The sequence below is a fragment of the Trichosurus vulpecula genome, chromosome 8, assembly GCF_011100635.1.
Source record: "Trichosurus vulpecula isolate mTriVul1 chromosome 8, mTriVul1.pri, whole genome shotgun sequence".
Taxonomy (NCBI): domain Eukaryota; kingdom Metazoa; phylum Chordata; class Mammalia; order Diprotodontia; family Phalangeridae; genus Trichosurus; species Trichosurus vulpecula.
Window position 1 is genome coordinate 122,819,586 of NC_050580.1, and position 259,948 is coordinate 123,079,533.

At 42.7% G+C, this 259,948-nt stretch overlaps 11 protein-coding genes and 1 pseudogene across 21 annotated transcripts; 5 read left to right on the top strand and 7 right to left on the bottom strand.

Moving 5' to 3' along the window:
- Positions 1-1,088: 1,088 nt before the first annotated feature.
- On the bottom strand, positions 1,089-35,008 carry LOC118829614 (protein regulator of cytokinesis 1-like). The gene is made up of 13 exons (XM_036736564.1): positions 35,004-35,008; positions 23,336-23,456; positions 22,387-22,509; positions 21,990-22,223; positions 21,252-21,422; positions 20,225-20,374; positions 18,840-18,987; positions 13,565-13,701; positions 11,752-11,847; positions 9,928-10,074; positions 8,952-9,062; positions 4,650-4,823; positions 1,089-1,523 (listed from the first exon to the last, which is right to left on the bottom strand). The coding sequence occupies exons 1-13, from the start codon at positions 35,006-35,008 to the stop codon at positions 1,452-1,454; spliced, it is 1,689 nt and encodes a 562-aa protein (XP_036592459.1). The 3' UTR covers positions 1,089-1,451.
- An 11,918-nt stretch (positions 35,009-46,926) lies between these two features.
- Positions 46,927-62,983, top strand: UNC45A (unc-45 myosin chaperone A). Of its 2 annotated transcripts, XM_036736344.1 has the most exons (20): positions 46,927-47,026; positions 47,159-47,320; positions 48,256-48,292; positions 48,595-48,770; positions 51,378-51,470; positions 52,193-52,360; positions 53,044-53,212; positions 53,523-53,693; positions 55,369-55,540; positions 55,996-56,296; positions 57,314-57,408; positions 57,743-57,884; positions 58,521-58,661; positions 59,051-59,178; positions 59,435-59,501; positions 60,518-60,631; positions 60,923-61,038; positions 61,300-61,417; positions 61,900-62,055; positions 62,323-62,983. In XM_036736344.1, exons 1-20 carry the CDS (start codon positions 47,012-47,014, stop codon positions 62,575-62,577), a joined length of 2,796 nt encoding a protein of 931 aa, XP_036592239.1. In that variant the 5' UTR covers positions 46,927-47,011; the 3' UTR covers positions 62,578-62,983. The 2 variants fall into 2 exon arrangements, with proteins under 2 accessions (XP_036592239.1, XP_036592240.1); XM_036736345.1 differs by lacking the exon at positions 62,323-62,983 and having other exon boundaries at positions 46,939-47,026; positions 61,959-62,049.
- Positions 62,984-88,622: 25,639 nt separating this feature from the next.
- RCCD1 (RCC1 domain containing 1) lies at positions 88,623-101,895 on the top strand. Of its 3 annotated transcripts, none has more exons than XM_036734990.1 (8): positions 88,628-88,906; positions 89,932-90,355; positions 90,434-90,555; positions 93,210-93,305; positions 93,511-93,681; positions 94,055-94,084; positions 94,566-94,747; positions 101,809-101,895. In XM_036734990.1, exons 1-7 carry the CDS (start codon positions 88,651-88,653, stop codon positions 94,712-94,714), a joined length of 1,248 nt encoding a protein of 415 aa, XP_036590885.1. In that variant the 5' UTR covers positions 88,628-88,650; the 3' UTR covers positions 94,715-94,747; positions 101,809-101,895. The 3 variants fall into 3 exon arrangements, with proteins under 3 accessions (XP_036590883.1, XP_036590885.1, XP_036590886.1); XM_036734991.1 differs by lacking the exon at positions 101,809-101,895 and adding an exon at positions 98,267-98,373; XM_036734988.1 differs by lacking the exon at positions 101,809-101,895 and having other exon boundaries at positions 88,623-88,906; positions 94,566-95,383.
- Positions 95,602-123,298, bottom strand: PRC1 (protein regulator of cytokinesis 1). 3 transcript variants are annotated; one of them, XM_036734985.1, is made up of 15 exons: positions 123,106-123,264; positions 113,269-113,401; positions 112,916-113,038; positions 111,795-112,028; positions 111,541-111,711; positions 110,302-110,451; positions 109,444-109,591; positions 103,214-103,350; positions 102,758-102,853; positions 101,779-101,925; positions 101,427-101,537; positions 100,927-101,037; positions 99,652-99,828; positions 99,280-99,321; positions 95,602-97,490 (listed from the first exon to the last, which is right to left on the bottom strand). In XM_036734985.1, exons 1-15 carry the CDS (start codon positions 123,114-123,116, stop codon positions 97,419-97,421), a joined length of 1,863 nt encoding a protein of 620 aa, XP_036590880.1. In that variant the 5' UTR covers positions 123,117-123,264; the 3' UTR covers positions 95,602-97,418. The 3 variants fall into 3 exon arrangements, with proteins under 3 accessions (XP_036590880.1, XP_036590882.1, XP_036590881.1); XM_036734987.1 differs by lacking the exon at positions 99,280-99,321 and having other exon boundaries at positions 99,729-99,828; positions 123,106-123,298; XM_036734986.1 differs by lacking the exon at positions 99,280-99,321 and having other exon boundaries at positions 123,106-123,265.
- Positions 115,241-115,723, top strand: LOC118828414 (60S ribosomal protein L21-like). The gene has a single exon (XM_036734992.1). It carries the CDS (start codon positions 115,241-115,243, stop codon positions 115,721-115,723), a length of 483 nt encoding a protein of 160 aa, XP_036590887.1.
- A 7,429-nt stretch (positions 123,299-130,727) lies between the features above and the next one.
- On the bottom strand, positions 130,728-147,341 carry VPS33B (VPS33B late endosome and lysosome associated). 3 transcript variants are annotated; one of them, XM_036734589.1, is made up of 24 exons: positions 147,251-147,341; positions 146,891-146,996; positions 145,692-145,772; positions 145,368-145,429; positions 144,119-144,168; positions 143,842-143,909; positions 142,063-142,108; positions 140,727-140,821; positions 140,333-140,437; positions 139,774-139,870; positions 139,473-139,550; positions 138,611-138,684; positions 138,229-138,315; positions 137,291-137,381; positions 137,036-137,110; positions 136,712-136,776; positions 136,526-136,580; positions 134,815-134,861; positions 134,039-134,171; positions 133,452-133,525; positions 131,991-132,092; positions 131,727-131,802; positions 131,503-131,619; positions 130,728-131,120 (listed from the first exon to the last, which is right to left on the bottom strand). In XM_036734589.1, exons 2-24 carry the CDS (start codon positions 146,984-146,986, stop codon positions 131,041-131,043), a joined length of 1,854 nt encoding a protein of 617 aa, XP_036590484.1. In that variant the 5' UTR covers positions 146,987-146,996; positions 147,251-147,341; the 3' UTR covers positions 130,728-131,040. The 3 variants fall into 3 exon arrangements, with proteins under 3 accessions (XP_036590484.1, XP_036590482.1, XP_036590485.1); XM_036734587.1 differs by having other exon boundaries at positions 140,727-140,905; XM_036734590.1 differs by lacking the exons at positions 146,891-146,996; positions 147,251-147,341 and adding an exon at positions 145,871-145,880 and having other exon boundaries at positions 140,727-140,905.
- LOC118828364 lies at positions 137,650-138,018 on the top strand (annotated as a pseudogene).
- A 1,007-nt stretch (positions 147,342-148,348) lies between the features above and the next one.
- HDDC3 (HD domain containing 3) lies at positions 148,349-149,951 on the bottom strand. The gene is made up of 4 exons (XM_036734591.1): positions 149,742-149,951; positions 149,596-149,651; positions 149,238-149,478; positions 148,349-148,848 (listed from the first exon to the last, which is right to left on the bottom strand). The coding sequence occupies exons 1-4, from the start codon at positions 149,851-149,853 to the stop codon at positions 148,718-148,720; spliced, it is 540 nt and encodes a 179-aa protein (XP_036590486.1). The 5' UTR covers positions 149,854-149,951; the 3' UTR covers positions 148,349-148,717.
- A 7,537-nt stretch (positions 149,952-157,488) lies between these two features.
- Positions 157,489-177,800, bottom strand: LOC118828238 (tubulin polyglutamylase TTLL13P-like). The gene is made up of 16 exons (XM_036734719.1): positions 177,502-177,800; positions 177,226-177,266; positions 175,036-175,154; positions 173,794-173,924; positions 173,391-173,547; positions 173,049-173,192; positions 172,439-172,524; positions 171,873-172,104; positions 171,113-171,297; positions 170,358-170,543; positions 167,712-167,895; positions 166,851-167,030; positions 165,438-165,759; positions 164,433-164,688; positions 159,282-159,392; positions 157,489-158,911 (listed from the first exon to the last, which is right to left on the bottom strand). Exons 1-16 carry the CDS (start codon positions 177,741-177,743, stop codon positions 158,281-158,283), a joined length of 3,207 nt encoding a protein of 1,068 aa, XP_036590614.1. The 5' UTR covers positions 177,744-177,800; the 3' UTR covers positions 157,489-158,280.
- Positions 177,801-178,647: 847 nt separating this feature from the next.
- GDPGP1 (GDP-D-glucose phosphorylase 1) lies at positions 178,648-181,968 on the bottom strand. Of its 2 annotated transcripts, XM_036734722.1 has the most exons (3): positions 181,918-181,968; positions 179,432-180,652; positions 178,648-178,723 (listed from the first exon to the last, which is right to left on the bottom strand). In XM_036734722.1, exon 2 carries the CDS (start codon positions 180,597-180,599, stop codon positions 179,436-179,438), a length of 1,164 nt encoding a protein of 387 aa, XP_036590617.1. In that variant the 5' UTR covers positions 180,600-180,652; positions 181,918-181,968; the 3' UTR covers positions 178,648-178,723; positions 179,432-179,435. The 2 variants fall into 2 exon arrangements, with proteins under 2 accessions (XP_036590617.1, XP_036590616.1); XM_036734721.1 differs by lacking the exon at positions 178,648-178,723 and having other exon boundaries at positions 178,968-180,652.
- Positions 181,969-183,903: 1,935 nt separating this feature from the next.
- On the top strand, positions 183,904-187,162 carry CIB1 (calcium and integrin binding 1). The gene is made up of 7 exons (XM_036769610.1): positions 183,904-184,057; positions 184,334-184,368; positions 185,774-185,882; positions 186,121-186,271; positions 186,372-186,490; positions 186,580-186,668; positions 186,915-187,162. Exons 1-7 carry the CDS (start codon positions 184,007-184,009, stop codon positions 186,934-186,936), a joined length of 576 nt encoding a protein of 191 aa, XP_036625505.1. The 5' UTR covers positions 183,904-184,006; the 3' UTR covers positions 186,937-187,162.
- A 740-nt stretch (positions 187,163-187,902) lies between these two features.
- On the bottom strand, positions 187,903-224,917 carry SEMA4B (semaphorin 4B). Of its 3 annotated transcripts, none has more exons than XM_036735454.1 (16): positions 224,809-224,917; positions 221,811-221,863; positions 213,039-213,326; positions 198,139-198,302; positions 197,659-197,721; positions 196,914-197,012; positions 195,052-195,163; positions 194,226-194,342; positions 193,747-193,898; positions 193,020-193,201; positions 192,613-192,760; positions 191,788-191,998; positions 191,551-191,666; positions 191,014-191,180; positions 190,244-190,329; positions 187,903-189,880 (listed from the first exon to the last, which is right to left on the bottom strand). In XM_036735454.1, exons 3-16 carry the CDS (start codon positions 213,139-213,141, stop codon positions 189,144-189,146), a joined length of 2,457 nt encoding a protein of 818 aa, XP_036591349.1. In that variant the 5' UTR covers positions 213,142-213,326; positions 221,811-221,863; positions 224,809-224,917; the 3' UTR covers positions 187,903-189,143. The 3 variants fall into 3 exon arrangements, with proteins under 3 accessions (XP_036591349.1, XP_036591348.1, XP_036591350.1); XM_036735453.1 differs by having other exon boundaries at positions 221,811-221,866; positions 224,809-224,857; XM_036735455.1 differs by lacking the exon at positions 224,809-224,917 and adding an exon at positions 222,088-222,169.
- Positions 224,918-259,948: the final 35,031 nt, after the last annotated feature.

Here is a 259,948-nt window from a genome sequence, read left to right on the forward strand (position 1 = left end):
GTTTAAAGCACTCTTTCATTTCTCAACCCTTACCTTGATCTTTGTCACTCCCTTATTTTACGCTTATTTGTGTACGAGGCATACCTCCCATCCCATAAGCTCCTGGATGACACTGTCATTTTTTCTCTTTGGATCCCTGACACCTATCATAGTGCCTGGCACAGAAAAGACACTTTCTCCTAAAGGAACTGAAACCAAAGAGTACAGACCCCACTTAATGGAGAAGCAGGTTCTGCAGCAAATAGTGGCAAACCAAGGCACAATTGCTACAACCTAAAAAATAGGTCTCTTCCTGCCTCTATCAGTGACTTAGCTTGGCCTCCTCTCACCAAGAGTGAGGGGATCAAATCAGCAAGTCTAGGGTAGAGTCTGGCACCAGAGGAGCGAGACTGGCATCCCTCAGCCATCCCCTATTTTTAATTGGGAACATGAAATGTTTTACGCCTGTGGCCAGCTAGAAAGATGCTGGAGCTCATAGTTGGAGTGGAGGAGGAAGGAGGGAGAAGTAGTAAACAGGAGACACCAGAGGTTCTTAATTTTTTTGTGTTGCAGACCACTTTGGTAATCTGGTGATGACACCGGACCTTCTCAAAATGTTTTTAAATGGATATAATTTAAGATTCCAAAGGAAGCCAATCATAATGCAGTGAATAAATTGTTGTGCTTTCAATGAGGAAGACCCAAGTTCAAATCTTTTTCATTCACTCACTAGCTGTATGACCTTGGGCAAGTCACTTAAGGAAGCTAAGGCTAAGAGAGGTTATCTTTAAAATGGGAATGACAGCACCTACACCACAGGGTTGTCATGAGGGTCTGCAAACTTCGAAGTGCTATATAAATGTTATCATCATCCATAATAATAATTTCATCAGAATACTTTGAAATCCCAAGTTAAAGATCTCTGTGACTAAAAAAAAAAGCTAATAAACTTATCAATCTATGAATTAAAGATCAACATTTCCCACCCTAATCACCACACTCACAGACAGATTTTAAGAATATGAACATTTGCTCTTCCGATACACTTTTAATTAGCTTTATTTTGTTTTAAAAAAAACCTCATTATTTCCACAACAAATACTTATATGGTACTTTATAAACTTCTTCACAAGATGAAGTAGGCAGATGTAAGTTATTCCCATTTAACAAATAGCGAACTTAAGGCACATCAGAGTTAAAATGACTTCCTCTGTCCCAAAGCACAGGGAGTATTTGAACCCAGATCTTCTGACTCCAAGTCTAAGGCTTCATCTGCCACATCACAGTCAAAGTAAATAAACATTATTGTTCAGAACTCCATTCCTAGGATGAGAAGCCACAGACATTTTGTGGAATCCAATCGACAGTTTAAACATTTTCTCAAGTGAGAACAAACTTGAACTACAGGGATGTCAAAACCACCGCAGTGAAGACAGGGAGGCCCACAGCCTGGTAGGTGAAGAGGATCCTCTTCAGGAATGTATATTGGTAGAGTTGGAAGTTCCCGAATCGTCATCAGATTTGGAAGCCTCCGAAAAATCTTGCTGCTGAGAGAGAAATAAAATTAGTTGATCAAAGGGGGTAGCAAGCTCATTCCTGGCTCAGCATAGGGGTCTGGCAGCTAAGTTAAGTCATCATCTTCGCCCCTCCCTCCTACCACAGCAGATGCTCGTGGAGGTCCTAAGCCTTTCAGCATGCAAGCAGAGGGCACACCCTGACTGGACACGGGTCAAGTGTCAGTCATTAGCCCCAGCAAGAGGTTGTTAACTCAAGGTCAATTACTTTGTGCCTTCAATCTGGCATAGAAAAGACTTGTATGTACATGTGCATGCTCCAAGCCATAATGGGTTATGAAAGACACAGATTCTGTAGAACATAAATGCTAAATATTCACCAAGCTGCTGGCTGAGTTTCTAATTAAAAAAACACTGAGTTGGTGTCCAGGGAAGCAACAAATATTGATGGATTGGCACCTTGACATACATACACAGACCATAGACCAGATGCCAATCTTTGAAGCTGAAAGCCCTCTGATTTGCTGCTGACTTGATCTCAGGCTAAAGTACAAAGGATGAGTTTGGAAAGCAGCCAATGTTAGACTTATATAGGGAGAATGCTCTCTGAGACACCGCAGCCATATAGCAACTAACACTAGATGAGGCCTCCTGAGATGAGGGCCACAAGATGATCCACCACAGCCCAGTGGAATGATTCACTGAATGTGTTTGTATTTGACCCAACCTTGAAGAAGCAACAAATGACCGTGGCTAACCTCTTACATATCCATCAGATGGCTATTAGGACATACAGGTATCCTTGCCAGCAGCAGATGGAGTAGGCTTCACAGCCAGGAAGACCTGAATTCAAGTCATGCCTTTGACAAATACTGACTGTGTAACCCTGGGTCACTTGAGTTCTCAGGGTTCTAGGCATCTAAGACTAAAAGTTGCAGAGACGGTGCTGACCTAACTGGTAAAGGGAGATTCCTTTATCAATGAAATCACAGGGTCAGTCCCATTATTACCAAATTACTTGGTCAATAGCTTTATATACAAAGGCAACTAAGCATGAGCCTCTCTTCCTAAAAGCCCAAACCAGCTAACTCAAATATCTCCTCCCCACTACTGTGGCTTTTAGATGCCTCTAGTTCAATTCAACGAGCAATTTATTAAATGCCTATTAAGTGGCAGGCACTGAGAAGCTAAGAAACTGCGGCCATAGAGAAGTCTGGAAGAGAAGTCATTTTAGGGCAAAGAAAGGAGTTCTGTTTTGGATGTATTAAAATCTGAGATGTCTACAGGACACCCAAGTAGAAATTTCCAGCAGGCAGTTGGTGATATAACAATGGAGTTTAGGACAAAGAGTAGGGCTGGATATATAAAGATTTTTGAAGTCGTTTGTATAGAGATGATAAGCAACCCTCTGATGAGATCATCGAGAAGGAGAATATAGAGAAAGAAGAGAAGGACCAGGATGGAACCTTAGAGTATAATCATGGCTAGGGGTCCAGCTGTGTATGAAGATCTAACCACGTAAGAAACTGAGAAGTGGTCAGTCAGCTAGAAAGAGAACCAGGAGAAAAAGAGTAGAACCAAAGCTGAGGGAAGAGAGAATAAAGCTATATAACTAAGTTTCTCCTAGAACTTTTCTCTAGCACTCACATGAGGGTAGAGTCACAGATCAATAGGAACAGACAGTAAAATGAAATGATGAGGCAACAAGTACCACTGTTTGGCTTAAGTGGAGGAGGTGGGACACTAGCCAGAAACATTGTCTAGGACTCAAATGTAAGCCATTTAATATATATTATTTTTCTTTATCCTCTTAGTTTCATAATCTATAGGGCTGGAACTTCCTAGGAAGCCAATCAGGAAAATGACAAGGACTCAGTCACACCATATGGTAATAGTTCAGTGTAATGCAAAATACTCCAAGAACTGGGATCCTGATAGCAGAGTCAGGACTCCATCACAACATACAAAAAGAGTGATCCAATGGTCCTATCTTATTTTTAAGTTTAATGCGGGTGCCCTTTGTCTTCCTATCAAAGTCAGTTCAGCCCTCCCCTACTTCTCCAGATGGAATACTCCCACGTGACAAAGTGAAACAATTAAGCAAAAACATCTGCTTCAAAGACCACATCTGGCAGTGTATGCAATAGTCTGTCCTACTAGTCTTTCACCTCTCTACTGTGAGAAGGATGGAATATTAGAAGATGATTACTACCTTTAATTACTTTCTAATGCTATTCTTTTGATGGAATTCAGTCACAGCTAGAGAAGGTGACCTTTACTGAATGAAGCTTATATTAAGATGTTTTGACACATCTAAACAGGGCTGAAAATCCACATAAAACTGGAGCTACGTGTTTCCACAGAAAACTAGATTTTAAATGTTAAAAGCTCAGGAGTCTTTGTTGTTGGTTTTCCTAATCTTAGGAGGTTGTTCCAGTGAGTCAGAGAAGACTAGCTCTTATAAAGCTCTACTCAGATGATAATGAAATCAATGGATATTACGTCAGTATGAAAGCAAGGATGTGCAAGGACTGTCGTACAAGCCTGAGATCTGACAGATGAGAAGTTGGAGGGAGAGTTAGTTCCTTCTGCAAAAGGATGAACCAAGATGGTGACCAAGAATGCCACCAAAAGAACAGGGTGGCCACTGGAAAAGCAATGCACATTCTCTTTCTACAGCCAACCTGTCTCAGAAAGATCCAATTCTGAAGTTCAGGTTTTTTCCCCTTTTTAATTCTTATTGATACCTTCTGTTTTTATATCACCTTCATTTCTAATTATATTCTTCACCCTTCCTCTACCAAAAGAACCATCCTGTAAAATAAAGAAAAAGGTGGTGATAGTGGAACGGGGGAAGCAGTTCAGCAAAACTCATCAATTGAATCTGACAGTATATGCAATATTCTACACACAGAGGTGCCCCACCTTTGCAAAGAAGGGAGGTACCTTTTCTCTTCTCTTCTTCAAAGTCTAGCATGGTCATCGCGATTACACAACCTTCATTTTCCATTTTCCCCCTTCAGAAGTTAAACTGCCAACTTATCTCCTGCACACAGCTTTTCCACCCCAGAGATGGCACTGTGTGTCATCAGGAGACTACCCATCCTGCCCTGTATGTTCCCCAGAAGCAGGTAGATATTAGAAAAGGCGGATTACCACAAATTCAGCGTAGGTGCTGGCAACAGAATGAATCTCGAAATTTCCCTGGAGTAGGGATGACTGAGAATATCCATTGTGCAGAATAGTCTCATCCAAGTCAATGGTCCTGTTGTGCTCCTGTTGGCTGGTATTCAGCGTCTTTTTCCCCAGGGAACCAATATTCCAGGATGACTGGCCAAAGGAAGCAGAAGAATGAAAGACAGGTGAATGTGACCAAAACGTTTAAAGAGGAAAGCTGCCAGGTGTGGGGGGTGGGGCAGGAACCCAGCACTGAGAGTCAGGCCTGAGATCTTCTAGTAAGGACTACCACTAACTGGGCAGGACCCTCAGGAGAAGTCACTTAATTTCCCTTTGGCTTCCTCCATCCTAAAATAGGGGTACCTGCCCCCTTCAGCCACAAGGAACTTGTGAGGTTCAAATAAAGTAAGAGATGAAAATATTAATAAAAGATTTTCATATGTAATTTTGTCACCCTATTCCCCTTTCTGTTATTTAAAATGGAAGTTACTGAAGACAGAAATTTGAAAAATAAAAAGTGTCATTTGATTACTCCCACCATTCCTCCAGGTATTCCACACCTGCATCTTTATTTGTGCTTTCCCGTTTCATTGGTCAGTTCCCTTACCGAGGAGAGAGAAGCAAAATAGAGGTTGAATTGTTCTGCTTTTTCCTCAGTTGTCCATTAACATTTTCTCATGGAGAAGAAACTCTTTGCATCTTTAACTAGCTTTGGATCATTCCGGGCTTTGGCCTTCCTGATACTCTCCCTAACAAGTCTATGCCACCCTTTGTTTTCTGCCCTCAATTTCATCATTTTACTTTTAATAAGTAAATGGTGTTTTTAAAAATTAACATTAAACATCAATATAAGCAACTAAGCTTTCTTGGTAATGATTTACCTTTTAATGAATTTCTGCACAAAATAGTAACACGTCTTTTCAGCCCTTCCTCCTAAGTCTCCATCAGGAGGATTCTTTGGGCCACTCTTTTTGGTCTTGGTCCACTATTTAACCTGTGGCCTATCTTCTTCTGCCTATTCAAGCAGACCAAGACAAAGCAAATTTTTTTAAAATGTCTCTGCACTGTTTTTTTAAAGCCTGAACTTTTTAAATTCTGCTTATGCTACAAGGAGGCAGTATAATATAGTAGAAAGAGAAGTATCAGAAATTAAGAGATCTAGTCTTAACTGTATCACTAACTAGCTGCGTGGCCTCGGGCGAGTTGCTTCCCCTTCTCCTGGCCTCAGTTTCCTTAACTAGTAAATTAGGAATAAGTACCAAATGAACTCTATGGTCACCTCAAGTAAATTCAGCAAACATTTACTTAATGCCTACTTCATGCAAGGCACATATTCCGCTAAGGATACAAAGATGCTCATGACACAGTCCTTGCCCAAAACCAGCTCACAATTCAGCAAGGGAAGTAAAACAAGAATATAAATAATTGTAATGCAAATTGCAACGTGCTAGGTGTATAGGAAAGGTAAAAAGTAGTGTCAGAGATCTCAGCGAGGACAGATCATTTCTAGATTTTTGATAAGGAAAGATAAAATAATCGAAACCTTCACAGATAAGATGGTCTATGAATTAGATGTTGGCCAATGAGAAAAGTTCCATCAGGGAGAGATCTAGAGGACAGAGACCAGTAATGTAGGGAAAGCAAGCACGGTGTGGTAATAGAAAGAACACTGGATATGGAGTCAAGAGAGAGCTACATTTGAATCCAACATCCAGTATTTAGTAGTTGTGTGACCATGGACAAGTCATTTAACTTTCATGAGCCTTAAAAACTGATAATCATCATACCTATAGAGAGAAAAGGGCCAGCCTTGGAGTCAGAAGACCCAGATTCAGGCCCTTCCTCTACCATGTCCCAGCTGTTTCGACCAGTAGCAAGTCAATTAACCTCTAAGGGTCTTGGGCAACTCTCAAAGACTCTTAAGTTTGCTGATCTGCATTGGTGGACAGGAGTTTCCACCCTGATGTAATCACACATCTTGATCCCTCCCCTTCCCAAATAACAATAATTTTTACCTATATACCTCATAGGTTTGCTGAGACTATCAAATGAAATAGTCAAGTGATTTATGTGCCATATAAATATAAATCACTAGACCGTCTGTAATAATCCAATAAGCGGTAACGAAGGCTTCAATCAACTAAGGTGGTGGTAGTAGGGACATGGAGACACTGTGGAGGGAGCCTTAGCAGGAATTAGAAGCTATTGGGATGGGCAGAGAGGATGAGGGGGAAGGAGTCCAAGTCAAAGATGATGCTCAGATTTCCAGTCTGGTGATGGGAAGAAATGGTGATGGTTTTAAACAGAAACTGTGAAGCTGGGGAAAGAGTGGGTCTGGTAGGGGCAAGATGCCGAATCTAGATACGACATGTTGAGTTGGAAGAACCTGAACCTCTTTATTTCATAAAGTACAGCCCCTAGGCCCAGAAAGCTAACTCAGTACTACAGTTCTGAAGGATAATGAGTTGCTTTTGCATTGTGGCAAAACCCTTGGATTTGGAAGTTGGAATCCTCAAGTGAGGTTGTTTGGGAGACCTGGCTATTGAGTGGAGGTGAATGTGCAAACATGAACAATTGGTGAAAGGCAGATCAGAGTGGATGGTAATGCTATTCACAGTCATTTCTCATAAACCATCCACTTAATAATCCATTCTGGAATTCTGCTGGGATTGAGATCAGTAAACTATAGTTTCTACAGCAGATAGGAAAAAGTGAAAATAAAGAGTTTGGCCTTGAGTAAGAAGAGTTAACATTCAAATGAATGAATGAATGGTACAAATATTTATTAAGCAACTATAGTGTAGAGGCATTGTGCTAAGCTCCAGGGACAGAAAAGGCAAGAAATTCCCTGCTCTTAAGCAGCTTATGTTCTAGGAGGGGGAGACAGCATATATAAGGGCATGGTGGCCACAGAAGGGTGTTCTGGTCTATAGTCACAGAGATTGTGAGTGAATCCAAAGGGCAATTTATGGTCATTCTTTCCCTAAACCAACCATCTGTTTATACAGAATTAGAGAGAGTGAAGGAATGGCAAAAGCAAAGCAGGAGAACTTGACAAAACTCTACCAGGGCCAGTGAAACATAGCTCATAATAGACCTAAATTAAACTTTCAAAACTCCAATGGTCTAGTCTACGGGCTCACAAAATCATCCATTTAGACATGGAAGGGACCTTTGAGATCATCTAGTCCAACCCTCTCATTTTACAGATAAGGAAACCGAGGCTCAGAGTCATTTAGTGGCTTGCCATGGTCACACAGCTAAGAGGGGGTCAGAGGTAGAACTGGAATCCAGGTCTTTCCTGGTTCCAAATCCAGCACTTTAACCACTCGGCATACTGCCACTGTTGCATTCTAGTGATGCACTGAAATGTCCTGGTTGCTCCAAAAAGCACCCTGGATATATGATATCCCACTTTTCCAGTTTTTTTGAGTCCTTTTTTTAAGGAAAGGGAAGAGAGAAGGGGTAGGTGGACTGGTGAACGTATGTATGTATGCAAAAGCAAAGAAAAGATGTTAAGAAGAGAGACAGCTAGACAGACCAAAAGGCCTGGAAGAGAAAACAGCACTCCTTGTGTCTTGGTCAGTTAGCAGAGATCATGGGAAACAACAGCCTATTCAACTAATACAGAATGATGAGCAAAAGCCATTTCAAAATTTATCCTGGAACCCAGCTGGAAGAAGTGACTGAGAATTTCAGTACTAATGTAATTGGAAAAGCCTAACTAGCAAAAGCATTAAGAATCTGCAAAGACTTTTGAGTTTATTTTTAATCAAATGAAAGTACCACTCATTAGTAATTATGAGGAATGCCAATAATACTCTCAAAGGATAACAATTTTTTCTAACAAACACCACTCAGTCAAGTGGGGTTGGAAGGACCACAACAGTAGCAGCTTATAAGAGGAGGAAAAAAAAAAAAACCCTCAGCTACTGCCACCATCCCCTCAGTCCAACTCATTAGTTCCTGAAATCAGCTTCCATCACATCCATCACTGTTAAAATTTATTTGTTTTTCATTTGCTCCCCAGATGTCAAGATCAGCACATCAGCATGAGAGAACAACTATTTAGTGACAAGCACATTTATATTAATTTAAGCTTCTTTTATGTAGCATCTCAACTGGAAGTCAGCTGAATGGAAGCTACAGAGTGCCTGCTCATCATTGCCTTCCATCCAAAGCAAACCAGACCCTACTCAGAAAAAACAAGAATCCCTTCTTGTCTGTAGTCCAATAGCCAAGAACCCTATCCACCCCAAAGCCTTCGTAATCTCATGTTACCTTGAAAACTTTGCCTGTTATTTTGGATCCTGGGCTTTCCCTCTTGCTGGGAATTCTAGGTGAACTGCCATAAAACATTTCAACTTCTATCTGTTGGCTCTTCTTTAGATGCTGAAGGAGAGCCAGAAAAGAACAGATAATCACAATTTAAAAAGAGTAAAGTTAGATAGATGAGATACAAGTTGGAGATGAATTGAGGAGTGGGCCTGAAAATGAGGCTGATAGATAAAGCATTGTTAAGTGCTCACTACGTGCCAAATATTGTGCTCATTTTAAAAAACAATCTGGTATCAAAATATTCATAGTATATCTTTTTTGCAGAAGCAAAGAACCAGAAACAACATACATGCCTTTTGATTAGGGAATGGCTAAACAAACTGTGGTTTGTTAATTCAACGAATGTTACAGTGTTGTGAGAAATGATAAGTAAAATGAATACAGACAAGCATGAAAGATGTTTATGAACTAACGAAAAGTGATGTAAGCACAAAGAGGAAAACAACACATACAGTAACTTCAACAAAGCAATCAAAATCGAATGCTATGTTACAACCAAGGTTGGCCTCAAAGAGGGGCTATGAAAGGGAACCTTTCTCCCTTTCCTTGCCAAGGTGAGGCATGATGGGATATGATACTGCATAGAATATTAGATTTTTTTCAGTATGTGGGTTAGTTCTGTTGAACTGGTTGTTTTTCCCCTGATGTTTCTTCTTTGTTATAGACGGTCTCAAGGAGGAGTCTGGGGGCAGGGATGAGTATATTGGGGAATGAAGGTGGCTCAAAAACAAAAATATATGTTGTAAAAAGAAAAATCTGGTATCACATCCCTAAAGAAACGACGACTAAAGGCAAAGTGCAAACCCGGGCTGGTTTCTCATCACCCATAGTCCCTAGCAGAAATACTATATTACACGTCATTATTTTAAAAAGACAACCTTACTGCTTTTCTTCTCTTCCTTTCTTTCTTCAGACTTACTCTCTCCTGCTTTGCTTTCTCTTTCTCCAAACGATGCATCTCCCACTGCTCCATCACGTATTCCATGAATTTGTGACCATTCACCACAAAGGCCTTTGAATATTCTTGTTCCCACAGTTCAATTTGTGCTTTCAAATCCTCCTCCAGCTGGGGCCAGAAAAAAAGGGGGAGGTTACTGTCCCCAACTCTTTTGTCACAATGAAAACCTCTTCAAATGAAAACTTTTGTTCAGGAGCTTTCCTGTGGTATCTCTAACAGGAACATGTAACTCATAGCAAAGGATGTGCCTGTCAGTGACTGGAATGTTCAGATGCTAAAAACCTTAAAGGCATGGTTCATTCACAGCACCTTGAGAAGGAAGGAAAACTCACAACCCTTCACTTTTTCTAAAGTTTCTGCTTGGGTGGCCCATGGCGCTTCAGCACCCATTATTTCTTAATCTCATGAAACTGAAATGCATTTTGAGACTTTAAATATGACTAGAGATATACATGCTAGTTCTAAGGATTTAAGGAGCATAGACTTAAAAAAAAAAAGAGGGACTAGGAAAATTTTAGAGCTAAAAATCCTATCTTAACATGTCCCCCTCCAAGAGTTGTACATAAACTATTTAATATATGCATAATTTCACAATGCTTTGGTTTTTCCTCCAACTTATTTATTTTCAGTTTTCAACATTCACTTCCATAAGTTTAAAATTTTCTCTCCCTCCCTCCCCAAGACAGCATGCAATCTGATATGGGCTCTACACACGCATTCCTATTAAACACATTTTCACATTAGTCATGCTGCATAGAAGAATTATAACAAATGGGAGAAACCATGAGAAAGAAAACAACACAAAACAAAAAAGAAAACAGTCTGCTTCGCTCTGCATTCTGACTCCATAGTTCTTTCTCTGGATGTGGATGGCATTTTCCATCATGAATCCTTTTGAAAAGTTTTAGGTCCTTGCATTGCTGAGAAGGGCTAAGTCTATCCAAATCAGTCTTCAAACACTGTGGCTGAATATTCTGGAGGGGAAAATGTCACTACAACAAAAATTCATTGATTGAGCCTCTGTACTCATTATACATCCCAGCCTCAAATCTTTCTCCACTGTAGTCCATCCTCCACTTCTCTATCAGTTTTAAGTGTGAAATCTGACCAGGTCACTCTCCACTATTTAATCAATTATATTACCTCCAGAATAAAATAAAAAATTCTCTGGCTTTTTAAGCTCTTTATAGTCTTGCCCTTCCTTACATTTTCAATATTTTTGTGCCTTATTCCCCTCCCCACATATTCTATGATCCAGTGACACTCGCTGTTCCTCATACAAGACACTCCGCCTTGCAACTACATATATTCACTGACCATGCCCTATGCCTGGAATGCTCTTTCCCCCTATCTCTACTTCCTGCCCTTGCTGGATTCCTTCAAGTCTCAGCTAAAATCCCATTTTTTGCAAAAAGCTGTCTTCTTTAATGCTCATATCTTCCTTCTGCAATTACCTGCAAATTATCTTGTACAGATCTCATTTGCATGTAATAGTTTACAGATGGTCTCCTCCATCAGACCTTGAGATACTGCCCTGAAGTCCAATTGATGACAAGAAGCCTTGATGTGAGTTGTTTATGTAAATTAGATAAGAATGAGTAAACCCAAGGCTCTCACAAAGCTATGGTGGTTTGTCCCTGAGCTACACAGAGAAATACATCACAGGCTCCAAGTGTTCATCAGCATTATTAGATTAGTATATAGAAGACATGAGTTATAAAGTAAAACCTTCAGGTGTATGATTTTCTGGAATTAGGGGTCAACCAAGCAAAGAGATGACATTACCTTAAGGAAAGTTTTTTGGAGCTTGGCTCTTTGTTTTTCCTCCTTCAGGAGGTTTCCACCACGGTTAGTGAAACGACTTGGATCTGAAGCTTTTCTCTGTGGAGACAATTACACTTAAGTTAGAGCCAGTATTCAACCTGTAAATCTCAGCATAACTAGTTAGTTCCTTGGAAGTCCCTTAATCTCAAAGAGCTATACTTAGAAGAAGCTAGAAAGTAAGGAAGTTTGATGCTACCTCCCCATTCTGAGGTTCAGCTATGATAAAAATTAAGTCCAGCATTTAAAAAGAATAAACCAAAACTGAAAAGACATTTCAAAATCTTGACAGGCTGACAAACTGGAAAACTGACAGAGGTAACGATGATGATCCCCCTTTTCCGATTACTTTGCTTAAGTTATGTCAACCCCAGAGCTGCTGAACTGATTTCCCAGTCCTGGAATGTTCTCCTCCCTCACTTCTACTCAGACTCTCCCCTCAACATCCATTTTAAAGGTCACCTTCTGAAGGAGGTCTTCCTTGGTTCCCCCTACTGCTCATGACTTCCCTACTAAGTTTATTTCCCATTTAGTCTGTATATAGCTAAATATTCATTTGGCTCTCCCATTAAAATATAAGCTCCCTAATGGCAAGGAGAATCATGATTTTTTTGGGGGGGGAAGGGGAGTTTTGGTTTTCTTTGTATCCCCAGAGCTTAGCACAATGTTTGGCACATAGTATATGCTTCATAAATGCTTGCTGACTGCCTGGCTCTCTCTGTCTCTGATTTTCAAATCCCAACAAGAGCCGGAAGGTAGGAAAGATTGAGATTATCTCCCCGCACTAAAGCCATATTACCTAAAAATAGATCCCAAACTAAAACTGATACTCAGGCAATTTTATGAGATTTCAAGGGGTGGAGGAAGCAGTTTATGAAAATTAGGAGACTTAGGTGGCAAAGTCAAGTGTCATAAGAAAATTTTTCTTGCTACCATTACCACCAATTGCTTAAGACAGTAAGACACGTAACTAGCTAGGATCCGCAAAATCAAGCTAAGATATCTAACTGTAGCTCCACTCATTAACTTGTTAGCAATAAGAGAATTTCCAGCTCAAGCTTTATTACCTCTATTTACTTAAGGATGTCATGTAACTAGCTATCACTTCAATGCTAACGGTCAGTCTGCAAAATCTAGCTATATTCCCCATCATTTACTGACTAGTTTATTATTTAACCTAATATAAATCTTCCCCTTCTGCTAGCTGTTTTTTGATGTGTAAATCTTTGTTTCTACCTTCTATAAAATTCCACTGTTCCCCTCCTATGTAACCAAGACTTTTATAAGATTGTTGAAACCGCTGCTTGGGCCCACTGGTTTTTGTATACTGTAGGACTATGCTCTGAGCATATAATAAACCAGTATTTATATGTTTTTGCATGTTAGTATGATTGACAGAAATACCTATCAACAAATCCTTGGACGATTCACAAATTTCGGAAATCTTATACTGCCAAAGTTATGTGACTGCGCGCAAGGCAATTTGACATATTTGGCATGGTAGACAGAAAGTTGCCAATAGGGGCAGAAAGAGATGAAGTACAAGTCCTGCCTGTCACATACTATGTACTGGCTGCATGATCCTGGATGATCAACTTAACCTCTCAATGCCCAAGCCTCCAAGGCTATAAGTTGCAGAGAAAGGGTTGACCCACTTTGTTAGGGGGAGTTTTTCGTCTAGGAATCCCAGTGAAAGCCCAGATCCATTCTTCATCCCTATTTCTTTGTCTGCCTTTCCCCTTGCCTTCCTCTTGCTCTGCAAATACCAGCATAGTACCTCAAACTCCAAGAAGAGCTTCCAGTTTTCTTCCCACTTCTGGATGCCTTCAAAGAGCTCTCTGTGCACCTCGTAATAACGTTTTAACTGCACCACCTCAGCATCATGCAGCTGGAGCAAAGTCTCCGAGTAGTCTTCTGTGTGACAGTCAGGGTCCAAGAGAAGAGAGGGGAAAAAAGCCCAAATTTGCCTCCATTAACATTTCAATGCCCCTAAATATTCATGACCCCATTTTCCCTACATCCTCTCACTTTTCTACTCAGCCTTTAATGCAAGTCTGATGAGAAAGAATACATTCTTTTTTTTCAAAGACGTGCTATTCATTTTCTATAACAGAAAATTTAGATTTTTATTCATTTTTTAAAAGATGAAGTATTTTTAGACTATGCTTAAACTCACCTTAATTATTCACTAATTTTCTCACCATATGGCTTCTTACAGGACAGAAAGACAGAAAAGCACAGACACAGAAAGATATGAAAAAAAGCCAGCGACACCCACAAGATGCACACAGATTTTCAAAGAGTAACATCACCATCTTTAGCCCAGTGAGTAGATTGCTACTAATGACTTTAAAGTCATGTTGTATTTACACAAGTATGGACATAAATGCCATAAATGAGGAGGTTATCCTTTGGGGCGTTTCCAGTTCCAGGTTCTACACACAGGCTCCATGACATCTCTCCCCTTTCCCCATGTATCCCTCGAACAGCTGCCAAAATAATCTTCTTAATGCCCAGGTCTGACAGTCCAAAGCCTCCAAACCTCCAATGGCTCTCTATTGTCTAGAAGATAAAACACAAACTCTTTAGCCTAGAATTTAAGGGTCTCTCCATTTTGGCCCCAACTTACTTTTGCAGCCTCATTTCATATTATTTCCGTTTGTGAATCTTACAGTCCAGATAAACTAGATTGCCGGATGTTCCCCCGTCTTAGCCTGAACTCTCCAGCCTCTGCACATTTGTATAAGCGGTTTCCCATCACTGAAATGCATTTCTTCCTCATGTCCACCTACTGAAATGCTTCCCTTTTGTCAAGGTTTAGCTCTGGGGCCACGTCCTTCCCGACTCCCCAGCTAACAGTGCAATTTTCTCCCCCTTTCAAATATTCCTAGATTCCCTGATCCTTTCCAATTTCTCCTTTTACCCTATTATAGTGGAAAGAACACCGGACTTGGAGTCAGAAAGGCCCGAATTCAAAATCTACCTCCAAGCCTTACTAGCTATGGATCCCTAAGCAAATCATGTAAGCTCTCTCAGGCTAAGTTCCCTCATCTGAAAAGTGAGGGTAATAATAGAACCGGCCTCACAGGGTTGTCTGAGAGAATATACGTAATGGGATCTGCAAACCTTAAAGCTTCATATAAATGGTAGCTATTATTATGGCCCTTCCCACAGCGGTCAGCATGCACGACATATTCCCCAGACAGGCATAGAGTAATAGCCTATCTATAACTTCCCCTTGGAAAGCCAATCTGGTCAGCTTCGACTATAACCTATCTGGATGACTCTCAAATTCACATTCAATTTCATTCAAACGTTTATTAAGTACCAACTATATACAAGGAACTATGCTAGGCACTAGGGATGAAAAAGTCCCTTACCTCAAGCAACTTACATTCTACCAACTCAAGTTCTAATCTCGCATCTACAATTGCCTACTAGGACATCTCTACTTCCATGTCCTGCCACCATCGCTGATTTAGGACATCCAGAACAGAGCTTCTTTCCTACTAGAAACAAACCTCCCCTACTTGCATTTTTTTTCTACTTCTAATCAATGACATCACCTGGGCTCAAAACCTCAAAGACATTTTTGCCTTCTCCCTCTCAGTTAGTTAGTTGTCAAATCCTACCAATTCTTCCTCTGAAATGTCTCTTGTAGCCTTTCCATTTTTATTGCCACCATGCCAGGCTAGCTCTTCTTTACCTCTTACTAATTATGTAACAATTACTGTCACCTAGTAGGCCTGCCCCTGTCTTCACCAATTCCCAACTATCCTTTCACCAGATTGTTGTTAATAAGAATAATAGCTAATGGAACTTCTGGGTCACGTGAGCAACAAGACAGCAGACTAGACATTTTCTCTAAACCCCGTGACATCTTAAACTCCAAAACAGAAATTATGTACTAAAGATAAACAACTTCCACTGTTTCCATGGTCTAAGACACCCAGTATCCCCACCAAAAAAGGTTAAAAAAATCCCCCCAAACTCAAGAACTGACACCCATTGACCCCCTGAGTTCACTCAGCACCCCATCCCTATGTCCCATGCTACCAGCACTAGCAGACCCAAGAACATGACACAAGCTTGCAGCAAAATCCACCCCAGCACCAGTGCAGCAAAGTTCTGAACTGCCAGTGCCCAGCTAGAGAACTGAAGAACAGAGGGAGTGGGAGAAGTCGACAAGACACTGTATCTGTGGAGAGCTGTGCAGCACTCTACAATAAACCTGAGAGAAAGAGCACAGCATCCATATCTAACCAAAAGTCACATAGGGTAGAAACCTAGGCTGGTAAACAATGAAATGCCCTTTGTGGGAGGAGGCTGAGATGCTTTGCAATCCAGTCCCCAAGGAAACCGCAATTAGAGGGGAGGGAGTCAGAAGTGAGTGATAAGGAAAATAAGGGGGGGAAAAAGACGGAGAGCACCAAAGATTTCAGGAAGAAGAAAACTCGAAGACCTTGTACATAAACAAATAAATCAACATGAAAAACAGTAACAGAAGGAAATATGGCCTCTGGATCTAGTACATGAGTTCCAGCATCTAGGAATAAATAATGCAAAGTAAAGGAAAATGATTCAACACTTGATGAGACAAGGGAACCATGTTGAACTTGAGATAAACATGTAACCATAAAATGCTGTTTCTTAGTGGTTTAAAAGAAACGAGAATTACAGGAGTAGAATTTATGGACTGAACAACAAAAATAATGAGAATAGAAAAACTTGAATCTGTAAAGAAAAAAAAGAACAGAACAATAGATTGGGAATTAAAAAAAAAACATGGAACTGAAGGACAATCTAGAGGAAAAAAAGCAAAGACAATAACATGTAAAGAAAATATACTCACTATACAAGCAAAATATACTATCTTTGAAGATAGGATGCACAGCGACAACCTTAAGCACCAAAGATCCCCCAGAAGAACACAAAAGACAAAAAACTTTAATACCATATGAAGGAAAAATAGAACTACCCGGAACTTCTAAACATAGAAAATGAAATTCCTATTGAAAAAATTCATAGATTGCCTCCAGAAAAAAAAAAGGCCAACACTGCAAACTCCAAGATACCATGGCTAAATATAACAATTCAATTCAGAAACAAGTTCTGCAAGCCATCAGGAGAAACAAAGGAAAAGACAATCAAATAATGCGAGGCTTTTCTGTATCCACTAGAAGAAGGGAATAGAATGATGTATTCCAAAGAGCCATGGAGCTCAGGATGCAGCTCAGGGTGACCTCCCCTACAAATCTGAGCATAACCTTACAGGACAAAACTCCCTGCCCCCCAGCCCGCTCTCTTTCTCCCTGTCTCAAACTATAAATATGCTTCAGAGCTCTGTCCTTGGCTGGTCACAGAAAGTATAAGTATAAAATACAAAAAATCTGCAGATGGCACCAATTCAAAAGTGTGACCCCAAGCCAATCACCTGACCTCTCAGTGCTCGCTAAGAATTTAAGTTGCAGAAAACGTGCCAACCTGCCTCGGCAAAGGGAGTTTTGTCACCTGGAGTTCTGTATATCAATGAAATCACAGGACCTGTCCCCATCCCTTGGGTACTTTATTTAGTACTAGATATCCATAATTTAAAAGGATCCTGACCAAACGGAACTTATTCAGAAGAGGAAGACCAGACCATGATAGGGATCCAGTGACTATCTCATAGAAGGAATGTTTCATGTATAAAATAGGATTCATGTTTGTCTCTGTGGCATGTGAGTGGCTTTAAATCCCAGTTTAAAAAGGTATAGTTAAGCACAGGGAAGACTGAGGATAGCTATCAGGTCTCCCCTTAAGTAAATGAAAGGCTATTGTACAAATGAAGGACCAAACTTGCTCAATTCTCTTTCAGAGGACATTACTAGGACCAGCAGAAAGGAGGAGATAGATTTTAGCTTACAAGAAGAAAGGAATCTCAGTCAGACCTTTGCCGATACAACAGACCACTTTATGGGGCAGAGAACTTCCCATTATTGAAAAGATTCACAAAACCCTACTGCTGGAAGGAACCTCAGAAGTCACCTACTGCTACCAAGAATTCAGTAACAATTTCTTCTGACACAATCCCTGACAAGTGCTCATACTGCCTCTACTTGAAGACCTTCAGCAAGGGGGAAACATCTCCCTGGGCATTCCATCCTACTTTGGATGCTTTGGACTTCTGGAGAATTTTCCTCACATTGAGCCAAAATGATCTTCTCTGTAACCTCTGGGAACAGGCAGAGCAAGTCCAGTTCTTCTTCCACAATCACAATCCTCCAAATATTTAAAGACCTATCATGTTTCCTGTGCTCCCCTCCCACTAAAGCCTTCTCTTTTCCAGGTTAAAGATGACAAGTTCCTTTAAATAATCATTGCTACAGCATTGTCTCCAATCCCTTTACAATCCTGTTTATCCTCATCTAGTCGTGGTCCACTTTGTAAAATATGGCACCCAGAGCTAGTCCTAATATTTCAGACTGATTTGAGAGGCAGTGTGGGATTGCATATGGTGAGCTGATGTCAATAAAGCGTGCTTACAGATCCTGCCCATGACAAGCTTTGGGACGCCGCACAAATCACTAAACCAATCAGTACTCTGTGTGTCTAAGGTTATAAATCCTGAGTAGGTATCAATTGGCCTAGGGAGGGGGCGTTTCCTCACTGGAAGGTCCTCATACCAGTGAAGCCACAGGTCCAGGCACCCCTTTTCTCCCTCCCCACACCAAAAATGAATCATTTCCTTCATGGCTCTCTCAGGTCAACCTCACATCATGTTAGCTTGTTTCGGGCTGCCACACCACATTACTGTCACATACTGAGCAGCCTATCACTTAACCTGGATCTCGTTTTTCCTCATCTATAAAGTAAGAAGGCCAGAACAGATTATCTTCAAACTCCTGTCCAACTCCAAGTCTGTGATCTCATGAACTAGAAAAGGCAGGCTGTGTCTGATGTCCTCTTATACACGTACATACTTGTTAAACAAATAAGTGAAAACAGGATAACACAAAAGAGTCAACAGACAGGTTCATCTACGGGGCTGTGTCGACATCTCCCATACCAACCATCATAGTAGGGACCAAAGGCTTTTCTCTGCTCCCGGCTGTAGAAGCATTTTTCCCAATACAGAGCCAGCTCTTCTCTGACAGCTTCGATCACCTTTTTCAGGTTCTGAATCTTCAGCTTTTCCAACCGATCTGCTTCTGACTGAAGCTGCCGAAACGGGGAGGAAGCATCAAAAATAGCTTGTTGTTCTTTTTCTTTCATTTAACTTATGGAATAAAACAAATATTTCCATAACACAGTATAATAAAAAAGATGATTACACATGAAATTGCTATTCTATTATGTATGCCTTGCTATTCCTTTTAAATATAATAAAGTTATCACGTAGATTTCTTTTTTTTCTTCCCTCCCCCCTGATCTAGAGATGGCTACCGTTAGACACAAATAGGTATATAGATGTAAAATTATACTATACCTACTTCTATTATTAGTTCTTTCTCTGGACGCAGACAGCATCTTTCTTCATGACCTTTATAGTTAATCTGGGTATTTATCAATAGTCAAAACGACTTATTTGCTCAAAGTCATTCTTCAAACAATATTGCTGTTACTGTATATGATGTTCTCTTGGTTCTGCTCATTTTGCTCATTATTTCGCAAGTCTTTCCATGTTTTTCCAAGATCATTAAGCTCGTCATTACTTATAGCACAATAGTATTCCCTCACAATCTTATACTGAATATTCTACATTTCCTTTCTCCTTTTAATGGGCTAGATGTAGGGTCTTAGTTTACAGCACTAAGAAAGAATTTTCTTTCCTATAGGATGGGTTTTCATAGGTATCAGCTTATTTACCAGTGGGGCAGGATACATAGTAATGGAACATTAGGCCATTTTTCAAAACGCTAACTACTCAAACCTTTGTTCCATGATGGTTTCCAAGAGAAAAACCAAGAAGAGGTTCCCCGCCCAAAAGAAGTCTTGCAAACTGGATTTAAGAAACTGGGCCTATTTAAAACAGCTTTCAAAGGAAACACATTTTATAGAAAACAATCATTATAGACTCCAACTGCTAGCCCAGTCAATCAATATACAAGCATTTATCAAGCCCTACTTTGCACGATGTACTATCAGAGACAAAAATGAAACAGTCCCAGCCCTCAAGAAGCTTATATTCTATCAGGAGAAATGGCATATACATAAATAATCATATACAAAATAACCACAAAGTAATGAGGGTAGGGAGAAATACCAGTAGCTGGGGGAAATCAGGAAAGACTTTCAGTATAATGTAACGCCTGTGTCAAATTTTGAAGGGAAGCTAGGGAAGTGAGGTGAGAGGGCATTCCAGGGACAGGAGAAAGTAAGTTCAAAGAAGTGGCCCATGAGCCAAAACCCATTGTCTTCCCAGACAATGCTTTCAATGCCTACTGTGTTTCCTTACCACTTTTCTCCTCTTGGGTATTGACCCCGTCATGAACGTAGCCAGGACTTCTCTCTCCTCATAAGGAACTTGTAACTTGTCCCAGAGCTTTTGGATTTGAGAATGTAGTTCCTCACACACTATCTCATTCTCAGCTCTCAGAACCTCTAACTGGGAGGGAGGGAGGGAGGAAAGAGAGAGAGAAAAGAAAAAATTAGAGAAAAGGGTCACTTCACAGTAAGTCACTCACCTTCCCAGAGAAGATGCCTAAAACACACCAGCTTGCAGAAAGAGAGAGAGCAAATGAAACTTTGTATTAAATCAGGGGATCATGTTTATATTTACAATTTTTTCAGCATATGGACTATGGAACATCCAGAAATCATCATTTCAGGGATATGCCACGGTACAGAATCTCAGCATCCCAGACCAGAAATTCTCACAGAACACTAGATCGATAAAGGGGATGAATCAGTGCCACACACTGCGCCAAGCACTGAGAATACAAAAAGAGGCCAAAGATAGTCCCTTGCCTTCAAGGAGCTTACAATCTAACAGAGGAGGTTATAAACATACATACACTCTAACGGAAGAGCTTCAAGTAATATATACACTCCTAACTTTGGCAGGATAGTGATGCCCTGTTCCTCCTCTACAGGAGGAAAACCACATCAGTGCTGCTCAAACACCCCCCTCCAATTCCTCCCCATAGTTATTTACCTGTCCTCTTATTAGTTAAATGCTTTTCATTCATTTGGACATCTGCTTTTTTATAAACTTGAATTCCAAACTAGAGATTTTTAGTTCTACTCTCCCATTTTTCCTCCTCAATTCTTAGCACTCTGTACTTGGAAATAAAATTCCCTCTCCCCATTAGATATAGGTGATAAAAAGAGTGGAAGTGTTATTAAAGAGTACTGAGGCACTCTTAAGGCTTTGAACGAGCATTCTGACTCACAGAACGGGACAATCTCAAGGTCCTGATCCTAGCATTCCCCCAGCAACAGACTAGACTTCCAAACAGGACCTTGGGCCAGGGTCTCCATACCTGATGGAGCAGGTCACGCAGAGCTGCGAGCTTTTCCAATGACAGATCAGAGGTATCTTCATCTTCACATAATATGTCTTTTTCAACACTTGTGTCTGGGGTATAATCTAACTCTTCCATAAGGAGTAGGATCTGACTCTTTGCGCTGATAAATTCCTCCTGTCTGCATGCCTAGAAGAGCACAGAAATTATACGTACCCCCCTCAGAGTGAGTCAGAGACTTTCAGAAAAGGAGCCTACGTGTATGAAGCTTCAACTCTAATGCCTCAGCCTGACATGGAGGTACCCCTGAGTCCCTGAAAGCTGTGGCAGCAGGGTGCAAGCCCTAGCAGGTCCTCAGCAAGTTGAAAAGGTCTCAAATATGGACCTTGTGATGAACTACATACACATCTCTCTGAAGAAGCTAGCTGAGCCGGGTAGGGCTTATCACCAGTAGGATGGCCACAAGGCGATGAACTTTTCAACCACAGCAACTCTTTAAGAAAGACGGTGATATGGTAGAAAGAGTGCTGGAAAAGTTTGGCTCTGATGCTTCCTGTGTGGCCATAGGCAAGTTATCTAACTCTTTAAGCCTCAGTTTCTTCATGGGCAAAATAGGAATGATGAGAATATTTTACAGGGTTGTTTTGAGGATAAAGTCAGCTATTATTACCAACAACGACCACCACCGTGTCAGGGAAGGAACACCTGCTGATTAAAACGAAGATGTCTCGAGTGTCAGGTGTCTCTGCCACATACCTTTGTTTCAGCCAAGGTTGCCAAGTAGCATCTGAACTGTTCCAGCTCCTCCAAGGTGGGCACTGAGTCCTTGTCCATGCTGTAGGGGGTTGTGTGTAGAAGCTCACAGAAGGCCTGTTCTTGCTCTTGAAGCCTTTTCAGCTCATGCCTCCTGTCCTCCTTCTGCTTTAATCTGACTTCCAGTTGGATGCATAAGTCCTTCTCCAGCTGCAGCATGGTGATGCCCTCTTCCCCCTGTGCAACAGGAAAACCACATCAGTGCTGCTCAAACACCGCACATTCATATGTGCACGCGCACACACACACACAAAATGAAACCTACTACATTAAAAGGGGAATGTGAGGACTAGGAGGCTGAAGAGGATTGGGAAAATATTCCAGTTAGTTCAGAACTTACTTGAAAACGTTCCACATTTAACTCAAAGCACAGACTGTCTAGTTGTTTTCGAAGTGATGCTATGCTTTCCAGAAGCCTCATCTTCTTATTCTCTTCCTCTGTAATTATCACATCCAAAAGGCTCTATGGCATAAGAAGGGAAAAAAAAACCAGCAATCCAACCTCTTCAGATTTCTGGGAACATGAAAACCCAGTGGGATTGCTCGGGTACAAGCATTTTGATTTGACAACCTACAGCTAATTTATTTTTTTTTTGCGGGGGCGGGAAGAATCAGGGTTAAGTGACTGACTTGCCCAGGGGTCATACAGCTAGTATCTGAAGCTGCATTTGAACTCGGGTCCTCCTGATTCTAGGGCCTGGAGCCTATCCTGAGCCCCTAGCCGCATAACACCACCCCAGCTAATTTTAAGGAAATACTCTCCCAAACCCTTCAAAGTACAAAGTCTAGTGCTAGAGGTGCTAGATGCTATTTGCTGGGCAAATACCATCCCCACACTCTCTTGAGTTACTTTGTATTTATTTTTCATTTATCTGTGTACAAATTGTTTTTCCAGTAGAGTATAAACTCCTTGAAGGCAGAGACTGTTTCATTTTTTTATTTCTATTTCCACTGCATAGCTGGTGCCTGGCTGGTGCTTAAGAAATGTTGGTTGAACTGAAATCCACCGCTGTCTAACATGCACATGGGATGCCTAACATACCTTTCGATACACTCTGCCTCAGCTAGTGTCTCCCGAAAGAGCAAATTCTCAAATGCTTTTGTGCCATGGACCCCGTTGACTATCTATGAACCCCTTCTCAGAATCATGTTTTTAAATGCATAAAAATACACAAGATTACAAAAGATACCAATTATACTGAAACAGAGTTATCAAAATACTAAAATAAAACAAGTCTACGGACCCTAAAGACCATAAACAAAATCAGCAGGGTCAAAGCTATACTCACTTTTACTACTTCCGTCCTCTCTAGCCTCTGGTCTTCTGGAATCCCCATTGCCTCAAAGAGATCCCGAAGGAAGCTCAGGGCTTTGTAGAGATATGCCATCGATTCCACAGCCAGCACCTCACTGAAGGAAATTAGTGGTGGTAAAAAATAAATAAAAACATGTAGAAACAAAGTGGGTCCCCTTTCAGCTGAGGGAGAAAGACTGAAAAAATTAGGTTATGGTGGAATACTACTGTGTCATAAGAAACAATGACTATGAATAATTCAGAGATGCACAGGAAGATTTGTGTGAACTGATACAGAATGAAGCAGGCTGAACCAAGAGAACGATGTACACGACTACAATCATGTAAATCAAAGCAACACTTTTAAAAGGAAGCCAAACTCAAAGCAGCTGCAGTTATCCATCTCAGCCTGAGAAAACATGATTAAACACATTTCTTTATTCTTGGTACAGATGTGAGGGAATACAGAATTGAAATGTTGCATATATCAGATGAGGTTATTTTATTGGTCAGTTTTGGTTATTTATTTATTTTAGCTACAGAGGATTTAGAGTGGTAGGGAGGGTTTTTTGGGAGGTAATAAAAAAACAAAGCATAAAAAAACTTTTTAAAAAACCTGTACATTTTTATCCGGTTTTATATATTTCAAAGCACTTTCATATCACCTAATTTCATGCTTGTAATAACCATAAAAGGTATTATATTTATTTTACAGTTGAAGAAGCAAAAGAAAAATGAAATGTTGTATCCAAGATTATGTCCCTTGTTGGGGGCAATACCACGTCTAGAACTCTAGTTTCCTGACTCCTAGGTTCAGGGCCCTTTCTATTCCATCAAAGATCCAACAAATCATAAAGTTCCCAAATAGGAGATATAGAAAGTGATCATAATGTACAGGGTGTCCCTAAAGTCTGGACACATAGGACAATTGACGGCAATGTGGAGTTATTGGATTGAATTCATGTGAATCTTGCAAAGCGCGTCAACCTTTGCATTATAAATGATGGAAATCATATTGAAGATGCTATTTGTTAACAAACATTCCGATTAAATAAAATGTTGTTGAAAATTTCATTCATTTCATTTCTTGCAAATATGCATTTTTTTTCCTAAGTGTCCAGACTTTAGGAACACCCTATAGAGTGCAGGAAATCTTTGATTGTCACTCAACTGCTCTGTCACTTCCTTCCTTATATTGATAAGGATTGATAATGATATTCTCATGTCATAGAATCATCATATGTTAGGATAGGAGGGGACTACAGAGATAGATAAAACTCTTGTTTTATAAATAAAGAAACTGAACCCTAGACTAGTGATGATAAAATGTATCTCCTTCTTCTTGGTAGAGAGGTGGTGGGCAATGAGGCACACATTACCAGACACTGTGAATGTATCCATTTGTTTTGCTTTCTTTTTTAACAAGAAAGGATGCTACTGGATTGGTAGTCATTACCGAGAAGTGGCAGAAATTTTTAAAGCATCCATAACACATAAAATAAAAGAAACTAAGGCCTAGAAAGCTTAAGTGATTTGCCTTAAGCCACGTAATTACTTGGTGGCATTGCCAGATGGGACCTATATCTCCATCTGCTGTCTCTCAATTCATACAGTCTCTAACACTTTTCTTCTCTCACCAGAACAAAAAGCTCCTTAAAACTTCCTACTTCACATCTCCCAACTCTGGCATCACCAGAAGAGCAAAATCCCAATTTAAATCATGAAAATAAAGTTATCTTTTCTTCATCTATAATCCCACCTCTAGGGGGCACACAATGAATAATGCATGAAAACAGCATCAGAAAAATCCAACTTGTACAAAGGCTATTTTCTCATACTGCTCTCGTTCACAACAAACCACTGGGTCGGCAAATTGGAGATAATGACAATGATCGTACAATACACCTAGGGTGTACGGGGTGTCCCCACTGATTCCTCTGCCATTCAAGGAACTGACAACATTTATTAGTCCCCTACTATATTCAAAAGATTGTGGGCCCAACAAAGAAGTAGAAGACATAGCCACTGCCCTAAAGGAAACTTTCAATAAATTGAGAAGAAAAGATGAATCAAGTGAAAATTACAAGAGTTAAATTTTTTTTAAAAAAAGATGACTGTATAAGGGATATAATAAAGCAGGCTGTTATTGATTACCACATGAATTGTATAGATCAGTATTTCTCACAATATGTTCCATGGAACCCTAGTGGTTCCATGTGATATGAACAGGAAACCCATGAGAAAACGGCAATGTTATACTCTTTCCTCTAAAACACTATGCCCTTTTCTTTTCTCTGACACTGCCACTACCCTGGTACAGGCCATCACCACTTCATATCTGGACTACTGCAATCATCTTTTGGTTGGTCTAGCTGTCTTAACTATCTCCCCAATTCAGTCCATCCTCCACTTACCTATCAAAGCTATCTTCCTTAAGCCCACATCTGACAGTGTCACCCTCTAGTCAATCAACTCCAGTGGCTTCCTATAACCTCCAGGATCAAATATAAAATCTTGTTTGGCTTATAAAATCTCTTTAGAACCTGACCCCTCCCTACCTTCCACTCCTCTTACTCCTCTCCCCTCCACATACTCTACCATCCAGTGACACCATTCTCCTTGCTTTTCCTCAACCAAGACACTCCATCTCCTGCCTATACATTTTCACTGGCTAAATCCCATGCCTAGAATTCTCTACCTCCCTGTCTTTCTTCTTCCCAACTTCCTTAAAATTTCAGCTAAAACCCTATCTTCTGTAAGAAGTAAGACCCCCCCCCATAATGCTGATGACTTTCTTCTGCAATTTGTAGATAATTGTTTACATATTGTATCCCCCATTAAACCATTAGTTTCTTGAGAATAGAGACTGTCTTTTGCCTTTCCTTGTATCTCCAATGCTTAATATAATGCCTGGCACACAGCACTTAATAAATGCTTGTTAACTTATTGACTTTTTTCTTGCAATTCTAGCAGGAAATGAACGTCAGTCCAACATCAGTTTACCCAACTATCACCCACCATTCGTCTCAAGAAACTAAGTGGAAGGAAAGTAATCAAAATTTTGTTTTGATGTGTGTTTAGCCCTTATCAACTTCTTTACTCAAACCCCCTAGCAGCCTTCTGTCTTCGGCTACTCAGTCTTACCTATGTGACAGAGCTTCAGCCAGGAACATGCATTCAGATTACAGAATTCTTATTGCCAAATGTTCCTTTTACCCCCCAGTAACTGATGGCTCATTTTCTGCTATACATACACACACACACACATATGAAATACATGTTTTCACACCTATATGTATATGCTATACATTGTTATTTTCCCCAGAATTCACCTCCATTCAGCACTCACGGAATCTGTGATAGGAGTTGGAAGGGACCACAGAGGCCATCATCTAATACAATCTGTATCTGAACAAGAATGCCCTTTATAATCAATTAACAACTAAGTGCCTACCAAACACCAGGCACTGTACTAGGTTCTGGGCAAGTAGTCATCTAGTTTTTGTTTCAAAACTTTCTTTGAGGAGAAACCCACTACCTTCCAAGGAAGTCCATTCTACTGTAATATAACTCTCATTGGTTGGTTTTTTTCTTACTTTAAGCCTAAATATTCCTCTTCACAACTCTCCCTGGTTGCTCTGGTTCTGCCCTCTAAAGCCAAGCAGAAGAAGTTTAATCCACCTTCCACGTGATGAGCTTTCAAACATCTGAAAACAGCTATCATGTCCTGCTTCAGTATTTCCTTAAATCCCCACATTACAACTCAAGTTCTGTATACCAGTGTGGTTGCCATATACCCCCGTACAATCTGGTTTAATAAAATCCTACCTAAAATTTGGCATCCAATACCACTATAACATTGACAGAGCTATGAATTGGTTCGACTATTCTGGACATCAGTTTGGAGTCATTTAAGAATAAATAAAACTATCCATACTTTTGATCCACCAATCACTCTACTGGATAGATAACCCCAAGGAAGCCAAAGACAGAAAAAAGACCCAATAAACACCAAAATATTCATAGCAGCACTAGATTGCACTCAATCAATCCACAAGCACATATTAAGCACCTACCATGTACTGGGCACTTTGCTAGACACCGAAGACAGAAAGACAAAAGTAAAATCGTCCCTAGCTTCATGAAGCTTACAGGGGAGACAATACATAAGCAGATGCATACCAAATACATACAAAACAGGTCCAAGGTAATTTTGAAGGGAAGACACTAGCAGTTGAGGGGGAATCGGGAAAAGATCCATGTAGAAAGGGATGCCTGAGTTGACCCCAAAGGAAACCAGGGATCCTAAAAGGTTGAGGAGAGAAGGGAGCTCATCCTAATCATTTGAGACAGCCTATACAAAGACAGGGAGAAAGGAGCTTAAGTGACAACACATGTGGATCAGCAAGAGTTTATATTTGATCTCAGAATCAATCAAGTGCATTTAATAAATAGGGGAGTCATATGGTCCGATCGCTTTGGCAGCTATGTGGAAGCTGGATTGGAGAAGGGAGAAATGTGGCAGGGAGAGCAAATGAGAGGCTATAATAAGAGTCTAGAAACCGCAAAGAAGAGGAAACAAAGTCGGTACTCGGCAATTATGTCCAAGTGAAATAAAGAGAACCAAAAGAACAATCTATGCAAGAACTATAATAATATAAATGAAAAGATCAAAGAGAAGCTGAGCTCTGAGTCATGGAAAGACCGATCATGGTCTCAAAGATAATGAAACTAACCTCCCTCCTCACAGCACAATGGGCTACTAGGGAAGACTCTTGTATACATTGTTAAATAGGATCATCATATAAGAGAGGGATCAATCCGGTCAAGAAATGACTATGAAGTAAAAAAAATCAATAAAATGTGCTTTTAAAAACTGTTTAAGAGAAAACCAAAATAAATAAATGTGGTACCCAGAACTAAAAATAACACTCGAGATGTGGCCTGACCAAGATAGAGTACAATTCTCACCTCCCCAGTTCTAGATTCTCTGCCTCTTCTAATGCAGCCTCATATTGCATTCAGGGGTTTTGGTGTATTTTTGGTTTGAGGTTTTTTGGGGTTTTTTTGGCTATCATATATTGAGTTTGCAGACCATTAAAACTCACGGATTCCAACAATCTGCTTTCCAGCCACGTTGATCTCATTTTGTACTTGTGAGATTGGTGTTTAGAACCCAAATTTACCCCTTTAAGATTTTATCTTAATTAGATTTCGCACAATATTCTGATCTGTGAAGATAGTTTTTAATCCTAAACCTTTCATCCAGTTTATTACCTAATTTGTTACCTGCAAATTTGATAAGCATCCTTTTCATGCCTTTATCCAAATCACTGGTAAAAATGTTAAACAGCAGTGTCAAGCTTAGATCCCTGCAATGACACTATATTAGAAACGTCCTTCCAAGCGGACATCAATGCATATTTAAATTTATTCAATCGGTTCTGGATTCACATTAACTGGACTACGGTATATTCTTTATCCTATCTTTTCCACAAAAAGGGCATTAGAACTCTCTCTCGCATTTTATTAAAATCTATGTGAGCTATATTTACGGTATTCCTCGGGCCTACTAATCTAGTAACATTGAAAGTTATGTTGTTTCAGTGACCCCAGTTCTGCTTGTCAATCAGTGTAGAGAGAATGCCACCCAGTCTGAAGCTTTCATTATTACCTGCTATCCAGCATGTGCCTGGTCACCCCCTACCTGTTAGCTACCATATCCCAGCAATCGGTACATGGCCCACCCCCTTTTGCTGCTGTGGACCTAACCAAATTATCTATTTCAATATGAAAATTATCAGTAAGAGCTGGCTCCATCTTGAATCCCTTGCTGATCTCTAGTGATCAGCCCTTAAATGTGTTGCTACTTTGACATTTTTAATAGTATTTTTTCCAATTACATGTCAAAACAATTTTTAGAATTCATTTTTATAAGATTTGGAGCTTCAGGTTTTTCTCCCTCCCTCCCCTCTTCCTAAAATGGTAGGCAATTTGATGTAGGTTATATATGTGCTATCATGTAAAATATATTTCCATATTGGTCACAGTTCTGAAAGAGGAAACTGATCAAAAGGGAAAAAAAAACAAAAAAGAATTAAGTGGAAAAAAGTATACTTCGATTTGCATTCAGAGTCCATCAGTTCTTTATCTGCATCTGGATAGCATTTTGCTTCATATGTCCTTTGTACTTGTTTGACATTTTTTAATAAATTCCTTTTAATTGTCTTTTTCCTGAGTTTTGCCACATTAATTTGGGTGAAGGCTCAAATAAATAATTTTCCTTTTAACGGTAATCTTGTCCAAAAAAGGAAATATTTATCTGGCATGATCTGTTCTGCTCCTCTGATTTGTTTATTAAGTCACCTTTTATGTCTAGGTTACCCACCTATTTGGACACTGTTTTAGTAGATGATAGGAGAATCTGGTATGATCTATTCTTAATAAAAGGTTAGCTAGGTGGCATAGTAGATAAGAGTGCTGGGCCTATAGACAGGAAGACTCATCTTTGTGAGTTCAAATCTGGCCTCAGACACTTACTAGTGTGTGACACCCTGGCCAAGTCACTTAATCCTGTTTGCCTCAGTTTCCTCACCTGTAAGATGAGCTAGAGAAGGAAATGTCAAACCATCCCAGTATCTTGGCCAAGAAAATTCCAAATAGGGTCACAAAGAGTCAGACAGGACTGAAAAACAACATTCTTAATAAAACCAAACTGGTTCTCTGTGATCTCTGCTTCCTTTGATGCTCACTAACCATCCCTTTAATATGTTTGAGAATTTTGCCAAGAAGCAACACCGAGCTCATTGACCTATAGTAGACTCCATTCTCTTCCCCTTTTTGGAAAATCAGGACAATCAAACTTCCCAATCCTAGAGCATCTCTCCAATTCTCCATGATCTTTCAAAATTCACTGAGTAGAGCTCAGCAATAACATGTGCCAGATATTTCAGTACTCCACTAGATAATTCCTCAGCGCTGGGTGACTCTGAGCTCAGCAAGGACAACGAGGTGCTCTTACAACTTCCTTATTTGAGTATTAAATCCCTACTAGAAATTTTCATTCTGAACTTTCCAATTCAGAAATCATTCTCATCAGAGAAAGCAGAAACAAGACAAGAATCAAAAAGTTCTGGCACCAGTTTCCAATACCCCTATCCTCCCAAAGCAATAGGGCCTGACCTTTTTCTGATCATTCGTTTTCCCAACATAGCTTTCAAAATCTCTTTTTTGTTAGCCCCAGGATTCATCAGAAGCCTTGGGTGATTCTGAGCTTTTAGTACTCCTAAACCTACTCTTACAGCTACATCCGTACCAAAAAAAAAAAAAAAGCCTTGTTTTTGTATTCATCTTCTGTTACCAAACAAGGGCTCTAGTATTCCAGTCCAGAAATGGAATGACCTCATTTCCCAACTGTTTTACTTGACCATTCAATAGCCACTCCCCTAAGAAAGTTCAGAGACTACTTACAGAAGTTAAGCCAACAACTCTCTAATACCAGCAGCAGGAAATGAGTGGTAAGATAACTAATGCAACCCTGGTAACTGAAATTACTAGAATTTAAAACCTTCATGAGAAAATGGAGGGGGGTGGGGAGAAACTCACTAAGAGCAGGGTGGAAGAAATGAGGGAATCAGGTCAGATGCATCCGTTTCCCCAACATAGCTTTCAAAATCTCTTTTTTGTTAGCCCCAGGATTCATCAGAAGCCTTGGCTGATTCTGAGCTTTTAGTACTCCTAAACCTATTCTTACAGCTCCTCCAGGATCCAACTCAATTCAAGAAATGTTTATCCCAGGAAGAAAAGACTTAGCAGGGCAGTTCTAGTGTTCAGCTTTTGGGAAAAATACATACAAGGCACATTTCTAGTCCTATTCATTATCAAGTCAGAACCACTAAACTGCCTAAGACTGAGGTGCTACCTCTATTCTCCAAGAGCTTTGGCTAAATTTAGCTAGCTCTGAAAAGCAGCACCCTAACAAAGCAAATGAAGGGGAAGATAATAAAGCAGAAGTCATCTTCAGGGTCTTATGCTAAATTAAAATATCTGGGGCAGATTTTTTTTATTTTCATTTCATTAAAATTTTAATTTATTTAAATAAAACTTTTATTTTAACTTTATTTTAATTTTATTCTTTTCAACGAACAAAAAATATTCTCTGTCTCACTCTCTCCCCCCTACTTCCCATTTAAAACAAGACAAACACAAAAATCTTGCAACAAATGAGCACAGACAAGTGAATCAAATTTCTGCATTAGGAGGACAAGGGAGAAGTTCCTAACCTAAGGGTCCACAGATTTAGAATTTGTGAAATTCAATTGGGAAATATATGTGTGTGTGTGTGTGTACACCTATATACACACATTTATATTTTCCCATTGAATTTAAATATATACATACACATATCTTTATTTCCGCTAATCTCTAACTGAAATTTATCATTCCCATCAATTATTTAAAAAACATGACTCTAAGAAGGAGTCCATAGGCTTCACCAGCCTGTCAGAGGGATCCATGACACACAAAAAGTGAAGAATCCCAGATCTAGGGCTACTGGTCAATATACTCAATGTCCTCTAAGAGTGAAGCTTCTGGACTTGTCTGCTTCCTTTTCTACTGCCTTTCCCACGGATTGTTAGAGTTACAGCTGTTAGCAGTACTGAGTAGCCAAATTCCACCCACCCCTATCAAATGTGCAGCTTCATTATCTGCGCAGAAAAATCTACCTGCTGACTTGAAAATATTGCTTGGTAGAATTGTGTTTAAAATAAAAGTCATTCTAAATGATGAAATGAGGGATTAGCCTATGAGTAAAAGGAGCTTAACTGCATGGGCGTTGACATATCTTGGCTGCTCAGAGGGCTGGGGAGGGACCTACTCTAGACCAGGGGTTTCTAACCATGTTTATGTCATGGACTGCTTTGGCAGGGTGGTCAAACCTATGGAACTATTCTCTGAATAATGTTTTTAAATGTACAAAACAATACATAGGATTATAATGGAAATTAACTACATTGAAATAAAAACATTTTTTAAAACAAGTTCACAGACCCCAGGTTAAGAGCCCTTGTGTTCTGGGCCTCTTGCATAGTTGGGGGTCTCTACATGACCTTATTTCAAGATAAAGAAGTCTTTGGGAACAACACCTTAAGATGTTGGTATTTAATACTGCCTTCTTTTTTTTTTTTTTTTTAAAAAAAAAGGATGTTTATTTTATTGTATTGATGTTCAATTTCATTGTATTTTAAAATGTCCCAGTTGACTGAATGGAAGGGTCATATCTTTAAGGACGCATATACACAAAGATTTTTTTAAAAACCCTCTTGGGGGACTAATGTTCACAGCAATAGCTTAAATTGCAGGCTCCCCACTCTTTAGTGTGATAAATAGCAACAGGGCATTTTCCTCAATTCAGGCACTGTTCTCCAACTTTCAGAACAGTCTGAGGTCAATAAATGGGCTGAAAATGCAAACCAGCCTCACCAATTCTTTCTAAGATTTTCATGGAACCTCTTTTATGAGTCCACACTTACTTATCTTGCTTTTGACCAATGGAAATACCTGAAATGAAAAATGTTCTTGGCCTCCCTATTCCACTTTCCTCATGCTAAAAAGATGTATAGCTGCTTGCCCCATGTTGTATGTGGCTTCTACAACTGGGGCATCAAAGATAAAGATAAAAGCCAGTGGCTTTTCTAGCTTTTGTTCTACACGTACTATCTCACTGGACCTCAACAATCCTGTAAAGGAGTGACTACAGTACTCGGGGGTTAGTCTCATTTCACAGAAGGAAGTGCCTTTCAGATATAAATCTAAGATCCTATTTAGAAAACTGAAGCTCAGGCCACCTGACTACTTGACCAGAGTCATGCAGTTGGGTAGGATTTCAATCAATAAACATCTATGAAGCATCTACTCTATGTCAGGCACCAAGCCAAGAACTGGATTTGAGGCCAGGTCTCTCTCAACTCCAAGTCCAGACTGCTTTCCACACCACTACAATTTATAAGTATTGCAGAAGCCCAGTAGTGCATAGCTCTTTGTGTGCAGGGTCTATTTCATTTGTTTCTTTTATTCTCTAAAGCCGGCACTTAAGAAATGTTTATTGTGCATCAGTTTCTAGTTAAGTTCCCCCACTATCTTCCTGCCATGCACCTGCACTTCAGCCTCCATGGCCAACCCTGGGGATCTGGGCTTCTGATTGGCCAATCTTAACTGAGTGGAATGCTGAAATAGTGAAGCACCTTAATGTGGGACAAGACCTTAGCTCTCCTACCATCCACCCCCACCCTGCACCCCTTCTGTATTTTTAGAGACTGCTCTGCTGAGAAAGTAGCGAAAAGAAATTACATCAGTAGACAGACACCTGCAAGGTCTTGTTTATCTAGCTTTTACTCCCTTTTTGCTGAATACTAGTCCCTGGTCTCACCCCTTTCTCTCTGTTCTTTGTTCTCTGTTGCTGGGAAAAAATTCCATGTTTAGAATGTGAGCTCCAAACCCAGTCAATGGGAAGAGGAGCCAGTGGGGGGGGGGGGAACTCTGTGTTAGGGTCTATATAACTTGCTTTGAGCTGTATCACACAGACACACACACACACTTGCTGGGGTGTGTCCTTTCTCATAAAAAAGTAATAAACTCCTTTTTGCCTTTTCTCAAGAACGGTCTCTGTATATTTTTAATGTGAGTAGCGGTCTCTGACTCACACATTAACCATTTCTAATTTGATGTAGACATACACCACCACCCCCAACACACACACACAGAGCTATTCCACAGCTATCTTCCTGCCAAGCCACCCTTTGCTTCCCCCCTCTTGAATCAAATCAACCCACCCCCAGTCTTTCACCGACCCCCTGCTTTCCACCTCTGGCTCAAGGAATAATCCAATCAATCTATCAAAAAAAACTACCAAAAATGGCTCTAGGCCCCCACATATGATCCTCCTGATTTCCCCAATTCCCCAAGTTACGTGCTGTTCTCCCACTCTGTTAGAATATAAGTTCCACGAGGGCAAAGGCTGTATGTAGCTTGCTTTTTTGTTTTGTATCCCCAATGCTTAGCATGCTTTATGCTAAGCGCTGAAATGTTTCTTCATGCATTCGTTCAAGATCCAAAGCTTCAAATGGCTCATGCCCTAACCTCAGCTCGGAGGTGATGTGACATTTACAAAGAACGCTAACACTTGCAAAATGCTTCGCATGCATTATCTATCCCACTCGAGCCCCACAACTCAGGTACTATAGATATTATTCCCATTTTATAAATAAGGAAACAGAGTCTCAGAAAAAAGTTAGGTCATTTGCCTGGTTAAGTGATCCAGATAACCAAACGCAGGATTCGAACCCAGGTATTCCTGACTCCAAGTCAAGCATTTTTTTCCACGCTGCCTCTAGAGTTTGCATCGCCCTAGGAGCCTAGCCCAGTGTTCCGCACGTGGCGACCGCTTAACGAACCTCTACTGAATGTTTGCTTAAAATTAACATCAATAACTGGCGGGCTGAGAAGGGTACCGCCGGGTCAGTAGGACGCAGGTGCAACCCCCAAGGGAAGGGACGAATAACCCACCCCTCAGAGCAAGCCGCCCCCTATCCCTACCCAGGGCCAGGAGAATGACCGGGCGCCCAGAGGTCCCTGACCCCTCTGTCCCCTCCGCAAGCCCGCACCTCATGGCTGCAGTTTCGAGCCGCTCGCTACCTTTCCTAGCTAGGCTCAGTCCTGGTGGAGGCCGTGGTTGCAGGCAGGTGGGACGCGGGACGGACTCAGCAAGCTCAGCCCTCAGCCGCCCAGCCTCTCACGCTTGCTGAAATTCCCAGCAAAGTCTTCAAAAAAAAAAAAAAAAAAAAACTCCGCGGGCGTAAATTTCAATAAGAACCGCCGGCAGGATCCGCGCTGCAATTGGTCGACGGCTGTGTTGATGCTCCTCCCCTTGCTCAGGAAGCCCAGCCTCCCCTGCACGTGAGCCAAGGAAAAGTGGGCGGGATAAGGCTTGGGGTGATTTGAAGGAGTCTTGCGGAGGGATTCGAGAATGAAGACACTTGGGAGAGCAGGGGAGCAGGGGAACTAAGTGCTATGTACCAGAAAAATTAGAGACCAAATTTCTGCACTGACTGTGCGTGATATTTAATCTTTCCCCTCTCCAAACAGCTGACCCCACCTTTTTAACCCCTCAGAAAAAAAAATAAAGGTCATGCAGTTAACCCTTTGGGAAAGGAAGGATCTCAGTCTCCGCGGCGCTCCCCACCCCTTCACGAAGTACACTCGGATCTTTTATGGGGAGCTACTGCAAGGTCCTCCCTCCAGGTTTTTTCAACTGCACTCCATGCCTCCTCTAATACAGCATTCATACCACTGCTAAAGATTTTGCACAGATGTAGCATTGCCAATCTTTTGCTCCAAAAGCATCCATGGCTCCTTATTGTCTACCAAATACAATTCTAAACCTTTTGCTTGGGTTCAAGGCCCTTCACTCTACCTTTCCCACAAAATCTCATACTATTCCTCACCATGCTCCCTCTACACTCGAATCAAAATGGACCAATTCATCGCCTAAATACACCCAGCGTTCCCACAAATCAATGGCTTTGCTCAAACTGGCTTCTCTTCAGTTGTGGAATTTCTACTCAACTCATTTGCCTTTTAAGGACCTTTACCTCAACCCCTGTGGGTAATTATCATTTCCACCCTTAGACTTTAAATAACACTGTTTTGCACCTCTAAAGTACTTACATATTATGGTGTATTGTCCTTACCTATGACACTTCTTGTTCTTTTATCGTAAGATTTGTAAAGAAAAGAGACCTTGTCTTTTCTAAACTTTGTATTTTACTCCCTAGCACTGTTTGGTTGCTGAATTTGTGGAATTGAAGTCAACATTAAGAGAGGAGATGCACTTTACTAAATGTGTGACTTTGGGCAGACTTTTTTACTCAATAAGTATTGCTTATTCTTAACTGTACCTCAGTTTCCTCATCTGTAAAATTAGGGGTTTGGACTAAGTCCTCTTCTAGTTCTAAATCTATGATCCTATAAGGCCTCCATTGGAGTGCCCTGATGATCTCATCTCCTTTCAAAACCATTTGAGATACCAATATTGTTTCTGTCAACCATTTCATTTGTAGCTAAAATTTCTGGACTAAATAAAGGTTTTCAGTGACCTCATGTACTTCCTCTTCAGTCTTAGTAAATCCTTAATTTTATCTAATCTAGACTCGGGGATGAAGTTATTTCTTACTATTTCCCTGCACTGGTCAGATGTTTGTTGTCACATGACATAGCTAAGGGTACCAATGAGAAAGCAGTAGGAATCCTTTGCTCGAAAATGGTAAGATTTTCCAATTCTAGGATATAGTACTGATGCTTAATGAAAGCACCCCCATCTCTGTTCATTTCATATCTTCTTATGGTTGTCCATTTTTGTGGTCAGTACCAACCGCGCTGAATCATTTCTAGTAGGTGGGTTATTGTTGTTTCTGATCTGTTCTGCTTTATTTTATTTATCTTGTGGTGCTAAAGAAGGCACCATAACAAGCTGCTCCTTTCTTTCCTGTCCTGAATCAAGTTGATCATGGCAATGATTTCGAGTGGGGCCCTCCTCAAACCATTTTTCTGCCGTATTTCTTTGACCTGTAGGAGCAGTTGCATCCTACTGACCCAATGAACCCAATTAGTGGTGTCGCCAGAAACTAATTAGCCAGCATTACAGGGTTATCATTATTGTATTTTCTGCATGTAATAACCCGCTGGTATGTTTAATCAACATCATTGACATTGCAACACTATAATAATATGCAAGTAAGGAAGATTTTGTTACCCTTTTTTAGAGTTTAGTTTCAAAGATCCACGACCATGACAATCTCCAGTTTCCAGGTGTTAGATATTAACTCCCAAAATAGCTCCAAGGATCCTAGATAGTAATTCCTAGAATCATAGTGACAGACAGTCCCACTGAGACTTTGAAGAGAGATATGGGGTTACATAATGTGATACTATGCTTGCACTGAATGGACGATATTGCTAAAGTTAACCTGTGAGCTTAATGTCGACAAGATGCCTTCTTTGTTGCCCTGTAAATCAAGTGGGCACTGGTCAGTGAGTGGGGAACCCATTTGGGATTTGGGTAATGCATAGAGGAATACATGTACCTGCTTTGATCGGCCCCCATCAAGGCTTGAGGGGAATCTGTGTTTGCCTCAACTGGCCCCCAATGAGGTTTAGAGGATTCTGTAGCTGTGCGTTCTCCCATATTCTCGCTGGCCCTTGCAGGAAGGGTGATTAGGGAATGCTGTAGGAGTTGGTGCTCCCATTATCAGCAACCCTTTGGAGAAGACTAGACTAGACTAAAGTAAGATTATCAACCCCTCCGAAGCTGTCTTCCTGTCGTCCCTATCTGACCAGATCTAGTCAATCTGTTAGAGGCTGGAATCCAAAAAACTCCAGTGCCCACTGTGTGTTATTTGTGAAACATAATACCGTGAAAAATATGGAGGAAATATTAACCTATTAAAATCTTACCTATAAGCTGGATGGTAATGACTCCCCCCCCTTTTTTTTTGCTCCAGATGTTATTTTACCATTATATTCTAACTTCATTTAAATATATCAACCAACAGCTTTTTTTTTTTTTTTTGCAGGGGAGAAGGCAGGGCAGTTGGGGTTAAGTGACTTGCCCAAAGTCACACAGCTAATAAGTGTGTCAAGTGTCTGAGGCTGAATTTGAACTCTGGTCCTCCTGACTTCAGGGCTAGTGCTCTACTCACTGTGCCAGCTAGCTGCCCCTTGTCTTTTTTTTTTTTATTCTGAACTTAAAGATCAAAAAAGGAGCAGTTGCAAATACACAGCAGTAGACAAAATGGGGATTGTACATAAAACTATGAATCTCCATTACATACTGCTTGGTTTTTTTTAAGCATATAATTATACACATTCCTTTCAAAACTGCCCTGCATGTTTATGCTTCCGTCTGAATGTCTTTCCATTCTTTTCCTTTCTGCGTGTTTTAAAAAATGTTTCAATTGCCCTTTAGGGAGGGAGGGCATTACTATGACTAAACCCTACTTTCCCTCCCTAAACTCCTCCCTCAATTGAAAACTGAAAGAAAAAAAAAACATTCATAAGAAATAAGTATAGGCAGACAAAAGGACTCCACAGTGACCATGTCCAAAAAAATGTCTGTCTTTTGGTACACCCTGAGTCTGTCACCCCAATGTCAGGAGGTAGGTAACATGCTTTATCATGGGTCCTCTCCTGCAGTTCCTTCATTGAAGCCAGTAGAAGGAAGATGAGAATGGGCTCTCTCCAGTCTCTGAGATGAGTACCAGATTAAATTTGTGTCTGTTCACCTAAATATTGCTGGTCTAGGGGCAAGATTTTTAGGTTCAAAACGTAAAGCTACTTCCCTAGTTGCCATGTCTTAGTTTAAAGGGGAAGGATTATTCGAAGCTTTTTATCTACTGGCTTGGCTCTTTCCCACAAAATGCTGGTTACCCAAAAGACCGTCATAAATAGCAAATATCAAGTAAAACTGTTTATCAAATCAAACAGCAAACAAATTGGAGATGTTGTACAAATGAGAACATATCAGAAAATACAAAGAGTAAATGAACTCTCTTGCTGGGAACGAGATATCTTACCTCAAACCAAGAAAAAGACTAGATCTCACCCACAGGAAAATCCCCCAGTTCTCCTGGGGAAAGGGGAAAGCTGAAAATCAGGGATATTTGTTAAAGAGCCATATTCCCCTAATCTACAGCTTCCAAAGTTTCTCCTTCTCTCTCTTCCCTCCTCCTCTCCCCTCCCCCATCTCTCTTCCTCTCTCTTTCATCAGTGCCAAAAAATGTCTGCCAATATGTTCATACTCTTTAACAATGTCTCTCCTCTCCAAAAGCTCCAATACCAACTCTACCCTCTCACTCTCATACAAGTCTGCTCCCTAACCTTAGCATTCTTTCTCAATTAGGACAATTTCATGCAAAATGCCCCAGCTTTGCCTGGGTTATGTACACAATAACACTGTAATACAAGCAACTTTGAAACACTTAATTGACTAATCATTGCAAAGATCAAACATAATTCTATCCAGCCATTCTGGGGAGCAATTTGGAACTATGCCCAAAGGGCTATAAAAATGTTCATACCCTTTGACCCAGCAATACCACTTCTAGGGTTGTATCCCAAAGAAATCACACAAGCGGGAAAAGGACCCGTATGTACAAAAAATATTTACAGCGGCTCTTTTTGTGGTAGCTAAGAATTGGAAATCAAAGGAATGCCCATCAATTGGGGAATGGCTGAACAAGCTGTGGTATATGAAGGTAATGGAATACTATTGTGCCATAAGAAATGGGGATGATACGGACTTCATAACAACCTGGAAAAACCTACACGACATAATGCTGAGTGAGTGGAGCAGAGCCAGGAGAACATTATACACAACCACAGATATACGGATTCTGTGAGGACTAACCCTGACAGACTTTGCTCTTCTCAGCAACACAATATGCAGAGACAGCTCCAAAGGACTCACGATGGAGAGCGCTATGTACATTCAGAGAAAGAACTATGAAGTATGAATGCAGATTGAGGCACACTTCGTGCTCGCCTTTTTCTCCCCACCCCCCTTTTTTTCTCTCTTTTGCATTTGTTGTTGGGTTTTGTTTTTTTTTTTTTGGTTCCATTTCTTCTTTCTCATGATTCATTCCATTGGTCATAATTCTTCTCCACAACTTGACTAGTGTGTAAATTAATTCAATGCAAAGTTATACATGGAAGTTATATGGGATTCCATGCCTTCTTGGGGAGGGAGGGGGGGAGGGAGGGAAGAAAATCTGGAACTCAAAATTATGTAGAAACACGTGTTGCAAACTGAGAAGAAAAAGAAAAAAGGAAAAGGAAAAAAAAAGCTAGTTTTGATACCTAATAAACAGAATCAACGTGACAGTCAAAAAAAAAAAACCATAATTCTAAAGGACCAGTGATTAAAGATAATATCTATTTATGATGAAGTCAAGTTGCAGAATGAGACATTTTCAGACAAAATGTAATTTGTTTTTATTATGAATATTTGTTACAAATATTTTATTGTTCTTTTTTCTCAATTTGGAAGAGGAAGAGGAAGTGAGAAAAGAGCTAGAGGCAGAGAGGAAGGAAGGGAGGGAGGAAGGAAGGAGGGAGGTTAAAAGGGAAGAAGGAGGTTAAGAGGGAAGGAGGGAGGGAGGGAAAGAGTTACTGAATCATGTTTTCAAAAAGTACAGAAAGAAGGCCAGAGGAATCACAAACAGGACATCTTTGAAAGTAACATGTCAAATTTATTGTATACTTGAAAAGCAAACTATACACAATATTTGCTGTTTCACATACAGTTCTCAGTTCTACAATCTATGGAGGAGAGAGTGAGGCTGGTGATTTTGTACTGCCCTACCTCATTAAATACAATTCACTTACAAATCATGACATCACCTTTCTGATGTTATAGTCCTGTGTGGGGTATTAGACCCTCACCAAATAATTCTAATAAGGAGCCATCTCAAGGTGAGAACAAAAATGAAATGTTATTCGATTCTCAAGAGAATAGGGTGTCCTCTGCCAGAAAAGATCTAGCAAGGGAGGCAAATGCACAAGGAACAAAGGACCAATTTTATACCTAACATGAGAGAATTCCCACCCCCCTCTGACCCTTCTCACCATTGGCTGGGAGGCAGGCTTACAATCTGAGCATGAAAAACTAGACAAAGAACTGGGAAATCGAGGCATAGAAACTCCAATTCCCATTCCCTTAGTTAATGATTACAACTGAAGTGACATCTATAAATCTGAAGAAGGAGAATAGGATAAGGGGAGGGGGAGACCCTCGCCATTCTTCTACAGTATTACAGTAAAAGAAAGCAGGTCACAGGGACCCTATTCTTACTTAGCAAATCTTTAAACTAGAACCAGAAGAAAGAACAAAAAGTTTCAGGGTAAAATAAAGAAACTTTCCCAGAGGCTGAGCAATCAGACTCTCACAGCCTCAGAATTTTCCACTTCCCTGTTTCCCTATTTCTTGAATAGATATAGATATATATTTATACATATATTCCCTGCGAAGTCTTCACATTTTATATTCTCATTACCTCACACAGCACTCTTCCAGAAGGAAGGACAAACAACAGCTATACACAAGTGCTCATTTTATGTGCTATTTGTTAAGTTTTGGATTAAAAAATAACAGGAAAAAATAAATTCATATAACCTTTCCATTCCGGTATTACTACTGTAAAATGGATTACTTTCTTATAATACAGAGAATCAAGTATAAATGAAGACTTGTTTTGCCAATCTCTAAATGCACATTTGTGACCAGAAAAACCAAATAACCTTTTTCGTATTTTTATGTAACTACTGGATAATAACAATTATTACCATATTTCTTAATTATTTGCAGGTATTGTTTGCAAACTAAACATTTGACTTTGATGTTATTACCAGACTCAACACAGATCTGAGATAAGAAGGTAGGCAGAAGACTGAAGTTAGAAATTCCTAATTTACCTTAGAAGCAAAGTGGGATAGGGCCAATGAAAAGCAATTATCCCTCTCTGAGGAAAGGAGACTCGGCTGGGTGGGTGTTTTCCACACCCCAGGTGTACCAAAAGTACTTGGTCATACATAGCCTTCTTTTTATCTCATGAGGATCTGACTAGTGGTACTTCCTGTCCCCTAGGAAAGAGACTCTCAATCTACCAAGTTCCAGAAAATCCCTGAGGTGCTTTTAAACACTTCTCCCAACAGGGTTAGGCATGGTTGCTATGGGGACCAAATCCTCACCCTTAGACCCAAAAGAATTCATTAGTAAGAAAGTTGCTGAAGATCTAAGCATCAATTATGGCTGTTTTCAAATTAGGGCTACTACAAAGGAACCCTAATAATTATCTTTGATTTGATTTGGGGGTGACAGGGATACTTCTGTAGAATCTTCTTTCCTCTCTTGTCTAGTGCCAGAATTAGACTTTAGCAATAACTGGTTTAAACTCCTACAGCTTTCTTCTGTCACATGGGCTATTTCCCAAAACACTGCACGCCTGTCCTATGCCCCTGGGGCTAATCGAAGCATCTGCTGCTACACTGAGAGGATGATGTTGTCAGGCTATAGCATTGGAATAAGACCTCAGAAACTGGTGGTTGGCCATGTCTTAAATACATCAGCTTTCAATCTGGACCTCAAATCTGTGACTCAGAGGTAAGAGAAATTCAGACAGCACCGATGAACTTTGGGTTAGATCTTAGGTTAGAATGTGTGGCAAATTATATACCCCAACAGTTTCTGGAGTATGAGTACAAGGGCTCCATTTTGGGGGTCTAGAAGGTGAACATTCTGTGGTTTCATGAGATAATGAAAGAATATTTAACTTGCAGTGTTTTAGTGCTAAAATCTAGGAAACCAACAATCCTAAAACCCATTCCTGTAGCTGAGGAAAAATACTTAAAAGTGCTTGCTGCAAAGTAGTGTTCCTCTGAGCCTATGAAGTGTGCTGTTGAGGTCCCTGGGATTTTAGTGTAATGGTCAGAGCTCCCTGGGGTTTTCCCTTCAGTGAAGGGCCAACTTGATGCTGGGGAAGTGTGGTGAGGGAATAGACATTCATGACGTGTATGCACATATATAATTTTAAACTTCTATTTTTAAATTTATAAGCATTTTTTTAGCCCTCCCACTTTTTACTACTCCCAATATTAAAAAAAAAAATCTCTTGTAACAAATATGTGTAGTCAAGCAAAATAAATTCTGAGGAAATATATTTCCAGCATCTGATTTCACTGGAGGAGATACTCTATCCACCAAAGTAGATTAAAACCTCTCTCTACTTAAAAAGATTTTTAGGAGCTCCTAATGAAAATTCAACACCTGGTAGCCAAGTCTTTGGTAATGAGCCTCTTTGAATTTAACTACTCTGTTTCTCCAATAGATAAGTCTGTTGCTGATCACCTCCCTATTTAGTCTTTCCAATATGGTAGGATCTGCCAGAATTTGTACTCCATTGGCATAGCCTTCCAAAAACCTTCGATCATCTCAAGTGGCACAATGAAGCACTGAAGTAGGACTGAATAAGATGATGGTCTATTTTAAATGTCAGCCTGATACCAGCTGACCTCTCAACTTCCATTTTATTCTACCTTCTCTTTCCCAAGAATTATTCCTTTTAGCCTAGATAACTCTGGGCAGTTTGAACCACTGCCACAAAATCTTCCAACATCAGGGTTATTAGGCAGCAAACGTGCAGTCTTCTATTCTTACTGGTGAGACCTAAGGACCTGCAATGCTTTAGGTCTTTTTTTGCTTTTAGACTTTCTGCCTATGGGCCTGGCAAAAGGATCAACAAAGAACAATGGCATGTATAGTACTTGAGCCAACGTAAAACTGTGTGCTTATGAGCTCTGAAACCATGAGGTTGACTTCTTCACTTCTGTCCATTGGGCTGCTACTATACAACTCCCAGGTGGGCTTGGCCTACTGGACCTCTTCCTCAGGTACAATTTTCTTCTTGGCATCTCCCACCCTTATTAAAAATCACTACCCTAAAGTTTCAAAGTGAAGCAGGGCACGTGTTTCCTTCCCTTCTGAGGATGCTTTTCTTTTTTTTTTTTTTGAGAGTTTTTATTTTTAGTTTACAACACTTGGTTCTACATACTTTTGAGTTCCAGGTTTTCTTCCCCCAATCAGCACCTCCTTCCCCAAGACAGCATGGAATCCGATATATCTTCTATGTATAACACACTAGTCAAGTTGTGAAGAAAAATTATGACCAATGGAATGAATCATGAGAAAGACGAAACAGAACCAAAAAAACCCAAACAAACAAACCCAAAAACAAAAGAGAAAAAAAGGGAAAATAAAAGACGAGCATAAAGTGTGCCTCAATCTGCATTCAGACTCCATAGTTCTTTCTCTGGATGTAGATAGTATTCTCCATCGTGAGTCCTTTGGAGTTAGTTGTCTTTGCACCTTGTGTTACTGAGAAGAGCAAAGTCTACCAGGGTTAGTCGTCACAGAATCCATATATTTGTGGTTGTATATAATGTTCTTCTGGCTCTGCTTGAGGATGCTTTTCTATACATGGTTACTTACTGGGCAGGGTAACACCAACACTGCCCACTTCCTTGAATAGAGACCCTGAAACTATTCAATACTTCTCTCATTCCCTATAGCTCTGATCCATTATCCACACCTGTGCCAGGCTTCCCGGGACGAGAGTGGGCATTATTATCCAGGTTTCTTCTGTCCTCGGCTCACTGATCACCCAGAGGAAGGCTACTGCTGCCACCTCCGAGCCTCTCAAGGTTCCTGTTGTACCCAGGCAGAATTTGAGGCATTGAACCAGGTCAACTTGTCAGCATTGCCACCTCCACCCATCTTAAGGTAAGCCACCTACAAAGTCAGCCTAAAAAGCCAGCTTACTATGGTATTATCCATAGTCATACTGTCCTAGCACTGAATCAGCTTCTTAGGGACCCTCTTTCTAAGTTAAGGGCCCATCTTCTACACCAGTTGGAAGGAACCTCAAAGGCCATCTAGTCCAATCTGTACCTGAACAAGGACCTCTCTACAATGTTACCCACAAGTTCTGATCCACCCTCTCAGTGAGGTAGGCCCACAAGCTTCTAGGACTGTCCATTCCACTTTTGGATAGCTAATTGTTTTGGGGGGTTGTTTTTTTTTGGAGGCAATGGGAGTTAACACAGCTAGTAAGTGTTAAGTGTCTGAGGCCACAGCTGAACTCAGGTCCTTCTGACTCCTAGCTGTTTGCCACCTAGCTGTCCCTGGGTAACTAATTGTTAAGAAGTTTTTCCTTACATAGAACCTAAACATGTCTCTAAGAAGCTTATAAGCATTGTTCTTAGTTTCTGCCCCCTTTTGGTGGGGGGGGGGCAGAAAAAGAATGAATGAAAAAGAATCTATTAAGTGCTTAGTATTTGCCAATTATCTTGCTAAATGCTAGGGATATAACAAGAAAAAAAAAAGACAATCCTTGCTCTTGAGAAACTCATACTTTTAATTGCGGGAGACGACACAAAATCACAATTGACCAGCAGGACAGATTGAAAAGCCTGGAAGTAAGATTCAGTAGTACTGTAGATGGGAAAACCAGGTCAGATGAGTGTCTGAAGGGCATAGAGGGCTAAGGACATTAGGATGCATCAGGATGGAGAAAGAGTAAGACCAAGTGGTCCTCCATCTCACTGAAAGAAATAGTTAATTCCCATCCCAATTAAGCCTAGTGAGTAGTCAAGCAACCGGGGTTCGAGGGAAACCTCTTCTTTATTCCCCAAACTGAACTTGCCCAAGGTCACAAAGATGGTGACAGAGCTAGGTCCAATACCCACATTCCCTAACTTTCCGGCTATTGTCCCATGGCTTCATTCACGTTTTTAGAGTTCTAGAACCTTTGCATCTACGGCCAGTTCTCACTTATGGTGCCAAATCCTACCGTCATTTCCCTTGGAATTAAGTTTATTTGGGTCAAGCCTCTTCCACTGACTCCTGTTCTTGGGTGACTTATTCCCAGGAGCCCTGGAGTTTGTAGCAGTGAAAAAAAAAAAAAGGGTGCAATTTTCATCACTATCAGCCAGAGGTCTGACACATCAAATCTAAGATCCCGTGGTACTTTAGGAACTCTGAACTTCAGAAGAGAAAAGCCTAACCTAATATGGGAATGAAAACCTTGCCAATGATGTCAGTAATAGGAAGGCTTTGGAGAAAACACTCCTCCCAGCAGGAGTGAATCAGCCGAGCCCTCCTTAGAAACTCACAGGCTGCGGGCATCTTCGATCATTTAGTTCTAATACCCTCATTTTAAAGATAAGGAATCAAAGTGTACAGGACGTAAAGACCCGGGTAGGAGCCCCAGTTCCGCCATTTATCAGGCGTATGACCAGAGGGCCAGTCACTTGACCCGCCGCTCATCTGGCCTCGCCTAACGCAGAGTGGTAGGGGATCCCTAGGTAAGCTAAGTCTCGCTGCCGCTACGGCGGCCCTTAGGGCCCACATCCCAGCGCAAGGAGGGGCGAGGTCGCCACTCCCCTTTCCCTCTGTCTCGCTTCCCGCAGGGCCTCAGGCCCGCTCGTGGCGCTGTGCCTCTATAGCCTGCTCCTCGTGGCGCTCATGACGACGGACCTACTGCACTTCTGCTGGGACAGGGGCCGGGGCCGCCAGCTGCAGACGTCCGGCGGAGCCAGCAGTCAGAGAGGGCCTGGAGGACTCGGGAAAGACGAGGGGTAGGAGACACGCCGCGAGGTTTTGCAGCTCCAGCTTCGGACTCGTCTAGGTCGAGCGGGGTGGGGCCGAGACGGGCGACGTGCGCGCTCCGCGGCCTAAGGGTGGGGAAGAGGCGGAGCGAGGATTCCTGGCAGGCGGGGCGTCCTGCGCCTGCGCGCTGAGTGAGCTGGGCGGAGCCGCACCAAGAGGACTGCACGTGCGCGCCCCCAGGTCCGCAGGAAGGAGGGGCGAGGCGAGGAATCCGGACAGGCGCGGCTGCCTTCGCGCTGCGGGGGCCGAGCGGGGCGGGGCCGAGACGAGCTCTACGAGTCTAGGGGAGCGCGCACGCCCCTGCGTGCGCAGGGAGGAGGGGCGGGGCCAGGATTCCTGACAGATTCGGGCGAGTGTACTCACCTTCGCGCTTAGTGGGCGGAGCGGCGCGACGAGATGGAAGGCACGGAGGTGAGTGAAGGGGGCCCTTGGGTTTCCCCGGCTTTGCCCACCTCTTCCCCGCATCTAACTCGGCGGTCCTGATCATGATCGCCCAGCCCTCCCCGCCCCCCCCCGGCTGCCCAGCCTCCTCTCCCTCCCCAGGTGAGCTCGGCGGCGCAGCTGCGGGAGGAAGGCAATGAGCTCTTCAAGGGTGGGGACTACTCGGGAGCCCTGTCCTCCTACACGATGGCCCTGAGCCTCGCAGCCACCCCCCAGGAGCAGGCCGTCCTGCATCGGAACCGGGCCGCCTGCCACCTCAAGCTGGTGAGTGATCCATCAGGGTCACGGGGAGCTTAAGTCGAGGTAGTGAGTGCCTACTGTATACCGGGCACGGTGCTAAGCGCCCTGGGGGATGCAAAGAAAGGCAAGGGGGGGGAAAACGAGCTCTAGCTCTCGAGGAGCGCACCTTCTAATGGTGGAAACAACGCAGACGACTCCGTACCGACGAGATGCACGTAGGATAAACTAGAAATAACCTTAAAGGGAAGGCACTAAGATGAAGGAGAACCAGAAAAGCTTCTTGCAGCAGAGACTTGAAAGAAGCTCCTTGACTGCTCTGGATTTAATTGGGCTAGGTGAACTTTAAAGTCCCTTCAGGCTCTAAATTCTGTGATCCTACTCGCACTACGTAGGTTGGCAGTTGTTCAGGGAGGGGGCTGCCACCTCTGGATCTCCAGGAAGAAAAAATCAATTTGTGAATCGAACGAGTAAAATCCTAGAGCTGGTAAGGGTCTTGTAGAGTACGGAGTACGGGCCTTTCATTTTAAAGAGGAGGAAACTAAAGCCCAGACAAGTGAAAAAAATCTGACCAAGATCTCAGAGCTGAAACTAAAACTCAGCCGCCCTTGGTTGCCTGCCGATCTATGCTTTTCCTACCACACCATGCTACTTCTGACTTTGGGTTTGAGGGTCTCACCCTCAGATTTTGAGTGGTGGCCTAGAGACAATTATCTGGCTTTTTGCCCATCTCCAGGTCCAGTCAAGTCCATTCTTCATTTGTAATATCCAGAAATTGAGGCTCAGAAATTTGCTCTTACTGTAGATAGCACTATAACGGTTGTCTGGTCAAAGACAAGGTAGAAAATTATCTCTGGCTGTCCCTCCCAACATACCTCCAACACCCAGAGTTTAGGGCCCTGTTTTTTTTTTTTTCTTCTAAGTAATTGAAATTAGCTATGTCATTTTTCTCTCTTCTATAGGAAGATTATTCTGAAGCTGAAGCTGATGCGTCCAAAGGTAGGGGGAATTGGTGTTTACCATCAGGTTGTGGAATTTTTCGTAGGAAAGAGATTCATTGTTTCTGCTGGGGCATGGCGCTGGTCACAAGGTTTTCTCCTCTCCTAGGACCACACCTGTCTTCTCTCTTTCCCACTTCTGGGGGAAATTTCCTTTTCTGCAGCTACCTCACCTTTTCTGATGCTGAAGTGCCAACCCTGCATCAGTCCCCTTCTACTTCTGGCCCTTGAGATCTTTCCTTGATGCTCTTCTCTGGAGATGGTGACCTCATGAGTGCTGACACAACTCCTATTTGTGCTCAGCCATTGCAACTGATGGTGGGGATGTGAAAGCGCTTTTTCGACGGAGCCAAGCGCTGGAGAAACTGGGCCGCCTTGATCAGGCCATCCTTGACTTGCAGAGGTGCGTAAGCCTGGAACCCAAGAACAGAGTCTTCCAGGAGGCCCTACGGAGTCTAGGTGGCCACATTCAAGAGAAGGTACATAAATAAGTATAGATGGGAAATTGGCTGGAAGTGAAACATGGCAGGAAAGGATCTGGGGGTCTGAGTGAACCAGAAACTGAACATGAGTCACCAAGGTAGTTTTGAGTTTTTAAGTATGAAAAGGTATCTCATCATAATTACTTATATACTCATCTTATATCCTCTCCTGGATGGCAAACTGCAAGAGAACAAAGACTCATACAGCTTTGTAGGCCTTGCAATGCCAAATGCAGTCTTCCATGTATTTGATTCTCTATAATTTTCCAGTGAATCCTTGATTATTAGACTGACAGAATCATAATTTTAGAGTGGGAAGGAACATCCATCCAGTCTAGCCATACCTGAGAAGAATTCCATATATAACATATCTGACAAATGGACATCCAACTTATGCTTGAAGACTTTCAAGGAGAAGGTTCCTACCATCTCCTGAGACAGCCCATTCCACTTTTGGACAGGTCTGATTTTTAGGAAGTTTTTTCTGACAAGTATAAATTTGCCTCTTTTTGCAATTTTGACCCATTGCTCCTCATTCTGCTGTCAGAAGAAATCCATTTCCTCTTCCACATGACAGCCCTTCAGATAGTTGAAGACAGGTATCTTGTACAGCCACCCCTTCCTTCCCCCCAACCCAAATCTTCTCTTTAGGCTACACATCCCCAGTTCCTTTCTGTAGTATAGAATGAAGGCCTTTTAACTTCTTTATTGCCCTCATCTGGACTGATACACTCTAGTTTATTAATATTCATTTTAAACTGTAGCACCTATAACTGAAAACAGTACTCCACATTTTATGGTTTGGCAAGTTCAGAGTACTGAGAGACTCTTACCTCCTTATTCTGGTAAGATACCTCACTTAATGTTGCCGAAGTTCACATTAAATTTGGAGGCTGCCATATCACACTGCTGACTTATTTTGAGCTTCCATTACATCAAATCATCTGTACATTTATCTAACCATGCCTCCCCATGTTGTACTTATAAAGTTGATTTTTAACTTAATTGTAAGAATTTACATTCACCTTCATTGAATTACATCTCACTAGATTCAGTCCAATGCTCTACATCTCTTTGGATCCTGAATTTGTTATCCAGTGTGTTAATTATCCTGGCCAGCTTCGTGTCATATGTAAATCTGATGAACATGCTGTCTATACTTTTACTTAATATTTTTATTAATGTGTTGGCTAAAGTAGAACAGGGGCATACACATGTTCTCTGGGGCTCTCCACTGGAAACTTCTTGTCAAGTTGACATCAAATGATTGAAGGTAGCTTTTTGAGTTCTGAGTAGGGTAGGGATAGGGACTAGACTTATGATTTCATTGCTATAGGGAACCCTGTCTACTAATGCGAGTCACCACCTTCTCTGCAACTCACAGTTTTAGACAGTTGCCTAGAACACTGAGAGGTTTTGACTTGCCCAGGAACATACAGTCAGTATATGTCAGAAGTAAGTAATGAACTTGGACCTTGCTGTTTTTGAGACCAGCTCTTTATCCACTATGCAGTACTGCTTCACTAGCACATCTAGATTTGATTATGTTACCATCTAAACCACAGTTCTTCATTTTTTTCCACAAGAACAGTATGGAATGCTTATCATATAATGGCTAAAATCTAGATAAATCATATCTGTAGCATTCCTTTGTTCTGCCAGTTTAGTAACCCTGTTAAAAGGAAGTAAGGCTGGTCCAATGTGACTTGTCCTTGGTGAAGCTATGCTCGTTTCATCGTAATCACTGCTTTCTGTGTTAGATGTTCACAAATCATCTTATTAATGATCTGTTCCAAAATTTTCCCTGTATTAAAAGTTGAATTCACTAGTCTATGGATTACCAAAATTTTTATCTTCCCCTCTCTAGACCTGTGGTATTTCTCTCATTTTCCATGATCTCGTCAAATATTGCTGACAATGGCTCAGTTATCACATTTGTCACCATCCAAGTTGGTGGTTTATCGAGATTATCATCTCCTTGTTGCTGTTTTTGTTCTTTCATTTCCAATGCAAAGATCATGGCAGAAGGAAGGCTATAATAGGGGAGTACCCTAGGACTAGAGGTACTCTTACAGATGCAAATGAAAAAATAAGACAAAATAAATGACCAAAATTAAGGGAGTATTTTGTAGTAATATATCTATACCTGTACTCGTCTCTTTTTTTTTAGAGATCCAGGTTATAGGATTTCTTTCAGCACCCTTTATAAATACATACTGTAGGTAATGATAGTACTATTATTAGACTTTGCCACACATGGGTGTGGTTGCCAGAGAACTAAACAATAATCTTTCTGTTAATAACTCCCTACTTCAGCATCAATACAAGTAGCTACTGCGTTAGTAGGATGTGTGGGCTATAAGGAAAATGAGCCCCTTTAATGTCTGAGATGGTCTGTTAGGCAAACATTTTCTTGCCTAAGAACCAGTTTAACCTGGTTGCTATTCCTAGGGCTGGAGATGCTTAAGTAGGTAACCTATATCTGCTGCTTAAAGGCAGGGATTGAAGGATACTGTATTGGGGGAAGAAACAGGGGAAGTATTAGTTGCCTTCATCCAAGAACTCTGGAACAGTGATTTTCTTTGTGCCTTTTTGTTTTTCCAGGTTCGGTACATGTCCTCAACAGATGCTAAAGTGGATCATATGTTCCAGATTTTACTGGATCCAGAAGAGAAAGGCACTGAAAAAAAACAGAAGGTATAGACCTGGTGTAATCAATATTGGAATGAAACATTTCCAGTGCTCTTTTCATAGTAGGGTTCGCCCTGGGTATTTTTGACATCTGGCTGTTGGTTCTTAAGACATTTGGATAACTGGTAGCCTTACCTCTAACAGAGGTGTTATTTCTTGGGGTCTGTCCCTCTCCAATGTCTGGTTCTAGGTAAATTAGTTTACTGCCACATGTCTCTTTATGATCTAGTTTATCACAGCGGGTTGAGGGCAGAGATTATTACTGGCCTCTTGGTTTGAGTATCCTTTGGAGCTTTCCCAAAGGAGATAGTTGGGTTCCTTTTAAAATCCAAAATAGTAAATTGAAATTGTTTATCTCTACAGCTACTTTCATCCTCACTCACCTGATGCAAAAGGGGGCACAACAGGTAATTGTCAAGTATAGGCAGAGATAAGAGATACATAGAGAACAAGACCTGTGTCAGAAAGGCTGGAGATTTCAGGAAGTAGCTGTGGGGGACTGCCAGGAAGGTATCTTTTTGTTAATATCCTTGCCTTAGTTCAAGGGAGGATGCGACTTCCTGGTTGGTCTGTAGAGTTTGATGTCAATAGAGGCTACAACCTAGGTCTCCCAACTCATAATCCAGTACTTTATACTACACAATACTGCTTCTGGCTTGTGGTTATTTATAGGCTGGTTGGATCCCTTGACTAAATTTTGAACACTTTTTCTTTTTCCTTTGCTGTAGGCTTCTCAGAATCTTGTAGTACTAGCACGAGAAGATGCCGGGGCTGAAAGGATCTTCCAGAGTAATGGGGTCCAGCTCTTACAACGCCTTCTAGACACAGGAGAGACAGACCTGATGTTGGCAGCTCTACGCACGTTGGTTGGAATATGCTCTGAGCACCAGTCACGGGTAACTATGAAGAGATTATTGAAAACTGTAGGAGTAAGCTAACTACTTCACTTAATCAGACAGCTCTTCTGAATATTCACATAGCATTGAGGATGGAGATAGGTTGATGTATTCCCCAAAACAAGCCAGTAGGACAAGCTTGAGCTCTGTTCCCTTATCTCAGCTTCAAGTCCATTCTTGGCTAAGTTACAAGAGCTTGCCTTGCCCCCACTCCACCTTCTGTAGACTCATCCAGCACCAAAGTAGTAGACCTCTTGGGACTAGAGATTTCCCTGATCTAAATCGAGATCTCTAGGGCTGTTTTGGAATTTTGGTGATTGAGGTAAGAAGTAAGCTAGGCGTTTTTTGCCCTGGCATTCATCTGAATAGTTTTTTGCTAGGTCATGGCATAGCATTCCTGGGGAGAAATAAACTGAACCAAATGTTTGGGAACCAGGGAAGCCTGCATGGAGTAGAGTAGTAATGAACCATTATGGAACTGCCCCGAAATGTTTTGTTTGAGAAACTGTAGCTACAGGATAATCTGGATATTATTTTGGTAGCATTACACTCAGACCAGCTCTCCCACTTTGTTTTTCACTTAAAGCTGACCTTTTCCAGAGTTTCTTGACTTCTCGTAGCCTCTCATAGTAAGGACTATTTATAGGGATGGTTTTCAAGTTGACTTGTTTCTTCTGCTGCAGACAGTAGCAACCCTAAGTGTGCTGGGCACTCGTCGACTAGTAGCCATGCTTGGGGTCAAGAACCAGTCAGTGTCCCTTGCTACCTGCCACCTACTGCAGGTCATGTTTGATGCTCTCAAGGAAGGAGTAAAGAAGGGTTTCCGAGGGAAAGAAGGTGCTATCATTGTGGGTGAGTCAACCAGTTTTTATTTGGGCTTCCTTCCCGTGGTGCCTCATTGTTATGGATCATATAAAGAACGCACTGTACAGATATACTTATAGATGTGTCCTAATTATAACATATTGCTTTGGAGTCCGAAGCAACAAGAGAACTTGAGAATCGAATAAGAATGTTCTGGGAGGGATAAGAAGAAGAGGTCTGTCCAGATCTAAACAACAAGCATTCTACTCTATTAGTTCCCTTTCTCTACTTTCTTCTCTTTAACCCCTCCACTAGGTTGTTTGGTAAGCCTAGTATTCAGATTTTTTTGTCTTTGCAGATCCTTCCAGGGAACTGAAGTTATTGATCAGTAACCTTTTGGAGTTGCTGACTGAAGTGGGTGTCTCAGCCCAAGGGCGAGATAATGCCTTAACTCTCCTGATTAAAGTGGTTCCTCGGAAGTCACTTCGAGACCCCAACAATAGCCTCACTCTTTGGGTCATTGACCAAGGTAAGAGATTCAAATTTAGAGAAGACTCTTTGAGACTGTGTGTGTTCTCTGTCCTTTTACTTATGTTAAGTAAGCTTAGCTAATAATTCTTTCTTAATCCGTGTCTAACTAGGAGCTGGTTATTACTAGTAATAATAGTAACTTGAATTTATGGAATGATGTGTTTTTACTGAAAAAATTGCAACAATATACATTGCCTTCATCTTCAAATATATGCCATTCCTTATGATGAAGATTTTAAAAGGGGGTGGGGGAATGGAGGAAGTAGCACTGTTCAACAAAAGTAAGCAACTCTGACAGCGTGTGCAGTGTACCACACTTGTAGGCCCCCACCTCTGTGAAGAAGGAAGGAACATCTTTTGTTCACTTCTTTAGGACCAGACTTGGTCATCAAAATTACATAGCCTTTAGTTTCTTTTTTTAAAATTCTTTCCACTGACATTATATGTATTTATTTCCTGCTTCTTCTCTCTATATCAGTTAAAATGTTTTATTCTGCTTCTCTGAATTTTTCATATTCATCATTTCTTGTGGCACAGTGATATCCATCCCATCCATATACCACAATCGGTTAGCCATTCCCCAGTTGATGGGCATCTGATTTGTTTCTGGTTCTTTGCTACCACAAACAGTGCTACTATGCAATGACTACAACATTGTAAATGAAAGAACAGCAGTCCCCAAACTTAACACTGTATAATTTTAGTAACCCAGCTGGTCTATGAAGAGGGGAAAGGAAGTGTCCCTCCCTCCTTTCTTGGCAGAAGTTAGGAGATGGTGATGGTTGTAGAATGTGGCATGTGTTATCAGATTCAGTTGATGTGTTGGGTAGTTTGCTGAACTGCTTTGTGGGGTTTTTTTGTTCTTTGTTACCAGAGGTTAGTTTCCTGAGGAGAGGAGAGGGAAGGGTCAACCTTTCATACAGAAATGAAGGTGATGTAAAAACAAAAGATGTCAATAGTAGTTAAATTTTAAGAGCTGCTACGAATATTTTGTACTTTATTTAGTCAGGCAACAAGCATTTATTACAAGCTTACCATTTACCAGGCACTCTGCTAAGGGCTAGAAATATAAAGAAAAACAAATAAACAGCTCCAGCTCTCAAGGAACTTAATTCCAGAGGGAGAGACTACATATAAATGACTACGTACACACAAGGTATATACAAAGTAAGTGGAAAATAACCTGAGTAGCTGGGGGACCTGGGAAATGCCTTCTGCAGAAGGTAGAATTTTAGCTGAGTCTTGAAAGAAGCTTGGGAGACCGAGAGGCAGAGGTGAGGAGAGAGCATTCCAGGTGCCGAGGACAGCCAGTTCCAAGGCACAGAGGTAGGAGATGCAGTGTTGTGTTCAAGTAGGCCGGCACTGTTGGACCATAGAGTGTGTAGAAGGAAATAAAGTATAAGAAGAAGACTTAGGAAGGTAGAAAGCAGCTGAGTTATGGGGAACTTTAAAAAATCACGTTCAGTTGTATTAATGGAAGTCCTATTGCTGACTTTTCACTGTCCAGCTTTGCCAGAAATAGCGTCTCCGGTTCCTACCAGTATCTGTCTCCAGACCTGTGCAGCATTCCTTCCTGAATTGACATTTGTGCCTCTCCAGCTTTCTACATGGAAATCTGTTCCCCTTTACTTTATACAGTCAGCAATTTTATCTGAGTAAAAGTGTCTTTTCAGGTTTAAAAAAGATTCTGGAAGTGGGAGGTTCAGTTCAGGAATCTCCCGGAGACATTGCTGTGACCGAGAATAGCCGGATGAGTGCCTCCGTTCTCCTTAATAAGCTCTTTGATGATCTGAAGTGTGATGCAGAGAGGGAAAATTTTCACCGACTCTGCGAAAGTTACATCAAGTAAGAAAACGTCCACAAACTTCAGTTTCCAGTATTATGCAAAATAAAACAAAAAACCTAGTCCCCATAGCAAGAACCATCTTTGTTTTCAGCAAGTAGAGCAGCTTTGGAAAAGGATAGTGAGGTCTAGAAAATAAGCCAAGGTTCAGTTCCCTATCCCATTATAACTTCATGCTGGAGAAGTTCCTTCCCTGACTTCAAAAAGTAATGTTTATCTTTTATGTCTCAGTTTTATGTCTAAAGTGGATCGTCTTACTGACTTAAATTCTTAGACCACTTAAACCACAGCAGTGAGAGCCAAAATGATATGGTTCTTTCCCATTCTCATTTTCTCTTACTTTTACAGTTCAAATGTCCTATTACCTGGGGAGCCTCATAATGAATGAGTAACCAGGGAGGAATAACAAAATAGGAAGCTCTAGTGGAGGCATGACTATTGGATCTGTTTTTCCCAGGAGCTGGTTCGAGGGCCAAGGAATGGCTAGGAAGCTACGGGCTATTCAGACAGTCTCCTGCCTCCTGCAGGGCCCTTGTGAAGCTGGCAACCGGGCCCTGGAACTGAGCGGTGTCATGGAGAGTGTGATTGCCCTGTGTGCCTCAGAAAATGAGGCAGAACAGCTGGTAGCTGTGGAGGCGCTGATCTACGCAGCTGGAAAGGCCAAGCGTGCCTCATTTATCACTGCCAATGGTGTTTCCCTTCTTAAGGACCTCTACAAACGAAGTGAAAAGGACAGCATCCGAATTCGGGCCCTAGTGGTGAGACTGGACTCTGGGCCTGGAAACAAGAAGGACAGTCTTGATGAATCCTATTTTCACTTTCAATATTAAATACGTATTAACCGCATATCAATCGCTAGGGATACAGTGAAGTGTGAGATGTGGTTTTTGCCTTCAAGGGGTTGACAATCTAACTGGGGAAACATACCCATAAAAAAGATAACACTACAAAGGATTGCCTGCCAAATTAAGCCAAATGTCATTTAAAGGTCATCTCCAATCCCCTCTTTTTATGCACGAGGAAACAGTCTCAGAAAGGTGAAGTGGCCTGCCCAGGGCAACACAGTATGTGGCAAAGCTGGGATTTGAACCCAGGTTTTCTGACTCCCAATTCTTTCTACTGCCCCATGCTGCTTCTGAGGCAGAGCAGGAAGTCCTAAAGCAATAAAAAGGAGGGTTAAGTTAGGTTAGCCAGGAAGGTTTAATGATAGAGGTGATAATTCGAACTGGGTCTTGGTTAAATTAAGTCTTCAGCAGGAGCAGGTTTTGTGAGGAAAGTTATTTTCTCCAACACTAATATCTGGATATTTTTACTTTAGATATGTAGCATTAGTGTTGAGTAGGAGTTTTTAAACTTTCTTGTGTGATAAGTAGAACATAAAATAGGAAAATACAAAAGAAACCAACTATATAAAAAATAAAGACCCCCCCCCCGAAATCTCTCCATAGTTTCCTGGGCGGGGGAGTGGGGTGTCCATGTATCTTAGGTTAATAACCCTTAGTGTAATGGAAAGAATTCTGCGCTGAGTCACAAAGTCTGAATTCCCCCCATTAGAGTGACTTCATGCAGGTTGTTTCACTTCACAAAGAGCCTCAGTTTTATTGGTAAAATGAAGATAGCAAAACCTGCCTTGCTTCTCCCAGAGTTATTGTGAAGATAGAGTGAGATTGTATACATGAAAGTTCTTTGAAACTAAAGCTATCTATAACTGTAAAGAAGTATTATAAAACATTACACAGAGTCCATCAAAACTTGTATTTTCCTTTTTCTTCTAGGGACTCTGTAAGCTAGGATCAGCTGGAGGTACTGATTTTAGCATGAAGCAGTTTGCAGAAGGTTCCACCCTCAAACTGGCTAAGCAGTGTCGAAAGTAAGTTTGACATGATTATGGAATCCCAAATGTCATTGCCCACCCAATCCACCTTAGCTAAATAAATTCCATGGGAAGAAACACTAGGGATATGGTTGGGAGCCTTCTCTTAACTATTTTTCTTTGTTGAAGAATATAGAAGGGACAGTCTAATACTTAAAAAAAAATTTTTTTTAAACTTTTTCCAGCCTTCCGTTCAATGTATTTAGAGTTTCTGCTCCTCTAGAGCATTGGTGTACACAAACCAAATATGCTTGGGTTTTCCTCATTTATCTCACTGAAGTCTTTCTCCAGGTCTCATTTCGTTGATGGTCTCTTTCCCTGCTACTTCCAGGTGGCTGTGTAATGATGGAATTGATTCAAGCACCCGGCGCTGGGCCGTGGAGGGTCTTGCCTACTTGACTTTTGATGCAGATGTGAAAGAAGAGTTTGTGGAAGATGAGGCAGCTCTGAAGGCCATGTTCCAGCTCAGTAAGGTAACCTGGGGTTTGCAGTCTGGCAACTTTGAGGAGCTTCCATACCAGAACTTGCTCATTCTCTTTCTGGAATTACCCCAACCCACAACTCGCCCCCCTTCCTTCCCTTGCCTGGACTGAAACTAATGGAAGGATTGCATCATGTCTTTTCTAGCCAGGCTAACACTGTAGCTTTAGCTGCTATTTTTGGAACCTAGCAAATAGAAGCCATTCTCCTTAGTCTTAAGGTAGCTCTGTCCTGTTCAAGAATGAGGTGTACTTTTGGTGTCCATTGTATGCAACTCAAGAAATTTTAGAAGCTGGACTACCATTGATGAGGCTGGTAAACTACTGTTTACCCTTATAAAACCTGAGACCATTTTTGGCCTTTGGAAATAATACCTTAATGTTGTATTTGGGCAAAAAGAGCCACTAGAAGAAGATGGCCCATTCTTCCTAATCGAATCTTGGGTTAAGGAGTATACGTAGAAAAGAAATGAACCACTCAGATTTCTAAGGATAGAACCCTGTACCTGACCGTTGTGCCTTTTTTGGTGTTGTCTGAGACATGTCTCCTCTGAAACAGTATTTATGGTTCATCCCTGGGGATTTTCTCCAAAGGCAGGGCCAGTTGAATCCCTTTTCTGTTCTTTGCAGTTGGAGGACAGGTCAGTACTCTTTGCTGTGGCCTCAACATTAGTGAACTGTACCAATAGTTATGATTATGAGGAGCCTGACCCCCAGATGCTGGAGTTGGCCAACTATGCCAAACAACATGTACCTGAGCAGCACCCTAAGGTGAGCAGGGGTAAGTGAGAGGCACAGACGGGCACTTCTTTAAATCACAGGAGCATTGGGCTAGAAGGGACATGGTTCGCCTAACTCTAGGCAGTATTATTCCCAAATCATAGAATTTTAGAGTTGAAAAAGGATTTGAAAGATCTGGTTCAAACTTATCATCTTGCAGATTAGGTAACAGAGCCCTCAAAAAGTTAAGTTACCCTGAACAAATGAGCGTTTGCTGTTTTTAAAGCTTAACTAGGAAAGATTTCTCCATTTCGTTAATTTAATGTTTACCAATTCATTCTCACTAAGTTTTTTTCTTTTTAAGTGTCCTTAGTTCTGCTTTCTGCTGCATGTATTATTTAGCGATTGTGGTTTTACATTGGACTATAATTTTCCCCCAGGACAAACCAAGCTTTGTTCGATCACGAGTGAAGAAGTTGCTTACAGCTGGCGTGGTATCAGCTCTCACATGCATGGTGAAGAATGAAAACCCAGTTCTCACCAATTCCTGCCGAGAGCTTCTCTCCAGGTGCCCCGGGGACCCGAGGGTGTCTGTGGCAAGGGCCAGATGACCCATTCAGGGCTAACAGATGATTAGATGCTAGCTAGCAACTGCACAGATTGTTAGGACTTCCTTTCCTCACATAGAAAAGTCTTGCTTCGGGCAAATCCTATAGAAACTGGTCATTTATCTGTTTTCCTAGCATTGGAGCAGGTGCCTAGGCCAAGAAAGAACTTTGTTCCCTCACACTCTAAGCCATGACTAATTAGGTTTCTACCCACAGGGTCTTCCTAGCATTGGTAGAAGAAGCCGAAGACCGTGGGAGTGTTGTTGCTCAGGGAGGGGGCAAGGTAAGCTACCATTGGAGGTTATTCTTCTGCTCAACTAAGATCATTAGCTGTAAAAGTGACACCACATACCAGAGGCAAGGGCTTACAGAGCCAGAATTTTAGCAGTGAAAAGGAACTGTCTTAGATATAATCATGTCTAACTCTTAGTTTACAAATAAGGAAACTGAGGCCCAAATTATCGGGGTTTTTTGCCCAAGACCTTATGACTCTTAGAACATTTTGCAATATTACTTTTTCATGTTCAGAAACTCACTTCAACTCTATTCTGTATTAAACTATGTAACTTACTCTGAAAATCACAATGTACTTCTTGTTCTGGGAATTTTGCTTTGGCCTTAGGTCCAAAACAAGAAAGTCTTGATTGAAGAGCATAGATTTCAACAGTGAGCTTTCATTTGTTTGTATGTATATATATATTATATAGATCATATACATATATATTATTAAGATTATTTTGAATGTCATCACCAAATAAAATAAGCATTTCCAAGAGAGAATGCAACCTCTAATTTTTGCTAGTTTTCCTGAACAAAGATTGTACCCTTAAGCATCTTTAAAAAATCTCTACCAGTGATGATAAGAGGCACCAAAGGACAGTGTGAGCAAATTAATACAAACCCATCACCACTGTTAAAAAAACTTAAGTTTATTCTTTTACTGAAAGTGAGTTATTAATGTCCTCTAGCATATTACTGCATTTGGTATATACATTCAGTGTTCTGTATAGGAAGGAGCAATAGTTTTGGAGTCAGAACTAGGATCAGGTCCTGGCTCTGCCACTTAATGTGACATTGGGGAAATGACTTACCCTCTGTCAGTTTTCTCATCTTAAAATGAGGATATTTTAATGTGTTATTTCAAAAACCAAATGAGATAAACCCTTGAATGTAAACTATTTGTTGTTTTATAGCATATTTACATTAATACCTAAGAATATAACTTCGGTATTTTCCTAAGTTCTTTCATTTCAGTTCCTGATTTAAAGGTAAATTTGGGGGCGGCATATTGCTTTTCAGGCCTTACTGCCACTAGCTCTGGAGGGCACAGATATTGGGCAGACTAAAGCAGCACAGGCTCTTGCCAAGATCACCATCACCTCTAACCCTGAGATGACATTTCCTGGAGAACGGGTATGTTTTTTCTTCTCTCTCTGCCATGCTTAACGTCTTTCTCCTTCACTGCTAGACAGTGATTTTGTCTGTACTGGTTCTGTTTCTTAAAATGGGACCAAAATGGTGGCTTTGATCGTCTGTAGAGAGGGAATAGCATGGGGGACAATGTTGGAATGAGTGTAATGCACTTAACACTGTAACTCTACTTTATTGTTTCTCAGCAGGGACTCACTCAGGTTCTCTGAGTTTGGGAAGTAAGGGGAAAAGGTGGGTGCGAACAGCTCTAATGTGCCGGTGTTTGTGTTGCAGGTCTATGAGGTTGTCCGCCCCCTTGTCTCCCTGCTGCACCTCAACTGCTCAGGGCTTCAGAACTTTGAAGCCCTAATGGCTTTAACCAACCTGGCAGGGATCAGTGAGAGGCTTAGGTAAGATGAAGCCCCTATGTCCCTCGAACTCATAGCCAGCAAAGTGAGTTCCCTTCTCTTTCTAGCAGGGGCTACTGTCTCTTGTTCTCTAGCCTACTTAAATCCTGCTGGATTTTAGTGGGTGATGGTGAGCCTCTGTGGGAAAATGGAGATTTTCACTACCACTAAGGAAAATCTCTGGCCTGGGAGTATCAAGTTAAGTAGGGCAAGAGATGAATATATGTAGTCGGACCTTCAAATTGTTAGCCTCTGCTCCCACAGACAGAAGATCCTGAAGGAGAAGGCAGTGCCAATGATTGAAGGCTACATGTTTGAGGAGCATGAAATGATCCGCCGGGCAGCCACTGAGTGCATGTGTAATATGGCCATGAGCAAGGAGGTAAGAGGCTGAGGAGGAGGGGCAGGGTTCCGACATAGATTCCATATTTAGGGGGAGGCAAGAAGAAAGGGGCGCAAGTGTATTCTCATAATAAGAGCTGGAATTTATATTTAAGGTTTGCAAAAGGCTTTTTATATACCTTGTCTCTGATACTGAAAACACACCTCTGAGGTAGGCACTGCAGGCATTGTCACGCTTATTTTATAGATGAAGAAACTGGTGAAATGACTGGCCTAAGGTCATAGATAGTAGATGTCAGGCAAGGTTTGAATTCTCTAATGTTTGCTGACTCCAACTTGAATACTCTTTCTATTCTATCAAATATGTAAAATGCATATAAAATGCATATATATGCATAAATGCATATATATGCATAAATGCATATAAAATGCATATAATGCATTTTAAGAAGACAAGCTCTTTACACTACACCAGGCTGTTCTCTAAAGAACAGGTTATTCTTCACTGACCTCCCATTTTAGGTGCAAGATTTGTTTCTGGCTGAAGGTAATGACCGACTAAAGTTACTGGTGCTTTACAGTGGAGAAGAAGATGAGCTACTACGCCGGGCAGCATCAGGTGGACTTGCCATGCTGACCTCACTGCTACCCCCACTTTGTATTCGAATCACCCAAGTGGTGAGTGTCATCCTCATTTGTGTCAATAATACTCCTCTCTGTCTCAGTACTTTCCTTCTTTGTTAACTGGGGTGAGGCAGCAGTCTTAAGTGTTCAAATCATCATGTGGGTATAATTAGAACAAAGTTTATGCCATCCTTCCCCAGAATAGGTATAGGTCTACTATGTTGTATGAGTGGGTGGGCAATCCCACTTTGTATTGAATGAACCTGGCACATTCTGTCTCAGGCAGTGACCCTGTGACAAGGTCTTTTTTCTTTTTCCTAGACAACACATTGGTTAGAGATCATCCAAGCATTGCTTTTGAGTCCTAATGTTGAGCTCCGGCACCGTGGTGCTGTGGTGGTGCTGAACATGGTGGAGGCTTCAAGGGAAGTTGCAGTGAAACTAATGGAGAGTGAGGTGTTGGAGATCCTCTCTGTGCTTGCCAAGGGTGAGGCTGGACCAGTCACGAGGGCAGCAACTGCCTGTCTTGCAAAGGCAGTAGAGTATGGGCTTATCAAACCCAACAAGGAGGAATGAAGATCTGGGTTCACTTCCATTGCCTGGGCTGGGGCCTAGAGCCTCTTTAGCCCTTGTTCTTAACTTTATACATAGTTCTTCATGCACACAGTGCCTGTTGCTACAGAAGGAAAAAAGAATGTAGAAATAGCTGTGCCTGGCTGGACAGGCAGCTACATTTGTAGCATTTGGGACAAAAGGATAGGGGGCCTAGTTTCCTCCTCTGTCACAAGGCAGCTTTTTGGCTACAGCTCCATGGAGTATTTCCCCCGCAGGAGCCAATCAAATGTGGGCACCTGGGGAGGGCAGCAAGTGGACCATCACTAGTCCTGTGGATTCTTCAGCACTCTGAAAGGGATTTTAAGACTACTGTTCCTGTGTGAACTTCACCTGCTCCCAACACTATAATAAAATGTGTGAAATCTTCCACTTGTGACTGGTTTCTAGAAGAAGAAAGTGGCCTGATACCTGGAGCTGTACTGGAGGGATTCATGAGGAGTTTTATGTAAGAAAGTTAATAGGTGGATGTTATATGTTCAATCCATGGGTTAATTATCAAGAAATAGGCCAGGCAGGAAGGGACCAACAACCACAACTAGCCTGACTGATTTTTCCTGAGCTGACACTTTCTGCCCAAGTTTCTGTGGTTCTTTCCATGTTATGAATATGGCATGATCTAGCTACCACTGCCATCACATCTATCCTGACTAAGGTATGAAAAAAAATCCCCTTTTAATTCATCCAGGATGAGTTTAGTAGTTTTTTAATTGTTCCATTCACGTTAGTTTTAAATCTCCTTTTCTATGAACTTCTTGAAGATAGGGACTTATGTTTTGTATTCCCCCCACAATTTTAGCAGTCACCATGTGATGAGTTGTAAACAACAAATATTTAACACAGCTACTGCTTCTTCCTCTCATCTCTGCAGTGTCTTCTGTACCTCTAGTAATCTTTCTTCTGCCCCAGTCACCCTAGTCAAAATGTTCTCTAAAAAGTCACCAAAGACATTTCTTCTCTGCAGATACTGCAAAGTAGTTAATCTCATTTTAATGAATGGAAAGAGAAGAGGGCAGAGAGCAATAGTGTTTTATACACTAAAATGTATATGCATATATATATTTACACAACATAAATAGAATAAGTATTAGTCGTTAAAGTTAAATTCCTAAGACCGTGTAGGCCTACAAAGGGATCTTTTGATCAAGTCATTGATTTAAAATTTTTCTTGTCCAGTACAAACAAAAAGAACGTTAAAAAAAAAAAAACCCAAAACCTTGTAGTGAAGTCCAGGAAATATGAAGAAGTCAAAGCTGGGAGAGCATTGAAGATAGCAGAGTTGGAAGTCTCTGATAATTTTTACTGTTGGAAGAGAAATAAAAAGCAGATGAGGAAAGGAATGGGGGAAGCCCATTCCTAGAAAAGCCTAGAAATCCGGCAGGTCCGTAAATTGTCATCCTTGCCCCACCCTTTCAGCACAGCAGCTGCACTGGCGAGTCCGAGGGTAGTCTCTAAATGGGAAGCAGGGGGAATGAGGTCATGGAGCATATCTTAGTTACCTATACCAGCAAGAATCATGTAAAAACACAAGGTAAATTGCTTTGTGCTCAGATGCACAAAGCTAAGCCCTAGGGTATATTGAGCTGTAAGAGAAGGTATAAAAAGTTCCCCATGTCTAGAAGGCAGTTGTTAGTGAACAGGTAGTACCCAGGAAGGTAATAAGGGCGGAAGCCCTGGCACTTTAAGCTTCTCTCACAAGGACAAGACGTGTTTGTCATTCTCTGAAGCTGAGAATCCTATTGGGACCTGTTGACAAGCTAATCTAATGGCATGGAAGAAATTGGAAGCAAAAGGTAAAGACGGAGTAAGAAGTTAATGTATATGTAACTAAACCATAGTAACTAGAAAGAAACGTGGTTTCTCAGGATAAGGGCTGTGAGGAATAGCAGCAGCTATGCAACAGGGAATTCTGTTTCATGAATGTATCTGGCTTGAACCAGACCAAAGGAGCCGGCATGATGAGAACCCCTTGCTTATCAGTCATTAGTGAAAGGTCTAACGATAGGGACGGAAAAAATGTTTATCCCTTTGTTAGATGGAGTTCAAGGGTTTCAAAAGAATGGAAGGAGCCTGAGAGGCCATGGAGTTAAGCTCTTTCATTTATTATTCTAGCTTGATCCCTATTCCAGCTTTATATTTGGATTCTAATTTAGAGAGGCATAGGGCTGGGCCTGGAGTCAGAAAGACCTGAGTTCAAATCCTGCCTCAGATATTACCTATGTAACCCTGGGCAAGTCACTTAAACCTCAGTTTCCTCAATTGGGGATAATAACAGTCTTCTCCTGGGGTTAATGATCAAATGAGATATTTTAAAAGTGCCTACCATAGTACCTAGCACATAGTAGGCACTAAATAAATGCTTGTTTCCTTCCAAGATTGTAATACAATTCAAGAAAATTCTTGTCTTCTTGCCTCAGTATACTCTAAAAGCTTAATGCAGTTAAAATAAGATAGACGACTGAGCATTCCATAGTTAACGATGGTAGTGAGGCAGGGGTTCTATGAGATTATCATAGGCAGGGCCTTGTTCCACTTCCTACTGACGGCAAACAATGATGAAGTAATCTCTGTTGAGCTTTGATGGCATTCACTCAACCAATTTGGATTAAACTTTCCCAGCCAGCAAGCTGCAATTTTGAATATTATTCCTACTATCTTCTTTCCAAATGATTCTTCTGTGATTAGGAATCTGATTTTTTAACAAGGTAAAGCTTTGTTACCTTTCAGGCTTTGCCTCATATTAGGCCCCAGGCTTTGCTTCTTTCAGGATGTTTTGGATCTGCTGCTGTATGACACCCCTGCCCCTGTTTGCTGGTTCTTCTTTAGTTGCTATAAGAATAATTGACAGTGATAAGCACAACATCAAAACAAAATGGGGGTGGGAAGGCAGAGCCCCAAAGCTAATCTATAGCACACACAAAATGGAAGGCAAGGGATGGACATGGAGTATACTCTCTCACCATCCATACAACTTAGCAGAAATATGATGCTCAAAGAGCTCACAGCTTTTGTGTTTATTTTTTACTTACTCGCTCCTGCTTTTCTTTCTCTTCAAATGAAACATCTCACACTGTTCTGTCATGTATTCTATGAATTTCTGGCCATTCACCACAAAAGCCTTGGGAATGTTCCTTTTCCCACATTTCAGTCCTCTTCCTGCTGAGGCCATTAAAAAAAGGAAAGTTTATTATCAAAAACTTGCTAATATCATTCATCTTGCTGTTCTCAAAGGCTGACTTCTTTCATTCAGAGGCTGATTGTGTTATTTCCGTATGTTTATGACACTAAGCAAAACATGACAGCAAGACAGAAAACGTGTGTAAAATCGATGATGCATCAGGAAACCAAACTCTGGCTTGTTTAGAAAACACATGATGGAGGAGAGAGATAAACCACAGGCTTGTCTTCTAAAATGTTTGTTTTGATTGCACCTGTTGCTATGGCATTCAGCAAAATCCAAGTCTCAATGGCTGGAAGTCTGCATGAGAATCTTTATGAGTGAGGAAGCTCCATCCTAAGAACTTCCTTTGCTACCCAATGGAAAAGTCTAGTTAAGGATGGCTTCCTGAGAGAGCTATCATGTAGCATTCTACCTCCTCAGAGAAATTAATATAGAAGGACTTGTTTCTTGGGCAGAAAACTTACAAGATGGATTTGAAAAGACATTTTTTATCACCTTTATTCCTGAATGTATCTCTCAGTATTTCCTCCCCCATGAATCATCATCCCTTATAACAAAGAACAAAATTGCACGGGATGGGGGCAGAGGATGTTGAGCAAAACTAACCGAGACATCAACTGAGACTGAGGACATATGATACATACCTCACCTAAAGATCCCACCTCTACAAAGAAGAAAGGGATATTTTCTTAATTCTTCCGGGCCTAGTTTGGTCATTATCATTAAGCAGCATTTAGCTTTAAAATTTTGTTCTTTCCAGTTATGCTGTTGTGATCAGTGCGTGTTGTCTTTATCAAAGATAGATTTTGAAATGAGGGACCTTGCATGCAAAACACAAGGAACACTCCGAAAATATTTTTGGAGTGTTTTTTGGAGCTTGGATCATTGCATTTCTTCTTTCAAGAGATTTCTACCATGGTCGATAAATCAGCTTGGATCTGAAGCTTTTCTCTGTGGAAACAATATTTTTTAAAAATTTATTTTATTCTGAACTTAAGAACTAAAACAGGTATTTCCGTAACATAGTAGAATAGAAAAAAAGATGACTGCATAGGAAACTGCAAATCTATTGTGTACAACTTGCTATTCCTTTAAAATATGTATTAAAGTTATTGTGAAATTCCCCCCCACCCTAGAGACGACTACCACTAGACACAAATATATATTTATATTAAATCATTCTGTACACCTATTTATCAGTTCTTTTTCTGGATGCAGATAGTGTCTTCCTTCGTAGGTCATGTGTTAGTTAATTTAGATATTTATAATAGTCAAAATGTTCTTAAAACAATATTGCTGTTACCACATACAATGTTCTCTTGGTTCTGCCCATTTTGCTCTTCATTATTTCATACAAGCTATCCGTCTTTTTCTAAGATCCTCGAGCTCATCATTTCTATCATATACCACAGCTTGTTCAGCCATTCCTCAACTGACAGGCATCTCCAAAATTTCTAGTTTTAGCCACCACAAAGAGAGCTGCTATAAATATTTTAGAACATATAGGTTCTTTTCCTTTTGCCGTAATCATCTTTGGAAACAGACTTAATAGTGGTTTTGCTGGGTCAAAGAGTATAAGCAATTTAATAATTCTTTAGGCATAATTCCAGATTGCTTTGCAAAATGGCTGGATCAGTTTATAGCTCTACCAGCAATGAATTAGTGTCCAATTTTTCCCAAGTTTTCCACCTCCCCTCCATTTGTCATTTTTCCCTTCAGTCATTTTAGGTGTAAAATAATATCTCAAGGTTGTTTTAATTTTAATTTCTCTAATCAATAATGATTTAGAATATTTTTTACATGACTGTATATTGATTTCTTCATCAGAAAACCGTTCAATATCCTTTGATCTTTTCTCAATTAAAGAATGACTTGTATTTTTATAGATTTGACTAAGTTCCTTATGTATTTGAGATATGAGACCTTTGTCTGAGAAACTATAAAATTTTTTCCCAAGTTTTCTGCTTTCTGATCTTGGCTACATTTGTTTTATTAGTACAAAACCTTTTAAATTTAAAGTAATAGAAATTATCCATTTTACACCTCACATTGCTCTATTTCTGGTTTACTTGTAAATTGTTCACCTCCCCATAAGTCTGATAGGTAATATATTCTGTGTTCTTCAGATTTTCTTGCAATATCTCCCTTTATATCAAGGTTGTGTATCTATTTTGACCTTATATTGGTAAATGGTGTAAGACAGGGGTGGGGAACCTGCAGCCTCGAGGCCACATGTGGCCCTCTAGACCCTCAAGTGTGGCCCTTTAACTGAATCTAAACTTCATGGAACAAGTTCCCTTAATAAAAGGATTTGTTCTATAAAACTTTACTCAGTCAAAAGGCTGCACCTAAGGACCTAGAAGGCCACATGTGGCCTTGAGGCTGCAGGTTCCCATCCCTGGGTAAAATAATGGTCTATGCCCAATTTTTGTGCCAGATTCTTTTCCAGCTTTTTCAACAATTTTTACCAAATAATGAATTCTTATCTCCAAGTATTTGCTGCTGTAAATTGAGACAATATATTTTAATTGGAGCTACTATTTAACCAATAAATCCAAGGACAGAAGGAAGATTTAGTTCTTGGAAGTCCTTAAACCCAATAAAACCATAGCCTCCAGGAGCCAAAAAGATATTCCTTCCCTGCACTAACAACTAAGCTGCCAGAAGAGGAATCCAAAGCATTTTCAACTATAACTGATCTTTAAGTAGGTTTATGAGAAGTCAGCAAGATATGGCTTGTGGTAATAAAAAGAGTTAGGAGACAAAGCCAGGTTTCAGAAATCTTGATACACCAAGGGAATGCGGTTTAAGCAATTATGTTCAGAGCAATTTATTACACTCTTCTTGCCTTTCCCTACCTTCCTTCCTCCAAAAAAATTCTAAGAAAAGTCTCCGGTTCTTTTCCCACTGCTGAACACCTTCAAAAAGTTCTTTGTGCATCTCATAATACTGTTTCAACTTCATAATTTCTGCATCCTGGAGCTGGAGCAAGATCTCTGTATAGTCCTCTCTGTTATGATAATAATAATGGAATCAAATTTTAAAATTCTTCTAAACTTAAGTAGCCTAGTCACACTAGACTTTCCTTTTTCCACTACAGCAAAATGCCCCAATTTTCCAAGTATAATGAGTCACACTCTTTCTTATCACAGCCTCTGGATAATTATAGCCTCACCTGATCCATTCCATCCCATCTTTTCCAGCAGATTGCCCCTCTCTCATCCCTACTTTCTGATCAGTCTTTCATTTCTCCCTGTCTACTTTATGCTACTCTGATATCTACAAGCATGCCCATGTCTCCTCCATCTTTAAACTCTCCCTTGGTCCATCTATCCTTGCTGGCTATTAACTTCTATAGCTCTCCTCTCTTTTGTGGCTAACCTCCTTAAGGAAGCTGTCTGCAATCCATCTCTTCACTTCCTTTCCTCTTACTCTTAGCTTCTTCTAGTCTGGCTTCTGACCTCATTAAACTCTCTCTAAAGTCGCCTATGATCTCATTTATTTATTTATTTTTATTTTAATATTTTTCCCCAATTACATGTAAAAACAATTTTTAACCTTTTTATAATTTTGAATTCCAACTTTTCTTCCACCCTCCCCCCTCACCAAGAAAGCAAGCATTTTGATAAAGATTTTACTTGTGTAGTCATGCAAAACATCTCCATGTTAGTCATGTTGTGAAAGAGCACAAAGAAAGTAAAAATATTAGTATGCTTCGATCTGCATTGATTCATCAGTTCTCTGGAGGTAGATAGCATTTTTCGTCGTAGATCTTTTAGAATTGTCTTGGATCGTTGTATTGCTAAGAATAGCTGAGTCATTCATACTTAATTACCTTATAATATTGCTGTTATTTTGTACAAAGTTCTCCTGGTTCTGCTCACTTCACTTTGTATCAGTTCCTGTAAGTCCAGGTTTTTGTGACAGTATCCTGCTCATCATTTCTTACAGCACAATCGTATTCCATCACAATCCTGTGATTTCTTAACTGTCAAATCCAATGGCCTTTTCTCAATCTTCATCCTCCTTGACTTCTCCATAGTCTTTGCCACTGTCCATCCACCCTCCTCTCCCATGTTGTTTCTTCCCTCAGTTGTGAGCTTCTTAAGGACAAGGACTGCTTGTCTTTTTTTGTATCTCCAGTGTTTAGCACAGGGCACATAACAATCTCTCCCTAAATTACTCTTAATAAAGCACAATAATCAACATATAACTTAAAAGCTTTTGATGGTCCTCCACCCGTAGAATAAAGTCTGTAACTCTTTCATTCTTCTAGGGCCAGGAATATTTTTAACCTGGAGCCTGTAAACTTGTTTAAAAAATACATAGATTATACAAATAACTAAATATGACTGATTTCCTTTGTAATCTTTTGTGTTTTGCTCAGTTAAAAATACTATTTTGATTAAGGGTTCGTAGACTTCAGACTGCCAAAGGGGTCTAGGTCACAAAGGTTAAGAATGCATGTTCTGGGGCAGCTAGGTGGTGCAGTGAGGCAGAGCACCAGCCCTGGACTCAGACACTTGACACACTTACTAGCTGTGTGATCTTGGGTAAGTCACTTAACGCCAATTGCCCTGACAAAAAACAAACAAACAAAAAAAGAATGCGTGTTCTAAGCCCTCTAATGTCACAGCCTTACCTTTCCCACTCCTCCCCTAAATAGATAATGCTATATTCATTCTAACCTCCCTGCTTTTATTTATTTTACATCTATTCTACTCTTTCTATTGAAATACTATCCATTCTTTAAGGCCCAGGTCAAATGGTACCTCCTGCTTCCAGTTTTCCTCTGCCATTTTCATGTCAGTTACTGTTTGTCTAGCAATTAGTTGTACTATTGCTTTTTATATAATCACACACTACCTATTGTCTATGGTTATTTCCTGACATTTATCGTGTTTATGTGTCAGCCATCTTTCTCCAATGAAAATATAAGCTTCTTAAGGGTAGGGCCCAAGTTTTCTAAACTTCTTTTGTATCCCTGCCTCCAGATTAAGTATAGTAGGAATTCAGACACTTGACAAGCATAATGTTTATCTATGATAGTCTCATCCCAGGTGGTCAGCTATATTAAGAATTTCAAGAGGGAAAGTTTCCTACTCCTGACAGCTCTCTGTTGTATCATTTCTAGAGGAAATGCTTCAAATGAGAAAAACTGCAGATCACTTCCAACAGCCTTACAAACTGTCTTCTGTACAAGAATACCAGTTTATACTGATAACCAGAAAAATAATCTGACTTGAATTTCTTTTCAAATGTATTTTCTTCTTGTCGGGAGACCTGGCTAATAGAAATACAGCAGTAAGCAGGCAAGTCTATGTTGATATAGTACCCATACTAACCGTCATAGTAATGGATAAAGGCTTCTTTCTGTTGCTGGCTGTAAAAGCATTTTTCCTAGTATAGTGCCAGCTCCACCCTGACTGTTCTAGTCATTTGTTTCATGTTCTGAATCTTCAGCTCCTCCAACTAATCCACTTCTGATTATATCTGCAAGGGGAAGAAGTATCAAAAAAAGGTCCTTCTTTTTCTCTAGAACAATCTTAACATTAGTTTTATGCCAAGCTTCTTCTGTTTAGTCAAGCCTCAGTTTAGAGTTTGATTTCACTTAATCATCTACCAAGTTTTCAGGGCTTCAATTAACAGGCAAGAATACTGACAATAAAAGGTTAGCTCATAATTCAAGATATTCAGTGACTCAAAAGTATGTTCCAAGCTGGTTTCCAAGAATGAATCTATAAAAAGAGGGTCATTAATTTCCTAAGTTTTCCACAAAGTAGAAGCTCTAAAATAACTTTCTGAGGATAGTAACCAAAACCTAGAAAGCCATGGAGACAGATTTATGGCCTCTTTGCCAAAAATGATGGAGAAACATAGTAACTTCTGTTATAGGAGTTGACAGTCTATGGTATACACACCAAAGATAATGCAGTAATTATGAAGCACTGTGCAAGTAAACAAAGACCTTAGGACATTTGCACCATTGCTACTAATTAAAGATAAAGCTTTACAAGAGAGGTGAATTTGGGAAGTGAACTATTTAAGAAGTCTAAGAATAGAATTCAGATTTCTGGACCAAAGCTTAAATGAAAGGATTGATGAGCACTTGTCCAAAGGTGCAAGTACACCTAACAAGAGCCAGCAAAACTATATCTGCCAAACACTTTTGAAAAGGGACAGGGTCAAGGGAGAAAACTGGATAAAGGGGGATAGGATAGGAAAGGAGCAAAATATAGTTAGTCTTTCACAACATGAGTATTATGGAAGGGTTTTGCATAATGATACACACGTGGCCTACGTTGAATTGCTTGCCTTCTTAGGGAGGGTGGGTGGGGAGAGAAGAGGGGAGAGAATTTGGAACTCAAAGTTTTAAAAGAAGATGTTCAAAAAAAAGTTTTTGCATGCAACTAGGAAATAAGATATACAGGCAATGGGGCATAGAAATCTATCTTTCCCTACAAGAAAGTAAGGGAAAGGGGGATGGGGGGAAGAGGGGGGACAGAAGGGAGGGCTGACTGGGGAACAGGGCAATCAGAATATATGCCATCTTGGAGTGGGAAGAGGGTAGAAATGGGGAGAAAATTTACAATTCAAACTCTTGTGAAAATTAATGCTGAAAGCTAAAAATATTAAATAAATAATTAGAATGAAAAAAAAAAACTATATGCCTGGTGTCTTTTCATCTGATCAGCATGTACAGTCTATACTGGAGAAGGAGGGGAGGGGAGAAAACTATTCACAGATATTTGCCAAGCCAGATACTACAGAGAGTAGTAGGTTCAACATAGAAAGAGTAGCATCAGCAGTGTAGACCAATTAATTCACAGAAGGCAGTATCCAAAAAGAGAGTTTGCAATATTACCTGCAGCCTCAAATGGCAATATACAAATCTATAAAATATGGATGAACTAGTTATGTTAATGCAAGGGGATAAATTTGATATCACACAGAATTGTAGGATGGGATTCATAATTGGAATATGGCTATAAAAGACAGACTTTACTCAAAGGGAACAGAAAAGGTAATAGGGGTGGTCGAATACTGTTGCATATGAACAATGACTTATGAGGAGATTCACCTCACTAGTTTGGGAATGATGGTGTGGAACATTTGGGTAAATGGAGTGAGAAAAAGATGTAATATTATCATACTACAGCTCACCTAACCAGAAAGAGTATATAGAATATATAATATTTGGGAAACAGAGGCAGATCTGGCCTTCAAATATCTAGATATGCTAGGATTCTCTGCCAAATTCTTAACTTCTCAATGACGATTTTACTCCCTTAAATAAAAAAGAAGCAAGAGAAAGTGCTATTCTGGGCTTGAATTTTGACTGCTGAATTTAAAATAATGGGTACTCCATGAGGAAGTGACCGTGCTATTTTAATATTTCTGATTGAAAAAAGGGAAACTGAGCAGTCTGAAATACATTTTGGATGTTAGGAGGGCAATCAGATTTCAGAAGATTCAAATAAAGAATAGGTACTATCCCATAGCCTACAATTCTACAGAGGTAGCCAGGCCAAGGAGGATGGGAAGTTCTGAAGAATAAAACCCTCAAGGACCAAGTACAAAAGAATCTGACAACACAAAAAAAGGAAGAACCATTTAAAGAGATGAGCCAATTATGGAGAAAGCAGCCACCAATTTAGATTTTTTAAAATGTATATATTGGTAGAAGTAAAGAAAGTTAACAGCCAATGAGTATAAAAGAATGCCATGGTTTTAGTATAAGCAGAATCAGAAACTCAGAATGAGCAGAGGCTACTGATCAATTCTAAGGAAAACAAAGGGGTCTTTTTTTATTTTAGCTACGTAGGGGCAAGAAAAAGAACAAAAAGACAGGACAGCTATTTGGAATGGACTAGACAATAATAAAGGATAAAAGAGAGAATACAGAACTATGCAACTCTCGTTTTGCTTCTCTTTGATTTACTAAGAATGATTTTCTTCTCAGGAAGGACAGAACAAGCATGGTTAACAGGGAGTTGAAACTGAAGATAAGTGGGGTCATGGTAAGAGAATCTCGAGCTGCCTTCAATGAGTTAAAGTCACTAGGCTCAAACAAACATATCACAGTCTGAAATAACTGATGAATATGACAGCTAAATCATCATTAGTGATGTCTGAAAATCACTAAACTCGAGAGATAATACAAAATTGGAAATCAACATATTTCCCAGTTTACCCTCCAAAAAAGGATAGTCTTCAAAATATGTTAGTAAACTGGACTTTGATGCCTAGGAATATTCCAGAATGTATTTGGGGGGAAAAAGCTTTCTTTTTTATTATGATGTTGACAAACATCAACAAACATGGATATTTCATATATAAGGAACAGAAAAAAGGATTGTGTAGGAAATTATGTATCTCTATTACATATGGCTTATTTTTAAAGTATATCAAATTTAACATGATGGTACAAGATGCATCTGTCATTTTCCTTTTTTATCAACTTTACCAATCTGATGGGTGTGAGGTAGAACCTCAGAGTTGCTTTAATTTTCATTTCCCTGATTATTAGTATGGGACAGCTAGGTGGGGCATAGATAGAGCACTGGGCTGGGAATCAGGAAGATTCATCTTCATGAGTTCAAATCTGGCTTCTGGCATTTACTAGCTGTGTGATCCTGGGCAAGTCGCTTAACCCAACTTCAAGAACAAGACCAGAAATTGTGTGAGATTCTTCATGTGCTTCCATACTGCCTTCACAGTGATTCAGTACACAGTGATTCAGCACAGAGGAGCTGAGCAAGTTCAGAAATCACCTAGAAGGTCTGGTGGAAACAAACATACAATTGATTCTTGACACTCTTCCTGTCTGTGTGCTCCACTCACTTTTGGGGTGCCATATAACCTCTTTGCTTTTAGGGGCAAGCTGATAGGAGGAATTTGTCAGGACATCATTTGTCAGGAAATGCACATCAAGACAACTCTGAGGTTTTACTTTACGTAAGCCCAGAAAATTGGGCAAAAATGATAAAAGCTGGAAATAAGAAACAACAGGTACTTTAATACACCATTGGTGCCTTCGTTGGTATTGGAGCTGTGATTTGGTCCAACAATTCTGTAAAGCAATTTGGAATTGTGCTTTAAAAAAAAAAAGCAGGGTTAGCTAGGTGGCATAGTGGATAGAACACCTGCCCTGGAATCAGGAGGACCTGAGTTCATATCTGACCTTAGACACTTAATACTTACTAGCTGTGTGACCCTGGGCAAGTCATTTAGCCCTGATTGCCTCAAAAAAAATTTTTTTTAATACAGCTGATATGTAGTGTAGTTTATTTTTCTCTTTTAATTTTTTTTTGTATTTTAATTAGATTTATTATTTTTAGTTTACAGCACTCAGTTCCACAAGTTTTTGAGTTCCAAATTTTCTTCCCCTCCCTTCTCTCCGCCTCCCCCCCAAAATGGTATGGAATCCGATATATATTCTACATATACCTTCGCATTAAACTTATTTACATAATAGTCAAGTTGCAAAGAAGAAGTATGACCAATGGAATGGATCAGGAGAAAGAAGAAACAAAACCAAAAAAGAAGAGAAAAAAGAAAAAAAAAGAGAAAATAGTTTGCCTCAATCTGCATTCAAACTCTGCAGTTCTTTCTCTGGATGTAGAGAGCTCTTTCCATCATGAGTCCTTTGAAGAAAAAAAGTTGTTTTTTTTTAAAAAGCAACTAAAGTATTCATACCCTTTGACTTAGGGAACCCACCACTATATATATATCCCAAGGAAGTCAAAGACAGAAATAAAGGTCCCATAAACACCAAAATACTGATAGTAGCACTTTCTTTTGTGGTACTAATGAACTTGAAATGAAGTAGATGCCCATCAATTGAGAAGTGACTGGCCAAACAAATTGTGGTTTATCAATTTAATGAATTATTATTGTGCAGTAAGAATAAGAAGAACTCAGAGAATTATGGGGAGACATATTAATTGAATCAGAGTGAACTAAGCATCACCAGGAAAACAATATACACAATGACAATAATATAAGCACAAAGAACAAAAGAAGAAACTGAATGTTGTGTAACTTTAGTTACAGAGTTTCACCCAAGAAGAGACTTGAAAAAATGTACCTTCTTCTCTTTTTCACAGAAATAAGGGATTATCATTGTGGAAAAGTCAGACTGTCAGACACTATTGATATATTAATGGATTTGATTGAACTGCTTTTCCTCTTTTTTTAAAAACAAATTCTTTGTCATAGGTCCTACATAGATTATCTATAGGTAATCTCCCTATGCCATCCCTCTCTACCCCCTCTATCCAACAGGAAATCAAAATGGTTTTTGAAAGTAACTAAGCATGCTATAATCTTTTGTATGGCTTCTCAGTCGTATCTTTTGTATAGTTATCTAACATGTGAGTAGATAAGTAAAAAATGTTTTCAAAGCTAGACAGAATGAAATAGAAAGAGATATACTGAGACAAAGAACAGTTAAATATATATCCCTACCAAATGGGAAATATGGTTGGTTCTGGTAAAGAATTTGGATGTATCAGGAAGATTATAAAACTATCTATACCCTGTGACCTAGTGACACCATTAATGTACATCTACCCCAAAGAGATCAAAGACAAAGGAAGGGAAAGGTCCTATCTGTCTGTCTGTCTATCTATTAATCAATCTATATTGCTGCTACCAATACATATATAGATATATATTATATAACATATATGTGTGTATGTGTGTAAATATAGAAGCATTTTTTATGACAGGGAAAAAAAGCTGGAAACAAAGTGGACACCCATCAGTTAGGGAATGATTGAACAAACTATGGTATAGGAATGGAATGGAATATTATTGTGCCGTAAGAAATGTCGGAAGAATGCAGAGACTTAGGAATGCTAAAGGAGCCAACCACACTCATGTGCATGTCATGTATCTTAGTCTGCCACTTAACTCATTCTGACATTTAATATTACCCTACAAAATTCTGAAGAAATACAGTGACATGACTAGATTTTCCTAATTAATAAAATTGCAACCTCTTTCTCATTAATCAGGTAGCTCAAATCTCAAGTTCATTAAACTAGAGACATCTCCTTTCCCAAGAGTAGTAATTCATACTTCTCTATATATTAAATGCTTTAATCTCCATGATTTAATACAGTAAATATTAAAATTATTGAACAGTTTATTACAAAATTATAAATCAATAATAAAGCAAAAACTTCAAATTTATAATATTTTGGTTATGATAGCTGCAGTCACCTCAAACCATCACTATTATAGTGAATTACTTCACTTCTAGAAACATAATTTCACCATTCAGTTCACTCCAGAAAGTCTCTCAAGGATCTTCTTCATATTTCTCCTTAAGATTAGAGTTAAAATTCAGTCTCTCTTAGATATAAGTTATGTTATCTTTTTTTGGGTCCTCTTTTCAGGCTTAACAGGAAATATTATTTGTAGACTATATTACAAATAGCTAATTCCTCAGTCTCTTCACAGAATTTCTACTTACCTTTCTTTACAACATAACAGTGGGAGATCCTGAGCCCCACTACGGTGGAATGGGCAGATGCCAATGCTAGGACCCTAGAGCCTTGGCATAGCCAGGGGAACAAGCAGACTCTAGCTTGGAGAACCGCCATATGCTTCAGCTTACCCCAGGGCAAGCAGGTGTCCTCCAGGGGCCAGACCTCCCTGTGCTTCAGTGTAGCCCTGGGGAAATGGAGAAAAACCCCACCGGGCACATGCCAGACACCTCCACTAGGACCCCAGCTCAGCACCAGGCAAGCTGCCAGATTCCTATGGCCTCTAGCAGCACCAACCAACTCCCACTCACCCACAGTGCAGCACCTGAAGGCCTCAGGGAAATATCAGGGCAACCCTAGGTAAAAAGAGTCTTCAGCCATTGGCACAAGAAGCCCCTTCTACATTGGGAGCTGAACTCAAATTTAAAAGAAAGGAAGAAGGCCAAAAAAAAAAAAAAAGGCAGGGAGAGGGGCACGATGAGCCGAAAACATAAAAAAGAATCTGACCATAGAAAGTTATAGTGACCGGTAAGATCAGGACATAATCTCAGAAGAAGACAACGATATCAAAACACCTATGGGTAAAACCCCCCCAAAAAACGGGAAACTGTCTCAAGCCAAGAAAGATCTCATGGAAGAGCTCAAAAAGAAACATAAAAATCACATAAGAGAAGTAGAAGAAAAATGGGGGAAAGAAATGAGAGTGATGTAAGGGAATTAGGAAAAAAAAGACTCAATAGCTTGGAAAACTGCTTAAAAAGCAAATGGAACAAGAGATACAAAAATCTACTGAAGAAAACAATTTAAAAAGGACAATTGGCCAAATGGAAAGGAAAGTACAAAAGCTAATTGAGGAAAACGACACCTTAAGTTAGAATTGGGCAAGTGGAAGGTAATGACTCTATGAGACATCGTGAATCAATCGAACAAATCCAAAAGAATGAAAAAAGAGAAGAAAATGTAAAATTACCTCATGGGAAAGACAACTGACCTGGAAAAGAGATCCAGGAGAGACAATGTCAGAATCATTGGACTACCTAAAAGCCATAATCAAAAGGAGGACCTGGAAAACATCTTTCAAGAAATTATCAAGAAAAATTGCCCTGATGTCCTGGAACCAAAGGGCAGAACGGGCATTAAAAGAATGCACCCGTTCCTCCTCCTCCTCCTCCTCCCCCTCTCCTCCTCCTTTTTCTTCTCCTCCTCTTCCTCACCATCATCACCATCATCTTCCTCCTCCTCCTGCTCCTGCCGCTGCTGCTTCTTCCCCAGTTCCCTTGGAGCGGACCATCCTGGTGCCTCTTTTGTGAAGCGGCGACTGAGAAGACCCTGGGACTCGCCGTGGTCAACGAAAAGCCGAAGGAAGGAGTCAAGACTGAAAACAATGACCACATTAATTTGAAGGTGGCAGGCAAGATGGTTCGGTGGTGCAATTTAAGATTAAGAGGCACACACCACTTAGTAAAGTAATGAAAGCCTATTGTGAATGACGGGGGTTTGTCAATGAGGCAGATCAGATTCCAATTTGATGGGCAATCAATCAATGAAACAGACACACCTGCACAGTTGGAAATGGAGGATGAAGATACAATTGATGTATTCCAGCAGCAGACAGGAGGCGCTTACTAAGAAGAATCTACAACTCTTCTCCAGAACTGTGCTCCCAAGGAAAACAATACATTCACAATTAGAAAACCAAGATTTGGTTCATCCACATTCTGACTACTACACTATAGTTTTCTCTCTTCTTTGATTCCCTTCGCCCATTCCTTTATTGTACATAAAGTAACTGGTGTATGTGCACAGGCATAATGCATATTTTTTTAACCAAATGGCCGATGGTATATTTTGATCAACATCAAATGGAGATGGGGAAGGGAAAAAACAAACTGTTTCTGTAAAAATGTTCCTTTTCTCTGTTAGTGGCATGCTCACCCAACTTTTATTTTTATATTCCAGTATGTTATTTTGCTCTCACTGTTTAACAACAACAAAAAAAAACTCACAAAAAAATCCTTGCCTACCTTGCTTGATTGGATAATTTCAATGTTTTTCTTTTATCATTGTAAAACCAAGGACAATTTTATAACTTTTTTTTACATTGCTGTTACGTGTGGGGCAATCTCTCTCTCAGTAGGGATAAATTACTATAAAGAAATTAATCCTAGATAGTTTTCTCTTCAAGTCAAACATCTTGTTGTTTAAATAAACTTCTTGTTTAAAATTAAAAAAAAAAAAGAATGCACCCATCACCTCAGGAAAGAGATCCCAAAATAAAAACCCCAAGGAACATTACAGTCAAATTTCAGAAACATCAGGTCAAGGAAAAAATACTGTGAGTGGCCAGAAAGAAAAAATCCAGATATTGGGGAGTCACAATCAGGATCACACAGGACTTGGCAACTGTAACATTAAAGGATTGGAGGTCATGGAACATGATATCCAAAGGAGCTAGAGCTACAACCAAGAATCACTTACCTGGCAAAATTAAGCATAATATATCAAGAGAAAAAATGGTCATTCAACAAAAATTGAAGGATTTCAAGCCTTCATAAGGAAAAAACCAGAAATAAATAAATATTTGACCTCCAATATCAAGACCCAAAAGAGGCATAAACTGGTAAAAAGGGAAAAGAGAAGGGATTTAATAAAGAAGAGATTCAATAGAGCTAAACTGTTTACATCCCTACACAGGAAGATGATATTTGTAACTCTTAAAAATTGTATCACTAGCAGTACGGATAGAAGGAATAAGCATAAACAGAGGGTATGGATATAAGGTGTATTTGAGGGGATGACAAAAAAAATTAAGGAATGAAAAAGAGGAGTAAAATGGGTGCAGAAGGAAGGGAGAGGTAGAATGGGGTAAATTATCTCACATAAAGAGGCATGAAAAACCTATTACAATGCAGGGGAAGATGTTGATGGGTGTGATGGGCATTGCTTGAACCTTATGGGCTCAAAGAGAGAATAATATACACAATCAGATGAATACAGAAAATCTATCTGTTTCAACAATCCGGCTAGCAGCTTCTGTGGGGGTGTAAGATCCACCCACAGCCAGCACCCAGAAAGCTGCCAACAGCACAGGTTCTTTTGATCTGCTTAACTAAGGAAAGCAAGGTGAAGGGATTGACAAGCTTACTTTAATTCAGCACACAAATATCATTCACTTAGTTCAGGGGAAAAAGCCAGTACCCTGAACTTCAGAGCAAATTACAAACAAATTACAAACATCAACAGACAGACCTTGTCTGATTCAAATCCCAATACATAGTTACCAGAGTTCAACAAAGTCTCAGCATCCGGTTTACAAGCTGGAGGGCTCCTTAGCTACAGCTGCCTGGAATCTCCTCATCAGCATCATCTCAAGAGCCCTGCACAAATGGCTCTGTCCTCCCTTCTTATAGGGCTTCAGACATCAAACGTCATCTGAATGACCAGAACTTAGGCTGCTATGATTGGCTCTTGAGTTAGCCCCTCCCCTTAGGACCCTGGGAGGTTCACATCCACATAGGTTAGGTTAACACCTAATAGGGCATGGCTCTGGAGTTAGCACCTCCCCTTAGTCAGCCCCACCTTGGGCCCCACCCCAGTCACCAATCCACACCCACACAGGTTCCACACCTAATAGGGGTTTGGGCCTGGGGCTTAACACCTAGTAAGGCTCAATGAAATACACTGAATTACTCAAAGCAAACAAAAGCCAAACTCTTCAAGGGCACTTGTTGAACTAAGTGCTAAGGAGCCCATTTTGCTTACCAACACACTATCTTACCCAACATGGAAGTAGGAGGGGAGGAGATTACATAAAAAGTGGGGGGGGACTGACAGAAGAGAGGGTAGATCAGGGAAGGTGGTAGACAGAAGCAAAACACTGGTGAGGTGGGAAAGGGTTAAAGGAGAGAGAAGACAAACAGGAGGAAGAATAGTATGGAAGGAAATATACAGGTAGTAATCATAACAGTGAATGTAAATGGGATGAACTCTCCCATAAAATGGAAGCAGATAGCAGAGTGAATCAAAAACCAATATCCTACAATATATAAGAGACACATTTGAAGCAGAGAGACACACACAAAGTAAAGGAAAATCTAGAAAGACTTGTATGAACTGTTGCAAAGCAAAATGAGCAGAACCAGGAAAACACTGTATATAGTATCAGCAACATCATGTGATGATCAACTATGAATGACTCAGCTCTTCTCAGCAACACAATGATCCAAGACAAGTACAAAGGACACACAATAGAAAATGCTATCCACATCCAGATAAAGAACTGATGGACTGACTACAGATCAAAGCATATTTTTTCACTAACTTTATTCTTTCTCATGGTTTTCTTTTACTTTTGATCTGTTTATTCTACAACCATAATGAATATGAAAATATATTTTACATGATAGCATTCATATCAAACTGTCTACTTTTTTTCAGAAAAGGAGAGGGGAGGGAGGAAGGGAGAAAAATTTGGAACTCAAAATCTCATAAAAATGAATGTTAAAAATTTTCTGGCTTTGTAATTATGGGAAAAAGCAAAATACTATTTACAGCATAAAATTTTTTAAAATAGAACTTAAAAAAAAGACTATTCTGAAGAAATTTTCTCATCTTCTTTCTCTCTGTCTTCTCTAGTTTCTATCATAAATTAATGATAAAACATATTCTTTCCCTAACTCAAGCAGGAAGAACCTCTGAATGAAAGTTGCAACTGTAACTTTCCAACTTTCAATACAAAATTGCTTTCTCCCACCTGCCACTATTCCATTTGGCCCTTAAAGATACAGTATTTATTTATACTCGTTATGGAAGAATTTGGTGAAATAGGTGTTACACTTGTATGAACTGATGCAAAGCAAAATGAGCAGAACCAAAAGACTAGTCAACACTAAAACTACAACAATGTAAAGGAAAACATCAGCAAAAGACCTAAGAACTCTGAATAATATGGGGTCCATTCTTGACCTCAGAAAATAAATGGTAAAATATACTTCCTCTTCTCAGCAGAGAATAATAAGTTCAGAAAAAATGTGTTGCCAGACAGCCAATGAGTTGGCTTATTTGGGTTAACTGTACTTCTCTGTCACAATAGAAATCTCTGCTGGGTGAGGGTACAACATTCCCTAGGCTAGTGATAGCATTGTAAAGGGGAGGAAAAGCTTCAAAACCTAAAGAAATGTGATAATAGCTATACTGTACAATTTGAAAAATACATATATCCTAAATAAAAAATACGTATATCCTAAATTTTCAAAAAATCCTAAATTCTCTCCTGATGGGCATCTTATTTGGGGAAAGACAATTTCATCAATTTTTCCTCCTTTGGCTTAAAGAAGAGCTCAGAAAATACTTGTGCTTTTCCCCACTCCCAGCCCGTAGGCTCTTTTACTTTTTCTGAGGGCTGAGAAACCCAGAAATTCTCTTTCTTTTTCTCCTTAACCAGGGGCGCTAATGCACCTGTAAGAAGAGTCCCACTAAATTCTGGAAAAGTGCCCTATCTTATCTTCCCTGAAGGCTTAATTTCTGTCCTACTCATGCTTGTATCTTTTTGCACTCATGAATGTTAGACGTATTCACATCCCTTCTCTACATGTGTCTTCTTTACCTGACTGTAGTATACATGTTTTATTATTAGGCATTGTTAAAGCCAAGTTGCTAATGGAAGGTAGTTAACGGGTTGAGCTAATTATTTTAATGAACAATGATATGCATGCTTGTTTGTAAGCTAAAATTCCCAATATGATCAATACACATTTTAATTATGTATACTTAATATATTTGCACACCTGCTTTCAAAGAAAGATTTCTGAGAATATTAGTCACTGGGTGCAGTCTGCCAAGACATACAATTTTCAAAGTTAAAGAAAATCCCAAATTTAAGAGACTTTTTGGCATGTGCATAAAAGAAGCATATAGCTATGAAAAGAGTCTTGTTAATGACAATTTATCTGAACCTCAGTTTCCTCATCAAAAAAATGAGGTCACCACAATGTGGTTTTGAGGGTTCTTTCTAGCTTCATCATTCTAATGCCAGGCAAGCTTGGCATCCGACTGTAACCCAATAAAGTCCTTCAAACAGTTTTATCAGATGACAAGAACTGATCTATAGACCCTTCTGAAGGCTTCTGAAGTGAATGGAGTGGGAAAGATGACAAATAACATGCTCTATCAGATGTTACAGTCCTGGTGAAGTGCTATGTTACTACTCTCTCTGGAAGTTTACCAGCAAAGTCGCTGAGTTGACATTTATCTCTTTTGTTCTTACTCAGCAAAGAATATATGAATTTTTATTCCTATATACGCACATAGATGATCTCTCCTTGAAATCAGTCATTCACCTGAGCCCCTCAACTATCCTCCTCAGAACTCATCAGTATCTTCATACATTTTCTCTTCTTTCCCTCCTGTGTTAGAAAAATGGCTTCTCCCTTCCACCTATACTTTTAATAGTATCTCCTTCCATCTCCCCTAATACTCTGTTCAATTTAATCATAATTTTTTCTTGTATCTTTAATCTCTTCCACCTACAAACATTCTCAGGTTTCCTTGGTATTTAAAAAACTGAACTCCTTTGACACTACTATCTTAAAATCCAATGATTTCTGGAGAAGGGCTGAGAAAATGCATCTCTTTCCTTTGGAAACTATGGGTATGGAACATTGCATATACTATAGTCAGATTTGCTTGGTTTTGCTGAACTTCTTGTTTATTCTTTGTTACAGGGCAGAGCTTGTCTGGCTCAGGGGTAAGATGAGGAGAGGACATTTTGGAAATAAAAGTGATTTAAACAACAAAAATTAATACTTTTTTTTTAATCCAATGGCCTTCTCTCAGGGGCTCATCCTTTTAACTTTGATGTGTGGCATTGCTGACAGCTCTATTCTTCTTAATATTTTCTTCTACTTTCAGTTCCCTGACACCAAATTATCTCAATTCTTCACTTCCTCCTGCTCTTGTCCACCTTAACATTGTAAATATTGATCAAGCTTATGTGAATGGCTTTTTTATATCATCCTACTATAATCTTTCACTAAGATCTTACTCCCAAACTCCAGATCCACATTTCTCCAAAGTATTATAACATTTTAGTTGGAAGGAACTTCCTTCTATCTGAAGGATCAATTCCATCTATAAAATTCTCAGAAGATAGTTATCCAGGTGAGAGATAATGAGTATCTAAATTTGGTATTTCTTACCTGCATATCCCACAAGCATTTAAAAAAATCAATGTATCTAAAACCTAATTAATCATCTTACTCCCAAATCTGGCTCTTTCTCCTGACTTCCCCACTCTCAATTACCTAATACTACACAATTACTCTCAATTACCATACCACAGAATAGAGTATCTCAAGTCTTAGTACAGTTTTAAACCAACTGAAGCTTAAAACTGCACTAAAACTTTAGGGCCCTGTATAAATATGAATTTCCACTCCCTTCCTTGCTCCCTACTTCCAAGCAATCAACCACCATGCCCTGTTAGTTTGAACTCTGAAATATTTCCTATGTCTGTCCTTTTCTTTTCATTCTGACAATTCATACTTGGACTATTACAATAATTTCTTAACAAATCTCCCTACCTCCAATTTATCTTACACACTGCTACCAGATTCATCTGCAGGGTAGCAGAAGAAGAAGAGGACTGAGATGAGAATATGATTAAAAAAAAAAAAGACCAGTGTCCAGAGGTTGGAAGAACATGATCTAGTAAATGTATCCTTTTGAGATCACAGTGCAAATTCATGATATAGATAGAAAAGTTCAAGAAAGATCAGGAAAACAACAACAAAATGGGCATTACATAACTTCTGGAGCAAATTAACCATCAGCAAATAAGGGAAATTTATAGAAATGAATAATCATTTGTAATCAACATAGTCATATATTTGAACATTTGCACTTATCAAAGGAAATAAAAATAACATTTATGTTTTTAAAAAAGAACTGAATTGAATGGACAGATACTGGCCTCCAAGGTCAGAGAGAAATCATATACTTATTATGCCAAAACATTTACCTCAAGATAAGGATCTTGAGACAGCTAGATAGCATAGTGGATAGAGCTCTGAGCCTGGACTCAGGGAGATCTGAGTTCAAATAAGACCTCAGTCACTTAAAAGCTATGTGACCCTGGCTAAGTCACTTTACCTCTGTCTGTTTCAGTTTCTTCATCTGTAAAATGGGGATAATCATATTACCTTATCTTCCAAGGTTGTTGTAAGGATCAAATGAGTTCATATTTATGAAACACTTTATAATCTTCGAACTACATAAATACTAGCCAATCAGTGCCAGCTGCACCCAGTGCCAGCAAAGAGTCCCTTGTAATCTCTTTCTGACCAATTGTCCAACCTTCTTACTGTCTCTGGGCTGAGAGCTCCCAAAGTTGCTGTTGGAGCCATGGCCAACTCGAGGGCCCACTGCTGGTGCCCCTTCTGGACTTGAGGTCTGTGCTTACCTTAGTGTTACAGACTTAGCTTGTAAACCTCCTGAGTTGTCTTAAGCTGGAAAAAACATCTCCCACTGACCTTTTCTTGACTCTGCTGCTCCAAAATTTGATTTGAGGAGTTAAAGTTGTTTGGAAGGGAATGTTGAGAGAGTTCAGCTGGGTCCCAGCCTGTACTCTGTCATCTTAGTTCTCTCTCTTCCATATGGCAGATGTTTAATAAATTCTTATTGACTGACTCCCATTGAGACTACTCTTGGATAGCATCCATGTGGATAGTCTACCAGTCAGTCCTTTCCATGTTTTCTCACTATCAAATTCTTGTCTGAGTCTTTCTGTAAATTCTCCTTTGGAAGATGCACCAAATTTCTGGAGGCCTTCCTATGGTTCTTTTACTATTTTATAGAAGCTAACTGTGACATTTAAAAAGTTTGAGAGAGACGTAATTTTGAAACACATGGTCATCTTATTAATAATGGTAGTATTTTAATAAAAGAAGTCAGTGACCCTCTTAAATGCCAAAGACCATCATGGTGGTGGGCTCATAACTTTATGCCCTTGGAAGGTGGGTGTTCCAGAGGATGGCAATCAACTCTGATTGGTTAACAAGTAATGAGAGACAATGAATATTATGAAGGGCTGGACCTATTCTAATAAACTTTGATTATATCATTTACTTCTAAATTGCTGCCACCCTTGGGCAATCATGAAACCTGAATAGAACACAATGGAATTAAATTCCTGGTAAGGCTGGGTGGAGTCTGACCAAGATTGAAGGGAGAGAATTCAATCTCATTCTCAGTAATGTCCTTCAAGAGACTGAACTTTGAAATGAAGGACTATGGAAAAAGGGGAGATTCTGGATCTCCCCAAATCATTGTTTTTTGATAATCATTTCTCTCACAATGATTGTTACATTGGCTTGGCTTGTGTACTTGTGATCACGTTACTATGTGACCAGCCCACCTCACTTTTGCTATGTGATAAACCCAAATCCTTTTCTGTAGTCTATATCTTTGATGATGTCATTTGTGCCACTTGAATGCCACTTGTCATAAGCAATGTCCTGCAGCCTGCCTCTATTTGTCTTTCCTTTGGGGTATGTGGCACTTTTATTCCTCTGAGAACATAGTGTTCTAGAATTCACAGTCAGATAACAGTGTTGGGAGAAAGAACTTGGGGTTAGAAGAGTGTTGTTTTGTTTTGGCTGGTTATAGCTTGGGATAATCAAAAGCACTGCTCAATTTTTCCAGTGCTGTATAGGCCAGTCTTTTCCTTCCTATTCAGTTCTGGGCCCTACTTATACACATGTAGCACTTATTCAAGAATAACTCAGTGGAGTACATTGTTGGTGGAGCTGAGAATTGGTCCAGTCATTCTGGAAAACAATCTGGACCTACAACCCCAAACTTATTAAACTATGCATACCCTTTTGATGAGCTCAGGGAACCATATGTTGAGGTTTAGGGGTGCTCAAGACCCCAAAATATCAACACCCCGGGTCCTAGTCAAATGAATTAGACTCAAGCTTTCTTTCAGCCGAAGAAAAACTATCCCATTATAGGGAAACAAACAGGAGAGTCATTTACAGCAATTTATGTAAAATGCCTTTTTTATGTATAGTTTTATATAATTTATATAATAGCACCTAGATCCTAGGATTGTGAAGATCAAATGAGATAATATTTATAAGGCACTTTGCAAACCTAGCTATTATTATTATTTATAACTAATTGTCACACTGCACAGTGACCATGATTTAAGTTATTAAGTGTATCGGATTAAGAAATCATATATCTTGGACCTTAAAAGGACCTCAGGAGACCATCTATTCCAAGCCTTCTAGCAGGCAAAATATTACTCTAATATTATTATTCATTTCATGGATGAGACAACTTGGGTCCTGAGTGGTAAAGTTACTTGCTGAAAGACACACCGCTAGTTATTGGAAGAAATTAAAGGGTGTAGAAAATTTACGTGTAATTCAATTTTACTTTCTTTTATAATTTAACAAACACTATGCTCCTACTTGACTCAAAGCACTACACGGGTCAAGGTACTCCAATAGCTAGGGCTGAAAGGTTCTCTAGCAGTAGGGTCGTTAGCCCAATAAGTACCATATTTCCCCATGTATAAGAGGCACCTTAATTTGGGGGCCCGAAATTTGAAAAAAAAAGCTATTGAACTCAAGTTTTATTCATCCGCTTATAGCTTTCAGGCATCTTTTGGGCAAGTCTGGTGCATGTACGCATGCTTAGCCATTCCGTTTCATGAACCTGAAGAACCAATTGTATCCTCTTTTGAAATCAGTAACTTCTTTTTCATCAGCAATTCTTTCCTTATGCTGAACCATCTTTGTGGACACAAGAATTCCAATTACTCTTTGCTCCTCAATCTGTATCTCCAATTCCCTCTCTAAATCAGGCCATTTTGCTGACTTGCCTCTCATGGCCTTCTTCTGCCATGGGGTTTTCAGTAGGGTTTCTTCTTCCCATAGCCAATCTCGGATCATCTCAATGCACACCACTCCACACCATGTTCATGACCTCTGTTGGAGGAGAACCAAACTTACATTCAGCAGCACGATTTCCATTCACTTTTGCAAACTGGATCACTTTTAACTTGAACTCAGCACTGTACCAAAATGTTTTCTGAGCCATTTCTGGGCAGAACATGGCAAAATGAAACCTAATATACAGGTAACAAATGCAAAACAATGAGCGCAAAGACAACAAGAGCGAAAAAGCAGGAAATGCAAGTAGAAAAAAAAAAAAACTACGACCACCGTATAAGGCACACCCAGTTTCTAGACCCCAAATTTTTTGAAAAAGGGTGCATCTTATATACAGGGAGAAATACGGTAAGCTCCAACCTTAGCCCCGCCCCCATGGGCCCAGCGGGCGCGCAGCTTCAGGATGGCTGGGAGCGTTGTGGGCCGCAAGGCCGGCAGCCCCAGCGTGGAGGGCCCTCGGAGGCCTGGATGGTTTGGATTCGGCTTCCGCGGCTTCGGGCAGGCCCTGGGCTCGGCGCAGGGCCCGCGGAGCAGCCTACACACGCCCGAGCCGCTGGTGCTGGAAGACATCAGAGAGAGAGGCCCGGAGAAGGCCCAGGCGGCGTTGAACGATGTCCTCCAAGTGCGGCCAAGCTGGAGCTTCACCGGCTTCTTGACTCGTGAGCGCGGGAAGGGGGTGGGGCGCCTCCCCGCCCCTCCCTCCCCGCTTATCCTTCACCCGTTCCCCCTCCTTCACCTTCCCTCCTCTTTCTTCCTCTTTTCCGCTCCTCTTCCTCCTCCTCTCGACTCTTCTTCTTACCCCCTCCCTCTCCTCCTTTCTCCCCTCCTCCTCTTCCTCTTTTTCTTCTCCACTTCCTCCTCCTCTCCCGGCTCCTTCTCCACCTTTTCCCCTCTCCTTCCCCGCTCCACTTCCTCTTTTCCTCCCACTCCTTTTCCCTTCCCATTCTCCTCCTCCTTTTTCCACTTCGTCTCTTTCCCCTCCCCCTCCCCTTGTTTCCCCAGCCCCCTACACACACGCGCACACACACACACGCACGCACGCACAACTCCATCACACTCATATACACACATTCCTTTGGTTCCACACCATTTTCGGCAGGTGGAAGGCTACAACATTGGGTTTCTGATGAGCAAATCCTTAGCTAGACCTGTACTTTGAAGTCACATTTGGTCCCAGAAATATCCCTGGAACTATCCATTTGTTGCGCTTGTTATAGAGTCATGCAAATGCGAAATAGATTTTTTGGGGAAAAAAAACCCGCTGCCCGTTGTGTAATGCTAGACTGGTGCGTTTTACGGTTCATCCAGCGAAGGGTAAAGTGGTGATTTCTGAAGTTTTCCATCTGGACGGACGGGGTGAAGAGGTCATGTTTAGGTTCTAGAAGAGAAACAGGAAGTAGCGGTGACGGTGCAGGGCCACCATCATAAGAAGGCTGTGGTAGACGTGGACGGGTCCCTGGGGATAGACAAGCCCGCAGGTGTCAGTTTTCTGGGGAAATCCCTGCCCCTAGAGTTACTTAATTTCCATTGGTACAGCCTATGTGCATACACACCCCATCCCAATGCACACCGCTCCGCACCACGTTCACGACCCAGAAGGCCCGGCGCAGTGCACCCCCGCACCCCGCTTCCCGTGTACGACGCCGGCCGCTGGCCCCAAGCCAGGATGTTTCTTCCTTTCCAGGAGACAGGCGCCTAGTGCTGTCGGGCTCCGTGAACGGCCGGCTCTCCCGCTGCGGGGACTTGCTGGCCTCGGAGCAGCATCTGCTCGTGCTGCGTACGGAGGCCGAGGGCACCCCCTTGGAGGTGCAGGCCTGGGCCACAGGCCCCGAGCTGCAAGGGGAGCCCCTGTGGACGCGACGGATCCAACGTCAGGAAGGCCAGGAGAAGGATTCTGGGTCTGGGGACCAGGCTGGCGGTCACGAAGGAGGCCCCCTGGATCCTGCCGTGCTGCCCTTAGTGCCTGAGCCGGGGTGGTACGTGAGCCCCAGGCAGCCTTTCTCCCGGCGCCTGTCCCCTGAGCTGAAGGCCCGCCAGCTGGTGCTGGGGGCAGAGCATGCCCTGCTGCTGGGTGGAATGGGGCAGGTGTACACGTGGGGCACAAGCAGGTGAGTGGAGGAAATCTGGTCGGGGTGGGGGCCCCAAGCGGAGAGCTCTGAAAGCCCAGCACCTGTCTCTTTTCTCAGACTCGGCCAGCTGGGCCACGGGGCCCTGAAGGCAGAGCGGGCACCCCGGCCGGTGGAGGCACTTCAAGGCCTCGCCATGGCCCAGGTCGCGGCTGGCGGCTGGCATTCCCTCAGCGTGAGTGGTGAGCTTCTTCATTCTTGCTCCTTTGGTAGCTTGGGCTCCTCCTCTCCTTGGGGGTGGTGAGAGGGAGTAAGCCCCCAGACAGGCCCCTGGAAAAGAGATGTTGGCCCGGCCTGGCAAGCATGCGGCCCACTGCTAGGGATACCAAGATGTTGAGTCAGGACCTTCTTGTCTCAAGGGCCTCCTTGGTGTTTCAGTACTTGTGAATGCAGTTACAGCCTCATCATACAGGAGGCCGCTCCTTCCAACCTGTAGGCTGCAACTCTTTCCAGCTTTCCCTTCCAATGGAATTCCTGTCCCATCCTTCCCTATATCTTTGTCAACTCAGGGAAGGACAAAAACCAACCCACAGTCATTTCCACTGAGCCCCAGGCTCTGCCCGTATTGACTGCTAGTAAAGAGTAGTTGAATCAATTCATGACTGATTTTGGAATGCATTAAGTGCTTAGTTGTATAGCATCATTGCCTTGACAGCCTTAGGCTGCTAGGTGGTGCAGTGGATAGAGCACTGGAGGAAGACCTGAGTTCAGATTCAGCCTCAGATGCTCCAATAGTTGTGTGGCCCTAGGTAAGTCACTTCATCGCTTCTGCCTCAGTTTCTCCAGTCGTAAAATGGGGCAAATAATAGCACCTACCCCCCAAAGGTGTTGCAAGAGTTAGATGTAACTGTTTTGAAGGGCTTAGCACAGTGCCTGGCACATAGAAGCTTTAATAAATGCTTTTTAGTTCCTTCTTTCCTGCCTGTCCTTGACCCGGAGCTCACTATAAATTTGTGATACATAAACTCAACTGGGGCCTCCCTGCATTAAGGCAAGCCTTTTATGCCTCCCTAATAGATTTATCATCTCACTCACCACAATAACTACCTCAAACTTGTATCCCTCCTCAAGCTTCCCAAAGCACCGCCATTCTCTGAGCTGAGGACCTGCTTCAATCTGAGGCCTTTGGATAAGGAGTTACTCTTTTTTCCTCCCCAGCTCACATCTCTTAGACATCTGCCTCCACTGTTTTTCTTATCTGTTTTCCATGACCCATCCATGTGCACCTTTGATTTGATTTCCTCCAGTCTTCTCCAGTAGAGTGCCCCCTGTGTCATCTCTGTCCAATCTTGTTTTTCCCTAACAACCTACCCCTTCCTTGTTGCCTATAAACTGGCTCGCATCTCTCCTATCCTTAAAAAAGCAATCCCTCTTGATCCAGCCAACCTGTCTTAGTTAACATCCCATTCCTCTTCTGTTCCTTCTAAATTCTCCATAGTCTGGCCTTTTTACCTTGTTATTCAACTGAAATTTCTCTCTCCAAAGTTATCAGTGATCTCTTCATTGTCGAATCTAATGGCTTTTTGTCTGTCTTCATTCTTATTCATCTCTGCAGCCTTTAATCCTGCCCACTACCCTCTTCTCCTGGATTCTCTTTCCTCCATCGGTTTTTGTGACCCTGCTCCCTCCTGCTCAGTTTCATTTGCTGGATCAGATCACATGCACTAGCCAGGCATGTCCCCTAATGCTCTGTTCTGGGCCTCATCTCCTCTCTCAGCACCGTGTCTGTTGTTAAGTTTATCGGCTCCCTTGGATTCAGTTATCTTTATGCACATAATTCTCAGATCTGTGTGTCTGGACCTGGCCTCTCTGTTGGTCTATCGTCTCATATTATCAAAAACCACAACTGCCTTTTTGATGTCTCAGATTGGATGTCCTGTAGGCATCAAAATTCAACCTATGCAAAATACAACTCATTATCTTTCCCCCAAATCCTCCCCTATTTCAAACTCTTTGCTCTTGTTGAGGTTACCACCATCCTTCTAGTCATGGCTTGTGACCTTGCTGTCATCCTCAACTCCTCGCTTACACCCAACACATTCCTTTTATTGTCAAGCCGTGTTGTTTCTACCTTTGCGGCATAATACCCTCTTCACTCACACAAGCTGTGCCCCCCAGCCCTCATCATCTCACACCTTGTCTACTTGCCTTGGGTCTCTCCCCGCTCCAATCTAGCTTTCACTCAGCTACCAAGGTGATTTGTCCTAAATTGCTGGCCTAGCCACGTCACCCCTAAACTCCATTGGCTCCCTATTACCTTCAGAATCAAATATCAAGTGCATTTTAACCCCTTCACAGTGTGGCCTCTTCCTACCTTTTCAGGCTTCTTACACTTCACTCCCTTTTGTGGATCCTCTAAGATCCAGCGGCATCGACCTCCTGGTTGTTCATCAGACAGGACACTCCCATCTCTCAACTCTGTTCTTTATCATTGGCAGTCTCCCATGCCTGCAATTCTCCCCCTTACCTCCACCTCGTGACTTCCGTGGAGCCCAGATCCCACCTTTTTAGGAGGCCTCTCCTGGTCCACTGACTGCTAATGCCTTCCCTCTGATCCTGCCTTTCATTTACACTAAATATACCTATATGTGCAAGGCTGTTTGTGTGGTTGTCTCCTCCGTTAGAATTGAAGCTCCTTGAGGACAGGGGTTAGAAGTACTTTTGCTTTTCTTTGTATTCTTAGCACAGTGCCTGGCACATAGTGAAGGCTTACCAAATGCTTGATTGACTGATTGTAGCTAGAACCCACCACCACCCTGCTGAGAAGGCATGCAATTCCATTGACTTCCTATATAAAAATGCTAGTTCTAAAGAGCTTTTTTAATTTTCTTTTCAGAGGCTGGTGATCTCTATGTCTGGGGCTGGAATGAATCTGGGCAGCTTGCACTGCCTTCCAGAGCCATAGCAGATAGAGAGAAGCCAGTGGCAGGTGGTAAGAGGTCACATCTGATAATTGGGCCCCTCTCCCTTGTTTCTTTCATTCTGGTCCCCCAAGATGCCTGTCATAATAGCACCTCTAGCCTTCCTCTCACTGCAACAAAACTTACACAGCCCCGCTATGAGTCTGTGGCAGAAAGTAGGCCAGCCTTTACCATTGACTTACTCTGTTAACTGAGAATTGTTTGTTTGTCCCTGAGCTTCTGGGCTCTGCTCGTGCAGTCCTGAAGCAAAGACACCAGCCAAGGATGGGGATGGAGATCCTGCTCAGTTCATATCAATTCAGCCTTTCCCAGCATTACTGGATCTTCCCAATGACTCAGAGGTCAGCAAGGCCAGCTGTGGATCCCGACACACAGCTGTGGTGACACGTAAGTAAGGCTGGGCCTGGGGTTAGTTGGTGACTGTGGCACTAGCCAGCTTCATCAGGCCCGGGCTAACATAATAGATGGAGGAAAATAAGCAAATGCTGATTAGTGGCTGCCTGTAAGGGTAAGGTCTTATGGGACTCAGCCCTCTGTCCAGGCAATTTTCCACCAAAGCAAACAGAGCATCATCCCAGTTCTACACCCAGGCTTAGTTTGTTCACTGTTGGCTAGTGAGAACTCACCCATTCCATAGCTTCTTTAAGTCTTGTCCAGGTACATGACTCTCAGGTTCTTCAAAGGGGGTTAAACTCTTGGCTGATTGTTAAATGCCTTTACAAGGGAAGGTGTGGTGATCTCACTTTTGTTTTAATTGTAGGAGATGGTGAACTCTACACTTGGGGTTGGGGTAAGTAACCTTACTTGCAGGAAAGCTAGGGGAAGAAGCTTTGGAAAAATTCATGTCCCCAAAAAACAAAGGTGAAGGGCCGAAGTGTTTGGTACTAGGGAGCGGGGATCTAGGAGGTCCTTCACTAAGTTCTCTAGCCCTGAAGAATGCATAGTCCCCAGGAGCACTGAGGAAATGTCAGACAAAAGGAGAGAACCTCAGAGCCAGCAGGCATTTCCATGTGTGTCTGTCCTGAAGGGGCCAGAGGCGATCCTTTCAGGAGTAGCACTTAGAACCCTTTGGCTTTTCCCAGGTGTTTTCAAGTACGTCTAACCACTGGAGTACTGGGGTTTTTAAATTTCCCAGAGTTACCCATGGTAACTCCCTTTCCTATTAAGGGAGGGTGGGAGGGGAGGAGTGAATCATTTCCTCGGAAGTAACAGAGGCTGTGAGGTTAGTGAGAAGGAATGGCTGAGGGCATTTGTTTTTATATTTACCCCAGGCAAATATGGACAACTCGGTCACAAGAATACAGCCAGTTTGGATCAGCCCCAAAGGGTGGACTATTTCAAAGACAATCTGCTCCATGTGGAAGCTGTGATCTGTGGCCCATGGAACACTTATGTGTATGCTGTGGAAGGGAAGACCTGACCGTCTAGCCAACTGAACACAACTCCATTGGAGGTGAAGAATCAATTGTGTGTTCCTATGTCTTTTTATAGGTACAGAAAACAAATTAGGGGGAAAAGGGTAACACTTGGCCCCTGTTTACATCTGCATTGGTATTGGCAATTATTAGCAAGGCAAGAAACCAACAGGTTTGGGGCACGCCTAGTTCTAAGTTCTAATTCAACCTTAAAACTTACTTTGTTAAAAATCTTGAAAACAAACTTTCAGGTAAAATATTTCAGGTCTCCTAAAGTTACCTTCTATCTTTGGCAGTTTTGAAATGCTAATGACAGACATGTATACCTTTTAACTCTAGCACTGAAAAGCTGTTACAGTTCTATACAACTTACCCATTTATTAGATGGTTGGTTTCAGAAGTTCTGCTGTACTTTAGCCAAAAAATACTCATAAGCTAAGCCTCTGGTAGTGTACCCCTCTCCAGAGACCAGCAATACCAGGGTAATTCCCAGGAGGGAGGCCAGAGGCCGGAGGGGGGGAGGCGGCAGGGGCGGGTGGAAGTCTGCAGGAAAAATGTGAGATGGGAAGAAATGAATTTGTTTTGGCTATCCTTTTGAAGTGTTGGAAAAGGGGTTGGAAAGTATTCATAGGAAAACCAAATAAATTGAGGCAAGGGGGAAGACCTGAAAAAAAGACTCAAACCACTCCCTTCATTCTTATTTAGAGTCAAATAAGAATTTACTTGTTATGCATTAAGATAGGGTTAGTTTTCATCCTAAATGTCAGAATATCAGACTCATGGTGAAGATTTTCTGGGTTCTAAGGAACTGAAGTCTAATATTGACCTAGACTTGGGAAATACAGATATGTTTGGGGGTGAGGCACATTCTTCACAAGTACAAAAACCTCAATGCTTTCTACTTCAGAGATGTTTCACATCTTACTTTATTGAAATGTTATAATTCCCCAGCCTAATAGATCATTTTTTAAGGCACAAAGTAATGTGATCTATTTTTACCAAGACGAGGAAACAAACGTAGAAAGTCAGCAAGCATGGAACTTGTGATTCTCCACTATACTTCCTAGTGATTTCGTTTAGATACCAAGTAGGCCACATGGGTCCCAAAGAGGTCAGAGTACTTGCTCATTGAACTGTAGATGTGGCACTGCACCCTCTGTCTGTCCTCCAACTTGCCAGTTCCAGGCTCTTGCCACTCTGCTTCCCTGATCCTCTTGGTCTTGGTTTTCTCATATTTCTCCTCCCACTGAGGGAAGGAGATGGCTGCTTCAGTGCATGTGGAAAAGCATTCTCTCTTTACAAAGTCCACAGATTAACATCTTTGATAGCATTTCTAGGAAAAAAATTTTTATCCAATATCAATTTTTGTAATGTAAATAAATCACATTTTATATGGTTCATTTTTTTTCATCAGGAAGCAGCCTGGTACAATGGAGAGGGACTTAAAGCTTCTTCCTAGCTTTAAGCCTAGAATACTATGCATGTTATGATACATGTGCATGAGTAGAGAGTTCTAGGAGGCCTGGAGAACAGTCTGTGAGTCCATCCCTTGATAGGTCTGCTGTGAAGTGACTGGATATACAGAACAAATTCACACACAAACTTTGGAGAACCATTTATGGTGATGAACATAGCAGCATGTGCTCAGGCATACAAATTTTAAAGAGACCCAGTTAGAGAAATATTACTTTGGGGAGAGCCAGAGTGATGAAGTACATAAGCATGATTCTTCAGCATCGTGAACAGTAACCAAGGAAGCTTCCTAGCACTAGAAATAGAAAACTGCTGATTCTGACTCTTAAAAATCAATAACCAATTTTGTAACTACCCCTCAACCTCAGTCTTACTGCACAAGGGGAAGGTGGACATGGACAAGGACTCGGACAAGAACAAAAGCCAAGGAGAAGGGTCACAAACATGAACATAAGACACACAAAGCTCAGAGGCTTAATTCTCGGAGAGTAAAGAGACATAACCACCAACATAACCAAAGACAACATAGAGGAGATGGGAGAGAGGGAGCAAGTTCTCTTCCTTCCAGGGATTTAGCCTAATCTTCTTAGTCAAGTCTTTGGCAGTAGTTTGTGTTTTCCTTGTAAGCTGTTTCAAATTTCAAATAAGCAGATTACATGTACTGTATTTAGAGTAGGCATTCTAAGTGATATCAAAGGGGATAATCCTTTGAGGAGGAAGAACAAAGCTAAAATAAGGGGTTAATTCATTAAAAATTCACAAACTGAAAGTTTTAATTATTAGTTTGAGTTAAAATTATATTGTAAAAAGGTATAAACTATACAAAGGAGGGATTCAACCAGCCTTCTATTCCATTAAAGAACAAAAATGACACCGTTAAAAACATTTAAATGAGTTAAGGAATGGGGTAAAAACAATAAGTCTTTTAGAACATTAAAATTTACACTTTGAACTATTTACATTAAACTAGGTTTATTTAACATCAATGAGGAAGAATTACTGATTAAGACTAAATCTCTAGGACCTATAAAAGGCTTGTGCAGTATGGCTGTAACCTTTTATCAGTCCCTGAGCGCTGGAGCTAGTCATTGGTTTAAACATCTCCTTAACTGAGAATAAGCCTGAAATAAAAGATACACACACATATATATAGATATATACACAAGCAACCCCAGTGTCTTTGCGTCCAATGTTGGCACAGGGAAGCCACAAGCAGGGAGGATGCTTAGGGCCTTCTCAGGACTGGATGTTTGTAGAATTGAGGATTCGAGAAGGGCCATCAGATCTGGAGGCCTTTGAAAGTTCTCGCTGTTGGAAGAGAAAAGGAGTCAGGAAACCTGAGGTGGGGGAGGTTGGAGGGGGAAGATGTCAGCTCAATAAGGGACTCCTCTTTTCCCCTCCCTTCCAATACAGCAGCTTTGGGAAGTCCAAATAGCAGGAGACAGTCAAGCTTCTCATAAGGGCACACAGGGGGGATGATGTTGCCTTGATTTGGACATGGGTCAGATTCTAGTCATCAGTCCCACCAAAAGTTGCGCTAAGGACGTGAGTCAGGGGCATTTGTGCAGTTAGAGGAAATGCTCAGGTGCACATACACATCTCCCAAGTCACAATGGGCTGGGAAAGAGACCTATTCTGTGGAACAGAAATGCCAAAATGTCCACAGAGCTTTTGGCCTCAGAAGCGAAGAGCTAGTGTCCAAGGAAGCAAAAAGAGTGGAAAGACTGGCCCTTGCTCCCTCTACAGACCATGGGCCAGGCATATCTACCAATCCCTGGGGCTGGAAGCCCTGTGACCTGTTGATGATTTGATCTCATGCTGGAGCACATGGTATGAAAAGGTCAAGGCCAAATTACAGGAAGATGTTAATGGGTGTTAGATTAAACAGGCAGTACTAGAGCTGGGAAGACAATGCCATGGCAGAGGCTCCTAAGAATCCTTCCAGGAAAGCAGGTATGGGAGTGTTGGGGCCTGTAGGGATTAAACCTCTTAAATAAGTCTGGTCTGGAAAGAACAAGGGATTGACCCTTCACAATTCCACAGTTGTCAGTTAGATCACTGCTAAAATGCCCATTCTTTTGTAGATGGAACTACTACTCCTGAATATGATGCTGCTGAAAAAACCAAGCAACCCACATTTCAATAATTGAAGCCAATGAGGCCTAATTGTGAATAAATTCCTAAACTATGATATTATGCAGGAGGTCTGCTTCCTGCTGTCACTGAGGCATAAAAACCATCGAATGACACCACCATCTGGTCCCTCCCAGACTTTAAAGTCTTCACTGGGACCTGGGTAGCCTTATATCTGAACAGGAAGGTACTGAAGGAATAAATATTAATAACAGCTGAAATTATGTAACACTAACGTGTGCAAGGTGCTTTACATCCGTGACCCCATTGTTAGGTTAAAGGTGTTAATAGCTATTATTAAGTGTTAAAACAGGAACAAGAATATCAAACCAAGACAGGGCTCTCGAACTGCTATGGGGCTTTGATCAGTGTGCAGCGCTATTCTGGAAAAGCTTGGCCCTTCGATGCCCCAGATATCCAAGCAGCTTCATGTAGGAAAAACAGGGAAAGCAGGTGAGTGAACATTAGCTAGCTTATAGTGAACAGAAATAAAGCAGTCTAGTATGACAGGGGTTAGTAAGGCATATACTCCATGAAATAATCAGCATACAGGCCCAAAGGAACTAAATACTGGAAGCACACAGTCAGGGTTCTATCCCTTCACTCCCAAAATAGTAATTAAGTCATCTAGTTCTTTTATGACACGTGCTCAAAGCAGGGTGGGTGGGTTAGGCTTTCCAAGTCAGAAAAATGCCATTTTAAGAAACCTGCCTGGCTTTAGATGGAGCTGGGAACACAAGTTACACCAAGTTTTCATGAGATGATTCAATATTTGAGAATTCAAGTATTTCCAAGTTAATATTTCCAAGTTAAAAAGTCTGTTCAGCAGGCTTTCCTGCTCCCTCTTGCCAAAGGATTCTTTGGTAAATGTGGCTGAGCCCACTGGTTAGTACAAAGCTTTTCCTAGATGGTAATGAAGCTGATAGATATTAGGTAGGTTTGAAGGAAGAAGGGACATACAGACCTGAGACTCAACAGATGAGCAGTCAAAGAGGGAAGGGTCCTTCTACAGAATAAAGAATTGAGACAGTTACCAAGAACTCCACCAAGAGAACACTAAGGTGGTCACACTGCATGAATGATAAGAGTTTAGAGGAATTTCCTTCTGCAACTAAAGAACAGTTTGTCTCAGACAGAAGGATTCAATTTAGATGTCCAATCATCACAGTCAACTTCCTCCTGCACAGGACTTCCCTCCAAGGCAAGAAAGGTTTCGTAGCCCCCAAAGCTGACCCTGTCCTATCTAATATCTTGTGCTCCCCCCCTGGGAATTTCCCCAGTCCACCCTGACTGTGTGCTCCCCAGGGATTGGTAGATTTTAGAAAAGGAAAATTACCGCAAACTCAGAATAGGTGCTGGCAACAGAATTAATGGTGAGGTTACGCTGGAGAGGGGCCGAGTAGGGACACCCACCAGTCAGGATGCTGCCACTCAACTCGATGTTCTCTTTGTTGTGTCCCTGTCTGCCCAAAGGGGCCGTCTTTTGCCCAAAACGGCTAGGAGTTTTGGATGGCTGGCCAAAGTAAGCAGAAGGAAAGAAATAAAGAAGAAAGTTAAGTCATCCTTCACGCAAACCATTAATGTTACAATGTCTAAAGTCACCAAAAAAAGTTCAAGAGGATGGTCATGTATTCTAGATACTGTATGTTTCTGCACTAAAAATGCTTCGAGGATCTATGATTTCATTGGTGTGGGTCCTCCCTTCCACTGATAAGATTGCAGCCCCTCTATAATTTACTGGATGTCCTTTGAGAGTTAGCAAAAAATGCATAACCCTATGGCTGACCTAGTGATGATCCAATTGGGACTTGGCTAGGCTGACCCTGAGATGACAGACACAAAGACAGCCTAACCAGAAGCATCTTCAGTTTGGTAGGACCTGCCAGACCTTATATTCTTCTAGGCTAGGCCTGCACAACATTGAGGGCTGCTTGTGGCCTGCCAAAGGATTTCAGAGGGCCCTCGAAAGATGTAGAGAACGTAAAATAGGCCTGCACAATATCTAGCCTGTGGCCACTTTGGTGGGCTGCAAGAGGCCCTCAGAGCTATATGCTGTACAGGCCTGCTCAAAGTCTTTGAGAACCCAAGACCAGTGGAACAGGATGCTAGTGCTGGTATGTTCTGGAAGAGCTGTGGCATTTATTCAGAATGGGAGTGCTAAACACTTTACTGAACATGCTCACGTCTGAAATGTGCATTGCACAGCACTCAGCAAATGTTTTTTGCCAAGCATTCCTTCCCCTGTCTTCCCCCCCTTGAAAACTCTAAGCTGGAAATGGAAAGGTTTCCCAGATGAACACCACTGCAGGAACATGCAAGTACAGTCTCTGTTCCCAGCATGAAGCCCAGCCCCCAGAAGCAGTGCAGACCATCACCAAACCCTTACCCTCAGAACCCAGCCACATCACCATCCTTCTGTGATTACCCCTAACATCACTGTAATGGTCTAATTCAACCTAACCTCTACTTTATCAGTTTCTTGATCCAGACTGAACAATAGACTGCTCTGGATCACTGGCAGGAGCCACTCTTTTGACAATTAGAATGACATGGAATGAGGTGGGTGAATTAGTTAATGCATTAATAGTGAATGTGCATCAAACAAACTGACCTTGCCTCCAGAGGGTGGAAGGCGGGACACTGGGGAGTGGTAGACAGTCCCACCGAAGACAGAGCGGATGGTGCTATTGGGAGTGACTGTGGAGACTGTGGTGGAATTAAGCTGAAGGGGAAGAGCAGGGAAGTTAGTGGCATGGTCTAGGGCAGCAATGTGTTAACATCCCCAAATATCTCTGGAAATTGGTCTGTCTACAGAAGAGCAGGCAAGGGAAGGAAGTACCAAAACAAAGACAATTATGCCAGATGAAGCATCTGCCATGTCTAATGAAGGGAACATAGATCAGGGATGTATGAAATTTTACAAGGCCCAATGCTCAGCTGGATTTAGTGTAACTTTCAAGTTATGACTAAGAAGTGGGGGAGAACAATTTTGATACAAATCTGGGAAAATAATTCACCTTTCAAGGCTACTTTGCAAAGGAAAGTTATCAATGAAATACACCCCCACCACACCCCTACCCCCAGCTCCTGCAGAAAGCAGCCTCACTGTACCTTGCGGACTTTGCCTGGCGTGTTGGGGGCCAGCACTCGCCGCTTGCTGGGCGTCCTAGGTGTACTGCCATAGAGCATCTCTGTTTCTGTCTGCTGGGTCTTCTTGAGCTGCTGCAAGAATGAGTCACAAAAGCCAGCAGTCAGCCACCACTGCCCCACTAAAGGGGCAGGCAGGAGGGAGGGAGGAAGGCAGACAGACGGGCCACAGGCCGGTAGAAATCCCAGGTCTTCACCGTGAGTCACGTGTTTGCTAAGCCCCCCACTGTGAGCATCCACAAAGAGGGGAAACGACAGCAGCCATCTCTCCCCACAAACAGCTAGACTCCCCTTCCCTTTCTTTATTCAGACTTACTCTCTCCTGCTTTGCTTTCTCCTTCTCCAGACGATGCAACTCCCACTGCTCCATCACGTACTCCATGAATTTCTGCCCGTTCACTACAAAGGCCTTTGAGTGCTCTTGTTCCCACAGTTCAATCCGTGCCTTCAGGTCTTCTTCCAGCTGGGGCCATGAAGACAGACATGATTATTACTATCGAACCTCGTTCCCCTAATGAAGACCCCAGTGACTCTGGTCTCCTACTTCTGTTCCAGGGGAGCAGATGGAGAGAATTTAAGGAAGGCAACGTGCCTGTGCAGGCAGGGCATCACAGTGGAAGGTCACAGCCTTCCAAACGCAGCTCCATCCTTTGTCATGTGACCCTGGGGGAGACAACTAAGTTTTGGGGGCCTCAGTTTCCTGTTCTGTAACAGGAGGAAGTTGGACAAGATGTCTAAGGTCCCCTCCAGCTTATGATCTAGGACCTCCAGGAGCCAGGCCACAAGACAGGGATTCATACACAACATCTGAGGATGAAGGACTGGGATGAACAAGACCCACAGCCTTCTCTTCCTCCTCCTTGGTTCCTGTTTGGGTGGTTCATAGTGACCCAGGAAGCCTGGAACTCTCTCAAGTTGGCCTCTATTAAGCAAAAATCAGTCCAGGATGGGACTGCCTCCAGGCAATGGAAAAATACCAATGGAGCCCTCTCTGGCAGTAAAAAGGTTATTTGGTAAACCTTGTGTACGTGGGACCAGTCAGCTCTAGAAGAACAAAGATAAAAGAGGGCAAACATCACTGCAACAAGTTTTCCATGAGGTTGGGCAGAGTTCAGTTAGGACTTATTAATTTGACCATTTAAAACCAATGTCAGCATTCTGCAGGGTCTCTGCCTACTCAGAGGCATTTGTATGAAGTGAATTAATTCTTGGACAAAAAAATCTCAAGTGGCCATTTTTCTGGAGTGAGGAATGTGCTGAGGTTTTCACTGGGAGACCCAAGAAGCAATACATACCTTCGGTAGAGTTTTTTGGAGCTTGGCTCTTTGCTTCTCTTCCTTCAAGAGATTTCCACCTCTATTTGTAAATCGGCTCGGATCCGACGCTTTTCTCTAAGGACAAAAGACTTTGATTAGAACTCGTGATCAGCTAATAAATGCTAACACAGCAAGTTATCTCTCGGAAGTCCTTTAATCCTACAAAACTGGAGATGGAAAATGAAGGTTCTTTCTCCATACTAAAGCTATGCTGTGAGAAAAGACATTAAAAGCAGTCCCAACTCAAGTGCAGTCTTCAGAGGGTGTAGGAAAAGGCAGCAAGAAGTGGTGGGTGGTAGAAAGGCCTTATAGCCAGGCCAGATTCAGAAGCCTACTGTGCCCCAAGGGAAGAGAGGGTACTTGGTTGTGTTCAAGGAGGTGTATACACACTCAGAAAACGTTAATTTCCCTCCCTCCAAAACCCAAGAAAATCACCTCAAATTCTAAGAAAAGCTTCCAGCTGTCTTCCCACTTCTGAACACCCTCAAAAAGGTCTTTGTGAGTCTCATAGTAATGCTTCAGCTTCACGAGTTCCTCGTCATGGAGCTGGAGCAGGATCTCTGTATAATCCTCTGCAAAGGAGAAAGAGTCCAGAGGAAACAAGTAGCATCTTTCTCTTTACCATTTCTTTTTTTTTTTACTTGATATTCAATTTATTAACAGGAACAAATAATGGAAAGATATAAATAATGGAAAGATATATATATATATACACACATACACTTCCTTTAAAAAAATTTTATTTTTTAAATTATTATTTATTATTTTTGGTTTTCAGCCATTGATTTTCACAAGAGTTTGAATTACAAATTTTCTCCCCATTTCTACCCCCCCCCACTCCAAGATGGCACATATTCTGATTGCCCCATTCCCCAGTCAGTCCTTCTGTCACCCCACTCCCCTTTTCCCTTACATTCTTGTAGGGAAAGATAGATTTCTATGCCCCATTGCCTGTATATCTTATTTCCTAGTTGCATGTAAAAACTTTTTTTTTTTTTTTTTAACATCTGCTTTTAAAACTTAGAGTTCCAAATTCTTTCCCCTCTTCCCTCCCACCCACCCTCCCTAAGAAGGCAAGCAATTCAACATAGGCCACATGTGTGTCATTATGCAAAACCCTTCCACAATACTCATGTTGTGAAATGGCTAATTATATTTTGCTCCTTCCTATCCTATCCTCCTTTATTCAATTTTCTCCCTTGACCCTGTCCCTTTTCAAAAGTGTTTGCTTTTGATTACCTCATCCCCCTATGTGTCCTCCCTTCTATCGTTTCCCGCCCCCCTTTTAATCTCCTTCCTCCTTCTTTCCTGTGGGATGAGATATCCAATTGAGTGTGTATGTTATCCCCCCTCTTCCCTTTCAACAGAACTGCTTTTTCTTGCCATTTATGAGAGATAATTTACCCCATTCTATCTGTCCCTTTCTCCCTCTCTCAATATATCCCTCTCCCATCCCTTAATTTGATTTTATGTTTTTATATATCATCCCTTCATATTCAACTCACCCTGTACCCTTTTGTCTATATATATTTATATTCCCTTTGGCTACCCCTAATACTGAGGTGTCATGAATTATATATACATCATCTTTCCATGTAGGAATGTAAACAAAACGGTTCAACTACTAAGTCCCTTATGATTTCTCTTTCTTGTTTACCTTTTTCATGCTTCTCTTGATTCTTGTGTTTGAAAGTCAAATTTTCTATTCAGCTCTGGTTTGAGAAAGCTTGAAAGTCCTCTATTTTATTGAAAGTCCATATTTTACCTTGGAACATTATACTCAGTTTTGCTGGGTTCTCTTTACCACTTCAATAACATTACAATAAAGTCACCCTTTTGAAAACAACTGGTACCTTTCCATTTATCCTATAATGAGTAAAGTCCATTCCTTAACTTGCTGGCATCTGGCCTCCAAATACTAAAAACAATCTTTCTAATCAAATCCAATGGCTTTTATTCTTCACTTTGAATTAAATCAATAAACACTGACTAGGGGCCTATTATGTGCCAGGCACTGTTGTGTACTGGGGATACAAATACAAAAAATTTCAAACAATCTATCAGAGGAAAGAGACACGGAGTTATAAGTATCAACAGAGTAAACGCAAACTAAACACCAGATAGTTGGCTGGAGGGAGAGCAGGCACCAGTAGCTAGGAAACAACAAGAAAGGCTCCGTGTAGAAGGAGGAGCTTGAGCTATATCTTAAAGGAAGTGAGGGGATTTTAAGAGGCAGAGGTAAAATAGTGACTTCCAGGCATAGGGAAGAGTCAAATACAAACCCATGGAGACGGGAGATGGAGTACAATGTGTGAAGACAGAGGTCAGCTTGGCTGGCAAGAGAGAAGTCAAGGATGATGCTCCAAGTAGGCAAACCTAGGAGAAGCGGAGAAGAGTGGGGCTTTTGGCAGAAATAAGGAAGATGATGGGGAAGGAAAGATGAGCTGTTTTGGGCATGCAGAGTTTGAGAGGTCTTTGGCACATACAGTTTAAGATGTCCAACAGGGAGGTGGCAAAGTAGGACTAAAGTTTAAGAGAGCAAGCCTGGGGCTAGATATCTATGGACTGAGGAATCACTTGCACAGAAATAATAATTATGCCCACAGGAGCTGATGAAGGCCCGGGACAAAGCCTTAGGGAACACGACAGGGCAAAGGAGGCCGAGTAATCAGAGAGCTAGCAGGAGAACCAGGAGAGGATGGTAATGCCATGATTACTCAGAGTATCCAGGAGGGGAGGGGAGGCAATGGTGTTAAATTCAGCTGAGGGCGTCAAGAAGGATGGGAACTGAAAAAAAGACCATCACACCCGCCAATTAAGAGGTCGGTGGCAACTCTGGAGAGAGCAGTGACCTCATAAGTGATGAGGTCAGAAGTCAGACTACAAAGGGTTGAAGAGTAAAGCAGCAGAGGCAGTGAGCATGGGCTAGGGAGGGAGAAAAGCTAACCAGAAGGAGAAGACATCTGGAGGAGCTGGTCATTTCATCTTGTTTTTAAAGCATGGGAGAGAGGTTGAAGATTGACTACCTCCTCAGAGGCCTGTACAGTCTCCCTGAGAGTTACTACCCGGAAACCAAAGTAGAAGGACAAGCCCGATACGTCACAAGGGAACAAATTAATGGGATTATTTCCTCCAGTCTTATAGTTAATTGCATATAATACTGAATAGAGACTTTGCAAGAAAATGAGAAGAGCATGGAACATATTACTTATCAGACTTATGGATAGGTGAAGAATTTTGAATAAACAAGAGATAAAAAGCAAAGTTAGGTGTAAAACGGATAATTTGGATTACATTATATTAACAAGTTTTTGTACAAATAAACATAGCCAAGGTCAAAAGGAAAGCAGAAAATTGGGAAAAAAAATTTTACAGGCAATGTATCAGATAACAGTTTCATATCAAAAATATATAAAGAAGTTTGTCAAATCTATAACAATACAAATCATTTCCCAATTGATAAGTGGTCAAAGACATGAACAGGCAGTTTTCCAATGTAGAAATCAAAACAATTTATATGGAAAAATTTTCTAAATCACCATTAGAGAAATAAAAATTAAAACACCGAGATATCATTTTACACCTGAGTGGCTAAAATGATTGAAGAGGAAAGTCACAAACGTTTGAGAGGAATGTGGAAAAATTGGGACACTAATTCATTACTGGTGGAATTGTGAACTGATCCAACCATTTTGGAGAGCAATCTGGAATTATGTCCAAAGAGTTTTTAAACGCCTATACCCTTTGACCCAACAATACCACTATTAGGTCTATTTCCAAAGATGATTGGGGATAGCACCTCTCTTTGTGGTAGCAAAGAACTGGAAATCGCAGGGATGCCCATCAACTGGGGTATATGATTGTGATGGAATACTACCGTGCTATAAGAAATGATGAGCTCAATGATCTTAGAAAAACATGGAAAGACTTGCATGAAATAGCAAAGAGCGAAATGAGCAGAACCAAGAGAACACTGTATACAGTAACAGCAATATTGTTTTAAGAACAATTGAGTAAATTATTTTGGCTGTTACAAAAGACCCAAATTAACTATAAAGGACATATGAAGGCACTATCTGAATCCAGAGAAAGAATTGATAAATAGATGTATAGAATAATTTTACACACTTACACCCCCCCCGAAATTTACATGATCATTTTGTGATATATTTGAAAGGAACAGCAAGCTGTGCTTTGCAGTTTCATGTACAATCATCTTTTTTATACTATGTTATGAAAATGATTATATTATGTATTAATGTAAAAAAAAATGACAATCAATACAAAAAATAAAATACTGAATAGCTAGAAAATAAAGGCTGATTCCCTTTCTAATTCCTCACAGAAACTATTCTTAACTACCTTCTTTCTTCACATCCCTAACCACACTCCTTCCTTCCCAGACGATGAATTGGCCTTCTATTTCACTGAAGAGATTCAGGTCATCTGACAATCTTCAACGGCTTCTTGATGTTATCTCTCCTCCAACTCAGAGGAAATATACTTGTTCCTTGTTATGGGTAATCCTAACTTTAGCCTTGATTCCAATGACTCCTACACTTTCTTTATGATCGTCATTCCTTCTCACTCATGCATCTTTAATCGCTCCTTCACTATTCCTCTGGTATTGCCCTACAAATACACCAAGGCCTCCCTAATCCTCAAAGGGCCTTCTATGGGCTTTCCTTCTCTCACTCAAAGTGAAACTTCATGAAAAAGTTCTTTGCTTACTTGGGTACACTTCATCACCATCCCTCCTCCTTTCAGCCTCTGCCAATCTGGCTTCTGGTTCCCACCCCTCAACTGAATCCACCCTCCTCTTATTCAGGCCTTGTCTTCCTTGACATCTGTCACTGATCATTCAGCTTTATAGGTTTCACAGACCTCATACGTTCTCTTGGTGGTTCTCTTCCCTCTTTAAATACTAGTTTTCTTTGCCAGCTCCTCAGTCTCTGAAGGGAGGTGCTGCCCAAGGATTTCTCTGACTTTCCTTCATAGTCCTCCTCTTCATCTCTATGGCTTCAGCAGTCACTTCAACATACATAACTCCCAAATCTAGATCTTCAGCTCCAACTTCTTTTCTGAGGCCTTGACCTACAACTTCAATGGCCTATAGGGCATCTACACCAGAATGTTCAACTAATAGCTCCAAGTCAATGTGTCCAAATCCGAGCGTCCTTTCCCCTTCAAAACCAGCTCCTTCCTTTGGCTTCACCATTTCTGTCAGTGGTACCACCATTCAGCCCACCTCCCATGTTGGAAACCTTAGGGTTAACAGGGTTCTCACCACTGACAGCAAGACCCGTTGAAGCTCCCTGTGTCACACCTGTCACTGGTTCTCTTTTCTTCCTATTACTCTTGCTATCACCTTAGTAAAAATCCTCACTCTTAAGATATCTGGACCACAACAGCCTCCAAACAGGTTCAATAATTCACATGTTTATCAAGCACCTACTATGTGCAAAGAACACGACCCACGACTACTGTGAGAGGTAGCACGGCACAGAGACCCAGATTCAGAGGCAAGAAGACCTGGGTTCACAAGCTCCACTCCACACACATACTGGCTGTATGATCCTGGGCAAGTCATTTAACTCAGGCAATTCTCTGAGACTACGCAGCAGAAATACTGTGCCTGTCCATGAAGTTCCCCAAAATGAATAAAATAAGTTCAGGACCGCTTCCCACCCTTCCCCCCAACCCCCAAACTGTGCAGTACACTGTCTTAACACTAGAGAACAACAACAACAAAAAAAACAAACCACAAAACCCAACCCCCCCTCAAAAAAACCCACCCAAAGGCTATTTGTTTTGAAGTGTTCTTTTTTCGGGGGGAGGAGGGGTTCATGGAGGCAGAGTATAAACAAAGAAGTAAATATGAAGCAATTTTCACACAGCCAGCACTAACAAGTGGAGGTGGCACCTGACCTATGCTTTCTAGGAAGGTAGGGGCCCTAAAGAAGGGTGATTAAGAGGGAGTACATGATATACCTAGCAAACACCTTATGCAAAGGCAGAGATGATAGAAGGTCAGATACAAGAAAAAGCCCATCCTAGTGACTGCTTGGAGTGAAAGAGGTAGAAGTGACTGCAAAGGTAGGTGGGAACCAGATAGTGAAGTCTTCATGCCACTGTTCACACTGCTAACAGACTTCCAACTGCCTCACACCCAGATTTGGTTACTTCATCACTGCTCTGCTCCAAACTCTTCACAATGACTATCGCCTGCCACTTAGGAGTTTATTCTCCTTGGCCTGCATTTAAAAGCTCCCTACAATGCAGCACCAGTTTATATTTCCGGGCCTCATCTTTCTACTTTCTCTATGTTCCAGACAAATTGGACTAGTGCCCTGGCTCATTCCCTATGCCTAGAATTTCCTAGAAATGGTATTGGTATGGAACATTGCATGTGGTCAAGATATTTTTTTTGATGTATTGAGCAGTTTTGCAGATTTTTTTCTCTTCACCTTTTTCTTTAAAAAAGCTGTTATATTGTATGACTCTCTGGGAGAGGGAGATGGGGAAATTTAGGCAGCATCCAAAGATATCAATAAAGAAATTTTTAAAAAAGATTGATGCTTTTTTGAGGGTAGGCCTGGTTTGCAAAAATATTGAGCACCCAAGTTTCTCATGCTTATCTACAAAACTATGTGCCCCATACCAACCATCAAAATAGGGGGCAAAGGCTTGTCTCTGCTCCTGGCTATAAAAGCACTTTTCCCAATACAGAGTGAGCTCCACCCGGATCGCTTCAACCACTTTCTTCATGTTTTGAATCTTTAGTTCCTCCAGTCGATCCACTTCTGATTGCAGCTGCAAAAGGAAGAAATACCAGAAAATGCTTACCTTCTTAATCTGGAGAACGATGGGAGCGCTCCCCCACTCACTGACTGCCCAGCTTTTCCCTGGCAACCAGCAATGTACTCAGAGCCTCAGCTGAGAGCAGAAGAGACAAGACGAGTCTTTTGCTGTCAGGACAACCACCCAAAGCATCCCACACCTCTTCAGTTCTTGGACACAGGTAGTAAATGGCACACACCATCCTGACTGGACTGTCAGCTCCCTAAGGGCTGTCTCATAGAACACAGGGCAGTAGCAGCAGCAGTGAACAGGGAGGAGGACAAGAATGGAAGGTCAGGCTAGCGTTCAAAGGAATCAGCTATGATGATTTCCAATAGGTAAGGCATGAAGGAGGTTCCCTAAATCTTGCAAATGGTATTAAGGAATTATAGATGTGTCTACAATAGCTTTCACAATAGTTGAGTTTCACATTCTGGGAGTATAATTCAAACCAGCAAGCCATGGAGATATGCTCATGTTCTATGAAACTTAAATGTGAGTTATAAGGGTCTGAAAACCTATGCGTGTACACACTAAAACCAACACTTGGGATGACTGTCACTATTCCCTGAAAAAGCAGTTCACACAGTCCTCTCTATTGAGCCCTGACACATCAGTTAGAAAGTCCCAGCACATCCCTTTTACAAGGACCTCAGCTCCCTTCTCCCATCAGATTTTCTTACCGCATTCCTTATCTTGGCCTTTGACCCAGTCATGAACATGGCCAGGGCTTCTCTCTCCTCAGGGGGTATTTGTAACCTCTCCCAGAGTTCTCTGATTCGAGATCGTAGACCGTCACACATAACTTCATTCTGAGTCTTTTCCATTTCCAGCTAAATCAGAAAGTGCCAAGAATTATACAAAGCAAGGCCACCTAAGTCTTATACCTTCCCAAAGAGAAACTGCTTGCCAAGCAACAATAAGTAGTCTTGTACTCCAACTTTCAATTCCATATTTGTGTATTTAATGTATGTCAGTCAATTTTTGAACAGCTGGAATATAAACACCACAACGTTGTTTAACTCTTCCCTACTTCACTGCTTACATATTTCCTTAGCTTGCTTACTTAAAACAGAAAAAGAAAAAAAAAAAGACAGCCAGTTTTCTGAAGTTTACAAGTACCAAGGGCCTCCCAAGTCAGAGTTGATAATCCTGATTCTGAAAACAAAAGTTTCAAAGCCCTGACTGTACACTCCTCCAGCACTAAGTTATATACTTGACCTGAAAGCAACTTAATGTAAATTAACAATGCTAAGATATCATCCCACATCCATCAAATTGGTAAAAATGGAAAAACTCAGAGGGTGAAGGAAAATAAGCATGCTGCTGAAATCACTGAGGCTGGCAGAGCTGTAAATTGGTCCAGCCATTACCGAAAGCAATTTGGAATCATAAAAGCAAAGTCCTAAAATTGTTCTACCCTTTGGCCTAGGGTTTCGTCGGGTAGATGTCCCTCAGAGATCAAGAACACCTAGCTATTTTGTGTAGGGAAAAAAAAAGCAACAGTGTACCCACTGAAAACTGACTGAGCACATTTTGATTATGAACATAAGGGACTAATTCTGGGGAGATGTAGATGAAGTAATACAGAGGAAAAAAGAACTGAAATTCTCATTTCCTCTCTCTCTCTCTCGATAAATAGATATAATTGCTATAACTATGTAAATGAAGACAGCTTTAGATGGCAACAAAAGTCAGATCAAAAACCTTGCATGAGACTGGCACTAATTTAATAAAGAATAACCATGGCTTTTCTTAGCAGAAACAAAAACTAATGACGTTTAAGGAGCACACTACTATCCTCTTTCCTGTTTCACTCCTTTTCAGGTTCAGTGAATTGTGGAAGATTCACCTGGGCTTGGGGTGGGGAGGGTTGTGTGATTTGTTGAAACCAAACATAACCCATAAAGGACCTTGCTCACCTGCCGGAGAAGTGTCTGTAGTGCAGCTATGTTCTCCAGGGACAGGCAGAAAGCATCTTCCTCCTCACACACCACGTCTCTCTCAAAGCTCGTGTCCGGGGTGTGATCTAGTTCTTCCATACAAAGTATGATTTGCTTCTTTGTGTTGATAAACTCCTCCCGCCTACTTGCCTATGGAAAAGCAAGGTGGTCACAGTGGCACCCGGGGGGAGCTAACCAGACCGGACAGCACATGGGGAGATAGATGATGGTACCTTGGTTTCAGCCAGAGACTGCAGGTGCTGCTTAAACTGGTCCAGCTCCTCCAGGCTGGGGACCGAAGTGCTGCTGATGCTGTACGGCGTCATACAAAGAACCTCACAGAAGTCTTGGTCCCTTTCCTGCAGCACTTTCAATTCCTGCATTCTCTCCTTCTTCTTCTTGAGCATCACTTCCACTTGGGTGCGCAAATCCTTTTCTAGTTGTAAGATGGTGCTCTCTTCCTTCTCCTGCACCAAACAAGGGCGTATCAATGCTGTAAGGCCTACAATGACCTTCTTCAAAATCAAGCAAGGACAGGGGTTTTGAGGACAAATGGGGTATGTCTGCTAGATGAGGGCCAGCTTAGCTAAATTCAAAGATTCTCATCACAAGGTTGCCTGTAGGGCGGAGAACTTTTCAAACACAGTAGAGGGACCTGACCAAGGCTGGCAGAAGAGGCAATGCTTTAATTTGTGAATGAGCAAGCACTCAGGAACAGGAGAAAGGGTGAAGCACAAGAAGAACTGGAAAAATGGATAGAGACTCGAATAGTACAGAATGTCTGCAACATCTCCAGTTCCTTCAGTTTTAAATGAAATGAGGGGGAAGTTGCATATGGTTCTAAGACACAGGATGGCCTACCTAGCATATCAGGAGCCTTCTCCTGCTAAGAAGCAATTTTCTCTATCCAGTACCTGCTCCAAGCATCCCTTCCCCTCAAGGAGCTCACCATTCTACTGGGTGAGCTTTGCGTATAAGACAAAACATGTATCTGGATTTCATTATAGCATTTATCATAGTATCATGTTTCAATTTAGTATCTCATTGAAAAAGTGCAAGCCCTTAACTTCCAGCAATATGCCTCCCATGTACCATATTCATTGAGGAATGAGTAAAATCTCTTGGTCAGCTCTTTCTACAGAAAAAGGCAGTGTATCCTAGTATTTCACTGGTTCAGCATCAGCCTTCCTGGTTTGTCCTTGCATTCTATGGCCCTTCCCTTTCCAGGAATCATCCTTGTTCCATTTTTTGTACCCTCAAATTTGAGTTCTGATTTGGCACCACATCCAGTTCTCAGTGCCAAGGCCTGACTTCTGACAGCTAGCTCTCTAAAGAAATTGCACATAAAACTTACTTTGAAGGATTCCAGGCTTAATTCCCTGCACAGAGCGTCAAGCTCTTTTCGACAAAAGTTGATACTTTTTAAGAGCCTCTCCTTTAGACTCTCCTCTTCTGCGATCATCATGTCCAATAGACCCTGGAGCAAAAGAATCACCCACAGAACAATTAGGGGTGTTAACTGGGAAGAAAAGCGTGGTGAGGAGATCTCTCATACTCCAAGAATGGAGGCTGCCAACAACAGGCAGACCTTATGATCACATAACCTTTATGTAGTGGACAAAAATCTCTTCTATGTGTCCCATATCTCAGCCAATGTCAAACGCTCGTCACACACCAAAATCACAAATTAAAACCAAAGTCACTCACCTTTATATGCTTCTTGACAACCTCAGTCCTCTGGAGCCTCTGGTCCTCTGGAATTCCTATCACTTCCCAGATTTCTCGAAGATGGTTCAAGGCTTTTTGGAGACAAACCACCGATTCCTCTGCCAGCACTTCACTGAAGAAAAATATAAACCTCATGAATTCCAAGACTAGAAGCAATATTACAAAGACTAAAAATAATGCTATTTGTATCACTAGCATTTAGCCCAGTGCTTAGCACATAGTAAATGCCTAATAAATCATTTTTTACCCACTCATTTATTCTTACCAACTCACGAAAATCCAATAATCTAACATATTAAGTCTTAATCTCTTACAATAAAGTACTCAGCCTCCCTTGCTAGATCTGTTCTGGCAGAGGATGCCCTATTCTCGAGAATTGAATAAAATTTATTTCTGTTCCCACCCTGAAATGGCTCCTTATTATAAATTTAATTGGTGAGGGTCTTTCATCCCACACAATATGACTTACAATTTAGTATCTCATTGAAAAAGTACAAGCCCTTAACTTTCAACAATATGCCTCCCATGTACCATAGCTGTTGAGGAATGAGTAAAATCCAACTTTGGAGTTGTCTTAGATCCTTGCATTGCCAAGAAGAGATAAGTCTATCAAAGTTAGTCATCGCACAACCTGGCTGTGTACAATGTTCTCCTGGTTCTGCTCATTTCACTCAGCGTGAGTTCATGTAAGTCTTTCCAGGTTTTTCTGAAGTCTGTCTGCTCATCATTTCTTATAGCACAATAGTATTCCATTACATTCATATACCACAACTTGTTCAGCCATTCCCCAATTGATGGGAATCCCCTCAATTTCCAGTTCTTGGCCACCACAAAAAGAACCATTATAAATACTTTTGTCCATGTGGGTCCTTTTCCCATCTTTATGATCTCTTTGGGATACAGACCCAGAAGTGGTACTGCTGAGTCAAAGGGTATGCATATTTTTATAGCCCTTTGGGCACAGTTCCAAATTGCTCTCCAGAATGCTTAGATCAGTTCACAGCTCCACCAATGATGCATTAGTGTTCCAATTTTACCACATCTTCTCCAGCATTTATTATTTTCTGGTTTTGTCATGTTAGCCAATCTGATAGGTGAAATGGTACCACAGAGTTGTTCTGATTTGCATTTCTCTAATCAACAGTGATTTAGAGCATTTTTTCATATGACTATAGATAGCTTTAATTTCTTTATCTGAAAACTGCCTGTTCATATCCTTTGACCATTTATCAACTGGAGAATGACTCGTATTCTTATAAATTTGACTACACTGACTAAATTTCTCTATATATTTTAGAAATGAGGCCTTTATCAGAGACACTGGCTGTAAAAATTCTTTCTCAGTTTTCTGCTTCCCTCCTATCTTGGTTGCATTGGCTTTGTTTGTGCAAAAACTTTTCAATTTAATGTAATCAAAATTATCCATTTTGCATTTCATAATGTTCTCTCTCTCATTTGGTCATCAATTCCTCCATTCTATATAAATCTGACAGAAACTATTCCTGGCGCCCTTAATCTGTTGATAGTATCAGCCTTTATATCTAAATCGTGTACCCATTTGGACTTCATTTCTTTTCATTAATTCCCTTGCAAATCTCAATTTCTTCTCAGACTTATGTACATCTATGTACATAAAGCAAACAGTACCACTGCTGAGGTTGGGGACCATGTCTTCATTATCTTTCTATCACCAGCCCCTAGCATGGTGTTTAGCATGGGATCGTATAATTAAAACTGAAAAGAGCCCTCATTTTACCCATGAAAAAAAATGGATGCCAAGAGGGGTTAAGTGATTTGCCCAAGGTCACAAAGGTAACAATCATCAAAAGCAGGGCTTATACCCAGGGCTCTATTATTTATTAATATTATCAAATAAATTCATGTACCACCTGCTTTAAAAATTTTCATTTGGCTTTCCGCCGGCTCTGCCATATTCCAGCGAGTTGCCAAAATGACAAACACAAAAGGAAAAAGTAGAGGGACACACTACATGTTTTCTAGGCCCTTTCGAAAACATGGTGTTGTCCCTTTGGCTACGTATATGCGAATATACAAGAAAGGTGATATTGTAGATACCAAGGGTATGGGCACAGCTCAGCAAGGAATGCCCCACACATGTTACCACGGCAAGACTGGACGAGTCTGTAATGTTAGTCAATATGCTGCAGGCATTGTTGTAAACAAGCAGGTTAAGGGCAAGATTCTAGCCAAGAGAATTAATGTGCGTATTGAGCATATTAAGCATTCTAAGAGCAGAGATAGCTCCCTGAAGCGTGTAAAGGAAAACGATCAGCAGAAGAAGGAAGCCAAAGAAAAAGGCACTTGGGTTCCACTGACACGCCAGCCTGCTCCACCCAGAGAAGCACACTTTGTGAGAACCAATGGCAAGGAACCTGAGCTGTTGGAACCAATCCCCTACGAATTCACGGCATAAGCGACTGCTAAAAAAAACAACAACAAAAAAAACTTGGATTATGAAAAAAAAATTTCCATTTGATGGGTCAGAGAAAAGTAACTTTTCTATATTGGGATATATGACTTCAATCAGAAACACACTCTAATTATTAACTAGTTCCATGTAAGCTCCTTTAAGACTGGGATGGTATTTAATCTGTCAAACTACAAAACTCTCATTTGGGGGGAAAAAAGGTAATTCATGGAACTTGTCTTAAGGTCATTAAAAAAAGTCACAATTCTTATCTTCTAGGACCTTATCTAAGACAGACAGAAGTGACATTGGTGAAAAAGGAAGCACACGTGAGAGTCATTTTTTCTGCTAAGGGCTACTGTCCCACTAGAGGAACGAACAAAAATTTTAGAATTAGAGAAGCTAGAGCCAGAAGGCACAGGGTTCAGCTACTCTAACCTCTCCTCTACAAATGACTGAACTGTTCTGTATGAACTGAAAGGCAAAGCTAATTAATGGAGGAAATCTAACTCAGGCCTCAGTAATAGTAATTAAGGTGGGACCTTTTGCTCTTCTTCTCTGAAGTGATTTACTGATTCTGGCCTTTGTTTGAATGGGGCAGATAAAGTGGCATCTTTTTGTCTTGGAGTATTTCTCAGCACTGAGATAATTGGGAGTCATTGATTTGTACAGGATCGGGGGATGGGGAACTTTCCCCACACCAGCCTGGGTGAGGTCAGAGCTCTCAGGGCTCCAAACAGGTTGAGGAGAGCTTGGCTTTTGACTTTTGGGCACACTCATGGAAGGAGTGTTGAGACTCTGGGCAAGCTGCAAACTGCCTCCCGGCTTTGCAACCCAGCTATTGGTGTTTCTCTGGTAACTATGAATTTTGATTTGAATCAGACAAGGTCTGTCTGTTGATTATAATTTCTGTTTGCATTTGCCTTGAAGTTCAGGGGGCTGATCTATTTGTATGTTTGATTAAACTGAGACTGTTAACCCCTTAAAGTTACTTTCCCTAGTAAAGCAAATCAAAGAACCTGTGTTGGCAGGTTTCTGTGTGCTGGTTGTTGGAGGGTCTTACACCCCTACAGCAGATGCTAGCAGATTGCTGCTACAGCCTCCCAATTCCTAATTGAAGGTTTTCTACTCTAGTAAGATGCCTTTCTTTGAAGGCCATCTAGTAAAAAAGCAATTAAATTTAGTTTTAGATATATAACAAACATATTTCAGCTTTAATGCTGTGGTATATAATGGGGGCGGGAAGACTGAGAAGACTAAGAGGAAGAGAGAAAAAAAGATGACAAAATGCTGATGAAACAGAGAGACAACCCCAAAAACAAATGCCCCTTCCTGTTTCTCTAAGTGTTACCACCAAGGCTGTAAATAGCATGGCCTTTGGTTTTCCTCTCTCTCCACTCCCTATATTATTCAGTCACTAAATGCTATTCATTTTTCCTCTGAAATGTCTTTTGGAGTCACTCTTTCTTGTCTCTTCTTTTTGTCCCCACCCCCACCAGACCTAAGAGAACTGGACCTGGAGTCAGGTCTTAACTTCAGTTCAAGTCCCACCTGAGACACTTACTAGCTATTTGACCTTAGACAAGTCACTTAACCTAAGGCTCAACTTCCCATCTCTGAAACCACAGCGGGTGGTTTTGAGAATCTAATGGGATAACACAGGTACTGAGGTTTGTCAACCTTAAAATGCTATATAAATGCTAGCTTTATTATTACTACAACCCAATTATGGCAAGAGCCTCCTAGCTGGTATTTCTCTACTTCCTCTCCTAGCACCTCTCTAGTTCCAGTCTCTTACCATTCAAACCACCTTATGGCAGGATTAATCTTTATAAAGCACCACTTTCATCATGTCACTCCTCTGCTAAGCCTACAAATGCCTCCCAGTGTGTCTGTATCATTAAATCAAAGCCTTCCAAAACCTGGACCCATCCTACCCATAGGACTCTCCCCCCATGTACCCAATTCCAACTGTCAATCGCTTTACTGTTCTTTGTACAAATCATACTTATTCCCATCTACATACCTGTCTTTGTATATACTCCCCACCCAAACTCTGCCCATCCAAGTGGCATCAGTATCCTCTAAGGCCCCAATTTCTTTCATGAAGCTTTCCTGAACACTCCAGTCCACATAGGATTTCTCATCTAAGAGTTAAGTATTTAATTATATCCTAATGATTACATTTGTGCTGGTTCTTACTTTTTAAATAGATTAAAAACTCCTCAAAGTCAGGGATTATGTTTCATACTTTTCCCACAGTACTCAGACCAAGGGAGAGGGAAAACACACACACACACACACACACACACCCCCTCTGCATGTATCCCATTAATTGATGTTTTCTGTCATCGGTGGCACCAGGATTACACACACATCACGAAGATGTGGAGAATAAAAAATAAACAATAAATACCACTTCGGTAAAAACAGACCACCCTGCAAGGAAAACATCCCACTAACACACGCACGCACCAATCAGAGGTCACATACAGATTTTATATATGTCAGAGTTGAGGGGAAAAGCACAGTATATACAACAGAAATCCAGAGCTTAGCACAGTGCCTGGCACACAGTAGGCACTTAAATTTTTGACATATTGACAGACTAACATGACTGATGAAGTGTTTCTACCATGCCTATCTATAAATATGCTTGTGTCTTTCCCAATCCTCAAAAAGTCTTCACTTGAGAAGGTCACTGACAATAGGTGTCTTTACTTCTTTTCCTCTCACTCTCTTGAGTGGTTACAGAATAGCTTCCAACTGGGATGCTCCCTCCAAAGTAACTAACAGTCAGCTAAATCTAAGGGCCTTTTCTCTATCCTCATCCTCTTCTTGTCAACTCTCAATCACCCGCTTCTCCTAGGTACATCTCTGACAGCCCCTCAGCCTCCTTGGCTGGATCTTCATCCAGGCCACACCTCTAACCCACAGGTGTCTCCTATCAGGGCTCTCACTTGGCCCTCTCCTCTTCTCCCTCTATACTATTACACTTGATGATATCATCGGCTCCCATGGATCCAAATCTATGCTGCTGATTCTTCAATTTACTTATCCAGTTCTACCTTTTCTCTTGACTTCCAGTCATATCTCCAACTGTCTTTTAGACACCTCAAACTCGATGTCCCTTTGACAACTCAACATGTCCAAAACTGAACTCATTATCTTTCCCCCCAAACTTCCCCTTCTTGCTAACTTCCCTATTATTGTCAAGGGCACCTTATCCTCCTAGTCATCCATACTATCTATCTAGGTGTCATCCTTGACTCCTCACTGTCTCTCACCCCCAAATCCAATCTGTTGTCAAGGCCTGTGAATTTTCCCTTTGTAACATCTCTTGTATATATCCCCTTCCTCTCCTCCGCTATTGGCATCAGCCTGGTGAAGGCCCTCATCACCTCATGCCTGGACTATCGCCAATAGCCAGTTGTTGGTCTCCTTGCCTCAAGTCTCTCCCCAATCCAGCATTTTCCACTCAGCTACTAAAGCCATTTCCCTAAAGAGCAAGTCTGACCATATCGCCCCATCCAATCAACTCCAGTGGCTCCCTATTACCTCTAAGATCAAATATAAAAGACTCTGGTGTTAAAAAACCTTCATAACTTTTATTTTTTCCCTGGAAACCTGCTTAAGTCCATGAATCTAGATACTTTATGGTCCATTGGAATTTACTGCAATCCTTTAGTGGACGATTTCACTTCATTGGTATAGGGTACATTCAGTTCACCAACAGAATGCAAGTGGTTCCATGACCTGACAAGGGTCATGGACAAGACTAATGAGTTGGTATGGCCAGAACATCTGATGGCGCCGTCTGGTGATGAGCCTCTCTCATCTCAGCTAGACTGGGTCTTAGATAACACTGGTCCACAGGCCTCTCCGTTCGAAGCTTCTCTAAGCGGCTAGGATCTACTAGAGTTTACAATGCATTTGGAATATCCTTTAAGGATACGTGGTAGCCCCCAAACTCTCTGATGCGGCTTTTGAGAAGGACAACTTACATTTACATAAAGCTGTAAGGCTTACAAAATGCTTTCCCTACAACAACTCTGCAGTGTAGAGAATGCAAATACCATTATCAACATTTTACAGATGAATCAAGACATCAGGTGACTTGACTAGGGTCATAAGACTAATAGGTACCAGAATCAGGACTTGAGTCTTCGTCTCCTGCTTATATCTAGCACTCTTTCCACCATACCTCACTGACCTGGTGGAACCCTAGGAATCTCAAAGCAAACCCCAAAGCTGGGGTAGAGAACATTAGCAGTATTAGCAGTAGCAACCAGGAAAAAGAACATTAATTCACTATCAAAACTTGGCAATTAGATGCTTCCCTGCATTTTAAATGGTACAAGACCACTGATTGCCTACAGGTAGATCTGATGTCTGAAGACCAGCCCAGATGGATGTGGTCACAGAGTGTGAGTTTGTTCCAGTCATGGCAACTCTCAAGAACCTTTACCTTTACAGAGGGGGCTGCAATCAGTCACTGCAGTTCAAAGGATGTGGGTGGAATCCTGGCTCTGCCACTTACTATGTGACCTTGGGAGGAAGTCATTTAACATAAGCAGGCTGAATTACCTCATCTCCATGAAGAGCTTGGGTTAAAAGACTTCTCAAGTCCCTTACGCCTCTACAAGTACTTTAAGTATTACAACGGACATAACTCTAGTATATGCTGGAGAGGCAGCACGGCACAAAAACACAGAGCAATGGCTTCAATGCCAGGAAGACTCGGGTTCAAGTTCTACCCTGATCATACTGTCTATGTGATCCTTGGTGAGTCATGTTATGTCAGTGCCCTAGAAGTGGCAGAAAAGATGCTGATTGGTATTGGTGGAAGGCGGTTCCTCATCAGGGATTTTCCTATACTGATGAGGTCCCAGGTCCAGCCCCGTTCCAATGAGAACCCCATAAATAAAACTAAATTAAAATCCTGACTAATCTTAAGTAGAAACAGAGTTAGAGGACTCTATCAAGCCTCAATTATAGGAATGAGAGAACTGAGAAGCCTAAAGAAGTTAGTTTGCACAGATAATCTGAGGCAGTATTTATGCAATTACATCACACTGCCTACAATATTTTCCTGAAAAAACTATACATATTCAGTTATAACACCTGAAAAACTCAAGTGTTAGACTTCTGGTCCTTTTTACAATATCAACTATAAATCACAGGCCTGGAAATGATTGCAAGAGGTCGTCATATTCCCCTCCCTGTGGGCAAGCTTTAACTCATCTATTTAAATGATCAGTCGTATTTTTAATATCTCTTTAGTACCTTATCACTTGTTAATTGCTGACTTGGGAGATGCACTCTAGAAAATAAAGCCTTGAGATCACTGTGCCCTATTTCAATAACATACAGTCACAGTCAATATCAGCATTCAGGTGATCAATCTGACAGTCTTTCTTCAGGTACATCAAGCTTTGGATTACCCCTGGACAACTGAGTTCTAGAAATGTGTGGGCCATCAGTTAAGGAACCCCACGTGTGAGACCCCTCTTTACTACGGGAATAGAAGGGTCTCTGACTTAGATGAAATGGATTGTTACCAGAGGCTCACAGGTTGTGATTTATTTGCCCAGGGTCACACAGCTAGAAAGTGTCAGAGATGAAATGTGAATCTCTACCTTTCAAACCTCTAACCCAGCACTCTCTCCACTACACCATAATCTAGGTAACACCCAATTTGATGTCATCCTATACACTGGTTTCAGTCTTTAAAAAAAGACCTTTTAACTTATAGTAGACTTGACTAATTTTACCTCCTCCCGCTCTATGTTCACTTTTTGGTAGTAGTGACACGGCTAAAGCAGAAGAGGTAAATAGTTTCCATTCTATGTTTCATAAGGCTGCCTGGGTCATACCAAAATCCAACACTAAGAAAAACAGCTATTTTTGGAAGCTAAGCTTCCATTCAGATGTGAAATTATTTTAACTATAAGCAACAAGGAAAGACACTTTGAATTGCTATTTCTAGTACAGTTAACAACTTTGCCTCTCTTTGCCTCGGTCTTGTTTGCCCGTTGATATTTGCAAGATGACCGGCTGGCCAGAGTTAAACTTTAAGGATTGAAAACCTGACCTTAGCTGACCTCAAGGTAGCCTGCTTTAACTGCCTTAGCTAACCAGCATACACACTAACGCTGCAGGAACACAAAACCTGATTTCAAGTTCTGCTAAGTTTGGCTTCAACTAATTCAGGCTGGGAGTCAGGACAAGAGACTTCCCATAACACCAAACATTTTGTTTCTAGACACGGGCTGGACAAGGAAATTTAAAGTGGGGCTTGCCCAGCGGGCATATGTAAGATGCCACACCTTAAAGGGCTGACAGTAGACAATTCCTTATCTGACTGTACCAAAAAGGAACACTACTGCCTAATTAAAGCGTCGTAGGCTTCCCAATCTACCAGGCGGGTCAATAAACACCTACTATGTACCTGGCGCCACGCCAAAGGGCTGGGGACTCAAAGAAAGGCAAAAGACAGTCCCTTCTTCCAAGTCTCTCAAGGTCCGTAGAGGACGAACACAATGTATCAGCTTGTCCACGTGGTATTCAAACTCCTCGGTTTAGCCACCCACTCTCTTATCCAACCAGGGAAAACAGTCATGATTACCTCACCTAATCCACACACGGTTCACCCCCGGCTACCCGAGAGCCAGCTTTTGGTTTCCCCAGGACTCATACTAGGCTCCACACCCATGGGAAAAAAGCTCAAGTTTTTTCCTCATCTCCCCGAGGGGCGTGTCTCCACCCACAAGGGTGGGGATGATTCAGGGCAGCCACTCGGGGCGTTTCTCCGTGCACAAGTGCGAATCAAGATTCCCCAGACAACTAAGCCCACCAGAACCTTCGCATCTCGGTCGGGTGCTCGGAAGCCGCACTCCAAACTTGGCAGCGAGCCAGAAAAGCAGCTTACATTTCCTTTAGAAATCTTACGGGGGCGGGGGGGGGGGGCGTAGGGGTTGGATTAGGTGCATTCCCAAGTCAACAAGCATTTTTTTTAAGCGCCTACCGTGTGCGTGGCACTCTGCGAAAGGCCGGAAGACAGAAAGGAAAGCAAAAAAGGCAGTCCCTGTTTTCAAGGAGCTCAGAGTAAAGGTCAAGGGCCAAATAAAAGACCTCCTAGAAGCAGGCCCTTCTACCCAAGAGATCTTCCCCAATCCTCTCCCGCCAAGGAGGGATCCAAGCCTTGGCGGCCACTCCTCACCTTCACCCCTCCAGCCCCTTCCCCGACCCCCGGGGCTAGGTCGAAGCCAGTACTGGGCTCCCCAGAGGCTCTCGACCTTCCAGGGGCAGCAGTGACCCAGGTCTGGGGCTAAAATGGCCTCACGCCCCACCCAAGGCCTCAGCCCGGAGCCCAACGCCGCCCTCACCTTCTCCTCATGGCGGCTAGCCTGTCCCCGGCTCAGACTCAGTCCCGGTGGAGTAGGCGACCCCCGCCGCTTCGGATCCGACCCCAAACTACCTCAGGCAGCGTACACCAGCCAGCTCCCACACCAACAGCTCCGACTCCGACTCCCGGGGAAATCGACTAGAACCGTTTGTCCTGCGCAAGGATTTCAAACCGGCCCGCGGGGAGGGGCCTCCCTGTGATTGGTCAATGCGCGACGCTCTCCTCGTTGCCCTGGAAACACAGCCCGCCCTGTCCGGGAGGAAAAAGCCTGGTCTGCAACTCAATGAGCCCAGTGTGCGGGAGGGGATGGGGAATGGAGTGGTTGGGGAATTTCTGGACCTGAGTGCCGTGGGAAAGGGCAGTTAGCTGTAGAGATTTAGGGGCGAAGGGGCTCTAGGGGCCCCTGGAGTCTTTGTAAAGACTACTCCCTCCATCAAGCTCTTTTTCGTTTCCTCAAATGACAGGGACCTTCTTGGTACTGACTGTCCTCACTTATCCTGCCGTCTTATGGAGGCAGTGATGCACTTTGCAAAGAGGTCCCAGAACAAGGAACACCACTTTCGTGTCCAGAGGAAAGGATTAATCTGGTCCAGAGCATGTGCGTAATTCTTGTTCATTACAGGAGAGGGGTGTTAGGTGGGCCAGAGGTGTCGGATATGCATTAAACTAATATTTAGTGTTCACCAGCAATGCCTGAACTTACTGGAGATGTCGAGCGGCTCCATTTATCCCTGAAATGTTTATCTTCAGGAAAGCGTTCTTCTGCCTAAATTATTATTCCAGAAAACTAATCATTCACGTGCAGAATTAAACGTACCTCACAGTTCTCTGCCTAAATACGAATGTCAGTTACTATACTACATATGTAAGTGTTCTGAAATTAGGTCATAAATGTCTTCAAATTTGCTTTCTTAAAAAGACATTTTTGATGTGTTTGATTTCTACCTTTCCTTTACAGTTGGAGTGAAGAATATCTAGTTTTGGGACAGTGTTGCATGATTGCTTTCTTCAAAATAACCATTGAATCAAAGGCCAAAGTAGCCTCCTCTTAAATGATTTTGTCTGTGTGCCAGTTTAAACAGAATCAGATTAAGGTGATTTGTTTTTGCGTGTGTGCTAAAGCTGCAGGTTCCCTTAAAGTAAAACTTGTACTGATTGAAAAATCTCACCATCCTGGAGTTTTCAAAGGCATCACATATTTAACAGGCATTGCATGTTTCTTCAAAGAATAAAGACATGTGCATGGACATGGCATTTTTTTTTTACTAGTTCTACCATTCTTTTTGTTCAATTAGAACTATAATGGGTTTAAAAAAATGGTTTTTGTTCAGAAGTTAAAAAGCTGCTCCTTCGAATCAGTGTCTGTCTTCTTTCCACTCCAGCCCTCCGCTGAATGTTAAAAGAGGGACTGTCCATTTTCCTATTTGTATCCACAAAGCCCAGCAGATCACTTGTTATCTAACAGGCATTTAATAAATTCTTGATTAATCTGACAGCAGCATTTCAAATATTTTCTTCTCTTTCTGCCTCAACTGAACTCATTCTCCTATCAAATTTGTTGATGGGCTAAGGGATAGTGTATCATTTCAAGAATTTGTGCTGTGAGGGGCCAAACTTACTCCAAAGACTATGAATTCTTCATTATCATCAAAAACTGAACAGCTGCTGACATAACACAGAACCGTAATTTTATATGTGTCCTGCTTATTATTTAATTTAGAACAGAATTCTGGGCCCAAACACCTTTTCAAGTTGCATCTTTATTAACATGATGATATTGAAAATTCCATGAGGCGCTTGCATGATGGACTTTCTCAAGAATTCTCTTTGTGAGCAGAACCAGGAGAACATTGTACACAGTAACAGCGACTTTGTGCAATGTTCAACTGTGATTGACTTAGCTCTTCTCAGCAATACAGTGATCCAAGGCAATTCCAAAAGACTCATGATGGAAAATGCTATCCACATCCAGAAAAAAACAAAACTGGTGAAGTCTTCATGCAGACTGAAACATACTATTTTCACTTTTTTTGTGTGTCTTTTTTTCCTTTTGTTCTGTTTCTTCTTTCACAACATGATGAATATGGAAATGTTTTACTCGATTGCACATATGTAACCTATATCAAATTGCTTATTGTATTAGGGAAGGGGAAGAGAAAGGAGGGAGAAAATTTGGAACTCAAAATTTTATTTAAAAAATAAATATAAAATAATTTAAAAAATAAAATTCTTTACATGTTATTGGAAAAAAATAAAATACTATTTTTAAAAATTGAAAAAATCTTTAATAGTATTTTATATTCTAAATAAGATCTGGTATGTAGGTTCTGATAGGCAAGAAAATGGCATATGTACATAATATATAATGCATAACATCTGACATTAAAAAATTACATATAATAATTAAAAGTTGTACAGTATATAAATTCTAGTATGATCTATATGTCATTATACATTATATACTGCATAAAGATACTAATGTTGCTTCCTCAGAAAAAGCTCTACAGTCACCCAATCATAAAAATAAGGCTGCTCTAGCAAAGTAACCCTATGGTTCTAATGGAACAAAAAAAAATGATAGAACTAGTTAAAAAAATTGCTATGTTTATGCACATCTTCATTCACTCTTTGAGAAAATATGCAATGCCTCTAAGTGTATGATGCCTTTGAAAACTCTAGAGCAGTGACATTTTTCAATCACTAAAAGTTTTTAAGAGAACCTTCAGCTTTAGAACACATGCAAGAACAATTAACTTGATCTAATTGATTTAAATTGGTCCCTAATAGTCTAAAGATTTGCCAGGCTTGACAAAATACAGCTGCTCCATTATCATTACCTAGCTTCTTAGGAGATGGATACTATTAGGAGGAAATTCTTAAAATGCCACAGAATTGTTCTATAATATTCATCTGCTGAATATTTTTTCACCAGCTGTAGCTAACCTCATGCTGTGCTTCACTTTGAAAGGCTAAATATGCAAAGCCCAGGCAACTACATTTGCTCATAGAAATCTTTTTGTTTTTACACTTGGTGAAGTGGATAGAGTGCTGGGCCTAAAGTCAGGAAGATTGGGGCAGCTAGATGGCACACTGAGTACAGCACCGGCCCTGGAGTCAGGAAGAGCTGAGTTCAAATCCGGCCTCAGACACTTAACACATGTACCTAGCTATGTGACCTTGGGCAAGTCACTTAACCTCAATTGCCCTGCATTCCCCCCTCAAAAAAAAAAAAACTGAAAAAAGTCAGGAAGACTCCTCTTCCTGAGTTCAAATCCAGCCTTAGGACACTTACTAGCTATGTGACCTTGGGTAAAGTCACTTAACCCTGCTTGCCTTGATTTCCTCATCTGTAAAATGAGTTGGAGAAGGAAATGACAAGCCACTTCAGTATCTTTGCCAAGAAAACCCCATGCAGGTTTATGAAAAATCAGACATGACTGAAAAATGACTAAACAACTGTAAATTTTAATTTAGCCATAAGCATGGCACATGGAAGAGTCCGGGTCAATCTGGTATTTGTGCTGTGTCTGACATCAATAAGTTGGGAGAGAAAATTCCCTTCTCTTGACTCCCCATCACCATAGTACTCAATCAGATTTTGTCCTCTGGAGTAGTCTAACTCCATAGTGAGTTCATGAGCCTCCCAGTCCAAAAGAGTTTCTTTTCACCTACTTGCTGGTGCCTAAAAACACTTTTCCATCCCACAATTTGAAATAGAACATTTAAAATGCAAAACAGCACAAGAACCCAGAATTTTAGAGCTGGCAAGGACCGAAGTGGCCATCTAGACTAATCCATACCTAAAAGGAGTTCTTCCCAAAGATACATTCAACAAGTAGTCATTCGACCTTTACTTTAAGACCTTCAACAAGAGGAAACCTACCACCTCTGCAGGCATTCACTTCCACTTTTGGACAACCCTAATTGTTATGAGATTTTCTCTAAAGGACTCATGTGTGCAAAAACACCTCCAGCAGCTCTATTTGTGGTGGCAGAGAACTGAAAACTGAGGGGATGCTGAACTAGGGAATGGCTGAACAAGTTATGGGATATGAATGTGATGGAACACTACTGTGTTATAAAAGATTGTCATTTTTGGTCAATAGGATGGTTTCAGAAAAATCTGGGAAGAATTCTATGAACGGATGGCCTCTATGAATCATAATGGGGAAAGGAGAGTACAAACAGAAGGCAGAGACAGCAAAGACAAATGACAGTGATTATCTTCAGCTATTAAAGGACAAACAGAAACTCTGTGGGGGCATCTTTGTACTGTGTCGATAGGAATGTGCTTGGCTTAGTGGAACCCTGTTATATGTGATACAGCTTTGTGTGATCAAAAAGTTTTTAACGAATTACTGTTAAAAGTGTTTTATTTCCAGAGCATTCATTAATCATTATCCCTGTAGGTTGTCAGATACTCAGCCTTCATTTACAGACCACATTAGTCTCTCCCTTCTGTGAATTCCCATTCCATTTATAATCGGCACCATAAATGTTGGCACTTGATTGTTCCCTAAATATTCTGTATATTGTTTTGTCCCAGTTACTCAACTCGAAGCTCTCTGAGGGCAAAGAGAGGTCATGTCTAATGTTTCTTCTGCCATGCCAGGAGAACAATCCTTGTGGATGTTCCACCTGGCAACTGTCTGTCCAAAAGCTGCAGTACTAACTTCCTCCTCAGCAGCTACTGAAGAGTAAGAAAAGGAAGTTCTCCCCACCAAAGCCCTCAGCAGTGTCAGTGTTTCAGAAACACAGTCGGTTTAATTGATGGTAAAGACGTTACCATCTGCTTTGCTGCTACCATTGAGGACCACTGGCTTTTTTTACTTACTTGTTGGAACTGCCTACATGTTGTCTCTCACTGTTAAATCATGAACTTCATGACATCAGGAACTGTCTTGTTTTCTGCTTGTATCCTTAGATCTTTGGCACACTGTTTTACCCACAGCAAGTACTTAGTAAATATTCATTTATTCATTCATACATAAGAGATGTCCCATAGATACTTGCTGGTTGATCAATGATTGTGTTGAAATTAGATAGGCCTACTTAGGGAAAAAAGATATACCAAAAACGGGGACAGGGAAGGGGAGGCAACTTTTTTTGGATGACTCTCCTGGTTTTTCAAAACAATTTTTGAAGAAGTTTTTGCATGCAACTAGGAAATAAGATACACAGGCAATGGGGCATATAAATCTATCTTTCACTACAAGAAAGTAAGGGAAAAGGGGATGGGAGGTGAGTGGGGTGACAGAAGGGAGGGCTGACTGGGGAATGGGGCAACCAGAATATATGCCATCTTGGAGTGGGCAGGAGGGTAGAAATGGGGAGAAAATTTGTAATTCAAACTCTTATGAAAATCAATGCTGAAAACTAAATATATTAAATAAATTAAATAAATTTTTAAAAAAAGAAAAAAAACCCAAATTTTCGGAGACTTCACATCTCTAGATATGTGGAACATAATTTTATGAGCAAACCAAATTGTTCGAGATACTTTTATGTTCCTAATAAAGCCATAATAATCCACATAGATCCATAAAGAATACAAAAATAAATCTGATGTATATTTCAACTTTTTCCAAAAACTTCCTTCCTTTCTCCCAAAGTTTTTCTCTCTAGTGGCATAAATATTACTGGAAATTTTGTATTTCTAAATGCAGACACTAAGCTTCATGGGTCAAAGTATCTAGAGAAGACGTCATGGAAGAGATAGGACTTTACTTAGGCCTGGAAGGACGGGTAGGGTTTGCAGAGTGGGAGAGAAAATATATCAAGTTGTGGTGGGGAATAGGAAAGGGTCAAAAAGCTGAAATGAGCGACTTATGATGGAGAGACAAGAAAACACCTAGCTAAGCTGAGGTTGTGCTGGTGAGAGGCTCTCAGTAATTCAGGCTTCAGACAGTGACAGCCTAGACCAAGGTGAGAACAGGAAGAACAAAAATCAAATACATTCTGAAGGAAAGATGGATTGAACTTGGTGGCACTGATTATAGGAGAGGAAGAAATTAAATGTAACCCCTCTCCTGGTTTACTTTTATATTCCATTTGAAAAGAAAATCCCAGAATCAAGACCATGTTTTTCCTTTTTATGCCTTCAGACCTTCCCTATCTTCACCTCGGAATATGGTAGGATCCTTAAAAATAATGTTAATAACCATTATAACAAACACAGGCCAGAAGAAATCACAGACAAGCAGGAGTTTTGAGTGTTACATGATGAATTTATTACCTACCTAGAAAAGCCAGCTCTACCTAGGAGATTATCACGTACAATCCCTTCTTCCCATTCTACAATATATATGAAAATGATCATTTTATTCAGTTTGTCAAGTTCACAATAACTTGTAGGAATTTTCAAGCAACAAATTCCTTGAGGCCATGAGCCTGGCTTTCTTTAAAATGGCATTTGATATTAACTAGTTCTGTAAATGATATTATTTCAGTTAACAATCCTGTGTCTCTCTAACCTCTTCTACTTTGCCAAATTTAATTGAAATTTGTTTCCCACTCCAAAATGTAGTCCCAGTCTAAAGAATACTCCCCAAGCGGGCTGTTTCTGGTTCTGACCCATGCCCCTGGGGCAGCTCTAGAACCATCCTAGCATTGTGTTAAGGTCTAGTATAATGAAAAAGGGACTTTGGTAAAAAGAAAGTGCAGGAGAGAGAGTCGAGAGGATTAGGGGGAAGGCCAGAAGGAATCACAATCAGGACTGCTCAGAAAAAATTTATTAAGATACTTAATAGAGAGTCACAGTTTCAGGTATAATCCTTTCCCTTCTCTGTTCCACAATGGAAAAGGAAATATTCATTTTGGTGAAATAAAAAAGAGGATCTGGCTTTGAGACTAAGTTCTGCCATTTACAAATCGCCTAACCTCCCAGGGCCTGTTTTCTCATCTATTGTGCAGGGAAAATGAAATTTGCACTTCCTACCAAGAGGACTGTTGTGGAGCGAAGATGAACATGTGTGAGCGGTGCTGTATGCTCCGTCAAGTTCTTCCCATTATAAGTTGCTCTGCTCCACTTTGGCCTGCCCTTCCATTAAGGAAGGGTGGCCCTCATATGGCTAGAATGGTTGCCACAGCCTCTTGACTGGTCTCCCCATCCTACACTGCTCCCAAAGTGATTTCCTTCAATGCAGATGTGACCATGTTACACCCTTTTTGATCAAGTCCAGGAACTCCTTGTTGCCTCTAAGAACAAAGAAACACCTTTGTTTCGCTTTGAAAGCCCTTCACAACCTGACCTCAACCTCCCATTGCAGAACAAATTGGCCTTTTTTTTCCTATCACCTGACACTCCTCTCTCCAGGCCCCACTCACCGTCTCTTCCTTCAAGAAGCAGCTCAAGGGCTGATTTTGTGAAGGCTTTCTTGGTTCCCCTTAACTGCTGGTGGGGGGAATTCCTCCTAAACTACCTTGCTTGTTAAATACTTTATATTTGTATCTGTTCTCTTTTTATCTATTCTGCATGTACTTACACATGTACTCCATCTTCCTCATTAGAATTTAAGCCCCATTCAGTGTTTTTGGATTTGTATTCCCTGTGCCCAGTACAGTGCCTAGCACATAGTAGGCGCTTAATAAATGCTTGCTGAGTGACTGAAAGCATAATATTTATTTGCAAGGACAATGATTTGCCAAAGGACAATTTTCCCCCACAGATCTTGAGTACATTGGCATGTCCCACACAGAGGTGGAAATGTCCTGGGAAGAACAACTCAAGAGGACTGCTGAGTCTAGACCTTGGACTCCTGCAAAGACTCCTAGTGAGCCCAAGAAATGCGATTCTCCTGGCTGGGCTCACTCATCTTCACCCCTCAAAGCTTTCAAGCTTCCCTTGTCCTTAAGGTGCTATTTGCTGGACACTCCCATGGCTGTATCTCAAGCATCAGCCTCCGGAGAGGAGGTTTCATGTTTTCACCTCGCTCATGGCCTCCATGAGCCGAGCACTATTTGTCACGGCCGTTGTCAAGAAAATGAATCTATAACCTGAGGAGACAAAAGCAGGGGAGAGCATGCTCTTGGGCCCAGGTGTTGCTACTGGAAGGCAGGCACCGATACCATCCAACTCCAAAGATGTCCATCAGACGCTGGGCAATTTATTTTTTGACATATGACAATAAACCATGCCCTGGTAGAGCTAAGGGAGTACAGCAATCTGTCCTTAATTATTCCCCACTCTCACTGAAACAAGTCACCCTCGTGTACCTGACTAAAAGGCAATGACCTTGCACTTCTGCACAGTTATTTTGTTTATAACTCACTGCCTCCAAATGATATTATATCCAGAGGTTAGTGGTAGGAATTTTTTTAATGGACCGATTTCCCTGAACTATCAATCAACTTTGTTTTTATTTCAAGAGTTTCTTACCTCTCTCTCTGCCCAAGAACCGGAGAGCTGAGATCTCAGAGAAGGTGCATCCACCCAGAAAAACCACAAGGACAAGACGCAGGGAATCACTAGGGGCATTTTCTTCAGGTATCGTGTCTGTAAGGAGACAAAATAGCTCAGTCTCATATTTTCTATTATGTCCCAGTACCCTATATTGCTCTCATTTCTATTCAGTCTACCATCTACTTCTAAATTCTCCTTACCTGTGACTGCAAATTCATTGCCATTGAGTAACCGAACAACTTCCTCAAGGCCCAGCCAGCTCTTTCGCTCTAATACCTAGTGAGGTTTGAGGTTGAGTTTCAGTTAGCAAGATCAAGAAAGCTTGCCTTCAAGACTCGTGTGTGTCTGTTAGAAACCAAATGACTGGTGATGGGTAAGGAGCTTGGAAGGAATAAAATAGCAAAAGGGATGAGAAATGGCAGAAAGATAAAATACCGGAGAGCAGAAAGGAGACCTGGTCTCACCTGTTCAATGATGCGGCAGCTGAGGGGTATGTAGGCACCACTGAAGACATACGCCATATCCCGTGGCACTTTCAAATCATACTCACTGTCCCCACGTGGAATCTACACTGGGCATGTAGTGGCACATCAGGCAAGTGGTAACTCAGGTCTATGCCCTCCCTGTGCTAGTTTGGGGGCCCCAGGAAAGGATGTTTAGTTCATTCTGAAATTCTATGAGGGCCACATCACTAACCAAAGACAGAAATTGGGCAATACTTTTAAGAAAACCTATATTCCAGGGCTAGTCATGGTCTAAAAATTAGTGTATAGCATTAAGTTCCTAGGCCAGGACTACCTGTAAGCTACATTGTAGCCCATTACTGGGAACCTAACAAAGACTTTCTCTTGATTGGCTGTTACCTTTTGTTACAGACAACACCCTAAATCTATTATTTTCCCTCCTCGCTAGCATAAATACTCATGGCAGCTACATGTTTGGTACAGAATAGTTGCTTGAGATGACAGATCTAAAGCCAGAAGGGAACTCAAAGGCCATCAAGTCCAACCCCCTTATTTTATAGATGAGCAAACTGGGGCCCAGGCACACAGGCAGTGAGTGTCAGAGGTGGGATATGAACCCACACCTTTGGCTCCAGAGAGAGATCTCTTTTTATCATACCATACTGCCTTTACAAGTCTCTAGAGTAGTTACCTCTGTGCTTGCTGGAAAGGGGACCAATGCAAGTAATGCTTAAGAGATTCCTTGGCACAGTTTAACCTCCTTGGGAAAGGAGAACATGCATCTACATTACCCAGGGGTGCTATGGAATACCAGCTGGGTGCCACTACTCTTTAAAAGATATAAGCACTTATCCAGCAGAGGGGAGAAAATCAAGTGTATGGCTCAGTGACTGAACAACAGACTGAAGGCTCAGGCGTTATAAATTCTGTTTCTTTTTCTTAGCTCCTCTCTCTTGCTCAATAATCTTGAATGAATCATTTATGGTTTTTTGCGCATCTTATTTATTCTTTTATCCCTAAAGTTAAGCTAAAATGAAGCTATCACACAGGGAGATATGGTAATGAAAAAGACTGAAAAATATCTTATTAAGTGCAAAATGCTCTAGATCAGTGTTCCCTAATTGCCCTTCTAAGGCGATTTAGATCAGCCCACAAAGCTTTTTTGCTACCAAAGAATTTTACTTCATAAAACTTATACATCACCACCCCCTCTTCCCCCGCATCAACTCTTACCTACCCTTTTCCCTATTCCTGGTCTCCTCTCCCTAAATAATAAAACCCATTCCTCGTCCCATTCTCTGCCCTGCTCCCCACACCAGCTCTCTATGGTGCTGAGCTGTAGAGGACTGACTGGTTTATAATAAAGAATTTAGATTATACTAGAATGTAGGTGTGTTAGAAATACTGCTTTATAGGCTTGTTCTTCCCTACCACCCAAGGATCCAGACCCGACTGACATACCAAGCCCAGCTTTTTGCTGATGCCACGAAAATTGCTTCTTTTAGCCAAAGAACTGAAAGCATCAGTGATTTTTCCTGGAGAAGAAATACGAGGTAGGTCCCCATCCAATGTTCCCAGATTAGGAACACTGCCATGGATAATTCAAACCACAAGGATGCTATGTTAAACTCAATGGCTGAAGAAACTGAATCTCGCCGGAAAGCAGAACTGGTCACTTCTGAAGGAGACCTTGTAGCTCACAAGGAAGAAATGACAAAAAAATTAGAGAGTCTCAGAATTAAAAAGAACCTTAGGAATGATCTCACCAGGGCAGAGGACAACAGAACTATCACCTTCCTGGGTATCAGACCTCCTTTCTACCCTTTTCCCCAACTCTTTCGTTGTATACAGTAGCTGCTTCCCACAGAACAATCTTAATGAGATGGGTATGATCACAAAGCCCAGGCCATGGATCCAGCACTATCACCTTTTTCTTCCTCAGTTCATTCTCCTGACAACACTCAGACTGGCCAGTCTGCTCTGGTATGCTAAGAAATGAAGAAACCAAACAATCAGATAGCTGTGATCACCACTGCTCCTGCGCTCACCTGCAGCTTTATCAGTCACCAATTTGCTCACTTTATTCTCTACTGCAGTAAGAGTATCTCCTGGAACCTGCTCTGTTAACAGCCCTGTCCGACGCAGATTAGAGAAGGTCAGCAGGTGCTCAGGTCCATAGCTCTGAAAGAAATGCAATCCAACCAGTATTTACTGAAAGGATTTATTTCTAGGCACAAAGAAGAACTTCTTTCGCTTTACTTTTTGTGCCCAGGTACCTGCCCTCAAGCTTTTTCAGAGATGTGATTTTCATTCATGAAAACAAAAAAGGACACAAAATAGGAAGAAACTGAATATAATCAGGTATCAAGTACATGGCATAAGAACTATGAAAGGAAAAAAAAAAGGAAGAAAAGTAAAGGTTGGCCAAAAATCAGAATACCACGGAAGTTTATAAGTAAAGCAGTACTTGAAAGAAATTCCTATTACCACCCTACTAAAGCCAGGGAGTGCTGGAGTCTCCAAGGGTTAAGAAATTCGTAAGGGGTCAGACAGAGGAAGTTCTCTCAGTGCTGAGTACAAATCATGACAGTTAAAATGGTATGAACAGAAATACCTAATGAGTCTTGAGTCACTTAAAAGGCCAGCTCTACAGACTCATTTCAAGTATATTAGACAATGAGAACTGGACCAGGAACTTTATCACATCTGCAGAGAGCAAGACTATAGAGGGAAACAAGACAGGGTCCCTTCAACTAACTCTCTTCAAAAGTTCATACCAACACCTCCTTCCCCCAGTCTTTCAAAGTTCTATTCTAGTCTTCACCTGAAGATACTGGGTTTTCAGAGAGCGGTAATCTTTGGGCACCAAACCTGTGGAGGAGATAGCGTAAGTTAATAAACTGCTTCAACTGAAGTGTCCTGTGATACATAGCCTACCAATTGATCTTAAGCCAAGAAAAAAAATTCAATATATCATTATTAACACTGTATTGTATTTATAAGTTACTAACTAATTTTCAAATCTAGGATTGCTTAACTAATCCTTTCTCTTGAAGGATGAAGATTTTCTTCTATGGGACCAATGAAAGCAGCCGGCATGCAGAATACTAAACCATAATGGAGCTGAATAAGGAATAGTAAAACCAATGATACTAGATGGCAGAGTTGATAAGAGTGCTAGGACTTGGAATCAGAAAGACTTGTGTTTAAATCTTGCCCAGAGATTCCCCAGCCACAAGACAGACCCTGGGCAAATCACATAAGCTCTCTGTACCTCATTTGCTCCATCTGAGGAAGTTTCTCCAGACAGCCACTAAAATCTCTTCTAGCTCTAAACCAAAAGTCTCATAATTATTAGGGCAGGAATGGGGGGGGGGGTGGAGGGGAGGAGGAAGGGAAAAGGGCCAGGAGAACGGAAGCTGAAGAATCTCCTTCTTTGAAATCTGTAAGAACAAGATTAATAACCTTCTGTCTGACCTGATTTAGGTACACTCCTGCTTCAGACAAATGGCTTTCTGATAGCCATTCCAACCTTACAATTAATAATAAATTACACAAAAAAGTACCTTAAAATGGTCAAGTACCCTACAAATGTAAGAGACTGTGAAGACCATTTGATTATGATCTGCAAGTGCCTAGCCCATAGAAGGGAATAAGCAAATTATTATTTGTTGAATTGGATTATTAAAGTGCATTCTTAAGAACAGTGTTAGTTGTTTTCAGTCTATATGGACATAAGAGAAAATCAGATACAAATGTAGGAAAAGTGACTTAGAGTAAACATCATTAGGAATTTACTGGCTGATAGAGATAGACATTGGAACAAATCACCATGAAAAGTTACGGAATCTCCCCTCATCAAAATCCTTATGAAATGCGTTAGTTTTTTCACTTTTTCTGGGGTATATTTTTCTATAAAACCCTGCTGGAAGTGACAGCATAGATGAGATGACTGCCAGAATTCCCATTTCAGACCCGCAATTTTACCATTATTATCTTTCAGTGGCTGAGATATAGCATTCTGGGACAAAGGGACTGACCCACTGATCCTAAAAGTTGCATTCACTGCCAAGACTTTGCATTACCAAGGAAAATCTAACTGCAATTATAGAACAATATTCTGTTTTTCTGTGTCTCCTCCATAAATCTAGTTATGAATGGGAAAGGAAGGGGGACCGGTCATGTCTGGAGAAGAAGGGATAACAGATTCAAAGCCTGAGTGTTATTCTGGTACCCAGTTGATGGTAAAAGACCTAGAGGAAGATCTCCAGCAACAAATAGGATGGATCTCTTATGGAGAATTTATGGGAAGACATTGGTAAGAGTTATATAGGATGTGAAGGTGTGGGTAGATACAGTGAGATTTGTACTACTGCACTGAGTGATACATCAGAGCCAGAGATCTCATATCACTGAGTTGTGGTTCTACTGTTGGACTGATGTTTTGTATCTTATTTGCTAGGGTATTAATATCTATCTTTCAAAAGTCTTCCTCTTTTACCAAACTATTATTTCTGATCCTTGGGATTACTCACCATTCTCAGTGATGGACAGGAGACACATGAGACGGAGGCTTTCAATAGGTGAAACCTACAAGGCAAAACAAGCACTCAATGAGAACTTAAACCCCATACCTTAAATGCTTTTCTCCATTCCTTTCTGCCTCTGACAGACCATACTTCTAAAAGACAACCTCTTGCTGCCTTGCCTCCTGGACTCACCTGTCGGTCAATGTGCTCCTCAATATAGCTTGTGCTCTCACGGATGTTGAACCCTTCTAGCAGTGCTAGGAGGAATTGGAGAATATTACTTTGGGTTCAGGGAAATTGTACCTGTTACACTTGTAGAGTTCCCTCTGTGACTGCCCAATGCTGAAAGAGCCAACCCAGACAAGTTACAGGGCTTGTAGCAGGGGCCAGTCCCAGCATCAGCTAGAAAGAGGGACGACAAAAGAACCAGAGACTCCGGAGAGGGTAGTAAGTTATGGGAAAGAGACATTATGAGAGCAGAAGAAGGAAAAGCAGACTAGCAAGAATATTAGTCACCATGTTCTGTCTTGATCAGCTCCTGGAAATCCTGCTTGGTTTTCTTTTTCATGATAGACTCACAGGCCCCAATATCTATATAAAGGACAAAATGGGATTTAGATCATTCCTAAAATCAGAATAGCACTTTTTTTTATACTCAGAGAGGTACAGTTCTGAGATAACACTTGGAACCACTTTTCCTTTTAGCCCAAATAAACCCCTCAATCCCCTTCCCCTTACAGTTCTTCTGTATTCATCTTATCTGGAACCTACGTAAACTCAGCAATCGGTGCTCTTGCTTCAGCCCCTTGAGCTCCTGAGAGACAAAGTTCTTCATCTGCTTGATGTCCATACCACGACGACGCTGGGGAGAGGCTCAAATCAGTGACAATCTTTCCACTCTACTGTAAATAGGGCAACTCCTACACTTCTTTTCATTTTCTCTACTTTAGAATCATAGCATCACAGAATGTTAGGAAGTGAAAGAATTTAGTTACTATTTAATCTAACCTCCTCACTAACAAATGAAGAAACTTAAGCACAGAGAATGACCATACACTGTCTCAGTAGCAACACTAAGATCTTTTGCTCTTTCCCCTCGGAGCCAGTGGCGGTAGGTGTTATCTGTGATCATGTCAAAAATCAAGGCCAGGGATCTTCTCGGGAAGAAGGAGGAGTTACTCTAACAGTTAGACGATTTAAAGGTGGAACTTTCTCAATTGAGAGTGGCCAAGGTAACTGGAGGAGCTTCATCCAAGTTATCTAAGATCTGAGTCCCCCAAAAATCTATTGCCTGAGTCCTGACTGTCATCAACCAGACACAGAAAGAGAACCTCAGGAAATTCTATAAGGGCAAGAAATACAAGCCCCTGAACCTCAGGCCCAAGAAGACCCATGCCATGCATCGCAGGCTTAATAAGTCCGAGGAAAGCCTGAAGACCAAAAAACAACAGAGGAAGGAACACTTGTACCCGTTTTGGAAATTTGCTGTTAAGACATAATTTGTTAAGGTGCTCCATAAAAAGACAAACTGTTATAAAAAAAAGAATTTAGATCTTTTGACTTCTAGGTCAGTACTCCTTCCATTACATCATAATGCTTGCAGTGAGAATGGGGGAGTCGTGTAATAAAATCACTAATGTAAATAAGAGAAGTAGCTTTAGGGGGTGACTTTGGGGAGGGATTAGAGACCTAATGGACTGGGGCCTTACATCATACTGTGCCTGCAGGTTCCGGGCCTTCTGGCTCAGGAAGCCAAAGACATTGGAGAAATGCTCATTACGAATCTCATTAAACACCTGTGGAGAAGCCAGAACTAGGTCAGGACCACAGAACCACATCTTGTACTCTGATTCTCCTACCCAATTTTATCAAGGGTCACAATGCCCCACCCCTAGGTATAACATCAATGCTCATCTTATCCAATGGAAAAATGCAGTGAGCTCAAGAGGTATCTAACAATCAACAGATATTTGTTGAATATCTCCTATATATTAGACACTGTGTTATTCCTGTTAGACATGGACATAGCCCACTACCCCAGAGCTCTTGAATTCAGGCAGTGTCCCAATTCCCTAAGAACCACACTCTAACCTTATCCTGGGCATTAAGCAGCACTTTGAGGCTCTTGTCAGAGGATGTGACATCTGGACCAAAATCCACACTCCCTATGGAAGTAAAAGGCAAGTCACTAGCACTTCCACTGACTTTAAAAATCACCTCTTCTTAAAGGATCTACTTGTACAAAAGTATTTATAGCAGCTCTTTTTGTGGTGGCTAAGAATTGGAAATTGAGGGGATGCCCATCAGTTGGGGAATGGCTGAACAAGCTGTGGTGTATCATTTTAATGGAATACTATTATACTATAAGAAACGATGGCAGACAGACTTCAGAAAAACCTTGAAAGACTTACATGAACTAATGTAAAGTGAAATGAGAAGAAGCAGGAGAACACTGTATATACAATGATCAACTGCGAATGATGTACTATTCTCAGTAATACAATGATCCAAAGGACTCATGATGAACAATGCTATCCCTCTCCAGAGAAGCAACTGATGGAGTTCTGAATGCAAACTGGAGTATATTATTCTTCACTGTCTTTTTTTTTTGGGGGGGGAGGGAGGGTTCAAGTTTTCTCCCACAAAATGACTAATATGGCAATGTTTTACATGATTGCAAACATATAGCCTATATATGATTGCTTACAATCTTGGGGAGAGGAGAGGAAGAGAGAGAATTTGGAACTTAAAGTTATTAAAAAATGTTAAAATTTATTATCACATGTAATTGGGGGAAAAAATAAAATATTATTTTAAAAATTACCTTTCTGCTCTAATTCCTCATTGAACAGGGACTGCCAGAGATGTTATTTAGTGTTGTTCTGAAAACCAGCAGCTGCCCAAGGCTTGTGAGATGTCCCAGAAACCTATCACTGTAGGAAGCAGCACTTACCACACTTGATTCGGAAGGTGTCATCTACTAGCCCCTCATATACCACTTGGGAGCAGAGTGCAGTCACAAAGTCCACATCTGAAAGCAAAGTCCATGGAGAAGAGAGGTTTCTCAGAAAGCCCTCTTCCACACTGTTTCATTGTTTCAACACCAAATGAATACAAAGTTTCTTCCCTTGACCAAGTACTAAATATTCCTCCCCAATTCTGAGATTCACATAGCTAAATCTGATTTTGCTATCCCTTCTTCCACGTTGTCACACCTTCCGAGATTCAGAGGAGAGGGTAAACTGAGTACCTACCTCTATCCAGAAGAAAAATGTGCCCAATTTCTGGTTTCCGGCCTTTTATCTCACCTTCCTCTTCCTCCTCCAGTTCCCTCCACATCTCGTACACCATCTATTCAAATCCCAAGATGTCTTCACTCTTATGTTCATGCTACCAACCCTACTGCAGACCAATGCAAAGTACTGACTAGTATCAGGGTCCAAAAGACCCTTGCTCAGGCCCTTGTGGGGATCCTGAAGTCCTGGTGGTAAGAGCTTATACAATTAAGCCATTCCATTTCCTTCTACACTGCATAACACAATGCTCCATGTATCATAAATGGAGGAGAACATAACAAAGATAAATCATAGATAGAAATGTAATAAATCATAGATAGAAATGTCTCAAGCAGCCAACCTCTGGCTCAGTATATAAGTCAGTCCTCATCTCTGAGGAAGTGCTCCAGAGCACTAAGTGAAAATTAAGATGCACTTCCACACAACAGATGCCTTGAATGAGCCTCAGTGGACATAGAACCAAGGTGGATAAAGAGTAAAAGAAGAATGAGGAAAGAAGGGCTTTGAGGGCTCTTACCTTGGCACATCGGCCGATTCCATAGCAGTTTGCAAAAGGTCCATAGAGATTACTGATAAGGTGCAGGGCTTGGGCCACAGTATTAATCCAACGCTGGTTTCCCTCCTACAAGGGACACATGAGCCACAAATGTAAATAAAGTGATTTCTTGGGCTCAGGACCTGGTTCTGTAACACAACGCTATCACCCTTGGTATGTCCCCATGCAACAAAGCAAAGCCTGGAAAAATCTTGAAAAAAACATATCTGACTGGTCCCTAGGTAAGATCTTTTAAATATCGAATCTGTGTCAATATTCTTCAGTCATACATTACAGGCAAAACTTAGACAAAAACATCAAGTCTTAGCTCTACTATCCTAGGCCTACTACCCTCTACCCCAGGACCTGCATTCACCAAGAAGTAGTCTCTGAAGAATTCAGGCAGTTCCATGCTGAGGAGATCCACATCAAGAGGCAGCAAGGAGAAGGCCCACTCATCACAGCTCACATCTGTGGGTGTGAACAACAGCCAGGGGTGGCAATGCTGGCAACTACTATCTTCCAGCCATCCATGATAGCTCACCATGCAGAGGGCTTAAAGTTTGCAAAGCATTTTTGTCAGAATAACACTGTGAAGCAGGCAGGAATGAATTATCACTCTCATTGAACAGGTGAAGGAACTGAGACACAGAGAGATGGCTTTCCCAAAGTCACACAACTAGGGAATACTGGACCTGGGAACTGAACCCAAGTCTCCCAAGTCTGCATCCAGTGCTTTCTCTGCTGTATCATGCTGTCTTCTCTAATCACACTCAAAATTCACAATAAGACAAGCCCCAAACATGCAGACTCTTTTCCTATCACTCACAGGATTTAGAGCTGGAAGGGACTAGAAATCATCTAGTCTAGCAGTTCTCAAACTTTTTACTCTCAGGACCCCTTTACACTCTTAAAAGTTATTAAGGATCTCAAAGAGCTTTTGTTTATAAGGGTTATATCTATCAATATTTATCATATTAGAAATTAAAACTTAATTTTTAAAACATTAATTTACTTTAAAAGAACAATAATAAACCCACTATATGTTAAGATAAACAAAATTTTTCCAAACCAAAAACCAATTGGTGAGAAGCATGGCGTTCTTTTACACCTTTCTGCAAATCTCTTTAACATCTGGTTTAACAGAAGACAGCTGGATTCTCATCATATCTGCTTCTGCATTCAATCTGTTGTGATGTGTTATTTTGGTTGAAGAACAGGCAGAAAATCTGGCCTCATACAGATATGGAGTTGAGAAAAAGAGTTCTATTTTAAAAGGTAAATAATTTTAGCATTATTACACAAATATTTTTGACCTCACTGACCGTCTTGAAAGGGTCTTAGGGTCTCTCTGGGGTCCATGGCCCGCACTTTGAGAAATGCTGATCCAGTACAACCCGCTTAACGTTAAATATGAAGGAACTGAAACCCAAAGAAGTTAAGCTACTCATCTAAGGGCCCAAGATGGTAAGCAGATAAGCCAGGATTTGAACCCATATCCTCTGAATGAAAATTCAGTGTTTTTTCTACTATCCCAAGCTTCCTCTCTGCTACACAGTGCTAACTCTTTGGTCCCTACTCTACTTCTCCATGAATTCTTTATCATCTTAACCTACTGGCAACAAAGAAAGTATTCATGATAGACATGCTTGCCCAACAGTTTTTCCTCCACATTTTCTGTTCCTTCCTCAATCACTTTCATCATGTCTCACCTCCGTAAATTCCCTCTTCCTCAAGTACCATCTCACATGCATAGAACTGAAAAAGAAAGAAAAATGAGATTAATTTCCCCACCTTGTCTTCGATTTTCATTTTTCTCCATAAACTAGAGGAAGTATGGTTTATGGTAGAATGAACACTGGATTTAGAGTTAGGAAAGATCTGAGTCAGAACCCCAATTCTGACACTGACTAGCTGGATGACCATGGGAGGGTTACTTAACATCTCTGAGCCTCAGTTTTTTCATCTGTAAAATGAAGATAATAGGGATACCTGTACTATCTGCCTGCCAGTGTTGTCCTAAGAATCCAAGGGAAATGCTGTATTCAAAGGGCATTGCAAACTTTAAAGCAGTACTATAAAGCAATGTTTATACACTGTCAATTATTACGATGAATTCTGATAAAGCATATTATCACATACTTAGTGCAAAAGAACAAGTAAGCATGTTGGAACCTAGAAGAAGCTTTAGAAGCTATCTGTTCCAGCCTCTTCATTTAAGAGATGAAGAAACTGAGGCCTAGTGAGATGATTTGCTGAAAGTCACAAAGCTACTTAGTTGCTGATCAAAGGCTAAAACCTAAGTTTTCTAACACCCAGAACTATAGCAAGATGCTTCCTTGTTCACTGAAATCATACTTCCTGTATACGTGTTATGTCATTAGAACAATTCCTCAAGTTTTACTCTACCCTTCTCTTACTGGCCTAGCATTAACCTTCATTTCATCTTAATCTCATTTTATCTCCATATAATAAAAGGGATAGAAGCTGGTATTTAAATAGTGCTTTACAGTTACAAATCACCTTACATAACACAGTTCATTTGACTCTCCCAATGACCCTGTGAGACTGGTAAGGTAAATATCATCATCCCCATCTTATACGTAGGTGATCCAGTATCAGGGAGATCAGGCAACCAAGTGATAGATACACAGTTTGCAAGTGGAAGAGCTGGAACTTAAACTTAGGTTCTCTGTTTCCAAGTCCTCATCTTTCTAATGCATCACACTACCCTTCTAATAGCCACCTTAAATTCCCATTGACTCAGCACAGAGACCCTTTTTTTTTCCTGTAACTTCCTGAACATACCAAGATAAAGAGTAACTTAGAATCACTACCATTTTCCTCCACAACATGAGCAATCTCCTAAATAAACTATAGATAATTCATAAATAGATACCATGGAGACTATGGTCCAGTGTCCTTTTAATTTTAACTTTTCTCCTTCTGAATACAGAGACACACTGCTTGGCACTGCTTTGTAAATCTACTATTTGCAATGGGAAGCCTTATGAATTCATTCCCTAACATGAAGCTGACGGTAGGTCTCTATGGTGGGTATGGAGTGAGAGAAGTCATCAGGGTAAAGTACAGTAAGACGCTGTGAAGCTGAGGCATGCAAATCAGTTATCAGTGTGGATGCTGAAGTTGTCCAGAACTTTAATGGAAGTAGAAGGTTGTAGGCACAAAAGCAGGGTATCTTCTCAATAGTTATGTACCTCAGTGTCCTTATCTGTAAACTGAGGCAGATGACCTGGAGGGTCTCTAAGGTCTTGTGAACATTCTGTGCTTCTACACTGAAAAGGGGTTTTCCATCATCAAGCCTATAAGGATTCTCCAAAAATAGGACGGTGATATTGAGTTAGTACTCCAGGAGCTGTCTTGCTGTAATTCTTAGATGAGAAGATAATTTACTTGTGTAGGGAAATAGCTCTCTAGCTCCCAATTCCACCTCCTTCCACCCTTGGTCTCTACACCCAAACTGTACTCACCTTCTGTGGGCTAAAGATCACTTTGTACTTTCGAGACCGACCAGCCATTTTGTCAGCATTGACAAGGTCTGTAAAGGAGAAGGGAGTCATAGTCTTTATCAGTAGTCTATTTAGCATGTCTTCTATAGGCAAAATGGTGGTGGCAGGTAGAATGGACCTAGCAGAGGCAGGGAAGTCAGCTGTTTTCTAGCTGTCATCAACTAAATCATATCTCTTCCCAACAAAGGTCCACTAGCACACTAATGTCAACCAAATCTTAGCACCACTCTACACTCACTTGCAATGTACCGCATGTTCCTGATTCGGGGTCGGACAAGGAAGCACAACCTGAGGAGAAACAAAGATATGAGAGAAAGAGAAAGAACGTCTATGACAAAATCAGGAAATCTGTAACAAAGCTAAAAAAAGAATGGAACTTCTTTGCTCTTGGGCCATGTGCTCCATCCTAAGAGGATCTACTCTCACGATATAGGTGCTGTTCCAGCTGCCCTGGCACCTCACAACCCACTGCTCAGCAGAAGCCACTGCTTCATTAAGAAAGGTATTTGCTAGTTACCCAGTATGCACCTTATACTATGCTAGGTATTCTGGATAAGACAAAGAAGTTCCTGACCTTAAGAGTCTAAAGCCTATTGAGGGAGACAAATAAACATAACGTTTAATAACGATATGAGACAATAATTCAAGAAAAGTCATGAGGCACTTTATAACTGAATGCCAAATGAGAGGTGTAAGCAAGTACACACAGAAAGAAGAGACTACTGGCAACTTAAGCTAGGCCTCAAAGAGTGGGTAGGATCTGCAGATGCAGAGAGGAATAAAAATGGCATTTTAGGCAATGGAAATGGGTAAGCAAAAAGGTAAGCTGAAGCAGAAATAACATGGCATTTTTGGTGACTAGTGAAAAATCTGACTGGAATGGAGGATGTTGAGGGGGAACGGTGGAAGATAGGATTGGAAAAGTAGGTGAAGGCTAAATTAAGTAGGGTCTGAATGCTAGATTAAGATTCTGAATTTCAGGGGCAGCTAGGCGGCACAATGAGTACAGCACAGTCCCTGGGGTCAGGAGGACCTGAGTTCAAATCTGGCCTCAGACATTTGACACACTTAATAGCTGTGTGACCTTAGGCAAGTCACTTAACCCCAACTGTCCTGCCTTCCCTCCTCCAAAAAAACCTGCAAAACACCCCAAAAAGATTCTGAATTTTAATCAGTAAGTAACAGGGAGCAACTAGACAGTATTGAGCAGACAAATAACATGATGAGAGCTGTGTTTTAGAAAATATAATCAGGGTAATGAGGATAAGTTAGAAGGCTACAGGAATAACTGAGGCATGAAATGATGAAAGAGTAGCCAGATAGAAGAACCCAAACAGTATAGCATCAAAGAAGTGATGGTTACAGTTACAGATAAGATACTATTCTTGGTCCTGGCGCTGATTTCTAAATCAAGTGGACATTCCCAAGGATTTCCTCCAATTATGAGGGCCAACTAAAATTGAGGCTCACTGGATAGTGAAACTTACTGTTCACTGGTACTAAAGACAGGTTTGTTCTCCACCTTGTACAGTTTGTCCACTTCGTGTTGCTAAAGAAAGGATCAAATGAAAAGAACATATATAAAAATACTCCAAAAAGTCTATAATGTCATAAAAATATATGGCCCTATTGTAAAAGCCTCTTGGGTATTGGTATCAAAAAGTTTTGCCATTACCCTTCTATACACTGTGCTAAACATTTATTAGCTAATATATTAAATTCAGTTGGGTGATTTTACTGTGGTGTAAATATACCAAGTCAAAGAAAAGAAAAAGGGTCATATGTGTGAACCTAGGAGAGAAAATTTGTACCTTGAGAATAGAGACATTGGCAATTCGATCCAATGGGCTCATCAGATCTGCCTCAATAAATAAGTCCTTCTTCCCAGGAAGCTGAAGAGGATACAAATAGTATAATGAGTCTCTCAAGGAATCAGTGAGCTTCTTTTTAAATTTTGTGAACACTTATTAAGCACCTATTTAATACATACAATGCACTGTACTAGGCCCTGAAAATATGACAAAAAAAAAGTTCCAGTTGGCAAGGAGTTTACATTCTGTTGGGAGAAAGAACATGTAAAAGAATAAATATGATATTTTAAAGGAGGAAGAGGGCACAACTAGGAGAGTTAGGAAAGACTTCCCTTAGGACATGGCACTTGAGGTGAGAAACCTAAGGATGATAAGAGGCAGAGGAGTGGATTATACGCATAAAGGCAGGAGACAACAGTCACCTTATGAGTGGCTACTAAGCTAATTTGGGTAGAATGTGGAATTCTTAAAAGGGAATAATGAGGTAAATACAGAAAGGCAGGTGGAAGACATTGTAATGGACATTAAGTAACATTCTGAGCAGTCTATTCTGTTCAGGGGCGCTGAAGCACTGGACGTAGACAAAACCCAGCTTTTCAGTCCTACCTCCTACTTTCCTAAAACATCAGCTCACACTCTACCAACACGGACTTCTTATGATGACAAGCATCATTATCTACTCAAGTTTCCTTTGTACTGGGATACCCTTTTCCTCCTTATCAACTAACAAAATATCTTAAAAGAAACCTCTGCTCACCCTGGCCTGAAGCAGTTTCACCCTCCTCTGAACTCCCCTAACACTGGTTTGTAACTACTCAAAAGGCACTGATTAGCTATCCCTCATATAGCAGTTTTTTGGTTATACATTTTATTATCACCACCACTCTCCCCACGAGATTGTAAACACTTAGAGGCAGGTGTTTCCGTACTGCCCACCATTCCTAGAACTGTACGTACTTAACAAACATTTTACACGACTGACTAGGGGCTCTTCTCGGGCCTAGCACGGGTTAGGGAGGCATTACTGTTAAGGGCTCAAAGGGAAACATGTGGTTCTTATTTCTGGGAACAACCTAGTCGAGCCCCGGGTGGCTTCCACTCCTCTCTAAATTTACGCACACTGCCCACGCTCTGCCTTGGGTAGTTTAAGGAGGAGGAGGGCAGACAAGCATCAGGGAGGCAGTCAGGTGCGCACTGACCTGCTCCAGCAGGTAGATGAGCTGGTCCCGGGCCAGTCTCTTGAGCATGGAGAAGTCGGGCAGCTCTGGGGCATCAGGCCGATGCGGAAAAGCCATGGCAGGGGTGCTGCAGAGAACAAAGAGGCGGTTCGGACTCTACCACAGGCCGCGGGGAAGGAGAGCCAAGGCGCCGCCTCAGGTTCTGGGGCAGATTCTCCCCAGGGAGCCCCCTGGCCTCCGCCACAAGTCCTCATGCCACGCCCGGCCCCGAAAGGTCCCACCCCGGACAGGCCCTGGCGTCGTCGGTCCGAAGCCCCGCAGTCTATGCAGGCACAGTCTCGAACGCCTCGGCCCATTCACTCATCGAAAGGGGGTGATTACCTGCCCCAGGGCAGAATGCCTCCAGCCCTCACAATCAATCGCCCCGGCGGAATGGGATCAGCAAGTCCATTTCCGGGACACACCGGAAGTTCCCATCACCTAGCAACCCTATGGCGTCCGGAAGGGAAAAGACAACTAGGAAGAGGCGAGTGAGAGGTTTCGTCAGAGGGGCGCAGAGCCCGCAGGGCTCGAGGAGAGAAGGCCATCTGACTTCTCTGCACGCCGGTGCCCGGCCTGTAGCCCGAGGACCGAAGACTTGGCGAGTCTACTAGCCAGCTTGTCCTGCGGGGTCCCTTCGACGAAGAGACTTGCGCCATCAACGTGCCCTGGGAGGACTAGGGGCCCCGGGTATTGTAGAGGAGCCCTAAGCAACCGGCCTGCCCCTCGCAGGTACCCTGCTCCCGGGGGCAGCCTGGGCCTCTGCCTTTTCTTTGGACGCTGGAACATCACAGGACTTTGAAAGCTGTCAGTGCTGGGAGAGTACTTGGGAGAGGGGCTTTTAGCTTAACGCTCACTCCCTCGTCCGCTGATGCTCAGGTATTTTTTCCTGTGTTAACCACTAGGTCGTAAACTTTTGGAGAGCAGACTTTTATTTATCTTGTTATCTCATCCCAGACGGGCACACAGTACTAGCTAATTGTTGGCTGATTCAATGAATAAACAGATGTTTGGGGCTTCCCTCCCTGGCAGGGTGAAGGAATATGAATGGGTTTGAGGTAAACAGCTTCAGTTTGCCAGCAGGTTCATAAATCTTTTCGGTTGCTGACAGTTAAAACTTTCTACAGAGCACAATGAAAAGGTCTTGCATAGACCAGATTAAAAATTAACTTAACACGCTCTAAATGCTATCCCTATGACTATCCCACTTAAGATTGGCATCAGAAGATCTTGGGAGTCTGGAAAGGGGCTTAAGAGTTAGTTTTGTCCAATCATCTCATTTTACAGATGAAGAAACTGAGACAAAGAAACATTAAATAGCTCATAGGTGGTAAGCACCAGAGCTAAGTTTCAAATTAGAGACATTCTGACTACAACTCCAGGGTTCCTTCCTCTATTTCATATTCCCTGTCAATGAACAGGAAGGTCTGTGGGCAACAGTTTTAAGTATTTCTGCAGGCCTTTTATTTTCATTGGATTTATAAAACAAAAATCAGTGTTCTTCTGTCTTCAGTATGATCAGTGAATCCAACTTAGAAAAAAAGCTCACAGACCCAGAGAAGCAGTCTCAAAGGTCACTGTGTATTACAGGGTTACAATAGGCATAGAAGGCAGTCTAAGTTTCAAAAATTAGTGTTTAACTCAGGTAGCAGAAAGAAAGCCAGAGTCCTTCCCACTTTATAAAATTCTGTTAAAGGAATCAGTATATTGCCTTGGGGGCTTCAATATCATCAGAGTAGATTTTTGAATCCTCTTCTTGGCCTAGATCAAGTTGAAGTCTTCACGACATTTCTAGTTACCCCCTGCTGCTCACAGGGATAGTCCTCGTTCTTGGAACAGTTTCTGCAATGCACCTTCCATTTGGGGGCTTGTGCCCTGAAGGCCTTTTACCACTTGTGCTGCCCACTCAAAGTACTCCTGAACCCTCTGCTCAGACCATCCTATAGGGCGACAAAGAGAACTGTTTTTCACCACCATAAGTAATCAATAACATAGGACTTTGCACCAGGCCTTCCACCGTCCACGGAAGAGTTAGTGTAATGCTGTAGCATGAAATAATAAGAGAAAGGATGTGATGGACATCCAAAAATAGTGGGATTCTTATTAAAAAAAAAACATTTCCCCTTGGCAAGACTTTTTTGGGTGAAAGTCCAAGATAAATAGGAGGCCAAAAGGGACACGTGTCACGTGAGAGCTGTACGTGAAATGCCAAAGAAATTTTAAAATCATTTATTTCTATGGCAGGTGATCGGCCTGCATAACCACTGAAGGGGTTTCTCCCTCCCTCTCTAACCTGCAGCTCTGCTGCTGGTGGGAAGGATATATATACCTTTCGGGGTGCGCCGGTTCAGGTCCCGAAGGTTGTACAGCTTATCTGCCAGTTTCACCAGCTTGGCACCCCGGCTGCTGTGCGAGGCGTTCTCCACCTGCAGTCGCTTTCGCTCCAGCTTGGGCAGCTCCTTGTTATCGGTCACCTCATCCACAATGCGCCTCACCTCCGCCCCAAAATGTTCCTCCACCTCCTCCAACGTGGTGTCTGTGTCTTCCACAGTGTCGTGAAGCAAAGCGGCCTGGGAACGCACAGAACACACGCTGCTTTGCCGAGACGCCGGCCCTCTCAGGAGCCGGGGGCCGAGGAAGGGGTCGGGGGAGTGGCGCCCACCCGCCGCGGGGCGGGCCCTCCTTACCTGCAGCACCACGACGTCCGTCACTCCCGCCTCGTGGGTTAAGATGCGAGCCACACCTGCGGGGCAGAGCGGGGCACACAGAGGTCAGGCTGGGGCCGGGCGGCCCCGAAGCGACGGCGGCGTCATGGCCCAGCCCTAGGACCCACCGATGGGGTGATTGATGTACGGGGTCTCCTCCGGGTCCTTCCGCCGCTGCTTGCGATGCTTCCTGGCGGCGAAGTCGGCCGCCTCCAAAAGCAACGCCGCGTCTGAGCTCATCGCGGCTGCCTCGGAGCCGGTGGGGGACGCGCGGGAGGTGGCCTTGGCGCCCGTGGCCGATCACAGCGCCCCCTGCGCCCCGGAGGCCGGCCCCGACCTGGGCTCTGTGGGATCAGGTCTCGGCCGCCGGCGCGCGTGACTCGGGTCAGCACCCGCCTGGCCAGCCGGGGAGGCAAGTCTGGCGGGACTCAAGACCACGGAGCGCCGAAACTGGGCGGGTGGGGGCGGGGATCATCCTAGGGACTTGTGGAACGGAGAAAAAGCGCCAGACGATGTCGGGAGAGTTGTGACGGGCCTGGAAGGAGGCACCAGCTCCGCCGGCTCCGGGATACTCTCCACCCTGGGTTGTTTTTTTTTTTTGGTGGGGGTGGGGGTTGTTGGTAGTGGGGAAAAAACCAGTGCAAGTGCTTCCACATTGGAGTTTTCTTAGTAAACCCACTGAAAAATGATACCTGTCTCCGCTGCCTCCCCCCATTTCTGTAACACTGCTTTCTCCAGGCTCTCCTACCTTGCTGTCCTGCCCTCTTCTGTAACCTCCAGACTGAGGAACTCACTCAGTAGGTGAGTCGTAGGACTTGCCTGAGGCTAGAGATTAATTGACTCGTCTAGTATCCCGCAGCTAGTCAAGGTCAGAGATAAGATTTGAACTCGGGTCTTCCTGACTCAAACTCAGTAATCTGTCCCACTCTGCCAGCAAAACTAAATGTCAAAGGCAACCAATGATGTTAGTACCAAATGTCAGAGTTAAAACTTGTTTGTAGCTAAACTATGAAAGTAGAAAGCTGACAGACATGCCCTTGCTTAAATTTCTCTGGGGTATATACTTTTTTACAAGAAGTTTGCTTTACTTTTTGTTAGGTAGTAACTTTTGTGGCAAAACAAAATAGAGAAATAAAAATGTTCAAAATACAATAAAGAATACATATTATTCACATTATATTAGGACAGGAGTTCTTAATTAGGGATCTGTAAACTTTAAAGAATTTTTTGATAACTATTTCAGTATAATCGTTTTCCTTTGCAATCATTATTTTATGCATTTATGTTCTTATGTTATCATAAGAATGGGTCTGCATACTTCACCGGACTGCCAAAGGGGTCTATGATCCAATAATGGTTAAGAACCCCGATTGATATTTGTGTTTTGTCAAGCAATGCAGATGAACAATGAAATGGGCCTGGTATTAAATAGGAAAAGAGAGATTAGGTAGAACTGCATCTAGGAAATGATGTAATACTTGAAGATCACAAGGTGGTCCCTTATGCCAAAGCCCATCTTTTGAACACCAGTGGTGATTATTATATGCCTGAAAATCTTGAAACACTAGATCTCTGAAGACAAAACTGTTGAGCCCAAAAGACACTAGAAAGACATGTAAGTAGGCTATATCCAGTGATGACTTGAGCAAAAGAAATGGCATAAGACTTTATTAAGTTTGTAAATTTGACTGGAGAAGGAAATAAACCAAACATGTAATGATGATAAACACCAGTAATGTTACACTGGTAATATCAAAAAGAAAAAAAAACTAGTGCCACAGACCACTTTGACAGTCTGCCTGGTGGAGATTCTCAAAATAATACTTTTAAATGCATAAAATAAACCACATAGGATTGCAAAGGAAAACAATTACATTGAAATTCCATTACCAATTTTTTTTTAAGTTTTTTTTAAGTTCATGGACCCAAGGTTAAGAACCCTGGACCTAGAAGAAGGTCTCTAGTGTGCTGAATAGATTCTTTATAGAGGATTTATGAAAAAACATATCAGAGTTGCACAGGATGAGAAGGCATGGATAGGTTGCAATCTGTACTGGTGAAGGGTGCCAATGTTGATGATGCAGTTCCATTAAAGCAGCACAACTTAAAACTGAACTTTCTTGACCTAAAAATAAATCCTTGAAAAAGCTTAAAAAGACCATAACATCATAACTTCCTCTCTTTATTATTTGATATCTGACATAGCTCAAGCAAAATCCTATTTTCCTTTTAACATCCAGGATCAGTAAGGAAATGCCAAGATTTCAAGAGACAGAAGTGGTGATTTTGGTGATTACATTTTTCCTTGTTGGTTTATAAACAAAATTATGCTGTTATAATAGTCTCTAAAGAGTGTGTGAGTATGTGTATGCACATATATACACATCATAGCTAGCATTTATAGTGTTCAAAGGTTTGCAAATGCTTTAATAAGTTATCTCCTTTTATCCTTATTTAGCAGAAACTGCATTGGACTAGGAGGACAAGTCATTTGTGTTCACTGGGCTATTCACAACTGTAAAATGAGGGAGGTGAGGTAGATTATTTTTAAATTTCCTTTTAATTCCATTCAAGCATTTTTAAAAAGTAGACCATATGACAAACACTGTGCTAGATGCTGGGGTCATTGCAGTTTGTCCTTCACTTTCAACCAATAACATCACAGGGTAATGTCTTCACTTGTATGTGAATTGGGTTTAAGTGAGGGAGAGTTGCACAAATTCATCAGCCTCACTCCCTCTTCCACAGTCATCTAAGTCCAGTAGTGAGACAAAAGTCAAGATGATGGTTGATGGCCCAGGATGCAGTGGTAGCCTGACCAAGCTCTGAGCGCTCCACAGTGCCTGCTTCAGCAGCCTTCATGGTCCTTGGAACAAATTGTTCTCATCTACCCCTTCCACCAAGGGAAGTCTTCACATGCTTGGGATAGACATCTCCCTAACTCACTGATGGGTTTGTGGCCTTCCATTACCCTTAACGTTGTTTTAGGCCCTCTACCGAGACAATTTGCCGGGGTCTTGCTGCTGTGCATGCTACAGCTTCTTGGATCCACTAGTGAGAGTTCAGTGCCAGGTGGACAGCAAAGGTGGAAAAGTAGCCCTGTAAAGGGCTCTCTGTTATTTCTCCTTCAACACCCATACACCCCCACAGAAGTCATAAAGACAAAAACAAAGCAATCCCTGCTGACTAAGAAATTACCCTCTACTGAGTTCTACAATTCATGATTTTATTTTTTTAGGCTCCCTCAAGTCCCTAGGATAAACCTTGTGCCTTTACCTTCACTGTACAGTCAGCAAATTCCTGTCCCATTCCTGCACCCTAGAGATTGAGCCTGGTCACAAAAAGCTGGATAGCTTCCCCACACTGGTAGAAAAAGGGGTAGAGCCAGGTGGGACAGGACACTGATTTTCAACAATCTTAAGTATGCAACATTCTGATGGCATCCTAACATTCTTAACACTATAGTACTATAACCCTATCTGTGTGTACATATGTATATATACAGATGTGTAGATATATTCATATTTCTATGGATAGCTAACCAACCATAGAAATAGATATCCATTAATAAAACTATAAAATATATTCTATATAGGTATCTAGCTATTTTCAAATGGTATGATGTCTATGAAATATAGTAAATAATTCACATATCTTAATTCCTGTTTGGTATTAATGGTAGAAAAGTTTATTTTCCTAATTGTAAAAGTCATATAATCCAATATAAATCACAGCGTAGTACTCTGTTAATTATAAATGGTAGAATGGTATGGGAGAATCACTGGGTTTAAATAATAGCTATGCTGGTTACTAACGTGTCCTTGTTTTGTCACCTATAAGATATGCATAATAATGGTACACTCCCTACCCACAGTGTTAGGCCACTTAAGTGAGAATTATAGCACGGCCTCAGAGTGGTATGAGGAAGTTACCCTGACACCTAGTGTCAAAGTCATACAAACTACCCAGGAGCTTCCACTAGCCTCAAGAAGGCACTTAGCAGTATCAGAACCTGAGTGACCTTTGCTCTGGGAAGGGGATCTCTAAGGTGCTCAGTTCCTAGAATAAACCAGTCATGAGCCCCTCATGCTGCCCCCATCCCTGTGGGAACATACTTTGATACCACCATCTCTGATCCTAAGAGCAAGGCTACCTCCTGCTCACTCCTCCCAGATCCTTTCTTCTTCATGAGAGGTAAAGTTTTTTGCTCTTTACTCAGCAAGTAAAGAGGCTAAAGAAACCATTTCTTTTGGAGGAATGATTCAAATGCCTCTTTTGTATTGAAGTTTCAGTGATGATTATGCTTAGTTTTATTTTGGAGTGCATCCCATTTAACTTTGCTTTTTGGAACATTTTTTTCAATAGCTTATCAGAAATGATACCCAGGCTATGAGTTTTTCTTTGATAGCTAAAGGTCTTTCTCTTGGTTATCTACAATACTTGTTTGAAGTTTAAAAAAAAAAAGTTGAATTACTTTCCCCGATGATTTAAGCTTGAAGCTTCTCTCTGTTGATCATCTGTAACCCTTCTCAGCATCTTGCCATTACTACTTCCGGGCAGTTATTTTACATTATTCCCTATAGTATGGTACGCAGACTTTTCTGGAGACTTAAAATCTCTGAATTCTTTCTTCATCTCCTGTCTTAAAGGGCAGCTATTTTTGTTTATATAAAATGCACGTGTTCTGCTGCTGTTGCCTTCTGAGTTTCTTCTGTCAATTTTGTCTTTTTAGGTTTCAAGTCTACTGTTTTTCAGAGCCATTTTTATTTTCAGAGATATTCTGTCATATGTCCTAAATTGTCTACTCCTAGGTGTCTTACCACTTCCTCTTTTGAGGTCTCTAATGACCATCCTAGTTTCATTTCAAATTTTTTCTCTTTTGAGCCATTCTAGCTTCCATTATTTCCAGCAGGGGTCTCACAGAATGTGTCTTGCTTTCCTTTTTACTGGGGTTTTGGGGTTATTCTGCCTAAATAATTGTTCACTGGGTTGTATCCTTTCATAGTTACTCATTTTTCCTTCAACTCTTGTTAAATTTCATTAATTTATCCCCACTCTTTCTCTGGCCTTCTTGCCTTTTGGATTAGTGTTGTATTAGATCTCTTCACTGTTTGGCCCTTCCCCATTCCATTGCCACCTATATAAACCATCAGGACTAGTTTGTATTAGGTCCTTCTCATGTGGGAATTCCACAGAGAAGACTACAGCTGAGTTTATACCCGCCACTCTTTCCTCAGAATGAAAATCTCCCCCACTCCCATTCCTCTGCAACTGCTGAGCCATCTCCTCCCAGATCTAGACAAGTTTTATGCTCTCCTTTCACTGACTGTTTGTGTTGTGTGTAAGGTCTAGACTAGGCCACTGATGGGAGGATAAAAGCTACCACAGCCAAAGCTCAAAACCCATCTGTTGAGACAGTGGTGTGAAGTCATAGTTAGCATGAGTCACCCTCTGCTCTTATTTCAGAAGGCATCGTATAGAAGCATTTCCCATCTCTTCTTGCTTCAGTCTGTATTATTATAAATCTGGTGCTAGGTGGCTGTGGATCGGGTGCTAGACTTGGGAGTCAGGAAGAACTAAATATGAATTCTTTCTCTGACGCTCACTAACTTTGTGGGCAAGTCACAACTTTTAAAGCTGTTTCCTTATCTATAAAATGGGGACACCCTCATCTACTTTGCAGGGATATTGTGGGAATCAAAAGAAATGATTATGTAAAGTGCTTTGCAAACCTTTAAGTGCTAGATAAATATTGTAATGAGCTTGTGGGATTATGGCATGGTACCAAGAACCACACACACAGGCATTTTGCCTGACTTTCATTTTCAGAGGCTCTGCTAGAGGAGCACAAGTCCTAGAAGGTCCTACAGTTAGACTGACAGTTTTAATGACTATCCTAGTTAAGTTTGGGGAGATTTGATGTCTAGTTAACCCCAGGACAATGAATTATTCATAGATCATAGAGACAGAGATAGGCACTGCTAAATAAAATAATCATATAAAGGATTTTGAAATACTAAAGTGAGGAAGGAACACCAGTCTTAGATATATGCTATGTTGACAAGAATACCCTGAAAGGCAGTAGAGCCTGTTATTCATTAATATAGGGTGTACTCTGGCTTGAAGCTCATCCCAATCCCCAGTTACTGAAATGTAAAAAAATAACTTTTGCAATAACCTGCTGGTGAGTCTGTTCACCTTGAGTCTCTCCCCACTCCAATCCATTCTCTGTTCAGCCACTAAAGTTATTTTTCCGAAAGCACAGGTCCAACAATCTCATCCCCCCACTCAATAACCTAGCTCTCTCCTACCTTTCCCATCTTCTTATATCTTACTCCCCTGCCATGTACTCGTTGATCCAGTGACACTGTTTTCCCAGCTGTTCCATGAAAATAAGAACAGCATCTTTCAGGTATGAGTATTTTCTTCTGGCTGTCCCCCATGCCTGGAATGTTCAGCCTCAGCTCCACTTACTGGTTTCCTCGAAATACCAACTAAAAGCTCACATACTACAGGAAGCCTTTTCCCACCTTTCTTAAATCTAGAACCTTCCCTCTTTAATTATTTTCTCTTTATCCTGTATATGGCTTGTTTGAACATGTTGATTTGCATGTTGCATTAGATTGTAAGTTCCTTGAGGGTAGGGACTCTCTTGCCTTTTTCTGTCCCCAGAGCTTACAATGCAATGCCTGGCACATAGTAGGTGCTTAGTGAACATTTACTAATTTTCTCATAAAGCAAGACAGTCCATTAGAGCCAATTTTCTATAAGTACTATTTACTTTTCTACCTTATTGGGACTGTTGATGGCCAAATAGTATTCACTTTTAAAACAATTTTTAAACAATTAACTATCCATCTTTCCCTTAGAAGAAAGCAATATGGTATGGTGATATAGAGCCCTGCCTGGGGAATCAGGAGACCTGGGTTCTAGTCTTAACTTCTACTAAATAGCTCTGTGACCTAATGCAAGGCATTAACTTATCTGGGCCTTAACTTTCTCCTCTGAAAATCAGAATATCTTGTCTGAAAGGAATATGTTTGGGCCAGATTATCTCATGATCTTATGACCTTTGATTCTAAAATATGAGATTATAGGATTATTGTCTTGGACCGTTATTTAAATCTTTTACTTTTTACAGATAAGTAATATAAATTTATATGTAATATGTAATATAAAATATGCAAATTATGTAATTTATAAGTTAATAATATATACAAAATATATAACATATTTTATGTATTTAAATCTTTTACTTTTTTATTTTTACATTTATGTGTGTGTATGGATTCATATAAAGGCTAACCTAATTCAGGAGAATGAAGTCTTTTTGAAAGATTGAACAAACAATAACTGATTATGGCCTGTGGGGGATAAAGGAAGTATAAGAAAGAAATTATACTGATGGTTCTGAAGCTTCTGCCCTGCCAGGATTACTTTTTCTCAGATCACCTTCACCTCTTCTTTTCTTCTCAAAATCCTCTACCCTGGGCCCCATTAAGTCTTTTCAGTGTCCTACTTCACAAAAACAGAATACAGGCAAATTCTAGCCAAAGAAAACACACTAACTTACCTTCACAGCTTTATTGTTAGTGAAGTTGACTTGCAGAAGATGTGGAATGATCCTTACTACTTTCAACAGATCCATGTGTATCCCACAGGCACTGTGGCAGTGCTCAAGAGAAACTAACATTTGCATTCAAATGCCTAAGAAGAAACTGGTGACTTTTCTCTGTCCTCTGTGTTTTTTTCTTCTGCTCTGCTTCCAACCTCACCAGCTCATAAGGACTTACTGCTTTCATGACTTCAAGCAACACTTTGTCAAATTATCCTAATTCTTTAAGTGTCATTTAATTTTTCATACAAAACAATTAATTCATTGAAGTATTGAAGCATTTTATTTTTCATACAAGGAAACCAGTTCCTAGTAAGTTCAAAGCTACTTGGGTTATAAAGTAAAAAGAAAATCAAGCCAAAAGGCAACTTTCCACTACTCCTTAACTGGGGAACTACTAACAACTAACAGAGCCTTCAAGCTGTTCACTGAGCCTCTCACAATGCGAGTGACTTTACTGTAACATAAAAAGAGTAAGTTCCCTGCATCCCTGCACTTTAAGACCCCTCAGTAAAGATGAACGTGGTCCAGAGAATCTTCAAAAGAGGCACATTTGTTCTACGGAAACCCTCTACTAATTCCGTAATAATCCTACCAGGGATTACTGGTTAGTAATAATAACATTAATATGACACTGTAGGGATGCAAAGCACTTTACAAATATCATCTCATTTGATCCTCACAACAACCCAGGAACATGGGTGCTACTATTATCCATGTCTGAGGTGAAATCTGAACTCAAGTCTTCCAAAATTGAGGTCCAGTGCCCTGTCCATAATACTACCTTGCTGTTTATCATCAAGAGGCAGAGGCACCAACAGTTTTTTGTTGTATCACATAGTTGCCATACATGGCTTACCATTTTGGGCATACTGAAGTCCAGAATCTCATGGATAATTCTCTTATTCCAAGAACTACAGCAGTTCCCAATCTAGGACAACTAAATAATATGTAGCAAGTTGGGACAATCAAGTGCAAATAAAATACCAAACTTGTAGCACTGTTCTTCCTTCCTGCTTTGTGACATTTTCATAAATATGACAAATTCCTACTTAAATCCTATAAAGAAAGTTTCCAGTGCTATCAAAGAACTCCCTCCCTTTCTGAAATACTTTGCTGTTAAATTCCTTGCCATCTGTCTCTGGTTCCTTTACTACCTCTTCTTCCTCCTTACTCAGCTGCCCATGAGTGTGAGGCCCTTCTGGTCGATTCTGCTTCCTGGGTGAAGACGATATGCTCTGCTTTTCTCTATGATCACCCAAGGCTTCAACTAGAGCCGTATGCCTCTCCTTCCCCAGTACCTGAGATACTTTGTCCCTAACCTGGCTTCTTGGAGTTTTCCAACCCTGAGGATTCTTCTCTTTTTCCTGCGAAGCTGAAGTGTAATTTTGGCCCTTATGACAGAGGTGTGACAGGGCCTCACGTCCTGATACTGGCATTGATTCTGAGACTAGATGACCTGTAGAGGTTGGCAGTGGTGGATGCTCTTGTAAAGCAAGCTGCTTCTGTGGATAGTGGGTGATCCTAGCTTTACTGAGGATCTTCTGATCTTGCTTGATTTCCTGCTTCAGTGTGGGAACAAACTTACTCTTTAAAACCCTTCTGATCACATCAGTGCTGACTCCAAAGCCTTCAGCTAATTTGGGAACTGACCAGTCCTCAGAGAATTCCTTGTGTAAATACCTAGAGAGAATGGATCAAATTCTAAGCTGCAATGCAGACTGATGTCAGCAAAATTCATGGTTAAGAAAGATTAGTAAGGCTTCTGAAAGCACAAAAGAAGATCTTTATATCTAGTCTCAACCAACTGGTTCAGTAAGGAGAGAGAAATGGCTTTCTCTATCCTTCTATGACTATGGTACCACCTAAACAGCCTCAGGACACACAGATCCCAAGCCTGCCTCCAACAAGGTGTCACAACATTGGAAGGGTAACTAACTATATGCCCTAAGCCCTAAAAGGCTCCCACCCTGGCCATGAGAGGCCCTAGGTTTCTCAGGATTCTGACTCTGAGGAGATCAGAGACTACAAAAGACAATACAATTGTTCTTACCGGATCTGCTCCATGGCATTCCTCGTCAGGACCCTTTGTGGGGCACCTGAGGTTTCCATCTGTCTGCAGATTTTCTGGAATCGAATCTTTTTCTTCTGTTGTTTCAGAGCTCTGGAAGAAAAGAACAAATGGCAAAAGACAGATTAAACAACAGTCCTCAAAACCGTGCACTGCCTTTGTGAACACCCAGTCCATCTCCCTTCATGCCTCAGGCCTGTTCACCTGGCTCATTCAGGTCATTTCACAGCTCCCCAGACATGCTAAGAAAACCTCTTCCTTTGTTGAACCTGTTCCTCATACTTAAAATACCCTCTTTACCTGTTTCTGCCTACAAAATTTCTGTTTATTTGTCAAAACCCAACTCAAATGCCATTTCCCCACGCAATTTTTTCTCCAGGTTTCTCTCAGTCAGAAATGTCTCTCTTATTTGCAACTCCAGCATCATCCTTGATGCCTCTTTTGTGCACTTCACATATTCTACTGTATGCTGACAGAGACTTATGTCTTTGCCATCCTCCCCACAAATTAATTCATTCAGCAAACCTTTAAGTGAATGTACAACATTGTGCTTGGTACTAAGAATAAGACATGGTATCTGGGCTCTAAGTGTTCTAAGAGCATTAGAAAGGATTGTATTTAGCACTGAAATGGACCTTAAGAGGCATCTAGTTCAACCTTCTTATTTTACAGATGAAGGAACTTGGGCCCAGAGATTTTAAGTGACTTGCTTATAGTCACACAGGTAATAAGTGGCACAGCCAAGATTTAAATCAAGGTCCTCTAACTCTAAATCCAGAACTCTTTGTATTTTGCTAATGCATTAAAGAACTGCAAAATAAAGTGCTATATGAAGCACAGGTTGTTACCTGTGACAGGAAGGAGAAAGGCTTAATGTAGGAAGTGACATTTGATTTGGGATTCATAAGACAATTCAAGGAACATATCTGTATAGCTGAAAGAGGCCTCTAGTCCAACCACCTCATCTTACAAACTGGGGCAACTGAGAGTAACTTGCCCAAGGTTACATATTGTAACATTTGAACCCAAGTCCTTTGATTACAAGTCAAACCTTCTTTCCATGGGATAGAAACTCAATGGGGAAGAGGAGGGAAAAGGAACAATGTGAGCAAAGAGAGTTAGGAAAGCATAGATCTGGTAGGGAGATGGATAGTCGCTCGGGTTGGCTGGATAGTAAGGCATGCCAGTCACCAAGCGGTATACTGTAAGATGAACTTGGAAGGAGAGGTGGCACCATATCGTAGATGGCCTTGAATTCAGAGCAAAGAGTTTGAACTTTATTTAGGTAGTACTCACAAGTCATTTTAGATTTTTCAACAGAATAGTGACATGACTTCATATAATAATAAGATTAACCTGACAGTGATAAGAGATGAATTGGAGAATTGATACTGGAAGACTTTTTAAAGAGCTGTTGCTCTTATACCAAAATATTCATAAAAGCACTTTTTTAACAGTAAAAAACTGGAAACAAAGCCAGTCATTTGGGGAATGGCTAAACAAATTGTAGTACATGAATGGATTCTATGACATCTATTATGCCATAGAAAAATAAATGAGGGATTCAGAATAACAGAATATTTGCATAGGTGGCAAAGTGAGTAGAGCACTGGCCCTGGAGTCAGGAGGACCTGAGTTCAAATCCAGGCTCAGACACTTGACACACTTACTAGCTGTGTGACCTTCAGCAAGTCACTTAACCCCAATTGCCCTGTCTTCCCCCCTCAAAAAAAAAAACCAGATTATCTGCATGAACTGATGCAAAGTAAAGAAAGCAGGAACAGAAGAATGATGACTGAAATATGTAAATGAAAAAAACTAAAAAGCATGTGAATTCAAATGAAATAAACTGGTTAATTTTGGTGTCAGTAATTTGCCTCTCAGTAGAAAGCTAGGAGGTTAGTGGTATGCAATGCTGTATGAGTCATCATAGGTAAGCTGTAATCAGTTGGTTTTGCTATAGTCTTTTTCTTTGTTAAACGAGAGGGTTCTTTGGATGAGGAGGAGCCAGAGGCATCAAAATAAACATTTTAAAAGAGGTTTCTATAATAGTCCAAGAAGGTAGTAAAGACAACCTCTCCTATAAAGGTAGCATAGAGAATAAAGGAACAAAGAGATCCATGAGATGGAACTGACAAGAGCTGGTGATTGACTGGTTGAGACATGAGAAAGGAATTCCCAGGATTTTAACTGAGTGCATGATGGTGCCACAAACAAAAACATGTCAGAAGGAGATAAAGTTTAAGTGAGAAAAAACGAATTCAGTTTTAGAAATACTCAGTTTGTAATACTCATGGGGAATCAAAATGGTTGCCCGATAAGTAGGTGGGGATGTGGAGTTTAGAGCCCACAGTACTAGCCAGAATTAGATATAATAATGTATGTCAACTTTGCAGAGGGAATAATTGAAACCATGACAATGTATAAGATTGCCCAGGGAGAAAATGAAAAGAGAAAAGGTATATCCATATTAAAGGTTTTAGAGGAGTCAAGAAAATAGAAAAAGAAGACAGAGGTAGGAGGAAAACCTGGAAGAAGAGTACTAATTATATCAACAATGTCAAATGCGGTAGATAGGTCAAGAATGGTAAGGACTGAAAAAAATCCACTGGATTTTGTGATTCGAAGAATTGCTGTTGACCTTTGAGGAGTTTCAATAGATTGGTGTGGGATCTGAAGTGAGATTATAAGGATTTGCATAAAGTAGATAGTGAAGAGGAGGTAGAAATAAGACAACTTTTTACACAAACTTATTAGTGAAAAGGAGAAAAATGGAGTTACTAGTAGACAGGACAGAAAGGTCAAAGGCAAGCTAGCTTTTTTTTTCTTAAAGGATTCAGGAGACCTGAATATGTAAGCTGTACCTACTTATAAGTAGATGGGAAAGGGCCAGTGAAAAGGAAAGAATGAAGGTGATACAAAAGGGAATGGCTGCTGGCACGGACTTCTGAAAAAAGTGTAGAAGAAATAGGATCAAGTAAGTGATGGAGGAATCAAGTCTTAATGAATATTAGAGATAACAATTACTCTGTGGCCAGAAGGAAGGAGAGAGTGGTGGTGATGATGCTGATAAGTTATGAGGAATGAAAGCAGGCACCTGACAGAGCCAACACTGGATTGACTTCAATTTTTTCACTTAAGTAGAAAACTGTCACTTATGTTAAGTATGGGAGGTGGGAGTACAATTTGGAGTAAAAAACAAAGTTTGAAAAAGTCAATGACAATGAGACAGGGAAGATGATAGGGGAACAGCATAATTGTAGCAGCTAAGGTTAAGTACCATAAATCAATTTAATCTTAATTAGCCTGGAAACACTAATGAGGAATTGTAGGTTGGAACTAGTTTAAAGTCAAGGAGACAAAAGCAAAGAATAGGTTTGTGAGTAAGAAAAGAGGAATGGCTCAGGGTAACGAAGTTGGATGAAAAAGCAGAATTTCAAAAGTTCTACATTTTGAGGGGGGTATAATTCCAAAACATGGTAAAGTCTAAGGTGTTACCATGCTGGTGTGCACTTGAGGTGAAATTGTATTAAACTGTATTAAGTAGAGAAGTCATCAACATGAATATTGAAGTCCTCAATGAGTATTGCAGAAAATAGGGGTGAAGAAAAAGCCCCCGTCCTTATGAAGAAACCTGAAATTTCTTCTTAGGAAAGGGTCACAGCGTCAAGGATGGAGAGAAGGAGAAATAAAGAGACAGGCAGCGCTCCCCTCGGGAGAGGACCAGATTTCGGGTCACGGGAGGAGACGGACACAGACGAACAGGTTCTGAGTCCCTCGAAGGCCCGGGCCCGCGGCACTTGGTCTTCATCTTTCCCCAGGGCCAAGTCCTCGCACACCACGGCCGTTACTACAGTCCGTCCGTCCGTCGGCCAGCGGGTCCTCGCCGGCTCATCCTCCCCCAGCTACCAGGCTGCTCCGAGGACGTCGCTCGTTGCTAGGGAGCAGGACATGGCTGGCCCGCAGCCCAAGAGAAGCCAGACACGGCCGCGGGGTCTCCGGGCTCTCGGGAGGGGGCCCAGACAGGGAACGGCCACAGTTGCGACCTCGGTACCTCTCCATCTCTTGCAGCTCCCGCTCCGGCTCCCAGTCCGAATCCAGGTCGTGCTCGAAGTCCCCTAGGTCAGGACCCAGGGTCGGGCCAGTCCCGGGTGGCCCCGCCACACCGCGCACCACGAGCCGAGACCACGCGGCGGCGCGGAACCGCGAGGCCGCCCCGAAGCTACAGGCAGCTGCCATGACGCCGCCACGATCAGCTCAGGCGGAGGAGGAGGGGGAAGGAGACCCGCGCCACCTACGGCTACCCGGACAGGACAGGAAGCGGAAAGGGCCGGCTCAATACCCAGCCCACCGGAAGGCCGCCTCCCTGGACGCACCGGGGCCTCACCCTAGTGTCTCCGGGACCGCGAAGAGAGAAGCTGGCTCGGTCGTGTCGCTCACAGCCCGGTTTCGAGTGACAGGGGGCTAGAGTTCAGGGGCTAGGGTCCCCCAGTCCAGCCCCTGAAACGCGAGACGCCAGGGCGAGTCAGAGGCGGGAAGGGAAACGCTATAAAACTTTAATAAAAAGACGGATACAATTGCAAAGAGCTCAGTCTCGGCTCCAGCCGCGGCTGCTCCCGAGCTGCCCCGCCGGCCAAGGGCGGCCGTGGGGAGGCGACGCGCCCCTCCCTCGGCCCACGCACGCACGCTTCACGCCACACCGCACCACGCCGGCGTCCTCCGGAGCGCTGGCAGCCCCGCACCCGGTCCCCGGACTCCGCTCGGCTAGGGGCCGAGGGCCCGGCTGTGCGCTGCTGCCCGCTGGGCTCAGGTCCGACGTCGGACCCAGGGAGTATGTCCTGCTCTCTTTTCGGCCCAGGTGGTGCCTCTGCTTTCTGATTTCCAAGGACCAGTAGGTTCATTCTTCCGGCCTTGGGCTCAGGTCCATCACCTGGGGGACAGAGGGGGCCTGAGCCTGGAGGCTCGCACTAGTGCTGCCCCGGCCGCTTTTCTTCGGCCTGCTGCGCCCACTGCCCTCCCCGGAACCCGGGGGCTTGCTCGGTTCCTCCTGCCCTCGACCTTTTCCCCCTGGGCATTGTTGTTGATGGTTAAGTAACCCGGCCAACCCCCTGGGGGTGAGCGAGCCCCTCTTACCTGTGGTGGCTCATGTTAAGGAGACCCAGTGCATTAGAGTGCTGGAGAAGGGGTGCTGAGGCAGGACACAGTGTCAGCTCTCGGGTCGTAGCTCTATGCCTGGATTCTGTCATGGAGGGCAAGCTGCAGCCGGCCCAGGAGTCATTTGCCTCTCTCTCGGAGTGCAGAAGGTAGCCCTGCCTTGGGGTTAGGGAGGGTGGCACTGATCCTGCCAATGCCCGGTTCATGGCTTCTAGCCTTCTGTTTGTTTGGCCTTCTAAAATAAAAACATGGGGCCCTGAGAAACTACTAGAGCCCACATCACTTTATCTGAACATTCCTTCTCCAACCCTGGACCACTTTATCAAAATTGGGAATATGGTACCCAAGTAGCATTTAGAAATAAATCCTCCCATTTACAGCACCCATATATTCTCTATTACCCATCATCCAAACTCTCCTAACTGCCAAGAGCATGGAGTGAGTCCATTTTTCCCAAATAATCTTTTTCCTTGTAATGGAAGAGAAGACTTCCTTTCTCACCCCAGGGTATTTCTCTAGCCTTGGTTTTATTTATACCCATTTAACCTTTGGCTTTTTAATTCACATTCCTCTAGCCTCATCTAGGCCTTTTCATCCCACTTCTAAAGCAGCAGGCTACTTGAGTTTCTAAGAAACTTTTCCTCAAGAGCCCTTCCTATTGCTCTGTGCTTATTTACTTATAAACCAACTTCCCTAGTGCCTAAGGACTTCTCATTCCCACAGTCTTGTAATACATTATGGTACATCCTTTGGAGTTTCAGCTGAGGTATGTGCCAGAAAGAATTTGTCCCAGAGTGCTTAAAAGAATTTGACATGGTGGGAGAGGCTAAATTACTTGAGAAAAGATGATTACAACCCTGCAGGGTTGTAAAAATCAGAGTGTCTTAAATATGTGGAAAAAAAAGTGGCCAAACCAGGCATTTGGGAAGAGCTGCAAAGAGCCCTTTATTGAAAATTTTTCAGATGAGATATTTAAATACTTACGGCTATCATGCTTGCCTCGAGCACTGGAAAAATAACGTCTGCCTGACTTCTTCATTGTAAGTGAGCAGGAGCCACTGCCTGTAGAAGAGGAACCTAACCAGTTGAGGTTCTTGGGCTGCAGCTGGCACTGGGAGGGGTGGGGGATGGTTGTTCTCATGTTTGACAGTGGACCCAGTATGTTGGGGATGAACGTGTGAGTCCGGACTGGTTGTATGAAGTTCGGGCCCAGTTCTGGGACAGACCCTTCTCTTAGAAGGGACAAAGGGACGAGATTCACAGACTGCACGTCTCGGTTGCCAAGTCCATCCTGATGAAATCTAGCCTAGAAGAAGAGCAATGCCTTACTATCTTTGTTGGGATGAAGAACATTTGGGGAGAAATAGGTGGCCAAAACTGTTTCTTCCAGAAGAACCACTATGCAATCAACTTTTCCTTTTGACTTTGACAAAAGTAGCCTACACTGGCAGGTCCAACAAAGTTGTTTTTTTTTTTTTTGCTTCTTACCTACCCACTTCTCTTTAGATCAGGTCCCTAATAGAATCAAGATAAGGTATTTGTGTGCCCTAGGCAAGATTGAAAATTATGTTCCTCAAAGGATTTGAGACTGTACTGTAAATCACAGGCCGTCAAACTTGCAGCTCCCTAGTGTGGCTCTAACTAGATTAAAATATAATTGGGAAGTGTTTAACAAAATAAAAATACAGTACAACACAGATGATGTTAATTTATGGTTTTCTAAGTCACTATGTAGCCTCAGGGATCCATTTCTATTTGAGTTTGACACTAATGCTCTAAAATTATTCAACTTGGCTAATCACAAAATATCAACATGCCATGAAGAACAGACTTTTCTGCCATTATAAATATATGTATTTATTTAAAACAATGTTAAATATATCCTTTGTTGCATTTCTTTACCCCTGGCCCAAAGACAGATGGCATTTCAGGTGGTTGCCTACTTTGTTTAGTGGTCCTGATTCTGAGCCCTGGCAATTCTGGAAAAAGAGCCATTCAGAAGCCACAGGGAACTTAAGTATTTAAGGCTTTGGCTCTGATTTCAGTGTGGCAGGAGTATTTGGAGCAATACCCCACACCTCTCCTAACATAAAAAGAAAGTTATTATCTTGACTAGCTAGCTTATGAACCATGGATACTACATACTAGTTGTTAGGAGCTGCTTCCTGACTGTATCCAAGTGTCAAAGAGCACAGAATTTTGGGATCAGATGCAATTAAGGAGTCCAAATGCTCTCCCCACCCAGACCCCAGCATGTATTGCTTCACCAACTTTCACCGTTGGCTTTATGTAACAACTGTGTCAGGCATCATTCTGAACTAGCCAACTGGCATTACCCCCAACACATTTTACAGCTCCTTTTTCCCATGCTATATAAGACTGTGAAAGGGCTCTCACTCGATTTGTAGAAAATTTGTTCTGGGATCGTTGAGTAGGGTGCAGCATACGGGTAAGCTGATCTACAATACCCAGACTACGAATAAGATTCTCTCTTTGGAGAAGGGACTTCATCCGCTCCAGCTCTTCCTCTTCCACAATTTCTTGAGGCTGCATGGTGTCCACCTGTACTGCTGGAAGCTACAGAAAACACAAGTGATAAATGGAAGGCCCCAAAATGTCAGCAAAAGATGTTACTGTTAATGGGTCCTGCATAGTACATGGTTATTTCCCTGCACTTCTCACCATAACAATGTTCTTCATTCTTCTACCCACCACCCCCAACCTTAACACCACCCCCCTTGTTGCTTGGTTGACCATTCATCTATTTTCTACACTAAGTGCCAAATACCATGCTACTCAGAACAACCCCAAATTTCTCCTTGATAACAGGGACATTTATGTAAGGTTTATGCTTGCAGATTTAAATATTCCTCTTCTTTCATTGCTTTCCTACACCTAAACAAAATCTCCTTTGTAGAAGATCAGGTTCAATTTACTGATTAAATTAGAAGTTTAAAAATTACTTTATATAGGACAGCATATATTTCCTCTAGAATATCCCACAATTTTCCTGCGTGCTGATTTTACTACTGAAAAGGGAGCCTGGTGTACTGAAAAGAGCAGGCCAAGAAAGTCCTGAGACCTGGGTTCTTGTCCATCTCTGCTACTTATTTGTTGTAACATTTGGGCAAATCATTTAACCTTTCTAAGCTTTAGTTTCCTCTTCTGTAAAATGAGGAATTTTTACTATATGACCTCTCAAGCCCCTTCCAGATCTCAGAATAAATGATTCTTTGATTTAGTTTAATCCAATGACACCTGTTTTTCTTGGTTCCTGGACCTTAGGTAGTTCAAACGACTGGGCAGACCTTTGGGCCCTACCCTGGACCTATTCTTCTCTCCTGCTGATTCACCCTGGTTGACATCCTTATTTTCTTTCCTCCTCTTGTTGCCTGTGGCCTCAAGCTGTTCCTGCTTCAAGCGGATCTCCTCCAGTTGCTGCCTGGCAAGACAAAGCAGTCTCAAGGTACTAGAGTAATAGAGGAGGTAGGAGGAATATGTATATAGAGATTCTAAACTGGGATTCCCAAAATTGATAAAAAGGGGAAAAAAAAAGCCAGTGGGAACCTTGCTAATACAACCTACATTTGAATGAGGAATTAGAACTTGAAAGAGGGAACAACTCTATTCTTCCCCCTTTCCTTAAACATCTGGCTTCCTCACATAACCAGTGAGGAGAGGTTAAGTCCCAAAAGCCGAATGTTCTTCCCTCGTACTGGTGTGATTGTGGGAAGCATGATCAAGTCTTGACTAAGGTCAAATGAATAAGCATTTAATAAGTACTTCCTATTTCAAATATTGTGCTAAACTCTAAGGATACAAAGAAGGGCAAAAAAATCCCTACTGTTGACCTCACAATCCTAATGGGGGATATAACACCTAAACTACTATGCTCTGCGTAGTTGGAAAACAGGAGGAAATCTCAGAAGGAAAGCTCTAGGGGTGGGGTGGAGGAAGGAATTAGTAAGGATCCCTCTTGAAGAAGGTTGGTTTTGAGTTGAATCTTGAGGGAAACCAGGAGATAGGGACAAGAAGGGAGAACATTGGCACTGAGTCAGAAGATGGAGTGTTGTGTATAAGGAACAGCAAGAACTCCTGGAGGGCAGTAAAGTCTAAGAAGCCTGGAAAGGCAGGAAGAAGTCAGGTTTATGAATGGTTTCAACAACCAAACAGAGGGCTTTACATTTGACTCTGATGTTAATAGGGAGCCACTCAAGTTTACTGAGCTATAAGGGTACCTGTGCTTTAAGAAGATCACTTTGGCAGCTAAGTGGAAGGTGGACAGGACTGTGAAGAAACTGAAGTCAACGAGACCAACCAGAGACCTACTGTAATAGTCCAGGGTAAGGAGATAAGGGCCTGCCTACACCAGGGTTGTGGCCATGTCAGAGAAGAGGACATATGTATACATGATACATGCTGCAAAAGTAGGAACAATAAGACTTGGCAACAGGATTGAATATACAGAGTAAGTGAGAATGACCAGTCAAAGACGACACTAAGGTTACAAGCTTGGTATTAGAAGAGAGGAGAATTTGGGGGGAAAGATAAGAAATTTTGTTTTGGACATGTTGAGTTTGATATGCCCATAAGACATCCAGTTTGAGAAGTCCAAAAGGCAGTTGGAGATAAAAAACTGGAGATTAGGAGAGAGTTTAGGGCTGGGTAAGTGATTAAAGAATCATTTGCATAATTAAATTGATGGGAGCTGATGAGATCACTAAGCAAAAGAATATATATTGTTCAGTCATGTCAGTTGTGTCCAATTCTAAGTGACCCCATCTGGGGTTTTCTTGGCAAAGATACTGGAGTGGTTTGCCATTTTCTTTTCCAGCTCATCTTACAGATGAGAAATTAAGGCAAACAGGGTTAAGTGACTTGCCAGGGTCACAGAGCATAGTAAATGTCTGAGGCCAGATTTGAACTGAGGAAGATGAGTCTCCCTGACTCCAGGCCCAGCTCTCTATCTAGCATACCACCTGCCTGCCTAGTGAACCAATTATGGAAGTGTAAAAGGATTACCTCGATGCAGAACGAGAGCCCAGAAGAGAATATGTAACACAGATGTAGTCATCAGTTTCTTGATTTTCTGTAGCTCTACTTGGCAGCACACAAATAGGAGCAAAGGCAGTGGATGATGGAAGCAATCCCAACCTGTGGCTTGGCAAAGCTCGATTGGTGGCAGGATAAGGGAACAAGGGATTTAGAAGGAGGGGGTAGTCAGTAGCCTGGGAAAAAACTGAGGGGTGGAGGGACTGGCAGTCGTACAAAGAACATTTAGGAGCTCTAAGGCTGAAGTAAAGATAGACTGATAAATGATTATGTTCAGATAAAGCAATTTCAGAATTCCTGGACATAGAAGTGAACACTTGCAGGGGTGGCAAGATCAAAGGTAGGACTGTCTCTGTGTATAGCTGGAGTAGAGGAGCAGGTCATGGGAAATGAGGGTGTTTGAGGGTATATCAATATGTATAAATCCCCCAAGAGGAGGCCAGGAGTTGAGGTGAGAGAAAGACTGGAGGCCAGGCACCAAACTCATTGAGGAAAGGAGAACTTTTTAGGGGGTTGGTGGAAAACAGCTACCAGAATCTTTATTGTATCATAAGTTATGGATTGAATCAACTTCAAAAGTAGAAGGGGCTGTTGAATGATGGTGACAGAGGAAGACTAGAAGTGGCAATGAGGAGAGCAAGGAGTATTCCTATTCTCTGAGCATCACCAAATTTGTGGGGGTGGGAGCTGGAGTGGGGGAAAAGCATGAGTGAAGGTACAATTGGTATTGGAAATGGTGACCAGCGATGATGTGTCATCAGGAGGGAACCAGGTCTTAGTGCCAGAAGATAGAAAGAGTGAGAAAAGAAAACGTTTAAGATGAAAGCAAGTTTGTTAAATTGGGCAATGTACCTGGCACATTCTTCCCTGGCTTTAGAGGCAGCAGTCTCCTGGAAAAGGGAACCATTGTGCTTGAAGAAGGGTGCATACTTCTCAGTGTCTGGCCCAGGGTAGATACGCCGGTAGCCACCGAGGTGGGAGTTCTCATACCTCTCCTGGTCCAGCATGGCTGCATTTGATGACTCCATTTGTTCTCGCCTGTGGGAATCATGCTTAGCTTAGGGAAAGTGTATGTATTTGTGAGTATTTGATTTAGGGTATAAGCCTGAAAAGCCATGTCTCTCTACCTTCCCACCTGCCAGTTTAAAACCTTACTCCAGAACCACCTTAAGGATAACTTAAGTCAACCAAACCCAATGCGCCTCCTAACAGAAAACACCTCTGTGGCCCAGCCCTAGTTGGGAGATTATAAATTCATCCATAGCTTGGTGCCGCTGAACTTACTAATTGTGGCAGTGCCAAGCTACTTGCATTCAACGGGTTTTTTTTGTTTTGTCTTTTGTTTTTCTAATACGGGGGGTATACTAGAGGAAACATACTCTGCTACTTTTATGTTTCAGGGTAGCAGCATCATTCATGGCTTCATTTTCTATGTTACCAATCTTTATCAATCAGAAATTAAGTGTTGTCCCAACCTGTAGAAAAGATGTAAACCAGACCCAGTCTCTGCCTGCTAGGAGCTTTCACTCTTAGAAAGAAAACAGTGGGGTAGGCAAATACATGATTTAACAGACATAAGTAACTGTATATATAAAACATCAAAATACCGGGATTCTCGTGGTTGCTGATGACACTGGAAAAGCCTCTCCTTAACTCTCCGCTTATCCTCTTCTAGCACCTTCTTCTTGTCACAGCCTCGTAGGTTGATAAGGTTCATGGCATCACCAAGAAGTGCATCCTTCACTTCTCGGTCAAGGCATGAATCTGTAGTGAAGCTCGGAGAGTGATTGACCTATCAGGAAGAGTCATTATCCATCCCCTGCCTAAGTACCCCCAGAAGGCTAGGGATCATTTGCAGCTGACAAGCTAGGGATAACGGAAAGGTCATTACAGAGATATCCCTTTCAGTATCTAAAGATGAACAGACTAGACATGTGGTTTTAATCAGCAACAACCAGGTTGTGACAAAAGTCCCTGTAAATTTTGCAAATTAGTAAGGTCAAGGCAAAGAGATTATGACTACTAAAGTAAGGCTCATATTATAAACCAGTCAAGATCCTAAATCCAGCTTCACATGGTGGGCAAGAGGGGCATTTGCATGGGTTAGGACCCAATAAGTTTTGACTTCACACACAGACATAAGCTGCTCCTTTCTACCTAAAATAGCTTATCAATATAAATACATATAGATAGATAAGACAGATAGGTGTGTAAATGTATATGTATATGAGCTGCCTTCACTTCCTTCTAAACCACTTAACTCCATGCCTATATCTTAGACCAGGGGCTCACTGCTTCACAGGGACAGTTATCAATTTGACTGTTCCCTTGATCTTGGTTTTCCAACATCCTGGGGACTGTCCTCACCTCTAGCAGCCAGGGCTTCAGCTTGTGGTCCAGTAAGATATCAAAGCCAAGGATCTCAAAGCAGGCACAAGTGCCACTACCCAAATATTGTGGAAAGCAGGTTCGATAGTTGTGTCGAAGGACGGAGTGAGCAGAGATTATGGTCTTGATGATGATGTCCTCAATGTCCCCCCACAGGTCTCTTGGCTCGTAGCTGTGGTCCCTCAGCCAGGTATTGAGTGTTGACAGCTTCCTGTGAGGTCCAGTACTCAGAGGACTCAGGAAACTCTCTAACACTAAGCCCATACCCTTCTGGTTTCAAAGGAAATCATTCTTAAGAGTGAGAATTGGAATCTGGGTATGATTTCTGAGCTGGATACAAAGATGAGATTCATGGACCATACCCAGGGAAAGGGTCCAGAGAGCCTGAGATAGGAGACTGTTCCTGAGTGTTCCAGAGAAACTAGCCTCTAAAGAGGCCACTCGTTTTCTTGGGTCACTGAGACTTTCACAGTGCCTGTGCAGAGCTGGGCTGGGCTGGGCTGGGCTGGGAGAATAATAGAAGTTGGAGGAGATAAAAGAAGTACCTCTTGCTGCCTACTGTCTCATCCCGGACAAAATTCTCATTATGTTTGTTGATGGCATAGTTGGTCAGGTGCATGCAGACATCATCCTGTGAAGGAACCAGTTCAACATTCTTAGGCCTTCATGAAGAGGTATATTCCTCCCCCCCCCAAAAAAGAGGTATATTCCTAACCCCATCCTGGACTCCTTCATTCCACCCCTTCCTAGAAATTTTTGCCTGTGACCCTTATTCATATTCCATGGGTTCCCAAATGGCTTTAAAAATTCACCAAAGGCTCTTGCCACTCTCTCACCTGGGCCCTGTGGTTCCCCTTCCTCAAGTGCCTTCCACTGGGAAGAAAGGTATTAAATTCTGCTAAACTTATCTTTAATGATTCCATCTCACCCCAAACTCTTATTCTTCTTCTCAGCTATGATATTTCCCCATACTACTCTCAGGAAAAGTTGTCAAGTCAATTTATGAGTATCTCTCTCTGGCAACCTTTCTTGTAAACAGGTAGAAATTAAAAGTTATTTTTTCCAAGTTTCTCCAACATGATGTTATAAGGACTTGTTGACAAGGGGAGGGAGAAACACTAGAGCATTTCAGGGCTGCCTTTTAGGTCCTCATACCAGATTGCTGATGCTGGGTTCCACGTAAGGCATAGTAGCAAAGCGGGCTAAGCCTTCTTCATACATGAAGACACGAAGTGGGTCACAGGAGGTGATCAGGACATAGATTCTCATATCAAACTTGAAGCCATCAATGAGGAAGGGCTGAGAGAGAGTGAGTCCCATGAGGGAAGCAAGCAGTAGGAACTAAAACTGAAGAAAGTGGAGGGCAAAAGGGTGCTGAAACCAGTCCCCTCCCACATGATTCTAGGAAGATGCAATCAGATTCAGTTGAATGTCAAGAAAAAAACAGTACTAACGGGAAATGGGAAGTCAGTGGTCTAGATTCTAAATCAAACTCACCTTGGATATGTACTGCTGACAGATCATATGCTCTCCTGGTTTGATCTCCCGAGGATTCCGGGTGATGAAGATGCCACGTCCCTGGCAGCCACTGTCTGGCTTACAGATGTAAGTACGAGTTTTCCGCTGACGTCCATGGTTCTGAAAGTCCCCATAGCTGTTTGGCAAAGTGGTAGTGATCAGAAAGCCTCTAGGTATCATGGTTGCTGCTCACCCCTAGGGTCCTTTGAGTCATTTCCTATTATTCACTGTGTGACTCTCTTGGAATACCCATTCTCAGCTAAATTCCTCTCCTAATTTTTATCCGTGTACCATTCTAACATAACAACATGAGTCTGAAAGGGGCACAGAGAACTACATTCTGCCATGAGTCTATCTCAACATTAGGCCTAATTTTACTTACTCTGCTGGGAGGCACCAGGTTCGGGGGAAGATATTGTACTCAGAAGGATAGAGCTTGTGCATGCGGTTGAGATTTCGGGCCAGTAGATCTTTGCGACAGATTTCTGTCATTCCTGGAAAGTGGTTGATTTTCTAAAAAAGACAGGGCCAGCCAGGTTCATCTAAGCCAAGTGGGTATTAGCTCTTTAGATTTAGACATTAGCAGAATCAGTAAAGGAAAATGGAGAGGGGAGAGACACAGAGAGCACAGAGAAGATAGCAGTGCCCCAAGAGAGGTATTTTAAGATAGGTGTCTTTCAGACGCTAGAAAGAAGAACCACCTAGGGAATATCAGGTGAAGGGGACTAGAGCCACTGCAGTCCATTTACATTCACAACTTTAGTCCCTCTAGGCCCATTCCAACATGCTGGTCTTAAAAGGGACTGGTTCTGCCAGTATAACTGGTATATGGTTAGAACACAAAGCAGGCAAGGGTTCTTAGGAATTCAAAAGGAAACAAAAGAAGAAGAGAAAATGAATAACAACTACAGCTAAAGGGATTTTGTAAGACTACTAATCATCTCGGGAGAAAATGGCATTCAGTGTGCCAAAAATAATTCCAAGCACTAAGGATGGGGATGGTGGGGCAATTTGGGACATATCAGCAATGAAACAAAAGAAGCAGATCCTTGGATTTAGAAGTAAAGATGGATATGATAATAAAAACAATAGCTAGAATTTATATAGCATTTTAAAGTTCACAAAGTGCTTTACTGATATCTCATGGCTCCTAGAGAGTGCCTGACACATAGTAAATGATTAATGCTCGATCTATTAGCTTCTCTCTCTCTCTTCTCTCCACCCACCCCCACCCCGAAGCATCATCATGGTGTAGAGAATTCCTAGTGACCAAAGATTCATTCCCCAGAGGTTTCTGGTAGTAGTCTTCCCTGAAATCCTATCTTTGAAGTACTGAACAAAGGGGAAAATGTGTATTCTTGGTTATCCTCTACTGACAGGGGTTGACTTAGTGTACAGGTTCCCAAGCTTATTTGGCCTACTGCCCCTCTTAAAAAATTATTCAGCATCCCACCAGGGGTTCCCTAACCCTTATTTTTGTTCAGCACCCCCCAATTGCACCTGAGGCTACTACTACCCCCCTGGATCATTCCAGCACCCCTCCCATGGTGGTATCACCTACTTTGGCAACCTATGCAGTGGTACAGCCCCCTTCTCCTAGTGTCTCTTCCCAAGGAGTTAATACCTGGAACCTTTTCATGTCCATAACACGCTCCAGTGAGACAGAACAGTCAGTCCAGTACACTGTCCATTCCTCGTCCTCCCCCACCTCCTTCAGGCCACAAAGCTGAGCTGCTCGTCGAACTGAAAAGAGAAGAGATGATGGCCATTGCCTAAATCTCAGTATGGAGAAGACTAAGAATACTTACTATGGGTGAGGGGCAGATTCAACACTGTAGTTTAACATATGACATTCCTATGTCTATTATTCCATTAGAGCACTTCTTCCAAGATCTGTCTGCATCAGAGAAACTGAAAACCTGGTTGTACCTTAGTCAGCTCTGGGTTACCCCAACCAATGAACTAGGTCTTTATCCTCCAGAGCGGTTCCTAAGGTACAAGAGCCTTGTCCTCAAACCCTGTGCTTTGAGAGCTCAGGGGAAAGATCTAGTACCACTAGGGTACCTCTCACCAGGCAATAGGGAAGAAAATAGTAAATGGTTTCCTCAGCTGGCATTAAAAAAGACTTGAAGCTCACAAAATCACTGGTAAACCCACTATTAATATGGCACCGAGTCTATGAACTCCCATCTTCCATTTACTCCCTTATTCTGTCTTCCCTATTTTTAAATTGCTTTTTCCTTTCCAGGCTGTTCTCGATGTTTATTTAACTTTATTTCAGTCAAATAAAAATGTGAAGGTAGTGGCAGTGCTATGATTTCTCCTAGGCCTGTATCATCTATCCCACCTCCCAAACAAACCTAGCATGCCCATTTCCTATATCTTTCAGTGGAAGCCCTACTGTCCCAGGTACTTCTTCTCCCTTGATCCACAATAGAGTTTTAAATTGGCTCAGTATCACCACTGTATGAAACAACCTTGGCTGGGAAGGTAAGGCATCTTAGTGATAACTTTTTTTTTTAAAGGGTCGGGTTCTTAGTTCAGTTTCTGGGTGGACAATGCCTAGACTGAATTAGTAGGTAGGTCCTCTTAGAGGGACTCATTTCTCTGGGAACCACTCTTACCTCTCAGGTCAAACCTGATAATTTCCACAGACAACCTGTGGTATTGATTATTCTCCTTGACGATTTTATCAGCTGTCAAATGCTAGCCTATAGCCAGTCTAGTCATCCATCCATTCCTTCAATAAATGTTGTGAGATTGAGCTGAAGAGCTAACCAAATTATCTTATCAGCTACTGATAAACATTGATAGATTTAGAGTTGGTGAGGGACTTTTAAAAATCATCTAGTCCACCCCTACCCCCCTTATTTTGCAAATGGGGATCCAGACAGAGTATGCAACTTCCCCAAGGCCTCACAGGCCTGTAGGTGGAAGAGTAAGGATTTAAACGCAGATCTTTTTGGCTTCAAATCCAACATTCTTTCCACTATACTACACTGCCTGATCCTATCCTTCCTGTCTCATCTGGGACCTTATGACATCAATCACTTTTCACCACTGACTTCTATCTAAAAACTTGCCATATCTCTCCTCCTTCCTAAAAACAGTCTCTCTGACCCCCTACCCCTCTTTGATGTAATCCTACCTATCTATTGAAGCTCAAAGTCTCAGTTAGTGACCTCTCCCCTCCTATGAACTTTTGCCTTTTTTGTACTCCCCTTATGATTTTACACTCTGTATCATAATCACTTGTGTACCCCTCTCTCTCTCCTCCTCCACTCCTCTACTAAGCTTCTCAAACACAAGACACCTAGCACAGTACTTTGTGCTTAGTTGAACAATTGAGTCATTAGTGGAATAACCGAATGGATCTGAAAAGCTGAAGCATACCCAGATTCAAGTTATAAGCCAATACTGATATTATCCAGTACAACTTAGCAGCAACCTTCCTGCTGAGTCTCAACTTCCCCCAAGGAAGCTTACTGCTAAAAGACTGCCTTTTGGAGACGGTGATGGGTATTTATAGTAGCAACAGGCATACTGGAGAAGCCCTGCTCAAGAGAAAGATAAAACAGAGGGCGGCTAGGTGGTGTAGTGGATAGAGCACTGGACCTGGAGTCAGGATAGACCTAAGTTCAAATCTGGCCTCAGACATTCACTAGATGTGAGACCCTGGGCAAGTCACTTAACCCAGTTTGCCTCAGTTTCCCCATCCGTAGAAGGAAACGGCAAACCACTTTGTCTTTGCCAAGAGAAGCCCACAGGGGATCACGGAGAGTGGGACGCAACTGAACAACAAACAAGTTCTTACCACTTTCATACTTGCAGTTGGTCAGGTTGATGGTCAAGAGCCTGCAATGGAGGGAGATTTGAAATCAAGTAAAATTTAAAAACTGGATAGAAGGGAAAACCGTTGGGCACATAAAAAGCAATGTAAGAAACGTTTATTGTACTGTAACAGCCAAGCGATTCTTCCGAAGGTAGATAAAGTAGGGGAAGAAATCGTGAAGTTCCCGTCTTCAAGCGGCCACACCGCGGGGATCCCCAGGGGCCTGGCAAGCAGTGGGGGGCGGGGGACTGGCATTACCTTCGCTTCCGCCGCCTCTTTTTCTTCCCAACATCTGAGTCCTCGGGCTCAGAGCGGGCTGCCGTTTTCTTCTGAAACTTTTTGACAGTGCAAGAGGGGGCCCCATTCCCGCCTGCCTCTGCGTTGCCCTGCAGCGAAACGTTAGAGGGGCCTGCGCCCCTCTTGAGGCTCTCTTCCTCGGACTCCTCCTCCTCGCCGTAGTCTTCCTCGGACTCACTGGTTTTGCAGACAGCGTTCTCCATACTCGCAGATTCTGCAGCAGAGGCACATGGGGGTTAGCGGGGCCCACCCGGCCCCGATGCTCGTCTCCCGCTGGCCGCATGACCTGTGTTCTCTAGACGCACACACACAGTATAGATTCAGGTGGAGAGCGGTGCACAGTGACCGACGCCTGCTTGCGAACTCGGGCGTGGGACCATTGCCGCTCGATAGCTCTAAGACAGGCGGCGAGGGAGCGGTGACTGCGGGGCGCCTCCCCGCGGCCGACCAGGGCAGGGCAGGGAATGCGGGGGGGGGGGGGCGGGCGGGCGAGGAAAGAAGGCCACGACTTTTAATAGGTAGGGGCGAAAGGATGCTTATCACCGGGGGCTCGGTGACCGGGGGGAGGGAGGGGGACGGTCCCGGAGCAGCAGCGGCGCCCCCTAGCGCCTAGCAGCAGCCCGGCTGAAGACTCATCCCCTCCCCTAGCCCATCGCTCGACTCCTCCGTCTCCCAGGCTGTGTGGGACCACCTCCTGCAACTCCGGAGGGGAGCCCGCTTCCCGCCCCTGGGCTCTCACCTAGTACTGAGACCCCGGCGGCGGCGGCGCCTCCACAGGCTCGCAGCGCCGCCGCCGCCGCCGCCGCTGCTGTCGCCATGGACACGCCTTGGCGAAGCATTCTGGAGGGGCGGGGCCTCCTTCCCTCAGCCACACCCACCCTGGCCTTCGCCGCGGCCATCTTAAGCCTGGCGGGAAGAGAGCCCGACTTCAAGGCCCTCGCGGCGGCACGGGGGACAGCGGCGTCAGCCTCGCGAACCCAGTCGTCTCGTCGAACTGTCTATAAAGCACGCTAGAACTTGTAGTTTCTAGGGAGCCAAACTCCAGAACGTCGCCGAAGTCCCGAGGCGGCTCTCGGTCTAGATTTGCGGAGCCGTCGCGGCCCCGGCGCTTACGAGCTGTGGCCGGAAGGGGGCACCCTGCGAGGCCCGGTGTTTTGTCAATTACATAGCCCTAGGGCAGCGTCTGGAAGACACGGAATGTTGTACTTAGCTTCACCCGGTCCAGCTCTGAAGAAGAATCAAGTGGAAAGCAGTTAGAGATATGGAAACTGTGGGGGTTTATTGGACAGATGCCTCCTCGACTTGATGGAGAGCAGAGAGTGAGGGAGTGTGTGTGTGTGTATGTGTGTACACGTATATATATATTACTCCAACAGAATTCAAGAAACATTTATTAAACATATCTTACACGTGCAGGGTACTATAATAAAAGTTACTCTCTGCCTTCAAGGAACTTACATTCAAGTAACAAATATTGCAAGATAATGGTGAGGAAGGTGGGACACAACTGGGGATGGGGAGTGGATGGGGAAAGGTTTTATGGAGGAAACAGCACCTAAGCTGCAGGAAGGCAAGGGTAAGGCAGTAATGAACAGAGAGGGCATTCCAAGTACTGAGGGATATGTGGAACTGTGAGGCTGGGAATACTAAGCTCAACGACAGCTGGCCAGTAGTCCAGTTTGGCTGACACATAATGGGCACATAGGGAATTCATTTGAAATAAGTCTGGGGAACTAGGGCTTTGACTGCTAGACCTCTAAGGAATTTGTACTATGGCCTAAAAACAATAGGGGTCCCTGAAGGTTTTTTGGGCAGTCATGACCTAAGAGAAACACTAAAAGGAGGAACAAAATAAATTAGAAAATAACTATGATCCAGGGAAAGCACCTACTATGCTATGCCAGGAGGGACACCAGTTCTTCTTGAAGTTGTAAAAACTGGGATGAAGGCAGGAGAGATTGCCGAATGAGATTCAGAGCTGAAGCTTCTGTCAAGCTTTCGAAATCCTGGGATGTTTTAACAGGCAGGTGTCCTGCCAGCTCACACAGAGCTACGTTGAAAGCCTCCCCTTCCTTAATCCCAAAGCTGGACTTCCGGGCCCAGAGGATGACCCGGACACCAGTGTAGGCCAATGAGGATGGTGAGGTTCCAGGCGGGGCTCCCCGAGTCACAAATAAGTTATGCGCAATCTCCTGGTCAATGAGGTAGTTGGTGACCAGGCAGACCCTGTCTACCACTGCCTCCAACTTTGGTCCTGGCTCATCCACATAAAATAGGAAACCAGGGGCTGGGAGTCCTCTTAGTAGGTGTATATGACCTTTGGGATCTAGTGGCTGGCTTGGAGCTGTCTCTACTGGCAGTTTATGGGCTAGGTAGTAACCATGCAGATGTAAGTGGTTGACAGAAGCCAAGCCACCCAGGCTGTTGAAGCCCACACGAAAGCCAGGGTGGGTACTAAGCATGACAGCCTCTACCCCAAACTGTAATGGGTCTTGCATGAGGATCTGTGGTAGCCCTTGGGTTGGCTCTGGCACAAACAGCACATGTCCCCATTCCAAGGGACTGACATTGATAATTACCAGGATCTCATTGAACTGGAAAGCTTTTGGAAAGCCTGGACCTCGGCACAGGCGGAAGAGGATTTCTCTTGGATGGATCTTATTGAAATTGAACTGCTGAGGGTCAAATGCCTGTCTCACACTCTGGACGTTCTGAGGGCATCTTCTCTGTACACCCCGCTCCACATTCAGCTGAGCCACAAAACCCAGAGGGCCAGGTAGGATTTGGGTTTGCAGCTCCCCAAGGCAGTAACGAAACAATCCTTGTTCCATCCGTTGCTTCCAAGATGACTGGAGGGTACGATCAAAACGAGACAGCAAAGGGGGGCATAGGACACCAGATTCACTAGTCTGCCATTGTATCCCTTCCACTATTAGTTCCTCTGAGCCATACACAAACTCCAACACTCCTGGCCCAACAGGGAGTCTTAACTGTTCATCACTGCCACTGCTCTGAGGTGGTAAGTTTGAAATTTCATTTATATTCTGTGGTACAGCCATACGAAAAGGACACAAATTCCAAGTTCTTGCAGATATGGGTTCCTCCAGGTGATCTGGAACACAAGAACAAGGGGTAAAGGAACATAGAGTATGGTGTCACATTTCTAAGGGCTTTAAGAATTTTTTGGCTGCTGGGTTGTTTGTTGCTTTTTTAAGATCACCTTTAAAAGTAACTTTTACAGTTCTGGAAAAAAATATTGTTTTAAATCTATTTCTGTAAAAACAGTTTTCTCCACTGCAGGGGTCTGTACATATAAACATTCTCTATGATATATGTAATGTTATAGTTTCTCAATATGTATGCAAGGCCAAACTTATACACAGGAAACATAACGGGGATTACAAAACCTGTCCCATAACATTTTTCATCTGCCATTGTACCAACCCCCCCTGAAATTCTCACTTGTAGTTCCATGTCCCTCTACTGAACAAAATAAGGGAGGCAAAAGTACTTCAAGTTAAAATTTACATTTATGTTTCCTGATAGCAGGTCCCCTAGTCATCTTCTCTCAGTAGTATAAAACAATTGACACTTTGGAAAGGGAGTATTCTTCCTAAGCAAGTTAGCAATGAGCCCTGAGACTCAGGAAAGCAGTGGAGAGGACAGGACCACAGCTGGGTGCCAAATAATTGGTTTATTGATTAAATATCTATTGACCCACTCCTATATATGTAGCATATGGCATATACAATGAGGAATTAGAGATGCTCTTCGCCCTCAAAGAGTGTAGTTTTACAGTATAGTAAGAGATGTAAAACAAGTACAGAAATTCACATTCACATATTACTATTTACAACATAGATGGTGCATTATGGCTTTTTTAAAGAACACATACATTTAAATATTTGCTCGAGCTTCATAACAACATGAGGTAGAGACAGGGCAGGTGTCCCCACTTTACCGAAGCAGAATCTTGGGGCTCATAGTACATAGTATATAAGGCACAAAGTCAGTAAATGGTGGAACCAGAGGGCAAACCCAGGTGTGGATCCCACCCCTTTTTCGGCTCCAAATAAAGTGCTCCTTCCACTAACATGGTCAATATCTGGTAAGTTTCATTAGCGATGTCAGGAAAAAAAGCGGGGGCACGGGAGGAGGGAGAAATGTACTTGTAGGGATGAAGAGTATCAAATGAAAACTTCCTGCATCCACCTTCCCCGTGGCTCTCCTGGTACACCTGAGGTTCCAGAGCTTTCAATCTTCCCAGCACAGCTGTTCCCAAATAATTGTTGACTACATATTTTTCCCTTTCCCTTCTGCTTTCCTCCACAGAGTGAGTGCACCGTCTCTCTTCCCTCGCTCCCCTCCTCTCCTCACCTTGGCTCTTTCCACCAGGCTATGCTAGGTAAGTACGGATGCTTTTTCCACAGGCTGGGAAGAGGAAACTGGCAGCCTGACTTCCTGAACGCTTCGGAGGTCATGGGTGCGCATGCGCCTCCTTTAAGGGGCAGGAACAACTATGAGGTAGAGATCACCCAGCTCCTTCTCGAGGAGCAAATGGGCGTGGCCTACCAATTCTGCCCCGCCCCCTCCAGGCTCGAGAGGAGGAGACAGTCCCTCACTCCCACCCTGATCCCTACCCCTCTCTGGAGCTCAGTCAGGTCTTAGGATCCCAGGACTCAGGACTGGAAGGCACCTTGCAGAGATCCTCTTGTCCATTAACCTCATTTTATAGAGTTTCGATGATGTTGACTGTTTTAGGGGTACTACTCCTGGCTCGAACACTCGTTTCAGGCAAACGCTCTCTTGTAGACCGTAGAAGACACACACATCCAACGCATGCATACCAACAACATTACTGCCAGACACGAAGCAACATAAATACAAATTAGGGGATCAAATAGTGAAATATTCTCCTCACCCATCTCTGCAATCTCCTACTCTTCCAGGGAATCAATTTAATTTCTCTTTAATCCCCAGTAACCTCCTCGGCATAACCCCAGAAGAACAGTCACTTCATAAACTCGAGGCCCCAGGGGTCTCTCCTCTGCCTCCTGGAGAGAGTCTTTGAAGAAAGTGGGCTGATGACGCCTCCCACCTAGGTTCTGGAATGTCAAGGTTCAGTCGGCCAGTCAACAAATATTAATTAAGCGCCTGCTACGTGCCAGGAACAGTGCTAAATGCTGGAGTTTTTTTTTTTTTTAAGCAGAAGACAGTTCCTGCCATTTCCACGAGCTCACAATCTATTAGGAGGAGACAACAAGCAAAGGCATCTTTACAAACAAGATACAGGATAAACGGGGTGGTGGTGAATTAAGATAAGGAAGGCACTAGAATTAAGAGGAATTAAGAGCTAGGAAAGGCTTCCAGTAGAAGATGGGCTTTTTGCTGGGGTTTAAAGGAAGCCAGAGAGGTCAGCAGTCGGAGCAGAACAGGGGGAGTGTTCCAGGCATGGGCTACAACCAGAGAAAACTCCCCAGAGCCAAGAGATATGGAGTGTCTTGTTCGTGGAACAGCAAAGAGACCAGAATCACTGAATCGAAGAGTACCAGTCGGGGATCGTAATAGAGTAAGGGGACTGCAAAGGTAGGACGGTGATAGGTTATAAATGGCTTTAAGCGCTAAGCAGAACATTTTGTATTTGTTCCTGGAAGTGACAGGGAGCCACTAGAGCTTCTTGAGTAGGGGTGCGACAAGGTCAGACCTGCGCTTTAGGAAGTGGACCAAGAATATCCACATCACCCTAAGCGGTTTCCGGAGGTCGGGGGGTGGGGGTGCGGTGGGGTGGGGTGGGGATGGGGAGTCAGGAAGCAGCTAACCGGCACCTCCTAAGCCTGGGGGCTCTATTGAAAGGCTGTAGTAGTTTAAAAGCTCCCGCTTTATGGTGCAATCCCCACCAATCAAAGTCCTTTGCTGGGGATCACGCGACTTTCCAGCCTCTCGCACTGCTCTCTGGGAGATGTAGTCCAAAGACTTTCCCAATGAACTGTGGGAAATGAAGTCCAGTGTTCAGGCCCACTACGACTTGGCGAGGAAACTGAGCCCCAGAGAGCTGTTCGTCCAAACCGTTCATTTTTCCCACGATACTCCGCTGCCTCTCTTTCTCCCAGACGTGGCGATAAAGAGTTGTATTTTCCTAAGGTGCAGCAGCAACAGGACACCGGTTCACACTCTCGTAACACCTCCCCTCCTCGCCCCTCCCTCTCGCTCCGGCCAACTAAACTCGCCTCACACCTGATTTTGGAATTCTCTCCCTAGATTTCGCTCAGGGAGTCGAGAACTGGAGTTCTGGCCCTTTAAGAGGCGGAGCCTACAGGCAAATGAGGAAGCGGGGTTGGAGCTGCCTCGGTTGCCGCGGGGACTGGGCGGGTGACGAGAGAGGCGGAAGTGAGTGGGAAAGTTGTTGCTGTCCGGGATCGGAGTTGGTGGAGTCTCTGGGACTAGACCCGGCGGGCGTAGCAAGGCCATGGGCAGCTCGGCCAGTCAGCTCTCTAAGGAGCTGCTGACAGAGTACCAGGTGCGGCGGGGGCAGCAGATCTGGCTGGGCTTGCCCTGGCCGGGGTGGGCAGCGGTCTGAGGGGCGGCGAGCCCTGGCCGTGCACGGCCTGTCCCCCCACAGCCTAGCCCTCCTCTTCCTTCCCCTCCCCCCGGCTTCGCGATGGGAGACCCGAGAAGGCTTCAAGTGCAAAGCTCCCCGGGCCTGGCGCGGGGGAGCGAGCAAGGGTTTGAGGGGAGCCCTTGTCCTGCCTGTGCCCGTCATAGTCTGACGATCATCTCTTGCGTTTTCTTCCAGGAATTAACGTTCCTGACGAAGCAGGAGATTCTCCTGTAAGTACCCCTCCAACCTGCACCCCACTCAGAAGGCAGCTGGACTTGGCCAGAAGACTTGGGTTTTCTATCCTGGCTTTGCCACTGAGTGACTGTGTGACCTTAGGCAAGTCACTTCCCTTCCTTGAGTCTCAGTCTCCTCCCCGTAAAATTAAGGGGTTGGACTAGACTGTCTCTGAGGTCATGATGAGTGTTGGGACTGAGGGAACACCTTGGAGACTGAGGCCACTTTCCTCATGTTAGAGAGGAGGAATTGAGTCCCAGAGAGCTGAAGTGACTCGTCCAAGGTCACAGTTACTCTGTTGGCAGAACTAGAACTAGACTGTAGGTCTTCAGTGCCTGTCCTACTACTGCACACTGCTTTTACGCTCCCTCCATGTCATTCCCCGTATTCTCTTCCCGGCCCTATCCTGAGATAGGTCTAATGCGCACTAGTGGATGGTCAGCCGTAAATCTCGTGCTTGAAGCGGGGCCAGGGCCATAAAGCGATCCAGGGTAAAAAGGAGCATCTAGAAGTGCTGTGAGGCCTTGCTCTCTAATCATTGTGGGCCTTGCTTTTAGAGATTTCTGCCCTTGCTGCCCAAGGGGTGGTGCTGTTGCCCATCACCACCAAGTAAGAAGTTTCTAAATTCAACTGCTTGTCCAACTTTGAGTTTTTGAACCAGCTGTAACATTTTGCTTGCTCTACATGTTTAGAGATCAAGGCAGTTGCACAAAGCTTTTTCAGAGTACGAATCAATAATGGAATTCTTGGACCCTTCCTGGCAGGGGCAGAAACGCTGAGAGGGCTGGGTAGCCCCTTGTTGGAGAATGGCTGTATTGTAAGCATCTGGGAAAACCTTTGATAGTAGAATCCAGGCTAAATATACGGACCTTAGGCAGCGACTGCGGGATTCTTGGTGCAGGCAGGAATGGGGACAGTCCATTGGACCATGAGCTCCTTGACAGCAGGGGCTATTTTTGACCTTTCTTTGTATCCCCAGTGTTAGCACACAGCCGAAACTTCCTAAATGCTTGTTGACTGACTGACCACCCTCCATTCATCCAAACCCTTCCCATCTTTCAAGGGCCAGCTCAAGTTCTACCTGTTTCCAGGAAGGCTTCTTTGAAGACCCCAGCCCACAGTAATGTCTTCCATCCCTTGAAATCTTACCGCTTCTTGTCTGCAACACTCATTGGACTCTGTTCATATAATGCTTTGTGACATCTCTCCTATATTGTTCATAGGATCTTATGACTTCTTGTGTGTTTTTTGATCCCGCCTCTTCCCCAACTAAACAGTACGCTACTAGAGGCTAGCTCCCCACACTGCTGTGAATTTAATAGAAACTATAAATCTTATTTGGTTGGTGGACTTAATCAATATTTGTGAGCTGATTGACTGATTTCTGGTTTTCTTTCTCAGGGCCCACAAGAGGTTTAGTAATCTGCTTCCTCCCGAATCTCAGAATGTGGAAGATTCTCTGAGGGTCCGAATATCCATTGAGCAGATCTTAACACTTCCAGAGCTCAAGGTGGTACCCTTCCCACAATGCTTCATTCAGTAGTTAATTTCAGCTTCCTGTTTTGGGATCTGTGGGACATTTTCCGTCTGATAACCCCTTCTTATTCCAGTAATTCTCTTGATGGGCAGCCCTCTGTAGTTCTCAGTACAGGGCTTTGGACATAATACATGTATAATCAAAGTTTAGTGGTTGATTCCCTAACAGAAACTTAATGCCCTTCTGCTTACAAGAGCCTCTCTTGCTCTAGGCCAACCCCTTCAAGGAACGTATTTGCCGTGTGTTCTCCACAGCACCAGAAAGAGACAGCTTGAGCTTTGAAGATTTCTTGGACCTTTTCAGTGTCTTTAGCGATGCAGCTACCCCTGAAATCAAGTCCCACTATGCCTTCCGCATCTTCGGTAAGGACTGAAGGGACTAGGGCATATAGTGAGTGGAGTGGGGGGAGCATTATGGTCTTTTCAGCAGGGATAATTTTTTGTCTTGGTCTTTCTTAACTAGATTTTGATGATGATGGGACCTTGAACAAAGAGGATCTGAAGCAGCTAGTGAACTGCCTTACTGGGGAGGGGCAGGACACTCAACTCAGCACCTCTGAGATGAAGCAGCTCATTGAGAATGTGAGCTTGGACAGTATAAGGAGGGAAGGGGAAGAGAAGGGAGGGTATTGGGGCTTTTAACTGAACTTCTCTCTCCTTTCTCTGGGCAGGTCTTAGAAGAGTCTGACATTGACAGGGATGGTACCATCAACCTCTCAGAGTTCCAACATGTTATCTCCCGTTCACCTGACTTCACCAGGTATGACCAGGGCCACCTGGCAATTCAGCTTCTTGCTAAAAGGAGGCCACGGGTAAGAAGAGTGGAGAAGTGTTTTTGGGTTACAACCCCATTGTCCTCTGGGATTGAGCCAATTTCAGACAGGTTGTAGGGAACATATTTACCAATCGCTATTTGAGTTTACTTGATCTAGGTTTCATTTCCTATCCTCTTCACCATGCCTGTTCTACAGTGGATCAGTAAGTCGTACATCTTTGTCTCTTCCAGCTCCTTTAAGATTGTCCTGTGATGGGTACTTGCAGTGTCTGGCTACACCGGTAACCCATCTTTGAGAAATTCTCTTCTATGCACTGGCCTCACCTGTGGTGCCAACTCCTTGCAAACGGTCGCCATGCCTGGGCTAGCCCTGGGGCTTGTACTGAGGAGTCCAGCCCCCTGGGTTCTCCTCTCCTCACTGCCATTGTGACCACACTGTTCATGTTTATACTAATCAATAATAAATATTTGGAAGTTTTGCTCACTTGTGTTTTAGTGGGTACATCAGACAAAACTTGAGGCAGGGCAGAGAGATCTCATTTAAGACCAGGAAGAGGAAGGTGAGGAAGGAACTAATGGAGAATTTTTGAATTACAATACAGATCTCTCTGTAAAGCAGGAATGTGGAGGATACAACATGAACTTCTTGCTTTGTGCTTATTTAGAGAATGGTAAGTTATTCAGTGCCCAGCAAATTGCTCCTGTGTTCAGCTGTCTTTGCCCAGTACATGGAGATTGCATCCTAAATTTTTAAAGTTCAATCTGCTGGGGCAGCTAGAGAATAGAACACCAGCCCTGGAGCCAGAAAGACCTGAGTTCAAATCCAGCCTCAGATACTTACTAGCTCTGTGACCCTGGGTGAGTCACTCAGCCCCGACTGCCTCCTAAAAATAAAAAGTTTAAACTGCTGGTGATCCCTACGTAGGCTGATTCTTGTAACTTGGTTATAGAGCAGACCAACTGTTTAAATTCCTAACAGCCCTTTGCATGAATATTGCTTAGCGAAGCTAAGTAGACCGTTGACCACTACCCCCATCTGAATCAACTCACTGAGATGAAGCAGTTTATTGAAAGTGTGAGTAGAGGAAGGCCTAGCTCAAGGAGAGAGGAAGATGTAGGATTGGGCTCTTCTCCTGAAGCTTTCTCCATGCCCAAGGCACTCAGAACCAGTTTTTAATAACAGCATTCAGTGTGAGAGGAAAGGCACACTGCAACAGACTAAAATTCAATTTCAGATTTTATTAAAAAAAAAGTAAAGTGCATTTTATAAAAAAAAAATGGTACAAAACCCACATAGATTCATGGCCCTTTGACTGGGCAGTGTCATTGTCCCTTTGGGCAGAAATAGCACAAAGAGCCAGAGAATCATTAAGCTTGGGGAGGTTAGTCATTTATGGAAAGTGGGAGGAAGTCTAAAAGGGTCAGAGGACAAAGAAGGACAAGGACACAGTGGTTCTTTTAGGTTATCACAAAGGGAAGATAGTAAGTCCAGTCTTTGATGTTCAACATGAACTCCATAAGAAATGGAATGTGCTTCTATCTCCTCCCTTGACACAGTGATGACGCCAACCTTACGCCAGCCCTCTTGGGTCCCAAGAGAAAGCGTAGAGGCCACTATTAGTCCTTCGGCTTGGCAGGGATGGCAGTGACATAACAACCCTCCTGTTGTCTGTAGCCTGATTGCTTTGTGGAGGTAGGGAGAAAGTGTACCCTGGCTTGGCTTTCTCACTCTCAGGGGTCCTTGGCATGGCAAGCCCAAGACTTCTTGGGGGCCTCAGGGACAGTCCTAGGTCTCTGCATTGACTGACTTTGGCAGCGGAACACGAGAAAAACTAAAAGGAGGCACATCGAAGAAGAAGAGATGGATTTCAAACTTAGGCTCAGGCAATCATATTGTCCTGGTACCTCCAAAATGCCCCATGGGAATTGCATGTAAGGAAGGGAACCCATGAACTGAATCCCTTCCAGAACAAGGCTCGAAGAGAAGTTCTTGATCACCACTCACCCCTCATGCTTGTTTCACATTTTCTCTCTCTCTTTTTTTTAAAGAAAAATGTTTTCAAAAGGGCTCAGGAGAGCTAGTCTATCAGAACAGTCTCTTAGCAAAGACTGAGAATGAATGAAAGAGGTCACTGAACAACTGGACCCCCTCTAAGCGCCTTCTGGTTGTAGATTCAATGTGTGGAGCTCCAAGGTGACCACCCAGGGCCAGCAAATCCACCTCTCTTTCCATTCCTGGTTGAGAGGAGGCCTTACAGGCTTGCTATAAGGCTGATGATCCTCTTCCCTCTGGCTGGTCCATGTCCCCAGGGACTCCATAGGAAGTAGGAGGGAGCTGCCCAACCAGCTAGCTCCATTCTTTGAACTGGGTTCTGTTTGATGAAAAGAGGTAGGGCTGGCCATTCCATACGGAGTCATAGTCCCTAGAGCCAGGGTTGGTTTTTTACCCATCTCCTGTGCTCATACCACAGAGTCACGGATCTCCGAGCCTAGCCGCACCCGGGGCCGGGGGCATGGAGGAGACACCTCTACAAAGCTGTCCTGAATACTGAGCGGCCTCTTCTCCGATTCAGTGAAAGCTCGGAGCCCAGGAGAGCTGTCAGCAAGAGCCTGGTAGCCTTTGTGATCAGGCAGGGCACTAGGTGGGCCTCCTCCATTGAGGGACCGGTTTTCAGAAGGTAGCATCACTGGGCGGGTCCTAGGATGTACACTGGCACACTCTCCCTGTTTGAGAAAGACCTTCATGCCATCCCGGTTTCGATAAAGGAAGAAGAGGGCAAAAAGTACAACAGCAAATCCAAACAGACCACACATCAGCAGGAACTCTGTCCAGTAGGTTTTGTAAGGAAGCAAAGCAGCCTTCCCATTGGCAGGTGAGCTCACCCGGGAGGTATTGATAATGAGGGGGACAATAGAACCCTCCTCCCCATCTGTTGCGCCCTCAGTAGCCTCCACACAGTAGCTGGCCACCAGCTGCTGAAAGTTCTCCTCCAGGGACCAGCACTGGAAAGAACCCAGCCCATCCTGGCTGCCCACCAAAAGCAGGTCCCCACTGGGAAGCACACGGTAAGAGGAAGAGTTGTTTATGGGGGCCCTGTTATGTAGCCAGTGCCGGGATGCAAGGTTGGAAAGCAGTCGGCAGGTCAGGGTGTTGACAGTGTTGGGCAGGAAGTGAACTCGCTCGCACGGTGTCTCATCTGTCAAGGAAACACACAACAGGTGTTCAAAGGCGCACCAAGTTCATTAGGACCTAAGGCAGCTCTACCCCTGAGAAACTCTGGGGACTGCCCTTGTTAGAAAAAATCAGTCTGTCCACCTACCGGAGGCTCACTCTAGAGACCTGTCTGTTCCACAACCTCTTTTGTTTGGGGGAAGCTAAATGCTGCCATTGTGTGTGAAAGGACAGTCCCAATATTCTGGGAACAAGCAGAAAAAGAGGCGGGAGCAACAATACAAATTGGCCCCTAAAAAGGCAGGGATATGAACCTTTCACAGCTCTCCCTGCAGCAGATATGCCTCAACTGCTGCCACCTATCCCCTCCTGAAGTAGAAGGCCTTACCTGATAATGCGGAAGACAGGGGGCTGAATGCAGAATTGTTGCAAAGCTGCTCAGTGTTGGCATCTTCAATGTCCTGCACCCATGGCCTGAGGACAAGAGCAAAGTCAACAGCAGAGTTAGGAGATGGGCCCTCCAGTTGTCAGAGTCCAGGTAAACTAGAGGACTTCACCCTCTCTGACTTTGAGAGACGACCCTCCCTACATTCCGGTGCTTGCAGATCAACGGAGGGCAGCTAGGTGTTGCGGTGGACAGAGCACCAGGTCTGGAGTCAGGAAGACCTGAATGCAAATTCAGCCTCAGATACTCACTGGCTGTATGATCCTGGGCAAGTACTTAGCCCCTATTTGCCTCAGTTTTTTTATCTGTAAAATAGACGTAATAACAGCACCTAAATTCCAGGGCTGGTGTGATGATCAAACGAGACAGTGACTATAAAGCCCTTAGCACAGTGCCAGGCACATAGTAAGTATTTTATTGCTATTACTATTTTAGTTAAAGTCATAGTGGGATTACTTTCACAGGGTGTTGTTGGCTACAGAACAAAAGTCGGGGAATAAGAGACAGGTAGAAAGAACACGGGCCAGCTTTCCAGGTCCCCAGAGCATAGGGTTTGGGATACTGTACCATTTGCTCCCCTTCTACCCCATCCTCTTAAGCATGTCCTGAAGGAAGGCACTTCAAGAAAGAATTGAGTAGGGGGAGAATGGATGCCGATGGCCCAGGGGCAAAGAAGGGAGAAGTAGTTTGAGGAGCAGCAGTAGAGTTCTTACTGTGAGGCCAGTTCCGGCTGGTAGTGCCTGACGTCCCTGCAGCTGGTACCACTCCAGGCACAGTAGGGATCTCGAGACAGGATGCATTCCCCACAACTTGTGTACAGGCTACAGTTAGCCACAGACACCTGAACCACAGCCGAGTAGGAGGAAGCATACAGTAATCCCTGAACAAGATAAAAGGTGACGAGAAGTTAGCAATGACAGCCTCCTGGCCAAGGACCCAGTCTTCGCATCCACCCAGCTCTGGGTAAAAGTTTGGATCAGATTTGAGGTACCATATGGTAGAGCTGCCAACCTACAGGTTCCTTAGGTCCTTTTTCTGGACACACCTGGATTCTATACAGTTCAGATGTGTTACCAGGATTTAAATTCTCCATTCCAATTGAAGGAATGAGGGAGAAAAAAATAGACTGGATACGTGGTGGCCCAGAGAAAGCATTGGGATAAAAGTTAACCCAATATTCCCCCTAATCCCAAAGTGGAATCCCCTGAGCCTCTCATCTCCTCCTTCCTCTTAACCATATTCTCACTCACTCTTTGGGGATCCAACAGTAAGTTCTGTACAGGGTGGTCAGGCGGAAAGAGCTGGATCTCCTCAATGATGTGCACCCTCTGCCTCGAGCTCACGGTTTTGTGCAGTCGGCCATCACCTGCAAGATGAGACAGACTCAACCTCCTCTTCTTAGGGGAAGGATTCCCACTACAAGTCCCGCTCCTCAGCTGACCCTCAGCAAGGGACCTTCCCTTAACCCCAGAGTCCAGGAAACTCACTTGTGCCCAGGAAGAGGACATCGTAAGTACGGTGCAGGCCAGAGACTCGGTGCACAGAGAGGCGCTGGTAGCGGGCCCTCGTCTGCAGCAGCAGCGGGTTGCTACGGACCTGCCTATCCATCAAAAAGTGATCTTTGAGGAAGTTAAGCACACGGTCAGGGAGCTGCAAAGAGGAATTTATCCTCTTTTCCCGGGCACTATTAGTGATGCACTGGAGAAAAAATAGCAAAGAAGAAAAATTTAAGCAAAGAAGAAAACTTAAAGATTAACACTCAAAAAGTGCTGCTGTGGAGTAGGGAAATTCTCATCTATTCTCATCCATTATCTCAACAAGTATATGACCTCTCAAAATCTCTTCTAGGCCAACTGTCGTATGCATAAACATGGAGATATCTATGGCTATAGCTATATAGCGATGTATGTCCATACTGATACATACTACATACATATTTGTGTAGGGTGCATGTATATATTGTATTCGTACACATGCATACAACATACATGTACATGTGCCTACACGTATGTCCATACATGTATATATGCATATAAATATGTATGTGTGCAGATGTACGTGTGTGTGTATATATATATATAAAAATAAATGTACAGTTCCTATTTCTCTATTGAAGGCTATATGACATGCATACAATCTCAGACTTTCTCTGCCTCCTGCAGAGAGGGAGTGGGAAGGGGGCATCATTCTGGATCTTTGATTTTGGAGACGGAATAAATGGCCTGAAGCTGGGTGACTGTTGCTTCTCTTACAGAGGCCATATAGGGGTCTGCTTTGAGAATAAGGCAAAGTGTGGTGATGGGAATACAGACCGCTCCTGGCCGGGGCGTTGGTGAATCCATCACTGTATACCACTGCTGAGTTTCTCGGTTTACTTCCTTATAGAGGCCATTGAAGGCACTCTCCACATCCTGCATGGTGAAGACACATATGGCTGAGCCCCCTGCAGCTCCTTGATGCCTGCAATAGAGACAGATAATGTCTGAATTGTTACCAGGGCCCCAGCTGCAACCAAAGATCCCCTCAGAGCTCTGTAAACCAAAGGTCTAAGAATCCAAGGGAAGTATCTGCAGGTAGGGCCTCTCCTCTCACCCCGCAGGCTGGCCCCTGTAGTTTCCTCCTAACTGAACAGCAGGTCCAAACGCCTTTTCTCCCCTGGCTCTTCAGCTTCAAGGCCATCGGGCTACGAATGAGACTCCTAGTCCCACCAGGGACCTACCACTGTGAAGTGAAGACTCCGTAGAAGAGGGTGTCTTGCCAGTCCTTAGGGCTAGGGCTCAGCACAAAGACATCTTGGAGCACATTGAAGGGGAAGCCATCAGATGGCCGGGAGCAAAGCAACTGGGCTTTCAAGAAAGATGTCCAACGTCTCTGCAATACCCTCTCCCCACCAAGGTCCCCCTGTCAGGAGAGAAAAATCAGGTTGGGCTTTGTGAAGCCACATGGGGAGGCAATGGCCCTGAGTGAGGATCTCTGAAGAAAGGAGCATTACAGGGGTCAATATGCACCCCACCCCCAGCTTTGAACTCCCAGGCCTCTGAAAGTTGACAGATTGTTACCTAGAAACATTCCTGTCTGTGGAGAACTGGAAAAGGCCATACTCTCGGGGTTTGCTGACTATTCATTTCTCTCATAGAACCCCACCACAGGCATTCCTGACTTTCATTTCAGCCCAATAAGACATTTATTAAGCACCTATATGAAGGGCAATGTGCTAGGTACTAGAGATAGAGATGAAAAACACAGTCCCTGCTGCCCTCAAGGGGCTCATCATCTAAAAGGGGGTGATATGATAAGTACACAAATAAATTTGACAATAGGTAGGATTGATAAGGGCAAATGAGAGACCCAGATTTAAGAGAACTGAAGGGGTTTGGGGGTAGGGAAGAGAAAATACACTTTCCCCCAAGAAAATTCTTCATTTTTTGTTAGTCCCTGGCCCTCACCTTGCACACACGGGCAATTCGGGACACAATTGTGTTCTCAAAGAAGTCAAACTCCTTGCCAGTTTCGCTGAAGAAGAAGTAGATTTTGTCATCGTCCCCCCGTGGGTTGTCCAGGCTCTCAGGAATGTAAGCAGAGCTCACAAAGGCTGGGTCTGTATGGGGTAGGAAAAGGCTCAGAGTCGGTGGATGAAGCAGAAGGGGAGCCCCATGGCATCAGTCCCACAAGGAGAAAGAATCTGCTCTCAGCTCTCAAGGACCTTGCCAGATTCACACTGGTTGGGGAAAGTCTTCTGGCACAATCCTCCCGTGCTGGGCCCATTTCACCAGGCTCAGCTGTCATTCCCTCTCTCAGCCTCCAGTTTAGATCCCACCACCTCAATTCATCCCTCTCTGGGCAGTCTTTAAGTCTAGGAAGGCAGGACTAGCCCTGAAGGCTACCGTTCAAGGATGGGGGTTGAGAGGAGGAGGGAAATCTTCACCTTGAAGCCAGTTGAGGGAATTCTCAGTCTTGAGGGTGAGGCGATTCCCCTGGCTCTGGGAGATAGTTGGCTCATTCCCCTGGAAGTTGCTGACTGTTCCGGCATAGAGCTTACCATCTGCCAAGAGAAACATTCCCATGGGAACAGCCCCAGAGCAGCCCCCATTGCTGAGCCTGACCTCCTCCAAGCCTAGAGCCTCTGAATCTGTCCTTTTCAGAGTAGAGGCTGGGAAAGGAACTTGAAGGTCCATTTTATCTTAGTGTGGGGTCCCTGGGTACCCAGATGCCCTGAATTAAAGTTAGACCTAGGAGTAGAATGGATCTCAAAGAAGTCAAACCCCAGGGGGAAACAGCAACAACTTGAGAAAAATGGTTTATTGGTCCCCTTTTTTTTAACATCACCATCACTTCCCAATCACTCCCCTCCTCTGACTGTTGTCCCACCCGGCCAACAGAACCCGTCCTTGTAACAAAGCAGTCCAGTTAAGCAAAACCAAGCAACACTTTGATTATGTCTGACCATGTGCCACAAACTCTCCAGCAAGTCCTATGGTTCTACAGTCCTCAGAGCAAAGAAGGAGCCATGAGAATTGGCAAAATGGGACTGGAGGGTAGAAGGGGGAAGAGAGGGGAAGGGAGTATGACTATCCCAGCTCCTTAGCCAAGTCCAGACTCCGCTGTGTCTGGAAGTACATCGTGGCAGTTTTCTCAGAGAAGTTTTCATTGAACCCCCTAGGCGCCAGGGAACCAAATGCCCCCTTTCTAAAACTCTGGAGGTATACTCTGCCCTCTTCCCTCCCCTGCCCCAGAGGATACCAGGCACTTACCAACCATGATGGCTGTGGACTTGTACTCGGGGTCAAATGGACAGCGGCCCTTCCCATCCTCCAGCAGGACATTCCCCAATCCATCCCGCTCCAAGCTAAAGTTCTGAATGTTCTAAGGTAAGGACAAATAGAACCATTCAGAGCCCTGGAGCAAGGCCACAACAGCCAAGGGGGGCATGGGTCAACCAGGGTTTTTGTGAACAAGCTGGATTTATGTGGGAAAGTCATGAGAGGAGGCAGCTGACCAGAGCAGCTAGATAACCGGGCTCTGGAGGTAGGAGTACTTGGGTGCAAGGCTCACAGTTGACACACACTGGCTGTGTGACCCTGGGCAAATCACTGACTCTCTTAAATTCTAGGCCAGGGCCTACCTTCTGTTATTTCCTCTTTCTGTTGTATATGGCTCACTTGTATGTTGTCTCCCCCACTCGACTGTGAGCTCTTTGAGGACAAGGACTGTCTTTTGTCACTTTGGGAATCCCCCTCACTTAGAACAGTGCCTGGCACATAGTTTTGTTGTTGTTGATTGGTCATTTTCAGTCATGTTTGACTGTCTGTGACCTCATTGGGGTTTTCTTGGCAGAGATACTGGAGTGATTTGTCATTTCCTTCTCCAGCTCATTTTACAGATGAGGAAACTGAGGCAAACAGGATTAAACGACTTGCCCACAGTCCCATAGCCAGTGAGTGTCTGAGGCCAGATTTGAACTTGGGAAGATGAGTCTTCCTGACTCCAGGCCTGGTGCTCTATCCATTGTACCACCTAGCTGCCCTGGCACATAGTAGGCAACTAATAAATGTTTCTTAATTAATCTAATGATGGCATCTCACAGTGCCCTTGGCAACAAAGACTATACGTTATAGAACAGTTGCTGATCTGCATTGACAAAGGGAGTGTGGTCACCAGGGAGCTCCTTAAACCAGTGAAATCACAGGTTCAGACCAAAAAAAAATATGATTTTGTAAATTTCACATATGCTTAAAAAAATCTAATAAATCTAATAAAAATCTAACAAATCTGTGGTTTCCTATATAATCCTTTATTCTGTTATTTGTTTATTCAAATGATGGTGTTTATTGCTACGGTCATAATAAAAGAAATTTTTAAGTGTGAAAGGGATGTATATATGAATGCATTTAGTGTGGAACAAGGAAGAGACCTGTGGTATGTATGTGTTACATGGAAAAATAGGCAACTGCAGCAGTAGCTAGGTGGGATTATGGATAAGATAGAGTGCTAGACTCGGGAGTTAGGGAGACCTGAGTGAAAACCTTGCTTCAGATGCTTGCGTCAATGGGCAAGTCACTTTCAGCCTCAGTTTCCTCATCTGCAAAACAGGGATGATATCTACCTTACAGGATTGTTGTGGGGATCAACTGAGATAACATATACAAGAGCATTCTGCATAACTTAAAGCATTATATGAAAGCTAGCTGTTGTCCTATGATAGAGAGGAAATTAGGTGAATTAGAGAGTGAGTGTGTGTGTGTGCATGTGTGTGCATGCGTGTGTGTGTGTGTGTGTGTGTGTGTGTGTATAAAACAGATTTGTGTGTATAGGAATGAGTAGTCAAGCTATAGCATGACTGAAAGGTTACTCTCAGAGAACATTTCGATGGCTGAAGGCTGCCTCCTTTACTTTGGGTTTACTGGCTAGATTTCTTTCTCAAAAACCAAGCCTTAAACCCAACTCACTCTGGACCTCATAGACTGGACAATAGGTCCTTGCCCTCCTAGCACAAAGTGAATGTAAATACTAAATAGGAATGGTTTCATTTTTGGCCAGGAACCCTGAGGGTCTCAGCTGAGGCTTCCTGGGGCCTCAGGAAGGGAGGTGGTGAGTAGCCAGGGCTGCCACTTACTATGTAGGCACAGACTGGGCTGAAGGCAGCTGTACCACAGGTGTACAGGTGGCTGCTGTTGAATGGCTGGAGAAGCTTGATGTAGTTGTGACAGTCCCTCTAGGAGGAAGAAGCAAACATCAGCATCCTACACCCCTTCCTTCATTTCCTCTTTCATCATCATATACAAATACCGCCGAGTCCCATCATGACATAGAGTAGTCAGTTCTAGGGATCTCAGGGAAGAAGAGTGCATGAACCTGGGGTGGCCTCAGGCTTCTTAGATGGAGATGGGGGAAGATGGAGTTCTCCAGAGCAACACAGTCTACCCAAGGGAGCATCTTCGGGGACCTCAACCCTCAAAGGAATTCCCAATATTGCCCCCATCCAACAAACTATAAGGCTTTGGCCAAAAACAAAGGGGTCTCAGAAATGTCATGAGTCAATTGCATGCTGGGATTGCTGCACATGGCTCCACGTCTCTCAGCAATCCAATATCAAGACCATCAGAGATAAGGCCTACTCCCTTCCAGAAGGGAAGATTCCCTTCTGAGTCACCCTTTCTTCCTTATTGCAGTTGGCTAGGGCAGAAGTCAATGGATATTTAATTGCAACTGGATAAAGTCCCTTGATATCAGATCAGAAAAGGCATCAGTCAGCACTGCTTTCCCAGCAGGCCTCTATTTGGGGGCCAGACCCTCCCACAATCGGCCGCTTCTTCCTCAACCTAAAGGCACCTTTTTCTCCCTGCCCCACTCCCATTCACCTGTGAATCCTTTCCCTTAAAGACACACTGGCGTTTCTTCTCTGGGTCAGCACTCCACAGCAACTAGAAGATCCCCCAAAAGAACAAAGTCAATACTAAGAAAGAGGAAGGATAGTATAAAGATCCCCATTTAGAGGTTCTTCAGACCTCAGGGGTTTGCGATGACGGTCCAAGAGGCTTGTGCTAAAAATGCTTTAGTGGCACCGTAAGCAGTAAATTATTGTAAAGAATATTATGAATACTGTACTAAATTACCCTAGGAGTTCACAACCCATTTTTTTTTTGTTGTGATTGAAAGGTTAGTATAACAGCAACAGAAAGGGAACCACTGCACAGAACATTAATTAACAATTCTTATCCCTTCTGTATGTTAAAAATTCTGTCCCAGAAGACTGAAGGTCCAGTAGGCCTGCCCAACTGTTCTTTTCTTTCACCCTGTCCACCCTCCCTCCCCCACATCCCCAACTACAACTCTCTCACCTTCTGGTAGTGCCCCCCGGGCAGGAAGCTGCTACTGCTGCTGAGAGCAAAGAGGGCCTCCCGGGCCCCCACAAACAGTGTTCTTCCATCTTTGCTCAGCAATAGGGCTGTGTAGTTGGTGACACCCTCTGCTTCAAACCTTCGCACCGTCCGCTCCTGGGAGCCTGGGGAGAGAGGTGCTGCCGTCACTAGGGGTTGGCCAAATGCTATTCATCCTGTATCTATCCCCCAGAGAGCTGAAGGAGAATTTTTGGAGTGTCACTAGGGTCTGTAGCATGCCAAATCCACAATGAAATGATGAGGGGAAAAGAGAGGTTACGAGAGAGAATAATAATTCAGAGTCACACATACAATACACAAGAAATCATGCCGGGGGCTCTGTTCCTTGCAACCTATATTTTTATGGAAACATTTTAAACCATTTGTACAAAAATAATTCATAGAAAAAAACCTAAGCAAATTGCTTGAATAGAAAAGGAAGTTAGAAGACTTGGCCTGACCAGCCATGAACCTAATAACCTGCATAGAAGCTGTTTGGGAAAGATGAAGCGGGTCTAACCTACATGCTGCTAAAATGCTCTTCTGACTGATAAACTAGAGAGACAGGCAAGATTGTGTGTGTAACGTTCATAGTGATGGTAGCTGGTTTGATGTGCATTGAGACGCTGCCTTCCCCACCCAGAAGAAAGACCCTACTTTGAGGTTCCCTTAACTGTGAGCTCTATATCCTTGAGAATAAGCACTAAGACAGACCCAGCTTCTCTGAGATAGCGACTACACTCTGCCTCACCACATCTGTAGTCTATGCTCAGCTCTAGAAGCCACAGTTTAGGACAGGGGTAGGAAACCTGAGGCCTGAGGTCCCTGGTTTAGGAAATTAAGGCAAGGCAAGTCAGCACCTACTGTGTGTTAAGAACAAGGCTAAGCACAAGGGACACAAAGAAAGGCAAAGGACTGTCCCAGATCTCAAGGAGTCCATCGTCTGATGGAGGAGACAACATGAAAACAATTATATACAACCAAAATACATACCAGAAAAATGAGCAATAACCTACAGAGAGAAGGTGCTAGCATTAAGGCGATTATGAAAGGCTTCTTGTAGAAGGAGTAAGTTTAGCCAGGACTTGAAGCCAAGAAGCAAAGATGAAGAGGGAGAGCATGCCAAACAAGGGGGACAGTCAGTGAAAATCCTCGTGTCTGTTCTTAGAATAGCAAGGAGATCCCAATGTCGATAAGCTGGAGATTATCCATAGGAAGGCAACGGGATGGTGAAGGATCTTGGGTCCAGGCCCTTTGAAGATTATTTGAGGGGTCTAGATTTTTAGTTTGGAGAAACCTCAGGGGGGGACGTGACAGCTGCCTTAGGAAGTGGTGGTTTCCCCTTCATTGGAGAGCTCTGAACAAAGGTGGGATGACCAACAACCAGGTACATAGACTAGAAGGCCACTAGGGTCCCTTCCAGCTTTCAAATCTATGACCCTACAATTCTAATTCTAACTTTGTACTAAAAAGCTTTTGACGCCAACTTTGGATGGAGAGGGATTAAGTTATTCTATAGCATCTATCAAACCCGAAGTGAAGCCAGACTTTCTGGGAGCTGCCACATCTCAAAGCACTTCTGGCTTTGTTGGGCCCCTCTACATTCCTAATGTCACTTCATGGTTTCTGATGCTAGTGGTAATTTTCCAGTGCTAATTCCCTGCCTTCCCCGATCTAGCCTCTCTACCTTTGGAAAGTTTTCCCAATTAGTTGATGTCTAATTACTTTTTGATTGATGAGCTGTTTGTACTTTGAACCACACAGTTATCAACCCTTGAGCTCCCTGCCCCATTCCGCCTTCACTTCTCCAGAAAGGGCTGGTTGGAGATAACAAGGATATGAAGTATAGCCACCCAAGATGTACCAATGGAAGGGCTCTCACCCCAACCATGCCCTTTTCTCTGTTATTCTGACTCAGGCCTCATTTTAAAAGCCATAACCATGTCTTCTATTTCTTTTCTACACTCCTTCTCCCCCAACAACGCTCTGCACATTGCAGGCCTTCAAGAGACACTGAGTGCATAGGAGTTTGATAATTTGTCCTAGTCTTAAAGAGAAGAGAGAATTTAGAAGTAGCAGGGGTAACAGCTGGAACATTAGACTTGAAATAAGAAAAGATCTGGATTTAAAATCTGCTATAGATAGATATTCACTAGCTAACTATGTGATCCTGAGCAAATCACCTGGTTCCTCAAAGCCTTAGTTTCTTTATCTATAAAATATTTCCCTACTTTCTTCAAACACTGAGCAAACTTTAAGGGCTACTGTATGAACGTGAGTTGTTATTTTCTATGGTCTGATTCTTTAAAAGCGGTTAAAACAAAGCTCTTAGAATTCCCACAGAGCACAGAAATCTTTAGTTATGCCTCCAGGGTGTAAAACTGAGTGTTATAGAAGAGAAACTCAGGGGGTGGGGCAGTCATTGCCACACTGGAGAAACTAAGACCTGAGAGAGAACAGAGAATAAATAGCTCAATGTCCCTCAGGCAGCTGGCCAAGGTAAGCCAGAAAGAGAACCCAGGCTCCCCGGCTCCCAGGCTCTCACTTCCTCTACTAAAACAAATTTCCCAAGTTAGCCAGTCCATTCCTCCCTCACCATATGTGGGTATGTATACATGTATTGTGTGTGTGTGTGTATACACACACACACACATATGAAATCACTGCAGTAAATAAACTGCAATTTGCCCAAAGGAAGAAGACAATGTTGAACCATATATATGTGTGTATGCATGTGTACGTATATATATATATGTGTGTATATATCTCTAGCTCTATCTCTACATGAAATCACCACAGTCTATCAGTTGTAATTTGCCTAAAGGAAGAGAGCTATATTGAACCAACCAAGACATCTCACCCTTACCACAAAGTTTCTAGGTGTCAAAGACAGGATTCTTCTCCCCTTCCCCACCCCTGTCCATCTCCTAAATTCAGAGAGCCAGAATCTCCCAAAGCTCTCTATTTTCCTTTAGTTACCTGTAACTGAATTCTGGTAGCCAGAGGAGGCCTCTTACTTCCTCGTACATTTTTAATTTCAATAGTGTATGACCATGTTGGATTTTGATATGCCTGATGAGTAAGACTAGTCTTTGAAAGAGGGAAACTCCAATGCCAAAGAGCCCTGAAGGAATCTTAGTTCTACTCTACCTGCCATAGTGCAGAATGCCATTGGGCACTGCCATGGTGAGTGCCCAGGGTCATCAGAGACTCAGTTTCAACCTTCCATGTTTGGAGGGCTCAATTTGAGATGTAGCAATCATATAACCAAAGAGGTTTAGGGATAGAAGAGAATTTAGGGATCATTTGGTCTAAAACCATTTGATTCTATGAGCGCATCTGCAATCACTCAGAAGGTTCTGGGGCTATAACCCACCCCCACCCCCCAAAATAGTCTTACAAATGAGGAATCCAATCTGAGGGAGGCTAAGTCACTTGTCCAAAGTCCCATAGCTGGTAGATAGCAGACTGGCACCCGCTTGTCCCAACGCCCAGGGTCTAGCCTGGAGAGAACAGACTCGGGGGGCCAGGATAGCTGTTTTCATGTATTTTAAGGAATGTAATACAGAAGATGGATTACGCTTGCTTTGCTTGGCCCCAGAGGAAATGAACCCAGAGTACCACATTGCCTGGGCCCGTGGAGATTGGGCACAGACTGAAACTAACGTATCTAATCCCCTTATATGACAAGGCAAGGCAGCATGGCAGCATGCAAACCTAGGAAAGAAAGACCATATGTATTATACAAACAGACACAGTGACACGATGTGTACATGTCTGTACACACACACGTAAATACAACATGCATATGCCAGTAGACCCATAAGCTCATATAGATTTAGAGCTGGTAGGAGTATTAGAGGCCATTGAATACAATTTCTCCAATTAAAACATAAGGAAACTGAGGCCTAGAAGGTTAAATGATTTGCCCAAGATTATACAGATAAGTGACAAAAGCCTAATTCAAACTTAGGTCCTCTGATTGCTCTTTTCCCCAGCATGTATGTTTCTATATGAACATATTTGCTTGTGACAGACAACAGGCATCAAATCTGCTTGCTCCTTTGTGACCATACTCACGCCTATGACTGTGGTTAAATGTCTCTGTCTGCCTGTTCTTGCTTGTGTGTGTGCCTACGCCTTAGTACACGCCTGTGCTTGTATGTGTTCTCATTTGTATATAGCATATGCATGTCAACAAGCCTTTATTGCTTTTTGCACGTGTGTACACACCTGTGTGTGTGTGTGTCCTTCCTTGCATGTACTTCACAGCGCTCACAAGCATGTTTTTTGACTCTTGTGTGAGTCTATCTGGACACCTCTTGTTTCCTCAGGGATCATGAGAGTGTGTCTGTGCCCTATTGGGGCTTGTAAACGCAGAGACCGGAGAGCCTGACATCTCAGACGGGTTTGTCCAGAACTCCTGAGAACAGAGTTTGCCTGAGGCTGTGACAAGTTTTCCCACTTACGCTGGGGGGAAGGGAAGGTGGGGGAGCAGCAAGACCTGAGGATCTTGTTCCCATGTGGCCCAACAATCTTAGCTTTCCCCTTGAGTGGAATGGCTGAAAGTCTCTCATTTAAGGAAAAGGATACTTAATATTTCAGCCTCCATAAAGCCTGAGCTATATCATAAAGTTTAAAGTTAACCCTCCCCCTCCCCACTTAAACTTGCACATATACCACATATACCCACATTCTGCATCATGCCTGTAACTGCTGTCTTTTAGTTTGGGGTTTAAGGTGTTAGATTAAGAATCTTTATTTGTTTCAAGAATGTGAGGCCAATCATCCCCACCGATGGGGATATCCAGTTTCTGGGGCTTCTTAGAATTGTTTTGTAAGGGGGTTTTTAGGGGCATTTCTTAGAATTGTCTTCGAGGGATATGTAAACTGCCTGTCTGCTCTCTATAACTGGCCTCCCTACCGCATTCTGCCCTGGAGTAGGCGATGCCCAGTTCTCGCATGAGACTTACAAATAAAGCCTCTGTCTTTACCTTGAAAGACCTTGGGGAATTATTGTCCCACACACCCTCAAGAAAAGCCCAAGCCCACCCGTCCTCCTCGGGTGATCTCACTTCCTCTTCTGGGAACAAAAGAGAGTACATCTGGAGGAGCAGAAAAAAAGCAGTAATTGGTGGAGTCTGAAGCTCCAGGGTCCTTTCTCTGTTACTTGATTAAGTAGTCACTTACTCTCATCTGTGAAATGGGGATAATGATACTTATATTACCTAGCTCACAGAGCCTCTGTGAAGATCAAATAAGATAATGGGTACAGAGAGGCTTTGTAAATTGTAAAGCACTAAACATTCATTGTGACAGTATCTCTAGCATTTAGCACAGCTGCTGCCAAACAGCAGGCACTTAATGAAGGCTTTTTGAGTGACTGACTGAAGTAATAACTGGCTTTAACCAAAGCACCTTATAGCTGGAGAACCTGGACAGGTTTGCAAAGTAGTATATATACATATATACATACACACACACACGTATATATGTTGTGCGTCTGTGTATATATGATGTCCCAAATGGATAATATGGCATACATACATATATACATACATGATGTCTCAAAGTCTTGGTGCCATTTTAAAGCTATTAATTGAACCGAGATTTTTAGGATATCTTATATTAGCTCATTTGATCCTCATAGAAACCCTGTGAAGTGTAACAGATACTTTTATGCCCATTCTGCTGAGGCTCAGAGAGGTTAAATGACTTGGCCAGATAATGAATGTCTGAGGTGGGTTTCAGATCTAGATCTTCCTGACTCCCAAGTTCTGTGCTCCATCCATCTACTAGGCCACCTCACCGTTGTGATTATTAACAATTAACTCAGTCTAGGTCCGGAGTAAAACCAACATCTTATCTTGAGAATGCAGCCAAGCAAGAAGACTCAAAGCCTGGCTTGGCTGGGTTTATAAGTATCCAGAGAGCCCAGTTGTAGAGTTTCCCTAGGACTAATCTCCCTAGTATAAGATGAGGTTAAAGGAGGTCTTTCTTGCTGCCCTAGAAACAAATGAGCTGGATTTTTCAGGATGGGTGAAGTTGACGTCAAGAAGAGGAACCATAGCGTTCCTATCACCTGCTCCCCCACCCTAGGGGGCCTGGGACTATATCAGCAGGAAATGATGCATTATTTGCCCAGCTCCCAGCCTCACCTAAAGTTTCTCCCAATCCTAGTGACTCAGGTAGAAACGTGGAGCTCTCTGAGGTGAGACAAGAACAGTGCTCAGTGCTGTCCCCACCCAAAGCAGGAGAACAGTGACTCAGATTCCTGCCCTCCCTTTCCCCTTCCTCCCTAGTCTCAGTCCACTGCTCTCTTCTCTCCTTAACAGAAAGGCCAAAATCCACCCTCCTCCACCCCACAAAACTTGGTTAAATATTAAAAGCTATCTTTAAGAATGGTGGAGCAGGGAATGTCTTTCCTGGCACTTCCCTTCACCTACACCCTAGAGCAAAGGTTCTTACCCTGCAATAGAAAACTTGGTTTTTGCTTCAGTGTTTAGATAATTATATTTCAGTATGGTCAGTTTCCTTTGTAATCTGACATTTTATTTTATGCATTTTAAAACATTATTCTTGAGAAGGTAGTGGTCCATAGTCTTCACCAATTACCAAAAAGTCTGTGACATTAAAAAAGTTAATCACCCCTGCAGACCTAGGGGGTAGGTGAGAAGGGTATGCCCCAGCATGTTAGCTCCAGAAGTTTCTGGAGCTAGAGCCTCAACCCCAAATCTTACTCTCTGAAGATGCCCCTGCTGGTAATCTCAAGTCCCTTTCCCCTAGTAACTTTATACCAAGTTACAGATTACCTTGTGCTCTCATCCCTCCGGCAGGGTGGTGAATGCTGACTCAGCAGTGAATTGGGGCCAGTCTGTATTCCGGATGCACTTCCTCTTGTCAGCACCACCCAAGTCAGCTAGGGCAGGGAAGGGCCCAGGGAAGCTGAATCTGAGTCCACCTCTTCTCTCCGGGCTAGGGCAGAGCACCACCCTTACTTCAAAACATCAGGCTGTCCCTTTGGGAGAGGGGCCATAGGCACCCTCACTTGCAGTCCTTAGGGTCAAGCCCTGAAGAGTGGAATCCCGGGAGGTCATGCTCCCTGAAGGGAGACCTTTGGCTCCAAAAACCCTCTTCGTGCTAAGTTGCAGAACAATAGTCAAAAGGATGCTAAAAATGCAAGAGGACCCATCCCTCTACCTCAAGCCAGGTGCATCCAATAATACCACAAAGATGGGGTCTGAGGTGGCCAGAGTGGGCCAAAGGCAAATGTTCCAAGCAGGAGCTGTGGTCAGTATTTGCTTCCTGGATATCTAGGAGGTCAGCATAGAATGCAAGGAAAAATCAGAGACCTCAGTCCTCATGAAAATGTGTTTCTATGAGGCATTGCCCTCGTTCCTCAGAGTCCATAGATGATTCCTAAGCTCGGGGTCCTGGCACAAAAGCTTTGCCTGCTGAACGTAGGCACTAGGATAAAGTAGGGGCATATGGTGAATACATGAGCATGTATCCAAGCTAATACAAAAGAAAACACAATAGGTTTAGCCCAGTCTACTAATGGTAGAAGACTACCATTACTTAATTTTACCATCTCTCCTGTCGCCGTGGTAAGAACTCTGGATATGGATTTGGAGGAGGTGGATTCAAATCCTAGCTTGGTCATTTACCTTGTCATATCACCTTGGGTAAGTCACTCATATTACCTGCACCTCGGTTTCCTCAGCTGTAAAATGAAGGAGTTGGACAAAAGGCTCCCCATTGTTTTTTTTTCCCAATTTCAAACTGTAGATTAATAATAGTGATTGCTAGAATTTATATAACACTTTACGGTTTGCAAAAGTGTTTTACTTTATTCTTACAACTCTGGTGTTTTTTTTTTAAAGTGAGGGGTTTTTTTAAGTTTTTTTTTTTAAATAGGTGCTGACTTTTTAAAAAGTTCACTGACCTCTGATTTCATAACACCTAGATTAGGAGGAATGTTGGGAAAATGACTCTTTGGTCTGTCTTTCCTCTCCCACTGCTCCATTTCCAAATGCTTGATCAGAAATAGCCTTTCAGTGAGTGAATGGGACTGATTCAACACTACACAATTTGTCAAGTACCTCACGCATCTCTGCCAGGTGGTCCTACTCAGTTCCAAAGTATGGTCACTCAGACTGCATTTCGATGTGTTTTTAAACTGAGCATCTTCAGGTGGGAACTATCTTTAGTCCCTATCCTGTATAGCATTTAATATGAGGCTGACTTTAACAAATGCAAATAACAGCAAATTCTCAATGATACAAGGTCTGAGTAAAATCAGCTAACCCCCTGGCTTCCTCTCCTCTGCCCTATGTGGAAGTCTTTTGTCTATTTCTTTGTGAACATTAGCCACAGAAAACGGGCAAAGATAGGGAAAGGGAAATGAGTTAGTCTGACCTCTTTTTAGAAGTTAAAAAGGGTCCAGTAATCAAAGAAAGCCTGGATGAAATGGCTAAAAGTAAAATTTTAAAATTATCGGTGTATTTAAGTTACCTAATTGGTGCAATGGATAGAATGCTGGGCCTGGAGACTGGAAAACCTGAGTTCAAAACTGGCCTCAAATATTTACTAGTTGCATGACCCTAGGCAAGTCACTTTAACTTCTTTCTGACTCAGTTTCCTCATCTATGAAATAGAGATAATAACACCACCTATCTCAGTTGTGAGGATGAAATGAAATAATGTTTGTAAAATCTTAAAGCTTCATATAAATGCTAGCTATTTATTATTTTTAAAATTCTACTACTATTACTTATTTTTATTATCATTTTTTTTGCTGGTACTACCACTGTCTTCTGTCTCCACAACTAATACAAATACCCTGCCTTCCCCAATTCACTATGCTCTCAGAGTTGGGTTTTTATATGAATACTTCAAAGACAGACCAAAGAGTCATTTTCTCAACTTTCTGCCTAGTCTAGGTGTTTCTGAAATCAGAGGTCAGTGAACTTTAATAAAAAAATAGGCACCTACTTCCCAGGTTTGTTGTGAGGGTAAAGTAAAACACTTTTGCAAACTTTAAAGTGTCATACAAATACTAGCAATTAGGATTATTATTCTACTATATTTCAATATTTCCTTTGCAATTCTATGTATTTCATTTTATGCATTTTAAAATATTCTGAGAAGGTATGCATTGGCTTCACCAGACTGCTAAAGGGTCCATGATACCAAAAAGGTTAAGAATCCTTTTCCTAGTTAGTTGAACCCTGAAAGAACATTGTCAAGGCACAAAGGATTTTTCTGAAGTGTACCACATACAGGGAAGAAAGTCCTGTTTTTGCCATAGGCCAATGATACTCCTATGGGAGTTTTCAGAGAGTGCCTGAGAGAGAATCAAATATAAAGCTAAGAAATTTGGAAAAATGAGCAATTTTGACAGTGAATTTTCTGGAGAAAAATTCAGAGACAGGAAGATAATATTTCAGGAAAATTAATTAGACTCTACCAAAGGGTTAGGACAGGAAGAGAACAACACAGGCCAAGAGTATCTTGTCCTTCTGTCCAGGACCTACAAGCATCCCATCAAGGCATGATTTTCCAAGGTCCATCTCTGCTCCCCAGAGAAACAAAATATACATGGAAAGAAATCAGGGGAAAAAAAGGACCAGGAATGAGAATAGAGATGGATGAGGATGACTGAGTGGAGCTGGTAAGGACTATCTGGCCTTAGAAAATCACTAAAAAAGAAGAAATGCAAGTAGAAATACCTTCTAAAAGAGAATACACTTTTCAGTTCTGACATCATCTTCAAGGGAGAAGTAAAAACTCTCAGCTACAAACAAGGTCTTTGAAATTGCATTATCAGAGAAATCCATTAGTCCTGGCCCTAGGGAGGGGCTCTATCATAGCCTTTAGTTGGGATGGGGTAACCTTAAGTCCCTTCTCTCCTCCTACTGAAATGGTGATTCATTCTTACTGCCATTTTACCAGTTGGGACTCTGCTCTAATGCAGAAATGGCTTAACAATAATAGCCAGCACTTTAAGGTTTACAAAGCTCTTGGTGTGTATTTTCTCACTTGATCCTTACAACAAGCCTATGAGGTAGATGCTACTATTATCCTTACTTTGTAGATGAGAAAACTGAGGCAGACAGAGGTTAACTGACTTGCCCAGAGTCATAGGCTGGTAAGTGTGTGAGGGCACATTTGAACTCAGGTCTTCCTGCTCTAACCACTGAACCACCTAACTGCCCAGGCTTCAGCAAAGAAGATAGTATTAGACAGAGAGGCTGAGGAGATCCCCCTTTCTACTTGAGCCACAGACACCTTACAGTCAGGCAACCTGCCATCTGCTTCAGGTGTGCCCAGGGTGTGCATCGAAAGGTCACACTTTGCAAATTTAGCACAGGAGTTGCTGGCATTTCGACATTTGGTAGAATATAGGTTACAATGTAGATGGGATGAGAACCAGCAGGAACAAGGGAGGTAAGGAGTGGAAGGTGAGGTGAGGCCCAGAACCCAGAGAAAGTGAAAGACTACTGCGGTTTGTTAACTTCCGTTTACCTTCTCTGAATTTCAGGGCACAGCCACAGCCATGGCTCCTGAGAACAGGGAGAATGAGGCCCCTCCTAAGAAATTTTCTTTTGATCTAGACATACCGTTTGAGCAATTTCTTCTAAAAATGAAGCACAAAAGGCAGGCTATTTCACTAGAGAAAGGTGAGTTGGATTAGGACCACTTAAAGAGAGGTGGGCATCAGGACTGCCATAAAGATATCACTGAATCATAGGTGAAAAGGGAGACCCATTTGGAGCAAAGGCACCTGGCAGCCACGGGAGTGAAGGAAGAGACTCATACATATAGACAAGCCTTGCAAACAATAAGTTCCACTAGCCAGAAGAGAAATACGAAGCCAGCATGGGAAGGACCAACAATTCACTCCTTGGTCTTTTCAGTCCCACCGCTCAGTGACATGGACATCAAGCTTTATCATAGGATGCAGAGGGCATTGTGGCAGATTCCTTCTGCTAAATATGCTGTGAGTGCAGCTTTCTACACTCCCTATTTTCCTAATCATAATCTAGAGCTAGAAAGGGACTCAGAGGCTATCTAGTCCAATTCCCTAGTCCAACAAAAGAGGAACTGTGGGCCCAGAGAGGGTAAGTGTTTTGTCCAGTGTCACACAGCTGGTAAACATCAGTTCAAAAATTACTGAGTTCAAACCTTTTCCATTCAGTCTGGCAATTTCTCGGGCAGCTGAAGATTAATAACTCACTTTAATGATGTAAACAAGTAGCCCTAATAAAACATGTGAAAGCTGAAGAAGCATTGCAGAGACGTGCTCTAACAGGATCCTGAGGTCCAACTGGTCTGTGTCACCATTTTCAGTCAGCATCACTCCTGGTCTTTAAGCTCTGAATAGCAGTTTAATTCCTGAAGCTAGATGTTACAAATGCAAGGAATATTCTGTTTCCAATAAAAGACAACTCAGAATTCCAAAGAAATCCTGGAAGCATTTCCATTCGCCAAGGCAAATCATTTCACCAGCTAAGAGGCCCTTACTTGGCCAGCCACGACCAACAGTCCCCACTGTGGTAGAGCCCCTCCCAAGCTGGGCTGTGGTCTTCCTTCCTCATTTACTGTGTCACTGTGTGAGAACCATAAGGAGTAGGTAGGCCATGAATAGGAACAAAAACACCCATAGCCCTACTCCTGGTGCCAAGCATGAGGGGTCCCAAGCAGATGTGGGATTAGACATCAAAGATAGTAGCAGTCTCTCTCTTCGATGCATGGTGCTTTTGTTTGAGATCACAGATGAAGCCCACAGTTCAGTAATTTGGATGTCCTGGGATCTCAGAGGTCATTTAAGGGTGGTGAGTGTAGAGAGGGTAGGGAAGTAAGACAGTAGTATTTAAGCCATACTCCAACTCTCCATATCTCTGTCCCTGTTCCACGAGGGAGGGAAACTATGTCATTGTGCCAAGCAGTCCACTGTGGCCATGAGCCCCAAGGGCAGATCCTCTGCCAGGAACATCTAACAAGCCCCCAAGGGAAAAAGCAGGAAACGGCCTGAGGCAACACTCCAGGGGTTAGACTATTCTGTCGCCTGGGCAGCCTCCCATGGGGACCTCCTTCTTCTATTAGAGGCTGAATATATGAAAAGCAAAGTGACTAGACAGAAATAGTCGGTAGTGGCAAAGAAGGCCGTGCCAACACGGGTGTAGGGGCAACTTGAAAGATTGTGAACGCTCACACTGGCGCACAGGAGGCCGCTTGGTGTAATGTAAGGATTCTTAACCTGAAGGACTCAGGGGGTCAGTGAACTTGGATGGGGAAAAATTTACAACTTTATTTTCACTAACTTCTAACTAAAATTTAGCCTTTCCTTTAATAATTTAAAAATATTATTCTGAGGAATCCATCTATAGGTTTCACTAGACTTCCAGAGGGGTCCACAAAACCCATGCTGTTGGACTTGGAAGTCAGGAGGCCTGGTTTTGATCCCAGCTCTCACACTGACTAGCTTTGGGATGTGAAAGAGTGGTGGCTTTGGAGATTAGGAACTGACGTCCAAACCTGTTTCCATCACTTCTGAGCTTTGTGACCTTCAGTAAGTCGATCAAACTCTCTGGACCTCTGTTTTATACCCTATATCTATAAAACGATGGAGCTGGACTAGGTGAACTCTGAGGTCAGCTCCAAACCTATGATCCTCTGAGGTCTCTGTCTTGGTTCCCTCATTTGCAAAATAGAGATAAACTTGCATAACCTATCTCTTAGGGGCATTGTGAAAAAAAGTACTTTATAAGCCTTAAATCATCATATAAATGTGAATTCTAAGTATGGGATTTTTTTTTACATACACATTCACCCAAAGAATAAATATGTGTACCAGTGCCTGTGGGTGACTATGTGCACCAATGGCCTGGGAAGGCCTATACAATTGGCCATAAATGTGTTTATGAGCCACTTTGTGGAGGTGTGTTCTGTTGTGTGTAAACATGTGCTCACAAGCAGCCTGTGGAGGTGGGCATGGTTAAGAAGCAGCCGTCCATAGAATAATAACAACGTTCTAAATTCTACAGTTCCTTTCATCAGGGGCTCTCAAAAAGGTTTCCAGACATCATCTTATTTTCTCATAGTCTCGACTCTCCCATCCTTCTTCCTAACCCAGAGGCAAGCAGAAAAACAGCAGGTTTGTTTTCTCTGTTAGAGAATCTAAATCATTCTATGGAAATAAAAACACAGAGGGTCTAGCAGGATATAGTGTAGAGATGGGGTAAGGTGGGAATACTAAGTACTTTTTAATGAAGATGAGAATGGAGGTTCACAGAGCCAACTGTGACAGATCCACAGATGGGGCCCAGTTGTTCTCCCAAATCAGCTATCTGTCCCTGTAGCTCACATTCATTAAGCACCCCGGGGTGCTAGGTACTAACACAACGTATTAAAAGACACAAGTCTCTGTTCTCACATGATAGTATTGCCTTATAGTTGTATGTGGTTGGAAAACCACCCACAACCTGCGTGGGTGGAAAAGAGGGTGTGGAAATACACGTGGGTTATACATCTTCTTACAATAATAACAATAATCACACCATACCTTACATTTTGTAGAATCGTTTATCTTTCCAAACTGCTTTTGCCAACATATCTAACCTGACCCTCAGAACAACCTCGGGCATCAAGTATGGAAGGAATGATTTGTACCTCTGCTTCATGAAGGAGAAAGGAAGAGGAAGGGAATCTGAAGCTATGGCGGGGTGGGGAGCAGAGGAGGGGATGGAGCCATGAGAGAAAGGGAAAAGAGCCATAGTGGATGTCACAGAGTACCGTTAGATGATCCTGGTAGGATCACTGTTACTAGACTTGCATCTGAAAATGGCAACCTGTAGGTATGTTGATTTGGGGGGTTTGAGAGAGGGATGGGGCAGGAGGGGAGAATTCCCAGGGACTCGAGGTCTAAACCCAGCAGCCAGAGCCCAGACTCTTCCATCCCACAGGGATCTTTATTCTCTCTCTTGTTCGTGCAAGCCCTCCCCACCCCCACTCTCCCAAATCCCTTTTTGGAGAATCTGTCCAGGGAGAATGAGATGCAGATAAAGGCTATTTCAGAGATGTTGAAAGCCAGGAAAACTGAAGAGGTCTTGGAGAAAGCAGAGGCTCAGTAGAAGGGGTTTGGAAGGGCAGCGGGTAGCCAGGGACCGGGAAGGTCTAAGTGGGACTGTGCCCAGCACCTCCATGGGAAGGAGTGGAGAAGCCCCGTGCTTAGCTGCGGCTCCTTGGGCTGTGCTACAACTTGCCTGGAATACCAGAGCCCCAGTGTTTATGTGACTGGGACTGGCTGGGCCCCTTTCTCCCCACCCCCCTGGGGCCCGGCTCAGGGCAGGGCTGCAGGGCAAGGGTTCTGGTCAGCATCAAAGGGAAGGGGGGTGGGGGGAGGCAGACAGCTAAGGACTACAAGCAGCACCGAGAGTCTCTCTCAAAGAAACCGAATTCGAGAGGCAAGGGGAGGTGGGGGTGGGGAAGAGGGCTGCTGAGGGACCAGAGGGAAGAGTTCCGCGGACCATGAAAAAGAAAAGGAAGAAACCAAACAAGCAAGAGCTTGGTAGGGGCTGAGGGTCGGCCAACCCTGCTGCCATGCTCTGAACCTGGAGGTGGAAGGGAAAGCTCCAGGGGGTCCCTCATTCCCCCAGCATTCACAGCTCGGGGAGAGCATCCCCCTCCCGTTCTTTCCCCTTCCCTCTTTGTCACCGGATCCCCCTCCCATTCCTTTCTTTCTTTCTCCCTTCTCTCCCCTCCCCTCCCCTTCCCCCGCCAGGACCCCAGCCAGCTCCCCCTTCTCCTTTCCTACCGCAGGTTGCACCTCCCGGGTGCGTGCTAGCGGCCCCACTCACCGTAAGACAGGCTGACCCGGGGCACGATCGCTTCGGACAGAGACTCCGGCCGCAGCAGCAGAAACAGGGCGCCCAGCTGGGCCAGCCGGCTCCCGAAGCCCATCACGGCGGCAGCCGGAGGGAAGGAGGAGGAGGAGGGACGGAGGGAGCGAGTAGGAGCGAACGCAGAGAGGCGGCTGTGGGCTCCAGCTCCGGCTGCACAACTCGACTCTCCGGCCGCTGCTCCCGCCCCCGGCACCAGCCGAGCCCGGCCCCCTCGAGATGCAAGCCCTGCCCCAACCTCCAGACCTGCACGGGGGGAAGAGGGGACAGGTGGTGGGCAAGGACTCCACGCGCGGGCACACACGCGCGCACGCACGCACACACGCACACGCACACACAAACACACAGAAATCTGGGTGCGATGAGGCGCTGGGGGGGGGGGGGGGAAGTAGGAAAAAGAAATAAAGGCTGCTAACCCAGCTGCTCCTCAGCTTCTAGACAGTCAGAGTAGAATAATAATCCTCTTCTCCCCCAACCTGGAAAAACCTCCGTTTTCCCTCTGGGGAAGATCTCAAAAATCCGAATAGAGTTGAGGCATTGAGCCTTTATAACACGGTGGATGGATCTAATGGACGCTAAAATATTCATTGATAAGGATGAAAAGGGATGGGGCTGCAAACCAAAGCCAAGAGTCAGTCACTCGATATTCCCGTCTATTCCCCATTCCCCAAGCCCCATTCTGCTTCCCTTTACTTATTTTCTCTCTGTCTTTCTCCCTGTCTCTGTCTCTCTCTCTGTCTCTTTCTCCTGCCAGGCCCAGACTCCTTCTCTTACCCTTCAAATAATTAGGCTAAGGAAAGATCTTGGGTCAGAAGGTTTTGGGAGGAGAGAGGGATTTAAAATGGGACAAGTTCCCAGCCCCCTTTCTGGTCCCATCCTCTTCAACAGAATCTACAGTCTTCCCCATCCCCAGGAACCTCCCAATTCAGGGGACCAAAGATAGTGATAACCAAGCCTTTTTCTGGTGGGAGAGAGTTAGGAAGCAGGTCACCCCAATCAAGCCATATTCCAATCACCCAGTTTCCTCCCAAGTGCTGAAGCGATCAATAGGGTCATGTGTTTATAAAGCATCTACTATGCATCCTGCACTGTTGCAAAACACAGAAGTCTAAAATATGTCTCCTCAGTTTAGGAAGCTTACGATCTAGTCGGAGAGATAAACTACACACGAAACAATATCAAACAATACAAGGCAGCATACAATTACAGGCAAAATTGATATTACTGACTGCAAGTACTGCAGGAGTTCAGAAGGAGAGGAATGAGTGTTGGAGAAGAATTTAGGGTTTGAAGGGACCTTAGAGGTCACCTTAGGTAACTTCCTATCCATGTTACAATCCTCTCTTCAGCATCCCTGACCTGGTCCCTGGTCATCCATCTTCTGCTTCAATGTTCTCAGTGAAGAAAGGTTCACTCCTTCACCAAGGAGTTTGTTCTACCGTTGGACAACTCATCTTTGGAAAGTTTTTCCACAATTTTTTCCAGCTTCCTTGTAACCACAACTAGCTCTTCCCTCTGAAGCATCTCAGAATAAGTGTTCTTCCTCTTCTATGAGACACCATATCAAATTTAACAAGGGATGCATTCAACTCTCCCCTGGGTTTCACAAAATCATCTGGACAATTCCAGGCTAGGGGAGGCACTGAGAGATAGGATGGAAAAAATCTGGGGGTTTTAGTAGACCAAAAGCTCCACGAGTTCAAAGTATGACACATGAAAGACCCAGTCAGATGTTTGCACAATCTTAGGCCCTTATGAAGAGGGACATAGTTTTCAGAAAGAGGGAAGTAATGGTTTCCCTCTACCGTGACTAGACCAGATCTGGAGCATCATGACCTGGGGCACTATTGCTTCAGACAGAGATTTTAGCCCCATGACCTTTTGAAAAGGACTCTGGACCCTATCCAGAGGAGGGTGACCAGAATGACTCCAAGCCTGAACACCATGCTGTAGAAGGATTGATTGAAAAAACAGGGGAGATTTATCCTGGAGAAGAAGACAGACATGATGGCTATTTTCAAGTATTGTCATGTGTAATAAGGAAAAGACTTGCTCCCCTTGGCTCCAGAGGACAAAACTAGGGTGTGATCTCCTGAGAGATTTTGACTATGTTTAAGGAAAATTTTGTAATAATCAGAGTTGTTCAAAAGTGGAATGGCCTGCGTTGGGGAGTGGGCTTCCCATCACTGGTGGTTTTTAAGGTGAAGCTGGATATCCAATTTTCAGAGATGTTATAGAGGAGATGAGTTGGATTAGGTAACCCTTGAAGTCCCTTAGAAACCAAAGATTCTGTGTGAAATGTATGAACATAGTTATTTTGTCTCTCCTTAGTCTTCTCTAGCTTAAAGACATTCTAACTTCCTTAAACAATCTATGTCATGTTTTACATTTTCTTCTGTTTCTATTGTCTTCAGTTGCCTCTTCTTCTGGATTAACTCTGATTAACTAGTCCCTCTTTTAAAGGGTCAATATTCCTGCTGTGTCCTAACCATCAGAGTACAGTGGCATTGTTACTTTAATCCAGGTGCCATATTTTTTCCAAATTTTTATTAATTTAGTCTATGATTTTTTAAGTAGCTACATCACAATGATGATTCAAATTAAGCTTATTAAGTCAACTAAAATCCCTAGTCATAAGAACTGCTATTAAATCAAGACTCCTTCAGCTTTCGACTCCTTTGCTTTTGGAACCCAAATGAGGACTTTACACTTCTCTCTGTTAAATTGCGTATTGTTCATTTCTCTGCAGCATTCATCATAAATGCCAAGTGCATTCTGAATCTCGACTCTGGCAGCTAACATAACAGCTATGTTTTCCCATCTACAAATATGATAAGCCTGCCTCTGATGTCTCCATTTAAGTCACTCATAAAAATGGAGACTAGGGAAGGGTCAAGAACATAGCCCTGTAGCATGCCACTAGAAACCTCTCTCCAAGATTACACCGATTCATTAATCAGCTCTCTTTGTATACAGTTGTTCAACCAGTTCCAGATCTGCCTAACTGTAGTATCGTCCAGCCTACTTCGGTCAGTCAGTCAATTAACATTTATTAATTGCTTACAATGTGCCAGATGCTGCGCTATGTGCTGGAGGTGCAAAGAAAGTGAAAATATAGTCCTCTCTCTCAAGGAGCTCATAATCTCACAGGGTAGAGAACAGGCAAACAACAGATAAAAAGAAAATAATTAACAGAAGCAATGTGCTAGAAATAAAAGAGACTGGGAAAGATTTCCTGTGGAAGGTAGGATTTTAGTTGGGACTTGAAGGAAGCCAGGAGGCAAAGACAAGGAAGTAGAACATTACCGACAAGGAAAAGAACAAGAAAAAATGCCTGGAGTTGAGAAATGGAGTGTCTTGTTTCTGGAACAGCAAGGAGGCCAGTGTCAATAGGTCAAAGAATACAGGAGGAAATGTGAGGTATAAGAAGACTGGAAAGGTTGGTGGGGGCATAAGTTATAAAGGGCTTTAAATGCCAAACAGAAGATTTTTCCATTTGATCCTGGAGGTGATTAGGGAGCTACTAGAGTTTACTGAGTATGGGAATGCCATGATTGGACCTGCATTTTAGGAAAATCACATTGGTGGTTGAATGGAGATGGACTGGAGTGGCGAGAGGCTTGTGGCAGGGAGACCTACTAGTTGGCTATTGCAATAATGAGGTGATAAGGCTTGCACGAGAGCAGGGGCAATGTCGGAGGAGAGAAAGGGGTGTATTCAAGAGATGTGGAGGAGAGAAAGGGGCGTATTCAAGAGATATTGCAAAGGTGAAATAGGCAAGCCTTGGCAACAGCTTCGATATGGGTGGTAAGAGATAGTGAGGAGTCCAGGTGACTCCTGGGTTAAGAGCCTGAGGGACTGGGAGGAGGTGGGGAGGGTTTGGGGGAAAGATAATGAGTTCTGTTTTGGACGTGTAGAGTTTTAGATGTCTGGACATACACGGTAATATCCTCCACTGCTGTCAAGGTATACTAAGACTACAGTATTCTCCTGTTCTACTAAACCAGCCATCCTGTCACAAAAATGAAATGAGACTCATCTGGGAAGGCTTCTTCCTAAGGCCTGATGCTAGTTCCTCGGGGTGCCTGCATCCTTTTCTAGGCATTCAGGTCCTTAAATGCCAGTCACTTTAAGTGTTTATTTTGTCATTCTTTTGTTATTATTTAAATGACTTGTGGATACACCAGAGTACAAGGACCACATTTAACATTTCTTTTAAATTTCCCACAGTACCTACTAGCATGGTGCATACAGCTAGCGTCTATATAGTGCTTTAAGGTTTACAAAGTACTTGACATACGTCATCTTGTCATCTAGCCTTCACAACAGCTCTGTAAGGTAGGCGCTATTATTAACCCCACTTTATAGGTGAGGTGACTGAGAATGAGTTTAAGTGACTTGCCCAGGGTCACACAATAAGTATCTGAGGAGGGACTTGTATCACGATTTTTCTGACTCTAGGGCCTATCCATTACATCATGTAGCTGCCCACACACACACAAATATGCACACAAAGACACACATACACGTATATGTGTGTGTATATCTATCCGTAGGCAGCTAGGTGGTATGATGGTTAGAGCACTGGACCCTGTAGTCAAAAAGATCTCAATTCAAATTCTTCCTTAGGCTTTTACTGTGTCATCCTGGGAAAGAGAGAGAGAGAGAGAGAGAGAGAGAGAGAGAGAGAGAGAGAGAGAGTGTGTGTGTGTGTGTGTGTGTGTGTGTATATGTGTATATACACATGTATGTATATATGCATGCAAGTATTCCCTCAACCCTCATCCCCAAGTTAAATGCATTGTCATCTTTCACCTTTGCACAACCTAGCACCTATCACAGTGCCTTGTAAATAATAAAAATTTAATAAATGTTTGCTGAATCATTGAATTAAATAGTAGGAACCCAATGGAAAACTATAGGATGAAGGAGAATGTGAAGTTTTTAAACTCAAATGTTTAAATGGGAGTGTGTGTGTGTAATATACATAGCACAAGGTGGGGCCCAGCATGGTACCACCATTCCTATAATCTATTTTGTTTTTAGTTACTATGCTAAATTGTCCCCACTGGACAGAGAGAAAAATCTCCGAGGAGACATTTGCCCGGTTGCATCCCACAGCTGGCTCATACTGTTCTCAAATGCATGTAGACTCCCCCAGTCCTGTGACCCGTAGATCTTTTCTACTCTTTCTCAGTCACAACACTGTTTATAAAGACCTCAGGAAGTGGCTGGGAAGGGGAGTTATAGGAGGGGAGTGAGCAAATTAGTGTTGCTTTCTTCATCCTTACAGTAGACACTGCTGATTGAGTGAGGGCGGAAAAATTCCATAGAGTAATGAACTCAAGCCCCACTAAGGGCAGGCCCTGACCTCCCTCCTAACTTCACATGCCACTCTTGGTACCCACACACAACTCTCGCTATCGTGAAGACTCAGATGTAACAATATACCAACTTTCACAAATGGACCCTCTCTCTCATTTACACATGTGTGAAAAAAAGAGGAGGAGAGAAAATAGTAAGAGGTTAAAAAATGTGTGTTAGTGAGGAAGGCATGGGAATAGAATAAAAAGGGTAAAAAAAAAAAGACTACACGATCCATCCGTTTTAGTAGTCAGAAAAAATATGAGCGAATATAGAAGGAGAGGAGGAAGAGAAAAAAAAGAGGAAAAGATTAATGGCCAAAAATGAAGAGAGATGGGAAAACAAAGAAGAGATTATGGAGAGAATGTAAAATTAGCATAAATCAAAGGAAAAAGAGAAGGGCAGAGAAAGGAGGGGGACACAGAAGCACAGTGGTGAGGAGAATATCAATAAAGGTCACATTTATGGCAGGAGGCATCTTAGTAATAAATATTCATTAAACAGCTGAAGGGTAAATAGCACTTTTCTAGTTAATGTGAACTATGGGGGTGGGAGTGGGGGTTGGGACGCGGAGAGTGGGGGTTAATGCAAAGGCTGGAGAAATGCTAGAGTTCTTCTTGATTGTAGGAGGGGTTACTCCCATTGTGAACAAATCCCTCCCCGGGACCACAAGTCCTATGCCCAGTCTGAACTCCAGTCTAACCTGCTCCCACAATTCCACACTAGGTGTAGTTTTCTTTTTAGAACCAGGCTCCCAGAGACACTAAGGTGGCAGGGTTGGAGATCCTGAAAGAAAAGCCACTTCACTCTCTTCCTGCCTAACCATCCCACGAGGCCTAATGGAGCTCAAACCCAGCCCTCTCCACCCCTTCCTTCTGCCCCGAGGAAAGGGCCCAGGCTCCTCCCCACTCTCTGGGCACTGGGCTGGCATCTTGCCTACCTGGGCCTCACAGACACGAACTGGCATGATGCCAATTCTTTCAGCTCACCAGGCCCTGGCACCCTGCCATCTGCACCACCCCCTGCACCACCCCACCCCCTCTCCCCTAATATATGCCAGCGTGCAGCTGTGGCCCTATACCACCTTCTAAGAGTGGCTTATTTGCCCTTGTGTCTCTTCCCTAGGGGCTAGGGCTGGAACTGAGCTACAGCATCAAGATAATTCTGCAAGGAAAAAGGCCCAGCTGACACACCCACCTACTGTGAGCTTTTGAATCAACCAATGGTGGGCAGGCCTAGGACACTACCAGCTTCCTCTGGGCAGTGAGTGCCCTCTTGGCCAAGGGTATCTATTCAGAGCCTCAGAACTAATATTACCTAAAACTCAATCTGCTAGACCACTTAAAAAAAAAAACCATGAATCTGGAGATACCTATGGTCTCATCTAAATCCCCATAATCATATCTCTACTTTCTCTTGAGTCCTTAACCTCTCCCCTCTCCCTCCCCTACCCCCAACTCTTTGCCCTTCTAAAGTTATTCTCAGTCTTAGAATTTCTTAACTACATTTGGTATCAAAGGACCTGGGTTCAAATCCTGCCACTTAACACCTGTCACTTAAAAATCTTTAAAAAATTTTTAAAAAGTGACTTTGGGTAAGTCACTTTCCATTTCTGAGCCTGTTCCCTCATCTATAAAACAAGGAGTTTGGACGAGATGATTTCCAAGGAACCTCCCAGGTCTAAATATATGATCCTCTGATAAATGTATTTACAACGGGGAGGATTGGCTTGACCTTAGCAATCCCCACTCAGTATCCTCAGGCTGAATTCTTCCTTGTTTTGCCCTCAGGTTTAAACTTCCCCACCACTCCCCTCCCCACTCTCAGTCTCAGGGGTTTCTTCCCCATTTTTTGGTGCTAGGCATAAGTTCTTTCAGAGGAAAGGAACCGGCCGGTCCAGCTTGGTGCAATGAGTGAACCGCCTGAGGGCTGAGGGAGCCACCGAGTCACCCCCGCTCTGGGCCAAGACCTGTTCAGACCTGAGCTGGCCACTCCCTGGGAGGAGAACCCCCACCCCCTACCCCGAAGGGTTATGGTGCAACCTTCAAAGTGCGACCTGTCCCTGTGCCAACAAGAAGCAGCCACCCCAAAAGGGGTTGTGTGCCTGCCTGTCTGCCGGCCTGCTGAGGGGATGGAGAGGGGGAGGAAACAATTAGTCTGGATGGTGCCTGGCGCCTGCTGCCCCACAGGGGCACCTGGGGTGCTCTGCTGATGCTATGACCTCCTGCTGAACCAAAGCCACCTCACCACAGAGCCAGAAGGGAGCCGCTGCTAGCAGCGAAGAACAAGAAAGAGGGGTAGATGTGGATATGGCGGAGAGATGGGGAGGTGATTCCTTGGTCTCTTATTGGAGTGACCTGAATCCAATGGTGTGAGTTCCCACTATTTATTTCTCAAGCATAAGTAGGGCTGAGATCTTTCACTTTCTGGAAGACCAGTTTCTTCCCCCTCAGGCCCTACTCTGACCACAGGCACCTGGTCATTGCATCATCAAAGGGGAAGAGATCCACCAGGGCACAGCCTTCCCACAGCTCAGAGAGCCAACCAGTAACTTTCCTGATTCCCCAGTTCCCTCCCATTGTCCCTTGTCCCTTTCTACATCCCCCCAGGCCAACACAGTCACTCTCAGAAAGGGGGTGGGGTTCTCTGACCCCTGAATTTTCGTAGTCACCTTAGGTCACCCAGGTTGTGGTTTCAGTTATCCCAAGATGAGACCTATTCCTGGGTAACATACATTTAGTAGAGAAAGCTCTTCGCTCTCTGGGATGGCCTTGGGGCAGGCAAGGGCACTGGAAGTGAGGAAGGCTGCCATCTATCTCCTCTCTTTCTGAAGGCTAGGCAGCAGCCCTGGACCTCTCCATGGTGACCCCTATCCCCAGAGCAGGAATGTCCCACTCACAACTCAGCATGGTGGGCTGCCCATTTGCTGCCATTCAAATGGTGACTACAATGGCAGAGGGAAAAATTTCTCCCAGTATGGAGATGACCTAACCAAAGCACTGAGTCTGGGTATTTTCTGGCCAGCAATGCCATACGAGGGCAGAACCAGACCCCGTTATGCCTCCTGGAAATGCCACTCTATCCAGCTTTCACATTGGGGGCTGAATAACTATCGAGAGTGAGTTCTGAATACTACTAGGGTTGCAGGTGTGCCCTAGATCTGGACTAAGACAGGAAGAAGTAAGATAGGGAGATAAATTCGCTGGTCGTCTGGAGATAAAAAGTTTCTTGAAGCCATCTGAGCCATTCACACCCATCTTTCCAAATTCTTCTCACCCCAACTTCCACAGGAACCCAAGTAAACTATTCAGAAGTGAGGGAAGGGGAGGAGAGAGGGAAGGCAGTAGACACCACAGAGAATCTTACCTTTCTGCTACAGAGAAGAATTTCTGTAACTACCTCCTTGGCCTCTCCACTACCTGCTGAAACCAGACAAAATTCTGTCAGTAGAGTGAATGCTGAACTTTCTCCTCACAAAGCAAGGTAATCCATTCCATCACCACAAAATACTAATATGTAAAAAGGATATTAAGACACATTGCTCTTTACCCTTCAGGAAATTTCTTCTCCCAATCATCCAAATTATCATATGCTAAGAGGCTTATGTGCAATCAGAATTATGTCCCAGACTGCATCATTGTACCTCTGTTTGTGGTACAGGAGAATGTTGGCTATGTAGACAGGAGTTGTTCAGTTGGTTTTCGGTGGTGTCTCACTCTTTGTGACCCCTTCTGGAGTTTTCTTGGTAAAAATACTGGAGTGGTTTGTCATCTCCTTCTTCAGTTCATTTTACAGATGAGAAACTGTGGCAGACACGGTTAAGTGACTTGCCCAAGGTCACACAGCTAGGAAGTATCAGAGGCTGGATTTGAACTCAGGAAGATGAGTCTTCCTGACTCCAGGCCCAGTATTCTACCCACTGTGCCACTTAGCTGTTCCTTGGTAGACAGGAGAGCTAGATTCAAATCCTGGTTCTATCACTCTTTATGTGACCTCAGACAAATCATTTAATCTCTCTAGGCATTAATTTCCTCATCTATAAAATGAGGGGATTGGATTCAATGATCTCTAAGACCCCTTCTAGCTGTAAAATTTGTGATTTGAAGATTTATGATCCTTGAAGTCTCTCCACAATAAAAACATGTTTCACCAAGATCTCTGGGGATCTCTGGTCCTCTGTTTTTGTTCTAACCTCTCAGAGACCTGGATGTGTCATAGTAGTGTCTCTTCCTTCCAGTAGATTTCCAAGAAAAAGAACCTTCGTGGATTAACATTAGTCAGATTTAATAACTAGGGCAGGACTGGGTAAGGAGGCTGAAATTTGAAGACCTTTTTCCTATAGAGCTGCATCAGCACACATTCCCATGATTCAAAAACAAAACAAGATAAAATACAATTAAACTTTGAGCAGGCTGGAATAATGCTGCTTTATGCCCATTTCCAGAGCTGTTTTGGTTTCTGAGTCACTTTAGAACGGCCCATACAAATGCTCCTTGCTTTCTCTCCTCCTCCTGCCCCCTAACCTTCCAAAAGAAATTCAGTTACTACCACTACTACTACTACTACTACTACTACTACTACTACTACTACTACTACTACTACTACGGCTGCTGCTGGCTGCTGCTATCACCCCACCCCACCCCCACCCTTCCATCAATCCTACGGCTATTAGCAATAACTAACAACTTTCACTGAAACAGGGTTTTGAGGTTTACAAAAGCACTTTCCACAACAACATAGAAACTCTATACCATACTGACAATGTGGGTATTGAAATCCAACTTCTCTGCTTCGGGGCAACTGAGGAATTTTCCTGGCCTATACAAATGCAGCCTCAGTGCCTTTGGAAACTCCAGGCATTTTTGAGAAGTTCCAAATGATTGGCTGCTCTGGGGAATTTATTAAGAGCCCTGTTGTTAAGCGCTGCACTCAAGCAAGAGTCCTTGGGCATGGGACCAACACTAGGGAGAGTGAGGAATGCCCCCCTCTTTTTTCAGCTATCCCCAAGGGTGTCACCTTGGAGTCCACAGATGAGGGCTCATGGCAGAGTACGCAGGTATCCTCACATCTCCCTAGGGGGGTATCCTGCCATCGATTGCTAAAACTCCACAAACAAGAAATAGAAAAGAATTCCTAGAGCTCTCCACAATTAGAAAAAGAAGGCCATTTCATTATGCTGATATAGGCCTCAATACTTGTCAAAGGACTTTCACTTACTATCCCACGAAGTTCTCACAGTGCCCTGTAAAGCACTAGGGTGGATATCATTTTTCCCATTTTATAGAGGAGGAAAGTGAGTCTCGGAGGTGAGGTGATCTGACCAAGGTGAATCAGGTGTCTGGATCTCTAGTTAGCCTGAAAGTCTTTTGTTTCCTCTTCTATAAAATGAGGGGGTTGGACCAGATGACCTCTATGGTCCTTACGAGCCTGAAAATCTATGCTCCTGGAATTCAGCACTGTTCCCTAGATCCATCCCCACCTTCTGTACACATGTCCAGGCCCAAAGTTCATTCTTCCACCCAAGATCAAAGAAAGGCAGGAATCGGCTGATCTTCACCATGACTGCCATTTTTGGAGACAGGCATAAGGAAAAGTGTATGTGCCTCCAGCCCCGAGCCTGCCTCAGCAGCTGGATCTAGCCGGCCCTTCTAAGGCTGCCGTCTACCGGGGCGAACTCCTTCCCTGGCTTGACCAGCCCCTCGTCCCCGGTACAAAGCTCTGCCCTAATGGCTTAGGAGCTTGGCCCCCGGTTGCCATGGGAACATGGGACCAGCCTCAGGCACTGCCTTAGCAACTGGGTCACACAGAGTACCCAGCCTGCTAAGCCCACATTCTGCTGGGGAGTGCCCCCCTGGTGGTCTCCACTTCAGAGAGGCCCCAGGGAAAGAAACTGTGGGCTAGCAGCCTCGTTAAATCAGCCCGTTCTCTGGAATGGAAATCAAAGCTGGGAGAGAGGAGGGAGCAGCTGGCAGCCCGGGGGCTGGAGGCGAGGGAGTGAGGGGGGGCTAGAAGAAAAGACAGGGAATAGCCCTAGGAGACTGGATGCATTTCTGAAGTCCCGGAGTCCCCAGGAAAGCCCTGGAGCCACCCTGCTGGAAAGAGTGACTTTTTCTCAGTCCTGGCACACAAGCCCTTTCAAAGGCCAGGGAGACTCCTGACCTGCACCCCTCCCCCCAATCCCAGGAAGACCGTACCTGGACAAGGAGGAAGCAGCTTCCGACCTGACCCCTGGCCTGGAGACGGGCTCCTGCTAGGAAGCCCCCTCTCTCTGCCCCTCCCCCCACACCAGCCCCTTCCTGGGGGGGAGCCCTGGGCCCTTTGCTTTGGATAGTCCACAAGAATTTGGCTCCCCAACAGCACTCACCACGACTTCTCTCTCTGGGGCTCCTTTCGTGCTTCCCGTCCCAGCAGAGCAGTTTGGCTGTGGCTGTTCCACCCACTAGTCCTGTGGGTCCCAGGAAATGCAGGGCTCCGAGCCAAGACTCCACCCCTTCACTCTGTTTACGGCATGTTCGAAGGTGGCTCCTAGCTTCCGTACTCTCCCTGATGACTATTACTTGGTTGGCCGGCCAGTTTTCAGCAGCTATTAATCCCGTACCTTTCCCCGTAGGAAAAAAAAAAGTGTCTTTCAGGCAACCCACGGATCCTTGACAGCCTTCTAGCAGCTGAGGGAGAAGCAGGGTTTAGGGCAAAGGCCACAGGGTGAGCCGATGGCGCTGAATCTCAGCCTAGTCTTCTGGCCAGTGTTCTACGAGGCCTTTATGTTTGTTCTTTTCTTTATGCCACAGCACGGCCTGTGGTTTTCTGCCATTTGGAGGCAACAGCCTGGCCAAACAGGGTGCCTTCCCCTGTGCTCAACCTGTCCTTCCCACCCTCAACCCCCTTACAAGTGATGAGGGTTTGGGGTGGGGGGTGCTCGACACCCCAAAGTACCAACACACTGGGCCCTGCCGAAAGAATTCCACTCAAGCTTTCTCAGCCAAGGGAAAAGATAAAGTTTATTAAGAGTTAGCCAAATAGGCCTGCCCCAAGACATCGCACCCCTTTAGACGCCTGTAAGGAAAGCGGGCCAGATCAATCTGAGCTAGATTGGATCTGACCACCTTCATGGAGGCAAGATGGAGATTATATACACAAAGGTTGTGGGAGGGATTGAGGGGTGGTCTGGGGTGACCAGAGGAGGGGTCTAGGGTAACAGAGCTAGGGTATAGATATTTTGATCAGGATTAAGGATGGGAAACAGGATTAAGGGTGGGAAGCAGCTGGACAATAGAGGACTGGGCAAGGTAGGCATTTGGGCTTAATGGTTATAGCCTCAGGCCAAGGCTAGATGAAGTGGGAAGATTCGAGGAGAGTTCGAGGGGTTCCCAGAGACTGTGCCCTCATCACAAGGGCTGGGAGAATAAAGGTGAATCTGATGGTGTTGGTGAAAGCCACGGTCCTCCAAAGAAGGACAATCCCTGGTATATATTAACAAGTTTGCTAAGAATAGAAGAGAGCACTGGGTTTGTAGCTGGAGGCCTGGAGTCAGGAAGATCTGAGTCCAAACCTGCTTACTAGACGCTTACTAGCTGTGTGACCCTGGGCAAGTCACATAACCCCTATTATTTGCCTTACTCCACTAGATAAGGAAATGCCAAACCACTCCCCTACCTTTACCAAGAAAACCCCATGAACAATATTGGAGTGCTATGGTCCCCCGGGGTCACAGATTCAGACACAACTGAACAACAACAAACTTATTTACCCTTTGAGGTACTGGACCTGGTGTCGGGAAGATCTCAGGTTTAAATCCAAAGTCTAACACTTTCTACACTGTAAACCTCCATTTGCTCATCATACTGAAATACCTGGAATAGTTATCTCCCAGGGCTGTTGTAAGGCTCAAATGAGATCATGTAAAGTATTTTGTAAACTTTAAAGTGCTATATAAATTTCTTTTTTAAAATTTCTTTTATTTTTAATTTATGGAATAAAACAAACATTTCCATAACAGTACAATAAAAGAGATTACACTTGAAACTGCAACTCTACTACTTACAACTTGCTATTCCTCTTAAATATATAATAAACTTTTCATGTCAGTTTCTATCTCCTTTTCCTTTTCACAATCCTGTGATTTCAATGGTGTAAGGAACATCTAGTGAGCAAATTCCCTCTGTAAATGCAGATTGGAAACTCTTTGGCAGTGTTTGGTTATAGAAAGCTGACCCGGCTCTGAGAGGGTAAGGGATTTGCCCAGGGTTCACACAGCCAGTGTGTATCAGAGGCTTGACATGAATTCAGGTCTTTCCAATGGAGATTGGCCAGCCTGCTAAGCACACAACATTCCTTAAAGCTATGTAAAAATGTCAGTTAATATAAAGTTGCTTTACTCCTCTGGGGATGATGATCTCTAAGGCCCCTTCTTACCCTTGATCCTAATGATTTTTAATCCTATCTCTCACTGATGATCTGTCCAGTAACCTTGGATAAGATACTTGGGTTGTGGGTGTCCTTGTTCCCTTATCTTCTGACTAAGGTAATAACAGGAAGGGCAGTTCCAGTAACAACCAGTTTGAGATGTCAGTGGCTTGAACTGGCCGGTCAGTGGGGCTGGCTGGAATTACGGCTGCTATTTTGGAGGCTAGGATTTCCAGCCCTTTTCACTCCTCAAGCTAAGCTCAGATACTTTGTACTTTTCTCCCTGAGTAGAACAGGGATTTAAGTGTTTGGAGACTCCGAGTCTCTGGACTGCCTGTTTACTGATAATCCCCAGTGTTCTTCATTTCTACGTTGCAGGATCGCTCTTCATGCCTGCCCAGGGTTTTAAGATCATGTGACCCTTTATCGTCTACCCCTCCTAACCATCCTGGGTAGTAGGCTATGCCCATTTTATAGCTGGAGGAATTAAAGGCACAGTTAAAACAAATTTCTCAATATCATTTGGGCTGACTATGGCAGTGTCTGTTTTAGATCATTGATCTAGTTGCTGAAAGGGGCCTTAGAGGTCATTTAGTGCAACCCTCTTATTTTATAGCTGAGGCCCAGACCTCTGTGTGTGATCACACGGACAGGGGCATAGGCAGGATTTGAACCCAGATCATGGGATCACAAATCTAGAAGGGCTCTTGGAGATGATGTATCTAGTCCAGCACACTAATTTGACAAATGAGGAAACCAAGGCCCCAGGAAATTAAGTGATTTACCCAAGATCAAATAGGAAGTAAGCCTCAGAGATAGGATTTAAACCCAGGTCCTCAGAATTGGAGTCAGAAAGAGCTGGGTTCAGGTTCCACCAGCAATATATATATATATATGTATATATATATATATATATATACATATACATATATATATATATATATATATATATATATATATATATATATATATATATATATATATATATATATATACCGTCTATGTGGCCCTGAGCAGGGGAAATGCCCATCTGCATTGGTAAAAGGAGGAAGGAGCTTTTTCATCAGGAGTTCTCCAGACCAACAAAGGGACAGCTAGGTGGCACTGTGAATAGAGCCCTGTAATAAAGAAGACTTGAGTTTAAATCTGGCCTCAGACACTTCCAAGCCGTGTGACCCCAGGCAAGTCACCTGTTTGCCTCAGTTACCTCATCTGTAAAATGAGCTGGAGAGAGAAATGGCAAATCACTCCAGTATCTTTACCAAGAAAACCCCACATGGGGTCAGGAAGAGTCAGAAATGACTGAAATGATTGAACAATAACTGCTTCCGCTCTGGGGAATAATATGTTTTCCTAGATTTAAATTAGTTTGCTCGTCTATGAAACGGGTAACGGGAGAGGTGAATGGATCAGATCGTTTCTAAAATCCCTCTGAATTACAGATGCTGCAATCTTCCCTTACTTTCCTTCCCTGGTTTCCAGACCACTTGGGAGTATCAAAAGTGAGAATCCTCAACCTTACTCTACATAGTATAATATAAATCATTCCTTCTCACACTGCAGATTCATGGTCCTTCCGAAGGGCTAGCTCAACAGAGAATTTTGAAAAAGGAAAAGCTGGACTCATACTTTTCTTTGTCTCTCTTTCTTGCTTCTTTTAACACACAGGCGCGCTTCACTTAATATAGCTCATTAGCTCCTTTACTTCTCACAAAAACCCAGTGAAGCAGGTATTAGAGGTATAAGAGGTGTCTAGGTGGTGCAGTAGATAGAGTGCTGAGTCTGGAACAAGGAAGACCTGATTTCAAATTCAGCCTCGGAGAGTTCCTAGCTGTGTGACCCTGGGCAAGTCATTTAACCTCAACTTCCTCCTCTGTAAAATGGGGATGACAATAAATAGCACCTACCTCCCAAGGTTGCTGCAAGGACGAAATGAGGTAATATTTGTAAAGCACTCGGCACACTGCCTGGCACACAGTAGGCTCCATATAAATGCTAGCTGTTATTATCATCTTCCATTTTATAGGCTAGGAAACTGAAGTTCAAGGAGTTTTGATTTCTTTTAGAGTAAAGGAAAGTGAATCCAGGGTTCTCCTGATTCCATATTTAGCATTCATCCCATTATCCCAACCTTCCTGGACTTAGAGGTAAGGGTTAGGGGAGATGGGACAGACTCTGACACATATTGGCTGTGTGATCTTGGGCAAATCACTTTTAAGTTTTCACTTCTGTGAAATGGAGACAAATCACAGTAGCAGCATGAAGAACCTAGAAAGGTTATCTGAGGAGTACATATGCTGATGTGTATAGAGCATAACATGAGTAGTTAAGCCGTGGTAATGCTGCCTGGTTTCTCAACACAAAGTCATCACCCCTAAAAGGAATACTAAATTTCATCCTGCTATCCTACTCCTAACCAAAATAAAAACAAACAGATAAAACTGTCCAACTCCTTGAAAACTGGCTGCATTAGAGTAGGCTTTTAAAAAATTATTACTATTTGTTTTAGAGGCACAAAGTGTCCAGTATTTAACAAGTGGACATTTTGCTGGAGGAGCTGAATCACATCAGTCTTGACATTTTCACCATAAACAAAACCAAAGGAAAGAAAGACATTGCCACTAACTGACAGAATAGATCACAAGTTCTCCCTAGAGAGGCAAAGAAAGGAGTTAGCAGAGTTGATTTTATCATGTGTTAGAAGGCAAACAAGAAACAATATTTCTTGGGATATTTATGTGTCCACTAAAAGACCACCACAAAACTCTTTGCATCTTATACATCAACATCGGTTACAAAGAATGAAAAATTTGACACTCAACTGGAAAAACCCTTAAAATTAAATCAACATAATCTCTGGTAGTGGCAGGAAAAGGGAAGATGATGAGGCATTGATGGGAAAGCACGGTTGAGTTAACATGAACTACTTTCTTTGAGAAAAGAAGTGAAAGGTGTTTGACATGGTGAGCACCAAATAACATCACCAAAAGGAAATAGATTATATTTTAACAGACAGGAAAAGACTTGTCATTGATGTAGGATTTATCCCTGAATCAGCTGTCTCTGTACAGTCAGACCACCAACTTGTCAAGGCAAAGATCAGAATTAGTAAAATGCAAGAAGAAAGAGTGATAATAAGAAAAAGATATAGTGTACAATTGAAACAACTCGAACCTGAACTATTTAAACAAGTTATTAGCAATGGGCTCAACAGAAATAAAAATGGGCACCAATTATAATAATTTTGTACAGAAGCTTAGCTTGCAAATCTATCGCTGCAACAGGAAAATAGAAAGAAGCCAGAAAATGTCTTAGTCAGCAAACATTTTACTTGATTGCCAAATGGAGTGAGACAATTGCCAAAGGCAACACAGGTTTTCAGCATAAACTCATTTGTTAAATCTTACAGAGAAGAATGACGGACACTTATGGGCAATATCATTTCATGAAAGTAGAAGGTAAAACCATTTTAAAGAAAGCTTTACAAGAGATCCAACCAACCAAAGTCATCTCGAGGGCATTAAAAGACAAAAATAGAAGAATAACCATTAGAAGAGAAATGGAAAAGATGTAGAAAGTTTACTATAACACGCTATTTTCACCATCAAGAAGAGTAGAACAACCACATTTAGGTCCTAACTTCACAGTCTTGGATGAGCTTGTAGGGGAGGTAAAAATGACCTTAGGGAGAATAGATAGGAAAAGCAGCTGAACTGGGCCAAGTGGATATAGAGGAGATCCATGCTAGAAGAGACATAACTGTAAAGATGTACTAAAGGATCAATATGCAAGGTATCTAAAGGAGAGGAAGTTACTAATGGTGTATAAACAGATTTTGGACCCTATTAATATTATCCCCTTCCAAAAGTGACCAAGAAAACTACCACCAACCTACATGTCTACTTTCCCATTTATACAAAATATATTATCTATACACAAATTGAGGGCATCCTTGATTAAGGAATTAGTAGAGAATAAGTGGGTAGGTAGGTAGTTTAGTGGATTGAGCACAGAACCTGGACTCAGGAGGACTTAAGTTCAAATACAGCCTCAGACTCTTACTAGCTGTGTGACTTTGGTTAAGTCACTTAACCCTGTTGGCATCAGTTCTTCATTGGTAAAATGGGCTAGAGAGGAAATGGCAAACCATTCCAATATCTTTACCAAGAAAACCCCAAATAGGGTCACGAAGAGTCAGACATGACTGAACAATGGAGAACAAGCAGATTTTTGTTTCAACAATGGAGCGCATCCTTAGCATTTCACATTTGACTGAAAGATGCAGAAAATACAAACTCTACTGTGCCCACTATTTGTTAACTATTAAATTTTTTTTATTTATTAGATCAAAAAATCACATTAAAGACCCTTTTCCAACAAGGTGTCTCCCATCCATAAGTCAAAATCATTCAAGATTCCCTTAATTATACACAAAAGAAATGCCCTTATTCACTGACCTTTTGATCATAGACATTAGGTAAGGCATAAAACAAGCAGATGCATGTTGGTCAAAGGCATTCATTGCCTCCACCATTGTGATAAAGGAGATTCAGTACAGTGTTCAAGCTGACAAGGAATTCTCTGTAAATGGTGAGCTCCTTCAGAAGTTCCTGTTTGCAGATGACATTGTGTTGACTACAGTAAGTGGCAGAACATTATAGAGCCTCCTGCAAGAGAGCTAAAATGACTCAAAAGAGTTTGATCTGGCAATAAAACAGGAAAGACTAAGTGGATGAACGAATGCCTACTGTCCAGATTATCACCTGCGTCTGAATGGACAATCTACAGAGTTTGTTCATAAATCTATATCTGGGAAAGATAATACAAAGGGACAGAGAGTTGAGGCCAGAGTTGAATAGGAGAAGGCTGGATTGCCTCCAGGAATCTGTCAAACCCCTTTAATGACTCCAAGCTTCCAGTGAAAACAATGACCCATATTTTTAATACCAACATTCTATCTGTGTTGCTGTATGGAAGACATGAAATGCAACAGTCTCCAGAGAATTAAAAATTAGTATCATACAGAGGACGATGAAGAGGTTTACTGTAGGAGCAAGTAGGGCAACATGTAATCCACAGGGAGCTTTGAAGATGTCACCAAGAAAATATATGCTGGGAAGAGAAGATGAACTGGTCATATGTCAAAGACAAGAGTTAACAAATGCACAGCCAGAGTGTTCCACTGGCCCCCTCACAATGTCAGGAGAAAGCAAGGTTACCCATGGTGAACTTCTGGGAAGATGTGAACCAGAGTTATACAGGATGGTCAGGAATGGATGGGATGGGTCAATAGATCCATTGTTGGAGGTGAACCCCCAAATCCATGGGATTGCAGATCCATTTGAGTATTTGAGGGCTGAAGGGGCTAAATATTATGCTGTAAATTAGAAAAATTCTTCTCCATGCCCCGTCCCTCCAATGATATTTATTGAGCACTCAACGCAGAGCCTCCCTTCAGAATGGGAAGCAAAGACTACTGTCCCTTTAAAGGGAAAATCAATCTCTGGCACCCTAACAACACTCCCTCCGCTCCAGCAGTTTTCATTCTGTTCTCTAGGCACCCTGCCAAACACCATCTCTAAGCACCACGATTCTCTCCTGTCACGCTCTTCTTACACAACAACCCAAAGCTGAACACAGCCTCACCTAAGTTCTCTGGACACAGAACCTGGCTCGATCAACACTACCTAAACCTCATGGCCAGAGGTGACCCAACCCGCCAAGGTCAGCTCCTGACAGCTGACAAACCCAACCCTTATACAGGGCAATTATGTTGCCACGTGGTCATGTTTATGGGTGCCACTTAATGTAGACCAATTCTTTTCACCTAGCCCAGCCCCCTCACTTTACAAAGGAGGAAACTGAGTCCCAGAGAAGTGAAAGTATTTGCTGAGGGTCATACAGGAAGTTAGTGGGAGAATCAAAACTAAAGCCTATGTTTCCTGTCTCCCAATACAATTCTCTTTTCACTACATCACAGTGATTACATTTTTTCACATGTATTATTTTATTTTTAATTAATGGGATAAAGCAAGCATTTCCGTATAATACAAAGGGACAGAGAGTTGAGGCCAGAGTTGAATAGGAGAAGGCTGGTATAATAAAAAAGATGACTGCACATGAAACTGCAACTCTATTATGCACAACTTGCTATTCTGATTTTGATGGATTGATGATAATGGAGAACTGAACAAAATAATTTTTTTCTAAAGAATGAATTTTGACCATTTTCTGCCTAAATGATTACTTTTATAAGACATCATTTTTCCAACATTCACTTTCATAAGATTTTGAGTTCCAATTTTTTTCCCCTCCACCTCTTTCTTCCTCCCTCCTCTCCCCCCTCCCCAAGATGGCAAGCAATCTGATATAGACTATACATGTGCAATCAACATATCATTATTAAAGAGGCAGTATAGTACAGTGCAAAGAATGCTGGATTTGAAAGAGAGGATTTGGGTTCAGATCCCAGCTCTGTCCCTCCTATCCCTGTTAACTTGGGTAAGACAACATCTCTGGGCCTCAGTCTCCTCACCTGCAAAATGGGGGAGCTGTACTAGACGGCCTCAGAGATTCTTCCAGTTCTATATCTAGGAATCCATTTATCAATGCCTTGATTGTAAAATTTCCTTTCCTAATCTTTCATCATCTCTATCAGAAAGAGAAGCCAGGCTCCTGGAGCTTAACCGATGAAAGAAGCTTAGACACCCAGTAACTTTGTAAAGCTGAAACCAACAGATGGCTGGTGTGTTTGGTGGGGTAGGATGACATGGAGGCAGAAGGGAGATCGTTTTTCCTCCCCCAAAAAACTTGTTTATAATAGCAAACAAGAATTCTAGTCACATGATTGGAGGGTGTGTGTGTGTGTGTGTGTGTGTGTGTGTGTGTGTGTGTGTGTGTGTACAGGAATGAATGTTTTTCAACTGGGTTGTATGTTGTTTTTTAAAACATGGAATAGCTGATAGTATTAATTAATGCTGCTATCGCAGGGCCAAAAGTGTGCACATCCCACCACCCCGAGGTAGATAAACATGCACCTCCTCTCAAACACAAGATAGCGTGTGTGTGTGTGTGTGTGCGCGCGCGCCTGCTACTATCTATGTGTGAGAGGGCAATGATCCATGCCTGGGCTGGGCAAGGCAACATGCACGCCTGCCCCCACGTAAGCGATGAACTGACCGTGACTCACAGTTCTAGTCAGAGAAGTTAACGGCCTGGAAACTCCAGAGTATGAATTAGTCCTGACTCACTAACACTAGAGCTATAAACAAGTCACTTCAACTCTCCTTTTTCTTGTGTGAAATGCCCATTACGATAAAATCCCACCTGAAATCTGAACCTTCTTCCTACTCTGGGAAACACCACAGGTGGCTACAGCTGGTAGGTTACTTAAAGACTGCTTAGTCATGAGATTGGAGATTTTTAGAGATAGAAAGGAATTTCAAGGCCATTTGGTCCAAATCCCTTATTTTACAGATATGGAAACTGAGACCCAGAAAGAGGAAGTGATTTTCCCAAGGTCATGCTGGTAGAAAGGGGCAGAGGCAAATCTAGAACCCAAGGACCCTTTTCCATTGTCCCACACAGGCTCATAAACACCCTCCTTAAACAGAGGAGGAAATTGATTGTTCCCACCCCTAGGGAGAATCAGTGACTTGTCCAAGGTCCTACAGTTAGTATCAGAAGCAGAACTAGAGCCCAGGTCTCCACACTCTGCTATATCACACTACTTCCTCTTGGTCAAAAACGTAAATCATTGTGATCCTAAAAACAATTGAGGATCACATATGTACTTTCATCTTTTTTTTTTAATATGCACTGACTAAAAGTTTTGACTAACACCCCAGGCTAAGGGCCTACAAACGTCTAACAAAGTCAACGTGACCAAGTACATACGTGACACATGTGTCAGAATGTGTGGTCTATTCTATGGCCTTCATGGTATAATGGAGAGAGTGCTGGCCTTGGAATCTGAAAGGCCTGGATTCAAATCCTGCCTCTGACACTTATTAACTCAAGCTAAGGGCAAGTCAGTCTCACTGAGCCTGTTTCCCAATCTATCAAAAGGAGTTAATGATACTTGATAGCATTTGCTACTACTTAATAGTATCCCCACCAACTGCGATTATGTCTGTAAACTGCTTTTTTAAACTTTAAAATATTATATAAATGTCAGCTATTATTAGGTGGGCATCCTCTTTCCCTTCCTCTCCAATCCATTTAGCAGAAGGGCACAACAAATGTGATGAAGGCTTAATAAACTCTTTTAAGAAAACAACATTGTTACGGGGATTTATGGTGTGAAGATTTCCATTTTCTGCCCGGCTGGAACTGGGCTCATGCCTAGCTTAGCGGTATCTCCAGGGCACCGAAGAAAGGCAGAGAACAGCCGGAGGTTTCCAAGGCCCTCCTGGGGTTAGGGCTCCCATCATCCTCAATGAAGTTACTCCTTGCAGAAATCTGTATGGAATGTGACAGAGAAACCCTTATCGATGTTCCCAGGCTTCGCCTCAATCCACCTACATTCAGTGTCTCATACATGGAACTTCATTTTAGTGGGAACCGATAAGGTAGAAAAAACAGAGATGGTAAAAGTTGCCTTAAAACTTCTCTTTTGGGATTTTGGAGGTTCCCCTCAGAGGAGCACTAAGATTAAATACTAAATCTATTCCTAGGGATAGCCTCTAATTCTCTTACAACTTACGTGATGGAGGTGTAAGGCACAGCAGTGCTTTGTGATAGGGGTGACAGTAGTATTCAGGATGGGACCATGCCTTCAAATTTCATTTTAGAAAAATAGGCCTTGATATACCAAGTTTCACATTATCAGAATATACATCTGTATAATACTTTACAGATATGATCTCATTTGAGCCTTGAAAAAACCTTGTGAGGTAGGCATGAAAAGTATCACGTCCATTTCAAAGATCAATCGATCAATAAACATTTACAAAGCACCATACTATGTACCAGGCATAGGACTAAGCAGTGGGGATACAAAATAAAAAAAGCAAAAGACAACACTTGCCCTCGAGGAGCTTACAATCTAATGGGGGATACAACATGCAAACAACTATATACAAAGCAAGCTATATCCAGGATAAATAGGAAATAATCGACAGAGGGAAGGCACTAGAATTAAGAGGGGTTGGGAAAGGCTTCTTGTAAAAGATGAGACTTTAAAGAAAGCCAGGGAAGTCGGTAGTCAGAGATGAGAAAGGAGAGCATTGTAGGCATCAGAGAAAATGCCTGGAGCTGAGAGATGTAGTTGGGGTTGTATGTATGGAACAGCCAGGAGGCCAATGTCACTGGATCGAAGAGTGTGTGATGGGGGAGTAAGGTGTCAGAATACTAGAAAGGAAGGAGGGGGCTTTGAACTCCAGACAGAGTATTTTGTATTTGATCCTGGAGATGATAAGGAGCCACTGGAGTGTACTGAATAAAGGAGTGAGATGGCTAGATCTGCACATTGGGAAAACCATTGTGGTGGATTGGGGGAGGGAGACTTAAGGCTGAATGTAATGAAAGATTCAGAGGGATGATATGATTTACCCATGGTCATCCAACTAGTAATGGAGCCTGGATTGGAACTCAGATCTTCCTTATTCCAGGTCTAGCATTCGATCCACTATCCTATGGATATCCAAGAAGCCCATGGATAGACCAACCACACATTTGAACATAGAGTTACTAAGTATAAACTTGGGTCTTTTGACTTTATCAGCAGCTGAACATTTTACATATACTGTATATGGGATAACTTTATTATCTCCTCTAATAGCAGAATAAAGGATGGGAATAGCACCATAGAAGTTTCAGAAGTAATAATAAAACTACCTATATCTATCTATCTATCTATGTATGCATATATATATGTATATACACACCTTTGTATGTGCGCATATGTACACACACACACACATACACATACACACACACACACACACACATACCACATGGCAATTAGAGTGTCAGGCCTGAAATCAGGAAGACTCATCTTTCTGAGTTCAAATCCGGCCCCAGATATTTCCTAGCTGTGTGATCCTGGGTGAGTCACTTAACTATCTTTGCCTCAGTTTCCTCATCTGTAAAATGATCTGGAGAAGGAAAGGGCAAACCACTCAAGTCCCTTTGCCAAGGAAACCATAAATATGTCATGAAGAGTTGGACATGACTGAAAATATCTCAACACCAACAACAATACACACATGTTATTTTAAACAAATTATCTACTAGAATGTCGAAAACTAGAAGGGTTCACCATGCTACTTGTCCAATCTGATGACCTTTTCTTAATCCTAGTCTTTCCTGACCTTTCTGCAGTATCTGACACTCTGGATTACCTCCCCCCGATAGTCTCTCCTTTCTAGGTTTTTGTGACGCTGTTCTCTCCTGGTTCTCCTCTTCTCTATCTCAGCCTCCTTTGAAGGTTCCTTATCCATGTAATGCCTTCTAGCCATGGGCATCCCACACAGCCCTGTCCTGGCGGAGCAGTCAGGGGATATTATATAGCTCAATGGATAGAATTCGGGGCAGGGAGTCAGGACGACCCAAGTTCAAATCTAGCCTCAGACGCTTACTGTCTGTGTGACTCTGGGCAAACCACTTAACCTCTGTTTGCCTGTTTTCTCATCTGTAAAATGGGGATAATAATAGCCCCTCCCTCCCAGGGTTGTTGTGAGGACTGAATGAGATAATAATTGTGTAGCGCTCAGCACAGCTCCTGACTTAGAATAGGCACTTAATAAATGCTTACTTGCTTCCTTCATGGGCCCCCTTTGTTTTTCGTTCTGCGCTATCTTGTTTGCTGATCTCATCCACTCCCAGCAGCTCAATTGCCATCTCCCTGTAGATGATCCCCAGATTTAGATATCCACCCCCAATCTCGGCTGAGCTGTAGTCACACATCTCCAGTTGCCTCCTGGACATCTCAAAGTGGATGTTCTGTATGAAGCTCCAACGTGTTGAAAACAGAACTCAGTATTTTTCCTCCCAAAACGTTTCCAACCTTCTGAATTTTCCTATTACTGTCGAGGACACCAACACCCCCTTTGGGCCTCATCCTTAACTCCTGATTCTCACTCCACATATCCAACCTGTTGCCAAATCTTGTCATTTCTTCCTTCGCTCTATCTCTTGTATATGTCCCTTTCTCCACTCATACAGTCTTGTGCCTTCCTTCAGGCCTGAATCACCCCCTGACTACACTAGTCTCCTGGTCTCTGGTCTCTCCCTACCATAATCCATTCTCCACTCAATCAGTCATGGTGATTTCTCTAAGGTGTGGACCTGATCATCTCACACATCTCCTCAGGAAGTTCCGGTGGTTTCCTGTGGCCTCCAGGATCAAATTTAAAGCCCTCTCTTTGGTATCTAACCTTCATAACCTTTCCCATTTTTTCTCACCTCACTCCCTTCACATGCTCTATGGTCTAGCAACATCATCCTACTTGCATTTCCTCAAAGAAGACATTCCATCTCTCACGGCCATTCCTTTGCACTGACTGTCCCCTGTACCCAGCATCTGTCCCCTCTTCTCCAACTCTTGGCTTCCCTGGCTTCCTTCAGGACTCAGCTCAAATCCCACCTTCAGAAAGAGGCCTTTTCTGGTCCCACAGCTGCTAACGTCTTCCCCTTTCAAATTACCTCCTTGTTCTCTGTATTTATCTTATACGTATCAAGATACAAACACACCTCCTCCCCATTAGAACATACACTTCTTAAGAGTCGGGATTGTAGTTTTGTTGGCTGTTGTGGTTGTTGTTTGCTCCCCTTTTGTATTCCCCAGCACTTAGCACAGACCCTGGCTCATAGTAAATGTTTAATAAATGCTTGTGGACTGACTGAGATGAGGAAACTGAGGCCTAGAGAAGGTCAATAGCTTGCCCAGGTGACAGAATTAGGAAAGGTAAAGCTGGGAGTAGATCCCAGGTTAGCTCGATGATCTATTCTCTGCATCAGGCTCATTCCCTTTCCACAATCACAAAAGCCCCGAGATGTAAGTAGCACAAGGATCATCTCCTTTACAAATGAAGAAACTGAGGGTCAAGGCAATAGACCTGCCAAAGGTCCCACAGCCAGTGAGTGTGGCAGAGCCAGGCCATCTGGTGAGTGAGTGGAAGGGGAGGGCAGGCTTTAGGGTTTAGGGTCCTCTAGGCCAAGGTACCAATCCATCCAAAAGAGAGGCCTAGAGAGGGGCCAGCTTCCCCAGCTTCTGGGTGGTCACACTCATGGAGGGGGGTGAGGTGACAGATTATCCAGAGCAGCAGAGGAGCCAGAAGTCATTTCTCATCTGACTTTTGGAAAGTATTCTAGTGTTTCTTTCCTTCCCTTTCTCACCCCAACCCCCAACCGTGATATTTTCCTTGCTTGTCATGGCTTGCCCAGGCCCATATTTACAGTTCAGGTTGAGCAGTTTGTTCAGAATTGCTGTTCCATCAGGACCACCTGATCTAGTGGAAAGCGCTCTGAACTTGGAGCCAGGAGATTTGGTTTTAGTCACAGCTCTGTTACTCACGCTAAGTGGATAACCTCGGCCAAGCCACTTCCCCTCGATGGGCCCCAGGTTCCTCATTTATAAAATGAGGAGTCTGAACTATAGATGACCTTTAAGTCCTTGCTGGGGACCCATCCAGTCTCTCCAGACCTTGGTCCTTTCCCACCAGTCACCAGCCACTCTGAAAAATACCACCTCCCCATATCCAACATGCTGCCAAGTCCTTTGATTTCATCTTGGCAGCATCTCCTGTATATGCCCCTTCTCTCCTCTGACACTGCCACCATCCCAATGCAGACCCTTCCCACCTCCCACCAGCATAAATGAAATAGCCTTCTGGCTGATCTCTGCCTCAAGTATCTACGTCTCCCCACACCAATCCATCTTCCACCTGTCAAGCTGATTTCTCTCAAGTGTATCACCCTTCTCAGGGAGTTCCAGAGGCTCCCTTTTACCCCTAGGATCAAATTAAAGTTTATTGCTTAGCATTCAAAGCTGTTTACAACCTATTTAAAGTTAAGATAGGTCTAGCCATGGCTGTCAAGTTTCCAGGATGTTCATTAGGGTGCCTGGGGTTGTTTAGAACCCCATCCCCAGTCTCTGAGGGAAGTGGCATATTATATCAGAAAAATGCTCCATTTGGAGCCAGAATACATTCCTGGTGTGCCCCCTAGTAAGGGTGACCTCTTTGATCTTGGCAAGTCACCTCTCTGGGTCTCAGTTTTGTCATGCATAAAATAAGGAAATTGGATTAGACTACATCTAAGGTCCCTTCTGTCTCTAAATCTCTGATTCTACGATTGGCAGCTGGGTGGTTCAGTGGGTAGTGGGCTGGGCCTGGAGTCAGGAAGACCTGAGTTCAAAATTGGCATCAGATATTTACCAGCTGTGTGACTCTGAGCAAGTCACTTTAAAAAAAAAAACACCACCAACAATAACAAAAAAAACTAAACCTCTTTTCACCTCAGTTTCCCAGGGTTACTATGTGCCTGGCACATAGTAAACACTATATAAATATTAGCTATTAGTATTTAAACTCAGTGCTCTTTGCATGGTACCAAGCAACCTTTTGAGATACACTTTTGCACAGCAGAACATATATAAATACACATATACACACATATGCATGTGTATGGTCCTTTTCCACCAGCCTCCAGCCACTCTGAAAAATACCACCACCCCATATCCAACATGCTGCCAAGTCCTATTGATTTCACCTTGGCAGCATCTCCTGTATATGCCCCTTCTCTCCTCTGACACCGCCACCATCCCAGTGCAGACCCCTCCCGCCTCATTTATAAAATGAGGAGTCTGAACTATAGATGACCTTTAAGTCCTTGCTGGGGACCCATCCGGTCTCTCCAGACCTTGGTCCTTTCCCACCAGCCACCAACCACACATATATACATATACATATATATACATATACATCCACACATATTCATTCATTTACTTATTTATTCTTTATTTGCTGTAGGTTTAGGGCTTGTGGCTTGCGGCGAGCATTTGCAATTAGGCAATCTTGTAGAATGAGTCTGGTGGTGTGACTGCTGATGTGGAGCAGAACCTTCATTGGGCTATCTCATGAATTTGTTGAGCCTACAAAACCCCTCACTGTTGTGAAATGTACCAGAATACTACGAATTCGTGGGAAAGGCAAACACATTTCTGTCCTGCAAATCAGCAGATTTCATGCATTCTGCAGAACAAACACGGCAACCTCCTCATGTCACATTCTGAACAGAGGAAGGATGCACTGTGGGGCTGCAGTGTGTAGGTATGTGTGTCTGAGAGCAGCCCCAGCCCATGGCTGGCCTGGGACACTGTTTCTTCTCCTCTTCTACAATCCTATGGCCAGGAATGGAGTACCCAGCTAAGGAAAGAACAGACATCCTCCACTCTGGTTAGGCAAGGGTCCTTATCTCTTCTGTTGGATGTATAGCACAATGCCCAGTGGGAGAAGGCAGCCGGAGCTGAAACCTGGGAATAGAGCCCAGAGGGGCCCAGGGATGAGGAAAGGAAAGGAGGGGGAGGGGCTGCTGCAGGAGAATTAAAGGAGAAGGAAAAAGGGAAGCAGAGGGGGAAGGGGAAAAGGATGGGTGGAAGGTGGTGGGGCTGGGAAAGAGAAGGAGAGAGAAGGCCTCTGGAGCCTGTTCTTCCAAAATGCCAGGAATCAAGGCAGTATGGTAGCGTCATTCTCTCAGGGGGTGAAAAGAAAACCCTTCCAAAAAAAGAGAGGACTTCAGGCACAGCGACTCCAACATTTTTTTGAGGGGGAGAGGGTTGACCTAGACCTGTGATTTCCCTGATTTAGGGAGCTCCAGGTGAGGAAATTCCCTAGATCAGTGCAGATATGAAATATTCTAGAATTTATAGTCTTAGAGAATGGCCTGGGGCACTTAAAAGTTCACTTATTTGTCTGATACCCTGTTTGCAACAGAGGGGCTTGAATCCAAGCCTTGTTGACTTCACGGGTTGACTCCCCATCAACTACTCTGCTCTGCCCTTCAGTTTGCAAGTAACGTTTAATTAATAAATGTTTGTTGAATTTGTTAAAGTTTGACCCTAGGCTTTGAGCTGTGCCTTTCTGTGCTGTAGCACATCTTGGTCCCCATGAGAAACTGGGGTCCTATTCCCAAAACTACACAGCCCCATTAGGGAGACAAAGTGTGTTGCCCCTGCATCCTGACTGGCAGAAGTCCCTAGGTCAAGATCCAACCATTCAGTGGATTGGCTAAGTGACATTGTCTTGTATGAAACGGGGAGACACGATCCTTGCCCTCATGATTGCAGGGGAGGGGTCAGCTAGGTTGTCAGGGCCAAGAGCAACCTGAGCCACCAGGAAGCTGGGCCCCAAAGGTCTAAAGAGACAATGCCAGCCGGCTATGGCACCTGGAGCTTTTGTTCACACTTAGATTTTCCCAGGAGGCTGCAGCTGCACCCACATTGAACACCTGCGAATGGAAGGGGCTCCCACGGGATCCTGTTCTCTGGAAAGAGGGTGTGATTCAAACTCCTGTCCCTATGCCAGGCAAGGAAACAGGATTGTGTTTCCCCAACAAGGATGCATAAACTTCTACAAGGTAGGACCTCACTGTGCCTAGCACTGTGTACTAAGGGAATGCTGGCACTAGGGGTTCAATTTACAGGAAGATAAGACTGTATGTACAAATAAATAGCTGGGTGCCATAGTAGATACAGTACTGGACCTGGAGGCAAGAAAGACCTGAGTTCAAATTCAGCCTCAGACACCAAATAGCTGTTTGACCCTGGGCAAGTTGCTTAACCTCTGTTTGCCTCAGTTTTCTCATATGTAAAAATGGGGATGCTATTAGCACCTATTTCCCAAGGTTATAGTAAGGATTAAATGAGATAATAATTGTGAAGTGCCTGGTACATAGTAAACATTATATAAAGTTAGCAATTATTAACAAACGTTTCTGAGTAATCTCTTTGCATTTACTCCAATGCTATTGCCATTCCTCAAAACATGTTAAAAACTCCTCTTTTTGGAATTGCCTTCAGAGGCAGTTTATCAACCACATGAGAAAAATCATTATTATGGTCACACTTCATTTGACCCAAAACATACTCAGTTTTATCACTTATCTTTAAAGACCAGTTTGGCTTCAGATGCCTTCTGGTTTTTCCAAAAATCGAATGTACATTAAAAGGAATACGTGACACCACCAAGGCTATTTAAAATGTATACTGCTGGCTCTAAAGGCAATTCCAAAAAAGGAACTACAGAATTATTTTGGGAAGTTACCTTGGGTATGAGACTGGCTTCTAAGATTCTTTGGCCCCTTTCTGATTCCATGTCCTGAAAGATGGCCCCTATAGCATTATTATCAGTGATTGGAGACTACTTTTGCAAAAAATAGAGAAAAACACAATCCCTGCTTTATAGGTCAGTGGTTGGATCTAAGCCAAGCCCAAGTACAAGGTCAGACAACTCAAGTAAGTCCCTGTTCAGATCATAGGGACATAAGGACTGGACCTCTGATTTCACCAGTACTGGGACTTCTCCAATATAGGCCAGTACCATCTTGGCAATTTATAGCCTCAGAGAGTAGCCTAGATCATTGAAAAGTCATGTGACTTGCCCAGGGTCACTTGGGACACTATGTGTCAGAGTCAGGACTTGAACCCAAATCTTCTTAGTACTGAGGCTATCTCTGTGTCCACTGCTTCTTACTCAGTTCATATCTGGATTAGTGTGTTCAGTACTGGGTGCCACATTTTGGGCCTAAGGTGATAAAGCATTGGACTTGGAACCAGGAAAATCTGAGATCACACTCTGCCTTAGATGCTTCCTAGTGATCCTCAGGTGAATCACTTAACCTCTGTCCGTTTCCTCAGCTATAAGATGGGACAACACCTATTCCACAGTGTTATTGTGAGGGTCAAATGAAATAGCATATGTAAAGTGCTTTGCAAATCTTAAATCCCCAAGCCAATTTGTATGATTATTGCTGTCGTTAATCATATCAGGGAGAACATCGACAAATTGTGCCTCCTTAAGGGGGCAGTGACTGCGAATGGGCAGGGAACTGAAACCATACAGCTGAGAATCAGTGGCAAGAATTGGAGCTTTTCAGCCTTTTGCTCAGGTCAGGACTATTGTAGAAGAGATGGATTTCTACTTGGCTATGGGTTGAATTAGGTGACATCCAAGATCCCTTCCAGCTCTGGTGTTTTTGTGATACGGTTCCAGGAAGCCCTACCTATCAGTATTTATTAAGTAGTATCGATGTACAATACCCTCTGCTAGGTGCAAGCATACATGGGATCATAAATTTACAGCTGGAACTAATCTCAAGGAATTTACCCCATAGTCGGGAGATAGTGTGTCATCCCATGAAAAATTAAATCACATCAAGAGTTAAATAAAAACAATTGGAGAATTTAAACTCCTTCCAGGCAGGGAATTTTTATACTTGTCTTTACATCTCATGCTGGTGCCTAGCACAGTGCCTCCACATAGTAAGCACTTAATGAACGTCTGTCATACAGTTGAACAAGTTGGTTCATACCTCCTGGAGAGTGGAGTGATATAGACAATAGAACGCTGGACAGAGTCCAAATCTTGCTTTAGATACTTGTGAGTTATATAACCTAGGACGAGTCACGTAGACTCTCTCTTCTCAGTTTCTTCATCTATAAATTGTGGATTATAATATGGGAATGATAAGTGTGAAGTCAATCATGTATTGGGCTGCTAGGTAGTGCAGTGAATAGAGCTAGGCCTGGAGTCAGGAAGATGGACAGAGTTCAAATCTGGCCCTAGATAGTTACTAGCTGTGTGAACCTAGGCAAGTCACTTGACCTGTTGGCCTCAGTTTCCTCATATGTAAAATGAGCTGGAGAAGGAAACGGCAAACCACTCCAATATTATTGCCAAGAAAACCCCAAATGGGGCTTGAACTAATAAGGAGCAGGTTCTTGAGGGTTTGGTAAGATTTAGGTAGACACAGAGGAGGCAGGGAAGACGTTACCAATGGGAAAAACCCCACAGAGATTGGAAAATGCTAGTTGTGATTTGGGAATCTGGAACAGATGTTCATTTAGAGGAGCAGTAGGAGCTAAGCTGGGAGCAGAATGTGGAAGGCCTTGAATGCCAAATTAAGGAGCTTGAACTCCCCCTGTGATCCTGAAGACTTAGGGCTTGAAGAGAGCATGTCTGGTGTCCACGCGGCACTGCCTCCAGTCTGGCAATGACCAGAGGTACTCTCTGGGGCACAGTGACCCTGGGTCCCTGGGGCAGATCCCAATAGGCGCTGCCCTGGCAGTATCCAGGCCCCAGCGCTGTGTTGTGGTTGACACGTTCTGTGGTTTTCTTTCCTTGGTTCCACCCCAGGCTCCAGCCAATACCACAACATCCCCCAAGGTCATGTCCCAGACATAACCCAACACAGGCCACTCCCAGACTTTCTATAAGTGAACCAACACAACAGCCTTGTGGCGTTGGGCAAGGGAGGACTTTGATGGGCCTCTAATAATAGGTCCCAAAAATTCCAGATCAAAGCTTATCACAGATGCAGAAGGATGACCAGGAAATCTACTGGAGGAAAGGGGGCTAAGAGCTATTTGTCTGAATTCCTCTTTCAGGCTGAACCCAAATGCCTATGCCTAGAAATGAGGAGAGACCTCCCTCTAGTGGCTAGTTGTAATATAACACCGTGGGCTTCTATCTTTATCCTCCTGGGGGCGGCGTGGCGGGGTGTGGTGGAGGGTGCATGTCTATGTAGACCAGTAGATCTCTTGGTCAAAGGGGTGGACATTTCAGTCCCTTTCTTAGCATAATTCCAAATTTCTTTGCAGCGTGTTAATAAGCCTGTCTTTCCATAATCCCCCCACCACTGACTTTCCAGATGGGGAAATTTTCACTTCATTTTAATAAAATATAATTATTGATATCCAGAAAAGTTGTGTGTAAATTGAATCATTTTTTAAAAAATACTTAGGGAAAAAAAAGGAGCTAAATATGTCAAAGGATTTTGGTTAAAATTTTTTTCTTTTTAAGGAAAAAAATTTACATGATAACTTATTATATATTCAAAAAGAATAGCAAATTCTACATAAATAGATTTGCCATTTCATGTGCAATCATCTTTTTTAATTATATTATGTTATAGAAATGCTTGTTTTATTCCATAAATTAAAAATAAATAAAAAGTATGAGTTTAAAAAATAAGTTTTACCGCTGTTTCTTGTCTTTGCATCACATGTATTTAAAATACCTTTTTTGAACCTTCCTTTGAGAAAGGGAGTGGTGGGACAGGGGTGCAAGCAAATGCTTGTGTTAGGCACTTAAGTATCTTCTACATGCCAGACACCATGCTATAATCCTTTACAAATCACAATTACAATTTACAATTACAACATACCAACAACAGCAGTGATAACAGCTAATAACTTACGTAGCCCTTACCATGTGCCTGGCACCGTGCTAAGCATTTTACAATTCCTATCTCCTTTGATTCTCACAGCAACCGTGGGAAGGTAGGCGTTATTATGTCCATTTTACTGAGGCAAAAAGGGTTAAAAGTGAGTGACTTGCCGAGAGTCACAGAGCTCGTGAGTGTCTGAGGCTGGATTTGAATTCAGGTCTTCCTGACTCCAGGCCTGGTGATCTATCTACTGCACCACCTAGCTGCCAATGAAGCAGAACCAGCCAAAAAAGTGACTACTTTGACACCGTATACAATATTCTATCCAACTAGTACTTCAACTTTCTGGTACTAGAGGGGAAGAATGTTTCATTGTCTGTCCTCAGAACTCTTCATTGAGTTTCCACTTACTCAGATTTCCTGCCCTGTTATTTATCTTTTCATTGACGCCGTTGTCTTTGGGAACATTGTTCTGTTGGCTCCATTTTTTTTTCCACTTTGGATTAGTTTGTACTAATCTTCCCAGGTTTATCTGAATTTTTTATATTTGTTATTTCTCACTGTACAATATTCCATTATATTAATAAGAAAAGGCAAGTGGTTTAATGTGAAAGAATGCTTAATTTAGAATCAAGAGGATCTATGTTCAAATTCTGAATCTGCCATTTTACTATTTGTGTGACTTTGGGCAAGTGATTAGGGTCCTCATCTGTCAGATGACCATGAATGAGATGATATCAAAGGTCCCTTCCATTTCTAAATCCACGATCCTATACATGTAGTTTCTAGTTCTTTGCTATCACAAAAAGCACAGCTTTGAATATGTTGGCATGCATCAGATCTTTGTTTCTGTCTTTGACTTACTTGGTAACTATGCCCGCAAGTGGGATCATTAGGTCAAAAGGTATGGACAGTTAAATCGAGTGTTTTTGTGTAATTCTAAGTTGATATCCAGAATGACCAGACAACATCATAGCTCCACTAACTATGCATCCAGTTGTCCCACAGACCTTACAACATTGACTCTTCCTGTCTTTTGTCATCTTTGCTAATTTACATGGACTGAGGTGACCTCTCAAAATTGTTTTCGTTTGCATTTCTCTTATTCTTTAAAGCATGTTTTCATGTAGTAATTCATAGTTTGTAGCAATTCTTTTGAAAACTATTCAGATCCTTTGACTACTTATCTATTGGGGAATGGTCCTTAGTGTAATATATTTATGTCAATTCACTACATATTTTGGATATCAGACTTTTATTGTTGATATTTAGCATAAATATTTTCCCCATTCTAACACTTATCTCCTAATTCTATCTTGATTGATTTTATTCATGCAAAAGCTTTAAAACTTTTATGCAGTCAAAACTATCCATTTTATCTTTTATTATCTTCTCTATCCTTTATTTAGTAAAGAATTCTTCCTGTAGCCTCGACTGTGGCTGGCTAGTTCTGGGGCAGTTAAAACCACATCCAGGATGAGCTGTGTCAATATCTGGGTAGGAAGCCAGGAGTGGAGAAAACCCAGCTGTTGAGAGGGCATTGCTCTTTACTGATTCCCTTGTATTTCTACCACAGGGTGGCAGGGGTGGAAGGGATTTCTCCCTCTCCCTGCCACCAGAAAGCCATAGTACTTTGCAGCAGGGTTAACTCCAGTATGAGGTACTGAACTCAATGGGGGCAGACCTGGAAAAAAGATGAGGGTCAGCTTTAGATTCAAGAGAGAATGAGCTCTGTAGTTAGGCACTGAGCTGAGTTGTGGAGAGGAGTAGATCCAGGGGGCCCAGCTGAACAACCTGCCCTGCAGAGATGCTGTGCCTGCCAGAGAGCAATGTTGGGATACCAGGAGAAGAGAAAGAGCATCAGGACCCTACAGTGCCAAAGACAGGAGTTGTCTTGATCTTGTGTGTTCCCTGTGTGTGTCCCTCTCACACTGTGCTCTATGTATGCGCCCACTCTTCCCACTGACTCTGTGTGTCTATGTGAGAGGTCCCATCACAGATTTATGGGAGGAATGTCTTGAAGCTACTGTTCTCACTATGGAATCTCAATAAATGCCTTCGCTGGGACCTAATTGTGTCTATACAGGGGTGGGGAATCTGTGGCCTCGAGGCCACATGTGTCCTCTAAGTCCTCAAGGGCAGCCCTTTGATTGAATCCAAACTTCACAGAACAAGTCCCCTTAATAAAAGGATTATTTGTTCTGTAAAACTTGGACTCAGTCAAAAGGCCGCACCCAAGACCCAGAAGGCCACATGTGGCCTCAAGGCCGTAGGTTCCCCACCCCTGGTAGATGACTGTTAAAGGAAAGCACCCCAGTTGAGGCTTATTATTATTGTTTTATGAGTAAGGACCTGTAAAGTACCTTGGACCTCTGGATAGTAGTAGCTTCCTCAGGCCCCAGCCTGCCACCTGTGAGCATAGGCTGGTGAGGGGTAGAATGCTCTGGACAGGGGTGTTTTTGAATGGAGTTTTTGAAAAATGAGAGTAGATCTATTAGACAGCTAAATGGTGCAGTGGATAGGCAGCTGGGCCTGGAGTCAGGAACACCTGAATTCAAATCTGATCTCGGATACCTATAATCTGTGTGACCTTGGGCAAGCCACTTAACCTCTGTTTGCCTCAGTTTCCTCACCTATAAATGAGGATGATAATAATGACACCTACCTCCCAGAGTTGTTGTGAGGATAAAATGAGATAATCATTGTAAAATGTTTGGCACAGTGCCGGGGCACATAGTAAGCACTATATGAAGGTTAACTATTAATAAGAATTTAGTGACTATCTACTGAACTACGTATCATATTATGTTTGTACTTGAATGGATTGGTGCTCAGGCTTCTTCCCCATGCAATGGCAGACAAATTCCTAGTCCCCTTATCCCTGTGACTCAGAGTCACCAGTTGAACTGAAAAATCTGTTCCCCTTGTTACTTCTGCCCATACTCTCATTTCTGTACACTTTGGCTCTGACCCTCCACAGCTTGGTCCCCTTCCACTCTCCTGGGGCTTATCATGCCCTCCGGCATTCCTGTTTCATTGTTAAACTTCTTTTCATCCTGGCTCTCCTCACCTCGCATCCCTATGTTCTGTCAACAATAGGAACCTAGATTTCTCTAGATTACAGCACTGTCCTGGCCTTTTCTGTAGTACTTGGAGGTTCTTTTCTCATGCCCTTGACATTGTAGACCAACAAGAGAAGTAGGCATGCTTCCTTGCTTCTCATCACCACTTCTAGACTACACCCTTGCTACCATTTATTCGGCAATCTGTCTTCTTTTAAATGTAGGGAGACAGCTTTATCTATAGGCCAAAAAAAATACTCTCATAACAACCATGATTTACTGCGATCTGATAACAAAGGCAGAGCTATGGGCTCGGTGGGTTGAGAACAACAACTTTGTCTTCTTTGCTTGGTTTCCCTGCCATAAGTCTCTTGCTACTCCGGTCTATCCTTGGCTCAGAGGCCAAACTGATTTTCCTAAACAGCAGGTCTGATCATGCAAGACCCCAACTCCCCATCTCACCTCCCCCACTCAGAGAACTCCATCGGCTCCCTATTACTGGATCAAATAGAAAATCTTCAGTTTGGCATTTAAAGCCCTTGGGGCTTCCTGTCTTTCTAGTCTTCTCACACTTTATCCCCCTCTATGCATTTCGTGATTTGACAACACCTGCCTTCTTGCTGTCCCTTGCCCAGGACATTCCACCTACAGACTCTGTCTTTGCCCTAGCTGTCCCCTAGGCCTGGAATCCCTCTGTCCTCACCTCTGCCTGTTCTGGCTTCATTCAGAACCCAGCTCAGATTCCATCTTTTGCAGGAGGCCTTTCCCGGTCCCCTGGCTATTAGTGGCTTCCCTCTGAGATTTCCTACCATCTACTCTGTATATATCTTCTTCGTACCTACTTATTTACGTGTCTCCCCCATTAGAATGCTCTTTGTATGGTCAGAATGCTTAGAATATACTCTTTGAGAGCAGGGACTGCATTTTTTTTTCTTTGTATACCTAGCATTTAACACAGTGCCTGTCGTTTTAGTTGTTTCTCAGTTATGTCTGACTCTTCATGATCCCTTTTCGGGTGGGGGTTTGGCAAAGATAATAGAGCAGTTTGCCATTTCTTTCTCCAGCTCATTTTACAGATGAGGAAACTGAGGCAAACAGGGCAAAGTGACTTGCCCAGGGTTACACAGCTAGTAAGTGTCTGAGGCTGTATTTAAACTCTATGCCCAGCACTCCATGCCCTATGCCACCTAGCTGCCCCAGCACTTGATAGTGCCTGGCACATAGCAAATGCTTGTTGACTGACTGACTGAGCTCCACTTTCTACCCCCTTAGGCCCTCACTTTTGCTTTCTCACTCCAGGGATAACAATGTTCACTTTACTCATGTGGCACCTTCTCTGGGCCACTCTCTATCAGACCCCACTCACCCTGGCTGGCCAGGCTCCAGGCTTTGAGTCACTGTTTATAGTTATTAGAGAATTATCACTCCTTCTTTTGGGGAATCTCTAGCTCTACAAATAATATTTATACTAGTCAAGGTTTTCTTTGATTTATTCATATCTCCAGTTTTAGTTCCTGAATCGAGGCTTTGGTCCAGGGCCAAACTCCACACTCCTGCTGCACTTTTGGGAAGAATGGTTGCACGGATGTGCTAGAGTCAGAAAGAACCAATTGTTAAATTTTCAGTGTGAATGGTTGCACCTGAGAAATAGGCAATGGCTACAAATCCAGGCTTGACTTATTTTTGTTGCTTACCTAGACTTAAGAAAGCACTGGAGAAAATAGCAATACTGAAGATTAAGCTTAAAAGTGCATCGTGGTTTTGGACAACTAGATGTTAAATATTTACCAGCACACCCGTGGGTGGTTGGCTCTGCCTGACTTTATCCCGGGTCCCCTGGATTCCTGTACTGCCCATTTCTTGGAGTTTAGGCCCTCATGGATCTCTGAGGTTAAGACAGCTAGATCTTTTTTAATTTTTTAAAATTTATTTTTTATTTTTAGTTTGCAACACTCAGTTCCACAAGTTTTTGAGTTCCAAATTTTCTCTCCCTCTCTCTCCTCCCCTTAGCCCCCAAGATGGCATGTAATCCGATATAGGTTCTACATATACCTTCTCATTAAGCTTATTTACATAATAGTCAAGTTATAAAGAAGAATTATAACCAATGGAATGAATCATGAGAAGGAAGAAACGAAACCAAAAAAGAAGGAAAAAAAGAGAGCAAATAGTTTGCCTCAATCTGCATTCAGACTCCATAATTCTTTCTCTGGATGTGCATAGCTTTTTCCATCATGAGTCTTTTGAAGCTGTCTTTGGACCTTGCATTGATGAGAAGAGCCAAGTCTATCAAAGTTGGTCCTTACAGATACTATGCGTCTGTAATCATGTACATTGTTCTCCTGGTTCTGCTTCCCTCATTCAGCATCAGTTCATATAAGTCTTTCCAGGTTATAATGAAGTTCATCTGTTCCTCATTTCTTATAGCACAATAGTATTCCATTACATTCATATACCACAATTTGTTTAGCCATTCCCCAATTGATGGGCATCCCTTTGATTTTCAATTCTTTGCCACCACAAAAAGAGCTGCTATAAATATTTTTGTACATACTGGTCCATTTCCCACTTGTGTGTGGTCTCTTTGAGATATAGCCCTAGAAGTTGTATTGCTGGGTCAAAGGGAATGCACATTTTTATAGCTGTTTGTGCATAGTTCCATATTGCTTTCCAGAATGGCTGGATCAGTTTGCAACTCCACCGACAATGTAACAATGTTCCAATTTTCCCATATCCTCTCCAGCATTTATCATTTTCCTGTTTTGTCATGTTAGCCAATCTGACAAGAGAGATGAGGTACCTAAGAGCTGTTTTGATTTGCATTTCTCTAATCGACAATAATTTGGAGCATTTTTTCATATGACTATAGATATCTTTAATTTCTTCCTCTGAAAACTGCCTGTTCATATCCTTTGACCATTTCTTAATTGGGGAATGACTTGTATTCCTATAAATTTGACTCAGTTTCCTGTATATTTTAGAGATAAGGCTTTTATCAGAGATACTAGTTGTAAGGATTCTTTCCCAATTTTCTGCTTCCCTCTTAATCTTTGTTGCATTGGCTTTGTAAAAAAACTTTTCAATTTAACATAATCAAAATTATCCATTTTGCATTTTGTAATGCTCTCTATCTTTTGTTTGGTCATGAATTCTTCCCTTCTCCATAAATCTGACAGGTAAACTATTCCTTGCTCTCTTGAATTGCTTATAGTAAAGAGAACTGGATCTTTTGTGGTATCTCAGGCAGAATGCTAGAAATGTTAGTGCCCCCAGATGCTGCTCCATAGGAGTGTCCTGACCACTCTGGGGTTTTCCACATTCTCCTGGTCATTCTTGCAGCTCTTCCACACGTGATGTCTTCAGACCGAGCCTTGCAGGCTCCACATGTCTCTGGCTGGTCATACCAGGAGGCTGGGTTTGTTTGCCTGGGGGGTTCTGGCTTGTCTGACCTCCCCTTTCCTACTGCCCATGGGCTTTTTGTGCAGTTCTGGGGTAGAATAAGCCGCCTATTGTAATTTCTCATTGGATTTCTTGATCATTATTCTGTCTGGTATGAATTTCAGGTTTTTGCTAGAGAATATATGGGAGCTGGGTAGCCTGCTTGTATGGTCTGCAGCCATCTTGGCCAGAAGTCTGGACTACTTCTCAAGGAACAGAGAAATTAAAGGTGATTTTCTAGTCCTATTGTTCACCAGTTGATACCTCTCCAATATCAATTAATCACTTGACAACTTTTACAAAAGAATATTTACAATATTCTTTTACATATAAATACAACACTTACAACAAAGATAGAAGTACAAAACACTCTCTCATATGGGAAGGCACCCCTTCCCTTTTGTGCCCACTTAGTCTATGGGGAAAGCAGACTCAGTCTTAAAGTGGCTGGTACAAAATATTCCAATTGAATGACTCTGGGGGAGATGGCACAGTAAGCAAGTAAGGAGTAACTCTCCCATATTCACCTCTAAACAGCCATAAAACAATGCCCCCAAACAAATCCTAGAACAGCAGAACCAGAAAAAAGATGGGGTGAAACAATCTTTTGGCCCAAAAAACTTGGAAGATCAGCAGGAAAGGTCTGTCTCACTCAGGTAAAAGGGAAGCAAAGTCCAGGACAGGACAGGAAGCATCCCAGCAAGCGTGTAATCCAATATAGGTTCTACATATACCTCAGCAAACCACCGGGAAATCCTGAGCCCCAGTGTGGTGAAACAGGCAAAGCCAACACCAAGACCTTCCATGTACCTCAGCATGGCCAGGGGAACCGGCAGGCTCTAGCTCCTGAACGACCACATGCTTCAGCACAGCTTGGGGCAAACAGGCAGCCTCCACTGGCCAGACTTCCAGGTGCTTCATTATAGCCCCAGGCAAATATGTAGACACCACCCCTAGGGGTGCCTAAGCAAATGGGCAGCTGCCAGCACTGTCCCTGCCACATGCTTCAGTGTAGGCCCAGGGAAACAGGCAGATGCCAATGCAGAAATACCCCACAGGCCTCAGCATACGCCAGATACTAGCGCGAGGACTCCAGCCCAGCACCCTGCAAGCTGCCAGACCCGTATGGCTTCCAGGAGCACCAGTCTCCCCCCACCCCACCCCCTCAGCACAGCACCAGACATGAAGGTCCCCCAAGGTCCTAAGGGTAATATCGGTGCAGAACCAGATAAATAGCCAGGGCCTTCAGTCCCTGGTACAAGAAGCCTGAGACAGCGCCCCTCCCATTCCGGAAACAGAGCTCAAATTTAAACAAAAGGAAAAAGGCCAAAAAAGATAAGCAAAAAACAACAAAAAAAGAATCTGACCATAGAACATTATTATGGCGACAAGGAAGATCAAGACACAAACCCAGAAGAAGATAACAACATCAAAATACCTATGGGCAAAGACCCAAAGCAAAATGGGAAGTGGTCTCAAGCCCAGAAAGAACTCATGGAAGAGCTTAGAAAGGAGCTTAAAGGAGAAAACTGAATAAAGGGGGACAGGATAGGATGGAAGGAAATATAGTTAGTCTTTCACAACATGACTATTATGGAAGTGTTTTGCACAATGAGACATGTATAACCTATATTGAATTAATTGCTTGCCTTCTCAAGGAGGGTGGGTGGGGAGGGAAGAAGGGAGAGAATTTGGAACTCAAAGTTCTAAAACCAAATGCTAAAAAATTGTTTTTATATGCGACTGGGAAATAAGATACACAGGCAATGGGGTACAGAAATCTATCTTGCCCTACAAGAAAGTAAGGGGAAAAGGGATGGGGGGGGTGGAGTGGGGTGATAGAAGGGAGAGCAGACTGGGGAAAGGGGCAATCAGAATATATGACATCTTGGAGTGGGGAGGAGGGTAGAGATGGGGAGAAAATTTGTAACTCAAAATCTTGTGGAAATGAATATTGAAAACTAAAAAAAATTTTAAAACAGAGAAAAAAGTACCACTGACCTTTTATTAAAATGCTAGTGTTATTAAAAAAAATGACTAATTACCCAGAAAAAAAAACAAATAAAAAGGAGCTTAAGACTCACATAAGAGAAGCACAATAAAAATTGGGAAAAGAAATGAGAGTAATGCAAGAGAATTATGAAAAAAGAGTCAACAGCTTAGAAAGAGAAAACAACTTAAAAAGCAGAATTGGCCAAGTGGAAAAAGAGATAGAAAAATCCACTGAAGAAAACAACTCCTTAAAAAGTAGAATTGGCCAAATGGAAAAGGAAGTACAAAAGTTAACTGAGGAAAACAACTCCTAAAAGTTAGAATTGGGCAAGTGGAAGCTAATGACTCCATGAGACATCAAGAATTAATCAAATTCAAAAAAATGAAAAAAATAGAAGAAAATGTAAAATACCTCATAGGAAAAACAACTGATCTGGAAAATAGATCCAGGAGAGACAATGTCAGAATCACTGGACTACCTGAAAGCCATGATCCAAAGGAGAACCTGGACAGCATCTTTCAAGAAATTATCAAGGAAAACTGCCCTGATATCTTGGAACCAGAGGGCAAAATAGCATTGAAAGAATCCCCCAATTGCCTCAGGAAAGAGATCCCCACCAAAAAACTTCAAAAAACATTATAGCCAAATTTCACAACTATCAGGTGAAGGAAAAAACACTGCAAGTGGCCAGAAAGAAACAATTCAAATATCAGGGAGCCGCAATCAAGATTGCACAGGACTTAATAGCTACAACATTAAAGGATCGGCAGTCATGGAACATGATATTCCAGAAGGCAAAGGAGCTAGGACTACAACCAAGAATCACTGACCCAGCAAAATTAAGCGTACTACTTCAAGGGAAAAAATGGTCATTCAATGAAATAGAAGAATTTCAAGCCTTCATAAGGAGAAGATCAGAATTGAACAAAAAATTGCTCTCCAATATCAAAACCCAAGAAAAGCCTAAAAAAGGTAAAAAGGAAAAAGAAAACATAAGGATTCAATGGAGCTGAACTGTTTACATCCTTACATGGGAAGATGATACTCGTAATTCTTAAAAATTGTAACACTAATAGTATAGCTAGAAGGAATATACGTAGACAGAGGAGGGTATGAGTGTAAGGTTAATTTGAGGGAATGACACAAAAGAATAATTAAGGGATGAGAAAGAGGAGTACAGAAAGAGGTGCAAAAGGAAGGGAGAGGTAGAATGGGGTAAATTATTTCACACAGAGAGGCACAAAAAGACCTATTGCAGTGGAGGGAAAGATGGGAGGGTGGGCAATGGGCATTGCTTGAACCTGACTCTCATCAGTATTTGCCTCAAAGAGGGAATGATACACACAATCAGTTGAATATAGAAATCTATCTTACCCAACAGGGAAGAAGGAGGGGAGGAGATTAAGTAAAGGGAGAGGGGATTGACAGAAGGGAGGGCAGATTGGGGAGGCAATAGATGGAAGCAAAACACTGTTGAAGAGGGAAAGGGTGAATAGCACAGATCTTGTATAATTCCACATGTTCAGGCAGAAATCACAATTACCCCTAAATACAACAAAGAAAGACTATTTTATGCTGTTTATCAGAGGTTACTGTTTGCTTAATACTTAACAGGGGTACGATGATGCTCAAAATGTCCTTCCCCAACCCAAAAGCAATAAAGAAAAGAAAAGGGAAAACTCTCCAAACATCTCATTTTTCCCTTTCAAAATCCTACTGAGACTTAAAGCTATAGCTTAAATGCTACCTCTTCTACAAAGGCTTTCAGGTTAGTCCCTAGAGATCTCTCCCTACCATGAATTCATAATCTTAACTATCCATATCAATCTTCTGGCACTTAGCATACACTGCCTTGTGCTGTATTATTTCCAAGAATCCCTCAACTAACAAAGGACCCACAGGTCATAACACAAGTATTATTATTCTGATTTTACGGTTAAGAAAACAGACCCATTGCCCAGGATCACACGGCATGTGCTAGAGCTGGGCTTTCACCTCTGCTGACTCCATGTCAAGCGCTCTTTATATTATTCCACGATGCCTCTAAGAGAGAGAGAGAGAGAGAGAGAGAGAGAGAGAGAGAGAGAAATACACACATATATTTTATTTATTTTAACATTCATTTTTTTTTTTTGCTTTTTGGCAGGGCAATTGGGGTTAAGTGACTTGCCCAAGGTCACACAGCTAGTACTTGTGTCAAGTGTCTGAGGCCGGATTTGAACTCAGGTCCTCCTGACTCCAGGGCCGGTGCTCTACTGACTGCGCCACCTAGCTGCCCCTTAACATTCATTTTTAAAAATTTCATTTCAAATTTTCTAGCTCCTCCCACATCCATTAAGAAGGCAAGCAATATGATATCGATGTAAAGTCATTCCAGATACATTTCCATATTAGCCATGCTGTAAAAACAGGGAAAGAAAAGAGAAAGAAAATGAAAAAAAATATGCCTCAATCCATCCTCAAGAGTTCTTTAGTTTTCTTTTTAGAAGCATACAGCATTCTTCATCATAAGTCCTTTGGAACTGTCTTGGATCATTGCATTGATTGGAGTAGCTGAGTCTAAAAGATTTCTTTTGCTGAAACATGGAACCCAAAATTGGACCTTTAGATATTTAGTCTAAAACTTTGTTAGCTGAGGACCTGAACAGCATTAGAGTCCAGTCAAGACAAGTTAACAATAATTTATTAAGCACCTACTATATACCAAGCATTGGGCTAAACTCTGAGGATACAAAGAAAGTCAAAATCAGTCCCTGCTCTCAGGGAGCTCAAACTCTAATGAAGAAAGAGACAACATGCCAACAACTATATATAAACAACATATATAGGATAAATTGGAGATAATCTCAGATGCAAAGCATTAACATTAAAGAGGATTGGGAAAGCCTTCTTTCAGAAGGTGGGGTTTTATCTGAGACTTAAAAAGGAAGTAGAGTCTGGAAGAGAAAGAATTCCAACATGGAGAACAATTAACTAGTGAAAATGCCAGCTAGAGTCTTTTAAAGAGATGGAGTGTCTTATGTGAGGAAAAGCAGAAAGGCCAGTATCACTGAACTGTGAAGTATATTGAAGGGATTAAGGTGTAAGAAGCAAGGAAAAGTAGGAAGGGGCCACCATATAAAGGACTTTGAAAGCCAAATGGGATTTTTTATTTGATCCTTGAGGTTAGAGGGAACCACTGGAGTTTTTGAATAGGAGGAGTGACATTCAGACCTGTGCTTTAGACAGATAATTTTGATAGCTGATGGAGGATGAACTGGAGCTGGGAGCAGTAGTTTAAGGAACAAAGGTCCAACAAAGACAGGAACTCTCTATATAACCGATCTCCCTCACCATGCTGCCATTGCAAGTTGGTTCCCTTTACTTCCCACACTCTTGCAACCACCACTTCAGCTGCTCAGTACATGAATTGTAGGTGAGGGTGTGATCATAGTTGCTCTTTGTCCCGTATCCTCTTCTACTGGGCAAAAACGCCTACCAAGAGGAGTACCCCTTAGTAACACAATTATGCTACCGTTCAGTCCTGATTCTTTGTGACCCCATTTGGGGTTTTCTTGGTGAAGACGCTGGAGCGGTTTGTCATTTCCTTCTCCAAACACAATTATAGTGAAAACTAAATTGGCCATCTGACTTGAAAAAATCAGGTATTCCGGTTTAACTGTGCCTCTTCTGCCCAAAAAGGCACTAGGTTGGGGGTGGGAGGGCATATAAACAGGAATATCTATAATGACTAATGAGTCCATTAAGAACAATCCTTGACTCCAAAGGAATTTTAATATCTCTTATGTTTATCTTTTTAAATCTTCCTCATGATGGTATATTCAAAGGCGGTTTGGAGTCTGTTCACTCTAGATTAATGTATTTGTAAAAGACTTCAAAGCCCACCTTGTATATCCCAGGATAAAACCCCACAGACCCTAACCTCAGGTTATCTGAAATTAACCTACAAAGTTCTGGGCAAGGCTAGTTGCCCAGGGCTGTTGCATGTCCTGTTTTGGTTTTATTTTTTAATTCAATTTCATTTCAAGTTCCAAATTCCTCCCCTTCCCCACCCATTGAGAAGACAAGGAAAACAAAACTCATTACAACTATGTTGTTCAATCATTTTTCAGTTGTGTCTGACTTCTTCATGACCCCATTTGGGATTTTCTTGGCAAAAATATGCGAGTGCTTTGCCATTTCCTTCTAGAGAAGGAAAGCTCATTTTATAGAAGAGAAAACTGAAGCAACTAGGGGTGAGTGACTTGCCCAGGGTCACATAGCTAATTAAGCGTGTAAAACCATATCTGAACTCAAGTCTTCCTGATTCCAGGGCCAGCACTCTTATCAATGTTTTTTGCATGTGCTTTTAAAATGTCTCTAATTCAAAATCAAAAGAGCACTGCACTTGGAGTCAAGAGACCTAGGGTTATGATGAGTCCACGTACATTCTCTATATCATTTGTCCCATAAGTGAGTTTTTATACTATTTACAAAAAAAATCATTGGAATATGAGGCTCCATCTATTCCTTTGCTAGGACTAGATTAATAGACTCTGCTACCTAGAAAGGCGCATATTAGTTTGTAAGTTTATGATCTGAGTGGCTTTAGGTCTGTAGACTATGGGAGTGATTGACCATGCTACAGAGGAAAAATTCAGGAATTCTCAGTTCTTGGCCTTGGTGAACATCCCCAAAGCAACACTACCTGTGATTACTACCTGTGACATGAATAGTTACTCCAAAGGAATAATGGGTGCACAGGTTTGGGAGTAGGAAGGTGTGACTAACTCTCCTCTTCAAGTAGGGAGAATAGAAGCCACAGAGTTTGGTGCTAGGACAAGCAGAGGTCCCCTTGGCTGTGGTGTTACGGAGCTGAAAAAAATGTCAGCTATGAAAGGGGAAGAAACATATAGCTGGAAGGGAAGACCTGACTGTGGTTAACTATCTTTCAGGCCAATAGGGTCATAAAAGAAGAATGTCAAGTGTGGGAGGGAGATGCCACCTGCCAGGCCCTGTGCAAAATGACTTGGAGATATATGAGTCATTGACTATAAAATTACCTAAGATTAGAGATAAACACAGCTGGCATCTTGGCTAGTCCAAAGCCACTAGATTCTTGAAGAGGGAAAGCTAGATCAGTCAAAAGGTGTAGCCTCTCCTGAGATGAGATTCTGCATTGGATGAAGCTAAGGAAGGCTGGGCATGAGGGGTAAGTCTGATCTTGGCACTTGGTTCCC

Bases quoted from the DNA above. Each gene is read 5' to 3' on its own strand.
- GDPGP1 (XM_036734722.1), bottom strand. From the start codon at position 180,599: ATGGCTGTACCACAGAATATAAATGAAATTTCAAACTTACCACCTCAG.
- RCCD1 (XM_036734988.1), top strand. From the start codon at position 88,651: ATGGCTGGGAGCGTTGTGGGCCGCAAGGCCGGCAGCCCCAGCGTGGAG. The intron at 93,682-94,054 runs GTAAGTAAGGCT...TTTTAATTGTAG, and splicing joins ACACACAGCTGTGGTGACAC to GAGATGGTGAACTCTACACT. The intron at 94,085-94,565 runs GTAAGTAACCTT...TATTTACCCCAG, and splicing joins ACTCTACACTTGGGGTTGGG to GCAAATATGGACAACTCGGT.
- PRC1 (XM_036734985.1), bottom strand. The intron at 109,592-110,301 runs GTAAGAAAATCT...TTCCTTTTGCAG, and splicing joins AGGCCAAGATAAGGAATGCG to CTGCAATCAGAAGTGGATCG. The intron at 103,351-109,443 runs GTTGGTATGGGG...TCTCCTTTGCAG, and splicing joins CTTTGCCCCCTATTTTGATG to AGGATTATACAGAGATCCTG.
- HDDC3 (XM_036734591.1), bottom strand. From the start codon at position 149,853: ATGAGCTCAGACGCGGCGTTGCTTTTGGAGGCGGCCGACTTCGCCGCC. The intron at 149,479-149,595 runs GTAAGGAGGGCC...GTGCGTTCCCAG, and splicing joins CGGACGTCGTGGTGCTGCAG to GCCGCTTTGCTTCACGACAC. The intron at 148,849-149,237 runs GTATATATATCC...GTCGCCCTATAG, and splicing joins GAACCGGCGCACCCCGAAAG to GATGGTCTGAGCAGAGGGTT.
- SEMA4B (XM_036735454.1), bottom strand. From the start codon at position 213,141: ATGGGCTTCGGGAGCCGGCTGGCCCAGCTGGGCGCCCTGTTTCTGCTG. The intron at 194,343-195,051 runs GTAAGTGCCTGG...TTCTCTTGGCAG, and splicing joins GTCCACAGCCATCATGGTTG to ATGGTAAGCTCTATGCCGGA. The intron at 193,202-193,746 runs GTGAGGGCCAGG...CTCTCCTGACAG, and splicing joins GAATTGCCCGTGTGTGCAAG to GGGGACCTTGGTGGGGAGAG.
- UNC45A (XM_036736344.1), top strand. The intron at 52,361-53,043 runs GTAACTATGAAG...CTTCTGCTGCAG, and splicing joins GCTCTGAGCACCAGTCACGG to ACAGTAGCAACCCTAAGTGT. The intron at 59,179-59,434 runs GTGCCCCGGGGA...TTCTACCCACAG, and splicing joins TGCCGAGAGCTTCTCTCCAG to GGTCTTCCTAGCATTGGTAG.
- VPS33B (XM_036734587.1), bottom strand. From the start codon at position 146,986: ATGGCTTTTCCGCATCGGCCTGATGCCCCAGAGCTGCCCGACTTCTCC. The intron at 145,430-145,691 runs GTACAAATTTTC...TCCTTTCTTTAG, and splicing joins CCAATGTCTCTATTCTCAAG to CAACACGAAGTGGACAAACT. The intron at 133,526-134,038 runs GTGAGCGCAGGA...TTTCTTCTCCAG, and splicing joins GGTGACTGATAAAGCTGCAG to GAAAAATCACTGATGCTTTC.
- LOC118828414 (XM_036734992.1), top strand. From the start codon at position 115,241: ATGACAAACACAAAAGGAAAAAGTAGAGGGACACACTACATGTTTTCT.
- LOC118828238 (XM_036734719.1), bottom strand. From the start codon at position 177,743: ATGGAGAACGCTGTCTGCAAAACCAGTGAGTCCGAGGAAGACTACGGC. The intron at 173,925-175,035 runs GTATTAACTCCT...TGTCTTTTTTAG, and splicing joins TGGACATGAAAAGGTTCCAG to AAAATCAACCACTTTCCAGG. The intron at 170,544-171,112 runs GTATTTTGATGT...TGATTCCCACAG, and splicing joins CAGCAACCACGAGAATCCCG to GCGAGAACAAATGGAGTCAT.
- CIB1 (XM_036769610.1), top strand. From the start codon at position 184,007: ATGGGCAGCTCGGCCAGTCAGCTCTCTAAGGAGCTGCTGACAGAGTAC. The intron at 184,369-185,773 runs GTAAGTACCCCT...TTTCTTTCTCAG, and splicing joins ACGAAGCAGGAGATTCTCCT to GGCCCACAAGAGGTTTAGTA. The intron at 186,669-186,914 runs GTATGACCAGGG...TGTCTCTTCCAG, and splicing joins CGTTCACCTGACTTCACCAG to CTCCTTTAAGATTGTCCTGT.
- LOC118829614 (XM_036736564.1), bottom strand. The intron at 13,702-18,839 runs GTTGGTATGGGA...ACTGTCACACAG, and splicing joins CTTTGGTCCCTACTATGATG to AAGACTACTCGGAGACTTTG. The intron at 4,824-8,951 runs GTAACATGAGAT...TCCTTTGGCCAG, and splicing joins TAACAGGCAAAGTTTTCAAG to TCATCCTGGAATATTGGTTC.